The sequence below is a fragment of the Anser brachyrhynchus genome (assembly GCF_964034855.1).
Source record: "Anser brachyrhynchus genome assembly, chromosome: 3".
NCBI lineage: Eukaryota > Metazoa > Chordata > Aves > Anseriformes > Anatidae > Anser > Anser brachyrhynchus.
This window is the reverse complement of record NC_137696.1, coordinates 40934293-41218927: the sequence shown is the minus strand read 5'-3', so window position 1 is coordinate 41218927 and position 284635 is coordinate 40934293. Positions and strand designations below refer to the sequence as shown.

Here is a 284635-nt window from a genome sequence, read left to right as displayed (position 1 = left end):
AATCATCTAGGTTGGAAGAGACCTCCAAGATCACCCAGTCCAATCTCTGACCTAACACTAACAAGTCCGCCACTAAACCATATCGCCAAGCTCTACATCTAAACGTGTTTTAAAGACCTCCAGGGATGGTCACTCAACCACCTCCCTGGGCAGCCCATTCCAATGCCTAACAACCCTTTCAGTAAAGAAGTTCTTCCTAACATCCAACCTAAACCTCCCCTGGCACAACTTTAGCCCATTCCCTCTCATCCTGTCACCAGGCACGTGGGAGAATAGACCAACCCCCACCCATCCTAGTCATTTTGAAGCTTCACCAAGAAAGCAGTCAGATCCAGCTTAGCAAGAGATTGGATGCCGCACAAAATGCTGGAGAAGACACCCTCGCGGAGCAGGAGTGGCAGTAGTTCACTTCTGATTTGGTGTCTGAGTGGTGAACATGCAAACCTGAGATGGGGAAGGCTGGGGTTCGACTCCCTCCTCTGTTTAAGGGGGTTCTCTTTCTGCAGAGGCTGAGCAAACCACCAGCCTACGGACTGTCCTGTGGTCCTGGAGGCGCTTGTTCAGTTCTGTGGGCTGTCCCGTGGGGTAGTTGCTCTGAGGAACAGAGCTCTTCTGGCCATGAGCTGTTTCTCCCTTACCCTGTAGAGTGCTGTAGTCGCTAGGGTCACCTTTGTAAGTAAAACAGGGCAAGGCTATTCCAGCCTAGGAGACACATGGCATCTTACGGCTGTCAGCCACATGCCTGAACACTTTTCCCCCACAGAAGTCTCTTGTCTGCCTCTGAGCTACCTGCTGGAGCCAGCCTCTGGCACTTGCCATCTCCCAGCTGTGCATAAAAAGGAGAGCTGGTCTGGACCAGAGCTGTGCCAGGTATGCTCACCATGAAACAGTGTAGATGATGGCTAGTGGCATAGGCACCTGTGTTCAAGAAGCAGTTCCTGGCTGTGAATCACCAGTGGAGGAAAGTATCTGTGGGAAAGATTTTAGAAATTTAAGGCCATGTCTGAATTAGGAAAAATTGCAGTCCAAAAGAAATGGATCTGTAGTAAAAGAGCTAGTGATGAGGACTCAGCATCCACAATATGCAAGTTTCAGGGGGAATTACTTCAAGCTACCTCTAGTCTGATCCCTGTGCCTTGGAGACACAATAGCAACAGAAACACAGAAGGCACACTCATGGCATGTATCTTCTGAACGAAGCCTAGCTTCATCCAAAAGAAAAACAATGTTGGACTCAGAGGCTATTTCATGAAGCAAATCAAAGCTCAGTAGCTGGGGATGTTTGTGGGATTCACTTTGAAAGTACGGTTTGGATTCAAACTAAAACTAATGGGGAGATGGTGTAAGAACTAGAGGAATCTGTGATCTGAAACACAGTGCTGGTAGCTTCCCCGTTAGCCTCGTTGGCTGGGTTCAAGTTGAATGAGCCTAGTTCTCCTCATTTACGGTGGAGGACAAATGGGGTGGGAATCTAATGTTTAGAAAGTGAGCTAGTCAGGTAGAAACCCTTTCCAGTTCATGGAGAAAAAGGATGAATCATACCCTAGAAAAGCCTGTTTCTCTCTGTTGGCTCTAAAGGATATCTCGACAAATGTGTCAGAACTAAATCCCACTTTTGCTATGTCAGAGCTCTGAAGTCATTTTTATGGACACACGCTCCCCTAAATCAAGTACCAGAGCATTTATGTTCATTGTTTGATATAAACACTGCATGATCATCCACTTCATTCAATGGCTAGATGGATCTTCCTCCTCCTTGCCTAAGTATCCCATCATGGATTGTGATGAGAAGGTGAAAGCAGTGCAGCGAAAGAAGTGTTCTTCATATACATCAGTGAGTTTTGAGAAGTCAGGGTGCATGTGGTATGTGTAGTATAGCATCACTAAAACTTAATGTAAATAAAACTTTATGCTTCCTATGGGTGCATATGCAGATGTTGGTTTCACCAGCCCAAAGGAGCACCAGGCAGTAATGAATCTTGCCCTGAAATTATCTTGAGCCAGTACAATCAAGTTATAAAACTTAGTTCATTGAATTCAGATGTTTTCTCCTCCAGTAAATTACAGATATTCAGAATGCTTTTTATATCTCAGCAGTAAATACTTCACAGGGAGTATTTGTTGAAAAAAATACTTGAACAGGCGGAAGATGTATACTCTAAGCCCTGTTTGCGCATCTGATAAAACTTCAGAACTCTTGGCCTGCTTTATCTTCAAAGGGAGAAATCCAGCTCTTCTGAAGAACTGAACTGTAGGATGTATGAAATGAGGTGTGTCAGAGGTAGAAACTTATAAATAGGGATCGTCTGAGGAAAAAAATATGTCATTTATAAACCTAAAGGCTTGTTGATTTAGGATTTGTACTACTACAGATCTCCTCCCTGAGTTCAGGAGGCTGCCAAGAGTCATTATGGCCTGCTGCAGAACCCTGGAAGAGCTGGAGGGTGGCGTTCCCAAAGCACAGCCTGCCTTCCAGCGCAGCTGTGCCTCCTGACCACGTCACGTATGTCCCTGCTCTGATAACGCGGGGTAAGAACAGCACCGTTCTGCTTGATTGCCTCTCTGCCCTCTGGAGAAGCTTCTCACCTGCGGGAGCTCCTGCAGGCCAGGATCAGAGCACAGCAGAAGTAAGAGACAGGCTGTTGCTTGCAGCAAGAGGACGTGGAGCTTGGGTGTGGCGCACCACTAGGTGTACGGTCCTTGCAGTGGCACATATCTAATCTCTAGCAAGGATTAAGTTTGGAATGAGAATATGAAGACACACAGTAATATAAAGAGTTGCCTGAGGAAGCTCCTTAGATCTCCTTAAAACTTAGATGTTTTCTGTGTACTGTGCAATTTTTAAAAAGCCTCTTTCCAGTGCTGCCATGAATTCAGCTGGGCTGGAGTTGAGAAATATTGGGACCCATCAGCTGCTGTTGCCACTTTGCTTTACATCATATGTAACCTGTGCTGAATAAGAAACTTTTCATTTCCTCACGGTCCTTTCTGTTGCACTATCCTCATATAATTTCGAATGCTGCAAGAACACAGAGTTGATAATCTGATCCAGACATCTCCCTCTCGGTCACAAGTACTCTTTCACTATGTGGCAGGAATTGCCATCTTTTGACACAAGAGGCTGGATTACTGCCACTTTGCATCGCATGTTTATTCCAGCGGGTGAAATTGCAAGCATAAAAAAAGAGAGAATGAAAAATATACTCATTTTCCTTCCGTCACAGATGGTGGAGTGAAAGAGCAGGAACCAAACTACATGTGGTTAATAAAAACTACATTTCTAAAGGCCTGTTCTGTGACTTGTGCAAGCAAGCATAGAAAAGCAATTAGAACTGCAGAAGCATGCATTAACTTGGCTTGTGAAGTTTAATAAATAAGCCACTGCTATTGTTTGTACTCCTAACACTGATGGAAGTGTGAGAATCTCAGAAAACTATAAAATTGTCACCAAATCCTGGTAAGAGTAAATCAGTATCCAGTTTTATGCTTTCATACATGGAAGAGTCAGTGCTTGCAACGTGCAAAGAAAGCTCCATCGGCAAACCTTCACTCTATAAAATCTGTGGTCTGCTACTTATTAATGCTCTTCATTATGTATGCTTACTTGGCATCAAACAAATGCAGAGAAATACTCACTTAAGCAAATACCATTTGAGTGAGGAGGCGGTAAAGGTAGGGTTTGAGGAAGAGAGGTCAGATTGCCCCAGCAGATGTGAACAAGGAGGAAGGAATCTCTCGGAGGATTAACTTCATTCTAGTGCACACAGGGTTTTGCAGCAAATTATTTTTAATACTGTGTTTGCGTCATTACTGAGATAAATATAAAAAACTGTGACAAACAAAAGGCCGCAAACAAGAGGGAGAAACATAATATTTTGAGACTGGTTTTCCTTTCATTTTAGTTTTTCATGAACAGCATCGATATAAATCTGCCAGAAGATCAGAGCCTGACCACCAGTTTTCTCTTTTAACAGCTCTTCTTTTATCAGGTGACTTTCTTACCGTGTTGACTGGTTTTCAGATTCTGTTCCCTGAGAACACAGGTCTTCCAGCGGAGAGGGAAGATGCCTTTACACCCACACTGCCCCACCTATTCCAGTCTGTTAGCATTAAAACATTCTAGCCACTGAAAGTTACAAGAAGGTGAGGAAACACACTCAACTTAACTGTCTCGCTCATGGACGTTGAGACAAAATCACAGAATGAAAAGCAGGGGGAGCTTGAGGAGCACAAGAGAATCTTCCTCATCTGGTATCTGGTATGAGCGCTGAGTCCCCACGGCACTGAACTGCAGTTTCTCTGCTCACCAGAAGTTGGGTCGTCATCATTGCAGACAGTCTGTCCTGGGAAATTAGCTACAAACTCCAACAAGTTTCTCCTGATCACCAGAAACCAAGCATTTTCAAAGACTTCTCATTTGGCACGTCCCAGATGTGAAGGCCACCTCCTGTCAAATGTCATGTGAGTGCTCCAGAGCTTGGGGGTGCTAGAACAGCTCAAAGAAAATGTCACTTTTTTTTTTTTTTTTAACGTGGTTAGCTATTTTCTTTCAAAAACAGTTGAATTGTTGGCTGACATTTTCCAAAAAGTTTGAGCACACACCAAACTTGGAAAACAGCAGACTGTATGGTTAGAGCCGGCAAAGTTATAAACAACTAAAGATGGGGCATAACAATGGGAAATGCCAGGCATTGTTAACAATTTTGGGTATTTTTTTCCCCTAGTGGCCATGTAACATGTCCTGGTCATGCCTCAAGTGAGGCAGAGCAGCCCCTGCACTGCTGCGTTTTCGTGCCTGCAGCTCAGCAGCAGGAGTTGCCACCGCCTGGTGGTTGTTGCCATCCCAGCACGGCTCCTGGGTGGCTTGTGCCAGCAGCGCACCCCGCAGAAATATGGGTCAGGCTGGCGTGTTCTGTTAAAATTGGGAACTTGCCTGCAGTGTGCCACAGCTCCCAGCCGACACAACTGAATTTCTTCTCCATGGAAATGGGGAGTGCAGGGAGGGGACGGGACCTGCACAGAGCAGGGTGGCGTCCTGGGTGCTCTGGGTAGAGTACATTACCTAGCCAAGAGAGCAGCCAGGTCCTGCAGTGACATGTTTATGCCTCGGTTGCCTGTGCAGGGTCTGTTTCCAGCTATGTTGATTAGAGGGGTTTTGATTTCTGAGCTCTTACAATGGTCAACAATTTCAGAAACAGGAAGTTTGTTGAATATTTTAGGTTTGTGGCTTGCCGAACATCTAGCAATTGTTTTGTATAACTGGGAGGCATGGAAAGTTTTCTTTTCTCACCAAGAACCCATCTTCCTAGCTGTCTGTGCTGTTTCATTCTGACTGTTGGCTCTGCACTGAGACTGCAGTCCCTCTTCGTCTTCTCTGAGCCACTCCAATATCCAAACTAGCTCCTGGTGGCTCTCCATATCTAAGGAGAATCTACAGGTAGAATTTGATCTACAGCAGTGCTACAATGCTAGAAGTCCACAGGTAGCCTGGGACAAACCAGGGTAGCCCAAGGCCTTACTCACAGGAAGACTGTGGGCTGCTTGGAGTAATTCAGTGTGATGAACAAGACAGTTGTCTTGGATATTGCAATATGGACATCTGTGTTACACAGTATCTTAAATACTCAGAATTGTGACAGCACAGTGCTAGTAGTGTTCTGACAATCCATGCTTTATGGTAAGCCAGCTCTAAATTGTACCTGTGTGGTAAAGAAGGATGATGGTGTCCTGGGCTGCGTGAGGAGGAGAGCTGCCAACGGGCTGAGGGAGGGGACCCTTCCTCTCTAGTCTGCACTGGTGGGGCCACACCGGGGCTACTGTGTCCGCGTCTGGGCTGCCCAGTACAAGAGGGACACGGACGTGCTGGAGGGAGGCCAGTGAAAGGCCACAAACACGGTGAGGGGACTGGAGCATCCCTCCTTTGGGGGAAAACAGAGAGCCGGGTCTGTTCAGCCTGGAGAAGAGGAGGCTCGGGAGGGATCTCACAATGAACACACATCCCTGAAGGGAGGGTGCAAAGAGGTTGGTGGTGCCCAGGGACAGGACAAGAGACAACGGGCACAAACTGGAACATGGGAGGCTCTGCCTGAACATCAGGAATTTTTTTCACTGTGCAGGTGACGGAGCGCTGGCACAGGTTGCCCAGAGAGGCTGTGGAGTCTGCCTCCTCGGAGATCTTCAGCAGCCGCCTGGACGTGGTCCTGGGCAGCCACCTCCAGGGAATTGGACGAGATGAGCTCCAGAGGGCCCTTCCAACCTCAGCCATGCTGTGATTCTCTGAAATTCTGTGGCAGTTTCTTTTAAACTGAGGTAGGGAAGCTACCAAGTGAACCATTAGTTATTTGAACATTACTAACACATCTGTTTCAGTAACTGGATGGAATTCTTCATGCTTTTTGTGCATTTTCATTTTACCAGATTTTGTGATTATAATCACAGTATATATAATCACATTTTTATATAAAATTGCTGGTCTTTCAAGTTATTTTGTTTTCCATTTCCAGTTGTTTAGTCTGCCACAATTACAAGACTTGAATGAAGCTAAAGACCTCGTCTAATCTCTTGATTCTAATATTTAGGGCATTATGACAAACCACAATTAAAGTAGAAGTTGCAATTAAATTAAGATGATAATGCTTTATCACTGATGTAACTTGTTTAGTCTGGACAAGTGCTTAAGCCTCACCTAAATCAGGGCCGAAACAAACATTAGTGAAGCAGCTGAGAATACGGGCATGTGGATTGCAATCCCAAACCTAATCTGATCTTTAGCAGCCTATGGAGGGGAACAGGACAGCTCGTATCTTTCAGTGGTGATACTCCAGGCAGTCTGCAGACTCCCGAACCTATTCCTGCACTGGTCTGCCCTCAGCAAATATTCAAATGTTAGTTGTAAACTGTATTGCAAAATTAACCATGCTCTGGACTGTCTTCCAGCACAGAGATCAACTGGCATGAAATCGCCTGTATTGGTACAATTAAACTTTCCTAACCTCCAAAACAGGGTGGAGGCATGCCGGTTGTCTATGAGGAAGAGACCCTTGCCAACACTAACTGCCAAACGTGCTTTATAATCCCAGTTGAGAGTTATTGGTTTAGTCCATGCCAAGGATCGCTCCAGCAATTTAACAGTTGCCCTCCAATGCACCTAGGAGCAATTTACGGCATTATCCAACTTTGATGTGGCCAAATGTTGCCAGAATGTATTTATTTTTAAAGACAGACTATGTTCCACTGCACCATTCTGAAGCCCTTAACTAAGACGGATTTGATACTCATGAAATCAACATGTTATGGTTAGTTATATTTTTAAAGAGACAATCTAGTGAATGCAAATAATGAAGGACAAATGTCTCCTTGAACCATATATCAGAGCACAAAGAATAACTATGCATCTGTCATTCCAACCCCTAGTTCTGCAGAGCTGCTGAGCCCCCATCTGTTAAGCTGACTCTTGGCCCCTGGATGTCCTCCCTGCTACCTGGCAGGAAAGCCCCTTGCTGATTTTTGGCTTCCTATTGTCCTTTGCAAGCTTGGCTTTCACAAACTCTGTAAGAACAGCACCTCACTTACTTCTCTAAAGTAAGTGTAAGAAACTGTTTCAAATAAATTTGCTTTGACTTGATGAGACCTAGCAGGAGGCCCTGTAAGATGAGGACCTTCATTTTCTGACCACATGAAAGAGAAAAGAGTTCTGGTTTCACACTCTCAACTTTTTTCTCCCTCCTCTGAGTTACTTTGGGCACTTTTAAATCCATATGGTATTTACAAGTGATGGTGCCAGTTACAAGGGGGATTCTGTTTCCAGATCTGCCAATCATGTTTTTATAAAGAATGTTTTTAAAAGTGCTGAAATGAGCTATAATATGATCCTTGGTCTGAAAAAAAAATAAAATCCTATAGCAATATTTTAAAGTTGCTTGTTTTTTTAAGATTGAGAAGTGGCTTTATACATATGAAAGTACCTGGTGCTAAATGACTCTTCAGCTTATAAGAAAAAAGTGTAACAAAAAACAGTATCTGGAATTCAAACCCAGACAACTTCAAAAAAAAAAAAGTCATATTTTTAAAACTGGAGGCAACTGTCATAAAATACACTTTCAAAGAGATGCAGTTGATTCTCCACTGCTTAATGCTTTCCAGTTAAGAATGGCTGCATTTCCAGAAGGCATACTTCAGGTCAGTGTAATTATCAAGCTCAATACATGAGTACTTGGATAAAATAAAGTGGCCTCAGTTAGGAGCTCAGATAAAATGAATTAGGTTCTTTCTGGCCTTGAAATGCATGGGTCTATGAAAAACATGAGGAAGCCATTGCTGGATCCATTAAATCCACTTCTGTTCTAGTTATAAGCACTAGCTTATGCAGCTGTACTGCTCATACCAGAAGGACTGTTCACTTCTTTGATTATTGAAGAAGTTGGGACTAAACCTATAAATTAAGTGCTCTCCAGAACAGCGTGAGCCCCTAACAATACCCAGCCACCTCCACCTGTCATATGGAGCAGAAGACAGAGAAAGTCAGTGCAGGCACGAAGCCACCAATGCAACCACCATCACTTAGCAGCCCAGCCTCTCAAGTTCAGCTTTTCACATACTCCGTTGAATGGTTCAACTAGATTTGATCTCTGCAGCAACAGTAAATTTAGTATGGTATTAGATTATTTGAGAAAGGTTATGTGATCAAGTAATCAGGTGGACTGTTGCATGCAAACGGTATCTTATAGGTATGAACCTACATGTAAATAACAGTGTGTTTAATTTAAATAGGGCAGTGATGGCAGAAAAGATTGTGCGATGTACAAGTTGGGAAAGCACAATCTTGTTTTACTTGGTCCTCTGGAAGCTGTTTTCCTTGATTATACCTCTAATTCCTTATCCGTGTATTTTGTCATCCTCATAGTTTGTTTTAATTTTGGCTCATTTACAATATTGGCACTGATCTAGTAACAGGACACCACATCTTTCTGTACTGTGACTTCTAAACACTTGGCTGGAGAATCACTCTTTGCCATTTCTACTGACTTTCTGGCAATCTAATAAGCAGTAGGCAGACCCTTATGAAAGCATCGTGCAGAATGAGAACGAGTTGTGCCTGGCAGTTACGGTAAGAATGTGGGTAACACTCTGTCTGGGTAATAAAAGGTACCCAGACCAATGTGTTACCTTTATACTAAAATCTGAAAAAGGCAATGTAGATTGTTGTCATTACAGTTAAAAATCTACAGCCCACCATCTAAGTGCCTGCAAGAACTGGAGGGGAGACACAAGGAGGGTTGGTCATGGACTGCACAGACAGCAGTGTCTGCTACATCCACAAGGGCAAGATGTGAGGAAGAAAAAGCGTGTGACGTGAGGACAGAGCGCCAGTGTAACAAACGTGATTAAAAATGTTTGTGGATTAGATCAAAAATGACCTGGTATGAAGAACTCTCTGCAGGGATGCCAGGTGACATACATGTAGCCAAAAGGACAGTTTGCTGAACTGTAAGCTAACACCAAACACTATGGCCTTTTTCCACATACATGTCTGTAGTTTTCATACTTCACTTACCCTACCATCTCTTTTACATACTCTCAATCTCTGTTTGCTACGTGCCTCTCCCCTCCCCCCATGAATTCATTGTAAATTCATTGAAGTTACTCGTAAAGACTTCTGGGACATAGGAAAGACTTAGGACTCGGAAGTCCTGTGGACTTCTGCAAGGTTCATATGGCCTTTTCTTATATTTCAAGCAAATGTTATACTAGTCACTGGCTACCCTTTTGTATTGGATTTAATCAGTACCATTTGAGAGGAGACCCTGGGGGCATGCGTTTTCTCACATTGTTTCTTCACGCTTTGCTCTTGTCCTAAGCATATACTCAAGCAGACAATAGAAATTTAGCAAGAGAAGGAATGGTTCAATATTTTACCCAGCACTTGGGAGATCTGCATTGACTTCGCAGGTCTGCCTGAAACTCCACAGGTAGTTTTGAGCAAGTTACTCAGTCACTTTTTTCTTCCGTCCCTGGTTTGGGAAATGGCAACCATAGCACTCCATCGAGTCACAATTCCCTGGTCTGCAAGGAAGCTAGTGTGTTCAGGATTGTGAGCGTCTCAAACGCTACAGTACTATGAGCTACTTGCTTAAAATAGAAGACATGGGACTAAAATGAAGGAAGCGTGCATCACCAACCCTGCAAGACCTTGTCATTGGCAGCAGTGCTTCATGGCTCTGCCCATACATATGCCTTGGTGCACAAAGCAAGGAAACGAAGTTGGCTGTACTGGTGATGGAGCATTTCTGACTGCACAGTTTGTGAGGCTGACACATTCCTGGCATGATCTTAGACAGTATGAGCCACACTCATTTTATGACTTCACTATTGAAACATATTTTTTTATTTTCCCCATGGCAGTATTCTTTTAGGAATAGTTTGCCATTGTTCTTACTTATGTTTTAAGCATCTTTGTTTTTTCTTCTATTTCAGCATTTCCCTTTTGTGTGCTTGCAAGCTGGTATACAAGCAGTGGTAATGGAGGGGCCATAACACAATTTGCCTCCATTTTGCCAGGCTGCTCTGGCTGTTGTGCAGGAAGTAGAAATCTTTATGTTTTGCACTTCAAGCACTTGATTGCTTTCTGGTTGCTGCCTTTCCAGAGTTGCTGAGCGTGCCTACCCAAAGGACTGACTGTAGCTAAGAGATATGTCAAATTTATGCTGTTTTTGTTTTTGTTTGTTTGTTTGTTTGTTAATGTGCTCCTGGCATGTCTCATAAGGGTGCCCAGAAGAAACATCCCTCCTGCTGTCTTTTTGGGAAGCACAAACTGCCCCAGCCCTTGCTGGGACCCTTTCCACCTCACCCTGACATCAGCTCTGCTGCATCCTATACCCCCTGCACTCATACTGCAGAGCCTGGGTAAGCTTCACTGCCTGATTCCTTTCACTAAACCCCAAGGGTCTGGAGCAAAGTGGGGCGAGAGGAAAGGAACAGGAAGGAGACAGCTTGTGAACCCAACATTGGGCCTCTGGAGTAGTAGAGTAGTAGTGGAGTAGTAGATTTGCTTACATTGTCCCCTGTAAGATTTCCTCCTGTGTACAATGGCGTTGCCAACAGCTATTCCCAGAGTCTTAGCCTACTTGAACACCTGAGCAGAGCAGAGCCCTTCTTCCCAAGCCTTCTGCTAGGTCACAGTGGTGGGACCTATGGCTTTCCTCCATCATCTCCCTGTCAGCTGCACGCTCACAGGCCTGGCCCAAAACCATCACAGCTCAACAGCACACTGAGACTTGGCATGGGCCACTGGAAAAGAAGGAGACTTGACCTCTACTTAGGGTATTATGGCAACTTTTTCTGTAATTTTTACCTCCCCCATGTTTAGAGACCGAGACTTGCAGTTTAGGAGTACTTTGGATCTGGGCTGTCTTTCAGAAATGTGGCATTTGCCATTCTCTCCAAGATCCACATAGGTTAGCTCAAGTCAGAAGTACTGTTATCATTATCTAGAGTTAAAGTCAAAGCTGATGGCTTTTATTAAGAGAATTCACATAAGATCAACAGGATTCTGGCAGAATTAGAGGACAACTATAGCTGACATGCTGACCTACATAAAGAATGAGAACAAACTGAGAACCTTTTCACTTGGTGTCAGTGAAAAGAGAGAAGCAACTTTGCCTGCACCAAGCCATGTGCCAAGTCCAGTAACTTAGACGTTCTACATATTGGCAAGCATACAGGACTCATGCCCTTCAAAAAGTTAGCAAATGCCTCCTTACGGCTTCATGGAAACTCTAAAAATGTCTAATTGTAATAAGAACTGTGATGTGTATTCCAGTGGACTAAGATTAAATTTCTGGAACTAGAACCTACACTTAAACAAGTGCATATGCAGGAAAGATTTGGAAAAAAAATTAGTTTCTGACAAAAACATTCTGAATTTGTACATTAAATATCAAAGTAGCATGTGCTTTTACAAATACACAGGCATTTCAACATATATGAAATTATAAATATGTTTCTACATGATTTTAATATAACTTCTGCCAGTCCCACTGAATGTATCCAACTGTTTACTGTTACTGAGTGAGCGGCTGACTGACCTGCGGGCTTGCTGCACTGACTCAGCATGAGCCGTGTCTTTTCCTTGCTGTAAGACAGAGCTGGATACAGAAACTTCTACTTTTCTTGGACAGTCATAGACACAGAGTGGCTGTTCAGTCCCCAGCCAGATGTCTGACTACATACGTCAGCTGTAGTTTGGTTACTACACATAGCTACCAGATAGCTAGCTTCTGGTTGCACTGGGAAGTAAGTGAGAACTGATCTGCACACAGGATAAATAGGAACTGGAACCAATTCATTACTCTGGAATTAAAGCACTGTAACTGGAAGCCTTTGGGAGGGGAAGGGGGGAATATCTGATTTAAACATCCCGTGCTAACGTGAATGCAGAAAAAGACGAGCGTGTGCATCTGGAGCCAACAGTGGTGCGGTGACAGCAGCTGGCACAGCTAGGATCTCCAGAGCCACCCGAGGTGAAGGTGCCTTTGTTGCCGAGCTAATGAAGCAGCGTTGCAAGTAGCAGGTTGTTTTCCGTGTTGACCTGCTGCCTGCTGGGGAGGGATGGAGACAGCCATGCTGCTCTCACAAACAAAGATGTTTGGGAAAGCCCATGAGAATGGTGAAAAACATCCTACTGAGTTTCCAGCCGTGGGATGGGGGCTGTTCTCCCAGTCGATGGAGACCGAGTGTATTCAGCCTGCTGGGAGGGCCTAGGCCATGCTCATTACAGACAGGTATCTGGAGAATTAGCTGGCAAATTTCAAGAAGATTCTAAAGAGTATACAAGTCATCTAACACTTGAAATTTGGACACGTTTCAGTGTATTTCAGTGGGGATTGTCACCAGGATAAATCGCTGCCAAGTGCAAACTCGTAGATCTAAAATATGGAGGCTTTTTCTCACTTTAACAAGATGTGAGAATTTTCTGTCAGGGGAAATACATTACTTTTCCTTGCATCTTGTTTTCAGAAAGACTGGTATCTTTCTCTGAATTAATTTTTGAATTATTTTGCTATGATTGACTGTATTTTAACTAAAATATTTTGATTTTCCTAAAACCAGGGGCGAATTTATTGTGTTTCCCATACACGTGATGTCCTCAAAACTGCCAGACATTTCACCTTTCTTTTAATCAGTCTTAGGCTGATAACAGGTATGGAAAATAGAGAAAGGAAGAAAACAAGGAAGTGTCAGCAACATTAAGCAGAGGCATTATTGCTGGCACTGCTTATAGCAGCTTCTGGAATAACAGAAACAAGATGGGCCTTTTCCTTGTGCTTATTTTGTTTTATTTATGCAAATTATTTTTTTCTTCAACTATGTAATAACAAGAACATTTGAATAGGGAAGAAGAAACCTTACAGGCAACTTAAAAGAAACACACTAGCAACTGTGGATTGGTTTTCTTTCTTTCTTTTTCTCCTTTTTTGTTCTTTCTTTCTTTCTTTCTTTCTTTCTTTCTTTTTCTTTTCCTTCCTTCCTTCCTTCCTTCCTTCCTTCCTTCCTTCCTTCCTTCCTTCCTTCCTTTCCTTGTAGAAAGACTTTAGTGATATTGTCCATTCCCCCTTCCCCCTTTTTTTTCTCAGTTTAGCTCATATTTTGTCTCAAAGTAAGTGGAAAGAACTCTGGCATTTTGTTAGGAATTGAAAGTAAAATACGTGTGAATGATGACATGCAGATGTACATGTAAACTTGAACACCTGCTGCTGCAATTAGCCCTGCCTCAGCCATCCCACGAGGCCGTAGCTTGTACTTGGACTGGCCTGCCTCATCACACTGCTCTGCCTCAACCGGGGCTGAATGCCCGGCTTTTCTCGGCATGTTGTTGGCATATAACAAAGAGCTCGTGGATGAACTTAACGGAGGATCAGGCTCTATCGTAACAACTTGTTGAGGGTCTTTCCACAGAGAAGAGCATCCCTGTTGGCTTCTTCCCAGCCAGACTGTAAAAATGTATCAGAAGCAGAGAAAAAACATAGGTAGGAAAAAAAAAACACACTCCTGAAATGCTCCACGTGTTGTGACAAAGCCAGTGAACTGCAATAGATTCGCACAATAGTGTAAGGATAATGTCATCTAATCATCATCATCAGAAGATCTCCAGTAAAGCTCATCTGACAAAGGAGCATTAAATTAGGGCACATAACACAATGGTACAAGAAGCTTTGCCAGGAGATTTAGCTGGAAAAAAGCCTTTCCATTTTCAGGCACTCCCCACAATGAAAAGAGCAAAAAGAAATTAAATTCCAAAACTGAAAAAAAAAAACAAGGGAAAATAACATTTTATCTATGCTGGCAGTTGGCTAACATTGTTATGCCATGTAACTGTGTGGTTTCTCTGTTCTGGTAACCCCTGCCTGGGCACGGCCTCTGTAGAAATGCTTCTTGGTCTCATGAATCGCTCCCAGGAGATGCCAAACATGACTAAAAGACTGGAAGACAAGATACATGCACCAGGACAAGAACCAGAAGGACTGCAGGATGACTGAAAACCTGTCAAGGGAATATCTATGCAATGACTGTAAGGGAAAGGGACATGAAGGAAAGATGCAGGACGTGATCGCAGCAACCTTTTGCCTGTTCCTCCCTTGCTGCTGCTCCCTTGCAGCCCTGCACAGAGCTGAGGGGTGAAGCAGCTGTCTTGCTGGTCCCAGCTCCAAGACGAGGAGACTGGCATTGGGCTCCGTGACATATACCTACCACTCTCCATCGCACACATAAGCTATGCAATAGTTTGCTTGGCTCAGAGTTGACATTGTCTTGCTATTTATGAAATCAATAAAAGCTTTTTGTTTATTGGGCATATGTTCTTGGTTAAAAGGTTTATTGAAGCACACTCATCCCTCAGAAAACATGTGGATGTCTTCTGGGACGGACAGTCGAATTTTTAATGTCATAGGAGGTCGTATTCAATTACAAATACCATAGCGTATTAACAACACATGTACAGCAGCTTCAAAATTGATAATGTGCCATAACAATCTACTAAAGTTCACAAAAAGGGTTGGAGGCTTTTTGTGAATCGATGCATGACAAAGTACCGGGGCACATGAAATGCCCCCGCACCCTGCTTTTGAAGATAAAAGTACGTATGTCTCCATACACTTGCCCGACTGACGCAGGCGCTGAGCAGACACCTCTCCTTCTCTCCTTCTGTACTCTGCTGGGAAGAGTTCTCTGTGATTCTGCCACCCACCGAGTAGGCATTTGCCTTTAGAAACTTCTAAAACACAATATGCATTGGTAACACAAAGCAGAAATGTCTCAAATGCTTCAAGCGACATCCTGACGTTTCCATTTTTCTTTCCCTCTTCCAGAATTCGTGGTCATTCTTCAAACATTGATACTGTCGCTCAGAAGATGTTTTTTCTCAGATTGCCACTTAATGAAAAGTCTACCACCCTGAGAGCAGCTAAAATCAGATTTCTTATAATAACAGCACTATTAAGAGAGCATTTAATGTCGACAATGTGGGGTTGTGGAAAGTGGAGGGATGCAATACTTATGCAACTGAACTAGAGTTTGGAAAAAACTTGGCATCAGAGACTATGCCAATACTTTGTAAATCATTTAGCTTAAAGCAGTTCAGGGAGAGCAATATGGAAACTTTTTTTCAGGTTCAGTTCAGCACTTCAAAAAAAGAAGCAAATGAAGAGAAAAGATTAGCCCACGGAAGTCAATCATGCATTTCAAAAGAATGATTTCATTTAAAAACTGGACAAATACTAGTAGTAAAGGAGCTTAAAAACTACAAAGCATAAGCTAATATATCATTTTAAAAAGAGAGGAAAGAAAACTCCTATTTTGCCTAGTTTTTGTTTTGTTGAAAAAGAAAAAGCCACTAATCAATTACTTGTATAGCTCTATCTGAGTTTGGCTGTTGTTTGACATTTCCTTTTCCCTTTGTTTCTGTTTTAACACCTTTCTTTCAAACACTTCATCTTATCTCCTTCTTATTCTGCTTTTCCTTTTAGATTTATATACATATATATATATATACAGATTTTTCTACTTGATTTGAATCTAACAGTGAAAGATGTTCAGAAGATATATTGTACAGGTGTGTTTGTTTCTTTCCTTTTTAACCTTCTCAGCTATGTTCTTCAATAACAATTCTTGACCCAGATTTCTGTATAAAAAAGCAGCATAAGCGTAGTTACTGAAAATTAATTATACACTACCAAAAACAGGATTTAAAGACTCAGCAGTCTATTCTAGAATATGTTATTGTATTGAATAACTTCAGCTAGTGTGGGTTGTTGATTTTGCGTCATAGTCTTTAAAAGGTCACAAAAATACACTGAACATATTTCTGCTAAAAAAAAAAAAAAAGATAAACGTATTATCATGGGTCCATTCATTTCAAAATGTGGATCCAATGGCAAATGATCCTTTTAGCTTTCTTGGTGCAAAATTTAATAAGATCATCTCACTGTAGATGTAAGCACTTGCTGTGTTTTGTTTGCTAGCATAATTATGTTTCAAGCTTTGTCTTAACTTACTAAAAACCAAGTTTTACGCACATCCAGCCATGGTATCACTGAATTTCTATTTCTGTCAGTAACACAAACAATTTTTGCTTCATGGGGGAAATAAAAGCAGGTTTAGCAGGAAAGGAAAGCTCTAGCAGGAAAGTTCACAAGATTAGAGTTGGCTGAAAACCAGAATTGTCATTGTGCAAAAAAGTCATTTAAATTTAAAAAGTTATTTCAAATTTATTTATAATTTAATTGAAATTTAACACCGCAATTTCTTTGCTTAATGTAACAGGGGCTAGCAATAGTGACTTTACTTTGCAAAACTAAACTTGGATTTACTTTGGGTTTGTGAACACATTTTTTCCTTAACATAGCACTAGCAGTATGGACTGAATAGGATTTTCTTTTGTGATTTCCATGCTCCTGTATCATTTCAAAAGCATCAAATAAATTGCCATTTCTTGAGTGACTGGCATCTGCCACTGTTACAAATCAAATGCTGAAGGACTTCCTCCTCCACAGAGAACTTTCATTTTCCTAATTGCAGTGATTTCCATGCTGCGTGTGGTAGGATGCTGAAGTTAGCTTTGACGAAGACTTCCTACCTCTAGCAGGTTTTAAATATAGGATGTTTTCCTGCAGAAACCCATTGGCTGCCTCCCCGACAGACCCTCAGCGGGTGGCTTTGCCAGGAGGCTGTGTGGTGACAGAGCAGCTAGGCCTGGGGCTGGGGACAGCCCTAGGATGGCGCAGTGACCACAACCCGCCACGCCAGCCAAGGGACACCAGGAGCCCCTGGATTTGGGGCACCTGGCAGCTGAGCTGTCCCAGACTCCTCTTTGGGTGTTTTTACCCTGCTTGGATGAGGATTTTTTGAAGTTGACATTCATGCCCATGTCAGAAGAAAACAGCACTACCTCACCAAAAAAAAAAAAAAAAGAATTGTATGTTTGCCTGTTTTCACTCATTGCCATTGAAGATGGTCAAAGGAGCATAGGAAAGGAAGGAGCCATAGCCCCACTTGGTGCCAGCAGGGTGCAAGCACCTAACCCTTCGAGGTGCCATGGAAAATCCCAGACCATCATGAAATCAAGCGATGCTCAGCTGTCAGCGCACATTCCAGCAAAGGCTGTATGTCTCTCATTTGCAGGCTCCAGACTGTCTCTAACTGTTTGTGCCTCTCTTTTTAGCACAGGAACAGTGCTGCTTCAGGGAACAACGGCGCGTTCCTGGTGCATTACAAAGTAAGACCCTTGCTGCTCTGAAGGCGCCCGTGGCCGGCGACGTGGGGACAACAGATCCCACTAAAGATAGGTTCATAGTTTGGGTGTCAAAATGCCTCTCAAGGACTGGGCTTCCTGTTCAAGCTTTTGCTATATTCCCTGGTTTGCATTTTGCCACTCATTTTTCTCCATTCCTCTGCAGTGAGCTATTTTTCATGAATATGTAGCCAGCAGGAACCTACCCTGCTTCAACTTTACAAGAATCTTGACAATTGAAATGCTCCCCATCATGTGTTTCAAAGCAAATCTCAACAATTCTCCATCTATCCCCTAGCTGCGAATTGCCCAGACATCTGATCCAAATTATGGCTTCAGTTGTCAGGAACAGGGGTTTGCTCAGTGCAAATCAATTGCTTCCAAACAGTTCGCTTCATCTGTGCAATATTTTTAAATACAAGTTTGAAGACCAGATTGGTAAGAACTCTTGGTTATCACTTATTTTCCACTAAAGACTATGAATTCCTCCACTGTTTTCAAAACAAGTGGAAAATTTATTTCCCTGGAATTTCATTGTTTAATGGGAATGTATCAATTCTGATGCAAAATTTCAAAAAAAAAATATTGGAATTGCTTAACAGGAAAACAGGAGATTGCTGAGCAACTCTCAATTTCTTTTTAGCTGTCTCATTTCCCTTTTATCGTTACATTACAATTTTTTTCATGTCAGAAATGCTCTTAAAAGGTTGTTTCTATGTCTTTGACATACCTAAAGACAAACCTAGTCTAGAACCTAGAAAATTTATTCGAGGTTTTGTTTGTTTGTTTAGATTTTGACTTTTCATCATAAGTCAGAATGAAAACAAGCTTCAAAATGTAAGAATTCACCTTGGAATAGAAATTTCTTCCTCTAACAGTTCTGAATTTGATCACAAAACTGGCTGAATCATCTCATTGATAGGTCTCGCATCACACACTGGATTCCAAAGAACAGGCCACCATTCATCTCCATCTCCAGAGAGATGCACTGCCTTGGTCTCAGGCTCTCTGAACCTGGGCTAGGACACACCGCCGTACTGAAGAGCTTTCAGTGAGGGCCAACGTGGCTCAAGCACATTACTGATTTCAGCTCCCATGTGCCTTCAGGTACTGAAGCTAATGGCACAGGTCATGCAATGCCCTTCTTGCACATCTGCATTTCTCAGGGATCCACCTATGCATGGGAACTTACAGTTCATCACATTTCTTTCAGGATAACAGAGTGAAAAAGGACACAAAGCAGGTGCAACAAAGGGCACCTTTGCCTCTTACAGATCCTAAAAACTTATGCACAAATTATCCTGAGCTGCAATGTCTCCGCATGAAGTCCCATCCATGCCTGTAAGTCTGAGATTTTTTAGGCTAGGTAGAGCTTCTCCACTTCTCCTTCGCCCCAGCCCTTTTGGGGTGCCTGCTCAGCGCAACATATTTTCCTGACTCTTGTATACCCATTTTTTTACTCAGTCAGCTGGAAATGTCCTGTCTTTGCTTGTGGCCAGGGAGATTCTGCAGAAACTCCCTGTTCCACATCACTGCAGGCTGGGCTTTAAAGTCAGCTGAAGCGGATAGCTCCAGGCTGGGCACCTCATGATGGCCCTTCAGCACGCATCAAATCAATTTTGTCTGAGCAAGGCTTTTTCTGGTATTCCTTTCAGTATCTTTGGTCTGACTAAGTTGAAAACTTGGTTCAGGATAGATGGGTTCTAAAAATGGAGGCACCTACTGCAACATGGATTTCATACTTGGGTGTGACGTGGGGATGCTGCTCACATAGAGGTTCGGCTCAGGGACGGGCCAGGCACAGATTTTGTGACCCGTGCACACTGCTCTCCCTCCACCAGCCCAGCTACCTCCAGCATAACTACTTGTTTTCTCAGGTGTCCTTGCTGGGGGAAGCCAGGCAAATTCTTTGAGAAATTCACCATCTAGCCAGCTAGCTTTTGCATTACTGAGTAACCTTTCTAATCTTTTCCATGACAACTTCCATGGGTATAAGACCGATACAAGTGATTTAAAGGCCCAATTTTTACATAACTTCCTAATCTCATATCTTCACCCTGCTGACCTTGAGGACAGCCTGGAAATCATCACCTTTCCTCTGTAAGACTTTTTGCCTCCTCTCTCCTTAAGTCCAAACATCTGTTGTCCTTCCCATATCAATTAAAGTTTATTTTTTCTTTTATCTTTTCTGGAAAGCATGGTAGTGCTTAGGGTATTGGTCACATGAGTTCATTTTACTAGACTAGATGGGGCTGATAAAATTTGATGTCTACTTTGGATCGTTTACTATTACTATTGGAGAAGCAGACAGATTTTATTTTACTCTCAACCTGCTTTTGCTACATGTTGTCTGGCCTTTATGTTTCAAAGCTCTTATATTTTAAAACCCTATCACGATAAAGAATATCAGATAAGCTTCTCTTTTTGGAAGCATATCCAGCTTTAAAATATATATACTTCATGAGGGGAAAGAATAGGTTGGCTGTTTTAGAAATAAGCAAAACAAAATAATTATATTAAACATTATATGCCTGATTTATGACTTTTTTCTCATGGAAAGTGTTTTGCCCTTTTTAAAATTCAGAAATGTGAAGTATGCATCATACCAGCGCTGCACAGATTTATCTGTTTCTATTGGGAGGGCTTTTGTCTTTTTGCAAAAATCACTCATCTTAGACTCGTTCCTTGATGGCGTAGGTTACCTGCATGTTTTGGGGATGTTATTTGTCAAAGGAGGTTGTGGAATCATTCAAAAAGAGAAAAACTTTTCCTTAGGGGAAACCCTGACTTTACAAGATGCTGTGCACGGCTTTCGCTCAGTGCTTTCAGGGTCTCATACCTAAAAAAAATCTCAAAGAAGCAGCATTTACTGCCCAGGGTTAAGGATTTCATGGGTTATGGATCTTCTGGTCTGGCTCTTGGGAGTGTGGAGACAACGGGGTTAACGAACCTTCAAGACAAACATGAGAGGCTTGGCCTCCTCTCCTCTTGTCAGCCATGCACAGATGTCTCGATCAAGCGCTCGCCCACCACAGACACCCTGTGTGATGACAGGAGCAGAGCTGCCTGCACTGGCAGGAGCTGTGGGCCTGGGCTGCAAGAGCCCTGCTGGAGCCCTGGCTGTGCTGTGAAGCCCCCCTGACATGCCCCGCGGACACAGGCAAGCTCACTGTGAAGTAAACACAGCTCTGCAAGGGCTGTTCAGACCCCCAGGGTCTGACTGCATCCCGCGTCTCTTTTTTACTGGCATCACGGTGTCTCAATAGTTTGCCATGAGTTTCCACAGGAGAGTTCACGTCCTGCTCAAACACTGTCCTTTGCGGCAGGACACGACTCTAACAGTACCTTGTAAAGTCTTGTGAAAGCAATACTGTCAGAGGCACCTCGTTAGCTTTCCTGATGGCTGTAGCCTCAGGAAAAGATTTGATCCAGCTGCCATAAACACTAATGCAAACAGATCGGTGTGCGGCCAGGAGTGAGGCAGGGGTCTGGGAGATCCACCTGTGCCCAGAGGTGGAGCAACACCAAACGCCAGCCTCATGCCATCCCTCACGTTTCCACAGCATGAATCCTCCACCAGTGACAACTGCCTCCTGGTGCCAGATCAGATACTTACCTGCACAGGATCACACTTCTCTATATCACGGCTTATCTGCTGCGTGCCATCATCCAAAAAACAAGTAGAGGTCGTGGCTGGCACAAAGAATGGTATTTAGTGGTGCCACTTGCATTTCTGTCTTTCCAACCCACCTCAGTGTTTCTGAGTGCCTACTTTGAAGCATGTGGTCATGCTCAGCCTTAAATCAGAAGGCCAGCTACTCTGAGCATGGGTTTAAGAGCTAGACATTTACCTGTTGCTGCAATGAGAAGGTTAAAAATGAATTTGCTAAAGCAAGTTCTTTTACCAACATGTCAGCAGCACCATTTTAGCCAACAACTGCTGCCATGTCTTACCTAGATCTCCAAGGCAAATTTCCAGCACGTTATTTGGGAGTGAAGAAATTGCCACGTGAAAGAAGATCCGGAGTCCCCTGGCCTTCAACAGCAGCTGGTGCTGTGTGAATCAGAGAAACCCTGTAACAACTGGCACACCTAACCAGGGCTTGTCCTGACACATGAGATGTGAGACATCTGATTTTAATGGGAAGGCCAAAGGGCGCTGCTTTAGAAACTTCTCATGTGATTAATGTTAATGAAAATACTCTGCACGCGTGTGTCCCCTCAGTGTCTAACTTCTGTATGAGCTGTGACTTGTGGGTCTGAGTGACATCTGTCTTGGCAGGGGGTTACAACACCAAGCCTGGGAACAGGGATGTGTTGGGTTGCACCATGCCCAGAGGAGGGTATGCTCAGCTGGGTGTTTGGATTAATCTGAAAACAGGATGGAGTTGATATATTTTTCTGGATTTTATTTTGTTATAGTTGTCTGATCAGTTTATCCCGGGACATGTCTCCACCAAAAGCCTGACAACTGGTACAGTGGTACAGACTGAAGGTAATGACAGCCGCTGCACATGTTGGGCCAGTGACGATGCCAGGGCTAGTGGCTGTGGACAGTTTGGTTCTCAGCAGTTTGCCTGAGGGTTGGCAGTTGGCTCCTCTTCAGTTTCTGTAAAAAGCGTCACTCTTGTGAGCAATTCAAAGTGTGGGTCTCTGCACTTACGGCTCTTCAGAGAGACTCTTCTTTTTACAGTGCGTGTTTCAAGAGGCAATAGATTTATGTTTTGTGCCAGAGGTGCACTTGAGTAAAGACAATTGAACTGATGTTTTATTGAGTAGGGAAGAGATGTTTTTCTTAAATGTGGTGTAAAGCGTGCAGCTCTGGCTTGATTTGATTACTGTTCAGGAAGATGTTCCAGGCTGTAGGTTGTTTATTGGTGTTTTGAGTTCCTCTTTTGAACAACATAATAGTTTCTTTAATGAATGTTTATGTTTCTTCCATACAGATAATTTGTTCTCTTGGCAAATTGTTTAATGACTGATTTTTTATTATTAATTTTTTTTTTTTTTCGGGGAGAGTGACTTGAGACACTCTTAACTAGAGGTTACACAGGAAACATTTGGAACTGCATCCTTTCTGCTAAGTGATTTACTCTTGGCTCATGTTTGGTGACATTTCCACCCTGAGGAAAGGCAGTATAACTCACTGAGGTTTAGTGCCACTCTTTTTCTGGTCCATTGGGCAGGCTTTAATGCAGTGGTAGATTATTTATTTTCTATCTTTATTGTTTCTAATGGAGCTGTAGATAAGAGTTGGAACTAGTACTTGATAGCTTGTCTTTTCTTTCAAACCCTTTCCTCCCTTAGCTTTCTAAGACTCAACTTAAATAAAACATGTAGTTGTGGTACTGTTGGGATTGCTCCTAAAGAGATGGGTTTGCTTTGAGGGATGGCTTTTCCTCTGTTTAAGCATTGCTGGGAAGTAGGAAAGTGAATATTCATTTCCTGTAAGCAACACAGAGAGCAGACTGCCCTGGGTCTTTGCCACACAATGTGAAGTTCTGGGATCTGCAGAGCCAACAAAAAACTTTTGAGATGAAACCTTAAGCACTACCAAAAGTACAAAACAGCAAAAAACAATCTGATAGAATCATGGAATCAAAGAATCATACAATCATAGATTCACAGAATGGTTTGGGTTGGAAGGGACCTTAAAGACTACCTAGTTCCACCCCCCTGCCATGGGCAGGGACACCTCCCACCAGACCAGGCTGCCCAAAGCCCCATCCAGCCTGGCCTTGAGCACCTCCAGGGATGGGGCATCCACAGCTTCTCTGGGCAGCCTGTGCCAGGGCCTCACCACCCTCTGAGTAAAGAAATTCTTCCTTATAACTAATCAAAATCTACCCTCTTTTAGTTTAAAGCAATTTCCCCTTGTCCTATCACTGCACTCCCTGACAAAGAGTCCCTCCCCAGCTTTCCTGTAGGCCCCTTCAGGTACTGGAAGGCCGCTGTAAGGTCTCCCCAGTACCTCCTCTTCTGCAGGCTGAACAACCCCAACTCCCTCAGTCTGTCTTCATAGGAGAAGTGGATAGGAGCTGTGAGATGACAAAGTTCGGGGTAAGAGGTCTGTGCTCAGCTACTGACACCCCCAAATGTCTGTTCCAGCTCTATTCTGTCTCACTCTGGGCATAAATGTGGGAAGAAGAAGGCAAATGGCAGTGTCAAGGCTCCTGGGGGACAAAATGGACCTCCATTTTGCAGAACATATCCACTGGTGATCTCACCAGATCTTATCAAGATCTTCACAGCAGCTCAGCTTTGGACCTGCAAGGACTGGGAGGGATTTGGTTCTCTCCACCCTGTCCCCTGACCCTAGTAGCCGTGTTCCCAGGATGGCAACCAGCATTAGCAGTTTGTCACGAGTTTCACAAGATCTGTTAGTGTCTTTTTCAGGCCACCTGAGAGAGACTTGGGGAAAAGTTTTGCCACTCAGCTATCACCAGGCCTTTATCCTGAGGCCTATGAAGAAGAAGAAGAACCCCTGGGGGATGAAGCAATGAAGAGTTTTGTCCTTTCTCTGGATGTCATTGTTAGGTAAAGAGTTTGGCAAATAGACTGTGAGCTGCATGTGATTTGGCTGGGAACACTCATCATTCCTCCTTTGATCTCAGTTGGGTTTTCTCTCTGAAATATGCAACTTTTGCCTAAAACACATGTGGCTCTTCCACCACGTTGATGTCTGTTGATGGGGGATGTATTTTGATTGTGGATTGAGGGTCCTTGGTCTCTGTTCCAGGTGTTTTTGGAGTAAACCCTGCATTTATCTCCTGTGTTCAGTTATTGTATAACGCTTAGGAAATGAGACAGGTCATTTGTCTTGTCAATCCCCATAACTCGTTACTACAGCCTCTTTTAACTTGAGTCTTGTTTAGGAAAATTGTGAAATTGCCTTTCTGACCTTTTCATTTTGCTTATTTTAGGCTGCATGTGAGTAAGCAAAAGCTTCATTTTGTAGAGCGTGCAAACAGGATTGTTTCTCGTGAGTGTGCTGTCTCTGTCTCCCCTGCTCACAATGCTCTGCTAAGCAGCCTTTTCTGACATGAATCTCATCCTGGAAGGAGAGTATGTTGGTGATTGCTTGGCTTCTTCCCCGTTCCGCCTTCCCTAGCTTAGCATTTCTTGTCACCTACATTTTTATGTGCTTTTCCTTGTTATGTAGAGGATTTGGCCAGAAACTTTGTTTCTGGGGCTGAGGTTCATTTTATGAGAGCACTTTGAAAGAGTCTCCAATCCTCAAACATATGAAAGAAGCATGTAGAAAGTGGACAGTGGGTCAGATTGCTGACGGTGAATATAAACCAGTAGCACTACTTCTATTGATAAAATTAGAAAGGTGAGAGGTAAAAATGAGATGCAACTAGCAAGAGGCATCAAAGATAGCAGACGTATTAATAGAAAGATAAAGACCAAGCAAAGCATCAGTCTGATAAAGGAGGCAGAAAGCTGTTGTGAGACAACATTAAGAAAGTCACAATATTAAAGGTCTTTTAAAACTAACTACAAAATATTAAGTTTAAGCAGGTACCTAAATAAATCAATATCAGCTGCAAAGGAGAAAGTTTTCATTCTAAAACAGGCAAAGAATGAGTTAGAAATTATTCAGATATTTAGAAGTTTTAAAATGGGCTAGGACTGAGAGACTTCAAGTTGTGATCCTGAAGACCCAGCAGAAGTAACCTCTGAACAATGCAATCACTGCAAACACTCAAAGGGCAAACAAGGTGGCCTGAAGATAAGAAAAAGGAAAATGTGATGGCTAACTTTAAAAAGTGCAGAATGAAGACGGGAAATTATCAAATCACAGAATCAGAGAGTGGCCAAAGGAAATTGTCTCTGAAAAAACTCTTGATGGAAATAGTTGAACAAACTGCAGGTATCTGCAAGACAAAGAAGATGAGTATCAGCCAAGATGGATTTGCCAAGCATAAATAATGTTAAACCAGTTTTATTTCCTTCTGCAACAGGGATAATAGGCCTTTTTGGAAGGACAAAAGCAGGAGTTTCCATGATTCTAGCCAGACCTTCCTTGTCTCTGTTTCATTTGATTTTCTCATTATAAATTAGGGAAGCATGACTTGCATGAGATGTTTTCACTCTTTTCTAATGTAGATCCATGAGGAAGCTCAGAGTGCTCCATGGTAAACTGTAACTACTGAAAATATGCCTACTTCTCTTTGCTACATTTCAGAAACCACCTAACGGTAGCCCCTATCAAAGCCTAAATACAATAATTTCAAAATCACTGGTTTACACAAAACTTCCACAGGGCCAATAAAAAACTGGTTACACGTATGTGCCCACAGAGTAGCCACTGGTGGTCCACTGTTAAAATGTAAAATATACAGATGGGATTTCTTTGGAATCTATTCTAGGTTTGCTCTGTTACTAGCTAATGAATAAAAAGTGCATGGGTCTCTAGAGCCACAAATCACAGCTAGCAACAGAAAGGTATGAAGCGTTCTCCAGAAAACAGTGTGAGGGGATTAATAAAATAACTTAATAAGCTGAACTCTATCAACAGTGCTGTTTTGGTGGCCAGAGAGCAAATACTGTTCTTGTAAAAGCAAGACTTTTTGTCTTGATTGTAAGACATAAGAAAAGACCACCCTATTCTAGTCAGTGCTTGCTAACAGCTCAGCTGGAATACTGCCTGAGCTGCTCTAGTTTATGTCCCTGCAGACAGAGAAAGTCCAAGGAAGAGCAACACAAATTACTAGTGATCTAGAAAATACAGCTTATGAAGAAAGATTGAATGAACTGGGTTCTCTGGCCAAAGGAAAAGAAGACCGAAGAAGTAAGGAAGAACTTCTGTGTCCTTACATACATATAAGGTTGCTGTACGAAGGAAAGGAATAAGCTGTTTCCTATATTCACAATGAAAATTATGATAAATAATAAGATTAAGTTACTGCAAAGGTTATTTGAGATAAACATTAAAAAACACATTACAGTATTGAGGGTTACGAAGTGGAGTCTGCGGGCTCCCCAGCGCTGCAGGTCTTTGAAGAAAGATCTTGCATCTGGGAAGAAAGGTGCAAATGCACTTGATGCAGCTTTAGGGTCATGGACTGGTCTCAGACACCCACCCCTTTACAGCCTCTATTTCTAGGAGCCTGTGAAGTTGTCCAAATTAAATGCTAAGAAGATAACTGCTGGTAGTGGATTTCAGCCAGCCAATGTGGCCAGCTCTTTGCAGTTTAAAAGGCAGAATAATTTACAATAGGCAGTTTTTATAGTACTGCTTTATAGTACTACAAGCAGGTTTATACATTATTTTACTTGAAAATGACATAGATGGGACTATTTACGAATCCAGGTTGTAGCTGCTATTTGTTTTGCACCTGGGTTATATTTCAGTTGTATCTTGAACTTTTTATGACTTCATGCATCTTCATTGTTAGCAATCTACTTATAATTCATCATGTGTCTTGAAAGCCTTGACTGAAATCAGATGGACATAGTCTGTCTGAACAGCTTTGTAGTCAATGGACTTTGTTGCCCCACTGTTCACATCTGATCATACACGTACATGCTGAAGAGCCTGGGCCCCAGCACTGACTGCCAAGAGATTCCACTGGTCTTACAACCATTAAACCGGTTTGGGTTGGAAGAAACCTTAAAGACCACCTGGTTCCACCCCCCTGCCATAGGCAGGGACACCTCCCACCAGACCAGGCTGCCCAAAGCCCCATCCAGCCCGGCCTTGAACACCTCCAGGGATGGGACATCCACCGGCTCTCTGGGCAGCCTGTCTGGGCAGCCTGTGCCTCACCACCTTCGGAGTGAAGAATTTCTTCCTTACATTTAATCTAAACCTACCCTATTTTAGCTTGAAACCATTACCTCTGGTCCTATCACTATGCTCACTGACAAAGAGTCCCTTCCTAGCTTTTCTGTAGGCCCCTTTTGAATATCAAAAGGCCACTACAAGGTCTCCCCAGATGTCCCCTCTCTGTTGAGAAAACCTTGTTTTCTATTATTCAGCCAGTTATTAATACATAAAATGATCCTCCTTCTAACCCCCTTGCAATTTAATTCTTTTTCAAACACTTCCAAGAAACAGCATGGCTTTACTCTGCACAGTATGGGACCTTCACCAACACACCATGTTTGTCTGTGACTGCATCTATTCTGTGCCGTGTCCCTGAGTGGAAGTCGGGATTGCTGATCTGTTTCCTGGTTTAAAAATTAGTACCGCATCTGTCATCTTCCATTCCTGTGGCACCACAGCTGAGGTGCTACGTATGGATGGATTATGTATCACAGCAGTAGTCTGAAGACTTTATATCTGGGTTCCAGCTATATTCAGAACTCCTGTGTGAATACCTCCTGGCCCTGCCAGCTAGCCGTGATCTGTATTATCAGCTGTGCTGAAGTCTCATTCATTCACTCTAGCTTTAGGAAGCTCCTTGCCCTAAAGAAAGGACAACACAGTGCATGCGGAAAATTTACTGCTAACATCATTGCTGTGGCCTTTTGCCTGTCTTGCTTGCTCCTTTTACTGCTTGATATCGTATCAGCCAAGGGAGCTGGTCTGGGACGCCCCTAGCGAGGGTGGCCCTGCACTTGTCCCCACAGCAGGACGCGGAGCCGTGCCCGTGCCTGTGCCACGCTGTGTGACGCCGGCCCGGCCACCCACGAGCTGAGGCTGTTGGCTCCAGGAGGGCCCCAGACACCCAAGGCCCTGGCCCAGCTCCCTTTTGGGTCCGGCTGGGGCTGGGGGTGCTGCTGACAACAAAACTTTAAAGCCGGGACCGGGGCTCAGCCCCAGCTGGGGTTCCCGGCCTAGCGGGTGCCACGTCCTTTGGCCCGCCACTTGCGCCCATGACCGGCTCGCAGCGAAGCAGGGCGGGTTTGTGGGGAAGGGGCTCGGCACCCGGCGGGGAGCAGCCTCCTGCACACTTCTGCAGTTCCCGGAGAAAGGCTTTGGTCTCTGCAGCTGGTAATTTTATTGCAAAGATAGAAAACATCACACTTGCCGGCTTTGCCAAAAGCACTTGAAAACAACTTCAAAGAAGGACATGGATCCCCGCCCCACACTCAGAGGGCAAAACATCCCTTTATAGGGAGTTAGACCAGACCTATTGCATGGGGGGAGGGGGGGGGCACATCTTCTCAGACCCTTTGTTGCTCAGACAAACTCCTCAGTAACGCTTTCGATATTAAATGTGACTTCGTGCTGACAACGGCTGAGCTTGTGTTCAAGCCTCAGCATTGGTTTCTGTGGCTGAAGGCTTGAGCTTTATGCTGTTAGTCACAGCATAAGACACGGTCCTTCCAGTTAAATTTCACACAGATGTAGCAGCAAACAGCAAGGTACGAGACCTACCGTCCTGTCTTAAGCACTCCTCATGGTGCAATGAGCTTTGCTTACCAGAGAATTGGTTGTTCTCTCATTTTTTTTGTCATGAATTGAGCATCGAGCCCTTTGTTGCCAGCCTGACAGAGCTTGCTGCCCCTGGGAAAGCATTTCTTTCCATAGGGACACCACAGGGAACACCAGGTGCTGCAGCACAAATACCAATGCCTGGCAGCATCTCCACAGCAGGTCCAATGCAGCCACACTTGGGGGGTTCAATGGAAAATGGACCTCAGGGTCTTAATTTCTAAAATGTTCATATGGTGAAGCACACACTAACCGAGCTAGCATATACAGATCTTGTTCCAGGGCAGTCCTGTTCACAGCATTGCCAACTGCACATGTCCAAAAATCACAAATCAGGCTCTCCCTTTATATAAAGGGACTAGTTTTATAGTAACGGGATTAAGAAAGAAAATAAAAGTGACCTTTTGCTTTGCTTGAACCCTTTAATCAAAACCAAGTTACAATTTCCAACTTCTCTCTAGCTCCTGACAGCTAGAAACTGAATTATTGTTTTTAATCAAGCCTGGGGTTGCCCTGTGTTCCCTGGGCTGTGGGCGCCGGGGCTCTCGGAGCCCCCTGGTTCCGTGACAGCTGCAGAAAAGCTCCTGGGGTCCACAGGGCACACCTGCGGCAGCAGAAGAGCAGCTCTGCGTATGGATTCCATTCTCGATAGCTATGGGATGAGCTTGTCTTCTCTTTGCAGCCCTTTTGAGCTGACATTTCCAGTGGTAAGAACTGTAAGCCAGCCTCTGTATCAGTGTGTGGTGAACAAACACAACCAGCTGTGTATTTACATGGAGATGCTGAGCTCAGCACAGCTACCTCGGTGAGGCAAAGTGCCTGTAATTTTTACCATAAAGGCGGGAGATGAAGGCACAATAAAGGCTGTGATATATAAATACACGTGGCCAGCCTTCATGCTCGCTCATGAAGCCATGGGGCCTTGTCTCCACCTGGTTTCTACAAGGGCAGTTTTATTCCACGGCAGCAACTTGCAGCATGTGCCGCAGGGCCAGGAGGCACCTCCCTGGGAGAGAGGCCAACCACAGCTCTCCAAAGCACAAAGAGGCCAGGTAGGAGGATGCTAGACTCAGAAGGCCATTGAAGTTCTGGTCTGTGTTCCCAAAACTATTTTCACTTTTTAGCCAAAGACTCAAGTGCGATGCATAAGCAGACCTGCCCTCTGTGCCCCAAGCACAGCCGCTCATCCCTCAGCCACGCAGCCAGGCTCTTTCTTGCTGATTCTCTCTGATGTGGGTTTGAACATCCTCCAGCTGAGAAAGGCTTAAAACCCTTGTGTCTCATTTCCTGAGCACATGTTCAAACCACTAACTTAAAATTGAGCCATTAACCCCGATGGCAGCCTAACTCTGCTGCGCCAAGCATACAGCACCCAGCTTCGGCTCCCAAATTCCACCTCAGTAGCCCTGCGACTGCGAGCTGAGTGCGGCCGCCCTACGGCCCTGCAACTCGCCAAGGGCTTCAGAAAAAATCACGCAGGCAGGGAGTGGTGGGGCAGGGGCCCACCTCCAGCTGGTGGGCCAGCGACCTGACGGCTTTCCCTCAATGCCCGCCGCACAGGGAGGCTTCACGCTGAGTGTGGTAGCCCCCAGCTATTACCTCAGTCTGGTAGAAAATAGACGTGGAGCGTTTAAATGGAAATAAAATGTGTTCTCCAGACTTTAAAATATCCCCGTGAATTTCAATAGAGACTGTGCTTCTGCTGTCAGGTGCTCCATGATTAAAATACCACCAGAGAATACGTTTAGTGAAATAATACCTTTTAAAAGAATTCTATCGCATAGCAAGAGCCCGATTAGTTTCCTTTTTAATAAAGTATCTAGGACTTCTCCATATGGATTTAAGAGGCTAACCCAACTTGGAAGCGTCCAAAAAGAAAGCACTTTTTTATGTGAAGCTGTCTTGTCCAAGAATTTAATTTTAGCCCCGTGTTTTTGTAGAAGAAGATTTACCACTGCTGAGAAAACCTTGTGCATTGTCACTCCAAATATAGATCCGCATGCTGCAGGAATACCGAATAGTCTGTTCTGATCTTCAGGACACAATAATATTTTTACTTCAGCATGAAACAGTGCTCAATCTTCATCCCCTTTGTGGTTCCAGATAAGACAGTCTGGCCCGCTGCAGACAAAAAAAGCTTTTTCTGAACTGACATGGAACAATGTTTTCTTATTCCAGTACAAACTTAAAAACCATATTCCTTTTCAGGATGAGTGTTTTATCATGCTGAAAGAGGAAAAAATAACAGATAAACATTTATTTTGTCATAGACGAGGAGTTGCTTAGAGCTGTCCTTAATTTTCTAGGCATGAGATCACATCCAAACGAGATTTCAGGTCCCCAAAGCGATGCAGCAGCCCAGCCAAGTACCCCAAAATCCGAGGGGATTCATCACATCATCCCACAGGCCACCGTGGGACTGGGATCCTCGTGCTGGTGCCCAGCTCAGCTTCCCCCACTGCTGCCCCAGGTGATGCCCTTGGCACCCCAAGCTGCTGGGGGGCTGGCAAGAGCTTCAGCCCCTTACAGCAGGCTGGATGAACACAAAACTGCATCCCTGGGGGGTATCAGGGAGGGTGGTCCCCGCTGACCCTTCAGGTGTTGTGCCGGGAGCCCTCCCGCCAGGGACACCCGGCCTCCTGCCCACCACCGAGGCTGACGCCCTCTGCCAGCACGAGCCCAGCCCCTGCCATCTGCCCGCGAGGGATTCTGTGCTTTGTTCATTTTTTTTTCTTTTTTACCCCTTTTTTTTTTTGTTTCCCATAGAAATATTTCACAACTATGGATGGAGGAAAATGGCTCAGGCTGTCAGCTCTGTCTGCACACTCTCTCCCACTTCTTGGCAGAGGAATTTATTGGTGGTGCTCTGGCACCATCGTGCACTCCCAGGCTGAAAAGATTAGTTGTTTTAGTTGTTTCTAATTAATATAGAATTTTAAATAAGTTTTCCACATAAATTAGACTCTTACACTCTTCAGTAGTGCCAGATGGACAGAGTCATCTGTCAGAGATTAGCAGTCATTAAAGGACCACTTAGTATTAAAAAGAAACAACAATTCTGTAGAATTCCAAGAAAATTTTTGCTTTGTACATGGGCTGAACTAAACAATTGCATGTGAAACTACTCTTGTTTTCAAAGATCAGCATTTATGACTGCTTGTATAATGCTTTGCTGAGCTTGAAACAAGGGGTGGTTGCATGATTAACCCATTTTTACCGCTCGGGGACATTTCTGAGGGCCGCTCGTCTGGGATGACGCTGCAAATGCTGCAGAAAAATCTGGAGAGTGAGAGACAGCGCAGCTGGCATGCGCCCATGGGCAAGTGACAAGCAAATCAGGGATTGTTGCAGGAAAGGGTTAAGCCCTGCATAATGTGCCTTCCCCTTTGACTTCAGAACACGGCCCTGTATATGGTCAGCAATGGCACTGCTCAGCTGATGGGTGCAGCCCTTACCTGCAGGCTCCCCCCAGAGCCATCAGCACACACGCAACCCTCAATAGCACAGAAATAAAAAAATGTAAGCTCCCAGCTCTCCAAAGGCTCAGCCTGCCCTTTGGGTACCGGCAGCACAGGCTGGGAGCCTCACAGCAGGAGCTCGCTGGGGCACGAGGCACAGAGAGTCGTGCAGTTTCTGGGCTGGAGTTGTACCTGACAGCCACTGGAGATGGGGCTCGCTGGACCAGGGAGCCCTTCGCCTTCCCCTGCTTCTGTCACTTAAATCTGTCGATGCCAACAAGGACAGTGCTTAATAGATTATTTTCTGTTTCCACTGGAAGAGTCAGGTGTGGTCAGACAGGTGACAGGACTGCCACCAAAAGATTTCAGGGTGCTAGAAAGAGGAGGAAGTTATCTCAATTTATCTTAAGCGGCCATCTAGATAAACCAAAAGTTTTCAAACTGGTTGTGCCTAGCACAATTCACCGTCGGTATTTCCACCACTGACAGAGGCTAGCTCAGAGCAGGCTGAGGTTACCTGAGAATTTGGGAAGGGCAACTAAGGTCGTGCAGCACTGACCGGGGCAGATGTAGTGCCTTGCTTTATGAAGGGAGGACAGATGAGCAAGACAACCAGAGATCAGTTGGCTTAGCTTCAGCGCCCAGAAAAAACACTGAAAGAACAAACCTGATGACAAGAAGGATGCCAAGCTGATGAGTGATGGCAAACACAGATTAATGAGGAACAAAACGAAACCCATTTCAGGTTCCTCCTGCCAGAGGATAAAAGTGGAAGCTGTCATTCGACATGAGCAACAGACGTGCTCTGACTGCAGGAAAGCTCGGGTATTTCCTCACGTGGCGTGCTTGCAAGGGGAAGTGACTGAACCAACGGGACACTGCTGTAAGGTACATTCAGAGCTAGTCAGAAAGCTAGTCCAAATAGCCAGGAAATCTGTGGTCAGACTGGAAGGGTGCATCAAGCATGGATCTCCTTGAAGCCAGCCCATGTTGCTATACGCTGTCTTCATTAATGCTTTCGACGCTGAGAGTCGACACTGGAGTGCAATTATTAATTTTGCAGGTGATGACTAGGGCGGAAGGACTACCAGTACACAGGAGACAGCTGAGGCATTCGAAACGACCTTGCTAAACTGGCGAAACTATCGAAAAACAGAAGGTGGTTTGATAAGGACAGGAGAAAGTGCAAGCCCGTCAAGGGCTTCTGGATGAACAGACACTTGACAAGGCAACACCTGGCTGCACAGCTTTTCTGCTGAATGCAGGTGTTAGCGTGTGTCACAGCACCTCGACGCTGTGGGGAGGGCGAGCGTCACACGGGGTGGCACCACGCAGTGGTGAGACGTGCGAGACCATGAGGTGATGCTCCCCCCTTTCGCACCAGTCTGACCTCAGCAGAAATAAATACCGCGTCACTTGGGATGCTGCGCTTCAGGGAAGCGTTGATAGCCTGGAGGAAAGCAGCAAGTGCAACAAGTCATGGAGCAGGAAAGGAGGGAGAGAAGTAGGGCTGCTCCTGGAAGGAAGAGAAAACTGAGTAGATGTGCAATAAAGGGTTTTCTGTTAAAAAAGAGTCAGTGCAAAGGAGGTAAGTGTCTTGAACAAGCCTGCTGGGGCAGGAACACAATACATGGGATTAAGTTGCAGAATGGAGATCCCAACTCAATTCCCTCCCAGGAAGGGCAGAAAAGCCCCGACAGGACCATGCCAGGGACTGCAAATCACCGTGCCAGAGGCTTTCTGTGGACATGAGAGAAACATCTGCCAAGGGTAATTCAAGTGTGCGCACTCTGAACCAGAGGTGGCATGGAGGACGTCCTGCCTGTCACACTATGTGACACTGCCATCTCTCCAAATGCCTGCATGCAAAAAAAAAATAAATACCACGGTGGCTGCGGTGGAGGTCACTGATGTTTCTCTGTTGCTGCTATCTAAGGGAAGTCGAGTACCACTGCTCCTGTTTTTAATGAGGAAACTGAGGCATGTATCCCTGCTTGGGTGAACGCTTGGTGTTTGATCAAGCACAGAAGTGGGCAAGGCGGCCAGTGTGCTCTCCTCCAGACCGTGCACCCCCACCAACAGGGATCTGGGGGAGCAGACGCCCAGCTGGAACCTGCTTTTTGATAAAATCAAGATTAGGCTCGGTTTTGTGTCTATGTTATGTTGCTCAGGGAAATCACTAGGAAAAACATTGTGTTTCATTTATATAACAGTTTAGAAGAACTTTAATCCCTTCTGTGAACCGTATGTGCAAGAGAAACCCGAAGGTTTCATTACACTTCATTTATCTATTAAATCAATGCACATCCCCCCCATATCCGAGGGGGTCCTTTCTCCCCTGTAAATTTCTTTTTAGAGTCACACGCTGCAGGAGGTGATGTATTTGTCTGTTAGGCCAAAAGGAAAAGGGCAGTTAAAACAATAGACTTAATCCTTCTGATCTGATGGGAGAGCTGAAGAAGCTTCAACCTCTTTTGAAAAATCCCAGGAGGGCAGGGACTGAGAGCTGTTCCTAAACCATCCTTACAAAGCATTGCGAAATCCCTTGGTGAAAAATACCCCACAGCAGTGACTACATAACTACCCAGCTGTGCTGTACCAGCAGTAGTGCAGCCAGCAGATGAAGGGCTGCAGTTATTCTTCGTCTCACCTGGGCCCTGTGTCCCCTTTTTATCCCCCACATTCAAGAGGGATGCTAAAAAACTGGGCCACACCAAGATGGTTATGGGATTGGAGACCTTGTCATGTGAAGGAAGGCTGAAGGAAGCAGGGTCAGGCCAGTCTTTCACTATTTGGAACGTATTGGTGGAGATGACAATGGCACTTGCTTCACAGCAATGCACCGTAGTGGGATGGGTGAGGTTGCATCAGGCCAAATTTTGTCTCTGGACAGAAGAAAAAGTTCTCCACCATGACACCAACCAAAGGTTGGGATACGTTGCCCAAAGACACAGCAGAATTTCCCTTGATGGAAATCTGCCAGGCTTGGTGCGACAAGGCCTCGGATGGCCAAGCGTACAGCCCCGCTGCCAGGACACGGTGACCCAGCTGCTCTCTCTCGCCCTGACCAATCTGGGCTTTGCCCCAGATTTTGCTTTTCTCAGCATAGTGAGCTGCTGGAGACCTCCGCCAGGCTGGCTATTGCCCCACGTCACCTCTGCTCCTACAGAGATGCAGCCGTCTGGTAGCACCAGCAGGGCCCGAGACTCCCTCCTGCTGGAGGCAGGGCTGCGCCAGAGGTCAGGCTGCAGCCGTGTGTGTCTGGAAAGGGCCAGGGAGGGCACAAGGCACTGGGGCTGGGGGGGCGGCCGCTCGCCAGCAAAAAGAGCAACTCAGCCATGGAAAGGGAAGAACAAGGATTTCGAAATGTCTTCACTGACCCAACGCTGCTCCAGCTGAAGTCAGCTGGAAAAAACACCGACACGGTCTTTCTTTCTTCTCTTCCAGGCCTAGTTTTTAGTCCCTCACCTTCTGACTTCATTTTGGAGCACTGCTTGGTTATAAAATGAGCTGGATCTAGCCTGAGATTTCTCTCTCAGATAAGGGGAGTTCAGCAGCTAAAAGAACCTCTAGTAATGGAAAAGCTCAAAGCTTATCCGTCAAGAAAATGGAACCTAGCAATGTGATTAAAAAACAAAAACAGCAACAAAAAATAATCTTGTAAAATCTACTGGCAGATGGGATAAATGAAACTCCTGCCTGGGGTCAGATGGCATGGACATTTGTCTCCAGACGCAATCAGAGCACCTCTTCCTCATCCCCAGCTCTGTGCAGCTACGGGAGCCGTCAGCAGCGCCCCCCCGCGCCTCCGCCCCACAGGCAGCGCCTGCCATCTGGCTCCCTATGGCCCTACAAGGAACACAGGGCTTAGTCCATCTCGTGTCGACATCGATGGGAGCTTGGTTGGACTCAGAGGTATTTTCCCAAGCGCTGTAGAAGTCAGCACCCGTGCAGAACTAAATGCGCTCACAGGCCCTGCCTGCACCACCCGCTAGCAGCCAGGCCGTCACGAGGATTTCACGATATGCGACTGGCACAGTTTAGGACTTGGGCTCAGACCGCTGAAACCCATCAGATCTTTGCCACCGACTCTCGCGGTGACAAGATGGCAGCCTTAACAACCTACCCGTAATGCCTCTTGCACTGGAGCTCACAGGAAGCCTTTGTGTTTCCTCAGAAAACTCATAGGGTGAGGGTAGCTCTAACCTTTAGCAAACTCCCACCTAGCCCCTAACTGAAGAACAGTCTTGCTGAAATACCGGACAAACCAAAGCAGTTGTGCGTGACTCGCTAAACACACGAGGGGCCATGGCCGACACCCAGCCAAAGGTGCACCATCACTACACTGTGAACGATTGGTTATGAGCTTTGTCAATTAAAATAGTTGTATGTAATTGATGCTGTTGCCATATGTTTATTGTGGTTTGGGACAGAGGTAACTCAGTAGGTAAAGATCTCAAAGGGCATTTTATTCCCTCTTTTTTTTTTTTTTTTTTAATACAGTATTGTAAAAGGACAGCTTAAAGATGGGCTTTTAGACATAGCCAGAAAGTTCAGGACAAACTAGAAAATGAAACACTGATATTTTACAAATAATAAACTGCTATTGACTAGCAAGGACAAAAAATACTGCAAACTTCTGTCAGGACATACATTACACATTTCTCCACCAAAAGCCTCTACTCTTCCCCAGACACACGGAAGCCCAGGGAAGCCCGACACTGACACCTAGTGTTAACCAGGCCTCCCCTCCCCCAAGTAAAATTTAACGTAATTTAATATTTGTTAACTGTCTTCTAAGAAAGGTACTGGGCACCCAACCTTCCCTTTGTGGTCAGCATCAGTTAGATAACTGAAGTGCTCAAGCGTAGGCCAAGCGCTATTATTTTCTGAGCTTTCTCCCACACTCCTGCATTAAACAAATAGCAGAAGCAAGGATGTTATTCTGCTGGTCAAAAGGGACTGCTTCCTTCCAGCTGGGTCTCTGCAAGGTGATGGTGGGGCAATTTCTTGCATGCACCTGGAACTGCAAATTACTATAACATTCCTCAGAGGCAGGAATGGCAGCACGAGCATTTCCATACACTGAGCCACCAAAGGCACAGGGCACTGCCCCAGGCACAACCCTCCTGGAGGCACAGAGGCAGGCAGCCCACAGGCCAGAGGGGTGGTGGCAGCCAGGAGAGGCCATGGCAGCACCAACCACCCATGTTCTTCTGCCCAAGGGCTGTGCGGTGTTGGGAACACAGCCCTGGGCCCCATAGGCCTTTAACAGACCCCATAGGCCTTTAACAAGACACTGCCTGCAGAACAGGCTTTGGTTAAGACTCCTGCTGAAGGTCACACAGCTCTACTGCACGCAAAGGCAGGTTTTTGAAAGACTTGCTGACACCTTCGCTTTGCAGAGAAGGCCTGGGCCAGGCCAGTGGATCACCCACCCACTTCCCATGCTCCTGGGCAGCTCCCGCTGCAGGCCTGGGGGAACGGCCTCCACCCCAGCCTTGTGCAGGCCCTCCGCAGGAGGCGGGCATGGTTGGAGTCATGCCCACCCCCAGCAAAATTCCACTTACATATCTTTTTGATTTACATGTATACATACACACATTCTTTAAGGGAACACAAAAACACCCTTTCAAAAATACCCTTTAATTTTCCATAAAGTACCTTTGTGTCTGCTGCAATCCGTGTTATCCACTTTACTGGAATTATTTTTCCACACAACTCGGCGTTTTGGACAGTGGATTGGCTTGGAAATGCATGAGACACGCAGGTGGTGCATTGTGTTGCTCTGCCTCCACAGTAACTTTCCTGATGGACAAATGCTAAACACTACCAGCGCTAGGTGCTCATATGCAATAACCAAGATCATTTATTCCAGAACTGGGTGAAAGCAGTACTGTCAGCTCTCAGCCCCCAAACTGAGAACATTTTTCCCAGTGCAGAAAGCATCATTTCTCCCTGAATGTATCATGACACCAGCTGGCATTTCCCAGCCATCCATTTACAGCAGACATCTTACTGACAGGATTGTCTCCTTCAATTGTGATCATGAAGGGAAAATAAATAAATAAATAAAAAATGTAGCATTAAAAAAGACACAGGAACTCAACATCAATTCACCCCAGCTGAGCTTAGAGGCTTACCATCCAAACCTTTGTAACAATTTCTGGAGATAAATGGAAAGTAATTGAGTCAGCAGTTGAGCATCAGCCAACACATCCCAGGGCCTGTCCCCAGGGATGTGCCCCAGAGATCAGCAGAAAAAAAAAAAAAAATGCAATCTGAACTTTTTACCCAAGCAGAGACTTGATGCAAGAGCACTGTTTTGTCATTGCTTTACAATTTGCCACAGAGAAAATCTGAGAAGTTAAGGGTGGGAGAGTTCCTATTTTAATATTAACACTGTTATATTTCTCTTTTCATTTAGGTCTTTGCCATATGCAGAGCAGATACTGTACCAGTGAAGTCTGAAGTTGCACTGCTGGCTTTGCTCACAGATTTGTGGCCCTGGGTCATTTTTTTTTTTGCAGTGGGATTTAAATACGGGAAGTGAGATAGGGATTTTAATTTGTTTGAAAAGAGTAATTATGTAATTTTGCTTTCACAAGCTTTGAAAAGTGTATATGGAATTGTTTGTTGGGAATATATATTTACCACCAATGGCAATGGCTGAAATGGTTATTTTCATCTCTTAGATCTACCATACACAGCCACCATCAACTTAGAAACTTGGGTGTTGCGGGGTAATGTCCAACAGTCACCTTTGCACAAAGGCCCAGGCACCTTTACTTACCTGTAATTTGAAGGTATCGGTGTAGGATTCTCACCTTCGAGCTTCAATTTGTTGAATCCAATGCTTCTTCTCCTCTCTGAAGCAGCAGTGACAGACTGCCCACCAGGGCAGCAGGGTGGGCAGTATTGCAGCACGCCTGCTGCTGCACAGGACAGTAAACCAGCTGATATTAAAGACAAACTGCAACCATTTTCTTCCCACCAAAGCCTATTCTCATCTTTCTCTGCTCTCCTCAGAAAGATCAAAGTCTCTAAAAAAAAAGCAAGCAAGCTAGCTGATAATTGCATCTAAATTTAGCAATATCACCACCGTATCATTTTCATTCCTGGAGGTGGAACTAACAGGAGAGGGATCTCAAACCTTGCATCAGGGAGCACTCAGACTGAACAGGCACCCAGAAATCACAGGAAGAAGCAAATGCTAAATTCACAGCTTATGCTGGAATAAGATAACCCCAAATGACACCAGGCATCTGGAAGTTGTCTGCAGTATGCACAGACAAGTTGTTTCCAGAATTGGATAAAATCAAATTAGGGAAAAAAAAAAAAAAAAAGAGACACCAAAACCCCACAACCTTGAAAGAAAAAAGTTCTAAGGAGTTAGAATAGAGGTAATAGATTTTGCATTACATTTTGCAGTACAAAAAGTCTACAGCCAGCTCATCACTACTGACCAATTCCAAGCCACAGGGTTTTGCAACCATCTATTGATTAGACTACCTGGCTGCACTGCACGCCCAAACCCAAAACATCTCACATCTTTGAGCTGCACTGAACTGGATCCCAAAATTCAGTTATTCATCACAACAGAGATCCTCTCATAGGCTAGATTCAGTCTCAACTTCATAAAGTTTCTCACAGAGGTAGGAAGGCAAAAGGTCGCTAGACAAGCAACTTCAGCTATTTCACCATGAACACACTACTTTGGACAATTTTTTGAGAGAAGATCAGATGCTAGTTAGCACACTGAATTCAACCCCAGAAACTAACAACTGCAAATAATAATGTGATGTCATTGGAAAGCACAGCTTCCCTTCATGCAGGGGAGGATTTTTTTTTTTTTTTTTTTTAGAGAATAATGGGAGGGAACAAATCCATTAAATGGGGGGGGGGGGGGGGGGGAGAAACAGGGGAAGACAACCAATCTAGCACCAACCACTGAAACAAAGTGCTGAAGTACTGTGGGGCTGCATGTGCAAACATCAAAAAAATGAGTCCCTGATGCCTTTGCTGCCCATTGTGCCCATGCTGACACTTCCCTCACACTTCTGCTGAGCTAAAACCTAGGCCAGGGAAGCTGAAGAATTGTTTTAAAAACACCTTTTATACAGACAAAATTAAAAAAAACCACTCCAGGAAGCCCTTTTGTAAAAACATGAGAATAGGGAAAAAAAAAAAAACATATTTTGATCAACATCTTCACATATTGAACATTTTTCTAAAATGCCAGAATTTGAAAACAATCACTCTCCTGGATGGATTCATCACACCACCAGCAGGGTCAATTCCCACTAATCCAATGCACAGAAAAAGCCTCCACAGAAGTGAACAGAACTGCGAAGATTCACTGTTGTGTAAAGCAGATACTGTTCATTCCAAAAAGCTACATTCAAATGTGGATTTGAGTGAAAACAAAATGTGTAGTAAAGACAATAGTGGAAACTGGAGTCTTCAGTGAAGATCTTTTCAGGAGCTCGTTATTCTTGTTTCTCCTTCTGACATTTTAAACTGAGACACCCGGAAACTGAATGCTGAAGTCAACTCCCTCCAACCCCACCAGAGTCAAGATCCCCAAAATTGAGTTCTCTGAAACCAGATATATTCTGCTTTCAGAGTTTTTACCAAAAAAAAAAATCCTAAAGTTTGAGCAGGTATCACAACACTTCAACTTTCTCGAGTGGGCTTCTGAACTGTCATTGCTGGTATTATTAGTAGGCACAGAAATTCCCATTTTAATTAGAAACTTTATTTTGAAATACATAACACAGTTTACATGTGAAGTGCTTTCACTGTAAGATATTTCATAACATTGCACTGAGCGAAATGGCTGACCGTTTTCCTTGAAGCTCCTCCAGTTATGTTTTGTTCTTATTAACAGGCTCTTAGAGAACTAAGATGCACCTTAGATATTTGTATTCAGAAGCTATTACTACGTTTACCTTAGGGAGAAAGCATACATTTAACTCTTCCAATTAACTGTGTGCTTCAGTAACAAAGTTAAGCATTCAGCATTGAGAGTGAAAGAAATCTGAGTCCTAATTAAACTTGTATCCACCAAAGATTAAAAAAATAATAACTTTCATCACCAAATCATTGTTAATAAGGCACAGTCAGACGAGTATTAATAAAGACTGGCTACCAACTCAGTTTTACTTGCACAGCCTTCCGGCTGGTCTGTCAAAAACAATCTGAAAGTTGTTTTTCCTGTCTGCTGCTGGGAATTTTCTAGAACAAGACCGAGCAATAAGGCAAGTAAAAGAAAGAACATGCAAGGAAGTTTGGCATTCGTGATAGATTCTGAAGATCTGCCGAGTAGTTCATTCTGTAAGCCGTGTTTACCTCTTGTTATTAAAACGGTGGCCAACTGCGATAGGGAAGACAGAAGTGGTGTAAGCAGGGCCTCTTTGTAACAAAGGCTCTTGAAAGGATTGTTGTGTTTTTTGTTTAACAGAAGAAAACCAGAATGTTGGGTATGCTTTCAGGTGAAGATGGTGTATGCAGCAATTCCCACAGCTTTCAAAGATAATCTAAACTGAATTCTGAAATTCCCCTCTGCTACCCAGAAAAGCTGAATGTAACAGGAGGTTGCTTGACAGCAGGTCAAGTATCAGGGAATGAAATCTCCATTTAGATAATGAGCCAGTACTGCCATTCTATTTAGCATTTCTTATTACAAGGAAAGGACGTTTTGGGAATGATAATAGCTCAGACATCCACACCACTACTTTGGCAGGAAGAAAGTTCAAAACTCCTAAGATGAGATGATGTTTGAAGAACATGAAACAATTCAACCCCCAGTCAAAGAATTATAAACACAAAAAAGGGTGGGGAGGGGAGATTGGGGTACAGGGACAGGACCCAAGAGAGAAGCCTTACCTTCCCCTCTCAAATCTTTAAGGACTAATTGCTTGAGCATAGCACTGTATGGCCTCTGTGGACTATGGATGCCTCATAGATACTCAAGCTGTTCGTTTTTAGTTTTAAGTCACTTCAAATAAAAATACTGCATCCATTCCCCTTCAATAACCAAACAGTGTAAGAATCATTGAAAGTATTTCTGATACAAATGTGTATCACACACTAAAAGATAATATTTTATACATAATACTGTAAACCAAAATTAAAATATACAAAAGAATTTGAAAAACCTTTTGCACAGCTGAACTCATAGTGCAGGTTTAAGATAAAAAATCTGTAAATGAAGTAGTCATAACAAATGTTGAATATCAAATACATTCTAAAGTATTTTACGGAATGGCTTAATTATCAAGCCTAAGAACTGAGGATAAAGGATGTTAATGACAAGCAGCCACATACAGAACACAAAGCAATAAGTTTAAATCAGACTATTTTGGTTTGTGTAGCCCTTTATTAGCAACTAAAATAGAAGATATCTGTTGTACATCACGGGTAGTAACTGACTATACTGGAGTTTTATTATATTCTAATACAGGATCATTTATAAATGCATTGTTTTCCTTTTTTCTTTTATTAAAAAGCTTCCACCCCTTTTTCCATTTACAACTTGCAAAACTATTCTGAAAGCTGAGTACATGTGCACAGGTCTGCAAAGAGTGCAAATTTAGGATATGGTAAATGCTTTACATGTTGCATTTGTAAGGACTGTCTGCCACCATACCTTCATAGCCATTACCTTTTCTAAAAAAAAAAAAAAAACAACCCACAATGTTTTGATACCAGCCTTCCTTCCATTGTCCTAAACAAGAAAGCATTTTTAAATGAGTTGAAACTAAGGAAGGACTACACCTACTAGAAAAGAAGAAAGTTCTATTAGTTTGAGGTTTCAGTATACCCAAAGACCAGGGACTGTATCTTTGTAAGGGCTAGGCTGGGACCCCGTATACAGAGTGTGTGCAGGTGCCATCCCTGAGCATTCAGAGGTTCAGTGGACCATAAGTGCTCCAGCTGCATAACTCACTGAGCTGTCTTGCCAGTTTCGACACTGGCTTGACTGAGCATAATTCAAAAATGAAAAGCTCATATTCATTCCATTCTTCTGGAGCTCGTTGATAGCCTGAGGAGAGTTAAAAAAAAAAAAAGGATCAGTGAAATAATTCATGACATTTTCTAGATCTCAGTCCTCCCACTAGCCCCCTGGGAGTTCTTGCACACTCCCTTAAGAAAACAAACCTCTGAGTAACTTGTGGAGCTAAAGCATTTCTGTGCTGTTGCATCCACAGATGTTCCCATACCACACTAGGTATATCTATGCAGCTATATTAAGCAATACTAAACAATTGTTCAGAACAGAACTAAAAGCATGCTTTCCAGAGGATCTGTGGGGAATGCACACAGAAACAGATATAACCAGAACAAAATACCACTATTAACACTTCTTAGACAGCATTTTTCTCCATTAAGGAAAAAGAATGTATCAAGTATATTAAGTGTGAAAACAGAGACGAACAGTTTAGCTGAGATTAATTGCAAAACTAATCATTATTTGAGGTTTAGAATTGGATATTTATGTAGAGTTAAGCCATAGTACTGAGTTTTGCTACATGCATCCCCAATACTGATATTGCTCATATAAACTTTTATAGGCCTTACTTTAGAAGATTCCTCTTCCTGTTCTTCACAGATTTCCAGTGAATTACGTTTTCCCCCATAAAAAGGTTAACATGCCTCATGTTTTAGACTTAATTTACATTAAAAATAGTGGAGATTCACTCAAGCAATATGATAAATCTGCAGCACTCCATCAGTAAAGCAACCGTGACCCAATTTAAATAAATAAGTTAAGCCAGGTTTATGCCTGTACTGCATCACCAAAGCAGAATACGATAGCTAGAAAGTACCAGTTAATCTGAACTCTAATTGCCATAAATTTATGGGTTAACAATGCACTGCACTCATACTTAGAGGCAATTTCTGATCATATTTGCAGAAACTCAAAAATGCTGTCACACATCACAAGGCATTCACGATGGCTAGCTAATAGCAATACTGAAAAAATATATAAAGTATGTTTCTAAGTATTGATTTATAGAAGTACGTACTTCTTCATGGAGATGGATTTTGTTTTAAGTGCCACGAGAAAGTGAATGACTATTTCACTGAAATTCAAAACGAACACGGTACCTCATCTCCCTCAGGCAACTGAAAACCTTTGCCCTTGTAAGAACATTTGTCTATGTGCAAGACAAGGAAATTAGAAACCAAACTGAGAACACTTGGGAAAAATAATTTCATTCAATACTTGCCACTTCAGGGCTAAGGAATACTCCAGCAATATTACATTTAAAACAAATATGCAAACATTTTGCTAGAGGTTGTGCTTTGTAACAGATCAAAAATTACTTACATTTAATAATACACCAATAGGATGTCTTCCACATATTGTATTATGGTATTTCTTCAAGTAATTGCTAAAAGATACAGGATCTAGTTGCTCTATAATGTTCATACCCTGGAAGAGAATTGATAGCCATGATTACTTCACACATGCCTAAGCAGGTGTTTATGCATCACCTACTTACGACAACATAGAGTACTTGAGAAGTAAAAACCCTCTATGTTCTAACAAGGGTATCAAGGGAATCCCAGCATGTGAGAGTCTAGCTTGTGGTCTTCTTGTTGCCACCTCCTAACAAGCAAAAAGTGCAGAAGCTCTTCCAAAGCTGTCAGTGATCCAAAGATCTGTGAAGCTATCCTTGCAGACATCAATGAAACTCATGTTAAAAAAGCTGCTCCCACAGACTAGATGACCCCCACCTCCAAGGATGCCCTGCTTTTATAGGATTTTGCACTGCAATAACAAGTTTACTAAAAGAGCAAAGCAGAAAGCAGCTTTCCTCCATCTCTTCTCCCTGTTAACAGCATTCATGACAGAGCACTTGCCTCAGACTTACGGATATGCAAACACCCTAGACAAATCATCAATATACACGTGCAATTCAAGCACATACCAAGTGCAACGTACCCTAGGCACATCAAGCATTCAAGGCAGTTGATCTGTGCACAGGCTGGTCATCTGCTCGGAGCATAAAAAGCAGATGCAGAACATCTCTAAACACAACGGTGCACAACAGAACCCTACGAGCCAGGAGACGATGCCTCCACATTACATGAGGCCATCACATCTAGACATGCTTTTTTTTCCATCTTAGTGAGACCCATGATCCCACGGAGTTAGTTATATTGTCAAAGCCAACACTTGTATGCAAAATAAAGCTTTCCACGCATACAAACATTTGCATTCTCAAAAGGCAAAAAGAAACCTGCAACTGCAGATACAGACTATTCTTGCTCTATCCCCACCTAGCAAATCCAATACTATTAAAGTAGTTTAAAGCAGGTCTAACTTAATTATTGTCTGGGTTTCATCATGGCTTTGCTATTTTAGCTTTATTAGCCTCCATTCTCTGCTGTATTTCCTTCCTCTGAAGACGATTAATTCCCTTCACCAGGTAAATGAGCCCCAGACACTTACTAATTCAGTACGACACAGAGCTGTGTCTCTTGCATGTAGTTGAAGAAACAGAGGTTTTCCTCAGACTGGAAAAAACCATACACTTTGCATGGGAACAATAGGAAGTCTAATATTAGAAAGCAAGATCAGAGGGAATTTCTCCAAAGGCTTCTTCTCTTTCTCTGATTGTCCCAACCCCTTCCCCTGCTTTTAGGAAAGCGTAGGTGATAAAAGGAGAAATCGTGATACAGGAAGCAGTCAGTCTGAAGTCTCCACCTCAGGAGTGAAGCCTCTCAAATACTCTGCAAGGGTGTCAGCTGATCTGGCAGATACGCCAGTTATTCAGATGGGATCACAGCTTAGCACGGAGGAGCTACAGATTCCCGAGAGAGTCCGGGAGGATTAGGTAACACCAACCATAACCACCACCTTTGTGTAGTTTTAACTAAAAACAGACATTGGATGATTTCATAAAGAGATCAATTTTATGGAAAAAATAAACCAAGCTATGCTGACCAATTGCTGGCAAGAGTTCAGTTCTTCCAGGGTCGTGGAGCGGGTGTTTGGACCCCTGGCTGGTAATTACAGCTGTTACTCACTCCAGACCTACAGAACCTGAACGAGTGCCAAAAAATACAGGTAGCTATTCTCTGACTAGCAGTGATTACACAGACATCATTGCATTTCTAAGACGTTTAAGAAGCATGTTTTTGAACCATACATTTACTTGTAAACAGCACATGTCAATACACAGCTAGAGAAAGCGGAACCAAAATCTCATCTGTATTCTCAAGTGAGAGCAAACATGCATAAGGCACTTCGTCAGATACCAAACAGCTCGTAAGAACATATTTTATCCATTAGTAAACACTCCTGTGACTTTTTAAAAAAAGGAATGGCTGTTCAATTGAGGGGCTTATATTATAGCCGTAAGTCACCAGAACACACTGTGCATATGCATTTGAGCATTTGCCTCAAGTGAATGGACATGGATTTATCAGAATGCCTTGTAAGCTTATTTCAATGCACAAATCAGCACTGCAAAACATTTAGAGCTACACAGTTCATCCCAGCAAATATCATCCGAACTCCATACACCACAGATTTGAGAAAAGCCATAGGAAATTGGTATTATCCTGTCAGCGTTCAGCTGTAAGGAACTACCATATATTTCCAATTTTAAAATTGCGGCAGAGCAGCAAAGATTCCCAAGGTTGTTTCTCAGTCTAAAATGATTTTGAGAACAAAGGAAATAGTTCTGTCAGGTTGTGTTTTGTTTATTCCGGAAAGAAGTATGAAGCTAGTCAGAAGTTACCAGCATTCAACGTAACTGTTCTGAATCACGTCCAGCTGTATCAAAATGTATGACAAAAAATAAATCACATGATAAAGATGCAAACTATGACACAGTTCTGTAGCTTATCATATGGTTATTATGGCACCCCACAGCAACAGCATATCTCAGTTAACCAGACATTGTAAATGGAATCCGCAATATCCTAGCATACTGCATGTCATATAATTAAAAGCACTTACAGTCTACAAAAATGATCCCTGCAGGACCAAGTATCTACCAGTTGACAAAACAAACTCAAAAGACAGCCCCCGCAGGCTATAAACCAGTCAAAGGATTGTAGAAGTTTAAGTTTGCAACCAGTTACCTCAGCTGCTTCTTCACACTTAAAAACAAAAGCCAAAATACTAGTAGCACACTTATGGAACTGGGAACAGACTTGGGTTCGGCACTAGTCAGTCCAACTCTCCTTGCACGCATGAATCACTAGGACCAGGAGATAAACAAGCAAAAGGAAGATCACTGGCTGGACACAGTAAAGAACGGAAGGCTTGGCACCCAGGCAGAAAGTCATGGTCTTGCGTGATGCCCAAGCTAAAATTTCCTCCTGGGCTGGAGCACCGTGGAAGGTGCTAACGCACTGGAGTGACACCACAGAAACCTCCAGAGTGCAGCATTTCATTGGAGCCACCTCAAAAGCCAGCCAGGCTGCGCACTGCTTCTGCACAGCTCTTTGCCTTATCCTCCCCCGTGTCCCTTCCCCTTTCAGTATTCAGGGAAAGAAAAACCTCCCACTGCCTCGAGCGAGGTATAAGGTTTCCCAACTAGATATAAAATGAGCAATCTGGCAGAGCAGATTGAAGTGCTCAGTCTGCATTTTCTGGCTAGCCATAATCAACGAATAATTACTCCTCAGTGATCTATTAAGGAATACTCCCCAGCTCTTCTTTAAGAAGTTGGCAGGTATCAGGCTGTGATTTACAAAGAGTGTTGTGCATCAGCTGCCTCATTGCAGCTCTTCATTTGAGGATTCTTCCCCAAGGTCCCCCTATTAATCACGGGGACGTGTACCTCTGGCAGTGGTCACGCTGCAGGGTGCACTGAGGCACCTCCAGGGCAACAGCGTGGCCGCAGTAAGAGTTGCCATGGAGAAACTGACGTTTCCCCAGCAATATTTACTACTCCGTATATTTTATGCTTGAGTCTAAGGGCTCTAAATAAAATTACAGCAAATTAAATTTCTTACAGTGGTAACAGATCACCTAATCTTCAATGCCCAGAATGTTTCATGTTGCTTTAGTGCTGCTTATGCACAAGCTAGGAAAACCACACATATGCACTTAAGGCCTGATCTCACTAAGAGACTGTTGTGCCCTCATAACGGGATTTACATTACTTTCTCTTTGGAGAAGCCTGGTGGTTATAACAATACGAGCCTCTTTAGTATGCCATATCACATTAGAAAAATTTAACATTCATCTAAGGAAACAGGAGGTAGCTGAGCAAGGCACATAACATTGAACGAACTCCTCGAAAACGCTGGCAGAACATTACAGGGAGATCTTTGTGGCATTGTGCCTGACGTCCCAAAGATCACATAATACTGCTAGAAAGAAATTTCCAAAACCCACCACAAGCCTAGCCTGCTCTGCACGAAGTCTGGATGTGGAATCATACATTCACATATACATGATATTAGCCAACAGAAAAAAAAAGTTTATTGCCATGCAGCATGTTTAGTTTTCAAATTAAACTCAAGACTGAAAAAAAAAGTACTTTTAGAGTTAGTAAACCACGTACAGTAGGCATCCTTTTCAGCAGTGTTACAAAAAGTGTCATTTCCTGTTGGCTGAGTAACTACAAAAGGTAAGAATTAACACAAAGCAATGTATTCACCAAGAGTAATTAAATGCCAAAGTCCAGTCCTCCTACAAGCTTTCAGTGCAGAGATTAGCAAGGGGAAACCAATGTTTGCTAATGCACCTTAATCTGCTCTCCTACAAAACAAGCAGAGCTGCAAATTCTGGGACTCTGCAAAAACACTCGTCTTCATAACAAAGAGAAACCTCTCAACTGAGAATGGGAATTATTAAAAATGCCGTTAAGTAGAACAAAGGCAAATTATTCTGTTTCCATTCCAGCAATGAGTGGTGAAAACCAAGGATGTTAATATAGATACAGAAAGCAAAAAATTCCAGAGATTTCTCCAACAGATTTATTATTTTATTCCTTCAAGACAAGTGGGGGAAGGGGGGGGGAAGGGCATGAAGAGGAGGAGATAATAAACAAACATGCCCTAAATAACAACAGCTGTCTCTTCCAAGAGATATACAAAAGTTGCAGAAATTATCTGATATTTTTTAGTTGAATTTTAAAGCCATTTGTTTCCAGGAGAATTGCTTCTTTTCTGTAGCTTAAATATAGTTTTGAAAATTAACAATTGTTTTTTCATTTAAAAAAAATCCTTGGCTCCTGTGATTGATTGCAAAGAAAATGCAACAAAATTGGCATCATGCTCTTTTGTGTACTTAGCATTCCCTCCAGTCCTTTGCCAAACCTTGAACAAAGAGTCTAGTACTTTTCCCCACCACCTACTACAGAGTAGAAGGTGGGTAAGACTACACCCAAGGAAACAGGGACTTCCATTTTCCTAACTAGCACAACCCCCTACAGCCTTTCCTCTTCAAAATGAAGGATGCTGAAACCATTGACATAATGACGATGCTCTTTCAATATGCAGCTATCATAGCTATCAAGTCTGAACTACCACAATACTCAATTAATAATTTTAATTGCTTCCCATAAACATAAGAAGGTGCATGGACAGGAATTTAGTTACACTAGGGGATTTTAAGTAGGTGAACATGCATTTATTCTCAAGTGATGTTTACTAGATTATACCCACAATAGACTGTGCACACTCAGTAAAACAGAAGATATTAGCTAAAAACAACAGCTAAGTTCTTTTTCTGGTAAGCAAAGGAAAAGTACACATTTGATAAAAATCGCTAATCTGCAATACTTTGTTAGAGAAATTTCTAAAGTGTTCAAAGTAATGTAAAGTACAGGAGAAATTTGTTAGTTAGTTCCACCAAATCTGAAAACTTACCATTTTATCTAGGTGCTCAATGGATCTATAAATTTCTCCTTGGGATTCATCATAGTAACTGTAACGGAACCTCTGACCTTGAAACAAAAATCATGTATAAAATAAAAAAGGGAAAAATTGTAGCTAAAACACTCCCTAGTACTTACAAAGTAATTGAAACTATAACATCTGTAAGTAGTAATCCTCATTTATTTCATACTTCTTAGTTCCTTCCACTGAGGAAATTCTAGGGCAATCATCAAAGTAGCAGCCCAGAAGTGAAGTAAAAAAACTACATGGGAAGGGCAGCTGTACTTGAAAAGAAAAGCCTACTATGTAGAACTGACACTGCAGTACCACTTATTAATTACCCGTTAATGCCTTGGACTCCAATTCTATAAATTAACAAGTAAAGCAGTATTTTTTTTTACTATCCCTCTTTAGACAGAAGTCAACCCTGGAGTCAAGCTACTTGTGTTTGCACAACAATACCCACTGTAAATAAAGATTAAAGGAAAAAGTTCATGATAATTCAATTAACAGTTCTAGATGGTTCATTAGCCACAACAGAGCGCAGGTCATTCTTATATAGCTCCAGCTATTCCACAGTTCAAAGATGAGTAAAATATGAACTTAATTACATAAAGTGACCAAAGATGACCATGAGAAAAAGAGAAGAAGGTCTGTTGTGTAATATCAAACATATGTTTCTGAAGCAGTTCCTTTTCCAGTTATTGTCACACTTAAAAGGAAAACAAAGCATTAAAGCAGAAGGACAGAAGTCAAGGCTTCTGGAAGTTCTGCCACCAAGATGAACTGGGATAACTCTGGTGAACTGGCATAAATACTCCATTTGCTATCTTACCCAGCAATAAAACATACAAAACTTATTTCCAGCAAAGGGGGATGTTGCCATGTCCAGTGACTTTTTACCTAGTTAGTTTTGCAAATTCCATTGAGATGCTTAAGGGTAAAAAAAAAGGCAAGAAACTTCAGACATTTTATTGCAACAGTGAAGAGATGCTTATAAACCATACACCTTCACCACTTCTTTCCTCCACTATACTGAAAAGACGTTACATTATTTTTTATCTATTGTTCCAAATTTAAAAGATATCCTTTTTTTTAAGCTTTACAACGGTGCTTAAGTTTCAAAGATACATTTACAAGAAATTAAAATACTTTATACAAAAGACATTCTTTAAAAATAACTAAAAAATATTCATCGTACTACTATAATGAAGAGATGTGAAACTTACCCCAATGGCAAAAGTCAGAAGAAACCACAAAGAGGTTACTAGGATCAGCTAGGTATTTACTGAAGAGTTTTCCAAATTCCTGCTCTTTTGTCTCACTCAGTGCTCCGACCAACACAGGAATAATAGTAAACTCATCCTTATGGCTTACAAGCAAAAGAAAAAAAGGTTGTAATTTAACTGGCATCTTAAGGTTTTTTAGGGCTCGCTAACAAATGGCAGAATGATTTAAAAGGTCACTACTGAACTAAAAATAGAGTTAATTTGATAAGATCATACTACGAAGTTGTTTTAAAGCTTGAAATTATTTCAATTTCACAAAACAACTCCCTCCCCAGAACAGCATCTATTTTTGCTGCAAGGTGAAAACACCAGGTCAACAAAAAAAAGACACAGTGAAACCAATTAATAAAGAATGAAATTCTCTCTGTGTAAGTGCTGCACAGATGTTGCGTACTTTTCCAGAAGCTATGAAAATGCTCAAGATGGCAGCCAGATATGTATATTGATACTCCAGCAGAAATTTAAAATGCCATAGAAGAACAGTAGAATAAGACAGGAAAAAAAAGATTGACAAAAAACATTACTTTTAATAATCGTATATTTTTTTTCCCAAAGTACTCATCTGAAATAGCAGTTGTAGACAGACCCCTGATATCAATGTTCCAAACAAATTTAAACTTGCACAGGAAACACCCATTAGTATTTGAAATTTTCAGAAATGCCTTGCAAAAAGGAAAAAAAAAATCAGCTATTCAGAAAGAGTCCTGTAAGAATGTCTAATACTAACTCCATTAAGTCAATATAAACCTATAAACTCTTTAATAATGGGTGTTCCAATTTCATTATTCAAGAGTTTGTTCCACTCACAGTTTCTATTACTGCAACAAATCTGCATCTCTGAGCCTTTCCCCCCAAATTTTTTACTGGGGGATGAGGGACTGCAGTAAGAAAATCCCTATAAAGGGTATTATTTCTTCCTACCGTACCTTCAATGTTTCAACTGCATTTTAATGCACCTACTGCTCATTCTTGGACAAGTAGTAATTAGCCCGAGTACCTTTCCATGGCTTTAGCAGTATAAGGCAAATGCATTTCAATACTGTGTTCATCTTCATCTGTCTGTAGAGACATACGCTCAAACATTCCAGTCTTCCACAATTCTCCATAAACTGAAATGAATCAAAATAGTTATTTTTACCCCCAGACATAAAAAGCAAAATACAGTCCATCATTATCAAAACCAAGTCCATTAAATCAAATTACCTGCCTCCAAGAGTTGTCAACATAAACCACTTTTTTTTTTTAACGTAGTTTTAATCCGAAACTGATTAAGTCAGAGACACAAACATAGCTTACTCAATTCACAAGTGTGTTTAATCAGTGGTCTTGTTAGTATGCAGGAAGATTTTCAGTTATGATACAAAATCTAAACAACAAAATAAAACATTTGATGATACACATGCGTCGGTCTAATCATTTAATTCTTATTTTCCCAAACTACGTCATAATGTTTCAAAAAGAGTTGACCAGCTGAGTCATTACTGGACATATTGCTATTTAATCAAATTTACCATTAACTGAACTATGAGGTCTAGAGACAGCAAAAATTGACTAAGTAATTCGCACCTATAGGTTATCTTTTCTTCTCTTAAGTGCACTTGGTGAAATGCAAACAGAGTGATCTCTGCATTGGAGAACAGTCTACTTGATGAACAGTTTGATGTAGGGCTCTGCTTTGTTCTCCATTCCATGAAGTTCTACAAAAACTGAAACATTTGTTACCTCCGGTAATTTCTGCAGGCACTGTGCAGAAAGCCTGAACTAGCTTGATTCATCACAGCCATAATGAAATAGCAACACAAATTTGGCTAATTAGCTCTTCTGAAAAAGCTAGTGTATTATTTAAGTATGCCTTGAAATACATGAATATTAAAACATCAAGATCATCTTCATTGCAGTTTTAAGCTTAGTCTGGAAGATTGGTGTTTCATGGACTAACGGTTTTAGTTCTCTAAGTACTCCACTACTTTTTACAAAAAGTCATGCAATAGTGCATCCAAATACAGCCAGCTTGTTGTTCCATTATTAGAAATAAACTCAAGCCAACTCAAGTGCTATCTTCTTTGCAGACAATACTGTGCAGAATGGTTGAGCAGGTGTGTAGGGGGCTATTACTCAAATGTAACACTTTTTAATTTTGAGATCCCTTTTAAAGATCATTTGCCAACAGGCGCACACTCATAACAGGAAAGATAAGCAGAGACTGATAGTTCTTTACATGCAGGAGCAAAAGACACATTCAGATTTTAATATAGCAATGCCTGCAACCACCAGGATCTTCCAGAAGTTAGCTTTCATTGGAGTAAAAAGTTTTACATTTGTATGCCACATAAAAGCAATGACGTGCCCAACAATGCGAGGGTCCTCAGCACTGCACTGCCACAGTTAGTACTAAAGCCTCAGCAGTCTACAACACGTAAGCTTTATTAGGCACTTACTCTTTTGGTCAATTCGGAGATCATACAGAGGTGTTCTATAAATGTCCACACTGGAAAGTGCACATCGGGAAAGGGGCACGTGATGGGAAGGCCCAAGAATGAAAATTTTTCGGCTACAACGATTAACAAAAAAGCCCAGAATTTAGACAACAGCAATTGCACGGAGACGTGGTTTAGAGCAACAAATTTAAGAAAAACGCTGACATACAAAGTGATAGTTTCAGCAGTTACCTGGTGGTTAATGGTAGAGTTTTTCTCTACTGTGCATGAGACCACGGATCAATCAATGACCCAGCCTTGCTCAGTATCTGAGAAATGATTTGAGATCAGTTCAATAATGCTTCACGTAGCCTTAAGCCTCTTAAACAGGTTACATATCAGAGGGCACTAATCCACTAGCCATTGAGTAGACTCACTTTAAGGCTGAATTGTAGCCCCTTACAATAGATTTTTGGTTTCTTGCCACGGACCATCTCAACCTCCAGTTACACATCACTGTCAACAACTACAGGCATGTACCCCCAAAATGAGGATTAGAGATTTGTCATCTTTATAGAGCCTTGCACTTATTTATTTGATTGGCTTAAATTGGAATTTGGTAAAACTTGAAGTAAGGCTATTCCCAAAGGCTGTATTTACCCAGCTGTTGCCTTAACAACAGGGATTTGGACCCACACTTTCATAGCATTAGCTGATACTGGAAGCTTTCACCCATCATCATCATATCATTTCATGAAGTCATCAGTTCACGGCTCTTGATTAGATGTTAGAGTTCTCCTGCCACAAGACTTTAAAAAATTCTACAGGAAATGCAACTTCTTCCAAATCAAGATCCTAAGATGTTGTTTCTGTACTCAACTAAAGTGATGGGATACATTCAGAGATTTTTTTCCGCTTGCATGTGGAATGTTATAGTAATCGATATTAAAATACTAAAGCTGTTGACAGTGCTCATACAAACAAAAAATCCAAGTGTTCAAAACTTTGGCTGAAAGATTAATTATACTCTGCCAAATTCTAAACATTCAAAGCAATAAACCAGCAAATGATCCAGAAAGTTCAGTCAACTCACTGTGTCACTGAACCTGGGGAATGCAACTCAGTCTGAAAGTTTTAGAGAAACCAGCTCTCTGTCACACTGTAAGTTATCTTCACTTTGTTTACAATAGCTTAGAATGTATACAAAACACTGTCTTTGGGGAGTATTACATGTTATCTCATAAACAACTGATAAACACAGCCAGTTTTTATGATAACACTGCCAAATACATACTCCAAGTAAATACTGGAGACATTTTTAAAAAATGTTTCAGTCCAAATATGTAAGAATTTTATTTCTTTCTAGAATAAATGACTTGGTATTTTCAGAGGCAGGCACAGGCTACAGTGGGTTTTTGTTTTGTTTTAATTTGGGGGTTTTATTTTTAAACTGTGATGCTATTAGTAACAGAAGTCCATTTAAAATTATTACAAGTATCTTTCACTGACTTCAAATATTATATACACACAATGGTCACTTTTTCTCCACAGCAGAAGAGAATCCTGGTAGCATTCAGCCCATAATCCTGCACTGAAAAACCAATGCAGAATTTTGATCAAATATTTTTATACTTAAAAACAAACCTCCCACAAAAAAACAAACAAACAAACCACAAAATAGAAACAAAGACACCCTGCAACCAGTTAAATAAAAAAGGCTCAGGCTTTTATAAAAGCAATGGAGCATCAAAGTAGATTGTGTGTTATTATTTTCTAAAAGAAGACCTTTAACCCCTCCCTTCCAAAGTAGTTGCCAACAATTCTCAAGAATTTTTGAAAATATCACTTTACATTTTCTTCTTCAAAAATACTGCAAAATATTTTTCTTTTGTAAGATCTAATCAAACTGAGCATTTACAAGGTGAAAGAGGAGTAATAGATATATAAAAGACTAAAAATAGTAAAAAAAAAATAATTTAGTACTTCAAGGTATAAAAACAACAAAAAGATGCATTAAGAATCATCTTAAGCTTTCTAAAGAAAAACTGCAATACTTACGTAATATTAGGATCCACTTGTTTGTAAGCATGGGCTGCACAAGATCCACAATAGGTATATCCTGCATGGCTACAAATCCATATTTAATGTGTTAACATTTTGTACAACATATATAATATTTAAACTATTATTAAATGTTAACGTCTTTATTCCCAAACAAGAATGATTGAAAAAGCAATTCATGGAAGAGCTGGAAAGCACTGTTGCAGTCCTGTACATGGGATATATTCGTTAAATAACTGGCAGTGATTAGTATGTCAGCTTCCTGATCAAAGTACCTTTCCTTAATTGTAAAAGATACTAGTGGGCAGACGACACAATCGCATACTACCAGAAGCTCACAGCAATCCTAAGAGCGCAGCCATAAGACATGGTAACAGCAAGCTGTTGGAGAAAGCTCTCCTAACCACGCTCTGGTGACTGAATAAGGACAGTAGACGGGTCTGGCAAAAACACACTACGTGTTAAAACACGTAAACAGAGTATAGAAATGTTCTGTCAACAAAGAGCACCTCAGCAACAGAATAAATGGGCACATAGGAAGGAGTCGAATGCAGCACTGCAGTTTTTACTGCAGAGAACAGGACACATGCTCTTATCATTTCCTATCATTCTCACCTAGAGACTTTGCCTCATGTTACTACTCTGTTCCAGAAACACCTGTAATTATTCTGACTACTCATTTCAAAGACAACATCCAAAACTTAAGATCCATTTTAAGACACTTAAAAACAGGAAAAAAAATTCCGGCTGAGCTGCTAAAAGCATTAATTCCAGAGAACATCCACTGTCCAAGGTCCCAGGCCAGGTAGTAGCATGATTGCTCAGCAGCACCTTGCAACAGCTCAACTTGAGCTTTCCAGACTATGTTTTTAGAGAATGACACTGAAAACGATGTGTGCCACAGGTCCTGGGACATGCCGGATGTTTGAAGATGCACACTCCCCATTGGCATCACTGGAGGATTTTGTATTTGTATGTATGCGTGCATGTACATACACAGATGATACCTGGAGCAAGTCATCCTCAAAACTACTCCTGGATTTTACTTCAAAACAGTACTATTGTACACACTAGGTACAAAAACAGCAACTGAGATCTAGTGAATCAGCAAGGTAAATTATTTGACAATGCCAACAGAGCCTTCTGAAAGGCTCCCTCTGCTGCAAGCTTTTTAAGTCTTTCACAAAATGTTATTAGCTCCATCCCACTTCACAAGAAAGGCATGGGTGAATGAAGCACTGTGGCAAGACCATAGAAAGATATCCAGCAGTTCTGGAAAAAGAACCCAAGTTACCCAACCCACAGTTGAAAGACCTCTTTACAGATATTTCTGCAACAAAGACTAAGGCAGACCTGGGACAATTCCTTCCACCGACTCAATACTATTATGGAATACTTCTGCCATTATGTTAACACTGTGTTACGACAGGAAAAACAAGAAGTTAATTAAGGTACTTTTTCTAGCATTTCCTTCCTACTCATAATAAACTGGAATAACAAACATACTTTTCTTATACATCTCAACTACTGTCATTAAATTTAATTCTATCTAGATAATTTAGATGGCCCCTGTTTCTCCTGTGGACCAAAAATAAACAGAAAACACTGAAACGCAAAAGCAAACCATTTTGGATTGCTGAATAATGTTTCGCTACAGCTGATAAGCTTTGCAAAGTTGTCTTCTTTTTGTTGCCTTTTTTTTGTTTTTAACATGCATAGCAGTTCTGTACTACAAGTGCATTGAAAGAGTTGTCATCTTAGGCTGCCATTCCACCTGTCTTAGTGGGCCACTAGGGAAACAGTATGTCTTCCAAGCACCTGTAAGAGGAAATTAATCATATACCAAAACGTGCACAGATGTATGCCACTTCCACTGCAGATTCAAAATATTTAGAAACCACACAACATCCCTTTCAGTTACTGGCAAGTCTTCACCCATTCTCAAAAATCACTCTGAATATGCAACTGTTTAACAACTCAACTCATACATATACACCAAAAATAAACTTCAAACTTACGGTGCAATAATGGCTCTAGCAGGTCTCTTTGTGGACTGTACTTGAGAAAGCCAGCCTTCTAGTTGTGCATTCAGCTGGGGTCCTATGAAGAGACAAGGAAATACTGAAGCCTTAAAAAAAAACCCTCCAAAATTAACAAATACAGTCCAACAGATTTAAAGTCATCCTCAACTTCTAACCCCTTATTTCAACCTTAAAAACAAAAAAAGTGTAAAAACCAACACGCACATAACGTTTAAGTTCACACTAGAAAAGCTTTAACCTGCTAGGCTTTGAAGATCATTTATTACCTATCCATAACAAACCCTCATTGTTTCTTGCTGTCTGGAGAGATGCACATCATTAGAAAGGGTGCCTACTGAACTCAAAAGGAAGGCTAACATTCCCAAAATTCAGAAGTAAAAAGTCAAGACAACGTTTGCCAAGAGAGGCCAATATGGAAAGATGGCATACTTTACATACTGTAACCTGGAAAACTGTAAATACACAGAAGACAGCTAAAGTGAGAAAATACCATGCTAATACTAATTCCATAACCACTTCTGATCACTCATCATATACTACAAGTACATATATTCCTGGAAACATTAGCTTGGGTAATCAGTCAACCCAGTATTCAACATTTTGTTTCCTAAATCCTGTACCTCAACAAATAGCAAGTGTCACTTGTCAGCTAGTTGAATGGATAATAAAAAGGCCTTCTAGAAATACAACATCAAGAGGCACATTTTTAGTATCTTTCATTACAAAGAAAACTTTTTGACATAAACTACTTCTGAAGAAGCAAGTCTGGTAGGTACAGCACAACTTTCTTTAATATGAAGAATACAAAAATCTCCAAGTAAAAATCATTAACCTGCTATTGTTATAGGTTATTATGAGCAAAGGGGAAAAAAAAAAAAAGACTTCTTTCAGTTCACTCTGTGCTTTTGGCAGAACTCTATGTCAGCAGAGTTTGTGTGTAATTCATGACACAGTAAGCTGCTTTTCCTCCACCGTGTACCACATACATCTTCCCCATGCAGGTGTAAGGCCACCAACTGCCAGGAAAAAAAAAATCAATTTAAATTCCTGAAACTATTTCACAGCCGTATTCCAAACGGACCAGATCTCCAGTTGACAGCTGTCTAAACAGCTGCCTATGGCTCCACAGAACTTAGCAAAGATGGCAGCTTCTGCAGAAGCCAGCCAGTCACTCCTCAGTGATGAAGCTGAGAAGCTTCCTCTGGAAAGCTGAGGGATGAAGGGGAGAAAGAAATCAAAGCCACTTTTTTTTTTTCCTAGCAAATTTAAATTCAACCATTTCATGGGGAAGGGCAGGACCTTCCTTTGTGGTTGCAAAGAATATACTTGCATACAGGCAGAAGGTGAACACTTACATGTAGAAGGTGCAACGCTGTTCCCCTGTACCAACAATTGCTTCAAATGCCTCAGATGCTGCCTACAGCTTTAACATGGTGTAGTGGTTTTACCAGCTGGGCAGCCAAGCTCCACCATAACTGCCCTCTCACTCCTCCTCCTCAAAGGGAAACAGGGAGAAAATACAATGAAAAGGGCTCAAGGGTTGAGATAAGGACAGGGAGATCACTCAACAGTTATTATCATGGGCAGAACTGACTCAGCATAGGGAAATTAATGTAGTTTATTACCTATTACTAACAAGCTAGAGCAGTGATCAAATTCTACCTAAAAACACTCTCCCCTCATTCACCCTCTTCTGTATCCTCCCCCTGAGCAGTGGAGGTGAATGGGGGCTGCGGTCAGTCCCTGAAGCTTCATCTCCACCTCTCCTTCACGGTCCCTCCCTGCCCCTGCTCCCCGTGGGGTCCCTCCCACGGGATGCCGTCCTGCCCGAACTGAGCCTGCGGGGGCTGCCCACAGGCAGCAGCTCTTCAAGCACTGCTCCCACACGGCTCCGTACCACGGGGTCCATCCCCCAGGAGCAAACTGCTCCAGCACGGGTCCCCCACGGGCGGCAGCTCCCCCCAGACCCCCTGCTCCTGCGTGGGCTCCTCTCCACGGGCTGCAGCTCCGGCCCGGGGCCTGCTCCTGCGGGGGCTCTCCATGGGCCGCAGCCTCCTCCAGGCCACATCCACCTGCTCCACCGGGGGCTCCTCCACGGGCTGCAGCGTGGAGATCTGCTCCGTGTGGGACCCGTGGGCTGCAGGGGGACAGCCTGCTCCACCAGGGGCCTCTCCACAGGCCGCAGGGGAACTGCTGCTGCCTGCCTGGAGCACCTCCTGCCCTCCTGCTGCACTGACCTGGGGGTCTGCAGGGCTGGTTTTCATCCTCACTCTCCCTGCTGCTGTTGTGCAGCAGGTTTTTTCCCCCCCTTTCCTAAATCTGCTCTCACAGAGGTGCGAACAACATCATTTATTGGCTCGGCTCTGTCCAGCGGTGGGTCCCTTTTGGAGCTGGCCCCTATCTAACAGGGCACCTGCTGGACTCTTTTCACAGCAGCCACACCTACAGCCCTCTGCTACCAAAACTTGACCATATAAACCCAATACACATGGCAATAAAAAAGCAGCATTGATTAGCCACTGTCACTGCTGTAATACAGTAACTTTGTGAAACAATGAAAACGTAAAAAAAAAACAAAAACATCAATTTTGTTCTACTGCTCCTGTTGCTTGGGGAAATTACAAGCAGCAGAGACATGCAATAGAGATAAGGATAGTGACAACTTAGAAAATGGAAGCTGTTGGGGAAATGAAAAATAAATAGATCTATTTCCATCTTCTTTCCAAGCTACTAGGGGACTAACAATGCAGTACTCTATTACAGAGTCATCACTACTGTCATACATTTAACAGGGAAGACACTAATAACTTCACAAAAAAAAAAAAAGACTTTCTAATTCTCCCAAAATACATACAAGTACTTTCTGAAAAAAGCCCTTTAGGAGACAACTTTTCCAAACATCCGTTAACCAGAAACTTAAACTGCCCCATCTTCCCCATTCTCCCTGACATAGGTCCAGTGGCAGCCCAAGAGCAGAAATGCCAGAACCTTTGGGACAGCCCCAGACGGACCCGGCACTCTCCCTGAGCCAGGCAGTATGTGGCTTCCTCTGCTCCTTCTCGAGCAGCTATTTTTGATTAAGAAGGCAGTTAAGGCGATTTATCTTTAAGACAAATCAGGTAACTCTGAACAGTTTAAAGACCAAGTGCAGAATTTCTGGTAATTTTCTAAAATCCCTTATGAGTGTTCAAAGCAGGCCAAAGCTTGTGATGTTACAGCGTAGTAAGAAGACGTAGGAGAGTATGATGCCCGGGCTTGCTTAGTCTGTGAGTACAGACAGAATGACAAACTAACATTTTTTTTCTAGAGGCAATAAAATAGCTAACGAATCTGTATAACCCAAGGGATGAAACTTCTGTCAGGATTTACTTAAAGACCAGGTAACAAATCTGCTTTCAGATTTCTTCCCCTTCACTGCAACTTTACGGTGCCTTTTTAGATCCTTAATGCAAGTTTCCATATGAGCAGATATGCTTTTTTTGTCCGGTGTTGTTAGTTCATTTTTTAGTTAGTATAAATAAGTAATCAAATCTTTCTCCAAAGGACTAACACAGAGGCAGAACAGAGAGTACAAGATATCCATCTGACCTTTTAGCTAAACCCAACCCAACAACCCCCAGCACCCCAACAGACCTCACGTTAACAGGCAGGACCACAGCCTACCTGCGGCTTCCTGTTCTTACAAATATTTCAAGGGGGATATCCTAACACTGGCATTTTCTTGTTACCAAATTGCCCAGGGACAAAAAGCAACTGGTAGCATCAACTTGAAGCGCTTGGAGAGGTTTTACTTCTAATTTATCAAACATGACAGTGCTTAAGGCAGAAGCCAAAATATTTGAATTAAATATATACAATATAAACAAACCCACATTATCACAGTAGGTATGCTCTGCCATATGGAATTATATTAAAGGAGATGAATAGCTTCCTCATGAAGAGCACTAAGTTTTATTCATGTGCACATTTCAGTTGAACTAGAATAAAGCCTTTGCAAATAGTCCCCGAGACAAGTGAAGTAGTTAGCTCCTAAGCTGACAAGCAGGGAGAAGGAATAGTGCTGCCTACCTAACCTATCGCAGCGGTGGAACACAGGAGAGGTCCCTGCCTCTTTAGCAGTAGGTGGAAAGCCCAGCTTGAGGAAAGCAGCAGACTGAGCACCACTTTTTTTTTTTTTTAAAAAAAAAGGTTAGTAGGATAGAAAGCCTCAGTGGATACTACTCCCATGCAGAGTCAACTTTTAGGCATCGGCATTTATACTGTAGCTTTAGCATTAATACTATAATAGAAGACCTTCCATTGATGTATTTTGTTGCTTCATCTATCGTACAAGCTTCACTGAAACATAATATTATGACCTGATTTCAATCCTATGACATTGGGTATAAATACAGGCTTGTAAACTAAAGAATGCTGAGATTATCTGTGGATATTTCACATCCTGTTTTGTTTAGTAAACTGGCAGAAGTTATGCCAAATCAAGAATTATTGCAAGTACAGACCAAGTCTCCACCAGAGAAATTTATGGAGACAGTTACAGACAGATTTTGTTCAAATTTCCTGCCAAAAACACATTGTTTTTACAATCAACATTGTCCACTACAGTAAGCAAGAAGGAATCCTTCCATGTTAAATACATGCCAGTGTTATCCAATGAATCAAAGACACCTGGCAGTCACACGCTTCGGTTCATCACCTCAATTTACAGCTGTCACAGTACACGCTTTGTGGGTTAAGCCAAACTAGAACATCCTCCCCACAGCCAAGCTCACCTTGTTGGATGAGACTGAAGCACTCATATGTCACGTGTCAATGCAGTACACTGGAAGCTTGGTAATGGTGGCTGCTGCGGCCAGAGCAGTGCAAAACCTACCTGTCCAGCTTGACAGGCCAGACGCGGTGCTTGCTCTGAACCATCATTCTCAGTGAATGCTGCTTTTGTTGGACGAGCAAAAAGCTCAACCAAAATTCTGAGCAGCAACCTGGGAAACCTGCTCAAATCTCTCAGTTGCATGTACAAGCACTTGCAGCAAGGCAAGCAGTGGTGGAGCACAACGACAGTAATGCTTTTTTTTTTTTTTTAAATGTTCTGTGCTTTGTTTTCAGAAAATGGTGAATAACCAAAATGCAGACCCTGTCCCCAGCTTATACACTTCCAGCTGTTCCTCATCTAATTATCTGCTACTCTACAGGAACCAACAGTTTTTTCTGCACTTTACTCCTTACATCTTTGCATTACCTTTACCCATAGATGAGAAAGGCTACGGCTTAAGAGTACTTTTAATAGATATCACAGCAGATATACTTGTTAAGTCTTCGGTATTGTAAGGTGTTAGAAAAATGAAGGTAAGTAATAGCAAAACCTTGCAGGGCTAGCGCACATTACTTTCATCACTGAAACTACAGGAACTCCTGTCTCCTCAACTTTGAAGAGGAATAAATAACATTTAATCGACTTGGCAGGCAAACTCCAATCTAAAACATTACAGAAGGCTAACAAGTTTATCATCGTAGTTAAAACTGAAGAAAATACAATGGTGGTTTTAGGGAACACAGGCCCCACTTGAAAAAAACAACTTTTTTTTTTTTAAATAAACTGTTGCAGTTTCTAAACTGCAACAAAGGCCAAATCCTTGAATAAAGAGAGCGCAAGCTTTGTATGTACAAAGACTAGGATTTGTCAGGAATAGAAAATGATTTTCAACGATTCATGTTGATGAACTGCTGCTACCATATAGACTCTTCCAATACTGAATGCTGATGAAACAGTGCTATCAGCCTAAAAGCAAAGCAGAAGTTTACTTATGCAAACTACAGAACTGAAAAAGAAAACATTAAGATACAAATGAAGATTACACTCAGGCTACAGAAACTCCTATTATAAACATTGCAAGAAGAACATAAAACAGCAGGTAATGCTTGAACAAGGGAAAATAAAGCTGAAGCTGTAACAAAACATGGAAATCTGCTTTGGTGGCAGTTCCCACTAGCCTATCCCAGTTTTCCTGTATTCCACTAGCTCTTCAATTTCCTTTGCTGAAAGCTATTGGGAAATAAATAGTCAAACGCTACCTCCATCCGTTATGAGCACTGGCCAACACGCACCTCCATAGCTTCATGAAATACCTTCCTACCTTTCCAGTTAGGCCATTCGGAGATCCAAACAAATGCCCTTCTGCTTTGTAGCTCCATCAAAGTGATTTGGGCTCTAATGAGAAAACGCTTAGGCGCTAAATGTAATCTGAATTTATGAAAGTATTCGCTAGGTGATACTTGCAGGCCTAATTTAACACCACTGGGAGCACACCAAATGTAAAGCTCTTTTTCAATTTCAGTTGCACTGTAAAAATTGAATCCACATTCTTTACTTGGAGTGTCTTGGTTCCGAGTGTATTTAAGTGACTCATCCAGAAACAATAGCCCGGAAATTGTATTTTAATTTATTTTGGTATACTTTCGCAGTATACAACGTCGAATAATACAGTCTGCATATTAATGTTGTGTTCCTTGATCGATTTGTAAAAGATAAAGCAATGACGCACTTTCAACGTGATCTCTAAAAAAAAACAGAAGGCCAAATGAAGAAGAACATCATGCTTAGTATTTAACCTTGCAAAGCAAATAATTTATACATTTGCAAGACTGCAAGGTAAGAACGCTTGTGCTTGGCTGTATTTGAAATGCTCCAGTTAATATCACAACATTACAATTTTGTGATCAATGAATTAATCACCTTGCTCCTGCACAAAGCTCCTTTCACTAATTCTCACAACAGGTCGCTACTCCCTCTCATTTCAGTGACCCTCATGTGTATTTTGTATTTATTTTCCTGGATCCACTCATTCAAGACCATTCACGAACACCATGGCAATGAATTACTTCTACATTACGTTTATGAATTGATGAGTTATTGATGAGTTATTCCAATTTGTGGGAATATGCCAGGGCTCCTGGCACACCGGAGGAAAGGACTTCCAAAAAACTTGTACGAAATAGCGTCCATCTTCCTCGACGCCCTTCCTACATCTGTGTTCATAGTCCAACACACAAGGCTGCTCACATTCTTTACTTCCAGCCACTTGTACGACTGCAGAGACTCAGATCCAACACAGTACAAAGGAGCGTCTCTGCACTGAGCTGAGGTAGGATGCCGCAACTCTGAGGGTCAGCAAAAGACATCCCAGCAGCAGCGTTCACTCTGAAATTGTGGGCAGCATGCCTGGTGAGAAGATAGCGGCTCTACCGGAGCAGGAAGTATTGTATACCTATTGCATATTGTGTATTCTGCCTCCTTTGGGGCTCATATGCCAGGGCAGCAGTAACGACTACCATGAGGTTTAACCTCTCTTCAAACATCTGTGTGGAGACAGAACATTTGCTTGGCTCATCACACCAAATACTCTGGAAAACAGTAAATGCAACGGCCTTTCAAGCCAGCACAGCAATTACTAATTGATTACAAACTGATGTTTGCATCGATAAGCATATGGAAATTGAGTTCCTCTGAGGTCAAAGGACTTGGCCCAGGCTACCAGAAAGCACACCTCTGACCACTAAGGTTTAGTCATGGAGACCAGAGGAATAAACCATACCTAACGCAATGACAAACTCGCCTTACAGGGCCAATTTCAGCTCGTGTAGTATTGTTATTCACACACTCAGTTGGATTTTGCTCGTGTGATTTGGAATTGCTTGCTAAAATCCTTGGTGTTTGTCTGTATCAGCATGCCACTGACGGGGGAAAGGCTGAGACAGGACTTACCCAGCACTACTAAGGAGCACTATAGCACTTGATCAGCGCCTCCAGGAGGCAGGCAAGGCAAGCCAGCTGCCAGAGAACAGAGCACGTTAAGCGCCCTAACGTGCGATATCTCACTTGTAATGGCGTGCTGTGCACAGAGTAAGGAGAAAAGCTAGGTGGATACACACACGCTAATATTTATTCTTATTTCTTCAATGCGTGGACCGCTTCCACACAGAACTGGCTCAATGCTTACAGCACCTACTCGCTGGAAGGAGTAAATCGAGAGAGAGCATCCACACCCTGTCCTGCAAATAGCCTGTATTCAGGACAGCGTGCCATGCCTGTTATACTTTAGCTGCTCCTTTTGTATCTAGGAATGCATCTGTCCCAAATTTGAAGCCATGGAAAATTATACCATTTTTGTTTCATGTTGTCCTTAATCTTCTCCTTCCCCCTGCTGGTCAAAATCAATTTCTCAAGAGGTCTGGATGATAGGTGGTTGAATTAACCCAGCAGGATTCTCTTCCAAAAATAAATCAGTGTAATATTTTTCACCACAGAGCAATGATATTTTAAGAAATAATCTACGTGAGATCCGTGCAACAGGTTGATCATTTCCAGAGTATGCCTCTCTCGTTTCTGCAAGTGTTTTTAGCAGCTCCCATACACCAGGTTGCTACGCCAGAGAAGCAGTAGCCTGCCACATAACATTTTAAACCTTTTTTTTTTAAGCAAACACATGGCTCAAAGCCTGCAAGTGAGAAAATAGGTTATTTAGACCAGTAGCCTACTATCAGCAACAGTCATAACACTATTTCAGCTTGGAAGCTTACCTGTAGAGCTTCCCATTTTCACTGCTGCTGCTAAGGAGGAACAACACGTCTAATTGTCTGACCAAGCTGACCTCCGCAGGCCCACATCTGAAGCCCTTTACCATGCTACACAGACTGATGTGGAATGAACACGAACTTCCCCACACCAAGAGTTCTTTCTACAAGAGAAGGTCTGAAAAATTCAACCAAGACTACCAACATCCTCAACTGCAGAAACTTACAAAGCAAGTTTTCCTTTACGACAAGGCATTATGAAGAACACACGGGAAGCTAAGTGATACCATCACTACAAAGCCTCCTGCAACTTCATCAACAAATGGAGGTCAGTAATGTCTTCTACCTGGGCCGTCACTTTCCCTCGTGTAACAGAGTTGTTTACTTCCAGTAAGTCATGACATGCTAACACGTAAATGTGTCTGGGTGTGCATAATTACGCAGCCAGTCTCACTGGCTCTGAGAAGTTTATTAGCATCATATAATTAGGTGATGTATTCTCACTAGAGCACAGTGCATGTTTATGTTTTCCAGTGCAGAACAGGTCAGCAGTGCCTATCCCATAGCTGGAGAAAATAGAAAGGGGAACGAGAGCCTCTTTTCAGCCAAAGCAATTGCTGCCCCACAGAAACGATCAGTCTCTAAAGACAAGGAACAGTATTTCTTGTAAACCCTTCTACAGACATGGCGTACAGCCTCCAAGAAAAGTAGTGGCTCCCTCTTACTCGGTTGTGGCTTCTCCTCTGATACTACTCCCGCTCCTGGAGCACATCCCCTGGAGCCAGGTAACCCAGTTCAAGGATACCCTTTGGCCACAAAAGCTGTTTTTCATTTTGAATCTATCCATCTTCCTCTCCCTCAGCTTCCAGGGTCCCCTCCTCAGCTGACTGAAGTCCTTCTTCCCCAGAGTGGACTTCCAGTCAGATCTTACAGATACAGTTGGTTGGGTTTTTGTTTGTTTTGTTTTTATAAGCATGGCAATGGTGCTCTACTTTTGCAGTAAAAACAAACAAACAACAACAAAAAACCACCCCAGGACTCCAAGCATCACCCTGGACGTTTTGTTGAAGTTTCACCCTCGGGTACCAGGCACCTCTGGATGAGCTGCCATTTAACTGAGGTCATCCTCACACAGCCTCTTCAAAATGCTTTCAGATGTAACGATTTTGAACACGTGCTTCAGGAATCATGCTTCTCATTGCCCTTTTGGACAAGCAGAGAATGCTAATACAGTCATCTTAACTATGTAGTAGGATGAGGGTTTCCAGAGCATCTGCTCGTCCTGTGTAAGCAAGCTCAGCTCTATAGAAATAGAACAGTTTTATGGAAACGGGAAGCTTAAATGCTAACGGGTTTATATATAAATCCCATAAATCACTTCTGGGCCTAGATGGTAAGCACAAAGAGAGTAGGTAGGAAGACTTGACAAGATAGTCCCTGGAGAATCACAGGAATGCACCCAAGAACTATTACAGCTCCAACTCGAATCCCTGCCTCAGCTGCATCCTTGAAGCTACGTAGGTTGAAACCACATGGTAAAATTCAGACTTTCCTCAGACTGTAAAGTTGAAGAAACAAGCCCATGTTGGTCTAAAATACAGGATGCTACATTACGTCTATGGTGAACACATACCCTCTTGGTCCTCATTTGTTCCCTCTTCAGTTTTTATGGACCCTCCCTAAACGCCACCCAAAAATGAGTCCACCAGCAGCAAAGAACGGGCAGTCCCTACCTCGCTGAACAGGGAGGACTCCTGCTCTCACATACCCCGTGTAAATGGCACGTGATAGCTCTAGAGGAAGAGCCATCATAAAGCTGTTTTCTCATTTAAGGAAAACCCTACACAGGAAAATAACACCTCCCAAATCTCCAGCCTATGCAACATTAACCACCCACCCCAACCACACGCACCCCAGCAGTCACCATTTACCCTGTTACAAGTACAGTCACCATAACTAGTTACAACATGATTCAGTTTAATATTGTTTTTTTTTTTCCTGTTTTCCTGCAATGGAGGTGCCTGGGCAGCCACCCCACACCTCCTCGACGAGCAATAACCAGAAGACAGCCCAAAAGCAACCAGAGCAACATGTTTCTGGCTGTCCCATCACAGACAGGTCGTACTGGCCAAACAGGTCACACAGACTTCCCATGGGGCAGTCTCACAGAGCTATGCACTGAATTAGTATAGGGGAGGAAAAAAAAGAAAAAAGCACAGTACCTATGCTTCGTAAATGAATTATGAAGAAACTAGAGATCTTGTTTTATTTGCAGTATCTTGGTATGAAGTCCAGTACCAAACAAACTACAAAAATGTACGTTAGGTCATTTAGCCATTCCACTGTGCAAGGCAACTTTCTGCCATATTAATAAATGACAATACAAATAGCACAAAGGAGCTTGAAAGTTCTACCACAAAGCCTTAACATTTTGATGTCCTTGCACACGCTTAAATGTACCTTTGACATGGTTTTGTTCACTTGCTGTAAAGAATACTGCCTACCTTTCTAGACAACTGGAAAAACCGTAATCACAAGCCCCTGGATGCAGATTTGAGACCGGCTGTGTAATGAGCACAACAGCTCTGTTTCGAATATTAAGCTCAGAAGGAAAACAGTCCCCCTCCATTGTTGTCTCAAGCCTGCGTAGCCACCATTGGAAGCCCAGCTACTTATCTCGCTGTCTGCATCTTCCTGCAGTACCCTCCCCTGGGTATTCCTTTACTTCCCTTTCCATTTTTTGTTTGTTTTGCTTCATACCTCATTCATTAATTTGGGGAGGAAACGGAAAACTGCAACTGCTGCAGCCAAGCGCATGGCTTTTCACATCTAGGTGTCAGTTTAGGATCCTGAAAGCATACATCTTTTTAATCATAGCTCTCTCCATTCTCCGAGCTCGAAGCGTTCTTTATGACAGCCTCTTGCTCACCGAAGTGTTTTGTATCGCTCCCCACCCCACAGGCCAGGGAAACACTGCCCCTCGCACATCAGTTTCACGGCAGCTGTGGGAACACGAACGCGCATCCTACAGAGGAGGGCTCTGCCCCCGAAAGCAGCCAGGTTTATTCCCAAACACGCCCGCCACGAAGCCATTATCCCCGGTTTCCATTTTCTTCAGGGAGCGCGCGGGGCTCCCCCCTCTAAAGCACCACCTTCCGCTCTTTCGCTGCCAGCATCTCCTCCCTAACCCTTCGGAGCCCGTCGCGCACTGCCGCCTCACACCTCCTCGCTCCCTGGAAGAGAAAAAACAAAAAAGCACGCAACCAGCCACCCCCCTCCCTCCCTCCCTCCCTCCGGCCGCCCATCACCCCGGCTCCCCCCGGAGCCCCCCCCCGGCCCGGTGCCGCCGCGCGCTGACTCACGGCGGTACCTGAGGCTGTGTACCAGCTGCCGGCGTGGCTGGCCTCCCGGCAGAGCACCCGGTTGGACATCTTGCTGCCGGAGCCGCCTATGGTGCTCGGGGGAGGCGCAGGGGGACGGGCCCGGCCGCGGCGGCGGCGGCGGCAGCGGCGGCGGCGCTGCTCCCCGTCCTCCCCCGGCGCGGCCCGGGCCCGGCGGGCGGAGGAGGCGCCCGGGGGCGGCGGGAGGAGGAGGGGGGGGGGGGGTGGGGGGAGGAGGAGGGGGAGAAGGAGGAGAGGGGGGGGGGCGGCGCGGGCCGGAGGCGCTGGGCCCGCGGGGGCCCGGGGGGGGCGCGGGGACAAAGCCCGGGGCCGCCGCCGCCGCCGCCGCCAACTCCGCGCCTGGCGGGTGGGGGACGCGCAGCGAGGGAGGCCGCGGCCGCCGCTGGGTTTGGCCCCGCTCGGCTGCCGTGCGCTAGGGGCCGCGCGGGCGCCGCGCCCCCATTGGGCACCAAAGCAAAAGGCTCGCCGCCATTGGCCGCCGGCCCCCGGAGCGCCCGCCCAGCGCCGTGACGGGACCGGGATGGAGCGGCGGCACCGCGCGGGGGAGGGAGGGGGGGGGGGGGAGGAGGCGGGGCCCGGAAGGGAGAGCCGCTCTCGGATTGGCCGGCCGCGTTGCCGTGGTTGCCGCTTCTGCCCCGCTGATTGGCCGGGCCGTGTCTCCGTGCGGCAAGGGAAGATTACGGGCGGGGGTCAGATGAGGGGAGGCCGGGCGGGGGCTGAGGGGAAGCCCCGCCCCCTGCTGCCCCCCCCCCGCGCTGTGCACGCGCGGCGGCCGTTACCGTCAGCGTTACCGTTATAGTCACTGTTACCGCTACCGTTACAGTCACCGTTACCGTTACCGCAGTGCCCTGCCACTCCGTCCCCGCCACTGCCGTATATTACCCATTACCGCCAGTGAACCCGGCCCCGGGAGCGAGGCGGGGCCGGCCCCGGGCTGACCGGCGGTGGCGGGGCGGGCAGCGAGCTGCCGTCGTGCCCCGAGCGCCGCCCCGGCGGTGCCCGCAGCGCCTTTGTTCCGCGCTCGCCGGCGTGCCTGGGCTGCCGGCCGCCTGGCCGAGGTGGCCCCGGCATCGCGGTGTAGCAGAGCTGCTTCTCTCGGGGTTTCCCTGCTGGCTGCCTTCATGGCTTCACCGCCAGGGACGGGCCATCGTTTCCCCAAAGGCCGAAAAAATAACGTTTTTCTGGAAAACACTGTTCTGGAGCTCCCCGTTTCTGGGCTAACAGTTGCTTTCCTACCTGTTCTTATCCGTACATTTACATCTTTGCTGCTATGGCAAGCAGCGAGGGCTGCCGGAGTACATTTGTGTAGAACTCTCCGATTATTCTCAGCTTAATCCTTCCCCACCCTGTACATTTTTTATTAGCCCGGTGAATGGACTGCTGCCATGGAGACGTCAAGCTCAGCTCAAAATAGCTAATAAGGCAGAATTAGAAAGGGGAGCATGGCCGGTTCAAAAGGGGGGAAGGGAAAAGGCAATTTTAGGCACCGGCGGATGAGACGCGGCCAGGAGAGTGGGAAGCCACACGGGGAGAGATGAAGGGCTCAGCCACGAAGACGCTGAGACAGTGATGCTTCCTGAGGGGGGAAATGTGGGGGCCAGCTCAGGCAACGTATCCTCCTTCTCTGCCATCCCACGTGCCATTTCATTTCCTTGAAAAGCCTTCCAACCAAGGTTATAAATGCATGCAAAATACAGAGCTTCTGTTATTTTTTGAAAAAGCAGAACAAAGGAAATACGGGGACAAAGGCACCGTGTGCAGTACGTCCTGAAGATCAGAAAGGCTCGTGCTGCAGAGAAGTGCTTGATGTCATTTTCGTTAGGGGGGATCCACCCATGACACAGGCCTCCCAGTGCAACTGGGGGGCGATAACAACCGGTCTCCGATGGATAACGTTTGTGGGTTGTCGTGAGGTAATGGGGACTGAATATCCCAGCAAACGTTGAATGGTTTCAGCAGCCTTCACTGCTCTATCTGTCCTTTCATTATTCCGTTGTTATTTTAAAAATAGTACTTTGAGAAAGGTTCATGTGAATTATAACCGCTGCCTAGACTAGAAGCATTATCCTGCCTGACTGCTTTAACATAAAACTATTTTGGCAGTTAAAATTCTCATTTTTATAAATGGGAGTTATTTCTCAAATCTTTTACACAAACTTCAGTACCGAGAACATTTCCTGACCTGACTACTAAAACCTCAATAAAGTAAACTAAATAATATAGTTTTTACTCTATGGGGGAAAAATAAGAGTTGTGATTATATACCTACAAAAAAGGCCATGCCAGTGTATAATTCAAGTTTTCGATGCACTGTTGTCCCACAGTTCACCAAGAACAGTTTGAGGAGGCTGCTAGAAGGAATTCTATTTCAGAGGAATTAGAGGTTATTATTTTAATTATCTGGTATTTCTTTCTACCACTTACAGGAAGAGCTTCCATCTCCCTAAGCACTTCCTCTCCATTTAAAGATAAGAATTTCCAAGTGGTAATCTAGAGCACGTAATGAGTAAAAACATTGCTATCAGATTACAATTTCTGTATAGTAAGAGGCAAGCACCAATGCCACATAATCAAGCACCTTGTGTATTTCTAGACATTCAAATACACCCACATGCACTCTTGAGAGACACTGTTAATGTAATCACAGCAAGCAAATTATTTGCCTTTTCTTTACTGTAGGTCATAGATCATCTATCAGAGCTCTGCTGCCGTTTTCTGTGCCATTTTTACAGTCATATTACAATTTTGGTAAGTAAACACCCTTCTCACAGCCTTCTGAGTTTGTTTTGGGTTACAAGCATACTAGTTTCTGTAAGTGACTTTTTTCTGTTTTTACTGCATTTCTTTATGTAGTGTTTTTTGTTGTTGTTGATTTTCTTCTTCAGCTTGCCTTTTTAAATAATTCTTGGTTTTACTGTTGTCCTTCACCTTGGGATGGATTCCTTTTCTCCTTCTGCTTTCTTTTTAAGTTTCCTTCTCCCTTGCTTTTCTCATAAACTTTTACTTCCTTCAGTGTAGATGAGGTGTAGACTAGGATACAATCTTTACATAACATGAACATAATATCATTGTAGATGCAGAGGAATAAGTGCAGCTCAGTGTTAGCAGGTCAGAGAAAACAAAGGCTTTTTTCTAATACTTTGCTTGTGGCACATGCCACAAACGCTACAGTAGCCCGTTTTCTGGTGAATATTTGTCCTCTACTACCAACTGGCCCTGTACATTCAAAACCCAGTGAAACTGGAGGATATCCTCCTCAATTTGTACCTTTGCCTGCCAAAGCTTGTCATCCATAGTACTACAGGAGGCATTTCCAGTTTCCACTGGCAAGGCTGAAAGGAGGATTTTTTTTGTTCCATCATTCCCTATCACAGCTGGGCATAAGCAACATTCAGTGGTTAGTCTTCCGATTTGTGGTTTCTTCTTCATAAACATTTAATGATCACATCCTGATCATGAATTGTTTTTTTTGTTTAACAGCTCATAAAGAGGCAGAAACAGACAAGCATGCAGCTCTTCAGGTAAAAAGAAGGCAGCGCTTGGCTTCCAGCTGCTCAGGACACAGAGGTATGGAAAATGTTCTAGCCACAGGCTGAGAACGTGGCCTCAGCTTTCAGGGAATGCTGTTGGAGCACGAGTTAGGTTGACAGATACTCCTGCTTTGTCTGCAATTATTTTGAGTGCCGTTTGTAGAAGGAGAGGTAACAGAAGCACTTGCCTGTTAGATCACTTTCAATCATTTTTCTCTGATGTGCAGGGCAGAGCTGACACAGTGCACAGGCAGATCCCTCAGGTCAGCATACCCTTTGAGCACAGACAACCGCCTCACATGTATTTCTGTTGGCAGCTTTTTCCTCACCTGGAAGAAAAGCCTGAAGGCAGTTGCTGCAAGAACAACTTGCCATTTAGAGTGCCCTTAGCATGCAGGGTTTCCTGGAGTAGCGTCCTGTGCCCAGCTTGGGTGGCAGGCACAACAGGTCTTCAGCTGGCCCAGCTTTCCATGTCTGTCGCTGTCCTGTTCCTTGCTCTCACTGTCCCGTTGCACATGCTTCATTTTGCGTTCTTTCCTGTCATGCTTTTCACAACGTTTACTTCCTGTCTCCCTTCTCAGGAACCTGTTCACTGTCATTGTTACTCTATTTTTTTTTTCCTCTTTCCAAACTGTCATTTCCAGCTGTCATTCTCCACTCGAGGAACCTGCTGTTTCTAGCAGTCCTTCTTTCTAGTATTAAAAGCAGGCCCCCCAAACTTCATACTCCTTACAAGGGAAACATTACCATTTCCCATATAACGCAATAGCATCTCAGCTCATGTAAGAGGGCAATATCCATCTTACAGATGCCTCCATGTACACCAGAGAAAAAGGTAGGCCATACACTCTCCAGCAGGAACTTCACAACCATCCAACAGACTTTTATCATTTTAGGTTCCTCGCAGAAAACTGGTTTATCACACTCAATTGCAAAGCCAGCTCCAGGAAGAGAGACAAAAGCACATTGGGAAGAGGGGTATGGGACATTCCTGGTCAGCGTCACACTGGTACTGCTGTAAGCTTCCCTCTAGCTACTCACACACCATTTATATTTTAAGTCCTTACTTAAAACTTTATTTGAATAGTGAACACTAGCAGAAACTGTGTTGATTCTCTTTTCATCATAGTAAAATGCCTCTTGCTGTAACATCTGGCATTCTGTACTTCTGTGATCTAGGCTATGTAGTCACTCTTAAAATGAATTTTGACTACATGAAATTGAACAGGGAACACAAGCCAAGGCTTGGCTAGGAATAATTTGTTACATAATTAGCGCAATGACAAGAGTAAATCAGGACCTGTATTCTATCAAGTATGGTAGGCATAGAGATTGTTCTCATGTTTCTTTTCCAACCTGCTGTTTTCAGTTGCTTGCATCCTTCAGAATTTTTCCAATTTTTCATTTGTTTGAAAGCGGTCCTTTTATTTCTAGAAAGTCTGATGGGGAGAGAGCCTTGGATGTTCTTTTGATCAAACTGTATTCACAATAGCTACAGAACTTCAGAAAATTAAATAGATAGCTCTAAAAGCTGTACTGATCTTGGAGATAAGTTGGAGATGAAAAAATATTTGGCAAGTCAAACTGCATTTTTAGGTGACAACATGTTTCAGGATTCGAGAATGGAACCCTGCGATCAGTAAATCTTTTAACGTCATTACCTTGTGAGCCTGGCCTTTTCATTCTCTTGAGCTAGCCTAGATGGGAGAACAACAGCAGGTGACACACCAGAGAGCAGGTGACAAGAGCAGCGTACCCAACAGTGGTGGTGACAGCCGAGTAGCTGGCGCACTGCTGGCAGGAACCGCTCACCTGAAGACTTGCACTAATGTTTAGAGGTTTTAGGTCCATCCAAGAGCTCTACAGAAAGCCACAGTGTTTTCAAGCTTTTGTAGAACTGCTGGGAGGATATTAACATAAGCTGAGAAAGCTGGTTGTGTTCTGCATTCAGGCAAGGCTGTATGTTCTAAGCAAATTGCTCTGTCTGCGTAAGATTAATGACTGAGCTCCTTCTTTTTGTAAGGCCTTGCATAAATTCTCAACATAGAAATTTGGGATCAGCATAATTTTTTTTTTCAGATTTGACAAGTCTTACAGCCTTGAGATGTTGTTACCAACAGATCAAACTCTGGAATGCCACTTTAGCAATAAAAATAGCAGTATCAAGTCTTTATGGTGTCTCCTTGTCTTCGCTTAAATGGTAGTATTCATTCCAGTAAGTCAAAACACTGTTAAAATCCTTTCTTTCAGTGTCTTTAAGTGTCAGTGTTTGATGGAGACTGTGTTCACCATAACACGATAGAATTAGTAACCTCGTTCCACAGTTTTTATGTTTTCCAAAATAGGAACGGGTTTGGGTTTGCAGTTTTCCTTCCTTTTTTTTGTTCCCCCATTTTACTCCTCTTGGACTACACTAATTCTGCAACTAATGCTGCAAATACACTACATATCTTTAACTTGTCACAGGCCCGATATGAGTTCTAAGCCTCTCTTTTGTGAATTTACGCATAGATTACTAAACAAATTATGCAGTCTTTAATCTTACACAGGAAAACCTCTAACTGTTGCAGCGATAATTTAATGTACAAGGTTTTTATATGCTTGCTACATTAAATCAATTAAGAAACACCGAATGGAGCTGGAAATGGTAAGATGTCAATGTTGAAGTTTATTTGAATAAAAAAAAATCAGGATGTTGATTAAATAAGTAACTTACGGAAGCCAAATTTACCATTTTGATGACTGTCAGACAAATTATGGTCATTGTGGTCTATTAAAAACTGGTCTATACTTAATCTGGATTCCAGTACCAAATGCTAATGAACATCAACTATACTTGTTACCTATTTCTGAAAGAAAAAAAAAAAAAGGAATTCTGAGGGCTGTGGCTAGTCCCTGCACACACATGCAAATAACCTAGTGAGCCTGTTTGCCAGCTACAACACTCCTATTTTCATAGCTTTGAGGGTATTTTTCCCACATTTTTTACTCTCTTAAGGTCTCAGACCTCCACTTCTATCTCAGAAAATACGTTAAGAATGGGAAACAAACCAAGCTGCAGTAGTAAACCTAAGGAAAAAAAAAACAACAACCCAGAAGATTCAGTATTTTACTCGGTTAGATCAGGATTACGTCTGACAAAGAAAGAATGCACCAACTAGGATTAGCAGTACAGATAATTGAATTACATAATCGTAAGTCCCTTCAGCCTTTTTTTCTATATTTCAGTTAAATCCAGCACACCACACATGGGAGATCCATGACAAATGCTGAACAGCAAACCTCATTAATATAAGCATCTAAAATGATGGACACTGCAAGTGATCTGCAAGTTCTTTCTTCTCTATTTAATCAATCCATCTTCAAAATCACTTCTAACTATTTTTAATTAGTTTGCATTCTGTTTAGGTACCTTGCATGGGAAGGGCGCTATATAAAACCAAATTAAGTTATAGACACGATCACCAGCATGATTCCCATAACCAATTGTTGCTTTTTGTTTCACGCATTTGGGTGATGTATGCCCCGGGAATTACTCAGCCGTTCAGCCAGTAGTGCAGTTTCAGTACTTTATTTTCAAAGTCTTTTACTAGCTAGTTTAAAACAAGTGAACAAATGAAATGTAAAGTGTTTATTAAATAACTCAGAAGGTAAAGCAAATTGCGTGATTAAAAAAGACGTCACGTTTCTAAAGGGTTTTTACAGCAGAAAATAAATTGTAACCAATAAGCATTTCAGTCTAGCAGCCAAAATGTCCTCACTTTAGTGGAGTTAATTTCGGTCCTCAAATTGTGACTTGTTTTTTAAAAGATACGCTGCTAGAAATTCAATGGGATTTGGCGGTCTGTAAAGAAAAGTAAAGAAGTAATTATTTTTTGTTATATGAAACTAGGTAGCTGAATAACTAAATTACTTTCTCTGAAAAGCAACGTAACTCCTCTCAAACACTTGGAAGCACTGACTCAGGGATGGCCCAACTACCTAGACAAACCCACTAAGTTTCCAGTTTACATCTGGTCAGTAAGTTTTTAAGAAGTTTTTAAGTAAGATTTTAAGAAGGAACTGCTGGTTCCTTATTAAATACTAAAAGTCCTCAACCTGAAGCAAAAAGTTAAGTAGCTTAATTATGTGATCTGTGAAGAATCACCTCCTTTTGTTCATTTTGGATTTGCTACCTGGTAGCTTAATCTTATTACCATATAGAAGAGATTACAAAACAATAATAACTGATTGCAATCCATTGCAATCCAATTGCCTCCATGCTATTCATGATTTAACAGATTCCTAATATATTGTCGCTCAGGAATCCCTTTTCCAGGTTACAGCACTGTCTGTCCAGCCACTCTGTATACGGATGGCATTCCATACTTCTCACCACCTTGTCACTCCTTTCTCTTACTTTTTCACACTGTACTAGAATACAGGAGAATTGGAATTACACATAATATTCAAAATATAAGAAAGCTATATATTTAAATATCAACATGCTTGTTTGTACCCCTTCAAATTCTAAATCCTAGCATTCAGAATTCTTTGATTGAGCAATGCACTGAAATTATTAACAGTTTAAAGATATTTTTCACAAGGGTAATGGTCACTTTATAAAGTTCACACGCAATGATTTAGAAATTGATCAACTTAGAAATACAACAGAACAGCCTACTCTGTAAAAACTCTGCCAGCATCATTAGTAAATGTTGTCAGCCACTTTTTCAAATTTTTACAAATGATCCTTTCCATGACTATACTGCTGAGCTTTGTTCACCATGGAAGTTCATCATTTACTTCTACCCTAGGTCTTGTATAGCACAGCGAGTTCCTCATCCATATAAAGGCTTTTCCTCATCCATATAAAGACTTTTTCATTAATCCCACAACAATCTACTCTCTTTAAAAGCCTTTCGTGACAGACTGTGTCAGAAGACTTCTGGAAATTTAAGTAGACTCTGTCATTTGGACTCCTGCTTACAGGTGCCTTTGGCTCCTTCAGTGAACATCAAGAGACTCATAAAAGTCGTGTTGATACCTCCCAAATGGCATTCAGTCTGCAGCACAACTCCCACAGCTGGCAACTGAAGATGGACATCCTGCCTCCAGGGCACCGTGTACCTTCCTCTTTTGCCTATTTAGCAGCCTGCACGATTAGTTCACAACTAATTCACAGCTCCTTCTGAGGTTAAGATGCTGCTCACTGTTCTTCTGCCTATAGGTAACAGTGAGGTGATTGTGGTCATCGCACCAGGTTTTGATGGTATTTCAGCAAAACGTAGAAATGGTTCGTACGCAGTGTGACTCACCAATAGTTCAGACAAATTCATTTGGATAAGGTGAACAACTGTTTGTTACTTTTGAAGAATTCACCTCTCCATTGACTGATGAGAGATTTGGGGCACCTTGCAGAAGAGCCTTTACTGAAAAGATTAATCATCAGTTTGCTTCTTATTGTGTTACAGACACAGCAGCGTCAGCCTCATCCATTAAAAGTGTTTTAAATCTTACTAAGATGCACGTCAGGCTTGATTTGTCTTTGTTTCTTTCTTTTGAATGGCAAACAGAACTCTATCACCACACACCATTGAAATCTTGTTCAAAACTAGAACAACTTCTCTTGTTTTTGTAAGGTGAATTACGTGACAAGATTAATGAAAAATATTCTTTTCCCTCCAAAAACTTTACAGTAGCACACCTCACTGGAAGATAAGAAATTCATTGAATAACTCTTATGTTAAGTGAGAAGCACATCTTGCTGTGTTCGCTCACAGTATTTATGAACCTATTGTAAACAACCTCTTACAACCATGAAGCTAACAAGACCATGTCTGGTGTGTGAGATCAGAAAAAGTTACATGCTACCCACACCTGAGACCTACTTTCTTCCTGAGAACAGAAGGAACATTTCAGAATCTTACCTCTCTTTTGCAAGAACAGCAAGTCCCTGTAGCAAGATAGGTACAACTGTCTGATCCAAGTAGGCACGCGTGGGTAATGACTGGAGATCCACCTTCTGCTTTGATGTTTTTTCTGCGTTTATTTTCTCATTTTCTACTATCCTCTGAAGGAGTAAGAAGTAAATGAACGTTGGTAACAGTGGCAAGATCTACTTTGAAGCGCAAGCGCAAATAATACCCACTTCTCTGCAAGTTCACTTAAAATAATTTCTTTACATCTTTTAAGAAAACTTAAGTGTGCAGTTTTCTTTGGACAAACCTAAACCAGAGGAGCCTTCTGCTTCATTCTTACATTTTGAGAGAACAATGTTAGGAAGTCCTAAGTTTAATATAAGCAGTCCCAGTTGAATGATTCCTGCACACATGCACTTCCAACACAAATGCTAAAAGCATCAGAAATTTAGGGGAAGTCTGACAGAAGAGACCCTGCTCTACTGAAGTACAGATGGATACTTTAAGATACACAAAATGCTTCCAAGCCTTTTGGTCAAAAGCCGCTGAATCATCTTAAAACTACTAACTGTAGCTAAAAAAAAAAAAAAGGGATACCCTACCACTACCAGTGAACTAAATGTTTTCAACACAACAAACAGGGATCCACCAATATGTGACCAATGGATAGGGTTATGATTCAGTAATGGAAACTTAGGTATAAAGGCAAACAGTTTTCAGAGAGATCAGTAAAAAGGACATTTAAAAAGTTTCTGCATGACGTTAGCATACAATATGAGGTTATAATGGAGGAAGACAGGAGGCATTTCTCTAGTGAGCAGGAAATAAACATCACAGAGTAAATAAACATCTAACCCACGCTGTTACCAGGAGCAGCGAGACTGGATTGTTTCTACTCTCAGGATAAGTAATTAAAGCTAGCCTGAACTATTCTGATCCAATGTTCCTATTTACAAGAGTACCAAAGGAACTCCTTCGTTTGATAATTTCTTAGAAATGCCATCAACTCCTCCTATTCCCCTCCCTGTCATAAAAGTCTGTCTGGCTTTTTGTGGCATAACATGTTTATGGAACAGATAACCATCACAGGAGAGCTCCCAAAGAAATCTCATTAAAAGGTTCATGATTTGCCTCAGCAGCATTTACTACAAAGGAACCTGCCATCTCTTGGTGCAGTTTCCACCTCCCTTTCTTAGGAACATTATGCTGTAAGTTTAGCTTCAACGTTTTCACTCGTGATCAGGATTATGATTTCTGCTGTACTTTAGAGCAACAAAATCGCCGTTACCTCTACGTTTTCAGTGAGTCCGTACTCAGAATGGGGGTTTTCTGGAACCTGTAACACAGCACACGGTCAGCACGGCGCACACGCCGCTTGTACACACACAACAGGACGCACGCACCGAACAACACAATACCTGTGGCTGCCCCTCCATGATCTGCTCCGCCTCCATGACTGGAAACGTGGAAGCCGCTCGATACACGGGCACCTTGGGAGGCAACACAAGACCGGGCAGCGGGATGAGACGGGGACGAGAGCGCCGGCCGAGCGCTACGGCGCGGCAGCGGAGAGCGGCCGCCCGTGCTCCCCCACCAACGGCCCCGTCCCGCTCTCACCGCCGGGCCCAGCGCCCCCCCCCCGCCCACCGCGACTTGTTTTGGCCTCAGGGAAACGGTCGCTCCGGAGCCGCCGCCGCCGCCGCGCGCATGCGCAAGGCGCAGCCCTGCCCACCCCCAGCGGGCGCTGCGAGGGGCGTCGCCCTGGGCGGGGCCTTCTCCCCTCTCAGCCCCGCCATTGGTACTAACAAGGCGTGTAACGAACGAGGCGGGGGAGGGACCTTCCCCGCTGCCCTCAAAGGAGCACCAGAGGAAGAAGGGAAACGCCGCGTTCTTGTTCGCTTATGCTCTAGAGTAACTGATTCTTAATGGTGATGAATTACAGAATCGTCTAGGTTGGAAGAGACCTCCAAGATCACCCAGTCCAACCTCTGACCTAACACTAACAAGTCCTCCACTAAACCATATCACTAAGCTCAACATCTAAACGTCTTTTAAAGACCTCCAGGGATGGTGACCCAACCACTTCCCTGGGCAGCCCATTCCAATGCCTAACAACCCTTTCAGTAAAGAAGTTCTTCCTAACATCCAACCTAAACCTCCCCTGGCACAACTTTAGCCCATTCCCCCTTGTCCTGTCACCAGGCACGTGGGAGAACAGACCAACCCCCACCTCTTTACAGCCTCCTTTAAGGTACCTATAGAGAGCGATGAGGTCGCCCCTGAGCCTCCTCTTCTCCAGGCTGAACAAGCCCAGCTCCCTCAGCCGCTCCTCGTAAGACTTGTTCTCCAGACCCCTCACCAGCTTGGTCGCCCTTCTCTGGACTCGCTCGAGCACCTCCATGTCCTTCCTGTAGCGAGGGGCCCAAAACTGAACACAGTACTCGAGGTGCGGCCTCACCAGAGCCGAGTACAGGGGGACAATCACCTCCCTAGACCTGCTGGCCACGCTGCTTCTTATGCAGGCCAGGATGCTGTTGGCCTTCTTGGCCACCTGGGCACTGCTGGCTCATATTCAGCCGACTATCAACCAGTACTCCCAGGTCCTTCTCGGCCAGGCAGCTTTCCAGCCACTCATCTCCCAGCCTGTAGCGCTGCTTGGGGTTGTTGCGCCCCAGATGCAGGACCCGGCACTTGGCCTTGTTTGAAATGAAGTGCATTTATACCTCTGAGTTTAAAATGGCCAACGGTAACAGGGCTGACTGTTAGCAGAGCGATAAGCAGGATCAACAAACAGGGTGTAAGTGGTCTCAGGTTTGACACTGCAGGGCTTGGACAGGCTCCAGACCAGCACGCTGTCTGTGTGCTGCTTTGGGAACCTAGTGCTGGCAACCATACCTCGTGTCGAGGAGGCCGGGTGGAAACACAGAAGGCAACATCCTGAGGTTGTTTTTCCGAACCCTAAAACAAAACAGGAATGCTTAAAAAAATTCCTCATGCAGAGGAGTGAGAGAGTAAGGGGTGAAGAGGTTGGAAGTTCTCTCCTATGAATTTTTCAATACGTTTTTTGTAGTATGTCAATGCTCAAACTATATGTGGAGTGCCTGAATTTGTTGTAGCAATGGCTACCAAGAAAACCAATTCTTTTACCCCTAATCGCCCCCATTTATACATTCTCTGTTCTGTTAGGGTTTTGCTCTAATAAATGTTAGTGAGAACAGGTTTCTAACCTCCTACGCAATGGTAAGTTTTGATGTCAGGGTAGCTGTACATTCTCTTTGCTACAACTGTGGTGATTGCTCCAATTTGTACATCTCGTGCTGAGGTACCACAGTCTATCTCTCCTGTATTTTGTCCTCGCGTGGCAGGCTGAGGCCTCCTCCTTCAGGGTGAAGTCACGTCAGATGGAAGAGCTGACCTAAGAGTTGCCCGCTCCCGAAAACAGGTCTCGCTTCTTCCCCCACCCTTTCCTGGTGTTCATTAGGAGCTCTGCTAAGGTAGGTCAACTCAGTAAGCCAACAGAAAACCATCCATTGTTCTGATTTGAGTTGGCTTTTTATTGGTTGTTTGTTTAAGGCTTTTTTAAAACGGTATTAATTTTATGCTAGATTAGTAGTGTATTCACTGAAATTGTCCATGAACTTAAAGCCAACTTAAAATAGGAGGGTAGGGTGATCAAACTGACTCACAGATCACTCGAGTATTTAATATTTGTAGTAGCAAATTGGTTTTGTAGGTTCTCACTAAAAGCATTACCATTTGTTTGCAATTCCTGACATGTCTACTTCTTAAACTGTGTTTTGACTTAACAAATTATTCCCCTAACAGGTCCATTGTTTAGTAGTATATAATTCTATTACTATGACAAAGACAGATGCCTTACAAAAGTTACATTCTTCTTCTTTTTTTTTTTTTTTTTTTTTAATAACAGTACCTGAATAGATTGAGTAATCAGGGTTGTTTGAGACTTGTCCACAAACTCCTCCTGCCATTCCATCTGTCCTTTGATTTATTGGTAATATATTCCTCCGCTTTCTCTTCTGTTACTTTGCACAGAATTGGGTGACAGAGGCTGTAGGTGGATAGTCTGTCACATGGCTTACGGCACTTCATGTTTTTGAATGCTACAGAATAATAACGCTGCTTGAAGTTTCAGGAAGCTTATTGGTATTCCAAAATTTGTTAAAATTTTTAGGAAATTCAGTTTGTTAATGAGTAGTGCAATGAATAAATTCAATTTGATAATCAGTAAAGAAGTGTCCTTTACTGTTTGTTTTTTATTATTTCTTTTTTGTTTTTTTTTGAAGGAGAGGTGTACTAGGAGGATATAATAGTTACCGTTTGTGGTTATGGATAGATTGGAGAACACTTATAACAAAGTGTGTTTTTTTTTTGATAGAAGCACGTCTTTCGTGACAAATACAGAAAATAAAATACTTAGTGAACATTATTGTGTTTTTTTTTTTCACTGAGGTTTACTTCAAGTGTCATGAATATTTTGTTACATGTTGTTGCATGTGTTAATTCTATATTTTATACGTTAACACAACTAATACTGTTTTTAAAATATTAAATTTATTAAAATATTAAATATTTGTTTATTTTTAAATATTTTATAAATATTTTTATAAAAATATATATTTAAATAGAATTTTAAAATAAATAAAAACTATAAAAATATTAAAATATTAAAAAAATATTTTTTAAATAAAGCTACCCTCCTCATTTGAGAAAAACAATACACGTTACCAGGAATATTTGTATGTGGCATCAGCAGACACGAAAGAAACATAGTTTAATAATAATTTAGCAAAAGAAGATTAAGACATTTGGGACAGTAGTCATTTGAATTTGGTGTGTCCCCTTAGTTATACCCTTCCCCTGCCCCTCCAATTCTGTGTTATAGAGTGGGGCAGGTGATGCACTGAACTAATTCCTATCTTCATAAGCCTTGGGGACAGACTAGATTACTACGTACAGTTCTGGGCTGTGGAAGGACGGCCTTTGGTTACGTGAAGTCCGTGCCTCAGTGCTTTATCTGTGGGACCGCTGGGGCGGGACTGCGGCGCAGAGGGGTTTGTGGTGGCAGCGAGTATGGCCGTAGCAAGAACACGAACAAAAATCTTGCTGGGGCGGCCGTGCCCGGGCCGACCCGTCCCGGCCTACAGCTCCCGTCAGGCCGCGCTCCGCTTCCCGCGGCCCCGCGCCGTCCCCGCGCCGCGAGGCATGCCGGGAGCTGTAGGCGCCCCGCGGCGCCATCCCCGCCTCCTATTGTGGCCCGGCCCGCGGCGCGCCGGCAAGGGCGGGGAGGGCGGAGGGGAGGGGGGGGGGCGGTCGTCGGGGCGTCGCCGCCGCCGCCATGGCCGGTTGTTGTCAGTCGCTGGCAGCGGGGCATGGCGACGGCGGTGAATGAATTCCCCGGGCGGCCGAGGGAAGAAGAAGGGCTCAGCCGGCTGCGGCTCCGCGGCCTCCCCCTCCCCGCCGCCCGGGCCGGCTCCCCCCGTGCCGCCGGCGGGGGCGGCGGCGGCTGCAGCAGCGGCGTCCCCGTCCCCGTCCCCGTCCCCGTCCCCGTCCCGGTCCCGGTCGCCGCACAAGCGGAACCTGTACTACTTCTCCTACCCGCTCGTCGCCGCCTTCGCCCTGCTGCGCTTCGTCGCCTGCCAGCTGGGGCTGCTCCTCGCCTGGCTCTGCGAGCGCCTCTCCCGCGGCGCCCTCATGGCCGCCAAGGGCGGCGGGGCCGCGGCCGGCGGGGCCGAGCCCGGCGGGGCGGCCGAGAGGGTGCGGGCCTGCCACAAGCGGGCCTTCGAGTGCATCTCCGTGGCGCTGCGCATCGACGAGGACGAGAGAGGTAAGGCGGGCCCCCCGGGGCGGCCTGCGGGCAGCAGCAGCAGCCCCTTCTCCGGCAGCCGCTGCGCCTGTACTGTAACCTTCCACAAGCGTCCTCTTACAGCCACCGTCACTGGACCGTGGGTGTTCGCTCTTAAATTAAATAGGAGTGAAGATGATGTGCCCATCTTTTTTTTTTCTTTTGTCCAAAGCGTTTCAAACCCCCCTAATAACAGTAGCAAACATAAGTGCGTTTAATTTAGCCATTCAGCCTAAATACAGCAGCACAGCATCCGAGAGGTAGCCTTGTGGGGCGTGCTGCGCCGGGCTTTTAAATTCTCTGGAAACGTCAATAGGCCTTATTGTGCGCTTGCAGCTCCGCTTTAATGCAGTATCCCAGAGGAGGAGGTTAAAGTATTGCAGTGGGCTTTCAATGAAAGGGACGTGCTGAACGCACCATAAAAGCGAGGTGTGTGTCTTGCTTTGCCTCGACGGTTTGGGAGTGGCAGTGGTAATCTCTGGGGGGAAAAAGAAAAAAGAACATCATGTGCATCGTGGTTAGTTGCCAAGAGATGCACGGTGTCAGAGCACTGAGGCTTACAGGAGCAAAGCGAGAAAGAAGGTGAGGTAGCTTAGTGCCCCAGTGTTGTCCATGACTACTCTGTGCAAAGTAGCCAGGCATTCAATTGTCAGATACAAGGCACAGCAGCGCAGCAGGTAATTTGGTGGTTTTAGGGGTAAACCTTCAGATCTTGATCCTTGTCATAGATTTGCTTTATGGGTACTTTATATTTGTCACATATGAATTAGCTGTACGGGTCATATATTTGTAAGAAAAAAAACTTTGCTGCTAGCACAAACAGTTGCAAAGCTGTTTTAATTCTGTAAATGCAATATTCATCTCATTGAGAAGGAGCTCACTTTGTTTTAATGCATAGATTTGTTACTTGCGTATCTGTTTTTAATGGCTGTACCACCTGAATATGTGTATAGCTTTTAATTTATTTGTTAATTAAATGGATTTTCATAACTTCCAACAGAAAATAATATATTAGGTATAGTATATGAAATCATTGGGATTTCTGGACTGCTTAATACCCTGTCAGTTACGTGGAGTTGTTGCTGTTCTGGAGGCTGCGTATACTTCAGTAGTTACTGCATCAGTTCTGATAACTTACACTCCTGAATTATTGGTAAAATTGTTATTCTTGCTTTGGTATCTTCAAAATCAAGCTTAATACTCCATTTTTCCCTGGGCAACCACACCGAGGAGGCAGCTGTGGTGTGTTGACCCCAGTCAGCAGCTGAGCACCCGGAGAGCTGCTCAAGTGTTCCCCTCAGTGGGGTCAGAAGAGAGCAGGGAGAGCAAAAGTGAGAAAACTTGTGGGCTGGCGTGAAGGCAGTTCCACGAGTGAAAGAAAGGGGAGAAGGGAACAAGTGATGGAAAGGCAGTCACTTACCAAGTACCTGCATGCAGACCAATGCCTAGCCAGTTTCTGAGCAATGAAAGTCAGCCCCCCTACACGTATACCAGCCCTGTTCTTCCCCTACCTGAGCTTTTATTTCTGAGCATGACATTGTATCATACGGAATATCCCTGTGGCCAGTTTGGGTCGGTTATTCTGTTTCTGCGCTCCCAGGGGAGCAGAGTGAGAAAAAGAAATCCTTGAGGCTGTGCGAGTAGCGTTCTGCAACAGCCAAAACATTGGAGCATTGCCAGCGCTGGTTTAGTCACAAATCCAAAACAAAGCCCCGGACAGGCAGCTATGAAGAAAACTAACTCCTTCCTGGCACATCAGAGACTTCTGAGGAAGGGGACTTGTTTCATGTCTTCATCAGTGAGAGCTGGTTAATTGTTCTGTTTGGACCCAGAGCACGGCCTTTGCAAGCAGCTCGGCTTGCTGTCTTGCTTTCAAAACTCCGGCTAGAAGGTGGTAGCGGGATTTTAATGATGTCCTGGGCACATTTGCAGCTGCTCTTTGGAATAGCAGAGCAATTCAGGCAATAGCAAAGGTGGCTGGAATCGCCTCCAGTTTGATTTCTAATGGCTTTAAGCAGCGCTGAATTTACACTGCAGTTGAAACCGCTTCTGTAGGTGACTGGGGGAAACTTAAAAAAGGCTGCAGGGGAGATCAAAGTCACACAGCCTTTGCTATCTCATTTCAGTAGCGCTCTTTAACAGTCAGGATGTGTAACGCTGGTGGATAGAGGGCAAAAGTGAAGCGATTCCCAAGGTGTGTGATGTACGCAGCTATAGGGAGGTGCTGCTGCTCCTGTGGCTTCTGTTAGAAGAGCAAAGTAAGGAATTACCTGCCGAGGGTAACTTGCCAAATGTTACTAAAAGATTTTTGCAGAGGAGGAAGAGAAAAACCTTAAGAGGTTTCTGGAAATGTATCTAAATATTTTCCTGGCACTGCAGTTTCATAGAAAATAGGTTTGGGACTGAAGTTATGGAAAGGTTTGAATGCAGAAGCAACACAATCTTTGGTACTTGGTATTGAGGAATATTTTTGTTCTCTCTTCTGAAATGAGGGTAACCAAGATTTCATTCTATTTTTTTTTTTTTCCCTAGCACTGGTAGCCTGTTAATGCTAGTCAGGTTTAAGTTGCGGTACCTCATGTGCTACATTCCTTCATGGAAAAGCACGCTTAGTTATAACATTGCTAACTGAAAAGTGTATGTTTCAGCGTGCAGTGAAATATCTCTTGAATACAGAGTATTTATAGAAAGGGAGGGATGTGAAGTACATCTGAGTATCTTTGCAATAGGTCACTTGATCTTAGGGTGCCAGGTGGTGCAGGTTAGGTGTGGGCGTGCTCATTGCTCTATTTGCTGTAATTTCCGTGTAGGACACTATTGGTACACTGGCATACTCTCAGCGCTACGTGTATTTTATTTCCTGGAGAAGCTGACATTCACCTGCAGTACAGCAGTTTCATGATAGGATGAACAAAGAAACATTGCCGTGGCAAATGAGCTGCTGTACAAAATTAACCAGAGGAAGGGTATCTCATTTCACTTGGGGAGTATCTCAGCCTCATTGGTTACCTTCCTGAATTTCCATGCTTCTAGTGTTATTTTGTTACTGAATATCATTGGAAGATTAAAAGTCATGCCTTGATTTGATATTCCAGAAAGAAAAATAATGTTAATTTCACTGTTTCTGTTGTGAATGTGTGTAGGATAGCTTTTTTGCCTCATTTTGTTTTAATTTGTCTGGTTTTTTGTTTTTTTTTTTTTTTTAGGCGAGACGATCTCTTTTAAGGTAGATGGAGAAGGATTCCTAAATCAGGCAAAAGTGATTTGAGGCTGGTGTAATACCTGTTTGTAACAGAAAAGCTTATTTGAAACTTCATAGCTACAAAGTTGACAGTGTCCCTTTAAATGTTTCTTTAAATCATAGAATTTTGTTCAAATATATCTTCCCTCACGTTACTTGTTTTACACAGCATTATATGGAACAATTCCTAAGCTTCGGTTCGCTGCGCAAAATAATGGGTTCACTTCCTTTTTAAGCAGGACAAAAGGAACAAGCTGTTGAATGGTATAAGAAGGGAATTGAAGAACTGGAAAAAGGAATAGCTGTCTTAGTTATTGGTCAAGGTAAGCCAGTTTTGGGTTTTGTGGGAAAGATTTGCATTATTGATTAATTCTGGTTTATGGCTTCCTCAAAGAGAGGAACCAATATTGCTAAATACAGTAGGTGCTAGGAACAGTCTGCTGTATGAATTCATACGGGTGTATTTCTTGTTTCAGCTGTAGGTGAACACTGGTCCATTTCTCTGTGCTACCTTAACATTCTGGTCTATAATATATGGGACTCCTAGTCCAAATATTCTTGGCTTGTACAAAGTCATAAGAAGTTTATGAAAATAAGTCTTAAGTAAAATACCTGATTCCTGAATATTTTGGCATTCCCATTATGAGTTTGGATTTGGTTTTCCAAAGCTGACAGTTGTGGATTAGTTCATGTCTTCACTTATTGTCATTTGGAATGGCCTAATGTTGTATTTCTGGATAGCTTATGCCAAAACACCTGAATGCTTCCAACACAGAAAGAAAGTCTATGTATATGGAAACATTTTAAGCTGTAGTCTAGAAGCAGATATGCACCATGGAGAAGTAGCTGTAGTGAAGGACTCAGTAAGAATCTCTGTCCTCAAAATAAGTATATTAAATAAAAAAAAAAAAGAAAAGAAAAACAAAATGTAAGACTGCTTTGCCAGACTGCTGTTTTGTTTCTCAGGTATACTTAGAAATGTTTGTGAACAGTATATGCTGACATTTTTCTTATCCAACAGCACCAGTGGCATTTGATACAACCTAAATTGCAAAATTGGGAGGGCTTGACTTGAACAGACATCACTTTTAAAGTGGTGATATCACTGCCTCTAATTCTATGCCTTTTGAAATGTAAAGGGACACGGTCAACTGAATTTAAGTCTCTTAGTTTTGTCAAAATGAATTATTTTGAATTATACTTGCCTCTCAGTCACTTTTCAAGCTTTTTAAAAATCTTATTTATATGACTGCTGTTTAGAAAAATGTAGTGAAAAGGAGCATATATTAGGTCAGCATGAAGTATCAGAGAATAGGTTCCCACCTCTTTACAAGCGGTATTGTAAAAGAGACGGTGACAACTAACTTTAAAACTTTATTTAGTCAAACTAAATTTGATTAAATAAAAAGCTTCATTAGTTTTGCAGTGACGTTCCTTAGTGGAGGGGGTAGCTAAGGGGTGGGAGGGAGAAGAGGGATGGCTGGATGTCAGTATTGTAGCACTTTAAGAAGTTAATTTGCCAAATTGTGTTTTAACGTTGATTTTTCTTTGTAAGGTGATCAGTGTGAACGAGCTCGACGTCTGCAATCTAAAATGATGACAAATTTGGCAATGGCCAAGGATCGCTTGCAGCTTTTAGGTACCAGTTACAATTCATGACTTTGGAAAGTTTTTCATTACTTGCACAAGTTGATTTAATGCGTTCTTCTAAACTATGACTTGTGATTTTTAAAGTGAAGAAGTCATTCTCTGTGTAGGCTCTCTTAAGTTTGTTTTTTAGTTGAGTGTAAGTAATATTTTTCAATGCTGTTGAGTTTCGAAATTTCCTTAGAAAATAGGTGTAAAAGTCACTGAGAAGTCTTTTTACCATAGCATGCTTGACTTGTAAACTGGGGGAGTGTTGTAGATGTTGGAGTTAATTTAGGATTTCTGTGTCAGAACTGTAGTAGAACTTGTGATACATTGCTGATCATTAGTGATAAGTGCACCCTCTGTAAGTGTAATGTCTTATTCCTGTTAGTTCTGTTGTCACTTACATAAAAAAAATCCTGATTATTGGTATGTAACATAATAATAATTCTTCAGCATTACGTAGGCCATAAGGTTGTGAAACCCTAATTCTTGTAATCTTTTTCTGGTAGTGTTCTATTTAATGTCTAGCAGGTAAAATTACTTCTTTTCAGAAGCATAATGTTGCATAGTTTAGACTTTATTGAAATTAAGTGGTGTATATAAGCTCTTAATGGAGAGAGTAAAACAGGCAGTGTCGGCAGTGACATCTTACGGTGCATGATAAACAGAGAAAAGCCCTCCCTTCAACCCACAAATCCACAGCTTTGTGTGATGTATCCTCTACCTTGAGAATTTCGAAGGTGCATCCAGTTAAGTAAGTAGAGTGGAAATAAGGATATATATTGTTCTGTTAGGGAGAACTAACAGAAATACTGTTTAACTTGCACGTTTGTAGCTTTAATCTAGCACTGTGGTGTTCTCAGTTCTGCTAACGCCCTCTCCTAGCAGCATGTAGAGCTGTCAGGAAAACTAACTTTTTCTCTGCTTATACTTCGTGATTCTGTGCTTGTGAGTGGTGATTGTTGTGGTTGTCATAACATCCCTGCCAAAGTGGATTCTTCTGGTTCCTGTTGAGTTCCTGGTGTCCTTGGCTCTTTTTGTCAAGATACGGAAGGAATGTGGAATAAAGGAGGCTTGTCTGTAGAACCTTAGTATGTGCAGAAAATACACATTTTTTTCTTTTTTTCTTTTTTTTTTTTTTTTTGAAGAATAGAGTAGTTAAGTTGGAAGGTACCTCCAAAGATCATCATGTCCAACTGCCATTTTGCTTGTTAAGGTTAGGGCTGACTCCCAGAGGGTAACAAACTAAGCAACAAAAAAGTGAAAATGACTGCATGCCAGCAGTCTTCGATAAGGCAGGGCTTGTTGCTGACATCCTAAATGGCAAGAAACTGAGATTTGTTTAATTTGCTGTTCCCTGAACCTTGAAGTAATAATGTGTCAAATTTTGTGGGTAGTGCTTCACCCTGCCTTGAGTCATGGTAGTAGCACTTCTGAAGAAGAAGAGTTGCTCCCTTGCTGTGTTCTGATTGAGAGGATAAAATGGGTAAACTTTGCAGATGAACGTGAAGTCAGTTGAGGTCAAGCTGGTATCCTCATCTTTACTACCATAATGTCTGATCACATGCTATTTGTATTCTTCATTCAGTGTGCAGGTTGAAAGGGAAACAGTTAAAATAGGGTTTATTGCATAAGTTGGTGTCCAATATGATTTTTGATTTTTTATTTTTTTACTTTTACGTTATTTGAAGCTTAATACTTTGTTCGGCTTAGGTTCTTGTTCAGTTTGCACAAAGAATCTGCCTCAAGCAACGTACATGAGAGCAAACCTTGGATAGGAAGGAAAAAGTGAAGTCACCTGCCCTGTATGAAGGAAAAAGATGTTGTTTAGAGAGATTTTCCAATTAGCTTAAATCCCTACAGGCTTGATTGTTATAGAACTATTAGAGTTATACATGTTTTGATTTTACATGTCATTTCACATGGAATTTGTGGAAATTTAAGGTGATTTAGATTTGAATTGCATGTACAATTCTAAACATAGCTCTGAGCTTGCTACTTAGAGTAACAGATTACCTGGAAGCTTTCCAGTGGCACCTGGAGATGCCTGTGTAATGGAGCTAAACCTGAGGCTCTTGAGGCTCTTAAGGTTCGGTGAGGTGGTTTGCCCATGAACCCAATCAAGAAGATCAAGGAGTAAACTTTTTTCTCTTGTTATGGGGAATTTCCCTGTTTCTTAAGGGAATGGAATTCTTAATTCTGGTTTCTTAAGAGAATGGAATAGGTCTTTTTTTGCATTAGCTAGAAGGATCAGACAGGTTTAAAGTAGACAATCATGTCAAATATATCATCCTGTTTGATAGACAAAGATGTGATTGCAGGTTGCTTAAATGAAATTCCATTCAGTCAAGCTAAGTGACATTGATAATATATAGGAAGTGAAAATTACGTTGTATGGGTTATAAATGTCACTGAAAAGCGCTCAGTGTTTTGTCTTTCAAAGTGTGTTGGATCATCAGCGTAAGTTTAACTTACATGACACCGCTGATGGTAATGGTGGTCTTGGCTTTCCTAATTTAATCCCTGTTTCACCTTGCTTGTAAATTACTGTCTGGTGTTCTGTTCACTGAAAGCCGAAGGTACTCCAGGAAGGCTTCAGTGAACCTCAGGGTGACTCAGTCACGTTGGCAGTTCAGTGGCAGTGGTGAGTTCTGCTGCCTCTCAGGGGGCTTCCAAGTTCTACCACATGGAATTGGTGGGGGCCCTGGTTTTTGAGAGGGGTTTGGTGCACGGTGTTTTAAGAGACGTTAGCTGTGCAGTAATTAAGATGAGTAGAGAAATCCTGCTCTGATAGCCTTCACAGATCTGATTGCTCCTGGATGGCTGGTCACCCGTGTTAGAACTGTTATTTGTTTTCCACAGTCAATACACAAAACTCAGCGTTTTTTTGTTCCTAAAGACAGATAACCACAATGTCCAGCACAACACTACTCAGTTTTAAAGCTGTGTGCGTTTTGTACCATCCATGTTCTCCCATTTCAGAGAGATTTTCTTTGAGGGGACAGATTTTTGTCAGCACAAGTACATTTCAGTGTACTACGTGTAGCTTCAGGTGTTCTGCTTGAAAGATGTGTGGCATGTAACTCCAGTATCTTTCACCAATATCCTATTTGGTAATAATTCTGCCCAGGTATAGACATGAGCTTTAGTAGACACCTTGTGGGGCTCTTCCAGCTTTTTGGAGGTGCTGTTTTTGCTTTGGGCTTGTGTTAATGTGATAATGTTTTCTTTTACTAGAAACCAGTTACCTTGAACTCATTGCTAAACGTAATGTTGCATGAATAAGATGACAGCTGCAGTGGTGTTTATTTGCTACGATTATGCCAATGTTGTGTCATTAAGGAGAAATAATAAATGAGATTCTGTAAATGGTTATCCTTTTTTTCCCCCAATGTCTAGAGGCATAGGAAAAAAAAACATTGAAATGGAAGGTGATAGTATCCTATTAATTCCCTGGAATAATATTTAATAGCTCAATTTATTTATTCCAGAGGGCTCTGCAGCTACACTGCCTCTTAAGAGAAGTGATATAATTGCATTATGTCATTTTATGTGCAATAACAAAATTACATGCTAATATGTAATGTGATGGGAGGACACTGTGAATTGAAAGAGGACAACTTTTGGATTACTTTGTTGTTGTTGCAGTTTTGGAGCTCCTGACTATGTGCAACTATTTTGGATATAGCAATTGATAAGTGCAGTAAAACCCCAGTCTCAAATTGCATTTGAGATTGCATTGCAAATTGCATTGCAAATCTGAATTTGCATTGAAGCAAATGGGATCTCCTGAATTCCTGCCCAAGCCAATTGATTTCGTTATGTTTACTCACTAGAGCTTTTTTCATACAGTTGAGAAAATAAACCCTGGGTGCCTGTACTAATCTGAAGTTTGGGTTTTCATACTTGCCTGTGGTTGCTAACCTTTCACTCTAAACTACGTGTCGTTCATTTTGGATGTTATTATTTGGATATTATCTTTTAAACTACTGGATATGAAGGTACTTCTTGGGAAAGCTGCGGTGTGAGTGATCTGCAAACAGGCGAAAGAAGAAAAAAATGAAACAGTCTGGGAAGAGAACTGTAATAGATGAAGAAGCAGATTTAAGGAAGTGGTTTTGCTTGCTGGTTCTATGCTTGGCAAGCTCTGAATGGCAGTCCTCCCTCCAGTCAGGGCTTTTACGTTCTTGGGTGTGAACTTTTTCAGTAGAATTCAGCTTCTTCTGCAGTATGTTCTTTGATGTTGCCAGAGGACCTCCCTCCTCTACTTGGCCACCTGTTTTCCTGCACCTTGCTGACAAAGTGTGCCTTGCAACCTTACCAATGGTGTTTTGTTTTTACAAAAAGGGATGGGGTGGGTGCAAAATACAGGTGGGAGATCTTGTAATGGAGCTCAAAAGTAAGGCCTAGGGTGGGTTGTGGTTTGTTTTTTTTTTTTTTTTCCAACTCTAGTGGTAAAAGCAGGATTGGTGAGCTACACAGAACAAATAGACCCGAGACTTAACTCTTGTTGCAGTGTGGTTTGCAGCCTTGTACCTCTCTGATTTATGCTTTGGCTAGTTTATCGTGAGTTCAAGTTCATTTCTTTTTCCTTAATCTTTAGTCTTTTAAATCTTGTATTCAGATGTTTTTGAAGTTAATCCTCTTAGAGAGCACAGCTTGCATGACAATTTTATTGACTTTCTTTTTCAATTATATTTCTAAATAGAAATCTTTAAAGACATCTTTATCTTGTCTATATGGTGTTTTTCTTGAATAAATGAGGTTTCTGTAAAATGTAGATTGGCTATTACTACTTCAGTGAAACATTTAATATGCAGAAAAATGACAGCTGCAAGGAGTCTTCAAAAGTAAGACTGTGGGGAGGACTTTGAGAAACAGGTTATCAACACAAATCTTAGTAAATGAAATTGAATTAATCCTGATCACAGCTTGTGGCAAGTAACTACAGTCACTAAACTGGAAAGATTGTTTTAATGAACTCAGCCGTAAATGACTAGTTTTTAAGCAGTTTTTGGTCACGTACATGCTGACATAATTTTCTTGCAACTTTGCTAAACATGCGGAATAGATAGAAATGCTCCTTTTAGCTTTAACCCTATATTAAGTGTAACAAAGCAGAAGCTGACATTTGTGTGTTGGACATACATAAGTTTTCTTGGTTCATTTTTGGTTTTTGTTTGTTTATTTTGTCCTTTTTCCTCCCTTCCCCTCTGTCTGTTATGTAGAGAAGCTGCAGGCAGATTTGCAAATTTCCAAGCCGCAAATGGAAGTCTATAATGACAGTACTAACCTGGCATGCCGCAATGGACATCTCCAGTCAGGTGGGTTTGGTTTTACCAGCACCTAACTATTAAGGGGATGTTTTTCAGTTTCTGGTGTACTACAAGGAAAAATATGCTATGCTGTGTGTTGGCCCCTCAAACTTTAAAAAAAAATGTTTTAATATTTCTGTTTTTGTAAAGGCTTTGCATAAAATACATCCCATCCTTTCTATGGCTTTGACAACACTGTTTTATTTTGTAGTTTGAAGTTCTGTCTTAAAGTGACTGTACTTGTTTCCTATTCATTAAATCAAATATTAGAATCCAAAACTACTTACAAAGACCACGTTTTAGAAAATGATTTCTCATGTTATATACTTAAAGGAATTAAACCTGTTAGAAAGTGTCAAAAATCAATGTAGGATATATAGGCTATATAGTTTGCCTACATAAGCAGTTCTTCCTTTATGATATTGTGAGAGTGAACGTGCATTTGCGTCAAGTTTCTTTACATTTCAGGGACTTTTAAGCTGGCAAAGTGATACGCAGTTAAAAACAAAGGGGAAAAATTCTTGTGCTAGAAGGATGTTTTTATCCTTTCCCAGAAGACTATACCAGGAATGTTAAAATATCAGAAGTAAATCTCTGTCTATGTACAAGGAGTGAAGTTACTGTGAAGTTTCTGAATTGTCTTCAAGGAATATTTTAAGCCAGCAGTAAGCTATTGTCACATCCATGATCTCAACTGATAATTTGTACAGTAGACCATAACATAATGAGATTAAGTACAATAGCGAGCTAAGAAGCAACAGAATTCACAAAGCTCGTCTATTGAGTGAAGAGTAGTATTCAGGTTTTAAAGTAATTAAACTTGAAGCTTAGTGTAAACCACATGTTTGGTTTTTTTTTATTATTATTTTCAGCACCATTCCTAGTTCTCAAGTCTTCTTAGTGTTTGCTTTGATTCTTTCTGATGTATGAGGAGTTAAACTAGTGGAACTATGTATGCAGTAATATAAAGGTGCTTAACAAAACATGGTATTTTTGTCAAAACGGCATTTGTAGAAAAGATGTAGCAAAAATGGTTCTTTGTTGTAAGTTTCTACGTAGACCCTACATAGATTGAACTTGAGAACACTTCAGTTTAAATGATCCGATACAACTCCTTTACTTTTACCAGGTTGGCTAAAGATCAAATACATGCATACACACAAACGTTGATAACATGCTTCATCTCATTCAATATGAACAGCTTTTCTTAAAACTCATTCCTTCTGATTTTTTGTACCTTTTTCTCAACATCATCTCAGAACAGGGTGCTGCAGAAGAAGGTCAGCCTGAACTTTCTTTCCTCTTAAAACTGTTACTTCAGTTACTTCAATTTGTCGGGAAAAAGCATTAGTATCTGCTGGAAATGAAGAAACAGTTTGCCTATTGTTGGTTTTGGAAAAGCTACAGGCTGTGTCAGATGGGTGCTACAGAGTCCCTCTTGCAGGAGTGTAGGCTAACCGAGAGTCCTCCATTTACTCAACTGAGTGGGAACTGAGAGGAGGCAGAATGAGTGAGGAGCAGGCCATCAGGATTACTTAGGTACCAAACATCTTCTGATTAATTTCAGCAAGATGTCCACAGGCTTGTTCCATGTCCATTTGCCATTTACCTTGCAAAAGCTAAACTTTGGTTTCATAACATGTGGAAGTCCAGGTGTTTACCCAAAGTACTGAACTTTTCCTGCAGTTTTCAATTCCCTGCTAGGGCCGGAAAAGTCAGCCTAGTAATTGTCCTGTGAATTCTTTTTAAGAGGTTCTTGCTGCATGCTCTCTCTCTCTCTGAGTCTTGTTCATGTCGGTGCTGTGCTTACTTCTTAAAGTATTAGTTCTGCTTCAGTCTGTTAATTGTCATGCCATTGTGCTTCCTTAATACATCTTGTACTAAGGATGGTGTTTTTCACACTGACAGCTGCACTTATTTAAAAGAATGCAAAATACACGATAAATCCTTAGAAAAACTTAAAAAATAAACTAGCAGGTCACTTGGGATTGGATTACTGAGAAAGCAGAGGTACTAAGACACAAGAGTCAGGTGTAAGCTTCATTTTTCTGTCTCTGTGAAGTATTACCTGTGCTATTGCCTAATAAAGCTGGGCTTTTGAGAAGTCTAGGATTTCATGAAGTATGACGTACAGTCATTTGGTTTTAATGTCAAGAAGGGGCCTTTTTGCAGAAGGACTGAAACATAAGAAATGTTTTCCTTCGTTTGCTCTTAAAGCTGGGACTCCTTAAGGCATCTTTTTGCACTTTAATTCTGCCTGGTATTATATTTTTACGTTTACAGTGCACAATTCTTATATTTCCAGAGTGTTAATGATTTGAGATTCTTGCTTCTTTCAAGGTACTATTTCTATCAGCCTTCTCGATTAACATACTTGATTCTAGCAAATGTGACTAACTATCCCTGTCGTCTTCATTCACTGTTTTCTAACTTAACTGAACACTTAGAGAGTCTTCTTGAAAATGTATGTTAAGGGAGTTTTATAAAGCTACGTTATAGCCGTATCACCTGCCCTTCAGCTGCAGGAGACTATACAGTAGCTTGTCTTAAGAGCATTAACAAGTAGCCTCAACCCAAAACTTCATCTTGGAATAAGTATTTATTTTTTAATATCCATCATTCTTGTTCTCATAGCTGTTTCAAATCAGATGTAAAACGATTTAGCTGGATCTGTTTCTTCAGACATGCTTTTTTTTTCTTTGTGTTGTGGTTGTTTGTTTGTTTTTTAGTGTTGTTGGTTTTAAACGAGGTGCAAAACATTATACCAATCTTGCCAAAGGCAATACAAGATTGTTAGTGTTGGATTAATTCCAGTATACTGCTTTACACTTCACCCATAAATCTCAGCATGATATGCAGTCAGCAAAGGCGTGATATTTCTCTTCCTTATCATAAAGTTAGTTTGGCACAAATAGCAAGTGTTTATCTTAGTTTTCACTTGGTAAGATTTGCTAGTATGTCTCTAATGGTGTGCATACATTGACAACGTTTTTTGAGTTGTTGCAAAAATTCAGCTCTTAATACTTACTTTTTTTTAAGGAGTTTCCCAAAATAGGAAAACAAATAGCAATAAAATTGTTTTTAACACCATAACCTGGTAGTAGATGTTTGGCTGACACGGCTCTGTCAGTTTAGAAAGGAAGACAACTGTATCCCTGACTGGTGTAGTTACACCACCGTTCAAAATATGGAACAGGTTCGTGTTAGCTGCTGAAGTTCTATGAAGTGTTTTTTATTACTTGAATGTACCTACTTGAAAAATCTGAATGCAATCTTTGAAGAAATTATTATTTTGGGGGCTATTTCAAATGTCAATCCTGAATAATATTGTCTTGGAATTGCTGCATGTATTTTGCTATGCAATATTTGCAGAAAACATGTAGCTATACTTCTTATTTTTATATATATATATATATTTTTATATATATATAACTACGTACATTTCTAGACTTGTTTTTTTCAACTTGGAGTCCACAGACCACAAAGGAAATTTTCCTAGCCACTTTGTATGATATCAATATATCAATGATATCAATAGCCATATGCAGGGAATTCCTGAGGAATATTCCCTGATGATTTTTAAGGTATCACAGCTAAAGGCTGGAAACTGTTCTGCAGTGTCAGAATTGCTGCTGCTCATTTTTATGTAAACTTTTTTTCTGATGTGATGTTTAAAGACTTATAAGACAGCAGAAACTTCTTTATTAGGGCAGGTGTTAATAGGTTTTAGATGCATAAAAGAAAATACAAGTGGGTTGCTTTTAGAAATACAGAGCATGCTGTTATGTCTATCAAATAAATAAGCTACAGCTGCATGTTTCTCTGATTGTTTCTGTGTTTCCAGGTGTGTGGTATAACCAACCTTCTGTTAAAGTTGTTCAAATATATCCTTGCTTTGTCTTTAAAAACAGTTAAATGTAGTAAGTGAATTTTAACATTCCTTTCTGAAAGGGAGCTTGGAATTAGACATGTATGTCTGCAGCTTATCACAATTTAACCAAAAGAAAACCTCACCAAAAATTTTGCTCTTTGCTTGTTTGTGATTTGTGATGTGTATATATATTTGGATGGTGGATTAAAATTGCAGGGCTGTTTTCAGGATCAGATAGTTATTTCTGTATGATCTAGTGGCATTTGCTAGGAGTCTTAAAGTAAATTACTCTGTCTAATCAAGAATTGGAGAGTAAAAGTAAAATGTTCAAGCTCCGATTCCTCTCCCTTAAATATGTAAAGCAATAGTAGAATTGTTTAATGATATAAATACACTTGAAATACAATGCTCTCTTTTTGTGATCTCTAGGGCCTTCTTTACAATTGTATATAAAACAGTGAAACATTTGGTGAAAGGCTGCTAGAGATACTACAAAGGTTTTATGGCCTCTTGCAGCATGTTTTTAGCTTTAAGTGTAGCTGAAAAATAAAAAGAAAGGTGTTGGTGGGCGGTTGGATTTGTTACAGCAAGAGACATATTTTACATAATGAAGCTGTAGGGGCCATCAGTCTGACAAGTGACATACATATATTATTAAACACTTCACACTTCTTAAATCAGTAATGTTAGGTAGCCTTTCATTTTGAAAAGTTTGATCACGCTTTTTTATTTACCCCTTCACTGAGAATTTGTTTATAAAGCAGAGTATGCCTATGGAGTCGAAACTGAACGCCTACATTCAAGTCCAGTTCTTCAGCATTTCTTTCTGTGTTCCCCTGTAGGATTGACCACAGAATATATGTGAGCTTAGTGGGTTTGATTCCTGCAGGTACAACTGGAGTAAATAATCACTTGTTTTTAAACCTTTCACACTTCCCTTTTGGGGGGAAACAAATTATAATTTGCTTTGAAATTTTTCTTTTCCCTTTTTTGTTCTTCCTGTGTTTCCAGCTTCCTGAATTACTCTTTATCTGTGCAATTTGTGTGATACTAAAAATGGCAATGTGTGCATGTATTGTTCTTAATAGGTGGGGAAAGTTCTGGAAAAGGGGGATAATTGAGCAACATGTTAGGGTGAAGGAGTTGAGAGAAGTTACTTTAGCTTCTTGAAGCCTTCCCATGTTGACTTCACACCAGCTGTGCAAATGAAACCTTAAAAAAGTGCCTTATTTTGATTAAATTGGACAAGTCAAAAGTAGCTAGGGTTTTTAATAGATTAATAAGCTGCGTTTTGAACTTGAGTTACTAAGCATGCCCAATTTGAAGAGCTTTTGACTTGGAAATTACTGTGCAGGAACGGCTAAGTGAATTTATCAGCTCCAGATCTGTGAGATTTGGTCAGGTAGCTGCTTTCTGGGAGAAGTATCTTACAGGTGTAACGTTAATAGTTAACTGTATTCTTCAAGTTCCCTTGTGTTTTGCATATTGATGCATCTGCATTGTTGATGGTAACCCCTGCAGAGTTTCTTTAACTCTCCAAAGGGGTAGATTTGTGACTGAGGGAATGCTTTAGAAGATTGTTAGCCAAATAATCCATCACATGGACAACTGCAGACTGTAAGGATTTGCTCGTGGTAGTATATGACTTTATTTAAAGAGGCTGAAAACATGGTAATAATTCATTTGCCTTTCTACAGTAACTCTTTGAAGCATTCTTACTTGAATTTTTAAGCAACTGTCAAAGTGGTATGGCTTTCTACCTTAAAGTATTTTTCATTAAACTGCAATTTTGTAAACCAAAAATCCTTCGTAGATGTTAGTCACCTTAAAAATCAGAGTTCTTTGGCCAGTTGTTTAACAAGACCAATTGAGTTTCAGATTTTTAAAATTGCATGGAAGAAACTTTCACCTAAAGTCAGTCTTGAGCTTCCTTACTTCTGATGCCATATTTCTCTATCTAATCGTAAGGTTCCTTAATCCTTTTTAAAGGATATAAAATAAGTCAGAGTTTACGGTTTTCACTGCAGACAACAGTACTGTACTGTACAGAGTCCAGTACTGTGTTCCCAGCACACAAAAAAGCAATCAGATGCTGCACTCAAATCATGAACAATTAGCCTGACCAGCCTGCCTGCTTGCTTCTTACCTCTCAGTGCTCTACACTTGCCAGTTCTGAGCCAATGAACCTTATTTAATCATGTAACCCATATGGAGGCTGTAGAAATCAGGCCATTTCATTTGCTCTAGACCAAAAATGGCCTTCTGTAGCTTGATCGCCTGTGGCCAGTACGCTGAATTACACGGCACCAGATGAGAGACCTTCCTGCTCCGTCACAGAGGTTGGAGCAAGTATGAATGGAACGAGTGATGTTTCAGTTCAGTGGTATAATATCATAAAACTTTATGCGAAGTATAGGAAGGGAAGCTGTCCATTCAAGTTTACTTCTTGAGATTGCTGAAGTGAAGTAAAATTGTAAGCAAAAGCTTTTAGTAGTTGCTTCCAGGTATAGCTATTTTAATTTTCCCAATTTCAAGTTCCACAGTAAAGCTTGTGTGTGAAAGGTGCTAGACAGTGTTAGCTAGTGCCTAAAGTAACTAGCCTGCTAACATCACTTAAGGACAAATACTCTGAATCTCAAACAGCTTGAAATTTGCTCTTTTATTATAATGATTGTTTATAGCAATTCTGGGGAAGAAAAATCTTATGGCTGGTGTTCTAATGACTTCTGTCTTAAGAAATAGACGCTGTTCTTGCCTTGCTACACAACTTGGGTGTCCCCAGGTTTTGTAAGCTGGGTTTTGAGAGCTCCTAAAAACAAAACAAAAAAAAACTTTAGCAGGAAGCTACAGTTAATATATCCTTGAAAGTACTAAACCTCTTTAAAAACTTGTGTTATTCTGGTGTGATACTGTACTATCTGTCAACAGCACTATCGTCAAGTTAGGATTGATGATGAAGGTACAAATGCTAAAAATGCTCTAACAACATATGGTTTTCTTTATAGAAAGTGGAGCAGTTCCAAAAAAGAAGGATCCCTTAACACACACAAGTAATTCCCTTCCACGTTCAAAAACTGTTGCAAAAACTGGATCCACGGGCCTTTCAGGTCACCACAGAACACCTAGCTACAGTGGGATATCAACTGCTTCTGTGTCTAGACCAGCAGCAAACCCTACAACTTCAACTCACAAGGTATGGTGACAATAGATAGAGCAATATATATGGGGGAAGTAGATGTAAAATCAAGAAAAAAACCTGCATTTATTGCCTTTGTGGCAGCATTGTAGTGGTGTGATAGCAACAAGATCTTAAGGAAAAACAAATGACAAAAACCACCACATAAACTAAAACCCTGAATTTTTGGACAAGCCTCTTGGACTAGGCTGCACAGTGGATTTTAGAAATCAGGGGTATTGGGTGGCCAGATGGGCAAGTAGAGTTGAGTTGTAATGACAGTAGAAGTGTTAATACTTTGTTTTGAAAATTGAGTGCGAAGCTGAGGAAAACTGAGCTGGGATAAAAATAAATGTTACTCTCAGTACATAGAAGATGGAGGGGAAGGAGGAAGGAATCTCTTGGTCCAGAACTATAGACTTGTTCCCCACATGTTCCTTCTCCAAAACATGCATGCCTAGGTTGTACTGCAACCATATAGAAAAGTAAATTTTATTTAAATTATGGTTGAAATTCAAAAGTAAATTCTGTACTAGTAGGAGAAAAATGCTTTAGTTCTTTTGCCCTATTTGTTTCCTTTTCCTCCTTATTTTCCCACCCTGTCCTACCCCTACAGTAACGTAGAACAAAGAGTAGAATGTGTAGTCAAGAACATAAATGTGGTTACATGTTATTGTTTCTATAACATGATGGCTTTTAAGTGGTCTGCTGTCAAAGTATTGCAGCAGTAGAAATTCTTATTTGTAGATATTTAGCATCTGAAACAGTATGCTTAAAAAGTATTTAGTTGTTTTTTTTCATTTTTCTCCCCCCAAGGCTGTTCCTAAAAATAGCAGAGCAAATAAGCCTTCTACTCCTACCACTGCTGCTCGAAAAAAGAAAGATATGAAGATATTTAGAAATGTGGACAGTAATCTTGCCAATCTTATCCTGAATGAAATTGTTGATAGGTAAGTCTGAAGATCAGTAGTCTTTTCAGAGCAGAAAGCCAGTTTTTCATTCAACAAAATCTTGGTGCTCTTGAAATGAAAAATTGTCCTTCTTGTTTGTTTTTGTTGGTTTTTGTTTTGGTTTGTTACCTTGTAAAATGAATGAAAATTAACATATGAAATGCTTCTCTTTTTAAATGCATAGCAGTATAAGTTGTAGATTTCCTCAAAACAGTTCTTTATAAATTGTCAAATACATTAAATTAGTCAGCTGCAGCTGAAAAAGAGTATCTCATTGTTAGACTAATTAGTATTCCATTTCTTTGTTAGTGGGCCAGCTGTCAAATTTGATGATATCGCAGGGCAGGATCTGGCTAAACAAGCCTTGCAAGAAATTGTTATCCTTCCTTCTCTTAGACCTGAGGTAAGCAACTTGGTATTGTTATCACTCTGGCAGAATCAATGAAATTTATTGTTTTAACACACACAGTGGTGATTCTGTTACACTATCTTTGCTGGTTATGATTGTTATCTATAGTCAGTGTAGGAGAAAGTGACTGAGGCAGCGGCTTCAACACCCACTGCTCCAAACAAACAAACAACAACAAACAAAAAAACCACCCTGAAAACTGGTGAAGCTGACTGTTCCAGATAACTATAGCTGTTAAGTGGAAATAGCTGTGTGTGGAAATGTAGAGGACGAAGCCCAGAATTGGAAGAGGGAAACATAGGAGATTGCATAGGTAACTTACGTCATGGCATTATCTGATTTGGAAAATATTAATTTTTTATTGTGGTCAGTTCTCTGGATATTCTGAACAGCCTATTCATAGCAGGAAAGGACGCAAGCAAGTATAGCAGTGAACAAGTATATTGAGGAATACAACATCTGAGGGCAGATTTGCTTTTTACTTGGCTGAGTGGAAATTAGTTATTTAGGCTTTTGATTAATTTACTGTAGGTGGTACCCCAATTACTTTGACTACTGGGATTGAGGTCTGGCCTATATTGCATTGGAATTCTGAGCTTTTTTTGTGTGAAGTTAGTGATTTTCTATAGTTGCTGCACTTGCTAGAAACTCTTGCAGAGAGTGCATGCAGTGCTTTACTGCAGTGCTGATTATTCAAGTGAAATTGCCGTTTGTTCTTTGTTTGGTTCTGGGGACTCTTCTGTGACATTGGCTGGTGACTGGAGTTGCTCTCTGGTCTTCCTGTTTCCTGTAATACAGTTTCTGGATTTGAAGTGTGGTGGGGAAGAAACATAAAGCTGGCATTGCATCAGAGGAATACCAGACCTGTGGGAAAAAAGCTTTGGCATTAAATATGCATGCTCAGGTGTTCCCACACAGAAGGCAAATGTCATAATACAGTCTCTGTTATTACAGTGCTTTAGTATGTAAAGTTGGTTGTCCAGTAATGCCGGTACAATGAGCTGGGTGGGAAGGACTTTGAAATGTGAGCCTTGGAATCGTTATGACTCTTTCAATAATAGTTGACGTTTTCAGTAAGATCTTTTTCATAATACTGTAGTTAGCAGGGGATCTGATGTTGGTGTAGGTTGAGATATAACAAGGACAGAGAATCCTATGAATTCTTAAACTTTATTCCCTGGAGGAAAAAAGGCTTTTTTCTTCTTGTAAGTAAATATGGTAAATGTGGCAACTATAGGGGGGTTATTTAATCAACTAAATAGTACTTTAGTTATAACCTCAACATTCTCGTTGAAACAAACCGATTAACAGTATTTTTGTGGGAGAGCAAAAGTTGAGGTGAATGAAAACACTGGCTAGAGATGTGATGGCAACCATTTCAGCGATAAGATGCCAATAAAACAGTAGCAATTAGTTCAGACCATATTTAATGCTGGTCTATTAATAAAAACTTGAAAAGCTTGGTGTGTCTCAGTGATAAATAGCAGTTGTAGCTTAACTGTATAAGATAAAGGTGAGAGAGTTTTAAATTTGGTCTGGAATATCTGAAAAGGGTAGAACTCTGAAGGAACAATTCCTAATAAAAAGAGTGAGGCAGGGGGTGCATGTAGTGGCGTGCAGCATGGAAAGCAGAAATACGGAGTCATCCAGATGAAAGTGCTCAATAAACTGGTGGTGCAGGCGGTATCTATTAGTTATCCAGCGTGTTCCTACGCCCTGTTTTTAGGGATCAAGCACAACAAGCGATGCTGTTTATAATGAAATAATAGAGAAAATCCATGTTGGTTGGCCATGTTATAGAAACACTACATTGTTAGTGGAACCATTTCTGATGTTGGATAATGAGGAAAGGAGTGTCTGTTGCCAGTGGACTTCAGACATGGTGTATATATAAGTGCCTTTGTACTGTCCATTCTCGTTGTTTGTTGGAATTATTGGAAGCTAGAATGGAGGAGTGAGTGTGAGGCCAAAAATGGAACTCTGAAACCCTTGAAAGTGGTAAAACAGGCTACAGAAATAACCAGAAGAGATACATTGTGTGAGAAAGTGTGTAATTGCTTTCTGTGATGGTAGGTATGATAGGTGCAATTTTGTAGCGTAGGAAAGATTAATCCAGTGCAAAGTGGGAGCGAGGAGATTATCAGTGGAATTTGGAGGGAGTAGGTGGTGGTGAAGTAATATTTTAAATACCTTCAGGTTAAGGCGTTGAGTCTTCAAGTTCTTCATTAAAAAAATAAAAAAAAAGATGAAGTGGTTCTTCTATATGGAGTTAATAGGAACACGGCTTTTACCCTCCTACTACACAACTGCACATGCACACTGCCTCACATTTTTACATGGAATTTGTTGCTTTAACTTGACACGCTGGTCTTGAGGAATATATTACTGCCTTTTAAGCTCCTTTCACAGTGTGTCCGTGCACAGAATGATCGTGGTGTAACTTAACTGTTGTGTGAGAAATGATAGGTACCTGCATTAGGGCAAGTTAGTAATAAAATGTAGAAATTATCTAAAAATCCATACAGCTGTAGAACTGTTGCTATTGTTGCCAGTGTAAGCCATTCCTTAATCTTTAGTCACTTTCTTATAAAGGTATATCAGCATTTCTTAGTGTCATCCCCCACCCAAGATTGGATGCAACAATCATCACTGTTGTTAAAGCAGAATTGTGATTCTAGGATTTAAGCTAATTGGAGACTGTTAATGTTGGTAAGGCTTAGAAACAGATTTTAGGATTTCCTTTGATATTTAATAAAACTCAGATTTTTTTCACAGTTTTACAAAAAATGTATTAAAAATTATCGTCATGAGTTCTCCATGTAGTGATCTAGCCAAGTGTGTATATATTTACGGTAAGTTTCTAGCACTTCAGCTCTTCCAAGGTAATTTATGATGATGTATTTTTCAAGTTATTTACAGGACTTAGAGCTCCTGCACGTGGATTGTTGCTGTTTGGCCCACCAGGAAATGGGAAGACAATGTTGGTGAGAAAACTTTACTGCATGCATGAATTGGTGGGCTTAAAATGTAACCGTGTGGGGTGGCTTTCAGTTTTCCTGCACTTACGTTTTTCCAAGTAACCTTTATGCTGCATAATTTTGAACTACTCTTAAAGTAGCATCTTTTATGGAAGAAGTTAGATAAATTGTGTTTTAACTGGGAAGCTTGTTGGTGTTACATCTGTACATTGCACTGTGAATGCTGTTAGAACTTCTAGTGGAGCTCTTCGAACTGTGTGTGTGGAAGAAATGTAACATCTAAATTTCATTTTCAGAGAGAATGAAAGTAACATGGTTAATTGTTTGTATAAAGCAGCACTTAAAAATAGCCTGCTCTCCACTAAAACATAGTAGAAATTTGAGTATTTTTTGGAACTGGGGAGAGAGCACAGTAGCAAGAAAGGAGTTGTCTGCCTTCCACACCGCTGCGTGAAAAATGCAAGTGCTGGAGAACTGCCTGGCTCCTTCTTGTTTTACAGCCTGACGTGCAGGGTTGAGGGAGCTGGAGTGAAATGGCTGTGCAGCAGCCAGGGAACATTGTGTGTCCTGGTGCAGCTGAGCTGGGCGCATCCTCCCACATCACGTGGCGAGCTGCAGCTGCACGCTGCCTTTGCTGAAGCTGGATCAGCTCTGAAGCACATGAGCAGGAATGCTGAGCGGCTCACTTAGGCTCTTCTGTTAGGTTTACCTATTGGAACACAATTGCTAATAAGTTCAAAACAAACAATCAAAACCTACCACCCTCACCCCACCCCTGCCAAAAAATCCCTGTATAACCAGGGAATCATAACTTTTTAAGTATGGTGAAGCTGTCAGGGAAAAAGGTAATGCATTCTGGCTGAACTGATTCTTTTTCCTAGCTTTCCTCTGAAAGCAGTTTCTGTATAGATGGGATGATGAGAAAAAAAAATAAGGTGGCTTAATTCAACTGCTACCCTAAATTACCACCCTAAATGAGTTCAAACTGTTTTCAGTGCCTTCTCACGATACACTGAAAGAAGCTGGAGACTGATATTCTTCAGTAAGCAAGTTGTAGTTGGCTGTGGAGATGATGTGATTAGAGAAGTGTAAGGGAGTCTGGAAAATTCTATAGTGGTTCAGCTGCTTATCTATTCCTATTTGTAAGTGGCCTGTACAGAAGTTCTGTGAAGCACCTACAACATATTCCCTCTGAAGGAACAGGGGTTTTCAAATCACTATTAAGAATATCAGTGAGAGCTACAGAGGTATCTTCAATTTGATGTTTTAAAAAGTACTTTTTTTATGTCCTAGGCCAAAGCGGTTGCTGCAGAATCCAATGCCACTTTCTTCAATATAAGTGCAGCAAGCCTAACTTCAAAATATGTAAGTAACGTCTGTAAATTACATTAATCTGAAAACACGTGCTATAGTTGGGGCTTAAGAAGGCCAGGACTTCTGACAAGTCTTTGATGAACTGGCTGCCTATAGTGAATATACAGTCTTTAGAGAAATGACTTTTAGAGAAATGACGAGAAGGACCTGGGAGTACTGGTTGATAGTCGGCTGAATATGAGCCAGCAGTGTGCCCAGGTGGCCAAGAAGGCCAACAGCATCCTGGCCTGTATAAGAAGCAGCGTGGCCAGCAGGTCTAGGGAAGTGATTGTGCCCCTGTACTCGGCTCTGGTGAGGCCGCACCTCGAGTACTGTGTTCAGTTTTGGGCCCCTCGCTACAGGAAGGACATGGACGTGCTCGAGCGAGTCCAGAGAAGGGCGACCAAGCTGGTGAGGGGTCTGGAGAACAAGTCTTACGAGGAGCGGCTGAGGGAGCTGGGCTTGTTCAGCCTGGAGAAGAGGAGGCTCAGGGGCGACCTCATCGCTCTCTACAGTTACCTTAAAGGAGGCTGTAGAGAGGTGGGGGTTGGTCTGTTCTCCTACGTGCCTGGTGACAGGACGAGGGGGAATGGGCTAAAGTTGCGACAGGGGAGTTTTGGGTTGGATGTTGGGAAGAACTTCTTTACCGAAAGGGTTATTAAGCATTGGAACGGGCTGCCCAGGGAGGTGGTGGAGTCACCATCCCTGGAGGTCTTTAAGAGACGTTTAGATGTTGAGCTTAGGGATATGGTTTAGTGGAGTACTTAGTGTTAGGTCAGAGGTTGGACTCGATGATCTTGAGGTCTCTTCCAACCTAGAAATCTGTGATACTGCGATACTGTGATACTGTGACTTGTGAAGTAAAAATAGTGGTTTGTGCTTGTGATAACTCAGTGTCAAAGGCTTTTTTTTGCAGTTCAGGATAATACTGGCTGTGATATGGAGGAGTGGATGTTGTTTTTTTTCTTCTCTTTTAAGAAAATAAAGGTCCAAGGTCTCTCAGGATTTAGGTACGAAAACCGCTTGATGTCCCAATTGGAATCATAAGTGAAGTTGTAATATTTAAGACCAAAAAAAAAGTGTATATAACATAACACTCAGCTACTGGTAATCTAGCTGAGCATGTACCAATGGGTTAAGTGTATTTGTTTTGTTAGCATTTTTTTCTGGAAGTCCTCGTGTTAGGGGTCTTGTAATAAATGCTTTATAAACTCCTTCCAAAAAACAGTTTATTGTTGTTTCAGGTGGGTGAAGGCGAGAAACTGGTGCGTGCCCTATTTGCAGTGGCAAGAGAACTTCAGCCTTCTATAATTTTTATTGGTAAGACCTTAAATGCTGTTGACCTTTGTGTACTTTCTTAAACATTTTGATGACTTAAGTTTGAATTACCAGGTAAACTACTTGGGGTAATTCTGCAGTGTAAAGGAAATGTCTCGGTTATGATCTGCTGGCTAATCAGTTCCAATAGAACATGTTAGATTGCTACTATTTTAGTGCTGATAGGGAAAAAATAGCATCAAAAACACACAGCCTTTACTACCTTTACAGAACAAGATCATTTTAATGTTAAACGTCAAACATAAAAATAGGCTTTGCTTGTCCTGAGTTACAGTTTATTATCCAGTAGGATTTTTTTATCTGATCTGTGGTTTATATTGCATATTTCAATGACAACACATAGCGGCATGGTAAATCTAGTCAGAAAATCAGACAAGCTTTTAATGTCTGCTTATATATTAGAGATAGAAGATGTCTGTCTCCTACAGAAAAAAAGATTTGATCTTTCTTGCTGGAGCCCTATATTAGTAAAAGAACTTAAAGAGCTATGGAGATTTCAGTGTTGTATGCATAACTAAGATGTATTTCTTCTGTTGTTTTTTTAGATGAAGTTGATAGCCTTCTGTGTGAAAGACGAGAAGGTGAACATGATGCCAGTAGGCGTCTAAAAACAGAATTTTTAATAGAATTCGATGGCGTAAGTATCTAGTCCTAGCTATTGCTTGATTTAGCAGAATTGGCTGACATAGTAGATGCCAGTACAGGTTGCAGATAAAGCACACACCCTTGGTTGGCAAGCTTTTTTTTTTTTGCTGTTAATTTTTTGCCTGCGTACTACAATGTTCTGGGAAATTTAGTCTGAGCTGAGAGGTAGTAGACAGTAATCTGGAGCTGAAATAATGGGTTGAACAGAGAAAAGAGAAGAAAGGATAACAAATGGCAATAATAAAGGAGCTTTGAGAGCAAATGATTTTACAGAGCAAGAAGGACACTTGGGAGCGTTAGGCAGAGGTGAATCTTTGTCTGCAATGGCATGCTTCTTTTTGGCAAATAAAAGAGAATTAAATGAGTTTTAAGTAGTATCCTTTTCTTTCTTAAGTTTCGTAAATGTGCACTTTGTTAAGGGGTAAGGTGAGACTTAAGGGACGATGATTTCAGACAGACTAGTTCAGATCAATGGTATACACAATTTTTTAATAAATTTTTAAATAAATTTTTACTTTTTAATTAGTATGACCTTAAAATACTCTTTATGTAAAAGCCAAGTTAACTGCCTTTAAAAACAAACAGTAAAATCCCATCAGTGCACTGAATGCGTAACAAGTCTCTATATGATGTGAACTGAAAGCTGTCTTGCCTTTCTATGTTCCATAGGTGCAGTCTTCCGGAGAGGACAGAATACTTGTGATGGGAGCAACAAACAGGCCACAGGAGCTTGATGATGCTGTTCTCAGGTATCAAAATGTCTGTTCTCTTCTTTGAGTACGATCATATGATGCTTATTTATGAACAGCAGGTTTTGATGTTTAGTGTCCTGGTTGTTTTAAGTTTTGGACTAATTAGGCAAAATTGTTTGGCAAAAGAAAATTATTTACCTTCTCAAAGAGGTGCTTCCCTCTTCTCTTTTGGGATACATCTGCAAACGTATGGCAGTCTTGCTGTTGTCTAACGCAGCAGTGTCTGTTGAGACCAAGTCGGCATTTTCTAACTCTCTTGTGTCTTACATACTGCTTCTTTTATTTTTGGAACTTAATGCCAGGCTGAAGGAAGAAATTTGATGAATGAAATCTAGTATTTCTTACGTGCAAATATTGGACTTCTGATATCACTTGTGGTTGAAGATCTTGCTGTAGATTTGCCTTAGGACTTTTTTTTGCTGCAAATTCTCATATTTGCTTCTCTCTTCATTCTTGATTGAGGAAAATAGGCATTGCACCACTGTCTGAACAAATGAATTGTATTTTTAATAATTCAAAAGACCTCCTGTGAGGAGATGCTTCATTTTTTTGCCAGTAGTCAGTGATATATTTACCTTTAGATTGTTTTCTCTTTGGAAGGAGTTTCATGACTTCAAGAAGAGTAAGGTGACACCAGCAGCTCATGCATGTTATTTGTTTGTTTTAATTTGTAGTTCCACTCTCTAGAATTAGATTATGTAAGTGAAATTGACATATCTATCAAACCAAATGCTAGATCTGTATGCACCACAAAACTATAAAAGTGTATGTATTTATATATGTCTTTTTTCCTAGACGATTCACTAAACGGGTATATGTATCTTTACCAAATGAGGAAGTAAGTATTGGTTTCCATGTATTTTCTTCAATTTTAGATCAATTGTATTTGAAAGAAAAACAAAACAAACCCCAAAAAAGCATTTTGTAGATTATCCTTAACTTGCCCTAATGGATGATTATGCTTTTTTTTTTTTATTTAGCTTCTGACCCAGCTTGGCCATATACACTGTGTTTTAATTCTGGCAACTACGTTAATCAGTTGCGTTTTCCTACCCTTGCTATTAGCAAATCTGGTAGTATCCTACTTAGCTAGTGCGGTGTTGCCTTACATACAGACAGGCATTGACAAGTCTGAAATATGGCATGCAGGAGCAGGTTTGGTTGGCTAGAGAACAGTGTTCACTGCAAAAGATGAAAGTAGCTTTATTAATATTTTTTAGTCGAACAGCAATTTAGGGCTTTTGAGGATTAAAACATTATTATTATTTAGTGCCTTTTTAGAGCAAGCATGACCCTTGTTCTCATTATTAGCAAATCCCTATCTCTTCTGGAGAGAATCCCTATCTCCCTCTGGAGAGATTATCGTGTAGAGTCTAATCCACAAAAGCTCTATAGGCAAGTTTAAACCAGTGAAGCGCAAAAGCTAACCTGACAAACACGTAGTTTTGTTGTTGCAATTTTGTGTACCATGAAAATCAGTTTTACATATGATAAATCTATCTTTTTCGTTTTTTCTTCAGACAAGGTTGATTTTGCTAAGAAATCTTCTAAGCAAGCAAGGAAGTCCACTGACCCAAAAAGAGTTGGCACAACTAGCTAGGTAATAATTTTGTAACTATACTAAATGAATACTTACCTACTAAATTCGTTCAGACTGCTTTATTCATTCCAAATGTAACTGATGTTGATCATCCAAAAGTGATAAAACTTACTGTCAATGCATTAGATGTATTTTAGGAAGATTTCAGGCTGTAGGAAATTGTTTTCCTATACACTTATATACGTGTGTGCTTGTTTTTTCCCTGCACTACCTGGCTAGGCTTCTGTTGTTGAAACATGCTCATCTGCACTTCCCTTTCTGTGGAGATGAGAGGGAGATGCTTCTCTCCACTAATCCCCCAGGCAGTCCAGCTCTCCTCCATGATGGAAAAAGGCAATACCGGTTTTGCATTGCTTATGCATTTCAAAAGCAGCTTTTCTTTGGTTGTCTGTTGCTGGGTTTATTAAAGATATTACCAACATAACAAAGCAAGCACTGGATAATTTTAGGTTCTTTTCAATTTCATATATGGTTGAAAAAATGCAAGTTAAATGCCTTTCCTATGACAAAGCTAAGTGTTTTGTTTTGTTTTTCATCATTAAGGTTGACACAGCAGTGTTGTTCTCTGTCTTCAGAAGTAAATGTAATGGGTGTGAAGGAAGCTAGACTAAAAGTACCTAAAGTGCCTTGGGCAGGAGGGAGTAAAAACTGAGTGTGAGTAGCCAAATATTCAAGTGGATGTACTTCAGTCTCTGTTTCTGTTTGTGGTAATACACAGGAGGCGAGTACACTCTTGGGTGTGGCATTGTCAGCCTCTTAATAATGTTACAGAAACTTGGCGTATAATCCACCTGAATAAGTGCTCTGTAATTCAAGGATGCTAGCTCAGGCCATACTTAGGCTGCAGTGATAACTAGCTGGAGGAAGAAGGCAGTGATTTGTATTCTAACTGCAAACTTACGCACCAAATTACAAATGCAACTTAAGTACACTTCTTTTGGAAGTATTTAGACAGAAGACAAAAGTTGAGGGCCTTGTGTGTTCCATCTGTCATCTTTTTTTTCCCACTTCAGAAGAAACTGAAATTTAACCTCCTTTATGATTCTGTGAACTTCCTTCTCTCCTCTGCAATTCTTTGTAAACTGTAACATTCAGTTATCTCCAGAAGACTCTTCTATGAAGTTTATCATAGAATATCCCAGTTTGGAAGAGACTCACGAGGGTCATTAAGTCCAAATTCTGACCTCACACAGGACCCCCTAAGGGTTAACCCAAATGTGAGTGCTGTCCAAACACTTCTTGAACTCCATCAGGCTCAGTGCTGTGACCACGGCCCTGGGGAGCCTGTCCCAGTGCCTGACCCCCCTCTGGGTGCAGAACCTTTCCCTAACACCCAGCCTGACCCTCCCCTGTCCCAGCCCCATGCCGTTCCCTCGGGTCCTGTCGCTGTCCCCAGAGAGCAGAGCTCAGCGCCTGCCCCTCCGCTCCCCTCGTGAGGGAGCTGCAGGCCGCCATGAGGCCTCCCCTTGGCCTGCTCTGCTCTGGGCTGAGCAAACCAAGGGAACTCACTCATTCCTCAAATATCTTCCCCTCCAGACCCTTCACCATCTTTTTGGTGCCCTTTGGGCACATTCTAATTTCTTTATATCCTCATGTTGTGGAGCCCAAAACTGTGCACAGTACTCTAGGTGAGGCCGCACCAATGCAGAGTATAGTGGGACAATCACTTCTGTTGACTGGCTGGCTATACTGTGCTTATGCCCCAGGATACAGTTGGCCCTTTTGTCTTCAAGGGCACGCTGTTGATTTATATTAAATTTACCATCAACAAAAAACGCTGGGTCCCTTCCTGCAGGCCTGCACTCCACTTGTCCCCCAGCCTATACATACATCTAGGATTGCATCATCCCAGATGCAGAATCCAGGATTTGCTGGATTTTGTTAAAATTGTTATGCTCTAATTTAGGATGATGTCTCTATAAGGCCTTCTGACCCTCAAGGGAATCAAGGGCTCCTCCTAATTTAGTATTGTCTGCAGACTTATTTAGTGCATGCTCAATTCCCGTGCCCAGGAGTTATTGACTGAATAGTCCAAGTTACTGATTTTAAAAAATAAAAATTGTGAACTGGCCCTGAAATTGAGCCCCAGGGAACCCCACTAGTGACTGGCCATCAACCTGATGGTACCACGTTTACTATAACTCTTGGAGCCCCACCTGTTGGCCAAGTTTTTGCCCATTGCATCATGTAGTTGTATAGCTGTGTAACAGATGTTTTGTCCAGAAGGATACTGTGAGAGACTATCAAAAACTTGCTTGCTAAAACCCACCCAAACCCTATTCGCTGCTTTTCCTTCCACCCCTAGGTGGGTAACCGTCATAAAAGGATATTAAGTTAGGCTTGACTTTCCTTTAAGGAACCCATGTTGGTTTTGACCTCTTGGAATAGCCAGTCACTGCTATAAATTGTGTGGTTTTTTCATTTTATTTTTTTTCTTTAGGTAACCCTTACTTCTTTTCACCTATATTAGCAGTATTTCTGGCTTCTCAGTTCAGTGGAGGGCTTTAATCTTTGAAGTATTTAAGGCTTCAACGTGGGAATCAGTTGACGAGTTAGACTTAAGCTGTGAGAGAGACCTGTTTTCCTCGGTGTATACTGTAGGAGGCAGTTTTGGTTCTCTACTAAGATGCAGACTGCCAATTCTGCGAATTGCTTGCCAAGTACATTGAGAATATAGTCTATCTCTTGCTGAGTATTCAACACTGGAAAAAGATCTTCCACCAGAAATAATGCTGTTTGTACTGTAGCTTGCTAAGCAACAAGGTGCTGCCTTTAAGACTTGTAGTTACTCTGCTGAATTAATAGAATGTTTTCTTCTCTGACATCTACTAGTCAGCTCCTGCTGTTGCTTTCCATAAAAGGCATATTGTGAAATATCACTTTCAAACCCAAACACTGCTTTTACCCTTTGTATGGCTCCAGTGTCAACCAGAAGTTTTATTCAGAAAACTGGTCACCTGATCAAATCATAATAAATGTGTGGTATTGGATTCTCGTGGTATTGATTTACAGGACAGTTAATTTTTGGTTTTACACTCATCTGCAGCAAATCACGACAAACTGGTGGTAGGACATTCTTGTAACAGAAGTAGTAACATACTGGAGGTTAGTTTTCATCTGCACATCGAAGTTGGTTGCTCTTTTTGTTTTCCTTAACATATCATGCAGGACTTGAATATCTGTACCTAAATTTAATCTAGAAAAGACTTTTAAATATAGATCACCTAAGTTAAATGCGCTTGTGGTTTATTAATGTGGTTTATTAAACTTGCAAAACCAACATTTAAATAGTATTTTTTTTCTGATTAAGTAACATCTTAACCATGTGTAATTAAAATGTTTAAGCATTGAAAGCATTTTTTTTCCTTTCCCCCTACTTTTTTCTTTTACAAAGAATGACAGATGGATACTCTGGAAGTGATTTAACTGCATTAGCAAAGGATGCAGCGCTGGGTCCTATCCGAGGTAAGCTGCATGGCTTTATATTTAGGCTTTGCAAAAACTCAATGCCCTTGAAGACTTGGAAAATGTTTATTTAGAGTGGCTGGATTAACAATGTGTGCATTAAGGTACGCGGGCTTTACTTTGCTGGCAAATCACTTCACATGCAAGTCCATTTTGAGAAGAGACCGCATGATGTTTCTTCCACCTGTTCCTGGTTTCCAAATAAAACATTTTTTAAATGTTTTTGATGTCAACCTTGGCAATCCCACTTACATCTTTTTTTCTTATGCCCTCGGAGCAAAAGATGTGCTGTAATGTGTTGATACCATAACAATATTTCAAGTAGAAAACTGTAGAATGGTGAAGGATGCTAGAATGATTAGAACGCCCCCAACCCCTGTACTGTATATGGCAAGATGTAATCTTATGTGCCCTGCCTGATTTTATTTCTATATGCTTGGCTAATTGTAGCTTTCTGTTTCCTGAGAATTATGCATGTTTTGGGGTTGGAGAGGGTTGTAGATTCCAGGAATAAAATGGTGGAGGGCAGCTGTTATATTTGGATGGTGTTCCCTGTACTTTCTGAGGAAGGAGGTAGTTCTGCCCAACACCCTGTACTGTATCTGCAATGAATCAGTGTGGGAGCAGTCTGGGTAGGAGTTGATAAATGGGGAGGAAGAAGAAGAGAAATGTCACATACATTTCTGTACAGGAGGGTATGTTGAGACAGGGAGGTATAATTCTTAGCTGTGTTTTTTTTCAGGTTAAACTACTTTTATGACGCTTTAGCGCTCAGAAGTGATGAGTTTTCCTATGAAACTGAATAGTCTTTCTTTATTTTTACAGAATTAAAACCAGAACAGGTGAAGAACATGTCTGCCAGTGAGGTATGCTATTCCGGCAGTTCTGTTTTCCCTTTTGAATGGAACGTACGCTCAGCAGGAATTTGTCATGTAGTCAAATAGTGATTGAGAAGAAAACTGTGCTCAGATATCCGAGGCTCTTTGCATAGTTTTGGTTATCACACTTAGGAGTACGTCTTTCTGATAATAGACCTCTGCTATTCGTAGTTTCAGGTGACTGTCCTATCTTTCCCTCATACTGAATTGCAACTTCATGTTACCTATCAGATGATGTCAGAGGCCTGGCTTTCGTTTTCTTGGTGTTAATCCCCCAAAACCTTCCCAGAAGTATTAGGTCAAATTATTATTTTTTTCCATCTTTACATAATACAAATCATCTTAGGAAGAACCTCTGAATGGTTTTAAAACAGATCTGTTTTTATCTATAAACATAAAGAAAAAAGAAGAAATTAGTCCTCTATATAAAATTTTCTTCTCAAAATGTATGTGGAAACCACAGTTATGTAGGGAAAACTATGAAAAACTTTATTTCCTTGTTGCTTTCTATGTTTAGCCTTAGAGCATGGCTAAGGCTACAAAGAGATGAAAGGATTTGTTCCAGGAAGAGAACATCTATAGTCTCTTTTTTGTGAATGCAAGTTTCCCTTCCATAGTTTGGAAACTCCAGTCCCAACAAAACCTGGAGGATCTTCACCAGTTGTAATGTTAATACTCGTTTAATGATGAGACTGCTCTTCCATGCACTCTGCTCATCTCCCATCGTGTCTGGGCATAGCTTTATACGGGGGCAATGTCTGCTCACAGTCATGTTCTCAGCAAACTAAAAGGCATGCGTTGTATCAAAGAGGGTGAGATAAGCAGGTTTACTTGGCTGACCACGTACTGTGGTCTGAATACAGTTGTGGTAACAAGGGGAAACCTTCGGTGCTTTTCTCTCCTGGTCTGCAGAGCTTTGCCACGAACACTTCAAAAAGTCCCACATCCAACTACTCTTCTCTCAGTCCTGTGCCCTAATAGGCACTGACTTGCACCACCTAGTGGAATAGGAAGTAGTAACACAGCCTCATAGGCTATTAAGTTAACAGTCAGACATGACTACCAAATGTTACAATAAAACATTAAATGCTGATAATCTTAATTTACAAGAGACTCGTGCGTCAGATCAGATGAAGCATCCCTAGAACATTCTTTGTTAAAAGTGAATGCTGAATTACTTCTTGAATAAACTGAAGGGCATAAACCACTTGTGATCTGGAGGTCTTTCACTTTTCTTTTAGATGAGAAATATCAAATTATCAGATTTCACCGAGTCTTTGAAGAAGATAAAGCGCAGTTTGAGCCCTCAGACCCTGGAAGCATATATTCGCTGGAACAAGGACTTTGGAGATACCACAGTGTGAAACACTACTTGCTGTGAAACAAAGTGCTGCCTGAGGAGCAATTGGTACAGGCTACTGGAAAGCAAACAGTTTACAGGACTTTACAGATCTTTAAGTATCTGCATTAAAACTTGAGAGTAAGAAGAAATTATACAATGTGAAATGTGTTCATCAAAGCCTCCTTACCATTTAGTGAGGATTTACACACTGTAAGTAAGAGCACAATAGGACTTCGGATAAGATTCCTAGCAATCTGATCATAGTTTGAACAATAATATATGTATTTTGTTTCAGCTGGAGGGCTCTGATGATATTTATCATTGGATGACCTTTTCCTCATGTTCTGTGTGTTATCTTTGTTTTTAATTTTGCCATGACACATTAATGTCTGGCTTTCTTCCTGACAACTACTAATTTATGGTTGGATTTTTGTAAAGTTTGGCTGTTTTTGACTTTTTTTTACCCTTAATGTGCCAAATAAAACAATTTCCCTATGCAAAGAAGAAGAACAGCACTGGGAGATTAAGATTATTAAAATGTAAAATGCAGCTGGTCTGTTATTATTTGTCTTTTTGTTTAGTTGTAATGTGACTGCATTGTTCACAGAACAGTTTTAAAAAAGACCTTTGATAGCAGAACAGCAAAAAAGCCTATAAAACCAGTTCAAACTGTTTTAAAAAAAAAAAAGACTAAATAAAAATTAGACTAAGACATTCATTTACTGGCAGTATTTTCTCTTAACACATTTTGTAATGCTTCCATTGGTAGAATGTTAGCTTACGCTTATGGTGTACGACTTGAAGCCCAGCTGATGTCTGAGAGAGTAAGTGATGCTAATTGTCAAGTTTCAGAAACAACGTGTTTCTACTTTGTATTTTGGTCTGGTTATGATAATTGAAAGTAAAATTTCCATTGTGATAATTTTTTTAATCTACACATGTAAGCATTAAAACACAAGGCTACATGTTTAATACACGGCACACATTAATGTTTTTATAGCTTTCATATGTTTTGGATTATGTATTAAAGTATGAAACACTCGACTGATCTGCTTTTTTAAAAGAAACTGCATCTTTGTACAAATACTTGGTTTTTTATTATATAAATGACAAGCTTTTAGGAAAACACAAGTGATAGCCTTTAAATAGTGTAATAAAGGAAAACATCCTTGCCTTTACTTCTAAAGGCCTGACATCTTGTTTACAAATTCTGCATCAATTAAACACTGAGATGTTTGTAAGGCAGAATACTAGTTCCTTGTTAGAACAGTTTTAAAATTAAAAAAAAAAAAGACAACTCTCCAAACTTAGTGATGTTACAAAGTTGCATATTGTTTACAGTTGTTTTAACTAAATTGATTTATTTATTTTGTTTGCTCTTGATCTTAACAGGAAATTTTGTTCTTAGCTTTTCCTTATTTTTTTATTGGTAGGAGTAAGTCTTAAATATTTCTGGGACTACTCATCTGAAAAATTGACTATATATAATATATTTTATATATGTGAAAAAGACATAGCTGATGCAGTGCAAATATAGTAATACCAGCAGAGGACTCGGTGCTTACTGCGTGGTATTAGGTACAAAATAGCAGAAGCTGTATAAAACTTCTGAGACACATGCAATATGTTTGGGATTCTGTTTTTTGAACCAGAGATGCTTTTAACTTATTTGTTTTTAATGTAAGAGAAGATTGTGTTACACTAGTATGCCTTTTGAAATAGTCTAACCAAACCAATTCTAGCCTTCTAAGGGTGTGACTCTATAAAATGTATGTCTGGTGTAAATGGAATGTGATTTCTGTTCCCCTGATTCACCTTCCTGGAGAAGTAAGAAATGTTAAAAGATTTCAGTTTCTCAGATCTCATGTCTTGGTTGCTTTGCCTTAGTTCTGCCTTCAGTAGAGTATCTTTGTCTGAAATTCCTGGCTGATTTTATATGTATTTGTCATAGACTTCGTAGTGCTAAATACAAATACTATTTTATTACCACCTGCCAAAAAGCTAAGCAAGGCCCGTAGTCTTCCCATTGATATAGTTTGTAAATTTTCATTGAGATCCTTTGCAAATGAGAACGTTTAACACCAGAAGTGTTACCTTCAGTGTTCTTAAATATTCATTATCAAACTCAATTTTCCTTCATTTAATTTTGAGGAATATACTGGTATTGATTTCAAATATGTGTGTTGGCATGTGATAGGTACCTGAAGAGTAGGGGCGGAACTGCCCATCTGCTAAAACACTAGCAGCACGCAGCAGGAAGGGTCGTAAGTCTGAGCTGCTACCTCAGAACGAAAAAAGACCGGCCCTTTTGCTCATTTGTATGACCAGATCGGGTCAGGAGTGTCTGTGTGATGTCGTTACTGCTTTTTGGTACCTATCCTGCCCCGATTGTTTCCTGCATAATGGCTGAACCTGAAGCTCTATGAATGACTTCTGTAATGCAGTAATAAGAACTTAATCTTGTTCTGCACCATCAATTTGCCCCACAGCTTGTCCATGGCCAAGTGCCATTTGGTTCATGAATCGCATGTACACTATTTTCTGAATAGTGTCTTTTAATAATAATTCTGTTCCCCTCAAGGTGTTACATCACATTTTCTGGTTTCTTGTGCTACATATACTAATTCCCAGCACAGTAATTTTCATCTGCGTGTTAGATTAACCATGTATAAATGATCTAAAACCAAAAAGCAAAAAAATCCACAAATCTATGGTATTTTTATATAGAACTTCACAACCATATTTGCCATAAAATCAGATTATGTTCTAATACAGAATTTCAAATTAGCATAGGATTAGCAGGACAGCAGCTTGGATGTTTTTAACCTTTATAAAGGGTAGGATTGCATTAACTCTCTAAACTATCTTTATTTTTTTTATTTTCCTGAACCTGCCCATTGCTAATGAATGAGTGACTTGACCTACTTCTTTGAGATGATTAGGAAGCAGCTTGTCTGGCCCTCTGTATGTGTTTTACTTAAGTTTAACAGCTACTGACTGGAGGGAAAGGGGAAAAAAAAAGTAGAACAAGCCCCTTGTTTTTTGACAACCTTGCTTACACCTCTTTGCCTGTTATTAAGCAGGAAATGCCTGTCTTGTCCTTCTGCCTGTTGGTAACAGTGTCTGCTAAGGCAGCAGGTTACTGCTTCTGGTGGCAAAACAGTAGGGGGGGGAAATTAAGCACTGTATGTATGCTCTTCCTTAAAATGAGAGTATCTCGTGTTATGATGTCCCGTTTATTAATGTTGACTCTTGTGGAGAGTACATGAAACTTGTACTGGTTTTCTTCATGTGGCTAAGAAAATAATATGGAACATTAAATATAAGCTGAAACCTTAAACTAGGATATTTATGCACATAGTCTCTTCTGTTCTCTTTCTTAGATTTATGGAGTTCAGTACATTAGGAAGAGGTTTCAGGGCAGAATGCCCATCTCTGACTACTACTGAAAGTCAGTCACTAATATAGTTTTGTTGAATATGGCCCTGCAAATTGCTTTATGTAGATAACAGATGTGATAGCAACACTTGAAAACTGAGAAGAATGGAATCTCTGAATGGAGAAGGAAGTGCTTGTCACTGCACTAATTAGAGGCACTTGCTGATTTCACTGTTAGACTCTCTTGAATGTGATTAAAATGATGGTTTTTATGCATATGACTTCCTGTGACAATTAAACTTACCTTCTGGTGTAGAATAAGTTTTTGTTGTTGTTTTTGTTGTTGTTTTTTTTTTTTTTCCCAATCTAAACAAGCAGGTTTTAGCACCGGTTGGCACTGCTACAGAGTACGTTTTGTGAAATTTCAGTACAAGGCACCACTGGGAATACTGAAGCCAGATAAGTTGCCAAATTTAACTGAAATATCTGTTCTGCAACTGATATGGAAAGCACCATTCTACTTAGGACTTGCTTAATCATCTGTGGTGAAACTTCGTGCCCTAGATTCTTCTACTGCTTTCCTACCCAAGCCAGGGATAACGCGTAGTTGTGCCTAAGATAAGTTTAGCTTTTCTAATGCTTTAGTGATGCTTCTGCATGTGGCAGCTCCGGGAGATGGCAAGCACAGGCACTATTGTAGGTTACAGACCTTCACTCACTCATTCTGTAGCAGTCTTAGGCTCCTATATTTTTAGTATTGGGGTCCTCTACCAGCTATCAGAAATAGAATGAAATGTAGCAGGCAGGTAGTGCATGCAAGAAGTTACCTTGGTCATGGTGCTAATTAGAGGCAGTTGCTGATTTCACTGTTAGATTCTCCTGAGCTGCTGTTCGGTGTTGAAGGATGTTGCTTCATCTACTTGAATTTCTATGCTTGGAATAACGGTTGGTCATCCTAAGAGATGACCAGTAGATTTTTTTCCCCCCTTTAAAGACTGTAACTACTGTTCAACAGGACGTGGAAGTAAACCGTAGCTTCCTGCAAAGACAGGATCATCTAAAGTAAAAGGAAATGTTTATTATGTTCTTACTCCTTCTCTTGTAAATTAACCGTTTCGGTGAAAACTGTGTAATTTGTCAATAACTACCTCCTGAGTTCAGCAATAATTGGCAAGGTAGGCACTCTTCCGAGGGTTAAAAAAAGGGTTAAACCCTCTGGGTCAAATCAGAATGCTTCAGTTTCTTCTTTTGATTTTCAAATTCTTGACATGATATCTGGTGATCAGTTGTAAGATTTTTTGTCTTCATAAGAAGCACTTTTAAAAGTCCTGTTTCGGAGGAGTGGCTTTGAGAAAAGAAGATCAACATTGTTTGTAGATGGTTAATACAGGTATATTCTTTTAGGATGCTAAAGGTGTAGCCTCTCAGATCTGCAGGATGTTTATTATTTTCTGCCGTTAGAATTGGAAAATACTTTATCTAATACTTGAATACCTATCAAAGGCACTGGGAACACAGAAACTTCTTGCCACAATTCATTTTTTTTATTCATGTAAAAGGCTAGTTAGTGTTTTTCAGGAATCTTGATTAATCAGACAAAAACCAAGGTGGAGACAAAACAACTACCCCCATTAAATACCATTGATGGACTCCAGTTTGGGATGGGGTTAACTCTTGTATTTTGTTGTTTTGAAGGACTTTTGCTTCAGAGTGTTCCTTTAAGAATGTTTTTGGAAATGTTAAACACCATTTTATTAATAAGTGATGTAAAAAAGCATGATGAGCAGTCACATAGCCTTAGCTTCACAATAAAATGTTGCATTTATCCTGTTTTTACTGTTTTCTTGTCTGTTTATCAGATAAATGTCCAAAACTAAGAGCCTTTTCATTAAACCTGAAGCCTATTAAATTACTGCTGTTTTTTTAAAAAATAAGGTGTTGTGTACCAGATGATGGAGCACTAAATACATCAATACCTCACTTAGTTTCTAAAGAATGTAAGTCAATTCTTAAAACTAAATGCAAACAAGTGCTACCTCTTAAATCTGTTGAGACTGAACACATGCTTCTCTTAGTCTTGCTAAATCAGAGTGGAAAACAGAAGCTTTCACATCAAAAGTAGTAATTTTGTGTGTATGTTACAGATATTCAGATAGACTTTCCTTCTTTTAGAGAAGATGCTAAAGTAAACGTAGTGAAGAACCACGAGGCTTAAACCAATATCCCTGTGGCTGCTACATTTGGATCTATGTGGATTATAGACTCGGTAGCATAGCCTGATCTGAATGAAGTTCGCTAGACTCCTTAGAAGATAAATCTCTCATTACAGCCAAGCTCGTGTGAGACAGGAGTCCATGCCTATCATCGGATGCAGGTATATTTCAGATGGAAATCTCTTTATGTATTTTAACGCCTTAGGGTTGCCAGAAACTGTTTTTCGTTTTTCTCCACTCCTGCTATATTTCTGGAAATTTCCGAATAGTTGAATTTCCAAATAGTTTATGGACTAGTGAAATCCAACCTCTTTCCTACAAGGGGCGCACATTACTCAGGGACAGATAAGAGTTACACAACCTCCTCTAAGTCAGTTTTCTTTGTGTAATCATAACAGAGAAGATCTAATGTGGTGGTGAAGGCAGAAAGATAGAACTGAACTAAAATCCATCCACCACAGCCTGTGTAAGTGATTTATTGCAGGTGCTGTGGTGGGGCAAGAGGAAAAGAAGTTGGGAATTTCAGAAGGCTGCGAACAGAACGAGCAAAGTATGTTGTTTTCACTAAATACTTTTTTTTTTCAAAATATATATTGTAAGCACAATATGTTTTAATGTAACTTTTCTAATTTCATTTTAGTAGTTTGTAAAAGGCCTCGACCTTGTCTCATTGTAAGATAGCGTTGAGGGCTGTTGGGTGCAAATTAGTCGTGTCAGCTGTGCTGTAACTGTGATGTTTCTTCTGTGTATTGTCTAAGGGCACTTTTTGCTTATTCTGGAGACAAATACCCTAAAACGTTACTAAAACCCTCTGGTCACGTGTTTCTAATGAAGTAACCACCACCTTTGCCCTCAGGGAGCGCCCCGTACATCAACTGTGAGCGCCGCTTTTCTTGGTACGCGTGACCGGGGGCTGCCACCGGGGCTCACCCCGCCCCGTCAGCGGCCGTTAATGGCGGTTAGCGCCCGTCGGCCGCCTTGTGCGTCACGGCCGCTTCCGCGCAGGGCTCGGGGCTCGGCTCGTTGCCGGGACGACGGAGGGCCCCCCCCCCCCCCCCGCCTCTTCCGGCCTCGCATGGCGCCTCTCTTCCGGCGCGGGGAGGACTATGGTGAGCCCAGCCGGCCGGGAGGCGGGGGGCGGCGGGGCGCTGCCGGGCGGGGGGCTCGCCTCGGGGGCGCGGAGGGGCTCGGAGCGGCCCGGAGGGGTCCGGAGCTCCCGCCGCCCGCCCCGCCCGCCGCCGGGCCCGCGGTGACGTGGCTGCCGGGGTCCGCCCCGCCGGCCCGGGGGGTTTCGGGGGGCTGTGGGGGGCTCCGGGGGCCGCCCCCTGCCCTCCGTGTGCCGCCGGGCTCAGGGGCCGGGGGTCCCCGCGTGTTCGCAGCCTGCCGCCGGCGGCGGTGCTAGGCGAGGGGCAGGGCGCTGCTGGCACGGGGGTGCCTGCCTGGAAAGGTTTCCGGGGCGCTCCTCGTCCCGCGCGTCCCTGGGGGGGGAGCGGTCACACCGCAGCGATCTGCTGGGAAGGAGGGCAGGGAGCTGGCCTTGTGTCCCAGGGGAACCCGAGCTTGGGGTCTGTGGCACTGCTTGCCTAACTCACAGCGACAACGTGTATTTATCCGTACGCGTCAGGAGAAGCATGACATCAAATCTCTATCTGAGTACGAGAGGGCACTTCGCTGCGAGGGCGACAGAGCACTGGGACAGGCTGCCCAGAGAGGCTGTGGAGTCTCCTTCTCTGGAGATATCCAGAACCCGCCTGGATGCCTTCCTGCACAACGTGTGACCCTGCTTGCAGGGGGTTGGACCGGGTGATCTTCAGAGGTCCCTGTCAACCTCAGCCATTGTGTGAAATACGGCCGTCTTGACACGCGTGTGTGTAAGCTGATCGGGCCTGTTTAGGTGACCAGCCTGTTAGTACCTCCTTCTGTCTTGAAGTCCAGTCCGCGTTGAAGTGAAGCTTGATTCTCAGCCTTTCATCATTCTCTCACAACACGTAAAACGTAAAAACATTCAAAAAGTATTGTTGAATTTCATGTTTAGAGGCTATGTCTAGTTAATTATATCGAAGTATTACAGTAAGGTTTCTGTTACGAAAGTGGTTCATAAATGAAGGTTCCCCTTTTGCTACTTTAAACTATGGTTTAAGTAAAATATTTAATTAAGCTTCAATTTTTTTAAGGGGACAATACATCTGTTCCGCAAATCACAGAGATCGTTGGTTGGAAAGTTAACGCATGAATTTAGGCTGGTTGCAGCAGATAGAAGGGTAAGTTTTTTTTTTTGAAAATGAATAATAAAAAATGTAGCTGTGACAAGTTAAAATACATTATTAATTTAAGTGTAGTTCAAGAAATCTGTTTTAAAATTTTCTAGGCGTACTTAAAAAAAAAAAAAAAAAGTATTTTTTTCATTTAGTTTGGAATAGGGTTTGTGCACCCAATATTAAGATTGGTAGAGATGTAATCCGGTCTGCTATAAATATGTTTGTAGGCCAGAATGTATGGAATTGGCATTGTTATTAGTGCTGTGAATAGTGATGGTACTTTCTACTCTATTTTTAAATCCAGTTGCATTAGTTTTCATTGGATTTGTGGAAAGTTAACAGTTTTTTAACCAATATGGTGTGTGTTGTTATTTGGTTTGTGGTGCTTAATGCTTAATTTCAAATCAAAATGAAGTAATCAACAAATGCTATGGAACAGGTGTAATGTACTTGGCAGGTAAGAGTTTGTTTCTTTTGGTGCAGGCAGGCTTGGAATCTACTCTTGTGGGTTTCTGAGACTAATGAACTTCTTGCTGTGATAGATATTGTGATAATAGCTTGCATTTCGTATTTATCGAGTTAGAAATACAGATTCTCCCTGGAATTGTTCAAGGCCAGGCTGGATGGGGCTTTGGGCAACCTGGTCTGGTGGGAGGTGTCCCTGCCCATGGCAGGGAGGTGGAAGTAGGTGATCTTTAAGGTCCCCGCCAACCCAAACGGTTCTGTGATTTTGGAAAGCTATGAGAACTCCGTTTTGTTTTGAATGAGTGTCAAGAAGTCATGTGTTTCATTTGCTGTAACAAATTACTTGCCATTGGTGAATTGATGGATAAAATCTGACAAGACTTTTTACAGAGTTCATTCATTTTTTCTGTTATCATTTAAGTTCTGTTATTATTTTTGGAAAATTGACCTCAAGTTTCATATGTACCATTGGGACTTAACTTTTGCGAGAGCAAGGCATTGGAAGTAACGTGCCTTTCTGCCGGACAAACAACCTTAAAATTAACTTTATGGGGTTCCATGTGTGTTTTTTGTGGCATTATATTCCTTGTAGTGAATTTGCAAGTGAAAGATTTTCTTACTCTTAGCCTTAATACATCATGTACTTTCTGTGAAGTTGGATTTCTGTGGGTTGTCCCTCCTAATTAATTTCCCCCAGAATTATACTTACGTTTGATGTGTTCAGTAGAACTGAAAGCTGGAGATGCACAGATGTTTTCGGGACCTAAGTTCAAGCATAAGGAATGGAACCCACTTGAGTCTCTCAGCTGTTCCTTCAGGACTAAGGGCAGGAAATAGAAAGCTGTATAATTCTGTCTTCAAAACTCACATAGTGTGTGTGATAAGAAAATGCAAATATTTTATAGGTGTGATTTTTAAGACCAAAAAGCTATTACAAGCAGAACACAGAATGGTGTTTAAAAATGAGTTTTGGGACAATCTGTAAAATTAAAACAGAATACGAGATTGTTGCACATTGCTGGGAAGGAGGGATGGAGGGAGAAGACTGCTTGCATGTTGAAGTACTACAATATTGTTTTTTAAAACCAGATTCAATTTTTGTCTTGTCCATTTTGGAAGATGTAAAATATGTTTTTGTTCTCATCAACAGTCCTGGAAGATCTTGCTGTTTGGTGCTATAAATTTAATATGTATTGGCTTCCTGCTCATGTGGTGCAGCTCTACGAACAGCATAGGTAGGTGGCTCTCTTGCACTGAGGCTGTGAAAAACTACCACGTTTCTTCACTTATGAAGTTCCAATGTACTAAAAAAGCACATAGTGGAGTTAGGTCACTGCACAGCCAGGTTTGGACAGGGCCTCCTTTTGATGTCCCACAGTCAGTTGAGAAGCATTTCTTGCAGACAGGTGTAAGTGGTTGAAAGATCTTCCAAGTGTGTGAGGTTTTCCAGACCTGCTCATATTTTTTTTCTATGTGGTACCCTCTTTAAGATTGCAGGAAGTAGACTTCTAAACTAGTTCTCAAACCTGTTCCGTATGTAAGTAGTACTAGTGACATAGAGGGATCCTCACTTGCAGTTGAATGAAGGCATTTGTAGTGTGGCTAAAGCCTTCTTCAATTTCAGGAGCGTCTCTTTTTAATATTTTCTATTATGTCCTGCTTTTGTAGAGGGGCTCCAAGATGCTCCCTATCATCAGTACTGATAGGTTGGAAAAGCAAAACAAGTAGAAATGCTGTTGAACCTACTTTTTCCTGCAATAACACGCATAAGAGATTTGCTTTGGGGAGGGTGTGTTGCTAGAAGGTCTCCTGACTTTTCTGATTTTAAATTCTTAGTCGCAGCAATTTATTCTTGGTAGCCGAATACCTTATGTAGCTGGGCATTATTACATACTTTATTACAAGTAGGATTGCCATAATCAAACTGTTTATGAAGTGAAATATATTGTGTGTTCAGAACATTTATATTTACATTACACATACGAAAGACAGACTTGCAGGTGTAAAGATGCAGTAGAGGGACTTAACAGAAGAATGTAAGTGATTGAAAAATTGTATTAAGTTTTAATGCTTGCTTTTTACAGCTTTAACTGCTTACACATACTTGACAATCTTCGATCTTTTCAGGTGAGTTTTTTTCCCATTTAATCTTACAGTTCATTTGTGCCTGTCTTTGTGTATTTCTATACATACCAAATTTATTTACAAACACATTCTGTTTAGAATCATCACTATCTGGTTTAAATGTAGGTTATGTGAGTATAAAACTGTACATCACAATAAGCAGATGATGAGAAACACCATAGCTGTATGGACAGTGATTAGTAACTAATCCATTTGGTTGTGGATTTCTATATGCAGATACCTAACGACATGAATCAGAACCTAGCATCGATCTGTCATCTGGTGTTTCACTCAGAACATCTCCCTAGTGCCACAGTCATTGGTTCTGAAGTATCCCTTGACTTTAACTTCAGGAAACAAAATCTTTCTAGACAAATAGAACGCTATTTCTATTCCAGAATATGGCAAGAGATAGATCCCACGTTCTTCCAATAAGGTTGTTAAAATAAAATCTCTGTATAAGGAATGTCAGCTGCAGTCTGTTTAGACCGGTTTCTAAAGACTAATACTGTAATTTTCCTACTTGCTATTGAACGATACCTATAGCATTTTTTTTTCTGTTCCCCTAACAAAATGTTAAAGCTATTTTAAGTGTGAAAATTCTGGACACTTCTGATAATATTGGTAATAAGACATTAAATACATTCAGTTCTCATCTGATGCTGGCTGGTAGCAGTGATTGGGAAATAAACTGCAAAAAACGCAGTCATTTTTTTAATGATTAAGCCATGTTATTTTCATTGCTAACTTACAGAAAAATATGGATCAGTTATCCACAGAGACTATTTTTCACACTAAATACCATAGTTTATCTGACTGATAGCGAAATAGCGAAACATTTGTCATTGTACTTCATATTTGTATAGAATACTATTTTTTAATTTTAGGAGAAGATGGTATAGCCCTAGCACTATGATATATTAGGTTAATAGGGAATAGACTAGAAGATTATTCTAACAGTAAACTCTTTCAAGAGTTTTAGCTTGCTGTAAGGGTGAACAATGCTCAGTTATTCTGCTGCAAAAACAGATTTCATGTTCTTTCATTTTTGTCATCTTACTGGAAATTTATGACAGTCTTACTGAGTATATGACTGCTGTTTTGTATACGAGCAGTAGTAGTTCCTCTGCTTTTGCTTGTACTCCAAGCAGCTGTGGTTCAGATTGTGAGGGTGTGATTGTTCAGCAGCTATGGGGATGACTTCTTGATTCTGTCTGATTTAACATTGTCATTAAGAAAGGGCTGCATAAAGTCACAGACTGTGCTGATTCCACATGAGTATCAATAAAAAAAAATAAAGGGGTCAATAGTGGAAAAATAGGCGGAGGAAATAAGACTCATGCTTGAAGAATTCAGGCTAGTACCATGGGGATAAAAATAATTTGAATTTCAGACATCCAGCATGAGGGAGAAACTTGGAAAGAAAAAAGCAAGAGACCTGTAGCTGTCTGAGAATGGCCATTTAGATTAGCGCTGTGTGGAGAGGAGTGCAGCCAAAAAAGTAAATCTGTTCTGGCTACACATGTAGATACATTATACTGTGGAAAAAAAAGGCAGTACTTTGCATAGTGCGAGACTTACTCTTGAGTGCTAAATCTAATTCATGATATATCCTTAAAAGAAGGGTTTAATGGAAAGTTTTCTTCTCTTTTTGAGTAAGTGACACAAATATGACAGTCCTGTCATCTTGCATAACGCGTTCCTTCTCGTTTTAATGGCCTTTCTCAGGTTACATATTTCTAGGCAAGTTCATAAAGTACAAGTTAGTGTTTACCGGTTGTGTATTTTGTTAATTTCACAGGCTTTTGCTGTGTACTCTTCATTAAAATGTGTTACCAAACAGTATGAAAAGGATTTTCTCACACCACCTTTCCCTATTAGTCAGATACAGTCCTGGCCTCCTGTTCTCCAGTTTCCTTTCAGAGGAATTCATGGAGTGCACGCAAAAAAAAACAAACAAACAAACAAACAAACAAAAAAAAAACCACTAGTTGTGCTGTTGTGTTTCAGGACTTCAGTGGCCTGCATTGCATTTGGGGTTACGGTAAACTTGAGTTAGGCTAAGTGATATTCTGTGTGGAAGAAGGTTGGTGGCAGCCTTTGGAAGGCGTGTCGTTAAGTACAGCATTAGGCCGTCTCCTGATATCAAGAATTAGAATGACTTACCATTTTGCTAAATTATTTGCTGCCTATTTTATGGGGACAGCTGAGATGTCATTGCAATCCCAGTTTCGTTTCCAAACCCCATCATCTCTGGATTCATTGGAACCCGCGTTGTGATAGTGGTGGAAGGGTTGAGTTCATCATACGATGAACTTAAGAAGATTCGTTTATTCATTTCTGGTGGCTGAAGTGTATGTTTGTACTAATTTATAGTAGCAAACTATGATCTAAAATATGAACAATTTTATAATTTGTAAAGGTAACAGTTGTTTATCACAGTCTAATTCTCCCGTTTTTTTCAGTTTGATAACATGTCTAATAAGCTATTGGGTAATGATGAAGAAGCCCAGTCCAGTCTATTCATTTGGGTAAGTGCTAATAACAAGATTCAGCATTTGATAATACAGGATTTGATTCACCGTTGATCATCCTTGCCTGTATTCTGTAACAGCCATGACAAACAATACATGTGTAATGAGCATAAATATTAAAGAGACCCAAGATTGGTTGTGTAAAGAACAGTTGCAGAATAGTAAGAGATGAGGGCAGGAACAGCAAAAAGAATTAAGAATCCATAATTTTAAGCTGGAAGTTATGGTCTTTTCTCAGAACAAAGACTTGTTTCTGATAATTGGATTCTTGTTTTAAACGAAATTAAAAAGTTATGCCTACTCCATGACTTTTCAGTTTCTCCTCATCTATCTCCACTTGACAGAATTAGTTATAGTAGGTCTGTTCCCCTTGTTCTTGCACAGACCAGAATGCATGCGATGAATTGTTGAGCTTTCACTGTTTCTAAACTTAATTCTTAAATTTCAGGTTTGAGAGGTTTGAAGTTCTAGCTGTATTTGCTTCTACGGTTCTAGCACAACTTGGTGCTCTTTTTATACTAAAAGAAAGGTAGGGATATGTACCTTTTTTCTTTGATTTTTTTTTTCTTGTATGAGAAGAAAGTCCATGTTGAGCAAAAGCAAATGTGTTCTACAAATGCTATCTGTAGTGACATATTGTAGAAAAAAAATCAGATTTTTTTAAATCCTGCTGAACCTTACTGCTAATTTATATTGATTACACTACATGGAGACCTTAAATAAAATAATAGGATTTGGTAAATGTAATTAAACAACTTCCAAGGAAAAGACTCCATATTCTTAGGAATTGCTTTTTCTTAACACTGTTAGGGACTTGATGTAACTGTTGACTTTTTAAGTTAACTGCTAAAGAAAAGTTTTTTTTTTCCCTTCGGTTATATCATGAAGTAAAGCAATTTCATAATGTATTAAGGATCCAAATGTTTAATCAGCTTCAATAGTTCTCAACATTAGCTAAAGCATTAATTTAACCTACAAATTGTTCAAAATGTAGATGGTATTTTGCCTTAAAAACTACTTAATTCTTTAAATTTTTTTTTTGACATCTGGAATTTAAAACTGAGGCAGTTTACCTTCCCTTCTCCTCTTCATATTTTCTTTATAAAGGGATATGTTAACAACTTAGCAGCGTTACAATATAGGTAGACCTGTTGCACCACTGGAATTAATTTAATAATAATGAGCCTCCAGGCTTTCTAACATCAGTTTTAGGGAATTCCCAAAACTTAAGCTAGGTTTTTCTTTGTTACAGCAGCAGGTTATTTCTTATTTTACTAGCGCATAAATAAATAAATAAAACAGATTGTATCTCCACTACAGAATCCAACATCTGTTTTATTTGGCCTTGCTTAGTAAGAAGCTTCAAGTCAGGGATTTCAAACTTTCTTTGTTTTGCTTTCCAGCAGTGGTGGTGGCAGTAGCAGTATTTTCTGGCATGTTCATTTACAAGCATCCTTTTACTGTGTAGGCAATACTTAAGATAGCTAGCACCTATGTGGCATGTATGGAAATGGTTGGAAAATCTAGATTATTACTCCATCTTACCAACAGGTTAAACTAGTGTGCTTATTTGAGTAATTATTTTTTTCCAACACTGTATCCATCAGTTTTATTGATGAATGGCAGCTAATTAGCCATTTCAGAATACAAAAATTATGCTTCAGGTGTCAAGGTTTTATTGTCTGAATGTAACTTGAATTTTCAATTGTTTTTGTAGTGCAGAGCGGTTTCTGGAACAGCCTGAGATACACACGTAAGAAATTTTTGACATGTACAATGATAGGCTTTTCAGTGTCCCTTTGTATATCTAATTCTTAATCTAGCATATGTTAATTATGACGAGTACATTCATCACCAAACTGGTTTTGGTACCTTACTATTTGTTTTGAACTATGTGCAAGCTATATTGTAAACAGTTTCTTTTAAGTTACAGTTTAAATGTAATCTATATCTTTTCATAAATAATGATTTAGATACATGTTGCTGGTTTTGATAATTTAATTATTCCTATGTTTTAATGTGGTTTCTTGAGGACATTAGGCATTTGTTATTAGTTTTTGTCTCCCTATAATTTGACAACATTTTGAAGATAGTAAGTTAATGTGATTTTTTTATTTTTTTAACATTTGGAGGTTGAGTAGAGAAGAGAAAGTCGAGTTACTGCTCACATTGTAGGAAAAACTGTGTGAGCTCAGCAGTTGCCTTTTTACATAGAGTACAGTCTGGCTGACTGCCCTCTGGGCACGTTCATAGTTTGGAAAGAGTTGTGGCTTCTGCTGCCTCTTGCTAACTCACAAATTAGGAGGCCTAGTATGTTGGGGGAAGGATACCGGGATCGTTAGGGAACTGGACACTGGACGTATTGCAAAGGTGATGACAACTGCAAAGAACATGGGGAAAGGAGGAGAAGGTGTTGATGTATGGTGAAGTTGTAATTCTCCTAGGAAAGGGTGGAGACATAAGGCATAATTCTATAGGAAACAAGGCTGAGGAGACTGTATTTATATCTTCAAAGGACAAATGTGTGTGTATACCTGCATATATATGTATATACCTGTGTGTGTACACAGATATATGCAATTAGGTAAGAACAGTTACTCAACACTATGAAGATTGTGTTCAGCTTAATGTGGTAACACAAGTATGATGTACAGTGTTTGGTGATCTCATATATCCCCCTGAAATGCTAATATGCTGCCAGGTATTAGACCTTGTGCTAATTTATCTTACTCTCCATTTTCATGCTCAGTGAAAGATACCAAGCAAAGTATTTTGATATTGTTAGTATTAATTATAGTTTGATTTCACATATTGTAATGGTAATGTGAAATTAAGATGCATCTTTTTTTTTCTTTTCCTCCCTTAGAGGGCGACTGCTGGTTGGTACTTTCGTGGCTCTCTTTTTCAACTTATTTACAATGCTTTCCATTAGGAATAAGCCTTTTGCTTATGTCTCTGAAGGTATGTGATAAATTCATCTGTACTGAGAATTATGACAAGGTTTTAATGTTGCTATTATAATCAACCTAAAACTAGTCTGATAACTTTCTTAACTAGCAGGTATAAGTTGCTATAACCTCCATAAATACCCGTTAATGCAATTTTGAATTGTTTTTCAAATTTCATCACCGGTTTGCTTACATGACTCAGAGTAGTATTTAGGTAGTACTGATAAACTGAGTGATAAATGCTGCAGTACCCCTAATTTTCTGTCTTCTAAATTCAACCAGTGAAGGTCATCATTCAGATTTCAGATTTTAATTTAAGAGCATTTTATTGATTTATTAATGGATTAAAAATAAATGAATGTAGTAATTCATCTTAATAGCCCTTTTACCTGGAACTTTTCACTGTGAAGGAGACTTGTGATCATTCTCACTAGCTGTTGGGGGATTGCTGAGCATTGTGGAAATGTGTGAAGTTCTCTTTTTTTCCATGGTGTTCCATGTGTTTTGTCGTATGTAATGCTTCATTTCAGTGAATATAGTTTAGGTTACGTTGTTTGTAGATATAATTACTGTATGTGTATTATATTTTACCTAATATAAAGATAGTTGTTGATTATAAACTGGAATTACGTTTGTATTTAATCAGTTCTTAATAATTAATTGTTCAATAATCAGTTATATGAAACAGGCATTTTACTTACTGCCTGGAAAAGTCAGACTTTGCTTTATCTCATGCGACAGTGAATCTGTTGAGATAAATTTATTTGTTTGTGGAGTATTAAGTTATTCTCTTAAAATAAAACTTGATTTTGAAATTGATTGCTTTACTTTTAGTCATTTTATGAATTTTCTTTTGCAGCTGCCAGCACAAGTTGGCTTCAAGAGCATGTTGCAGATCTCAGTAGAAGGTAATTCTTTGTAATGTTTTTCAGAATTGTTAGCTTCTGGAAGGCAATGTTGTTTTTGGTTGTGTATAATAGCAGTTTTAAACACATTCTGAGACGTGAACTGTTGTATTTTAGAGTTTTTAAAATAGCTTTGTCTATTGTAGATCTAGTGTAGGGACTCCCGTTCAAACATCATCTCTCACATTACCCAGATGTGTCAGTTTAATAGAAATACATCTTTCTACATAACCTTCCTGTTGAATGCATTCAGTGCATTGCATGTAATTCTTGAATAAGGTGACAGAAGCTAGCTTTGTTTGGTACAGACTTGAACTGCATTCTCAACAACTGTTACCTGTCTGATCAATATATCTTAGAGTAATTTAATTTTAGTTACGTGGTGGGGTTGGCAAGCAACTGGGATGATTGCAGCTTAAATGTGATATGTGAAATAGGCTACTTGCTGAAACATAGCTATGGAAGTTCGTCACCTGTCTGTCAGGCAAGTGGAAAGTCTGTGTCTTACAGGCACTGAATCAGTGTTTCTCATTCATCACCTGTTAACTGTCAGGCTGTACTGTTATCTGAATGCAAGATAACACGATTTGCAAAATATTTTTGTCAGATAACAGAAGTGTTTACTTTTAGCCAACACGTCCTTTTGAGTATTGATGCTGTCAGTATGAAAATAAGAATGTCAAACCATATTGTATAATGTTAAGTATAAGCAGAATTAGAAGGGCTTTTAGGGTCCTCAGAGCCATCATTTGCTGTGACTGCAAGGTGTATTTAATGTCAAATTCTGAACTAAAGAGTGTAACTCCTACGGGTTTTGAAGTGCTGATGAACAACTAGCTGACCACTGCTTGCTTGCTTGTTTTTTTGTTTTTTACAGTATTTGTGGAATCATCCCAGGATTGAGCAGCATCTTTCTGCCACGAATGAACCCTTTTGTCTTGATTGATATCGCTGGAGCTTTAGCTCTTTGCATTACGTATATGCTCATTGAAATCAAGTATGTATAGTTGTTTGATGAAGTTCCTTTTATATCCTCTCTGTGGGAAACTGCATTTTTTTTATCTGAAAGGAATGATCTCATCAAAAGCTGTACTATGTATGTTTGGGATTGCGACTATTTGAATATATTTGGCATTTTTCAAAGATACGTAGTTCAGATGAAGGTTAGCGTATGTATTGTTCTCTATGTGTATATAATTTGAAAGAATTAAAAAAAAAAAAGAAAAATTCCTTATGCCTTTCAGTAACTTAAGTACCTGTTTTTTCATATTGTTTTTCTTTCTCTCTAGCAATTACTATGCTGTAGACACAGCCTCAGCTATAGCAATTGCTTTGATGACTTTTGGTACCATGTATCCCATGAGTGTCTACAGTGGGAAAGTACTACTCCAGGTAAGGCAGTGTTGCAAAACAGTATTTTTTGTTTGTTTGTTTCGTTTTTGTTAAATGCCCTTATCTGTTCTAAGGATATGTATGGGAGATATTCTAAGGAGAATATATGGTAAAGGGCCAAAGGAAGGGCAGTAGAAGTAGGTATCATGAACTTACAAGAATGTTATTATGTAATGCCATTGGTCTTTAGGTAGAGGGGATTTAAAGGATCTCTTACTGAAACAGCACCAATTAATCTTTATTGTAACTTTTTTCTTTTTTATTTGTTTAAAGACAACCCCACCTCATGTGTTTGGCCAGTTAGATAAACTTCTTAGAGAGGTAAGTTGGTGTATAATACATGACACAGCATGCACAGCCAATGTTAAATAAGCATTCAGAAATACAAAAAGATTTTGTGAGTGAGTAGTCCAAGAAAATCCATAAGGAATTTTTAATATTTTTTTTTCTGCATGTAGAAAATGTGGAGCTTATTATCTAAGATGAATAGTGTCACACAGGTGTCTGGAACACATCCATTAAAGCAGTGCAGGTTTTTGGTTGTGTTTTTTTGTTTTGAGTTTAAGAAGAGATTTACCAACATGATTTGGAGGAAAAAAAGAAGTAAAGAACACTTTCCATACAGCATGTGAAGTTGAGAAAATGTTGCAGTTAGACAGCGAGAGTTACCTAAACTTGAGTTACTTAAATCCACTTTTCTGATGGATTTGGATGTTTACAGATACCACAAGTACAGTAGATAAACATCAGCGGCACCATCAACAGACTTGTTCCATTCTGCAGTCTGGAGGCTTTTGTTTCATTACTGAAAATGTTGTTATTCAGCTACATGAACAAGTATATCGCTAAAACAATTTGAAACATTAGTTCTAACTATTTTAATATTTCTGTATATTTGTGGAAAATTAGGTTTCAACCTTGGATGGTGTCTTGGAAGTTCGAAATGAGCATTTCTGGACATTAGGTTTTGGCAATTTGGTAAGTTATGTCTTTATCGTCTTGTAAAAAAAAGTGTTGGTTACTACTTCTAGTTTTTTGTTTAAATGAAGTAAGATATTTCTTTTTTATTAAAAAAAAAAAAAGATCCAGTCAATACTTAGTCCTCCCCTGTGACTTATTGCAAAACCTATCTTCCCCCACCTTGTATTTTTTAAAGCTTTATTATTCCTGTGTATTGCAGCTCCGAATCAGAGCATGTATTTTGCAACTTTAGAATTTCGCTTGTATTTTGGCAATGAAGAAAACCCCACACATTAGTGAAGCATTTTTCAAAACATGCACTAGTTTAAATCCTCTCTGAGGGGAGAAGAAAACTGTAAACCTTCAGGTGCAAAAGGTCTGAAATAGAATCATATTTTCAGCATTTCTGGGGAACGGGGAAAAAAAAGCCAATTACAGCAGTATATTGATATTCTACTGAAAGAAATGGAGGCTTTTTTGTCATATGGAATGGTAACACAGAACTCGGTCATTCCTGAGTTGATGCAGGTATGTTGTGACAGCCAGAAAATTAAGACTGTTAGAATTTATTTTTCTACTTCTGAATTCTTTCAGTATGCTACTTTTTGGGGGTGGGGAAAGAAGAAAAGTGGAGGGACTCTTCTGTCATGCTACTGTCCAGATTGCCTTCAGTTTATTATTTTGTCGCTCGAAATACTGGATTACAGCATTTCTGGGTTGATCAGACCTTTGCATGTATGTTTACCTGTCAGCATCTAGACTGTAGTAGCAACTTCCAGAGACTTGGATATGCTGTCAGCTGCCCAGTCTGATGTAAAAATGCCCTGTATAGCACAAGCTGTGAACCACATTCTTTGTTCGATACAAAATGGAATAGGAAGCAAGGCGTTCAGTTTTTTGCCCTGTTCTATTCTGCAGCAGTAGTTTGAGGTGAAGGAGATGATGTTATTGAGAGGTAGGCAGGGGCAGCCTACCCTACCATTTCCTAGCATTTTCCTCAGGAGAAGCTCTTAGTCTGTTTTGTAAGGGGCAGTGCCTCTGTTCTTGCTAATGGTCCCGATTTGAGTGCATCTCCCATGCATGTTGTCTTCTGTCCGCTCCAGCAGCACAGTGATTACGCATTCTCCTGAATTTGGAATGTGGAGTTTGTCTGCGCTTTTTTCTTCTTTTGGACCTTGTTTTAACCAGTTGTTGCCTTTTGTTTTCCTGCCATTGCGTGTTGTATTTTATAGTTTGGTTTCAAGACTCGTAACTTTTCATGAATGATGATCTTGATGTGTTTGTAAGAGGTTAACACATTAGCAAAGATCAAAATCTGCCCTGATTTTGGAATTATTTAATATGCTTTCCAGTTTAGTCAGTAGTCTCCACTGAGAAAGGTCTTCGCATAGTTCTCTGCAGGATGACTTACCTCTTCTTGAATGCATGTGGAGAAGCTTCGCTGAAGTGACAGTTAACAGCCAACTTATTTTTATCGTTTTCTAGGCTGGATCAGTACATGTCCGAATTCGGAGAGATGCAAATGAACAAATGGTACTTGCCCATGTCACTAACCGATTATACGCGTTGGTCTCTACTTTGACTGTTCAGATTTTCAAAGATGACTGGATCAGACCTACCTTATCATCTGTGCCTATTGCAAACAATATGCTGAACCTTTCAGATCATCATATTATTTCAATGCCATCTTTGAAAGCTGCTGACAACTTGAACCCTATTACATCTACTCCAGCTAAGCCCAGCAGCCCACCACCAGAATTTTCTTTCAATACGCCAGGCAAAAATGTGAATCCAGTTATCCTTTTAAACACTCAGACGAGGCCCTATGGATTGGGTCTCAATCACGGATCCACACCCTACAGCAGTGTACTCAATCAAGGATTTGGAATACCAGGAATGGGAGCACAGCAAGGATTCAGAACTGGTTTTACAAATGTCCCAAGCAGATATGGAACAAATACTCGTGGTCAACCTCGACCATAATAAACACCATTATTTATTGTACTTAAGGGTATTGACTTAATTCTTTTATTACCCAATTTTTATAAACATTTGGAATGTCAGAACATTCTAAATGGCTGGGAACAAGTGCATTGTTCATATTCATGAAATGGTTAAATTGCCTTTTTTTTTTTTTTCCTTTGCATCAGCAATAGCCTGTGTAATGCCACAAATGTTTTCCAGACTTACAATACTTTACAGGTAGCTTTTATAGTGTGTCTACTTTTATTCAGCTTTTAATTCGCTTTCCTTTTTTTCCCCGATAAAGTATTAAGATATAGCACAGCTCTGTAAGAGAGTAAAATTGTGACCAGGTAATGTTTCTTCTAATGAGAACTGCTTACTGGATGTTGAATGGCTGAGAGAGTAAGAAATTGCAGAAGTGCAATACTCAGTTTTTAAGGATGCTTTGATTGCTGTATTAAGTCATCTTTTGGCAAAGTCACAATTACTTTTCCCAGGGCTGCAAAAATCCATCAGTATTCCATCAATATTCATATTGTGACCATTGTGAAGACAATCTGGTACTTCAGATTCTAATTAACTTTATGAGACAATGTTTTTACATTTTTTGTTGATGCCTTTATGGAAATTCCAATGGTTCAGCAACTATTTTCTAGTTGTAAGTATTCCATATTCATCTCTGATATTTCTTTTTTGATCTAATTGCAAAACTACTTAGCAATATAGTGGGAAATAAAGGATTTCAAACTTAAGATTTTACAAGCACCTCTTTTTTACAATTAACCCTACTTAAGATACAGAACAGATACCTGTTCTGTTTCTGAAGCCAGTATTTCATTTTTCAGTATGGAAAGTATTCTTCAATTTGATTGTGACTTTGTATTTTTCCTCTTTGTATTTTTCCTGTAGTTTCAGGAGAAAAAAAACATCTACTTATATGCCTGGTTTATATCCAGCGTACTGTCAGTGATCACAGACAGTTCTTACTGTCAGTGCTAGAGTGCTTAACCTTTGGGGCACCCTGTGAATAGGACTCCCTAACTTGTCTCTGCCTTTGCATTATTGTTCTGCCATGCATCTAGAAGGCCACGTTTCTTCACAGCCTTTCTCAAAGAGCTCTTAGCTCTGGTTGCTTTTTTTCCACTGCTTCGATGGTAACAGGAAAAGGCCTTTTAGAAATACTTAATGTTTTTTCTGTCCTCCCCTGTAATATGTATCTTTTAATTCCCTAGTCAGTACCTTCTCTGCACTTTCTTCTGCATCTCTTGGCTGTTCGGGAATGGGTTGCCCGTTCCTATTGTTTCACTTGCAACTCAGGGTGCTCTGTATTGGCTTCCACCGTGCTGATGTATATACGAAGTTAGTCTCTCCATTTGTCCAAGGTAGTTAGAGAGCTGCATTATCTCAGGGACTCCAAGTGTATTAATGTTACCTGAAGATAATGGGTTTAATAGAGATTTTTTTTCTCCTGTAAAGTGAGATGAGAAGAAGCAGCCTTTGTTTGAATTTTCAACATCTGTAGCCTCTTCACATTGGCTGAGAATTTTTTTTTCTTTCTTTCCTCATCCACTGCATGTGATTCTCGCTCCGACACATGGGGAAGGTTGTCAGTCTTGCAAGCAAATCAAGGTGACGTTCTGCGTGATGGTACCTTGCTGGGATTTTGTAGGCTGAGGGTAGTGTCCAGTCTGCCACTGGTATACAGTACATGGAAGTCACAAGTAGGGAATCTGGTTCTGTACTTCATTGGCAGCAACAATAATAGTTTCACTGCTGTGTCAGAGTATGTAAGACCTGGAAAACTTCCATTGAAAAACGACAGTGATCTGAGGTCAGCGTTCGCTCAGTGACCACCTTTGTTTCATTGCTCTGTCTTTATGTGTAGCCTCTTGGATGTGCCGTTGCTGTGTGGAAATTCACTGAAGTACAGAACATTTGAACAGTTTCTGTGTATCTCGTGGGTGCTGAACTAGGCTGCACTCTCTGCAACACCTGCAACACCTTAGAGCCAGCAGAATGTTTACAATTACTACTCTCATGTGGCCTCTTTGAGAATTGTTCCTTACTCCAGTTTCATAACCAAACACTTTCCCTTTTTGTGGTATTTCAAATATATTGTATTATATTGATTGCATGCCTACTTGTTTTTAATAGAAAATTAAAGCTTCATTTTATTAAAAAAATATAAAAAATGAAGCTGATCTGTGATTTAAAATGCGAAGGGAGAACAGAATTCCAGAATTCTGAGTGCAATATGATCACTTTTACAAAATTATTTTTGGAGTGATTGTTTACTATATATATATATATGTATCATATGTGCAGATGATAAAGGTTCTTTTAGAGATTAGAACAGCTTTTTAGCTGCTTTATTGTAATGAATATGTTCAGAATATTTGTTAAATCAGCACAGAGTAAAATGTCTCCTTTTATATGAGGAAAATAAAATCAGTGTCATCCTTGAATGACGAGGAAAAAAGTGGTAATTTGTGTGCAAAATGTTGTAGTTATCGTTTTATATATAGATACGGTTTAAATGATGCTCTCAGGTAATACTTCAATCTCAATGAGCAGCTGTGTGAAACTAAGTGTTTTGCTGGGTCTGCTACCAATGTAGATTGGGTCCTTCAAAAAGCATATTTTGCCTTTTATGATTGTATTTTGGTGCTGGGCGGTCACAATCAAAATGTTTATTTGAAACATGGTGAATAAGAATTGCTAATTTATATTGTCTTCGTTCCTGGTGATAGGAGTGCTGCCCCAGCTAGAGGAGAAAGAGGACTGGTACTTGCTGTTACTTCTGCCTACCAGAGGATTCAGCATTGTTACTCCCTTAACCTGTTCCAACTGTGTTTGCGTAGGATCGCTTCACTTGTAGGTAAATGCATCAAGCGTTAGAGAATGAGGGCTGCACACTTCTACTTAAGTTTCTTGTGACAAACTGCGTTGTCTTGATATAAAAGGAGCTAGAGTTTGTACTACAATGTACATAACTAATGTATGGTGTTTTTTTTTTCCAGCTTTACCTACTGAGTAATGGCTCTTGAGTTTTTTCTGTTCTGTTCCCTTCCGCCAGGTAATAACCACATGCACCTTTACGAGGACTGTGACAGGCCAGCGACAGCCTCTTAAGGGCTGGTGGATTGATTTTTTTTTTTCTATTACTTTTTTTTACTTGACCGAGATGTGACAAATCCTGCTGATTTGCGTAACTTTAAGGTTACCTGAAATCCCTCTAATGATTTTTGTCTCCTGCTGCCACCATCCAACAGGGAAGATGATTTTTAACATAAAGCCTGTCTGAATTCTGAACTGATTATCTATACTCTGCACGCCCAGATCCTGCATATGCACTTAGTGATACACACTGTTGAAACTGAAAGTGGAAGAGATACCAGTCCTGTTCTTGTCACTTGTCTTTCCTGGGTATTTTACCAAAAGTATGGACTCCTTCCTACCTGCTTTTTCTTTTTTGGCTTAGTAGCAGTGAGGACCTGTCTTGTATCATGTCTTTACTGATAATAACTTCAGGTTCTTGTGCATTTGGGGGCTTAGATTTGTAGTCACAAGGGTACTGGGCTGATGTACATTTTACATTCAGCAGTTGTAAATGCAGTTTAAATTTTTGAAATGAATGATCATTTAAATTGCTAAGATGATGACCCTTCCCTCTTCTAAAAATTATAGCTCTGTGTCTCTTTAAGGAAACCCTTTCTAGGGCTCAAATGTAGTTGAGAGGGCCCTCTTCCTGTCCAAAAAACCAAAAAGGTAAAAGAAAAATGCCACCTTTTTTTTTTTTTTTTGAGAACCACCAAATATTACAGCAACGTGTATCTCATTTCTTTGAACTGAGTTAACAACTCAGGAGTACCGCATGCTCAGGCAGTTAGAAGTTTCTGACAAAATTGGCATGCTGGACAATTGGTTTAAATTACATGGTTCAATTATGGTTTCAACTAGCTATTGAGTTTAAAAATTTAGGCTTTCCCCAGTTACGACAACCCTCTGATCCCATGTTTCATAATGAGGCCTATTTTAGGTTAACATTCAAATACTTGAAGAAGAGTGGCAGCGCACATTGCACGTGCCTAATGAATTTTGCAAAGTTTGAAGTGCCATAAGAGTTCGTGTCTAAAAACAAAATTAGCAGCACAAACTTGATGAATATTTCTGTATATAGCCATGTTGCTATCTTTTTCTTCATCTACAGGAAATGGTGACTTACACTGCTCAGAGTATTCAAACTACGGAGATGGTAATTTAGAATGTTATTCTCACAGGCCGAAGTAGAGGAGAATAAGATAGCAAAGAGTTCAAATAGTTTTGATGTAGTTACACAAATGTACAGTAATATTTATCTGAAAAGAAACACATCTGACCAATTTTTAGAATTTGTTTTCTACTTCAGAAGTTTTATGCACAATAGAAACATTTTTCACAAATGGTAAAATGGGAAAACAAATGCATTTTTGTTTCATCTTGAGCAACAAAAACAAATTCAGATTCATTTTCAGGCTGTCATGTAATATTACAATTATACAAAATAATACAAATTTGTATTGTATTGTTTTAATGTGATTTTTCCCTCTCTTAACAAAGTGTTATAAATTTCTCTTGCTGAAGACTGCAGAAGTTGGTTGCACTTTTTTTTTTTTTTAAGTAGCTACACATGTCTGGAGGCATTTCCTACTGGGATCTTAATATGCGACATAAAAACAGTGATAACAATGTGGGAAAATTCTGGGGTTTTGTTTATTCAGAGGTAAGACATGGAAAGATCAAATTCTTTCCAGGCTGAAACTAGTTCTTTTTTAATGCTATCTTTTATTTGTTTATATGGAACATTGAGCCAGGAACAACTGAATCAGTAATCAGTCTAGCAGAAGATATCACCATATTTTCCTTCGCTTTAGTGTTCTCTGATGTAATTAAATGGCAAAAGTGAAGGTGGGCAAACAGCATTTAAAATGGAGCACGATTTGTTGCCAGTGTCTCATTGCAGGTTTAGGTATTCTAGTACAAACACTTGCAGGATTTTGCTGAGATTGTCGATAACGGCTTTGTCGAGGTTTTCTTCAGTGTCCTCCATGGTATGCCATACTTGAGGAAAAGGAGATGGAATCAGATGGAGGACTGGAACCCCTGTGAGGAAAATAGTGATATTTGGAGAAAAAATACTGCACGAGTTCTGTTAATCAAATTGATACATCACCAGTTAATGATATTCAGGTAACTACTCAATACGCTTACCTTAGAGAGGAATGTGTGTCATGGCGGTTTCCTTTTACAGTCTCTTTTTTGAACCCTGTGACTGACTGCAGCCTATCTGTTTGATTGTGTGCTTCCTAAAATCGATACTACCCTCCTTTCCCTCAAGTACTTCTCCTTTTTTAAGGCACGTGTACCTAATAGTTTTACTGTTGTGACACCTGCCCTGTTGTTTGATACATCTTTTTTAAGATTCCATGCATTGTAGTTGCTAATACTGTGTTTAGTAGCTAGAGAAGGGCAAAGAAACCATTGCAGCTCCACAAACCCAAACTGATTAGCATGTTCTCATGCCAGTGTTAGGTTTGAGCACTTTGTTGAAGCAGTTTTTAGTCTTTTCCCTAAGTGGTAAAAACAGTATTACTGTGTTTTTCTTCTAGAAAGTAGAAGCACTATTATCCTCAGATAAAAGAACTTACACTTTAAAGGATCTGTAATACTGTATATACATATAAAAAGTCACTGATACATTGACACGTGATGCAATTTTTCTGTAAAAGGAATTAAATCAGTCTTCTGTTTCCTGATCCTTCTTTGGGGGCAGTGGTGGAGCATTGTTTGTCTCCAGCCTCTTTCCTGTTTTATTGCTTTTCCTCTCTAGTTTTTCAGCCAAATACCACAGAGGAATATTTTATTCACTAGGCATTGTTTATGTTATTAGAAAAGGTTTTGAGGTGTAGTCCCTTATCAGCTTCCCTCGTGTATTTTTTTTTGATATCCCTGTACATGCATGTGTGAGCTGTGTAGATTTCATTGGACCCAGGTCCTGCCTTGCTGTGAAAAATGAAAGGTTGATGGAGCTGAAGAGACAATGAGCAGGACAGTAAGTGAGGTGTGACTGATCTTGTGCCTGCTTCCAGAGCTGCATGCACATTTTGCATTACTCAGTAGTTAGAGAGCATAAGCAACGGTAAAATTAAGGACTGGATAGGAAGGGACCTCCCTCCTTTCCTAGGTAGATACACTCTGCACTGAACTCATGCCACACTCCTTTTTGCTTAACCCTTCTCTAGCAATATGACTCCTGTAGTCCTTGCTGCGTGTTGAGAAATTTCAACTAGAAGAATGTACTAGTTATATCCAGTATCCTTCTTTGGCCCACGTTAGTTTTGAAGTTGCTGTACTGAGTGCTTGAATAGGGGAGATCAAATCCATGTCCTGCACTTGGCGAAGTGCTTCAGTCATTGACCTGTAGCGGGGCAGCACCAGTATAACTGCTTTCCCTTTCTTTGCATCCCAAGAGAAAAGAATGAACGTAGAGTCAGAGGGCAGTAGTGTAGGTGTCTGCCAGGAGAGATGCTCAGGTAGGAAATTCCACTTTCAGGTACGTGCCTAATGCTAGGAGGGATTTCAGACATACTGTGGCCTTTGCTCTTCCTGCTGACTGCTATATGCGCTTTTCCCACCCCTCAAGCTTTCATGTTTTCAATTCTTTTTCAGGATTTCAAGTTGTGAAATCTGTTTGCTATAGGGAATGAGGATGTCTGATCTGAATATATGAGTTTTTGCAGAAGTCAGTGCCTTCAGATTTAAACACGTAATTGTGATCATTAATGTAAATTTGACAAAAGGTCTTTAGAGATTTTTGTAGTCTTTGAAGTAGTGAAGTGTCTCACTATTTCTAGAAACAGTAAGTAGCCATAACTGGCCAGTAACTGGCATAATGTAGCGTGCAGTGATATCCCCTTGGGTCAGAGTTACCCATTTTTGTAGGATGCTGCACTGGTGGCAGAAATTGCCGTTATTTGTGTGCCCTTGGAGCTGTGCTCGTGGAAAATGATGAAGGGCATGTTTTATCTCTGCTTTTGCTCTGCTATGTTTTTCGAAGCTGTGACTCTTGACCCTCATAATGTTGGATTTGGAAGCTTCAACCTGGGGCACGTAAGCTTGAAAAACAGGTTCAAGTGCACTTGCTTATTTACTAAATGGAGCATTTGTTACTGAAGTTATATTTTTAAAGTGGTGTTAGAGCTGCCAGTACCTCTTAATAAAAATGGAACGTGGTCATCTTCAACCAAGCCTCGATGTAAATTATTCTGGAAGTACTGCCTCTCAACAAGGTGATTCTTCAACAGATTCATGCCATGTAGCTTTTCCTCTGAAATTCACAATGAAAGTGGCTGTTAATGTTTCTGGACAATGTGAGGCATATTAGCACATGGGGATTATTCTTCCTCTCACATGGAAGCTTTTTCCATCAAAGAAGAAAAAGGAGTTGGGGACTGTCTTTTGCATTTGTTTAGTATTTAGAAGACCTCAAGACTGGTGGTGTTACCATCACTTTACAGAAGTGAGAACTGAAACAGAAGTGAAGCAGTTTCCAGGAGTCACAAAGCAGCAATAAGAAGTAGAACCTGTTTCATGGCTTCCAAGGGTCTGTGAGTCTTACTCAGATATTTATTAATTAAACCTGCATGAAGATTTCAATATTTAAGATGCACCAAATTTAACATTTACGTTATTAAATATTATAACTGTAAACCAAAAACATATTTTAAAAATCTAATTTACATGGCTTCATTCCTTACGAAAATACAGGCTAAGTTTTCAGATTTGTCAAGAGCCCATGCCCCTCTCCTTACCAATTGCTTGAAGCCTCTGAAACCATCGGATAGTGTTTGGAAAATAATTGGGAAAGACTGGGTTTGGTGCACCAATTAAATCCAGTAGTACAAGTAGGTCCTACAGAGGAAAGAAACTTTAATACAGAATTCTTTACATCGCTCCACCACCAGCAGCATTAATGAAACCTCGTGGTTCCTGTACTGGTCATGACTAGGTCTTTGGCTCTTGCCCAAGATCTGGCTTTTCTACCATGGTGCCTGAGAAGAACTCGTTAGCAGAAGCTGACTCAAAACTAATGCATCCTGCTGTCTTTCCAAGGAGGAAAAAGGGAAAAAAAGGAAGAGCGTTTCTCTGTTCCTCATTCTGAAACAGGCTGTGCTGCTTTCTTTGCAGTTTGTGTGTTTCATCCCTTTAAAAGAAAAGCTGTGGTGGGGGGGGAGAAAAAAAGAGGAAATTGCTTCTTCCCTGGAGAACAACAAAGTCTGTCAAGGGAAAGACATTTTATGAGTCACGAGATACAGTGACAGAAGAAAAGTGTCTCAGCAATGAGTTGGGAAACCAGAAGGCAGCAGGGAGGGGAGGAGACAAAATGTAGGAATCAAAAGGCAACACAGAAAGCTTATTGTAGCTTAGCGCTGAGCGGTCTGAAACCAAGGATGAACTCGGGGGGATTTTTCAAAGACTCTTAAGTTCTGTGCTCTTTCCTAATCACTTTGAATGATCTCTGTTGAAGGAGATGGGTATCCTAGCTTATATTCTGATAAATCTGTGCATTTTGATTTTTCTAAAGCTGCTCCTTATACTTGCATGGAGAAGGTCTAAGTGGATCCACCTGAAAAAGTCTTGCCATTTCTGTATTTTATCGTCTCCTAAATTTCCCACAAGTTTACTTCTATTAATTTTGGTGAGGTTCATGGTTTCTTAGGAGTTAGGCCAGTTATTTCCAAATTAAATATTAAAGAATTGGAACTTACTATTACACATTATGTAGGTGTAGGGCACTTACCATGCCCTGGAGCTGATTTGTAGTTGTTGAACCAGGCGGATGTGGAGTAGATACCATCTTCTGAGCCAAGTGTTGAGACCCATAGAGGGAATCCGAAGGGGACCACTGGACAAAAGCTTCTTCACCATCAAAAAAAATAAGCTGAAGTGAAAGGTCTGGTCTTGATGTTGAGCTGGTCTGTTGGAAGAAGTTAAAAGTAACATAACTGATTCTGGCTAGAGCATTAAGTAAAGGACAAATGCTGTAGTCATAAAAGCTGTATCGGTGCAGGTATATTCTCAGGGCACCCTATGCAAAGCCTCCTATGGCTGTTAATCGCAAACACATTATAGTGTGGTAGTGATCAATCATTATTATTTATCCAGCACAGTGACATGTCTCCAGCCTGGTGTGATATTTGGTTCTGGTTAAAAGTTTAATTTCTGACTTTAGTGGACATGAGCTGTGTATGATGAGACAGGTTTGCAAAACCAGGTAGCCAAAACCCCATTTCAGATAACGGGGGAGACATGTCAGCAACAACAGCTGCTGTGAGTGCTAATAATACATGACTGTGCCACAAAGGAATATTATTTCTGCTGCAGTTATGCATCAGTGGAGGTGAATTACGTAAAGTTCGTTTCACTGAAGGACAAAGAGCAGTTAGTCGTGAAAAGAATGATCATTTCTTTTCCTTCAGGGGGACTTGCAACCATCTAGGTAACTTTACCCTAAAACCAAAGCACAGACAGTGGAGTGGATACACCCTTCCTCTTCAGCAACCAAAAATAGCATAGTAATGGAAACTGTTGAGAATATATATGATTATTTAGGGTGTGAAATTTCTTCTCGATGTAGGAGCCTTTTTTCTCTCTATTTACTAACTGAAGCCTTGTTTGCTCTGGCAGAGTTTCTTACTAATCAACAGCATGGCTAAACCCAGTTCAGTTCCAGTACATGAACAGTTTCAGGAACTGTAGTCTTGGCAGTTGCCATGAATATTTTAATCCCTCTATGAATTAATTTTACTTCAAGTGAAGCTGCATGATGTGGTTAAAAAGGTGGGGTTGCTGGCAACGGTCATGTCCTGTATGGGCTACACCTCCCAGCTCGCTGGAGCTGATCCAATACAAACAATAGAGGAAAACCTCTGTAAAGTGTCACTCACGTAGGCAAGATGATTATTGATTATGCTTACAGTAATGTATGGATTTTTCTAATGGCAGTGCCTCCTTGCTGCCCTTAGTCCTTTGCACTGGACGGAGCACCTTTGATACCAGTTGTTTTGCGTTACATTTTGGAGCAAACTGCATTAATGCCATTTGAATTTTAGAAAGCAGTAGCTTTAATTATTATTACTGCTCAGCACGTTGCCAGGTCTGGATAATGTAAAGAGTTTTTTTTTGCCCTTTAATTTTAAATTTACTCTATGTAATTGGAGAAACATCAGGGTAAAGATCATGGTTTCAAGTCCAAGTATAAATAGATCTGGCTGAAAACATAACAAGGTCTGTTAAGCTGCTATGAGCAGAGCGAAAAGGTCATAGCTAATGTATTAAGCAGATGGATCCCAAAGTGTATTTTGTTACAGGAGTGTACAAACGATAGCCTGTGTGAAGTAATTAGGTTGCCTTTTTGTCAAGTGCTGTCATCTTACGTGATTAAACAATCATGAAACGATGTATTAGTTGCCAAAAAATCCAGTCCTTAAATCAGTGTACAGGTTGTTCCATAAATAACAAGCAGGCAAATTTATGCTAAATGAAGCTTCTTCTAAATGGAAGCTTGCGTGCGTGTTACAGGAGTGCTTCATTCTGTGACTAAAAACCTTGGCATATTCTTAATCTTTCAATTCTAATGTCAGAAGGTACCAAATCAGTTTCTGGAAACAAATGAAGACAGGTAACCGTAGTACTTGAGCTGAGTATTCCAATGCTTCGTAAAGCATTTGAGAAAATTTTTCCTGTGAAAGCTCTGTTGGTGTTTGGGAATTATTCTTCTGTAAATAGTAAGTACGGAACCACTAGATGGCACTCATGAGTGTGTGAAATAGCTTGTAGAGCTCGTAGGATCAACACATTCTTGTGCCCAGCAATGGCAGAGCTTTGAAGGACATTTTCCTACGGTAGGAGACTGATAACATGATATTGTCACTTGCATTGTTAAATGCAAGATTCCAAAAGAAATAAAGCATTGGTACTGGATTTGACAAGAACTTCTCAGTAGGAGTCTGTTGCTTTTCATGTACAAAGTAGGATTGTATCTAAGTCTATGAAACTCGCATTATTCACTTATAAATTGTTTTTATATAGTATATATTAGATAACTTTCAGATAGTCACACTTTCCATATCAAGTTTTAGTGTGCCAATTTACTCTACAGTAGTAGTAGCTACAGCTCTCTGGTTCCTCGTGAAGCCGATGGGAGTTTTACTATAGGCACGGTGGTCAGAGAATCAGACGCAGACTGAAGGAGAGAACATGGAAAAACCTTCAGGTCTATTGCTATTGCAAAAACAAATGAAAATGAAACAGTCAAACTACCTTGATTGCCTGAAGCTTGTTATCCAGGGCCCGTGCCAGCTCCAATATCATAGCACAAGGCACGGCTGAATCAGTTGCTCCTACAAACACCCTCCCGTGCCATTGCGGTGCAAAGAATTTTGAGTCGTAGTGGCAAGCGAGTACCAGATGGCGTTTTGCAGAGGGGTTGAGAGTACTGATAATATTTGAAAAGGTTTGATATCCATACGGCGTGTATCTCTGAAATGTATCTTCTTCAATTTCCCAACCAGCCTGTAACCTTTGAAGGCGATGCTTGATGTGCTGCAATTAGGAAAAAAAAAGTATACCAGATGAGTATCACTTGCTTAAAAAAGATGTTGCAGACAAATTATCAGTAGCTAATTAATCGTAGTGGCACTTAAGTTTATTTCTGGAAGCTCTGATAGGTGAATGTTATAGAAAAAAAAAATTAATGTCACCATGTGAAATAAGCACCATCTTTGCTACCTTAGCCTACCCTCTGACTGGCTCGCTTGCTTTTCATCTCTCTATTTCGTCTCTTGTATTTCGAGTCTGAGAGTCTTGAATGATTGCTCATCCATGTGACATGTTGAGATCTCCATCTCTGAAGACTCCAAGCCAGTCTCTTCCAGGTATAACCAGGATAGATTTAATGTTTGTCTACTCAGATCTAAACTCACTTCTGTCCTTAAGTGTCAAACATGGCTGCAGAGAACTTGTGGCTATTTTGACAATTACTATGTATAGATACGTAGCAGTATAAATAAAACGATGGTTTAATTTTTTTTAACTTCTATGAGAAATCTGCCATTCAAGTGCCCTAAGTTGTTTACAAGGCTATGAAAGGCAGTCTGGGTTCTTGTAAACTAAGGAATGAATGATGCATTTCATATGTTTAAAAATGAAATCCGTGACAAAAATGAAGACAGTAAATCTGTATGAGAGATTGCTCCTTTTAGGTAACTTCCTACCTTAAGAGAATACCTCTAACTACGCCAGCTATACTTAGTACAGACTTCTGGCTAACTCTTACTAGAGGGCCATCTCTGTTGAGCAACTTATTTTTATGGGTCCCCAGAGTGCTTCTTCAAGGCAGATTCCTCTCTCTCTAAATAAACATTCACAAAAGCCTCTAAGGGGAAAAAAGAAAATAGACTTTGAAGACTTGTCCTGTTCTTAGTGAAGTCAGTGGGAACGCTGCCATAAATTTTGTGCTGGAACAAACTTCCATTTTGTTTGTGGTCACCTTCCAAAAGCTTTTATGGCATTGTATGGTCTATCCACTATCTGTAGGCAGAGCAAAGGACTTCTGTTATGGATTAAGAGGAATATGTAAGCCTGGGTGAAGTTCCCAGTGTGCTCAATCTGTGACTGGAACTAGCCCTCTCCGTTAAAGTAATCTGATACTTTTTTGTCTTCATAAAGAGATGTCACCCATTGCATATTCTGTTGTGTTTTTTCCTTGGTGGAGGTCTAATTTAGTATATGCTGTTACCTTGTAAGAAGATGATCGTTTTTTTGAACATGATTTTTGGTTTTCTAGCCTAGGCTGTGCTGTTTTTTTTGTTTTGTTCTGTTTTTCTTACTTTTTCCCCTTTCATTTGGCTGCCTTCCAGGGTATCACTAAGGAAACCACAGAACTAAATCTATAGACACACAAAGCATTAAAAAGCTGCTTTTTTCCAGTCTACCAGTTGCAGAGTGGCAAATGAACTTACTGTAGTTAGGGCTGTCTTGGAGCTGTTGAGTCACTGCTTCAAGGATAAATGAAGGCTAGGGAGATGTTGCAAGCACTTCCAAGTAAACTCAGCTGTGCCAGTGTCTTAGTCTCCTGACTGACTGATGTAATTCAGAGTGGGCAGGGTACACAGGAGGGCTTGGTGGTGTTAAATCCTTGTGGCTCAAACACAATGTGCTGGAGATCTTACCAGCTTGGGGCCAGGTGCAGTGTATCTGTGTTAGCCCAATATTAACACGCAGCCATTCTTGGGCCAACGGGGCTAGTGCTCTGGATTGTCATGTTGACCATTGAGGCTGCCTGCCAGTGTGGGCTTCTCTGATCCCTTTTAGTCCTTTTTGTTTTTTTACATCCATCCAAGGCAACATTACAGGGGAGTGTAACAGCACAGCACTGCTCCAGAAGAAGAGAGGTGTGTGGGGAAGTCATTTAATTCATCCCCATGCAGGGTGTTTGAACCAGTGGCCAAAATCCTGCTCACGTAAGGGAAAGGAAACGCATTGTGCTGTATTTTGGTTACCAAACCTTGGGGCAAGCTTTTAAATTTAAAATAACATATTTAACATACAGTTAAAACCAGATTTTCTTTCACTTTGTGATGCAGGCCTAGGAAGTAATGATAGCTGAATTGCGAGCTGTATCTTGTAGGCACTGCGCAGTCTAGCCTAGAACAATGATAAGGTGCATCCTGTGTCCCTTACGTGGTCACTGAAGGCACTATCTGAAAATAAGAATAGGTGTTCGTAGAGGTTTTCAGAACCTGTTGTCTTACCTGCCGTACGGCATAGTTTCCTGGTGATCCTGAGTATCTTTCTATCAGGATGGGGCGCAAATCATTTTTCCACATTTCAGAAACATCGGTGTTTTCTGCAACTTTTTGAATAGCATCAGAATGTAAAATTCTTGGCTGGTGAGAATACTGTGGAAGGGAGAAGGAGGAAAGATTTCTATAACTGTTACGAGACTTTTTAAATCATTTTTCTTCTAAATTACATCAAATAATACTTTAGTGTATAGGGCTTTTTCATTTTCTGACAATAAAGTTATTTAAGAAAAAGCTTTTCTGACAAGAAAAAAAAGGACTTTTTTTTTTAAGTTCTGTGGCTTTTCTATCTTTGGTTTCCATGTAAAATATACTAGTATTAAAAACACAGGAGAAATTTTTACCTACTAGCCATACAAATTCAACCCCTAGCTGGGTTCTCTTTTCTGGTATCTTAATTCTGTGTATTCTACAGTCATGCCCTCAACCATGTTACCTTCAAATAAGGTTTCCTTTGTGACAGACGTGACAAGCTTTATTTTAGTAGCAATAATATTTAGCTTTATGGCCTGTCTACATTATGGGGGGCATTACTGCTAAGAAATGCATAAGCTACTTTAGTCCCAGAAAGAGTGAAGCTGTGTCTTTGTGGCCTCTGCCCACAGTGGTGGTACTGGTGTGACTACACAGCACAGTGCAGCTCCTTCAGAGCTAGCCTGGGCATGCATCAGCTTTGTTAGCCTCATGGTAACCCCTGAAGTGGCAGCTTGTCCCCTGTGACAACAGGTAGTAGTGCTACCTCCTCAATGCTGTATTCTTTTCTGTTGCTTAAGGGTGGACCTTTAGAGCTATCTGAGGTAACCCTAGAATACTTGAGACATCCTCGTGGGGCTGGCAGGTGCAGCAAGGATGTGGGAGAGCCTTGTGATGTCCTGGAGTGGTAGCTGAATGCCAGGTGGGAGACCCACGGACATCCCAAACGCCCCTTTGGTTGCCTGATTTGAACCTACCCAGTCTCTAGCATTTGTCTTCTCAGGAGATTCCTGAGCCACTCTTGTTCTTAGTGGTTCATATTTTAGGCTCTATCATAGGATACTCCTATCGTATCCATTCCTCATTTCCATCCTAGGGACTTCCTTCTAGTCCTCTCACCCAGCGGAAGGTCCTAGTCTCTTTGTTCGTTCTTTGTTCAGAACTGCCGTACGTGGTTATCAGACTTGCTGTCCTTCAGTGTACCCCGTCTACCTCATCCTTTTTGAAAAGAGGAAAGGGAGAGAAATGGGAGTGTGAGAGCACCATAGCTTATAGTGCAGGATAACAGTATTTTCTACTTCGTTCCTTTCCTGTCTTACAAATGCTTAACAGTTGAGTTGCTTTGGGGCTGCTGTTGCATTGAGTTGATATTTTCATAGATGCCAGCACTGAATATCTTAACAAAAGATGATGTAAAAAAGAAAATTCCCTCTCCTTTCCCACTTACTCATGTGCATCATTTCACAGTGGTCTGGAATGACTGCTGAAACTCATTTATTACCTGGTCAGCAAGTGTACTGACCTTGAAATCTTCTGCAGCTCTGTATAATAATCTTTTATCTTAATTACCCTGACAGATAAATAGTCTTTAAAAAATGTTTTTTTTGGGTCTCACTATTGGTAATTTTTCTACTTCATTTGTCTATGCTGGGCAAAGCAGGCACCAACACAGATATTTTCTAGACTTCACTGTAAACATTTAATACAACCCTTCTCTCTTTTCCTGGCTGTTATCTATGTGAGGCACTTTCCACCTCAGTTCACTGGTGTCCACCTCAGTTCACTGGTGAAATCAAGTGGGGGGGACACACAAGGATACTGAGTCCTACAATGCCAATTTCAATATAGTATTCAAGTTAAAAACTGAATTTTAAGGCTATAAGGACACTACATTTTAGGATTTGCAGTTAACATTTTTAACGTTAACAGATTTAGAAATGGGCTAAAAAGATAACATTTCATCAGATATACTTCTACAAGTTTTCCAATTGCAGAAGATGCATAAAATGTTTCCATTTTTGAAAGACTAACAGTTTGATATAGCAGAATTTACACCAATGTAGAAAAGGCACAGATGAGAAAGTGACAGAACTGTTCTGTTTAGGAGAGAGAAAATCTACAACTACAGACTTCAGAAGTGTGGGAGGACAAATTAATTATGGATGTTCTGAAAATTTGAATAAGTGAAGGGCTTGATGAGAATGCTGAATAATGTCCAGCCTGTAGCGCAGTAGAGCATGCCTGCTGGTTGTGGCCATGGAATAACTTTGCAAAGAAACATTATTATTTAAGTACAAATGTATGAAAACACTTCAGAAGAGAAGGAACAATTTGCATTCCTTGTAATGGAAATATGCGCAAATTTGGGAATCAAAAGGAATTGCAAAGGTGGTCACAAAATAAAAGCATAACAATGAGATCCATAAGTGGCTCATTCCTTAGGGTTGCTTGATCCATATTTCCTCCATGGCCATGGCAGTGAGGCAGAGCAATGTGTTTATGGCATGGTTACTATTAAACCTTTTGTACTAAGCGGAATAAAACTGCAAGATTACTACTACTTCTAGCAGCCCATGCTTTTCTTGCTGATTTTGATATGTTTCTGCTCAATGACAATGGAAGTTTGTTTCTCAGAGCTTGTAAGTTTAGACCCAGTTCCTCCTCCCCAGTGAGCTACAGCAGCAGGAGGGAATGGTCGGTATGCTCTTAAGACTTTCAACTTCTGGCTCATACTTGCCTTTAGGGAGAAGGAGAAGTTGTCAAGGGACAAGAATTTGATGAGAAAGAGGAAGTGGTTCTTGGTTAGTGTCTGCAAGGGCAGAGGAGTTCAGCTGCTATGGTTCTGCGGTTAGATGGCATTACATCATTAGCAAGCAGACTGCCTGGTTGGAAAGGAATGACGTAAAGAGTGCATTTGTGTGGGTTAAGGGGGCTGAAGAAAGAAGCAGCAGTATATATATATATATTCTTGTCTATATTATAAGCATATAGATTCTATATATGAGGCAGATGTTATATATAGAGATAACATGACTAGAACAGAATGACAAAGTTTCTCTTGATTTCTTTTCTTTTTCTTCAAAAAAAAAAACCACCCACCAACCCTTCATTGAATGGCATCATGGAGAAAACGGATCGACGACTAAGCGGAGGTGAGTGGAAATGTATGAAGGAAGTTTCCTTTCACCCGTTTGTCCTGGCCTCCGATTTAGGGGTGAGGGTAACACTGCGTTGGGGTGGTAGAGCTGTGCCAGTTGTGGGTGACCGCTGGGTTCAGCTCTTCTACAGCCACCTGAGGATGGGCCCTAAAGGAGGGTTTTGTATTTTGGAATTGGCCAACGTTTCAATTAAATGAAATCCGCCATTCTATGGTCTGCTGTGTCCCTCGTGATTTGGTTCATTAAGATCTATGCCAGCGTTTCATAATCGGGCACTAAGAGTTGTCACATGGAGAACGAAGTAGAGGTTTTACTGCTGTTGATTGTTCCTTTAGCGTTATATTGAGACTGGTTTTCTCACTGTTTCAGGCACCGCTGTAGATGCATGAGAGCCCGCCGTGGCCCCACGCGATGCTACCCTCCTGTCTCCTCGCAAACCAGTTAGCGGGAGCCATCAGCACGCTCCCTGCTCCTTTCTCCTCCCCAACAGGGCATGGCTGGAGGACGGGCCCCCCGCTTCCCGGCGGCCGAGCCGCCCTGACCGTGTGGGGCCGGCTCCCCCGGTGCTGCCCCTCAGCCTCCCGCCCAGCCGCCCCCTGCCCCCGGCGGCGGCCATGAGCGGGGGCGGCCGGACGCCATCTCCCCTCACACCTGCGCCCGCCCTGCCCGCCCCGGCGGCGGGACCCCTGCGGGGGGTCCGTGGCCGAGGGGAGGGGAGGCGGAGGTTGAACCCACCTTGAGCAGCGTCCAGCCCGCGCCGCTCTCCCGCCCCTGCGCCGGGGGAAGCCAGGAGGCGGCGGCGGCCGCCAGGCAGAGCGCCCCGGCCAGCCCCGCCATCCCGCTCCTGCCGTCCGGGCCGGAGGAGAAGGGGCAGTGCTGCGGCGGGCGGGGAGGGGACGGAGGAAAGGGGAGGAGGAGGAGGAGGAAGGAGGGTGCCCACGGCGGGAGGAGCCGTCCCCGGGGGTGCCCGGCTGGGTTGGTGGGGAGGGGGCTGCTGCGAACGGGGCTCTGGGGAGCGCTGGGCCGGGGGCTCTGTGGGGCGGCGTTAGGAGCCCCGCGCCGTCCTGCGGTGGCGGTGGGCCGCTGGGGACAGGTCTGCCGCTGCGAGGTGTTACCGGCTGTACCTGCTTGTAGCTGTCCTCATGGTGCTTTCTGGGCCTACAGTGACAGCTCCTGCTACCAGAATTTGCGCCGAGTGATGTCTAGCAAGAGGCCGGTTAAAATGGTTGAAGCCAACTGAAAGGCTTCTGAGCATGTAAGCCCTGTAGGTCGGACAGTATCACCAGCCTCGCTCTGTGCTCTCATGCAAAACGTCTGACGTTTTCATCACAGATATTCCAGTTAAAATCCACAACTTTCACACTTTTATTAATGTTCATACTTAATGCTCAAACGAATTGAATGAAAAGAAAGTCGAAATGAAGGAGGGAGCAGGACTACTCATCCTGCTGCTCTTCAGCATCATACTGAGGAGCCCCATCCTGAAAACTACAGCTTTGCAAGCATCCGAAGTGCCTGTGAGGCTGCTTTTAGTGAACTAGAGCCGTTTGTTGATTTGCAGCTCCCTGAGCCCAATTCCACAGGTTTCCTAGAAAAGCCGGTGGATCCACAGCCCAGCATACCGATGGACTCGCTGGTGATGATAGTTCTGCTGCTGATTCAATGTCCTTGTAAGCTGATACTAAGAATTTGGCTGTAACCAAATTTATATCAGTGGCATTCAATTTTCACACAAGTCCAAATGCAATGAGTAGGAGGAATGTGCGATCACTGAGATGACCACAAAAGACCAGTGTGGGCTACAAACATTATCAACAGACCCTTAAGCAAAAGCCCCATCACGTCAGCAGAGACCAGTCATGGTAAGTTGCTCTCCATCCACCTACCAAGACAACAGTGACCCTAACAGGACTGTATAACAGAACAACAGCCTGTTCCCTTCAGTCCTAGCTCTTGTGGTTGACTACACAACCCTGATGCTGGACAAAATTTCTGGCTGATGTGCCGGAGTTCTCATACAATTTAGCAGGAAAAAAAAATACAATGTGTGCAGCAGAAATTTGCCAAGAATATAAGCTTGATTCAGGACTAGCTAATACTGTCTTCCCCCAGGGGACCATGGTCCCACTGAGGGCTACAATTCCTTCGCAGAGTACAAGTACGGCAAGTGTAAAGTCGGCGTAAGAGGGCATTGATCACACCTCCGTAGGAAACGCAGATAAAACGGTAAGTACTGGACCAGATATGTAAAGGTATTGAAAAGGATGTTTTTAAGCTTTTTTTCCCGTTCCCCCAACCCATTAGTTCAAACAGTGTCATGCTTGCTGTTGGCTCTTTGGTAGGAACAGGTTGTTTGCTTTTGTTAAAGTATTAGTGGAATTGGTCAAGGTCATTAACCCGGGAATTTAAGCACAAAAGCTGAGAAGAAATGGGGACAGTGCTCCCTGATTCCACTTCCCAGTGAACTGAAATCTGGCCGTTAGCCTTTCTAAAAGTAAACCAACTCAGTTCTTTGTCAAGCACAGGTTGGCTCATGTGAGTGAGTTCTGGTGCCTGCCCAGGGAAACAGGAACATTAGAAACCTGGCAGGGGAATCAGTAAAGTTGAATCTGAATGCAGCGTGTGATGGAGACCTTTTGGGGGATTTTTAGACAAAAACTGCTTCTGGCTTCACAAAAGACAATATACAGAAAATTAGAAATGGAAGCTGATGCCTTGACTTTCAGTTTTGAATTTATTTTTTTAATCTCGCTATAAATATGCAAATATATCTGGATTAAAATCAGTCTGGACCTAATATGAATGTGTTGTACATGTTTTATTTCCACTGTAGATGAATGCTTTGTATCGAGATTGAAATGTCAAAGCTGATTAACATCTGTAATTGCCACAGAGAGCATAACAACACTGAAACACAGTTTTCTTCCCTTAATTGAACTTGCCATACTAAGATTCACTTCAGCAAAGCAGTTATGTCTGTTCTTAAATCGGTCCCTACCCAGCCAAACAACACAACATGTTTAACTTCAGGATAGATTTTGGTCCGTATTACTTTCAAAATTTGGAAGGGAGACCTCCCTCCCTTCCCATTCATAACTTCCCCTAGGAGTTCTCTGTCTAATGATATGCAGAAGAACAAGGAGGCAAAAAATAGTAATAAATTGAAGTGAAGCATAAATCAGAGCGTACACAGCTGAAAAGGGAAATATGTAACTATTTAAAAAATAATACACCAAGTTAAAAAATGGAACCAAAGGTGATGAACATTTTGTTTTCCAGTGATTTATAAAGGAAAAATGCATTGTTTAGTCCTATTCTGTGCTACCAAATTGAAGAGACGTCAGCAAATTGCTCAGCGGTTAGCTGTTCTATGTATCTAGTCAGTTTACTAGCTTGTAAAGCAAGTAGATGTAACAAGGTATCATTTAGAGGAAAAACAAGTAGGTTATTTGAAGAAAGCCATATGTTATCTGTGAAAATGCAACCTGTGTGTTGCTTCTCCCCTGCGGCCCAGCAGATGCAGCAGTGAGAGAAGTGCACAGGGAACAGCACCGCCAAGGGCTGCGGGCTCCACACACTCCCATCTCCGAGCCGGTGGAGCTCCTGCACCTTCTGCCTCTTCAGAGACATTTTGGATGCTTGGCTCTTGCAGCTAATGGGCCCAGGACAGGGAGAGGAGTGAGCGTGCTTTGTTGTGTGTTCAGTCCCGCTAACAGGAGGTGGTTTTATGCCCGAGCTGTCGCTGGTTTCCCCACAGTGGCACGGCAGCGGGTAGGTTATGCAGGCTGGGATTTCCAGAGTCTGCAGCCTGGCTGCTGCGTGTTCAGAAACAAGTGGGTGGCTCCTAGAAGCCGGAGCAGAAAGGCAGCAGGGCCGGTGGATGGCCGATGGAAGCACGCAAGCCTGGAGGTGCACCCCGTGCTCGTGTGCATCCCGTGGACCTGAACCACCACTTTTCATCCAAGTCAGCCCACCCGCTGCTGATTTCTGTGGGTTTTGGAACAGGGCCTCTTTGAGGCTGTGAAAGCCCCGGGTTTGGTGCTTCAGACTTAAGAGAGCCTGTTTCCGTGGGTGTATTTGCAGGCAATGTTTTAGTAAACTGAGTGTGCGGGTGAGCCCTAAACACTTATTTAGGGAAATTACTTTATGTTTGTCTCATTATTGGTAGAGGAGGATGATACGATTTGAGTGAGGCTACCCACCTGGTAGGCCTAAGGATTCGTGAGACCATTCTTTAAACTTGCGGTGGGTACGTGAGCTCCCAAAGGTCAATTATATATAATTAATAATATAAATATATATTTTTCAGTGGATTTATGCCAGGGTAAATTTGATTCCATGTGTTTTTAAGCCTGTACTAAACTTTCCACTGCTTTTTTGGAGGTAGATTTTAGGACAAAGTTCAGCTAAGGGCTCAAACCGAGACGATGAGGTAATTACACAGAGACATCCACATTGCAGGATTTTATCCAAACCAAACCTGAACTCCTAATTCTTGTTCAGTTCTCCTACAACGGGGGTGAGGAAAGGAGACCATGAACTGAAAAAAAAAAAAAAAAAAAGGATGGAGAAAAAAAAAGCCTTTTAACTGTTTGTTCAAATAGATATTAGTTCCTCTTTCTGCAAGCATTTCTTGCAGAACGTGCAGATTGTGAATGGGCACATTCGCTAAGCAAGAGCAGTGTCAAAAGCAGTGAAAAATAATCATGGCAGTATACGCTTATGGTATTTCTCAGACAAATGCACTAGTCAGCTCTCCTAGGACATTGCCTTCTTTGTAACCCAGTCAGATGATATGCAAACGTTCCAAACACCAGGCTGGTGAATAGAAACGAATATATTAAGTTTCCATTTACAGACCCAGAACATCCAAATGCTATAGGCAGTCATTTCGAACTGGGAAAAACTGGATGGGCTTTTAGAGTTATAAAACAGTCGTTCCACATGCCCCTTTTCTATGTGACAGGTAGTGGTCTGTCTAGAATGAAAAGCAGGGTTTTTAACAGCAAATAACAGTAGAAGCTCTGCGTATTTCCTGCTATCGTGTGGCTGTAAGAGGTAGCAATTTGTGAAGTGCAGTTGGCTTCAGTAGGGAAAGCTCTGAGCAGTGAAAACAAGCTCACCATCTGAGAGAGGGATGGGGGCTCTGAAACGGATGCAGAACATTGATGAAACCCACAGGAAGTCACTAATTATGAGAGTCACAACAATTATAAAACAGGGCGCTTATGCTGTCCATTGGCAGTCGGGGCTAATGCTGTCGTAAGGCTGTGCTACGCGGTCGCAGACTCAGTTGGGCATATACACAGATGTCTGTGCTTCTCTATAGTTAGATGCTGAAATGCAGAGCTGCTTTTGGGTGTGTGTTTTTACTCAGAGCCCTGCACGAACAGACCATTTTGGGGTGCTTCAGGAGCATCCATTAGTATAAAGTACCAGCGTGTCAGTGCTTATAGCTGTTTGCTTTGTTTTGGCTGATGTTTTTCTGTGTTCTAGAATAAATTGATTTTAACTAATCCGTCTTCTATTCTAATTTATGAAAAAGCAGCTCTGCTGGCTTAGAGCAGCAAATTAAATGGCACCAACCCTATTGGATGATATAAAGCTGAGCTCCTCTACAAAGAAGTATAATCGTTGCCCAGTGTCTGTGGTAATACCTAATATCCATCTGGTATTGCCTGCAGTTGGCTATTTTTAGGGCTGTTACTTCGATTGTGAGAAGCCTGCTGCACTTTAAAAGCTCTAGAGTACGACTCCTTGCTGTGCTAAACATCAGAAATCATGTTTATGGAGGCAAGCTCTGTGTTTATAGTGTTGGTGTGTGGGAGTCCCACTTCAGGAGGAAAAAGGAAACGAAGATTGCTCAGTTATCTTGTGCAGAGCTTTGGCAAGAACATCCTCTATTCATGGAATAGCCTTCATTAAAAAGTCCCAGGGTGTTTTTTAGCATTCAAAACCAGTTAAAAGCAGAATCAACTATTAACTGCTGCAGTTTGGGTTTAAAGTAGTTCCAGATTTTGACAAGAAGCTTCAGGCTAATTATTTATCAAATAAGCTGTCTCCAGCGAGAACGCAGCCGTTGTTGTAGACCCTACCAGCTGCTCTGTAGAATGGGTTGATGCAAACTAGGGTGAAGTAAGCGGAAAGCCTCCACCGAAGCCTCAGTGGGTTTTAGGTCAGGCCCCAGGAGCGCGAGATGAAGGAAACGAAGGGCGCGCGTTACGCAGAGCCCCGCGAATGACAAAGCACTGATCTGCTGCCCCATCTCTGAGCCGGGAACCAGAATCCCGTGAATTTCTGTCGACGGTTCCCTTCGCCCACGTGGTCCGGTAAGTCATTTCAGCCCCAGCCACTGCTCCTGACGGGGCGCGTGGCGCTCCGAGCAGGCTGGGCGCCCGTCCACGGGGGAGGATGGCGGGTGGTCTTCAACGGGGGGCTTCGGGCGGGGGGGGGGGGGGGCTCCTCACCGCTTTCCGCGGTGTTCCTGCGGAGCGGGCAGAGCTCTGCCCAAGGTGCACGAGCTGCCCGGTGCCGGGAGGCAGGAGCCGGGCGCTCGGAGCCTTGGGGCCGGGGGCGAGGCCGCGGCGGCGGCCGGCGGGGCGCTGCGGCGGGGCAGGCCGAGCGTTTCCTGGGCAGGGCCGAAGGGCCGCCACCCACGCCCCGCCGAGGTGAGCCCGGAGCGGCCGGGAGGGGGCCGAGGGGCGGCCGAGGGGCCCCGCGGGGCGGGCGGGGGAGCTGGCGGCGGCGGGAGGGGCCTGCGGAGGCGGCGATGCGGAGCGCACCCCCCCCCACCCCCCCCGCCGCCGCCCCGCTAGCGGTTACGGGGCAGCGACCGCCACGGTCGAGAAAAGTAACGGAAACTCTTGCGGGGCCCCGCGCGCATGCGCCGCGCTCCTGCCCGGCGAGGGGCGCGCCGGGCCTCGTAGTTCGCCTCCCCGCCGAGCCCCGCGTCGGAGAGGGGCGGCGGGACTACGGCTCCCGGCAGCCCCCGCGCCGCTAGCCGCGTCCCCCGGGCGGCTCCTGGCGTGTGCGGGGAGAGCCGCGGGGCCGCGCGGCGGGTGAGATGCGCGCGAGGCAGCGGCGGCGCCGGGGGCAGCCGGCGGCGGGCGGGGCCGCGCAGGTGAGGGCGGGGGCGCGGGGGGCGCGCGGCGCGGCCGTCAGGGCCGGGGGGCGGCGGCGGGGCCGGGAAGCGGGCCGGGAAGGGCGGCGGCGGAAAGGTCCTGCCGCGGGGGGGGGGGGGCGCCGCCACCCTGCCTCCTGCGGGAGCGAGGGAGGGAAACGGCCGAGGAAAAGGGGGGGAGCGGGCATCTGCCGGCGGGGCTGAGCAGGGAGCCTGAGCGCTGCCCTTATTCTTCCTGTTTGCGCGTGGCCTTGGTCTGCCCCGCGCTGAGTGCCGCCTTCGCGGCACAAGGTGCCTGTGCAGGTGGCTGTGCCGGCGGGCCAGAGGCTCTCGCGTATTTGTAGGCGTTGCTCTGTAGGTACCGGCGCTGAGGGTCCAGCAGGTAGCGATTTGTCCCCTCCTCTGGAGCACCTGCCAGGAGTTTCTGTCAGAATCCAGACCTTGTTTCCTTCCTTGCAGTCCTGTAACCCCGCTTCTTTACCTTCCTCACAGGATGCAACGGCAGAGAGCTTTTGAGCTACAGTGCTGGTAAACCTGAGGTGTGCCTAGTCTATTAACTGGGCTCGTTAACTGATTGCCAGCCATATTTCCAGTAAAGATAGCTTATGCTGCATGTGACAAACTGGCATTCCTTTTCTAAAATATCTTTCCTTTTAATCCTAGTAATACTTTCTCTGTCTTTTTCTGTACGTAAGGGAATGAAAGATATCCAAGCTTATTGATGTCGGTGTCCCATGTGGTTCCACGCTCCCTTAACCGACATAGCGACACGTAGTATCGGTGGGCTCAGACTGCTTCCTTATACAGGTAGCTCTTTCGGTGGAAGGCGTTGCATGGGGCATCTGAAAATGTCTATTTTCTAGCATTTCCAATACATTTGGCCAGAATAAAATTAATAAGCATGATTCACAGTTCTGGTGCTATCCAAAATGGTAATCAACCTATTTTGACTCAGCTCTGTAGAAATAAATGAGAACAGACAGTGGTTTAAAATAAATAACATGACTTAGCCGTAAAGGGTAAACATAATGGGATGCTTTGATATATTTAAATTGTTGATCCTACAACTAAAAATCAGTGCATCGCCAAAGTTACGAAGTGCAAGTCTGACTTCCTTCATTCCATACTACCAGAGATGACTCGGGTCTGGATAGAGCTGCTCGGTACTGTTTGGAAACTCTCCGTAGTTGGAGTGGACAGTGCTTGAGCATTTGTTTTTTCCTTCCAAATGCTTGAAATACTGAATCAGATAGTGCACCAGCTTGTAACAAGTAGTTTGAATCTCTGCTTGTGAAACTCAAAAAAAAAAAATCCAGAATCCAGTAATGAAATGATTTATTTTAAAAGGTGGTGGGAGGCTTTCTTTTTTATCAGATGTGTAGGCACTAAATTATTTTTTTCCAGAGGAACTGATGCTGTATTGTATGCTATCTATTTTCCTCCAGTTAAGAGTTTGTGCAGGATGTTTTTAAGTTGCTTTGAGTAAAATGTATCCTGAGTACATTCTATATAGAAGGCTTTTGAGTCTTGGCATTATGTTTTTTGGAAGTTTCAGTGTATTTAATAAAATTCCTTCTCTACCCGCCAGCTTTTCAGCCTACGCCTGCAGAGCAGACCTATGGTCTATTCCCTTCTTTTTTAGTTTTTTTTTCCTGTTATCAACTGAAGAGCTTTGCTTTGCTTTGCTAAATTACTGATAATTTGAAGTTATATTCATGTATTGGCCAGCATTAGGTCTGATTTGCATATCATACAGTAGGAAAACACTTGAATTCAAGTTATACTTATAAAATGTTACCAATTTACCCCATATTTGAGTGCAAGGAATTGGTGATCCTGCTGCTTCAGAGGAACATTTATGGCCTTGCTGTGCAACTCCTTGCATTTCACATGAAATAACTGTATCTCTTTCCCTACAGGCAGAGTACAACGTTTCAAAATGCTGGAGGTTATCTGGGTGAACCTAGAGATTACATTTAATGCGATCGTGTATTCAGAAATTCTGCTCCTGCGTTTCATGAGCTGAACTATTTCACAAAGATGAAATCAGATACCTTCGTGGATCTCCAAGTTAACAACGTCCTGTGAATTCAGAGATTTTCTGAAGGAGGAGTAGATTCATCATATACATGGACTTCGTTTGTTGCCCAAGGATACAGTTTTCCCTTTTTTCCTTCTGAAAAGCTGTCTACATGAAGATGAGTTTGCATCCAAGATACAGTCTGGGGAATTAGGTGAAAAAGGACACTGTTAATGAGTTTACCAACATTTATTTCCATTGGTGTTTCCAGATTTTTTTGGCTGTTGTTTTTAATACGGAAATGAAGGACAAGTATAAAACAGCAGAGCTGATGTATTTCTCTGAGGCCTTTATGTAAGCCTCTGTTGTCTGGACCTGGTGCTAAAGGAAAAGCAATCTGCTTTTGATCAGCTGATTGTGACTGTGGAACAGAACCTTTAATTTAAAGTAACTTCCAGCTGAAATTATTTTACTCTCTGGCTTGCACAGAATGAAAGGGAAAATTAACATGTTTTACCGGTCAGGGGCATTTTACTGAACTAAGAAAGGGAAAGTTAGGTTTTCCTAACTTCTAATTTAAAACCAAGAACTGACAACATTTTTCTTAGAATTTGACTACTAGGCAGATCTCGACAGTTTAAAGCAAGTCAGATGTCAGCAAACGACTCTTCTCCCCCATCCTTACAGAAGTTTTCCCCACCCACGTGTCATGTTGCTGCACAACAAACCCCAACGTTGTCTTCAAGTCCCCAGTCGGGGCTCTCCAGTCGGCTCTCCAATGGCAGTTTCAGCACGCAGAGCCTCACAAACTCCAGGGGCTCTGTGCACGGGGTCTCGTTCCTTCTGCAGATCGGTCTCACTCGAGAGACTGTCACCATTGAAGCTCAGGACCTGTCCCTCTCTGCTGTTAAAGACCTCGTGTGCTCTATAGTTTACCAGAAGGTATGGTATAACAGCACCGCGTCCTGCTGTTGGCAGTGGTTTTTTTTCTTTCTAACAAACTGTTAGGAATATCAAGATGTAATTGGAATGTGCCGAGAAGTTTGGTACAGGGACAGAGATCCATGGCAGATGTTTGCAGTTACACACAAATTTAGCTGACTCCCGAGACAGAAGCTTTTACTTTAAAAGGAATAAACCCTCCTGTTACCTTCTCGCTTGTGAAATCTAATAAAAGAAGGTGTAGTAGTAAACTTCTTGCAAGGATTAGTTTTCACAATATGGCAAGTGTTTTTTCCTTTCCATGATTGTCTCCGGTGTCTTGGGTTTTTCCTTGCTTCAGTTTGTGCTTACTACTGCTGCCAGCAGATGGTCCTGGTACAGTGTAGCCAGCTGTAACCTAAGGACCAATTGTGGCTACAGAAGTACACTGCAAGCCTGCGGACTTGCGTGATGCTAGCTTTTACTTCTGTTTCTACTTAATAATTAAAAAAAAAACACTAGACAGCTAATGTTGTATGATTTTTTTTCCATATATGGAGCACATGCTCTCCTCTTTTATGAGAGGACTATTATCAGCGTCATTTCTTTGTTCTAAGACAGTTGACCAAAACATAAAAACATCTTAGGGTACTTTTAAGATGTATCTTGATTAGGCTGTTGCAGTGTTCTGACTCTCTGGGGAGGAAATGCCATCTATCTTGTTTTTATATCCAAGTTTTATCCGTATATTTACGTTAGGTAGGCTAGGTACTACTAACCAGCCTGAAAAGTAGTTAACAGTGTTTAATGTAAATAAGAAATAATTACTCTTTTCCCTCAAGGGAGTCGAAGGTAGATAATTTCGTAGGGAATTGCTTTCTTCATGTCTTTCATTGTAGTGGTTGGTATTTTTGGTTAATTAGTTTAATTAGATGGTTCTTTTTCACTTAATAGCTTGAGAGAAAGTAAATGCAAATGTTATATAAACTCTCCTTTGCATATGCTTGCATATCTTTTTCCCCATCTCACAACTTATTGCGTCTTCCATATGTTTACAAATTAGTTGGCAAGCAAGCTGATTTCATAATAGCTTTATGGGCTACCACAATATACTTCAGCGTGTTAGTTCCTTTCTAAACAGACAAATTATTTGGGTCAACCTTTTTTTTTTTTTCATACCATGTGTGTTAGGTGTACTTTTTTGCAGCCATTTTAGGGGCCGCTTTTTCTTTCTGTATCAACTCCTTCTCTTTGCATCTGCATATTTCCTGTCTTCTATCTTGAAGAAAGATGAAAACAAATATATTCACACTTATTTCTGTTTTCCCTTTCTGTTCTCTAAGCAGACTCAGCTAAAAGTTTTGCTCAAGTTCTTGTTATAGCTTAAGAAACTTCCTACATGCTGAGCCTAACCTACTGCAAAAGGATTTCAGGATCACAGTTTACCTCTTTCCATCTGGCTTTGATTCAGTGCACGTTCTCCTGCAGCTGATGCTACCAGAAAATGACTGTTCAATGAGCGCATGCTTGCAGGCAGCAAACTGATCAGGAAATGTGTGTGGGGTAACAACCTTATGTGTAGCGGGTTCATCTTTCATGAGGAGCTCTGCAGCCAGTGCACAAGTGGCAATATCCTCCCTCTATCTGATAGTAATGTGCCCTGCCTGGATTTTGTTCTTTGATCTGGTGACTGTTGCAAGCATATAAAATAAATTAATATTAATATATAAACCTCATATTTATGTAAGAAGTTGTAAACCATGTTCTTCTATGTACTGCCATGCATATGGCTGCCTGTTTTTTCCAGTTGCAAGCTTGAAGCTATTGGGCATGCCTTTAGAATTTGGCAGTGTTAAAGCTTCCCTTTTCTGTGGCATTCTGTGGCTGGCTCAGACTGTCTTCTCTGGACCAGTTCCTGGTTGTCAGCTTTAGGAAACCATAGAGTTTGTTCTTGTTAGTGGTATCTATATATTGTTGCACTTCTTTAATGAAAAAGGAGGTATATTTTTTATGCTTGGAATTGTTCGTGGCTTGTCTTCTATGCTATCTTAACTCTACTAGAATTAAGTGGAATTTTTCTTACTTATTTCTAATAGTGCTTTCAAATCATATTTCCGACTTGTGTGTCTCTTTATACCTTGAACAAAAATGTTTGAGGGAGATGTGACCGTCCTTGGTTGCTTGGGAGCTTGAATTACGTGCCTAGCATTATTTGAGGCTACGACTACAATATCAAAAATGTTGATTAGGACTTGCAGCTGATCTCTGAGGGGGCTGGATTTTGACCTTTGTAAAAGTAATTACAGCATCCTCAGAAGTCTTCAGAAAAATGACTTATGCCTTTTCTTTCTTTCTTTTTTTTTTTTTTTTTCCAGGGGAAATTAATCAACTGGGGAAAAAAATCTTGCAAAAGCCTGTGTTGGGGAGCAGTTGAGTTAGGAAACAAGTACTGTGTCTACCTAATGCCTTTTCATAGCATTTATTGTTAGGAAATCAGTACTGCGTTTACTTAATGCCTTTTCCTAGCATTTATTGTCAGTCTTTCTGTAGTACTGATGATCAGTGGTGCTTCCTGTTTCAGATGCTGCTGTTCAGTGCAGCTTGTTCAGGTTTTGCAGAAGGGTATTTAAAAGTAGCATCAGCAGAACTGAAACTAAAGAAACAGCAGACAAATATGCAGGGAGAGGGAGATGGGTAATGCAGACGTTTGATGTGTCTCACAACTTTGTTAAAAATGTTCTAAACATCAGGAGAGGAGCAAAAAGACTCTTTCAAGTTTAAAGTTAAATTTGGGGAGGGCTGTGTGAATGGTATTGTGTATTAGAATGCCTAAAAGAAGTCTTCAGGGAAAAAAGTCAACTGTAAACTTGGTAGGGATGCTTGTGAAGATTCTTCATTCTAGTCTTGATCTCTCTTCTCTGTTCATTCCTTACCTAGATTGCTGCACGTTGAAGCACCAGGCATATAGTTCTCAGGGAGAGTCTGCAAAGGAAGCAAAGCAAGAACAGATGGGAAGAGAGGGAGTGTGTTTAGAAGCAGACAAGCGCATCTTTAGCATATGTTGTAGATGGACAGTGTATGTCGTGCACAGTGATCAGATATTAGAGAGACAAGTTCTTAATCTTGTCTTTACATATTGTTTCTTTGTTCTAGACAAGTAGAACATGGGCCTTACTAGTTTAAGACTAGAAAAACCTCTATATGTGGTGATGCCCTGCTGTCTGCAAACAGAATTACGTAGGACAGCATATGGTGCTAAAAGTGATTTATTCTAGCTCATTTATTTTGTCCTGCTTGAAGTAATAGCTACAAATGAAAGACATTTGATTGTTCTGTGTTATTACTTGTACAGCATCAGTATCTGCAGGATATCTTGTGACCTTTTTCTTAAACTTGTGCATCTTTACTTTCATGACTCTGAAACTTCCCTTTTTCACTTTTCTTTCCATGTTGTTATTTCGTCATCTTCCTCTCTATATGCAGAGTCTTTAAGGTGTCATTGTTTACCTTAAATCTCTCCTCTCAACAATATTTATGCTTTCTTACTGATGTTAATTCCCCAATTGTTTCCTGCATTCTGTTGCTTTGACTTGCCTGAATTCAGTCCTTAATCTGTTAATAGCTACTTAGGCAGGTGCCTAACGTGTACTCATATTTATTTCTTCCGCCTCTGAATTGTGTAAGGTGTTGAGAATGCAGTCGCTGTAAGTATAGTTGTGCTCAAAAGGAGTTAAATTTTGCGTATTACACCTGCTTGTGACTCTTTCTACTGTTTCTGTGGTTTCAGACTTTAATTGCTTTTATAAATGTCGTAGTTCTGGTACACAGTGTTTCCTGGTCAATAATTTGAATGATCTGTATTGAATATGATTCTGTCAGTATGCTTGTACTTTTTGATAGCTCTGCCTATCATTCAAATTAGTGGTTGGGATTTAATTTTTGATTACTGGAATATGACTGAAGTCCTTGGGTTCTTCAGAAAACGAGCCAGTTTTCTGTGAAGATGAAGTATACTTGGAGGAGGCAAGCAAAAACTGGAGAGATGTGTCCAACCGTTTTGCTTTGATAATGAAATAAGCCTGACAGGAAAAACACAAGTAATGCTGTAGACTCTTCTAACTGAGTGACGGCTAATTGTATACTTGTATTATTGATATGCCTAAGAACTTCGGTTTTAGTGGGGCCAAACGACAGTAATTTGGATAGGCTGTTCTTTAATGGCTGCTGAAGAGGGGAAAAAAAGAGTGTTCATTTTAGAATAGTAAAAATTATGTTGTGAAAAGACCAAAACATGTGGTATGAGTATGAGCTGTTTTCTGAAGGTTTGGACACTGTCGTAGTAATGGGGAACTATCTAACCTGTTTGTGGCAGAGGCGTTGACTTGGAGCTAAATGTGATTTCTAAACTGCTAACAGATGTTATATTAATAAAATACTGAGAAGTGAAAGAATCCTATTACAAGGATCATATTACAATTGATCTGTATTACTACAGGAGTTGCAGAGATTCATTTTTTAGTAATTTGGTGTAATAGGTATCAGTACTTTAACCTTTTTTTCCCCCCAGGTTATTAGTTCATGGTGCTTATTTTTGAATGGGTCTAAAATTAATCCAAATCTTGCTTCATAGTCAGGCTGCGCTTGAATGTTTTTTTTCCCTGTTGGTCTGCCTTCTTGACTTGCCATCTGCTTTCTCTGTACGAGCTAAACAAGTCAGCAGTGTAATAGAGTTGGGGCATGAGAAGCCAACAGGCCTTGAGGAAAATGGGAGCTGGGGGAGTACAGGGGCACGGAGATGGTATGTGCAAGGCAGGTGAGCATCTGCGGCGTGGTAATAGGTTTGTGTGCTGGAAAACCTAGCCAAGCAGTAGTCCAAGTATGTCTGTACTGAGGCATCTGGCGAGGGAAAGATCTCCTACAACATGGCTGGAGCTCAGTTCTCTGTGCGATAATGTGATTTGGCACATGACTTGAAAGAGTGGGAGTGGATAGCTGCGTAGGGATGCAGGAGAAGAGATGGGAGTGATTTCAGTGAAGGAAGAGACTTTCCAAGGTAATGGGTGTTTTTGCACCATTAGACTTCGGGATTAACTTTCAGCGGTTTGAAGCATTTGTTTTGAGTTATGACGGGTCATGAGATATTGGACCTTGAAACAATATCCGCCTACGCTTTTCCCTAGTGTGAATTTTTGGCGACTGGTCCAGAACTTTGTAAAGTAAGTCCTGGAACTTGAACTAGAAGGATCTTTCGGTTACTGCCAAGCTAGAAAGAAACCCCAGTTGTGTTTTGCTCCAGCAATGCTGGCCGCTGGATGTTGCGTTCTGGGGAAAAAGAACGGTGTACCGGTGCGCATCAGGGAGAAGCAGGCATGCGGTAATACTTTGTTTGAGCGCTCTAGATACGCCAGTTTTTTTCCTTGCTCTAACTGTAGTAATGCAGTAGTAGTGTTACTTGTGCTAGTACCACCCCAGTACAAGGATTACGTGTGTTCTTTATGTGAGTTAATAATGGTGTACCAGAGATGAATTTGGCACAATCCATTGCATACGTAGACTTCCCGCAAGTGATTTCCTGTAGTTAGATGCTCTTTTGGAACTGTTAACACTGGGAACAGTCTCCTTTTTGCTTTTAGGAAACAAAGTGGTATGGGGATTAGCAGTTTATATGTTCTGAGTGACTGCGCAGATAGTTTGGGCTTTTAGGCAGGAAAGTAATAGCTATATAATCCGGTAAGATAAAACAAGCTTTAAAAAATTCCACTTTGAATTTTGTTTTCAAGTTTACGTTACGAGCTCTTAACACTTCAAAGGAGCTGGATAGTGTATCTCCTTAACAGCTTCATGTAGCCTAGCATAAGGACAGCTATAAAAGCTCTACTTCACTGCAGTACAAGAGAGAAAGATCTGGTAGTGTACAATGTGAGCACAGTTTAAGCTTTGCCTAAGAATCCTGTTACAAGATACCACCTGAAGCAAGCAAACAGCCACCACAACCAAAACCCTGTGTCAATCACCAAGGTTATTGCTGGCCAGCACTCCACATGTATCCTTCTGGCGAGGAGGGTTGCGTTCCCGGCCGTGGCATGGGGCGGAGGGGCCAGCAGGCAAGAAATTAAGGAATATTTTTCTCAGAAGAAGGAGACTTAAACCAGTGAAGTATCACAGGGGCTATTTAAAATCTGTGATTTGTAGGTGGTGTTGTGAACCGAGTACAAAGAGGCAATAGTTCATACTATATCTCTGAGTCATCAGTTAGTTGTCCGTCCTGGCAGCTGCAGTTAACTACCAGCATCCGTAAGGAGTGGTTATCTGCAGGCAGATAGCATATTCTTGTTGACTTTCTCTCCCTTTTGTTGGGATTAAGTTATTCAGCAACATAATGCAATAGATATGCTATAATTAGACGTTATCTTGAGGATTAAATGAATTGTAGCATTGATGTGATAGCTTTCTCTTGTTGATACTAGCATTAAGTCTGATACCCGGCTAAACAGCATGTATAGGATCAAGGAATAAAACCTCACAGCACATATTCAAAAACTGTAAATACATCTTGCTTTCTTGGTAATTGAGGCACAGAGGCCTTTTTACTCATTTACCGGAGATCCAGATTAACATTTTTTTTTTTTCCTGTTAAAGGGGCTGGAGGAAAATCTGTAGTAATTTAGTGTAAGGGGCTGTTGGAGCCCATGCAGCAGTTGGAGGGTGAGCAAGTCCTTTACTTTCTTGTAAGAAATGGAAAACAGCCCCTCAAGGGCTCTGCATCCCACAGAACACTGTTGTGAATATTTGATATAAATGTGCAGGGTGTGCACACCAAAACAGAGAAGGCCAAATTAATGTTTTGGATAAAATTGCTACCGGAAAGAGGAAATTATTTTCTCTCTGAGTGGGAAGGGAGTGTGAAAACAATGGCCATGACGGATACCTTCATTACGTCTTTGATTTGGTAGAAATGAGTCTTTCGACTACTTTAGCTAAGGACAATTGACATACCACAGGCTTCATGCAGTTTAGACCCTCTTACTTACGACGCCAGTCCTAAATTACCAAGCTGTAGTCTGTTTATTACCTAATCAATTGAAAATTTGTTGTGTGCTATTCTATATTTTTTCTGCACATTCTTCCTGTCTTCTGTCAAGCCCTTTTGTGTGTTTATTCACACCTCGAGTTTGAGTTCTGGTCCAAACAAAAGAAGCTGGTTGATGGCTGCTCGTTGCTCTCATGGTTCTATTCCTGCTCTTTTTCTCTGTGAACTGTTAACTTTTAAACTTTTCAGTTTAATATGTATTAATCACATTCGACAACGTTATAAAGACTGGAGAAAATACAGAATAAGAGTCATTTTAGTGGAATGTCATGGAAATATGGCATGTTATGTAGCATATCTATTCCCTGTATGAATTGGGAATATTACCTTCTGCCCTTGGAATGAACTGAGTTCTCCTTTTCTTGCATCTGCAAATCTAAACTGTTGCGGAACACCAGCACGGAGCCTCTTTGGCTTGTCCCTCAATGGAAGAGTGGCAGGTGCTGCTGGAGCGTCTGGAGCTGACTGCCTGGCTGATCACAGTGTCTGTGAAATAAGGGTTGCAGGTGGTGATAAGCTGACTTAGAGAGATCTGTGTCGGCTTTCAGGTGCCAGACTGATTACGTATGTCTGAGAGATAAAAAGCCCAAGTATTTTTCCATTTCGGGCTTGCAAAAGTGTCACTGTTGGTTAGCAAAGAGGGAGGGAGGCAGGGAAAAAGTTGTTATCAGTGGGTTTTGTTTTGTTTTATTTTATTTTTATCGTTCAATGCTACATTTCAGTTCAGAAAATGCCTCAGTTCCCCAAAAATGTCAAGCAGATAATATTTTTTTCCCCCGTGGAACACTTAAAACACTCAAGTTCTGTAGCTGTTATTAAAAAAAATCATTTTGTGGGTAGGATTAACAAAGCATGTGTTAATTTAGATTTTGCTTTCTATTGCAGTTCCCAGAGTGTGGTTTCTTTGGCATGTATGACAAAATTCTCCTCTTCCGGCATGACCTGAACTCAGATAATATTTTGCAACGGATTACATCAGCAGAAGAGATACATGAGGGAGATCTGGTTGAGGTTGTTCTCTCTGGTAGGTATTGTTAACAGTGGAACAGCACTTATTTCAGTTGCTTAAAAGAAAACAGGGTTTTACGGAATATTAGTATCATGCGTGCCTTGAGCTCTTTTGGCTAAGCAGTCTCACACAGGGTCAGCGTTTTGGGGTAGAGATTTCCAAGAAAATCGACACAGTACTGATGCTTCAGTACTGAGTTTTGTTATTGTTTTCATGTTTTAATCTTCTTCAGATTTATTAATTATTGAAATGCAGGTACGATTCAGGATTTGCTTTTCCAACCATGTTCTTGGTCTTCTTTTGCTTAGATTTGTCATCATTCCGTAGCTTTTGCATTGACCGTTCATATCACTAAAATGTTTCATACAAATGTAGTTGCTGAATCATACCTTTAAGGCCAGTCTTAATGGTTATTGTATTGTTTGAAAACAATTTCTTTTAAATGATGAAGTCTCTAGCACTGGCGGTATTAACCTGTAGTTCTCTTCAGTAACATCAATGAAGCAAACCCTGACAGGCTTGGGTTGTATGTGTATCGGAAATACCTTGTGGAAGTCAACCAGAAGTCAGATGCAGACTGGTAACTAGTTAAGCTACAAATGGCAGCTGGACTAGTATTGAGCGGTGCTTTCAGGCTTTGAAGATGAAGTGCCAGACTGAGGCTGTGCTCTAGAAAGAGATGTCTTGGCTGTCATGGGGTTAGATTTGTTACTTGGGTTGATAAAGTATGACTTCCAGAGTTAGAAGGCTGAGCTCCTTGGCTGCATTTCAGGACCTAGGCATGTTTAGCCTGTTTAGTAATTGATCATCTTGGTTTGAGCTTTTCATTGCTTCTGGTTAGTGGCACATTGGGAAAACTTGTGTGTGTTTCTTCTTGACAGTCTGACAGTTTCCTTGTAAACAGAGACAGATCACCAGAAATTGAGGCGTTTTGAGGACATAAATCTCTTTCAGTAGGGTTTTTAAAACTGAGACATGGGAATCTGAATATGAAGCATTAGTGTATATTTTAGTCAAAGAATAAAAGACATTGGGGTAAGGTAATGTTAGCATAAATTCCGTTTTTTTTTTTTATGTTACAAAGAAACAGGACAAAAACAGTACAACAGGACAAAATATATTTGTGCTTGTTTAAGAAAAAGAACAGGACTAGTGAAGTTTCCAGTGTTCCACAGAAACTATCCGCAGTTCTGTTTTGACAGACATCAAGTTCATTCTAATAAACTTTTATTGAAAAAATCTTTTACAAGATGAAAGAACCTGTGGAACTATCCTTTGTTTTAAAATGTTGTAGGTTACAAAACAACTTGAAAATTAAGTTGTTTCATCAATTGTTTACCTTTAACAAAGCTTGTTGTATTTTTCCTTCTTGACTTACTGAGGTTTTCAACATGAAAGGAAAAAAAACAAACAACCCGATGATTGCATATTTTATTGTGACTCATACTGTTGATTGGTTGTGGCCATTAGCCTGCAAAGTCCACAGGATTTTTTTCCTCAATAAAAAAGCTTACTGAAAACTATGTAATCTTCTGAATGCATTTTTAAATGGTATACAGTATAATGCTGATGTCTAAATGGCTTATTAGTGTTCTTTGAATCTGCCATTTAAAAAACAATCTATTCTTTTCATAAATCCTTGTTGATCTTATGGCAAGAACCATAACTTACTGCAATTTTTTAAAAGCTTTGGCTACAGTTGAAGATTTCCAGATTCGTCCTCATGCACTTTATGTGCATTCCTACAAGGCTCCTACTTTTTGCGACTACTGCGGAGAGATGCTTTGGGGTTTGGTACGACAAGGGCTGAAATGTGAAGGTAAGTCTGATTTTTGCTGTATTTTTGTTATGTATATTTGTAACATGTAGAGGAAGAAATTGCATCTTGTTCAATATGGAAACACGTAGCATTGGAAATCTTCCTGCATCAGGAAACCTGAGTTCTGATCTTGGCTTTAACACATGTTGTGTGACACTGGGCAAACAAATGGTTTAACAACTGTTCTTGTCTCACTTTGAAATAATAGCTAGCTGACAAACGCGTGTTCCTTGCACAAGGAGCATGTACTTTGGAGAGACTCCCGAAGGGGAATCCCATTGCTTATGGCCTTCGTCCAGCTGGCTGCAGAGTGTTCTGCAGCCTGCTGACAGGTACCAACCCTGCCTGCTCGCTGGCTGCTCCTTGGCTCGTCTGCTCCATAGCGAGGGAGTGGTGAAAGCCTCCTGCTGGGAGAAGAAGTGAGGAGGGAGATCAGCTGCCTCAGAGTCTCGTACCTTGTTTCTAGAGCTGTGCTTACCGGAAAACAGTATTCAAGCATGCTGTGCAAAAACTGCTGTTCCTGTGAATTGCATCAGGAACACTAAAATAAGAGAATTTAACAGAACAGTATGTTTCTGTTTTCACCATTCTTTTGGGTCCACTTTTAAAGATCCCTTTTATCAAAAACAGTTTTTTACTATTTTTGTTACTTTTTAAAATTTTTGTCTGCAAAAACATCTCTTTCAGGTTGCGGGTTAAACTACCATAAGCGATGTGCCTTCAAGATTCCAAATAACTGTAGTGGAGTGAGGAAGAGGCGTCTGTCTAATGTGTCTTTACCAGGAGCAGGGCTTTCAGTTCCAAGGCCAGCACAAGCTGAATACACAGCCTCTGCCTCTGAAGAAGTACGTAATGTGAAAGGGGAAACCATTTCTGGCTTTAAACCTTTTAACATCTGGGGAACTAGTTGATGTTTTAAGTGATTGAAAATGAGCAGGAGAGAGTTGAGCTTGACCGTTATGATTGGTTTTAGTTAATTTTTAAATCTCTGGTGAGTTAGACTGTGACATTTACAGATAATGCTATTACTGTGAGAAATGAAACTGGAAGGAAGTGATAACTTATGTATAATTTTGTCATTAGTCTGTCACTTGTGGTTATGTGAACTATGAGAACCTTGATTTTGGGAGTGATAAAATACCTTGCCTTCATTGTAATACAAGTTCATTCTGTAATTATTGTATCATTGTAGAATAGTTATTTGGCTAGCTCAGTACAAACTGTAAGCTTTTATGTTGGGAGAGTAGAGAATGTTCCTGATACGCTGTTAAACTTTTCACAGAGATAATCTGAAAAACCAGCCCTTATCTAGGAGGGTGCAGGAGATGAAGGGCTTGTGGTAAAACCATCATCTGTAACAATTCTGTGTTATAATGGGTGCTATGATTGCTGAGACATTACTGGATATACTCATAAGACAGGGAGGACAAGGGGGAATGGTTTTAAATGAAAAGAGGGGAGATTTAGATTAGAGGTTAGGATGAAATTCTTCACTCAGAGGGTGATGAGGCACTTGAACGGGTTGCCCAGGGAAGCTGTGGATGTCCCATCGCTGGAGGTGTTCAAGACCAGGTTGGATGAGGCCCTGGGCAACCTGATCTAGCGGGTGGCATCTGTGCCCATGGCAGGGGGTTGGAACTGGGTGATCTTTAAGGTCCCTTCCAACCCGAGCTGTTCTGTGATTCTATGACAGGACAGATGGTTATTGGATCAACTTCTTTCATTGCAGCTTTTACCAAGGGGTAAAAGGAGTGCTTTTGACACTTAGTCTTTCCCACTTTACCTAAGTTTCTATTACTTTACAGTATAACTATTATGTTCTTGTCATAGTTTAAAATATAATTTATTTAGGTTGTCTAGTTCAAGAACATATTTTTTTTAGCTCTGAGCTAAGAAGTCTAATTTTGAGTCTTGAAATATATTAATTCTGCTGTTTATGACTATTGGTAAGATTTTCTTCAGTGAACATAAAATAGTATTTCTCCTCTCATGGAATTTCCTAGTGTTTATGACTTCTGCATACCTATTTAGTACCTCTTCAATAACTTTCTTTGCTATCTGGCTTCTAATATTGGCTTAGATTATCGCTAATATATTATGGTAATTACTGTTAATCTTCCAGCAATCTTACTTCATGTGTAGGACCACATTTTCCTCTACATTTTTTGTAGATCTAGATAACTATACGTTTATCCTGCTTGAAAGTTCAGTAAGATATTGAGTATTTGTTTGTTTGACTTTCCAAAATATTTTTTAATTTTTTTAAATATTTTTACCGAACTTAATAAGCTATCCAGGCACGAAGTACTTTGCTTTTGAAAACTGGTAATGTGAGGTAATTGTAGTTTTCTAGTTTGCCTATCTCCAGAGTTTTCCATTTAATTCCAGATTTGGGGGTCTGTATATGCTATCTGTGAACGTGGCCAGGTTGCTCTAATAAAAAAAAAAAAAAGTCATAAGAATGACTTTTGGCCTTGTTTGTTGGCATTTTAGGTCCTGTGGAAATATAGATTCATGCATACTTTCCTGAACTCTGCAAGGCTTTTCCGTCTGGTGGTTTTTTTTTTTAATTTTATTTTATCAAAATGTCCTCTTAAAGCTTCTTGGCCAGGTTTTGCTTTCTTATCTGGTCACTTTCTGTGCCAACTCCTTGTCCCACCTGCACCTCACTTTCCCCCCTGCTTCCCCTCTGAAGTGAAACTCTGTTGATGCAAGTCCTGCATACCTTCTTTATTCTAGCGCTGCTGCCCAGAACCTAGTAAAAGGATTCCCTCTTGGAGTGGCCGTCCCATCTGGATGGAGAAGATGGTGCTTTGCAGAGTGAAGGTTCCTCACACCTTTGCTGTTCACTCTTATACTCGTCCCACCATATGCCAGTATTGCAAACGGCTCCTCAAGGGCCTTTTTCGCCAAGGAATGCAGTGCAAAGGTAAATGTTTAATTTTCTGCCACAGCAATGAATTTCAGTAAAGGTCTTTTATTTATAACTTATTTAAACATACATTTTGATTGCTAGAAGCTTGTATACTGCAAAATAAAGCAGCATACATATTTGAAAATTGCATGTTTTTAAGAGTGTTACAGCACTCGTCCTTTTCATTTGAGTAGACTGCACATTCTATTTTCATTTTTATGAAAAATGAGATCTAATCACATGTAGACACTAATTTTAGGATAATTCTGAACTATTAATGAAAACAGGAAATCCTTTTCTTTGTTAAATCTCTTTCTTCTAGGCTCATCAATAAAGAGTTCAGAAGTTTTCACTGTATTGTTCTCATACAGGATAATGATTATTATATTTTCGAAAATTTCATAAAGATAGGTACCTTTCCTGAATTAGCTTAGGTTCCATCAGTTGTATATTTTTTGTTTAGCATATGTAAAGATGCATGGCTTCAACTCTTAGACTCTTCCATGAAGTTCCCAGGATGTAATTAAGACATTGCGATTTTCTTTTGACTCTTCATTACTGGATTGTACAGATCTGTTAGCTTTGCAGGAAAGAAAACTAGTGAAGAATCCTAAATATTAATATGAGAAGGACTTTTAATTTCTCATGCGAATTTGTCAAATGTGAGTACCAGAGGCTAACATATTGAAAGAGGTCACTTAGAGCGAAAACTGTAAGCTTATAGCTGTGTTAACTTTCTGTTGATTAAATATACTGCTGTTTTATATATGAAAGAGTAGTTTTATTTCCGTTTTCGTTTTTATTAATTTGCAGGTCTTTTAGTCTACTTGAAGTATGCATCCCTAACTGTTTGATTTTTTTAATTGCTCTATCTCTTAGACACATGTAATAATGAAGCCTATAAAAGATGGTTTGCAGTTTTAACTTTTAAATGCTAGTGACCATACACAGCTGTTGTGATTGTATATACAGCTATGAACAACTGGGGTTACCACTTTTCAGTAAAGTGAATGACACTGGATAGAAAACTGTTAATATATAGAAAACAAGCCTAGAAAAATACTAAACTTACACACAGAACAGAAATAAGTATATTAATAGGCATTAATTTATGCAGTCGTATCCTATACATATTTTTAATATATTGGTAAATGATGTTGATCAAAATATTTTCATACTGCTTTGTCATACAAATTCTTAATGTTTCCCACTGACTTCCTTGCTAAGATTCTGAAAGCCTGGGGTCTTGCAGCAGTCTCCTGTTCTGGAGTGTCTCTAAGAGCCCTGCGTTTCTTAAATTCATCGAGGCTTGTACTTAGATTGTGAGATGATCTTTGGGATGCTAATGCTATATTTATATTAAATTAAATGTGCCCAGGAACATTCCTGGACACTGAGGTCAACTAGGACAAAATGATCTTTACTCACGCCCAAGTTATCTTAGCCTCCCAACCCTGAGTGGCTGTGTGTGGACGGCTTGTTGGGAACAATGTCATGGGATGCTCTAATTTATGAACTAGGTCTGGGAACTGTTTGGGATTGTGCTAGTGCCGTAGGCTAAAAGCATTTTAGGGATTGTGGCTGTTTACTAGAGTTGTGCTGCAGTACTCAAGAATTTTTCTGGACATTAAAAGTAAGTCAATCCTAATAAGTTAGTTTTTCTAGTTTCCTGGGAGGATCTGAAATTTTTCCGTTTCTTCCAGCCTGCTTCAGACTGGCGAAGTAACCGTATTCGATAATACGGACTGAAGACATTGCTACAGAAAGGATGATTTATTAGTCTTCTAGAATGCTTCCTCTTAGGCACTCAGAAGCTAAACCAGGTTGCAGCTGGCCGCAGGGTTTGGCTACTCAGCTACTAAAACAGGAAGGATAATGTCTTTTTTATTTGGGCTTACTGGGAAAGCATGATGAACTTTCTCTGGATAGAAGAAATGGGCTAAATTATTGCTTTGAAAACAGCTGTGGGGACACTAGGGAGCTTTAAAATTCATGATATGGATACACAGTTGAAAATTACAGTGATGCTGCTAGTAAAGGAAATTCCTGTAATGCTACTAACGTGTGCTGGACTGTTGAGTAGGCAGCATCTGATACCTCAAATGCAGAAATGGCACACATCCAAGTTATGTTCCATCTCCACATCAGGCCAGATCTGGACGTACAGTATTCTGTCAGCCCTGTGTCCAAGGAGATTTGGGCAGGCAGAAATGGAGCTTTATTGATGTCTGGCCAAATCTGTAGCCTGAATGATAGGAGAACTGAACTTTGGGATTTACTGCAAAGCGTACTTGCTCCACAGTATAGGAGTGTGATCCTAGGGGCTATGGTGGCTGCAAGTCTTAAGCAGCAGGTGGGGAAACATGATAGAGATGAGACATTTAAAACAAGTAGCAATGGAAAAATAGGGTGTGGAACAGATGAGAGGATGGGAAAAATTACATCATAATGGAAAAAAATAACTAGAGGGAAAGCTATAGAAGTAAAATCTTTTGTACTGGGAAGGGAAGTGCTGACATAATAAACAGTGGTTGGACAAATCATGAGACATCAGGACAAGATCATAAATTCTGGAAGTGATCTCATCAGTACTGTCTTCTGTTATGTGCATCTGGACTGAAGCTTGTGAAGGAAGTCGTGATTGTATGTTAGTGTCTGCTTGAAGAGGAGTAAAATCCTGGTATCTTGGGCTTATTTATCTTCTATTTTAGATTGCAGATTCAATTGTCACAAACGTTGTGCATCTAAAGTGCCTAAAGACTGTCTTGGAGAGGTGACTTTCAATGGAGGTAAGATGAGAAGCATGCTTTCAAACACTGACAGGTCTTTGGGGGCTTAACAAGATGCATCAGCTTTTGACGCCCTCGTTTTTGAATATTTTGCGTGCTTTTATTTTACCTTCCCAATTTTTTCACCTGAGATTGTTGACAATTAAAAGATTCACTGTAAAACTTATTTTGGTGGCTTTAATTTCACTTGATCAGTCTTGGCAAGTACAGTATGCTTTGCTTGACTGTGATTGTTCATAGAAAATGAAAAATTGAGAAACTTTCTTAATGTCCAGAAATTAACACTTTTTATTCATTTTCTCATTGTTCACTGGAAACTGTTCATTGCAAACTGTGCCAGTGCTCAGTCACCTGCACAGTAAAAAAAAAAAAAAAAAAAGTGTTCCGTGATGTTCATATAGAGCCTCCTGTGTTCCATTTTTTGTGTGCCCATTGCCTTTTGTCTTGTCCCTGGGCACCACTGAAAGGAGCCTGGCTCTGACCTTTGCACTCTCCCTTCAGGGATTCCTGTGCATTGACGAGATCCCCGAGCCTCCCTTTCTCCACAGTGAACAGGCCCAGCTCTTTCAGCCTCTCCTCATAGGAGAGATATTAACATACTGTAGAGAGCCCAGCAAAGTGGGGAAGAAATTTTGTTGATTTCCTTTTCTTCTTCAAAAGCTACGTAGACATGGTCATGGTGACCCTTCTTGAGCAGAAAGGTTGGACCAGATGAGCTCCAGAGGTCTCTCACAATCTCAACCATTCTGGGATTGTGCTGCCCAAAATCTTGGGACTTGCAATTTTTATTTTTTGGGGGAATAAAAGTGGTAACATCCAGCAGATCACACCAAACTGCAGAGCCTGATTCAGAGGCCTGGGCAGCAGCCCTGTTTGCCATTGGGTCCGCTGTAATTGCACAGCATACCCTGTCGTTAGTGTTTGCCTTTTCCAGCTTCAGGGCTCTTGCCTGGGTCTTGAGACTGGTGGCCATAAACTGTTACGTTGAGCTTGTTGCAGCAGCCTGTTTTCACCACCCTTGTGGTGCTAAGGTGTTAGGGTGTGTAATTTGGGAACTACGGTTTCAGACAATTTTTTCTCTTGTGGACTAAAGTCTGGGTTATTTTTTATTTTTTTCTTCTACTGTTAAATGGGGCTCTCAGACAAAAAACAAACAAAAAATAACAACAGAAAAACACAGACACAAACAAAAACAACAGAGGGCTGCGGATGAAAGTATTTATATCTTTTGGTTCTACGTTTTCAACTGTGCAAGTTGTAGAGCTTTAGGTAATTTTAAACTGCCAGCAGAGAGTCGGATGTGAACAAGACCTGTTCTGCTTTTCTCTTCTACAGTACCACAGCACCCTCTTCTCTTTCTTTTGTTGTTATGGGCTACAAGGGCAGCAAGAGTAGAGTTTCTGTTGATGAAGAATTTGATCTGCATAGGCATTAGTTGCATGGATCGTCTTTAGCCATGAAGAGGTCACTTTGTACCAATCACTTGTGGAACAGAATTACTTAGTGAGATGTGGATGTAGACATTAAGGTTTTTGCTAAGATTCTTTCAATATGGCTGTTGTTTTGGTTGGCTTTCTCTTGCCCTGATATTAAGCAAAAGCAAATTGACAACGTTCATTATCATTTACATACAGAACATACAACGTTCTGTATCATTTAGCAAAAACTTGAGGATTTTGTATATTCATATTGTACTATTATGTTTACTTGCATAAATAGGAACTGGAGAAGATGATTTTTTTTAATTGTACATTTGAAATAATATCTGAATCCTGTATTGCTTCTAGAACCTGCTAGCCCAGGCCAGGATTTGGACATGCCAATGGAGGTTGATAGCAGTGAAATGAACAGTGATGGTAGTCGGGGTCTTGATGATACTGAGGAGCCCTCTCCTCCAGAGGACAAAATCTTCTTTATGGATCCATCTGACCTCGATGGAGACAAAGATGAGGAAGCTGTCAAAACCATCAGGTAAGTCATAAAGTGGATTTCAGTGCTCTGGATGCACTTTCCTCAATATTCAAAGTAAAACTTTGAATAAAACATTTCCGAGTAGTCCAGCTGTACTGCTTAATGTTTGTTTTCTTTTTTTTTTACTTGAAACTGCTTTGTAAAGTTATCCTGTCCCAAGTAAATCTGAAAAATAAATAATGTAGTCTTTTCTAACTGGGAAAGTACCATACTATGACTGATATTCAAGAAATAAGCCAGCTTATTAAAGCATGGTAAAATGTATGCCTTAGGCTAACTCATGTCTTAAGGCTAAGACATGACTAAGATCTTCATGACTTCAGCCTAGGGGGGTCTAGAGACATCTTCCCCAGATAGGGTTGCTCAAAGCCCTGTCCAGCCTGCCTGTGAACACTACCAGTGATAGTTCCTTTGATCAAGTTTGGCCTCTTTACTTTCTGTGTTCTCATAAAATCATAGAACAGCTCAGGTTGGAAGGGACCTTGAAAGATCATCAGGTCCAACCTTTTTTTTTGGGGGGGGGAGGAAGAGAACCTAGATGAGATTATCTAGCACCCTATCCAATCGCATTTTGAAAACCTCCAGTGATGTGGATTCTACCATGTCACTGGGAAACTTCTTATTCTGAATAGTGTCATCCTGATTTTCTTAAGTCATTCTTAAAAACTGAAGAGTGGTTGTAGTAGGCCAAACAAAGGTCATTTTAGCCCAGTGTCTCATAAGAAATACATAAGGAAGAGCATAAGAACAGGAAGCACACGTAATGATACCTTTCCAGTTTTCAGTGATTTATAGCTCAAGGACTTCCTGAGTTGAAAGTAGCATCTTTTTTTGTGTTCCACCTCTAGGTAGGATTTTTCCGTGTAATTCTAACTGCATCTGAAGCAATTCAAGTTTTCAGCATGTTCAGCATCTTGTGGCATCCACTTGTACTGTATAACTGTGTGCCATCTTAAAGCATTCTTATGTTTTGGTTTGGAATTTGTCTTATGATTTTATGTGATTGCAAAGCTTTCTGCTAGCACCACATGTAGGAGCTGTGGTGCTAAGCAGGCAATGTGGTGGTACGTTCCACTCTGAATGCTATCAAAACCTGTTGTTTAACTAATGACTCAAAATGTTAGGCTGTCATATACTTGTCTGCAGGAAAGTTAATGAACATTGATAAAATTTTCTAGTATGATTTGAATTAACGCACTTCTGTTTGTTTTCATAAAGTGAAACTGTACTTTATTAGTGTAATATTATGAAATAATATAGTTGATGTAGGCAAGAGAAAGTAATAACAATGCCAGTGTTAATCATTTTTATGTTGGGCTAAGAATGAAGTGGTCAGTTAATTGTTTTGAGAGGATGATTTCTGTGGTCATCCCTATTCCACTGTGCTTCTTTTTGTCTTTCTGTAATGTCACTTAAGTACTGCAATACTTGCATTTGGACAGCCAGTGGGAGCTCAGATTTCATATCAATTTCATCTATCAATGAAGTAAGTTGGGAAGAGAAGGTGCCTGTTTTATACATTTAGCCAATAGTTCAAGTACCGTTATAATTGCAGTACTGTTGTATTTTAATTTAAATATTAACTGTTCTTCTTTTTAGTCCCTCAACAAGCAATAATATTCCTCTCATGAGGGTTGTACAGTCCATCAAGCATACAAAGAGGAAGAGCAGTACAATGGTGAAGGAAGGATGGATGGTCCACTATACTAGTAGAGACAATCTGGTCAGTGACTTTGATTCTTCCTATATTAACTTCAATTATTTCTCTAAACCAGTGTATTTTATTTATCTAGATATACTGATTTGCGGTATCATCTGACATAATTTAGCAATTATGGTCATTATAAAGAATTCTGGTGCACCTGTAGTTTATTCACAATCCTTCATGTGGTGATTCAGAAGTACTTTACGTTTTAGAAAGAGAAGCATCTCTGAACTGTCTCAAATGAATAGCATCTTTAAGATTTCAGCTTTCCCAAAACTGGAATAATTTGTTTACTTACACCTTCTTTCTGTTTGGAAGTTTTTTCAATTATATGAAAAGGTGAAAATTGTTATAAAATGACGAGTGCTGAAACAGTTAACCGTATTCTAATGATCAAGGTATTGAGTAAATGTAATATGTAGATATGGAAGCCCTTCATTCCTCTAGCATTAGTTCTATTTAAAAGTAAGCATTATTGAACACCATTTCCTCCCGCAGCCTGCTATTTCTCTTCATGTTAGATCTGTGGCTTGGCTGCATACCCTTGGGTATGCAAGCACCTTCCACAAGGACTGTGTTGGTTTGCAGCGCTACCAGTAATGATCTCTTACTTAAACCTTCTTCGGCAAGTTCCTTGTTCTTGTGTATTAAGGAGGAAGATAAGGAAGAGTAGCTGGTTGTCTAATGGGAGAGAGTGAATCTATTCATCTCAGTAGTTGAAAGAAAAATACGAAGTCAAGAAGTTCCCAGAGCTCATGACACCCAGTTTGTCACATTGAAACTGTTCATGAAAAGGAGCATCAACACCCTTGTATTCTTTGTCTCTGTGCAGGAGTCTGACAGAAGGGGACTTCAGGAATTTAGAGAGGCAAGGTTTATTTCAGTTATGTTGAAATCAAGCTTAAAGGTGTGATACTAGTCAGCTCAGGTTACTGCAGTATTTTTACTTGTTTTGGTTGTCAACTAAACAGACCACCATAAGTGGTCTGTCAAAAGCTGCCTTACAAACCAAGTCTTTAAAGTACAGTTTTCTAATAACCAGGTGTATTTATCACAAATCAAAGTAAATATCTACCATATTTCAGCCCAGCCTCCTTAATAAGCACAATTGTCAGCTGGCTATGAAATTAGGGTCAGGTGGTAGACAGAAGATGATTAGCTCTAACAGTATTCAGGGTAGACGTGATATTCAGATCTGATTTCATCTTTCAGTACAGTCAGTACATTTTTTCCGTGGATTCAGTGATCAGATTGTACACCTTACCTTAGTTTGATATTTTTCATCTGTCCATTTGGCTGCAACCTAGGTGATATCTACCAAAAAGGCGGTGCAAATGAAATAGAGTATTCTGTTCCAAAGCAAGGTACCTTCAGCCAAGCAAGATTTGAGAGAGCTTCCTAATGGGAGGAAGCTTTTGTATTAAGCATTACAACATCAGCTATTTTCATTGGTCACTCTGCTCTCAGCAATGTTAGACTATTTCTTATTTCTGAAATGACTTTAGCTTTCCATCGGTTCCAAAGATGTTCATTTTACCAACCTGTTCCATAAGCGTTCTTCTCCCCACGTCTTCCCTGACTAATGTTTCAAAAAAAAAACCCATATATGTCAAAAGAATGGGTTCGCCCTTATACTTTCACCTGGCTTCTATTCAGTGCTGGCTTGGAATTCCATTGGGTTCTGTTCATCTCCAAGTTTTGGCTGAACTCCTACGAGTGCTGTTAGCTTCACCATGATTTAAGCTCTGCATTTGGTATTAATGAGGGTATAAAGTTTCTAAGTGTTGTAATTGTAGGCCAGAGCTAGGGGTCTTTGATTTTTCTTGCAGAAAAAAATGTTTTTAACTATATGAGCATGGTGCAAGCAAAGTAAGTTAGATCCATATGGCCACATTAGCTTTCACATGCTTTTCTGTTTTGAGGAATGTTCCTATGCTTAAGGTTATTGGACAGTTATGTGCATCAAATTAAGCATATTGCTTTTTTTTGTGGAGAAGGTACTTCTCGTTGATGGAGACTTCTAAAAAATGGCTATTTTAGTCTGTCTTGATTTTTGTTTTATTTTTTCCCCCAAGATATTTTGTCCACCTGAGTCTTGTAATCTGTCTTTCTTGCCACTGTGCACTTTTGACCTTCTAGAATTTTGTGTTGACAAAACAATTAAGGACTTAGTAGGCTTGCTCAGTCCTTAAACCCATGAGATGATGTTGTGAGGGCATGGAAGGAGAAAGCATGGCTCCCATAATTGTTACTAAATGAAAATAATGGAGGTTTTGTGAGTACATACACCTGGAGTGAAACCTGTGTAGGTAGGTGTTTCCTGTAGGAGATAACAACTGTTGTCACCACTGTCACAGTAAGGTAAGTTATATTTTTCTGGTTTGTGGAAATATTTCTGTGAGCCTCTTCTTGAGTTTTAAAAAATAATCATAAAAAACTGCATTTCCAAAGTATTTTTCATGTATCTAGCCTAAGATGCAACTGTAGATTAACTTTACTTGATTATCGTAGTTGTTTAAAGCATTTCTAGTTTAAATAATTGGATAAATGAAGTCCTGTCAGTGATTTATTCCTTTTTGTACTGTGCATTTTGTAGAGAAAAAGACATTACTGGAGACTGGACAGCAAATGCCTCACCCTGTTTCAAAATGAATCTGGAACAAAATATTACAAGGTACTTAATGATGAGTAATAACTGTGTTGCACTTGATTTACTCCAGGTGCTTTATGGACTTGAAATATGTCCTAGTGAATAGTATAATAAGTATTATCTCAATTTTCCTCATCTTTTTTTTTAATCAAAACTGTGACAGGTCAAATTTTGGCCAAAGCTTGTAAGTGGGAAGGACCAAGACTAACTCTCTGAAGCTGCTTGCAGCTCCTGTTTTAATCCTCTTGAGTATGTCTCTTCTTACGTTTTACATGTTCTGTTCTCCTGAATTGCCTTGCATATTGAGCTTTCTTCACAATTACTAGGCAATGTGTTTGGCTATGAGTCTACTTAAAGGCTAGGATTTTTGCATTCTGTAAGAAGTGTGTGAAAGTTTGCATGCTTAACTATTTTATTTCCTGGTTCCCAAAATGAAATTCCCAACTGTACAATTGAAAGTTACAAGTAAGATTTAGAGGAAAATCTACTGTGCAGCCTGGCATAAATGAAGCTGAGCAATGAGTATGTTATATTGCTAATATGTTAATGTGTTCAGTGGTGGAATATTCAGAAAATGTCTTGAAATGTGTAAACAGGATTTTTCCCTTTCTTGTCTTACACCTTTAGGTGGGGGTCCAAATCTTGCAGCTTCTTCCCTTATAACATCTCTAAGATCAAGCCTTTTCTCTGTACGCCCAGCTAAACTTGCCCAGATCCTTTTCATCCCTATCTTGACCAATGCAGTCTCTTCTTCTCAGACCTCCCTGATACTTGTATTGCCCTGTGCGTTCAAAACACAGCTGGTAAAATATGTTCCTTGCTTATTGCTCCGTCCTGTCTCTGCTTTTAGTCCTTTGACTTGCCCCTTTGCCCCCCTTTTTTACTGCTTGAATATCAGATTATTTGTCTTTGCTGTTAGAAAATTCAGTTGTTACCTCTATGTTTATTTGCTCTTCATCTGAATCAGCTGCTGTCTTTTAACCCCATAATGCCAGCCTGGTGTTCACCCGCTTGTTCACTACTCTTGCAAGTGACGTGCACCTCTACGCCTTTCCAAACATGTGGAATGTCCTTCTCCAACTAGTGTCAACTTACAACCGTTTTTTCCTGCAGATCTGTTCTCTGTACTGCTTCGTACCATGATCTTAAGCTGGCGAGGTAGAGGAGCTGAAAGAAGTTAAGATCTATATGAAACAGAATCTTTACCCAAAATGATTCAGATACATGAAGCAGTGCTTTTTGGCTAGCTTACATAACCACATCCTCTTCCTAATGTTGTCTTGTTTCACTTTTTTCCCTGTCATGTTCTTCTCTAGATAAGCTGTATAAACTATAGGGGGTGGGAAATAGTCACTCTGTAGTTGAGCATCGCTCGTATGCCAGGGGTGGAGTGTGTCATGCTGAATATAAATGCAGGTTATGAAGAGAATGGTGACTGTATGGAAGGAACTGTGGTGGGGCTGACAGTCTCTCTAGGCATGTATACAGGAATTCAGAAAGCTCTGGGTGGGTAGTGGTTGTCCACAGTTTGACATTAGTTACAAAGCTTGTGGTTTTTTTTTTTTTGGTTTTGGCATTTTCATGCATGCGCTTTGATTTGTCTGCAAACACTTTAAGTTCTGAACATCAGTGTATTTAAGTATTATATGCATTTTCATTTTTTTTTTTAATCTTTAATATTTTTCTTCAGGAGATTCCACTTTCAGAAATTCTCCAGGTGACTCAGCCTCGAGATTTTTCAAACGTGGTGCAGGGCAGCAACCCATACTGTTTTGAGATCATCACTGACACGATGGTGTACTTTGTTGGCGAGAACAATGGCAGCAGTCATCACAGTCCTGTTCTTGCTGCCACCGGAGTTGGACTTGACGTAGCTCAGGGCTGGGAGAAAGCCATTCGTCAGGCTTTGATGCCAGTCACTCCTCAAGCTAGCGTTTGCACTGCTGCAGGACAAGGAAAAGATCACAGTAAGCAGGCAGACAAGGCACTATTACTCATATTCTGAAGCTGTAAATTACAGATTCCTTTTCAGAAAAGTTCTTATGAAGAATGGAATATTTTTGGCTATTCTCTGCTGAATTGGGTCCATAATCTTCCACCAGTTTCTAAGAAGTGACACTCAGGTTTGCGGAGGGTATATGGGCAAATCTCTTATCTGTTGTAGCAGCGAGTAGTAGTTAAGAATCGGATTTCTCCTATGAATGCACATTACAAAACCTTTATCACAGGAGCATTGAGAGTTCACACGTAGTTGCTGGTTGTAAAAAGGGACTATAGTTTAGATATTTCTAATATAAACTTCCATACGTATATTTATTTCAGATTATATATATGTATAAATTGGATGCTATTTGATATTGTCACCTATATTTAAAAAATAAAATTGCAAAATGTCTGTAGCTAAGGAGAAGGAAAGGAGTTAGTGCTGAACTGTAAATACCGCGAGTGATGGAAAGAACTTATGCTGAGCTGTGGGTACTAGTTTAAAAAAAAAATCTTCATATTGTGCCCCTGCTACCCTTTTTCTCTGGCGCAGGATCACATTCATTATCAAGGCTCCATGAAGCACACACTGTGCTCTTTCTCTTCAGACATCTCCTTGTTCCATGCAACAACATTCATGCGTGTTCTGTACAGGCATTTATGCTTTCATTCCTTAGTTTCCTTTCAACTTCCACCTACTCCTTAATCTCCTTTTGGTGATATATTTTTTTTTTCTGGAGATCCTGAGATTAGTTTTGCTGTCTCTGGTATCTCATTCTGCATCAGCAACAGTTAAGAGCATGTGAAAGGTAATCTTAGGTAAAGGCACTTTTTAAAACGCAACCATGGTCTGCAGTGGTAAACTATGAAATGGTAGTCCTGGTATTTCTATTTAATTATTGTGAAGAAACATTTGTAAGAAGGTATCTCAAACAGTCCGTGGACTTACGTGAAATGCCACTTCTGATAAGAAAATATTACTTTCAAACACATGTATACCTGTTCTTTAAAACCTAAAGCTTACTGTTGATGAGAGACTTGCAAACACAGTTGCAATTTGTAGTGTCAAAATATCCATGAGGCATGAGATAGTCAATTTATACCATGTTCTAGCCAGCAAGTAATTAGAAATGAGGATACTCTTCCAGTCTGACCCATTAGAAAGAATCCTTTCTGACCCTTTACCTGGTGTTTGGGATAGTATGTTGCTTTATAGAATGTTTCTGAGCTGAAATGGGAGCAGGGAGATTAAAGGCAGAGGAACAGTTCAGTCAGCTATTACGTGGTATAAATTTCATGCTGAATTCTGGCATTACTGTTTTCTTCAGAAATGTCAGCATTTCAGTCCTTACTCATGTGCGTTTTGGACACTTTGAAAAACTAGCTTGGAGTAAATTAATCTTTACTGAAAGTGAGGAAGCAGGTATTTTGTGTTCTGTAACCATTTGTGCAGAAGGGTTCAGCATGTTCTCTTAAACAGTTTCAAGAACCGTATCTTCATTTTTTTATAGCTGACTTGTTTCAACCTTGCTGCAATTTGACCTTAGTAACTTTTTAATATGCCTTCATGTTTTTTTGTTTCTTTGTTTTCCCTTGTGCTCTGTGTTGTTATTACAATACAGACTTGACCATCTTCAAAATAGAGGGCAGTAATCACTAGACATATGCACAGCTGTAATTCCAATCAGTATTTCAGATGCAGTGTTCAGAGTGCCTTTGAGAACTACTATTTGTTGCTGTCTTAAGTCTGTAAATTCCTTCTTTGAGATAAGGTACAGGTGACAAAAATCAGATACATTTTTTTTTTGTTCTCTGAAATAGTGTTTCTAAAGCACAAAGCTCTTCTTAGGGTGATAAAGATTCTTTTCAAAGTACTACTAAATCTGTAGTATATTCTGTATTCACCTCATATGTGAAGTTGTGCTTTTTTTCTTTTTTTTTTTTTTGGGAAATTAACATTCTAAGTAGTAGGTATCCATTTTCTGAGATGCTTGACCTCTATCTTGAAGTCAAAGGAAAAAGGTTCTTTCTGCCTTCATGCATCTCTTCTTGTCTGTGCATCCTAATGTTATTCCTGGAATGAAAATTTTGTCAACATCAGTTGCAGGCTGAAAAGAAATTGTACATCTTTTTCTGATGCTTTTACTTGCAAGTTATACTTCCAAGATATTCCCAGGATTGAAAGGCTTCTGTAGTTTATCCATGAAATACTTTGCTTACATTGTGGGTTTTACTGTTTTTTTTCCTAAATTATCAAGTCTTCTGTTACTTGTTTTGCTTGATTTATTTCCTTTTCTTATACATTAATTCTTAAAGCTATAGAAAATCTGTAACCACATTTATTTGACTACAAAGGATCTACTTGGTCCTCTTACTTATATTTTTCTGTATTACTACCAAAATTCTTAGTAGTTTATTGAATTCTGATATGATTGCCACATCACTATTGCTTTTGATTCTTCAGCTCTGTATTTTGTACACACTCATACTGTTTCTATAATCATTGATATGACAGGAACGAACAGTTAATCCCAGCTAAATTCCCGGGGTTGTTCATCCAATCAATGTGTGAAATTTGAGCTTCCAAGTATGATGTTTTTGCAAAACATCAGTAAAAATCCTTTCACTATGACTGGGTTAGAAGGCAATAAAGGTCTTTTTTTTTTTTTCCCTTCTTACTATCAAAAGCCTAACTTTTCTTATTTTGTTATATCTTTTTTATTACAGAAGAGTTATCCCTAAGCATCTCTGTTTCAAATTGCCAGGTCCAGGAGAATGTGGTGAGTCATATGCTTTGTAATAATAATGGTGTTCATTTACATGGGTATTTTAAAGTAATTGATAATAGTATCTGAAGGAGGAAGCAACACCCCAGGGTATTACAGCTACAGAAGTCTGTATTATATACCTAATGCGAAGTAATCTACTTACCTAGCACAGCTGGTTGGTTGTAATATATGTCCCTGTATATAGTGTGGTTAAATGGAACCACTCCAGGAAAGTTTCTTCTTTTTTTTCCACTCTATTCGGGGTAATGATGGTACCCTTTATGTAATTTGATGTAAAACTTAAGAACAGCTTAGCCAGTACTAAGTAATATGCTCGTGAACGCTTTGATTATGCCTGATACTTGTGATTTCTTCTTCTCATGCCTTAGGATATCAGCTCTGTGTACCAAATATTTGCTGATGAAGTGCTGGGTTCCGGTCAGTTTGGTATAGTATATGGAGGTAAATTATATTACATTTCATTATGCATTTACTTAAGGTAGAGTGACTGCTTGATAAAAATTTTCATATTTGCTTAGCTGTATCTAGAATGCCTAGGTGAAGTTTATATTGTTAAAAGTTTTGTTTGTGTTACTGTGGTTTAGTCTTTGAGGTTTTATTTATAGTATTTGTTAGTTTTTTTTTGTATTTAGAGTTTTGTATTGCATCAAAATCAGTTTAGGATTTTTGTGTTTTGACCACATTTAAAAAGCAATCTCAAGTCTGAATTCAGCCTGTGTTGGCTGTATTATACTGTGTAAGAAGTCATGTATTTAAAGAGGCTGTTGAGCTATTGAGGCTGTTGAGGCTATTATTTTTATAGATATCTGAGAAAAGTAGAAGACAGCAATTAGAAAAACATGCTTTAGTTTGTGCTTTTCACAGTACTTTATGCAGACAGTTTTATACAAATTTTTGTCAGCAGGAAAAAACGGAGGAATTCTTTGTCAAGAGTTTTCAGCTTTAGACTTTTTATGTAGTTTTATCACTTTTTTGTTTAAAACTTCCCATTGCAACATATAATGTGTTTACAGTGTATAAGCATGACAAGAAGAAATATAAGAAATACGTTGTGTGAACTCTATTTCTTATTTTTTTTATATAAATACCATATATTGCATCTCTAATGTTGAGAAAACCACAAACTATAAATCTGTAAAGGAATAAAAAAGGACAACTAATGATTTAAAAGTGGGAAACTTTCTGTTTCTATCATGTTGTCTTTCTAGTCAGGAAATATTGTGGCTATGATTTTTCTGTGAGACAATATTGTAGTTAAATACTTTTTTCTATTACTTTAGTACTGTTTGATGGAAATGCAATTTGAGGGTCTAGTTTACATCATTCTTGAGAGGCCATGTTCCCCCTGTGCCCCACCTTGGATTTCCTAGAACATATTGTGAATTGATTTATGCTTCTTTTCTTATGAATAGAATGTACATAAATGCAAAGGGTAGTTTAATGCTTTCCTTTTACCTCTATATATACTTCCTAAACTGCATTTTAGATAAACCTCAGCTTGGTGTTTTTCATGATTCAATGAAATGACATACATAAATACTTATATAAAAAGCTTTTATCATTTTCAATCTTTTTCACTTAATGATGTCTCAAAACATACAGGACGTGCACACACTCAGTTTCTTAAGATACAATCACAAGCTGAAAGAGCAAGAAAAGGGAATATGATCTTTTTTTTTTTCTGGCTCTCCACAGCGCTTAACTGTTGCTGCTGTTTGGGGAAACTGCATCTGGTAACTTAGCATTGTCTTCTCCCCACCTTTATAAAATTACTGAAATAATAATAACAAAATCTGTCGTTGGAAGAAATACAAAAGTAACATTAAGTTGCTTCCATTGTTGTTTTCCCCCTCACCCCATCCTCTTCTGGACAAACATTGCACTTTTACAAACTGTAAGTCAAAAAATTGTAGGATGCTAACATACAACTGGTGTTTCTTCTTGTGAGAATAGTTTCCCTCTGCTTTTTCTATTTAAGTTCATTTTGAAAGGTCTGAAAAATGGAGACTTACGGGGGGAAAAATTTTTGGCAGTTTCTAACTGATGTTAAACTCTCCCCTAAAAGGTAGTTTGACATCAGAAAAGGAATTTTCAGGCTGCCTTTCTGTTAATCTTTCTTCATGTTCTTTTAGCTTCTGTAGCTAAGTGTGTTGTTAGTTTAGTGTTCTTGTTTTATGTTCTCTTGCAACCTTGTGTTTGTCTTCTGATGGTATTTCTGCTATTTCTGTTTGGTAACCTTGTTAACCCTTCTGGTCCTTGAGTGATGTCTCCATTACTGCCTCACTTCCTCCAGTGGAGATGAGCCTGATTTTAAGCCTTTACTCATGATGACCTTTAAGGTAGGAACGTGAGCTGCTCCATGCAGCAGCCTTCAGGAGCAGCTCCTCTGCCCTGCCTAAGCCCTGGCCACCAGTACTGACTGCAGAGCAGCAGGTGAGGCCTGTCAGGGTCAGTGGTGAGGCATCACCAGGCTCTCCAAAGTCCTGCCCCTGGCTGTGATGGTAGAATCAGTCCCCTGTACTGCCTTGTGCTGTAGCCGTGTGCATCATCGCTTCTAAAATGGCCTCCAGACCTTTCACTGCGCAGATAACTGCTTTCTTTTTCCTTGGTACAGGTTCACTTTATCTGTATTAGTGTAGTATTAAATTATCAAGGTCTTTCACTGCGTGTTCCCATTAACCTCTCTGATTCGAATGTGAGAGAAAACGGTTTTAGTAGTTATGGGGAAGCTGAGTGAGCATTTACAGCTACCCAGATAGCCCTTGAAACATCATGTATATTGCAGGATGTTTCTTATTTAGCTGATGCAGGCTGCAGCAGGGATACTATCGGCATTATCAGCGCTTTAGTTAAACTGTAAACTTCCAGAGCTTTTTGGTGACAACAGACCGCCTCCTGGGTGTTAACCTTTTCTTCTTCATGGCACATAATTACCCCTAGTTCCTGCAGAATATTAGGTATAATTTTTTGCATGTGGAGCCCATAAAGGTATTTGCTGAAACCACCAGAGAAGACTTTTTTTTTTTTTTACACAGAAGAGAGAAAAAATTCTCAAGTAGGTAGCACTTCATAATATATGAGTCCCTTGCACAAGGAAAACCTCCAACTAATACATCTAACGTCAATGTGTGTATCTGAGAGCAGCATTGTAACCAGTTTAAATTTATCTACAGCCCTCCTATTGAGGTTGATCGCTCCTGGTTACTCACATACCAGCTGCAGTTTTAAATACAAATATAGTGATATTGTACATTTGTACAAAATAGACCTGTTTCTCCAGAAAGGAATTTTTGCTGTAATGTTTTATAGCTGTGAATTGTTTCTGCCTTTTGATGTCTGACATTGACTTTCTATTCAGGAAAACATAGGAAGACTGGAAGAGATGTAGCTATCAAGGTCATTGACAAGATGAGGTTTCCAACTAAGCAGGAAAGTCAGCTTCGTAATGAAGTAGCCATTCTCCAGGTACCAAGATATTTTTGTATCGTTCTGGAGTTCGGGTCAAATCAGCTATTCCTAAGATTTTGTAATGCATGTAGGTGCTCTAAATTGATATCTAAATCTGTATATGTGATTTCTTAGTCTTTTTGTAAGAGACAATCTTATTATTGGGGGAACTCGTGACCGTTTGGTAGTGTTGATAACTTGGCGTTGGTATCTACTGCATATGGGGAATCCACTGACGCCATGTAGTTTGTCTCCATGTTGTTTCCTTCAGGCAACAGGAAAATGTTTGTCTTTTTGCTAACGGCCACTCAGTCTAAGTGCTGTTTTCGCATGTCCTGCAGTCAAACTACAGAGAGTATCAACTTTAAAAATTAATCATTATAGATAATTTGTGTTAAAATAAATTAGTCTTAGTAGTGATAGGTGGCATGTTTCATGGGATGATGTGTATGTTTCAAGCTAATTTCTTGCCTCTGATATTTTGTTTTTCATTTCTAACTCTCCACTTAGCTACTTCTTGATCTGTGGTACGTTATTTCTGTGTAATTCAGAATATTTCATGCTGTTTTATTTTAGTTCTGTACCTCTACTACTTTATTTTAGAATTTGCATCACCCTGGGATCGTGAACCTGGAATGTATGTTTGAAACCCCGGAACGGGTCTTTGTTGTGATGGAAAAGCTGCATGGTGATATGCTAGAGATGATTCTTTCCAGTGAGAAGAGTCGACTTCCAGAACGAATAACTAAGTTCATGGTCACTCAGGTTGGCATTCAGTCTTTTTTCCTTGAGAGGAAAGGCTAGATTTGTCTTTTAAATTATGTGAGAATGGAGTTTGGAGAAGGGGTTTTTGTGTAGTTATGTAAGAGATAGTACAGGGGGGCTGTATATCTAACAGCAGTTGAATAAATGTGGAAAGAACTTTGAATGCTATTTTTTTGTCCTTCTTTCTTAAGGCTTAACATTGTGGGTATCCAAAGATGCACATCAAAACTCAAAATATTCAAAAAGATAGATAGGGATGGGAAAAACAAATTTTAAAAGAAAATCAAAATGTTTCAGCGGGTTAAACCACAACACAAAACCATCAGTTCCACGTTTTTTTCTACATCAGTTTCAGCCTATTGAGTGGAAAAAATAGTGCTTGCACAGTCTTCAAGAATTAACCCGTATATACTGCGTTGATACAAATTACTGTATTGCTCTATTTTGAAAATATTCTTTCCTTTTCGAAGATACTTGTTGCTTTGAGGAATTTACACTTCAAGAATATTGTGCACTGTGATTTAAAACCAGAAAATGTACTACTAGCATCAGCAGAGCCATTCCCTCAAGTAAGTGAAGATTAAAAAAAAATACTTGTTTCCTGACTTTTTTTAGCGGGGGAGGGAGAATGTGATGGGGGTAGAAGTACACTTCAGAGATCAGCCAGAGATTTCTCAGTTTAAAATATACTTCTTTTGCAGGTAAAGCTGTGTGATTTTGGCTTTGCACGTATCATCGGTGAAAAATCTTTCAGGCGCTCTGTGGTGGGGACACCTGCGTATCTTGCCCCTGAAGTGCTCAGGAGTAAAGGTTACAACCGCTCTCTGGACATGTGGTCGGTTGGAGTAATTGTCTATGTGAGCCTTAGTGGTACATTCCCATTTAATGAAGATGAGGATATAAATGATCAGATTCAAAATGCAGCATTTATGTACCCACCAAATCCTTGGAAAGAAATTTCTAGTGAAGGTAAAGAAATTAACTTTATTATATATTTATGTGTAGACAATGCATTCAAATACTTAAACCACAAGATTTACTGAGACAGGAGTGCAAAAATTATTAATAGTTTGGTTTTTGCTGGCTATGCCTGAATGGCTAAATGTAAGCTGGCATACATTTCTGAAAGATAAAATGTCAAATACCATGTTTTAGATCATATTCAGAGAAGGAGCCAACAGATTTAGCAAGAAAAAATGATGTAATAACTTAATAGCATGCATGGGGAGTTGGATCAATAACCCAAAACCACCCAGAAATCCCAATGGAAAGTTTAATCTTGCATGAGTCTTCAGTGAATACGTAAAACATACTTTATCTAAACTAATATATAATTATGGAAATTGTTCCAAGTTGAATCTGGAGTTTTAGTATTGTACATTAGTAAGCAAAGCAAAACCTGGATATAAATGTCAGATCTGGACAATCTAGAAGTTTACAAAGTTGGTCTTCAGACCTCTCTAATACCAGTTTTGTTGTTATTAATGTATATATGATTAATACAGGTAGATGTGAAAAAGACACATCATTATACAAATAGTGGAAGTACCTACATAATTTTGGAACATAGGATTATGCTCAAGCTTTGTTTAGACACTTCTGAAAAGCTTTCAATGTTTCCATCAAAGGGGGAAAAATGCCAGCAACAAAAACCAGCTTACCCCATTCCTTATTTTGTGGTCTCGTTTAACATAAGCAAAGGTAAAAATAAAATTCAGGAGCTTGATTTGTTTTAAGAGTTCAGTAGGACACACACACACTTCACTTTCACTGTAACGTGTGAGTGATGATAGATGTGATTAGTAGTTAAACAACGTAATTGTTCTGTTCCTCTTTGACAGCCATTGATTTAATAAACAATTTGCTTCAAGTGAAGATGAGGAAACGTTTCAGTGTTGACAAATCCCTTAGTCACCCGTGGTTACAGGTAAAATGATTTGCCTTTATCACTATGCTTATAGTGGGTGAATAACGATTTTTGGATTAAATCCTTCAAGTGCTTATCAAAACTATTTCTACTAATGCTTCTTAACAAACAACTATGGAGGCTTGAGTATTTTTGTTTTTAGCTTAATATTTTCTGTGCTCCAGGATTGTGCCCATTTCTTAATGGCTTTGTTTTCGGGGAAAACTGTTCACCCTTCCTTGCCCTCCCTCCCCTCTCCTTGTTACTCCCTGCCTGATGCTAACAGACACTTTCACTTTTCTGCTGCTTCTGAACGCAGACAGTGAGGAACGCACGGAGCCCCACTGAAAACAGGATAGAGAAAAACATTGTTCCATGCTGAAGGAAATTCACAAGCTAGTGTGTGCTATAGTTTGCAGTCATTTTAGAAGAGAATTGAAATAGAATGTATTAAATAACTTAGAATACATTAAACAATTTAAAAAGATATTAAGGGGAAAATCTAATTAATGTTGAGTACAAACGGTACTGGAAATAGTGTCACTTCATATATGTGTATGTATACCATTAGTTTTATTTTAAAATTCACGTATCTGTCTTGCTACGAAGAGTTTTCAAAATTTCTAGTCTTACGGCCTTGGACACTAGACTATTTCATTTTGAACTCTGTTTTGACATGCTCTCTTTATTTAAACAGATCCTATTGGCTGTATCTTGTGGTTATTTATATTAAATTCTGCAGTTAGTCTCTGTACTTTTATCTTTGGGAAAATAGGGCTTCCGTTTCTTAAACTGCTTCCTTGAATCTTTTACTCCTTAGGATTATCAGACTTGGCTTGACCTCAGAGAATTTGAAACACGCATCGGAGAGCGTTACATTACCCATGAGAGTGACGATGCACGCTGGAAAGAACATGCGTATGAACACAACCTTGAGTACCCCCAGCATTTTATTATGGCTCCTAATCCAGATGACATGGAAGAAGACCCTTGATTTATTCATTTTGCTAAATTCCAGCACAGATGGACACTCCAGACAGAAACTGAAGATAAGTTTTGGAACAACTGTCGCTCTTTCTGAATGTTGTACACATAGCTCAGTGTACAAAGCCTCAGAGGATCCCGCATTGACGTGGGGATAGACTGTCGCCCAACAAGCTTTTCTCCATCTCTGACTTAAACTCTGAGTAGTTATTGGACAGTGGGATAAGCCCCGTTGGGTAACATTACACCAAGTTGTATGGCTACAAAGCCATTACCAAAGTGGAATGTGTACAGATTGAATGGTTTGCGTGTCTTTCCTTTTTTTTTTTGTAGCCTACACAGTAAGAATTTTGTAATGGTTTCCTAATCCCTATTTAGTAGGCCATAGAGGACTGTTTTCTGTTACTTAGATACATCTCCCACTTCTTAGACTGTGCATTGTGAAAAGAGGTTGTAAAAGGAAATCGGTGCAGAATACCTTGGCTAATAGCAGAACATGGTGGTTTAGGGTTGAATATGGCTTCAGAGATGAAGGAGTAATTTGCTGCTGTTAAGACAGTTATGTATGTCTGTCTTTGCCCTAACTGAACTTTTTCCAGATACCAAAAAAAAAAAAAAAGAAAACCCTGTAACTTCTTACATTCCTCTTGAAATGCTGACTGACAATCTAAAGAGACGACAATCAAAGCTGTGCTAGTCCTTTATTTTGTCTGTTAAAACAGAGCAATAAGCCACAACAGCGTGTTGCTGCGCAAGGCTGGCACGTCATAGATGCACACCAAAGGCATTTTGCCTTAAAACCACACAAGCAGTGCAGAGAGAGCACAAGACTTGATGTAGCATATCCTTTCACTCTGGAAAAAGTTTCTAGCAGAAGGATGTGGAAAAATAGGGAAAAATACATGCAGCTTTCTTCTATTGTTTTTCAATAACTAAATTTAAAATTTTTCTAGTATTTTTCTAATTTTTTTAAGGTTCCCTGGATTTGCATCAGGAGTAGTTTGTAGCCTGCTAGCTTATATCTTAATTCTGTTCAAAACCTAGGTGTGACAAAATTACCTGTTGCTTCTGCCAGGGCAGCTGGACTGTAAGGGAAAGGGCTCTGCCTTCCAACCTTTACCTGCAGCCCCTCCTGTCCTCTTCACCGTGCTCAGCACTGTTGTTCTGAGCTGAATGAAGAATCCAAAACCAACTTCTAATTCAGTTTTTTTTGCAGATGCCTCACTTGATGGATTCCCAACCACTTACTGGACTTTGTGGCACAATTGAGAGGAAGCAGCAATATTCTTTGGAAATGATTCCTTAGGAGGAGAGTATGACAGTTAAAATTCATCGTATTTCAAGGAGGTTTTGAAGCCTTGGATGATAAGCAGATAGAAGAGGTTTTTCATTTTTTTCCCCATCCTATTTAAAAGTGGGAAAAAATGAAATCTTTTGTGTGGGAACAACTGATCTGTGCTGCTGGAAGGTGCTGGATGGCTGTACATATCCCTGATGCGCCAAGCTGCTTAACTGGAGCTTGGTTTAAAATACTTTCTAAAATACTGATACAGGCTTGAACTGCACAGGCAGTAGGAGACCTTGGGGTAGCTCCTTCCTCTCCTAACATTTTTTTTTTTGTGCACGTAGATGAGTATTTTTTCCACCCTACTGTTGTTCAGGCAAGGAAGTAGGTGAGCAGATGTCTTCTAAGCTGTTAGATACCCATAACATTTTAGAGTTCTTTTGGGGCTGGCAGCTGCTTGCAGTGTCAGTGAACTGGCAGTAAAGTCAGCGGCAGCTGCGGAAGTACGTTCCTGTGGGCAGGTTTGCATCTTGAACCTACCGTTCCTTTTCTGGTTGCCCTTAATCTAACTGCTACCGCGTTTTGTATGTGTCTGAGTTGATTAAAGCTGAAGCCTGGTTTCCCTGTTAGGATATACCGAACTTTGCACATAACTTCTGGTGCAGCCTGCATAGCAGTTTCCTACAGCCGCCCGTGGGCAGAGTGTTCCCACCCTTCCTGCTGTCCCACCCTCTCTCCTAGCACATGTTTTTCTCAGGTTTGTGCAGGGGACTTGCCTGATGGCAGTCTGGTCCGTGCCACTCCTGCACTGGGGAGTCGTGCTTCCCCTGTCACGCTGTCAGAGCAATATAAAGGTATTCAAAAGGGGCAGAATTTGTCCCTTAACCTTGCCGTTGCGTTAAGGTGAAGCTTTGGGACTGATTCTTCTCAGAGAGGCACTATTTTCTTTATCTGTGGAGACAGAACAATCATCTATGAAGTTGGTAGTCTAGTATTGGCCCAGTTGGCACGGGAAGCAGTGTTTTTTTCTTAACTGTTACCACCCAAGTGACCAAATTTCAGTGAAGCCATTGCGATCTTCCATCCCAACTGTAATAGCATAGATACAGTTTGGTTTTAAGCTTCAGATTTTGAACTTGAGCTGTCACTTCAGGTTTTCTTTCCTTACTTTTTTTTTTAAGGGAGGAGAAAAGCCAGCTCAGTTGCTTGAAAAGCACAATGCAGAAGAAGGGGGTACAATTAAAAAAAAATAAAAGGCCTGGCTGATGTCTCTCCCCATGAAGTCTGCTCTGTGCTCCAAGAAGTTATATGCGCTATTTATTCTTACGTTGTATTTAAAAAAAAAAAAAAAAGCTGTTGGCCTTTGGAGTGGATTGCCTGACAATATATGCAGATATGCAGACTTATGGGGCCAGACAATAGAAGCCACAAGCTATAGTAGTACAAGAACCACAAAAAATCAGATACCCATTAGAAGTAAACTTTCTTCACTGATGAATAAAAATAGCTGACTTTTTTATTCCCTTTTTTCTACCTTTACTGCAAACTTTGACAGCAGTAGGTTATAGTGTCTAATATCCTTATCCCTAGATGAATTAAGTTGCGTTCATTCAATAGTGCTATGATGATGCTAGAAAAAAGCTCATGTAAAATTTTATAGCCTCAAAAGGACACTGTCAAGTACTTTTATATTTTTATACATCCCGTTGTTTGTAAATATCCTCTGATAAGCTTGAAAATAAAATTTATTTCCCTATCATATTTGTTCTCTTTATTTACATGAACTCCCTCTCCTATCAACTGTTCTTCAAGTCAGTATTTCTTCATACTTGTTTGGGGATCTGTCTGGCATGAGGTGTATACCCTGCTATGGGAATTCTGTTAGGTGCTTTCTAACAAAACTGTTTATGCGTGCTTCTTATTACTGTTCTATTCATTAAGAAAAGCATCTTCGGTTGCATCAAGGCATGCTGTTTTGAGCAAGTACCTCACCTGAGTACAGTTAGTCTCAGATCACATTTGTCACTGACAAATTTTAACTTGAGTCCATCAGTGAATACTTCACTTAGGTCTACGGTGAGATCCATGAAATGTTCATTCTCCCCTCTGTGCACACCGATTTCCCCATGTGGAGTTTTTCATTTCTACGTGCACTGCTTTAAGTAGGTCAGTGTCTAGGTACGGTTTGGCATCAGCTGTATCCTGAAAGCATGCCCTACCAAAATGCCCCTAGGCCCTGAAGCGTAGTGATTTCCCTATCACATTTGTGAAAGATCAGTGTAGGAAAACTGCCTGGAGAAAGTGTGACATTTCACATGCTTTCAGTTCAAAGATAACTCGAAATGCTTAGTTCTGTGCCGATTATATTATTGCAAAAGCTTTAATATGTGAAACCAAAAAATGCACAGGATTTGATTTCTTTTACTCTTTTTATTTAATAGGTTGCTACTGGAAGCTGCCACTATTAGACATTTTGGTATTGCAATTGAAATTACTTCAGTAAGAGCTCACCAAATCCAGCAACAGGTGGGAGGGGGGACTTGGATTGCAGATTACGTTCCTTGTGAGGGTGTGTAAGTCTGTAATGAGGCAGCAAGGCAAAAAAATGAAAACGGTCTCCCATTTTCTTAGGGTTCATCAGCATATCATAGCTGTGGAGTAACTGCTCCCGAGTTGCTGAGTCACGTGAATTCTGCAAGAGCACCTAAAACAAAAAGGTAGGTTGTAGCCCTTCCTGCTTTCCTACAAACTCCCTCGTACCTGCAATCTCTCATTGAATCCTTTCTTTTATGCTAGTATAGCAGTACCCGAGTGTTCAGTAAAACTCGTGAGCTTGCTGGCAGAACTCACGCATTGATGTATGTAGCCAAGTTTTGCATTAAATACTCCTAAACATAGTATGATAAATTCATGTTGAGGGATCCAGAGTAACTTAGGGCTAGGAGAAGCAACTCTTTCTTGGACTTACAAGTAGTTTTAAACAGAAATCTGATTTTAAAAGAAGCTCTCTTTGTGCTTAAGAGCATTGCTTGTGGATTAGGAGTGTGTTATATGCCTGTAAACACTATTTGTACCTGCATTCGGAGGTCAACACCCATGTTCTTTAAAAACTCCCGTTGTTTTATGGGGCCCAACGTGGCTATTTTTCCCTGTGCCATCTTTCGAAGATAGCTGAAATCAACATCTGCTGTCAGGTCTGCTGTACCTGGAGCTTTCAGCACATCGTGGAGTTTGTGATTCCGGAAACCCTGAAAAATTGGAATATTACACTCAGCTGTACTCCTATCTACCGAAGCCGGGTCTAGTAGAGCTGTAAATGCAGCACGGGCTCAAGTTACCCTTCCCATATGATAGAAACCCCAGCGGGTACTGATGAAATGAGAATTCCCGTTACTCACTTTCATGGTTGCAGCATAACACTTTTTTTTTGTGATTATGTCCACCCAAGACCTTTCTTGTACAGGAACTTAACCATCCAAGTGAGACAGAGAAGATAACTGAGTGTTTTAGCACAGTACTTCAGGGAAAATGCTTTACCCGGAAAGTGTCAGTTTTGGTTCCGTCGTGACCATAATCAGCAATCAGTGCGGCCCCGCCATCCTTTTCGATGCGACAGGCAAGCCTCTGAATGAGGACACCGGCCTCGGGACATACTTCCACGTGGTCTCTCGTTTCTTCAGGCTAGTGCAGAGTTCAAACATCAAAACACCTGCATTAGCAAACAAGTACAGGGCAAGAACTTTTCACACTTGACTTCTTGGAACTGTTGTCATTATTTGGGCATGGAGGTCCAGGGGTATACTCCAGGCTACCTATTGCCCGAGCTAGTTTTTGCTAATGGCCACTTCCCGTTAGTGCTTTCAGAGTTCTCTCTTTCCTTCGTCTCTTGTACAGCCCAGAGTCAACTGGAATGAGTTTTTATAATAAGTGAGAATACCTGCACTGGGTGAAACTTCATTACTGTCGTAATGAAAGAATTAAAATAGCACTTCTTCCATGCACACACTTCAAAAAAGCCTTTCTGTGTAAAATCTTGTAGGTGGTTTAAATCTCTATTACTTCATTTTGTAAATTTAAGAATCCAGTGAACTTTAGAAGAAAAAGGAAGTCTTAGACACTTGCCATTACAGATCAGTATAGCACGTGTACTCAGTGACTGTGTACGCAGCAGGTTCAGAACCTGGCTTAGGCAGGGCCGGTACTGAGATGGTGAGGTGACAACTGCAGCACGGAACTCTTTGCTGATTGCTGCCTCTCTAAAGTGTCTGCTTAAGCCCTGACTGTGGTAAATTTGATGTACAAGTTTATTTTCATGCTATATATTCACAGCACACAAGGTTGAATTGCTGTTGGAAGTTTTGTAAAATACAAACTAACTGTTTACTCGTTAACAGATGGAAAGGCCTCCTCGTTCTGTCCAAGTAACTGACAGGTAGTATGTGACTTGAAAGACTAATGATCAAATTATGAATACTGACAGGTATAATCTTACCTGAATAAAGTTTTCTGTTGCAGGGGTACTGGATGGTGACAGGACAAAGCGCAGCTGGTCAGGAGCCTCTGGATCTATATCAACCAACACCTCACGCCAGCCTTTCTCTGTTCTCTGTTTAATAAGCCCAGAGTACTCGTTTTACACTCTTAGTAGGTACACAATCTTATTTGATTAGACTAACATGCCAAGCATTTTCTCAAGTTTTAAGCACATAATGTGCTATTAACAATTACTCATTACTATTTAATTCCAGAAACTGCCTTAGAAATGCTTGCGGTAGAAATGGATCTGAATATTTATTAAGTACAGATTTAATTAAACCGAATAAATGATGCTGTTGAGAAGAATGCTGCCTCTTCTACTGACAGTGCACTGGTTAACTTATCAAAATAATTCTATCAGTAACTTTTCATAAAGTAATTATGAAATTGAAGTTGAAAGGTTCTTTGAACCATATCTAGACTTCATTTTGCTATTCACATTGCTGTTCAAATGAAAGCCATCCAGTGCATTGTCTTTGTTAGCAGGGATACATAGAATAATGTTGAAATTGGAGCCTTATTAATGTAGTGTAGGGAAATAGAAAAAAAAAGTTTACTTATGTAGGTAAAAACAAGTCTTTAGGTTTCTAAAAGGTTTTTGTATTCAAGAACAATTAACATAAGGCTTGGTTCAGTTCTGATTTGTCCAAGCTTAGAAATATTTTATCACCACAGTCCATGCACGTGTTCCCTTTGGCACCATAATTCTGTTCTTCTGCAAAGGCCTTTAAGTTGATGGTCACATTTACGGTATTCCTCTTGCTGTACCTGAAACTTATGTATTGGCAGGGCATCCAGAAACTCATGTGCTAAGTAAAAGCTGTAACCTGTGGGAAGGTTAAAATAAATGCATTACCTTACCAATGCTTCCATAGCAGTTTCCAGTTGAAAATTAAAATGTTTTTTCATAATGTTAAGTGCGTTAAGCTAGTTAATGTCATTGGGAAATTACTATTATTCCCAGCTTGGAGACATTAAAGGGAACACGTGAGGTGCTAGCTACAGCTTCCAGTGCATGATTTTCTTAAATCTGTATCTCAACATTAGCTCCTTGGTCATTATTTAGACAAAACCACTGCATGGTTTCCCATGCAAAGAAGAAAAAAAAAAAAATTACATGAAATTGGGTAACTATCCCAAAATGAAGTTATGATTCTCAGTTACGAGAATCATAGTCAAGATCCCGTCTCAGACTCATACATGACATAGGAGCTAATATGTAAAACTAGTTTTCTACACATTACGAACACTAATCAAACACTGCAAATGGAGGGAGGACACTATTGCTGTAACAAAATGTTCAAGCTCCTTACCCTGTGGTACATCTTGAATGCCTCTGTACCAGTAAATTGGAATTCCAGTCTTGCTGATGCCTTTCATGTAAGCAGCTTCGTCCTCGGAGTTTGACTGCACATTCCCTCCTGTCAGCATCTGTGCTTGGGTCTCACTGAGTTTGGGACTCACTTCTACCAGGTGAACAGACACATCACATTTACTAAGTAAAGAGGCAAGCTGGTTGAAGACCTACAAAGGCAGATGAGTTCTATTAGGAACAGTCACAGGCTGCACGTATGTCTTAAAGGGTTACAAATTAACCCTTAATCACATTATATTGAAGATAGAAGAATGTTAGCTCTCATCAGTAAAATAGTCTCAGCAGAAAGGACTGTGTTTTGCTCTTCCAGAAGGAAAATGGAAATTTGTTAATTTTAATGAAAGTGGCTATGTTTCTAAGAAAAGTTGGAGAACTACAACATGCATTATATAGCGATAAGGACATGAAATGCTAGTTAGTAGCTTGAAAGTGAGTAGCTCTTCTAATAGCTGCAGGGGAGCTAACAGGGAGAAAAATGGTTCAGTTTGTTTATGCTGTTTAAACAAAACCTGCTCACTATTGCTTATTTCACTATGGTTATTGGGGATTTTTCATTAGCATACATAAATAAAACAAAGCTTCTGAAGTACTAAATCCCATTAGCAGTTTGTTTTTTGGATCAGTAGTATTTTAATTACCAGGGAACCCTGCACAAGTGATAGAGCAGGAAGGGTTAACTCAGAAGCAGTAAGCCCCTGAAAGCCTCAGAGAAGCTGAGTGCAACTTCACTCCTGCGCTCACGTCCTCCCTGCTCCGCGCTGTTGCTTGCGCTAAGGCCTCCCAATTAGGCACAGCAGCACCCTCCTAAATGGTGTTCCAGTTTGGAAGAGATCTTTCCATAAAGAATCTGTGCTGGAATATTCCTGCCCTTTCTATCAAGGGGTGATTGCAGCGTTACACATGTGCCTGTGCAGCGTGCACACACCAGCCCCTCTTCTACTGCCAGCGAGAAACGCGGTCTCTTCACTGAGCAGCAGCGACGTGCGTGTATTTTAATGGGATTCCCCGCTGCAAATCCGACAGCTGGCTCACTAGGGAACGTTAAACCCCCATAGCAAAACCTCATTTCTTCAGCTTTCAGCGCAGCTACGGAGCAAAGCCAGAAGAGAGAGCAGGGAGATTGGTTTCCACCTACCCGCAGTATGTCGTCAGTGAGAGCGCCCGTCCCCGGGCCCAGCTCCACCAGCCGGAACGCTGCGGGCCTGCCGGCGGCCATCCACTCGCTGAGGCACCATATCCCTACCAACTGACACGGACACGGCGCGCTGCGGGAGGCGGCTCCGCGCCCTGCCCGCCGGTGACGCGGGCGCTGTTTTCCCTCGGAAACGCCAGGCCGCGAAAGCCGCTGCGGCGCCCAACTCGGCCCCCTCGCCTTTCGCTGTAAAGGGGGCGGCCGCTCGCGGCGAGCCCGGCGGCAGCCCTGCACCAGGCGGAGAGGCGCAAGGGCCGTTCGCCTCTGGCCGCAGCCGCAGCCCGCCTGTGCCCGACCCGTCCCCGCCGAGGCCACGCAGGCACCGGGCTCCCCCCCGCGCACGGCCGGGCGCCGGCGGCCGCTCACCTCGCCCAGCACCTGGCTGACCTCGGGCGCCGTCACGAAGTCCCTGCCCACGCCGCCGCGCCGCGCGTAGTAGCCCTGCGGGGGAAGGCGGTGAGCGCCGCGGGGCCGGGGCCGGGGCCGCCCGCCGGCTCGCTCGCGGAGCCCCGGCCCCGCCGCACCTGGCCGGGGTTGGTGAGCGCCTCCCGCATGTACTCGGCCACCGTCAGCGGCCCGGTGGCCCGCAGCTTGAGCAGCAGGTGCCGCAGCACGCCGCCGCCCGAGCACGGCCGCGCCGCCGGGGCCGTGCCCGAGCCCGGGGGGGGGAGGAGCGCTGCCGCGCTGCCGCGGCTCCGGGGCAGCCGCCGGCGGCCGCCGAGCCCCAGAGCCGCAGCCAGGAGCGGGCGGCTCCGTGACAGCGGCACCATGGCGGGGCGCGGCCGCCCCCGGCTCCGCTCGGCTCGGTTCCGCCCCGCGTCGCGCCGGAAGCAGGCGCCGCGCGTGCGCCAGGCGGGGGGCGTCCGGCGGGGCGGCCATGGCGGCGCTGAGGGGCCGGCGGTGGCCGGGCACGGGGCAGGCGGGCGGCGGGGCCGAGTGGAGCGAGGAGGAGGAGGACGGGGACGGAGGCGGCGGCGGCGGGGATGGCTTCACGCTGGACGAGGTGCTGCGGCTCGGCGGCACCAAGGTGAGGGGGGCGGCGGGGAGCGGGAGCACGTGGCGGCCGTCGGGGAGCGGCCCCCGGTAACTGACGGGCGGCCCCTCGGTAACGGGCGGCCCCTCGTGTCCCCGCAGCAAGACTTCCTCATGCTGTGCGCCCTGGACGAGGGGGAGGAGGAGATGGTGGACGGCGGCAGGAAGGGCGCCATCGACGACCTGGAGGAAGGGGAGCTGGAGGCCTTCGTCAGCTCCCTGGGGCTCGGCAGGTACGCGGAGAGCTGCCTGCAGGAGGAGGACGGGGAGGAGGAGGAGGATGGCGGCGGGGAGAAGGGGAAGCCCCCCAAGAAGGAGAAAGGCAAGAAGGAGAGCGCCCCTTCTTCGTTAGGAGGGAAAAAGGAAAAAAAAGGCAAAGAACAAGTGAGCGGTAAGAAGGAGAGCAAGAAGAAGCAAGCAGCTGGGGGTCCAGACCAGCAGCTCTCGGTACAGAAAGAGAGGCCGGAGGAGGATTTTGAGTTTCGTGCCAGGCAAGTGATACTGATCAAGCCAGGGGGCAAGTGGTATGACCTAGAATACACCAGCGAGTTCTCCTCTGAGCCACAGGACCAGACGCTTCTGTCCAAGTATAAGGCCTTGGCCCAAAAGCTGTACCAGCATGAGACAGACCTGTACAAGAAAAAGACAGACTATCAGAAGGGGGCCTCTTCGGCGTGGATGAAAACGGTGGTGTCGTCGGGTACCTTAGCTGACAGGATGGCAGCCATGACCCTGCTCATTCAGGACAGTGCTGTCCACAGCCTGCAGTTTGTTGAGAACTTGGTAAACCTCGTAAAGAAAAAGGGCGGCAGGCAGCAGAGCCTCATGGCTTTGGATACTTTCAGGGAGCTTCTCCTTTCAGATCTCTTACCAGACACTCGAAAACTGTGGTCTTTCTCGCAGCGTCCATTTAACAACATAGAGAAGATGTCAAGTGGCAATAGGGATTCGAGAGACAGGAGACTGATACTGTGGTACTTCGAGCATCAGCTGAAACTGCAGGTGGTGGAATTTGTGCAAACCTTAGAAACCCTGAGTCACGATTCTGTGACAGCAACCAAAGCGCGAGCGCTGGCAGCTGCCCATGAGCTGCTCTGCAACAAGCCCGAGCAGGAGAAATTTCTGCTCGTTCAGCTGGTAAATAAACTGGGAGACCCGCAGAACAAAATAGCCACCAAGGCCTCGTATCTCTTAGAGACGTTGCTTTACAAGCATCCAAATATGAAAGGAGTGGTGTGCAATGAGATGGAGAGGCTTTTGTACCGGTCAAACATCAGCGCGAAAACTCAGTACTATGCCATGTGCTTTCTGAATCAGATAGTCCTCAGTCACGAAGAAACGCCGCTGGCTAACAAGCTGATAGCTTTGTATTTCTGCTTCTTTCGGAATTGCATTAAGAAAAAAGATGTTGAATCCAAAATGCTCAGCGCTCTTCTTTGCGGGGTGAACAGAGCTTACCCTTACGCTGAGACTGGCGATGAGAAAGTGAAGGAGCAAATGAACACCTTGTTTAAAGTTCTGCATCTCGTCAACTTCAGTACCAGCATCCAGGCCCTGATGCTGCTGTTTCAGGTCATGGACTCTCAGCAGACTGTGTCGGACAGGTACTACGCAGCGCTATACAAGTGAGTGGCACGTTTGGATTTTCGGTCTAAATTTGATTTTATGATGGAGTCGCTGTTGATTCAAATTGATTTTAACTTGTAGAAATGTGTACTTTGCTTTTAAGGTCTTGCAAGTTTTGTGTCTCGCTGGCTAGACGTTTCTGATGTTGTCTATGAGCTAGAAGAAAATAAATGGGATTTCTTTTACTTAATATGGGGATAAAACATGGCAGTGGTAGTTCCTGAGAACATGCCTTAAGGATTTTATGCTTTGTGCTGTTTTCTGGTAGTATGCTTTAATTCCAGATATATTTTGAAACTAAATGATAATTGCTTCTTCTAAAATCACTTGTACAGGTAGTGTGTTTTAGCCATGTTTTTTCATGAAAATCCTTTTTTTGTGAAAAAAGGCAATGTCAGCAAAATCCTTAGGTGATTTAATTTGTTAAGTTGGGAAACCTTGTGCTGTAAAACATCTCTTTTTTCTGTCCTGGCTGATTTTTTAGACTCTTCATAGGATCCATGCAGGCTTCTGTTTAATTGCTGCTGATTTTAGAAAGGAAACTGAGATTCTCCCAGGACATGCAACGCATTTAGGGGCCTTCCTGCGCCAGGTAGCCTGGGAAAAAGTAGAATAGGAAATGCACTTGCTAACACAGATATCTGGACTCATTGTGAAGCTTGCTAATTGCTAACCATTTCCTTTCTACTTTTTGAACATCTGAATAGGGAGATTACTTTCTCACTTTGTACATCTTCAATTTTTAAACTTTTATGTTGAGCTCAGTTTCTCTAGTATTTTTTTTTCATTTACTGATAGCTTTATTTGTAATATCGATATACTGAAGATTAAAAATATTACACAGACATTGACGTTTCGGGCTTGGTCATAATGGTTTGGAGTATTGGCGAGCAAGCTGGAAGTGGTCTTCTAGATACTGGTCTGAAAAATGTACCTAATTGTTGTTGACAGCAATTGCTATTCTGTGTGCATCGTGACAATTAACAATATTTTCTCCTGTGTTTTCTACAGGAAGCTTCTTGATCCTGGTTTAGCAACCTGCTCAAAGCCATCCATGTTTCTTAACCTTGTCTATAAGTCTCTGAAGGCAGATGTAGTATTACGGCGGGTGAAGGCCTTTGTGAAGAGGTTACTTCAAGTCGCTAGCGGGCAAACGCCACCCTTCATTTGTGGAACCCTCTACCTTCTGTCTGAGCTTCTGAAAGTAAAACCAGGGCTAAGGGTCCAGTTACAGGATCACGCGGTACAGCATGATTTCTTTATTTCATTGGGTTTTTACTAAGAGCTAGTTTCATGAACGCCTTTACCTAACCTGTTTCCCTTTACAAGTAATTCCTCCTTTACGGGAAGGACTGCCTTTCTAAACAGAATTTTTATGAAAGTTTACTAACATTTGGTTACGTTATGGGAGAAAGTACTTGAACGATCATAATTACATTAAGAATCTGTATAGATGTAAGCATTCTAGCAAGTCTTATGTCCTTCTTTTATGGAGAGAGGATTATTTTGCTAAATGCTGTATAAGCAAGCAGGTAAACATTCCTGCCCCAAAAGCTTTTTCAAAACATGTCTTTCTTTGTGACTGTAGAGTTCAGTTGTAAGGATCAAGGCCAAAAGTCTGTATTGCTGAAATACTGGCCATCATTTATCTATGTTTTTGTGAGCAGCTGCTTTAGAAATACATGCATCTTCCTAACAAATCAGAATAAAATTGGAAAAGAGAAGGTGTTCGCAAACTTTTTTTTTTGTTTAGGAGTCTGATGAAGAAGAGTGCTTTAAGGATCAAGAAGAGGCTGAAGAGAATGAGGAAAAATTTGTGGATGCAGACAAAGAAGAAGAGAGGAGTACAGCAGAAAATTCTGCTAAACCAGACAATTCGAGTTCATCAGCCTCGTGGGTGCATCACGTGAATATGAGAGGTAAATCAGCAAGAAACTATAATGCATGCAACTCCTAACTTCAGTAACAGTAACATGTTGATCAAGAGTTTTTTTGTAAAATTGATTTAAACATTGTTTTAATTTTTCAAATTTAAGTTTGATTCAAAGCAATCAGAACCATTTTTCTGTTTTTTCAAAGAGACTGTATTAATCTCCTAGCTATTTTCTCTTTATGTAGTTCAGTGTGCTTGTGCCTAAGTAGTAAACAGGTTGGGGATTTCTTACTTCCAAACTGAAACACCTCCAGAGCGACGTAGGCAGTGTTACAATGTGTAACTGCACGTTCACTTGAAGCTTGCTAAAACAAGTTGTCTAGCTCTGAGCCTGCTTCTAGCTTTTTTCTTTCCTGATGACCTTTTCATAGCAACGTAGAACCATCTAGGTTGGAAAGGCCCTTCGAGACATCAAGTCCAACCATCAATCTGACCTACCGAGTCCCATCACCAAGGCATGTTCCTTAGTGCCACGTCTCTTAAATACTTGCAGGGGTGAGGACTCCACCACCTTCCTGGGCAGCCCTTCCAATGCTGACCATCCTCACTGTGAAGAAATTCTTCCTAATATCCAATTTAAATCTCCTCTGGTACAACTTAAGGCCATTTCCTCACATCCCATCACTTGTCACCTGAGAAAAGAGACCAACACCCTTCTTGCTGCAGGCTCCTTTCAGGCAGTTGCAGAGAGCGACGAGGTCTCCCCTCAGCCGCCTCGTCTCCAGACTGAACAGCCCCAGCTCCCTCAGCTGCTCCTCATAACACTTGTTTTTTGGTTCCTTTATCGGCTTTGTTGCTCTTCTCTCCACATGCTCAAGCAACTCAGTATTCTTATAGTGAGGGGCCCAAGACTGACCACAGTGTTCAAGACGCAGTGTTACCGGTGCTGTGTACAAGGGGACAGTCACCTCCTTTTTGGAGCAGAGCAGGGCTTTTCAGGGGATTCCTTGGAAGCCAGTCCTTTGAACTCTCCTGTGTGCCTGATCATACTCTGGGCTGCTGAATATAATCCTTTCTTGCTACCGTACAAACCTGTGGCCTGTCCAGCTAAGAATGATGGGCAGCATTGCTGTTGTGGTGAAATGAAAATAATACTCTCATAAAGTTGCTTGAGGAAATTTAAGTCTTTTTTTCATCTCCTCTACCCCCCAGGCAGGAAGAACGGGGTTTCATACGATCCTTTGCACCGAAGTCCTCTCTACTGTGGTGCTGAAAGTACAAGCCTTTGGGAACTGAGGAAGGTAAAGCATTCTTGTGTTGCTACTTAATGTATTTCTTAGTATGGCTCTTGTTTCAAGAGAAGAAAATTACCTTGGTTATTTTTGCAGTAGCTACCTGGGTGATGTGACAGAAAGGTTAAAGGACACATTGTTCAGCTCTGAGCTTGTATATGCTACATTCAGTGCTGATATGCCAGAGGAGGGAATAGTAACTTCTAGGTGGGGACTTGAACTGTAATAATTTCTTTTTTTGACTTTTGCATCTTAGTTTTTATTAACAAAACTTTCTAGCATTGCATTAAATAAAATTATAGTTGATCCTCATCGTATTTAGTTAATGTAAGTAAAAGGTTAGAACTTGATGTTTCTCAGTTGTTCAGGGGCAGAGCACATCAGCACTGCGCTACTTCATGAAAGTCTGTGTTATTTGGTGAGTTGCAGAGTGGTCTTAAAACATAGTGTCAGGAGTCTGATATGACAACATGAATGATGATTGCATTTATTTTTGGACTAGAAATAAACACATGATTTGTGTTTTTCAGCTTTCCGAACACTTCCATCCATCTGTGGCTCTGTTTGCAAAAACAATTCTAGAAGTAAGTCTTTTCATCAGTCTGTAGCTTTGAACTTTGATTTTTTTGTTAGCTGTCTTTTACCGTTAAAAAAAAACACATCATAAAGCCTCCTTGCACTCTGCAGGTAATTAGAAGTTCTGCAGCGCTGGGAGTAGCATACACTCGAATACAAATACTTGAATACAAAGCTTTTCAGGGAATCAAAGCCTTTTGTCTAAAGCAGGCTGCTCACAGAAGTAATCAGCTTGGTCAAAACATGGTATCACGTGATTCTTAAAGCTGTTTTAGAGTTTTGGTCTATCTGTTTAAAGTTTGTTTTTTTTTTTTTAAATGTGGGGAGCTCTGCTCTTGAATAAAATCCTTTTTTTTAATTCTGCTGAATTGTGCACAATGCCTACTTAGAATTTTTATTTTCATTTGAATATATGATATTTAAATTACATCGAGTACTGACTTCCTGGCTGCAAGCTGTAAATCTTTTTGTCAATAAAAATGTTTTGTCTGTTAGTACAGTACATTGCAAGGTAGTTCATCACTGAAACAAAGCGAGAGATGCTTTTTGTAGAAAATAGTGCAATTCCAAAAAAAAATAAACATGCAAAGGCTGTAACCTGTCAGGCTTATGTGATGAAATATCCCCCAAGTCCTCGTCTTTCAAATTGTGATTTAATGGGCTTGGTCCACTTGAGTCCTCTAACTATGTTTTGTTGCTGTCTTTTGAAAATGAAGACTGTAATGATTTTTTCTTCTTTCAGGGAAATCACATTCAGTACTCCGGTGACCCTTTGCAGGATTTCACATTAATGAGATTCTTGGATCGCTTTGTGTACAGAAATCCCAAACTCCATAAAGGCAAAGGTAAGAATTTCTCTGTACATATCAGCATTTAATCTTGATTATTGATGATGAAACTGTTCTGTCAGACGGTCAAGTGACAATTTGTGCTTGTCAAGAATTTGGAGTGCTCGTGGTGCAACAGAGGAATGGCATCAGTCTTCAGGGCTGCATGAGAGATGGCTGCACCTTAGCTGCCGGTCACAGACTGCTGCCTCTCATATCCACAGATGCAGAAACTGTGAAACTGTCAGGAAGAAACAAAGTAATAGGGGTGTGTAAAGACTAATTATATGTTGGTTGAGGTTGGAAGGGATCTGTGGAGGCCAACCGGTCCTTCTTTATATCTTCCCTTCAGATATTTGTGTGCATTGATGAGATTGCCTTGGGGCCTTTTCAAGGCCGAACAGTCCCAGCTCTCTCGGCGTTTCTTCACGGGAGAGATGCTCCAGTCCCTTCACCATCTATGTGGGTGTTCGCTGGCCTCTCTCAGTACATCCACGTCTCTCTTGTCCTGAGCAGCCCAGACTGGATGCAGCACTCCAGGTGTGGCTTTGCCAGGACTGAGTAGAGGGAAAGGATCCTATCCCTTGACATGTTTGTTGGCATATCAGTCACTCCTCCCAGCTTTGTATCATTTGTAATGAAGTGTTATTTTTTTTGTGTTTTTTTTTTGTTCTGCTACAGAGAACACCAGCAGTGTGGTAATGCAGCGGAAGAAGAAGCAGTTTATGACAGATAGGCAAAGTCTTGCAGGTAAGCCAGCCACTTACCATTTCAGATTATGAATAAGAAATCGTAATTTTATAGTTAAGAAATTCTTGACTGATTGTTGTGGGCATCCATCCTCTGTGCTGTCCATACCACTTCTGTTAACAATAAAAGAAGAACAGATAGCAAGTTCTGTCCATCAAGAGTGGTATCTGATGTTCAGGATCAGGTCTAAACTTCATGTAAGGGTGCATGAAGTCTCCACAGCTGAATCTTTGGATCCATTAAATCATTTTGAGACAAAGGGGATAGAGGAAGTCAGTTACTTCAGTCCTTATCCTCGAGTAGGAACGCAATTTTTCTTCTGCTGTACTTCTACTTGGCTTTACACATCAAAGCTTGCTAATGCCTTTCTTTTCCCTGTATTTTTTCCTTTAGCTGTCAATTACTTTCTATCAATGTAATTCATTTTTTTAGGCATCGTTAAGGTCATACTCTCTGCTTAGCCATTAAAAAACATGTAACAGCAAAGGACAAAGCTACTGCAAACAGCGTGCCTTGTCTGTAGTGCTATTCTTGCTATCACCTGCATATGCTTTCTGTATCTTCCCTCATGCTAGGCTACCCTTCTCTGCATAACCTTGTATGAGAAAAGATAACACACTCACTGCTTAGAGAGTAGATTTGCAGTCTTATATTAAAAATTTAGAATATTGTGCTTGTAGCTAGCAACAACATTGGGGAAAAATGCTAAAAACTTTAGAGTTTGTTCCAGGTTATGGCATTTCTAGTTAGAAGAGCAATCTGTTAGGGTACTAACTTCAGAGATAGACATATTTATAAAATACTAAGGTTTCTGCTCACAAACATGCCATTTTTATGTCTGGCATCCTAGTTTTACAAACACTGCTTTTTAATTTTTTTAAAAATACATAAGATAATGTAAAAATCTTTTAAATCTGAGCTTATCTAGTGGTAGTTAATGCAGTAGTAGTATGTAGTTAATGTTTTTTTTTTTGTTCCCAAATTATTGTGTAACCATATTTTGCTTAGTAAAAGTGACTTAAAATATAAGAAAATGGATTTATAAAATGATGAAAATCACAGTAACCTCTTTCCTTAAATGATATGGATTCCTTCATGCATTGCCACAGCTGCAGCTATTGCTAGGATTAGTGTAAGGTATCTCTGGCAGTGTTATTTTGGTTAGCGTCTTCCTGCCTCCCGAAAGAGGCTGGGTTTTGTCTAGACCCACGTTTTACAGTAATTAAGAACCACTAGTTAAAAATCAGGGTAAAAATTCAGTGAAAGTTGCTGCTTGAGGACAGAGGGAGGTACCATCTTCTGTGCTGGAATCTGTAACATTTTCAGGGATGCGCTTCCTGTCACTTCAGGTCTGTTGTGTTGTGCAGAGGTTTTACTACTACGGAGTAGCTGATGTATCCATAACGATGCATGGTTTTAGGGCTATCAAAGCTTAAAGTAAGAAGCTTTACCTACAGTGCATTTGAGGATACAGTTTGTTTATTGCATTCTTTAGTTTATTTGAGTTGAAGGAATTAACTGACCATTTAGCACAGGTTTGAAGTGGTTTTGTGATGAGGTCGCTTTATTTAGCAGATGACACTGGATATCAGTGTGCTTCTGTCTGTGCAATGCAGTTTCACCTTTCAAATGAATAACAATCATTTCAACTTGAAGTAAAATCAGTTCTTTTTGGCCTTTGCAGTCAACAGTAAGGAATTCCTTGCCAGAGATGAAAGCAAAATCCCAGTGGATGAAGTGTTCTTTCACAGGTAATGAAATATTTGTGAACATTCATTGTGAGTGCAGTGTCTTCAAAAAAAACTGCTTTTCATAAGTATTCTCTAGTGTTCCAAGTGTTTGAAAATTCTGGTTAATTTGAATGACTTGTGATGGTAGCACTTCCCTTAGAACATAATTTAAAAATTTGGCAAAAGGAAAGAATATCACTTATGAATGAAAGCAACCAGTGCTTGTAGTCTACACATCAAATAAGTTGACATTATAATAAATAGACCTTAAACACTGGGTGATGGTGAATGTCTTGCGGGTTGTAATTCTTATGCATCAGAAGTAGATTTTTAAAAAATGGAACATACATTGTTTGTATTACTAATATCAAAACTTATTAAAATGGAACAGTGCGAAAAAAGTCAGAGGAGCTACTCTTCTGCATGTTTTTATGATTCTTTCTATATGGTTGGTTTTCCTTTCAGATTATTGTGTAAAAATGCAGCTGTAATACTTCAATTTAAGTGTTACACATTTGGCAAAAAATAGTTCATATTAAATCAAAATATTGGTTACCTGTAAGTATCTCCTTGGGAGATCAGTCTTTGAATTTACTTTGTCTTTTATAAAGTCCTTTGACTGTGTGTGTGATTAAAATTGCCTTCTGTGTTTGGTGGGATTTTGTATTCTTTAATAGCAAACAAAGGAGTGAAAGTGGTTTAAAGTAGTTGAAGGTTTAGGTAAAACTAAACACAAAGGGCTGTGGGGGAAAATTTAACAGAACTTAATGGGTGAATCGCTTTTTTATTTTTTAAATTAGATTCAAGTTGAACTTATCCATATAAAGCAGATTTTCCTATCTTCCTTTTGCCCTTTTATAAATTCATTGTGTTCAAAATGATTTCTATCACCTCTGACTGTAAAATTCCTTTGTTTTAAACTTTACAGTAGTGGCTTACAGTTTAAAAAAAAAAAAGAAAATACAAATCTCTGTTTTGGGATGTGTTTGAAAAAGTTAACTTAGACTTTTCAGCTGGGGAAATACACACAAAACAATCTTCTGGGTTATTTCTTTTTAAAACTTGTCATAAAGATCATTACTTGTGCCTTTGTGTTTGAGAGCAATATATTATTTCAGATTTTATACGAAGTTTGACAATAAGAGAGAGAAACAAAAGCGTCAAGATGATGAAGAAAGTGTGGAAGATGTAGATGACGATGAGTTTGAAAGAGCATTGGGTAAGGTTACGTTTTTCCTTGAAGTAACTGTTCCAGTATTTTGTGCTTATATGAATTATTAATGTATCCTTCAATAGTTTATGTTGTATAAAAGAACCAAATACAGTGATATGAAAGTAGAAGAAAACTTATCTTTTCAATTCCCATTCTATGCTACTACAGTCAGCAGGTCATACTGTCCCCTCACATAAGGTAAGCCAGATAGATGGCCGTCTTGTGAAAGGTTTCTCTCTCACTACTCTAGTAGTGCTCAGCTTCTTCAGCTCAGGTTGGAAGTTTTCAGAGTTTGAATATAAACTCGTAAATAGCAGTTTGTGCCTTTTTGTTCTTTTCCTCATGTAGCCTAAGCATTAAATAACATTTATAATTTTGTATAATGTTTTTATAGAATTCAGGGCTCCCGTAGTGGGGGTATTCCTTAGTGACACGATTAATATGGTCTTAGTTATGACAAGAAGCTGTCACCAGTTGTGTTTATCTTTTAATTCTTAGTATTTCTGATACATCAACTGTCTCTGAGAATTTTTGACATTAAATTGAGATGCTTAAATTAAAGATAGTCTTAATGTTAGATCTTACTCTTTGAAGAACAGTTCTATTTTTTCAGATTTCGTTTTTACCACTTTTTTTAATAGAGCAATTTATTCCTAAGTGAATCTGATGATAGGAGCTTTTGCTCCCTGAAATCAGGGCCCTTTGTTATTGAAGCAGGTGTTATTAACTATTCAGGAAAATGACACCTGAAATAATGTATTTTTCATTGACTTCATATATTTTTTTTTTGATTTCTTTTAGTAAAAAGTTTTGTTTTCTTTGAATTTCCCCCCCCCCAGATGCATTTGAAGCTGATGATAGTGCCGTTGATGTTAGCCAGGATGACCTTGATTTTGCTGGGTAAGACCTTGAGACAGTTCTTTCATCTCTTGTTTTAATACCCATATAGAGTTTTACTCTGAGGAATTGGATAGAGCTTTTTCAGAAAGACTGGGCGTATCACTTTGGAAAAAAAAAAAGAGAAAGGCAATAGCAGTTGAACTCCAGGTAATCCTGCTTTTCTGCATCCCTCAGAATGGGGCATCGTGATCCTGTGGTGCTTACAGTACGTTGGCTTGAAGCGTGAGACCTGTAGTATTTATCTGTACAACGTGGTGACCTAGTAAAGAAAGTGCAGTCTTGGTTTTCGTCATCTCAGGTTTCTGTTTGAGAATTACCAAGTACAAAAGTAAGCAGAATGAGGCATAATGGTACTGCTGTAAGGATTGGTTGTAACTGGACCTAACTCAGCGGTAAACTTCGTGGGATCCAGAATCACACAGCTCAGTTTTCAGGAAGTCAGGAGTTACATTACTGATTAAGTAGCCTCTTCTTAAAGCATCTGCAATGCAACTTTAAAATCAGCACAGAAACTTTTTTTTAAGAGTTGAAAGAAGAATTAAAGCTTAAACTCCTACTAAAGGTTGAACATTTTTGTGATCCAGACTAGTATGTGTATTAAAAAAAAAAAAAAAAAAAAAGACACAAAACAACCAAGCACCTAGCGTCTGAAGAGCAATGTTTACTTTCTGGGAAAAAAAAGAAAACAGGTGTTATCCTCATTTAGGGATACCAGCATGTGATGTGTTTTTTTTACAGAGAAGGCTTTTTGAAAAGGAGCAGAAACACATAGGGAGAAAATACTGAAGCTGACATTTGTGTTTGTTTTGGAATAGGATTTTCTCCAGACCTTAAAATGGCTTAGTTTTTAACAGTTCCATATGCTGATGTTGAAAACATACCTGAGCGCATAACACGTTCACTAGCTCTCATCCTACATTTAATACTGTGATGCAGTGCAGTTGCAGTGATGTTTAAGTTTTCTAACAGAGTGTTTGCAGGTAGATAAATGTTACGTGGATGCAAACAGTATTTTGCCAGATGATTTGCTAAGACTGTTATGTATTTTTTTAGTAACATAAAAAAGAAAACCATGGGCGGTAAGAAAAGCAAAAGAACTGAGGATTCCGGTGCTGATTGGGATGATTCTGATGATGAAGATGAATTCAGTGACCTGGATGATGAGGAGGTCTCCTTAGGAAGCATGGAGGAAGAAGACTTTGAGGAGGATATGGACGAAGAGGGAGGTGTATTTATGGATGTGTCTGATGATGATAACGACCTAGGTAAAGTAACATTTAATATCAGAAACAAGAAGAAAAAGTTTTTAAAAGTATATTACCTGATATGTAATTACATAGCTAAATTTAGTTACCTAGGTGGGAGGTTTGGCTTTTAAGTAAAGAAGTGACCAGTCCTTCTCTGGACAATGAAGTCTTAAGAGAAATGACATTTCTTGCCACAGTCTCCTAGGTGAAAGTGGGCATTAGGCATCTGGGTTTAAAAATTTGTTTTCTTCATTCTGAAAAATTTGGCAGAACAAATGTAGCTTTATAAATAAATAGCTATATGCAATATGCAAAAGTATTAAAATATCGCAAAGACAAAAAATAAAATCTCTTATGTCTGTAATAGTTGGTGCACCAACTGATTGGTGCACCTTTATGGTTTTATTCTCAACTGAAAAACAGCTTACTCAGAATGCGGTTTATGTGGCTGGAAAAGCACAGATTAATGGAGTATTTCAGCTGATGACTGAAGGTCACAGGAAGATGATTGAAGATAGAGCCAGTAAACTATTCATACAGGTGTTCACACCTTAATCTTTCATGAGATTATTTCATTAAGCTTACCAAGTAGACATGCAAAATTTACATAATCCGTTAGCCTTTATATTGTTATCTTAGTATCATATTTCATTAATATTTGTGCTGTGGAAAAGTTATGAGGAATGACACACCACTGAACAATTTTTAATTAAGTGATAATTGTGTCCACTCTGCCTTAAACTTATTTTTGAAATAAAGACTCGTACTATTTAGACAAATAGGTCTAAATAGATATTTTATTGGCTGGTGTGCTTTAAATATCATGCATAAAGTATGAGAATACAGATTTTTTTTTCCCGACAGACCTTAACAATGACAGTCAATCGAAGTCTGTCAGTAAAAAGACCAAGAGAAAGAAAGAGATGAATTCTGTGGGATCGCTTGAAGGTAAGGAAGCACTGCCATTATTTCCATTTGAGAAGGCTTAATGCAAATATATGGACTGAAAGCTTTTGCATCAGAGGAGTTTAATACAGTAGATTATCTACACTTTTGGATCTGGTTTCAGATTTGAATAAACTGTAGATGAAAACAAATTTTTTCCTTTGTCCTCCAACCAGGGTGGCCTAATTCAGAATGACAATTTGCTCTTGAAAGGACTGGGGATCGAAGGAGTTATATTTGAAGGAAGGATGGAATTGTTCTGGCAGCAATCTCTAGCTTGTGGGGGTGCATTTGTTACTAACACACATTGCATAGATTTGTGCTATTTAGTTCTGTTTGGAAACTTTTTTTTTCTCCTTTTTAGGGGTGGTGAGTAAAGGTTTCTAACACAGGTCTTTCAGGTGGTCTTATTAAACAATAGTAATAATTAAAAAAAATTACAACATTTTGTTTTAGTATCATAGTGAATTTGAAATTCTGTCTCATAAGAATCATACTTTTTGTTTGAAGGATCCAGCCGAGGAAAGAAGAGGAAACTCACAGATGCCAATATGCTGGCATCCGCAGAGGAGGCAAGTTTGATGAGTGCTTAAAAATGTGATCAGGTGTTTTACATAATTTCTTTATACTAAAATATATATTTTATATCTTTTTAAAGTTTGGCTATCTGCTGGATGAAAATGCTGGGTCTAAGTTTGACAATATTGGATTGAACGCCATGGCTAACAGAGATAATGCAAGTAAGTACATGCTGTGAAGAGCAGATAGCTGTAAAGAAGCTGTTACTTCTTTTCAGATTCTGTACTTAAAAAGATACACTTTAACTGGGATACATACAATGTCAGCACACAATAGGGACAGCAGCTCAGGATCAGTAAGACATGACTTAGTACTGAGCATCTCTCTTGACTGAAGAAAACTAATATTAACTGTGACTGCTGGAGTGAGTAAAGCTTCAGAAAGGAGAAGCAGGCTATCGTGCTACTTTTACACTGTAAATAAGAAGTGGCAGTATGCTGTTACTCAGGCTTTTATGTGAATTTTGCTCTGATAAAGAGTATTCTGGATCCTTGTCAAAGGAAGACATGGCACAGATATCTTTATCTATTGGAAATATTTCCTAGCTAGATTGGTGAAGAAAAAGTAACTTCCTGGAAATAACTTTAATACAAATTAAATGTGTAGTTCTTTGTGTACTTATCTTTACAATTCTTTCTGGTGTCACCTGAAAAAGTTTTAACAGCAGCATTCAAGCATTGCATTCTTCCACAGGAACATTAATAAAATACAAATCAATGGCAAGGGTGGTCTTAAACTTGGAGATTTTGAGATGGTACATATTGTGAAGTGGGAAAAAAATTCTCAAGTGTCAAATCCAGAAATTTGCACTTTATTAACATTTATAGATGTAGTAGTCAAGTTTTAAGTTCTTTGTGATCTATCCATATTCCACATAATGTACAGAAGTATCCGTCAGCTTCTCACTTCTCATCTTCCCTCTTACAGATGTCAAACAGATCGAGTGGGAAGTAGAGCGTGACAGGTGGCTCCACAACAGAGATGTGAAAAGCATCATCAAAAGGAAGAAACAGTTCAGGCACAAAGGACTGAAAAAGAAGTACAAAGGCAAGAAATCAAAAAGATGAGCTAAACATGCTAATGTGGAAATTTTTACAATAGCTGTTGTAAAATAATTATATTTTCTTAATCCACCTGTCTTTCTTACTTTTAGTTTTTGTTGCTTAACCATGCCATTTGGTCATTCTCCTTTATGCCGTGAATTCCAGACCACTCATTAGATTTGTAATAAACTGAAAAATAAGAAAATATTTGTTAGCTGTAAATTAGACCTGTGTAAAGGTGAGCCACTTTATGGCTAGTTTGGTTGGATGTATAGTCTTCCACTTCTGAGGACTCTATCCAACCATCTGACACTCCAGCCACACCTATACGTTACAATAAACACTTCTGCAATCTCTCCTGGGGTAGTTTTAAGCAGTAAGAAAATCTGTTTTATACATGAGATGTAACAGAAGCTTGAGCCATCTTTTCGAAGCTAACAACTACAAACCTACCTTCCAGAATTGATGGAAACCTCTTCTGCATTGTGTATCTGAAATCTGACAAGAAAGATAAATCGGTTACTTTACACAGCATATTTCAAGACAAATAATTAAATGCACTATTTTTCTAATTACTTTTTTTTTTCTGCGTTTGTCCTAGCCCTTTGTTATAGCTGCCCTTAAATAATGTGATCTGATTTTTTTTTTTTATTGTATCACAACTGTATTCAGGTTTCTCCTGTGTGTTTTCTAAGCTTCCTTGTAATAGTGTCAGCCAAATACAGGCTAGACTTGAAGATGAAGGATGCTCACAGCAGACACCCAAAGGAATATCAGGATCCTTAGTTTCCCTACATGGCCTTAGGTGTTCACTGAATCCTCCTGCAGGCAGCTACACCAACGCAATGGAAAACGATGAAATGACAGCTTTATGCCATGTGAACGATTTACAGCAGATCAGAGACAGGTCATGTAAATGTATTTGCATTAGCACAAAGTGCTGAAAGCCCCGTTCTGTGTGCAGTCAGCTATTGGATGAGCTCAGCACACCCTGCAGAACTACACCATAAAGTAGAAGGACATGTCAGAACTGGGATGGACTAATAAAAAGGGGGAGAAATGAGAAGCCGTGGAAGCTGAGACCAGCAGGAACTTGTCTAAGCCCACCTGGCAGCTGGCAGGGGCAGGCGGGTGCCCCCCAGCCCCAGCGGTGGCTGCCTTTCCCTGCAGGGCCGCAGGCCGGCCCGGCTGGCACCGTGGCCTGAGCGGCCCCAGGGCAGAAGGCGGCCGCTGCAGGGCGGATCACCTCAGCCGGGGGCTGGCTTATTTCTGCGTTACCCGAGCGCCCCGTCAGAAGCCTCGGAGGCTTCAGGGGCCGGAGCTGCCGTCTGGAAGGGGCCCCGGCTGCCTTACGAGTTGCCGGCTGGGTCAGTGCTTCACCAGGACGATGTCGGACCCCGGCGCCGCCTGAGCCAGGGGCGAGCCCGGGGATCCCCCGGGGCTGCACGGCCGACACGGGAGCGACCGGCGCCCGCCTCCCCTGACGGCCGCCTCTCCTCCTTCAGCCCGTACCTGAGGCAGGGCTCTAGCTACGAACACGCGCAGTGTTCAACCTTACTCCCGCACGGGTTAACCTCTACTATTTTCTTTAAAAACTAAAAAAAACCCGCAGTTGGAACAAGCCCGGCGGTGCCGCGCCGCGCTCCCAAGCCCCTCGCCCAGCCCCGAGCTGCCCCCCCGGCCCGCCGCACCTCGGCTGATGTCCATGGCGCGGTAGAGCAGGAGGACGCCGCCCAGCGCGGCCGCCTCCAGCACCACCAGCCCCGCCAGCAGCCGCCGCCGCCTCATGGCCGCCCGGCCGCCATCAACGGCCGCCCCCGCCCTCCGCCGCCGCGCGCCTCCCCTGGGGGCGGTCACGGAATGGCGGCCGCGCCGACCGACCTTGGCGGCCGTGGGCACCTCACACAGCGGGGAGGCGATGCGGCTGTGCGGCTCGCCGGGCTTCGGCAGGGCTGCAGAACGGTGCCGAGCCGTGCCGGGCCGTGCCTATGCGTGGCAAACCATGCTGGGCTGTTCTGAGCCATGCCGAGCCGACCTGTGCTTTGCCAAGACATGCCGTGCCCAGCTGTGCCAGTGTGTGCCAAACCATGCCAGGCCATGCCGAGCCGTGCCAAACCATGCCAAGCTGATCCAAACCATGCCAAACTGTGCTGAGCTGTGCTGAGCCGTACCGAGCCAAACCATGCTGAGCCGTGCCATGCGGAGCCATGCTAAGCTGTGCTGAGCCATGCCGAGCCACGGTGAGCTGTCTCATGCCTAGCCATGCCAAACTGTGCTGAGACGTGCCGAACTGATCTGAGCCATGCCGAGTTGCGTTGTGTCGAGCCGTGCCGGTCTGAGCTGTGTCAAAGGCCTTGCTGAAGTCTAAGTAGTCTACATCAACAGGCTTTCCCTCATCCACCAGTCGGATCACCCAGTCATAGGAGGAGATGAGGTTGGTCAGGAAGGACTTGCCTTTCATGAACCCAGTGGTCCCACATACATTGTGAGATTGCATTCAAGATGACCTGTTCCATCAGTTTCCTGGCACTGAGGTCAGGCTGGCAGGTCTGTAGATCCCCAGTTCCTCCTTAAAACCCTTCTTACAGATGGGTGTCACATTAGCAAGTCTCCAGTCATCCAGGACCTCTCTGGATGGCCATGACCACTGATAGATGATGGAGAGCGGCCCAGCAATCACATCTACCAAAATGGCAGCATCACTTCCCTCTCGGTATTGTTCTTTTTGTTCTGTGGTTTTGATTTCATTGTTTTCTGTTTCTTGCTTCATGGTATGGGGATGAGTTTATTGCCAAAGTCTCTTGGGACTTTCGTTACTAAGGACTTTCCTTTCCTCTGAGGCGCTTTTTTCCTATTAATGTTATTTAAGATTAGTTTTAATACCTTGCTGCTATTACAGGGCAATTCTTTTCCAATTCTGTTCTCCCTGGTGGCCAGGCTTGCTAGTATTACTTGCTCGTAGTGGGATTTAGTGCTAAAGTAATTCCTTCTCTCTAGATGATAAATGGGCAAGATCAACCCAGTTTCTGTTTCCAGAAAGGTGGGAAGGGGAAGAGAAAGAAATGTATCAAATTCTAAGGGTTTTTCAGGAGGGGAGGCAGAGGCAGAAATAATGCCAAGTATTTCTACTCCACCCCTTAAAAATGCCTATTTAAAGGCACTTAACTGCATTAGACCAGCAGTTTCAATCCTCAGCAAAAGGTGGTAAGCATGGCTGAGGAAAGGAAAGCCTTTGTTGATGAAATAAATAAAGCACTGGCCAAGTCCGAAGGCCTTGCCCTGAAGGATCTGCTGTTCTCCTACCGGGGGACTCCTTATCCCGTGACAGTGTGCAGTGCAGAGACCTTCCAAGCCCTGGAGAACCTGGAAGCCAGACGGGACGATATGGTGCTGGTGTCTTACCCCAAATGCGGTGAATACGTTATAAATTGCTCACTGTAGTCTGTGATACTGTAATTAGCTGACACGATAAGGAGGAAAATAACCAACAGAGGATGGTTTTACATTGTGTGGGGATATCGGGCATTTCTAGTACAACCAGAGGCAGCAGGTTTTTGTGCTCATTGTCTCCGTTATGTAGTCTGGTCCACTGTTTTTTTAATATGGTTTATGTTTCTGAAAAGATAAAATGTTTTAGCATTCAAAACTACTTTTGGCTGAAGAAGTGGGAATAAAGTACATAGTTATTATGTATCAGTGGGGCAAGATACCTCTGCCAGTGTGATAAACTGCATTCTGAAAAATATGTTAGTAATGTAATGCAGTGTAATGTACAAAAGCAGTAAAGTTACGCATTAGACTCCTTATAAGAAGTAGAAAGCAGCAGGGCACGGCATCTTGCAAAATTCAAGCAGCTCCTTAGCATTATCATCATATTCAGTATCACTATTGGCTTTTGTTTTGTGATTGCAAATGATAGACTGTGACATGATAGACTGTGACATGGTGGAATTTGAAATCTTGTAGTCAGAGGTCTGCAGAAAGGATGAAAGGTGCAATACGAGCTTTGGAGGGAAAAAACACACAAACAACAACCAACCAACCAGCTGATTTTGATCAGTGTTATAAATGTCTTGTGTGAGATGGTTGCTTATACGAAAGGGATGGGTTTTGTCAATCTAGGAAATCCTTTCCAAGTGTTTCTGCCTTGAGACCCAAGCAGCAGAAGCTTAGGGTTGTCAGAGAAAATGTGGGTCCGGGAAAGGATTTCAGTGCAATAACACGGTAGCTGATGCACTCAAGTTGGTCTCTAATCAGCGGGCCCTTAACCAAGGTCTCATCCAGCAAGGTGAAGAGCACATACTCTTCCTGTGGTTTTGGCTTGGTAAGTTCTGATCTGGAAAGAAACTGTTATGTATTTAGGGGCTTAAGAAGTAAGCTTGTAGTGTTTAGGGTAAATATACAGCAGCTGTGAGACAAAACACTGAGCCAAGAGAAAGAGAGGGCAAATACAAAAGAAGGGAGCTGACATAAAATGTGAAATATGTATCTTTGTTGTTAAGAAACCTTTATTTCTGCTGGTTTTGAGTCCAGGGTTTTTGCTGGACTGGTAAGGACAGGCCATTGACAGAGCTTGGCACCACAGCTTTGTCTCTCAGAGCTTTAACAGTGTCCTCGTTCCTTTTAATTATTAAGGAGCATGAAGGTTAAATTACAGTGAAGTCTCACTGTATGAAATGTTTCCCCCAACTCAGGTGTGTGCAGTGGAGAGGAAAGCGCTGACTGACGCAGAGAGACATTGATGAGGTGGGGCTGCAGGCTGATAGAGCGCCTGGCTGCTGTACTTCCCAGGGACAGGTCGTGCATTGAGAAACCAAGACGGGATTTAGAGACTAAGAATTTTAGGTTTATCAGCTGTAGCTTTTTTTTTTATTTTAAATAAACTTTCTGTTTGTGCACATGCAGTTAATACTGGGCAGATGGAGACATGGATTTAGAGACTTTTAGTGCTTCTGGCATTGGTCTTTATGAAAATGGGAGATTGATATAAATTATATACATCACAAAATGTTTTATATATAAATCTTATGGTATTTGGTGGCATATAAATATATTCAGATGTATTATAAGACATGGCATGGCGTGTACACATTGCATAGACATTATTGTATGAATAGGACACAGTCCTGAGCTACTTTATATAACATAGGGTGAAAGATCTCCTTTCTGAGGATAACTTTCAGCTGAAAGCATGGGGTTAACGCTGTTTGCATCCTGTGTTCCCTCTTAGTGCCTCTGGCAGCTGCGTTCACAGGGGACTTGCAGCATGCCGGAGGCTGAGGCAGCTCCATCCCCGTGGCCCCAGCGGGAAGCCTTCCAAGTCCCTCTGCAAGGACGTGGGGAGGGTGCCGCAGGCGCGGTGAACACGCCGTTCCCTCGCTCTGTCCCACCACCAGTCAGTGGGGCATCCACAGGGCGAGGTCCCTGGGAAGCTGAGGAAAGCAGGCAGCACGAAGCAGCCGCAGGAGAGCATGGAGCTGGCCGCGGAGGTGTGCTGCCCCAGCACAGCTGGTGCCCGGACAGCCACGTGTGGGGAGGCTTCACCACGAGATCCTTCCCATAGGGTCTGGTGGGTGGCAGCTCCTCTGGCATTCTTCTGGAGTGCACTTTATGGAGACAGCAACAGGCACAACTGGGGACGAGCACTGGTGGTGGCATTGCATTGATGACTGTTTCATCCTTGACCCTGTGCAAGGAGGGAGGGGCAGACAGTTCTCCACTGCAGAATGAGCGAAACTCCTTGCTCATTCCTTCCTTCTCCTATCAAGACCCTTCCCAAGTGTTTCTCTGTAAAAGTCAGGAAAGCTCCCTTTATTGTCTGTCACAGATTGTTTTATGACTATATTAAAAAGATACTGAGTGCATCATTAAGTCAGTTCTACCCCCAGTGCTTTCCACATATCAATCGTAAGTGAGCCAGGAAGGTCACAGCTAAGAAGCCATTGAGGATCTCATTAACTGACAACATCATTTTGTTTATAATCATTTGAGAGCTTTAGTATTATCTGTAATTTGATGACTGTCTATTATGCTGAATCAAGCCATGTAATGAGAAGGCTTTGAGATCTTATATAAACCTCTTTATTTTGTTCTCTGGGTTTCTTGGTCCAGGTGTGAACTGGCTTATCCAGATTTTAAATGACTTGATATTCACCACCGTCCAGAGTAAACCTGTAAGCACAGAACTACCATTTATTGAATGTGGAGATCCAGATAAATATCAGGTTAGTGAAAAGAACCTACTGAACCACTTAAAGTCTGTTGTTTTCTTTCTATCCTGCACCCCCGCATGCAAGTTATTAAAATGAAGTCATGCAGCAAGTAAAGATATTTCTCCCGAGAGGGGAAAAAGGATAATCTTGGATGACTAATGCCTTTTGATTAGGTTCTGCTTCACACTGGAAACTCTAACAGATCATTGCTGCACTCATGTAATAAGCCTGTTCTCACTTATTGTTCTGTTTATTTCTAAAGAGGATGAAGCAGATTCCATCCCCAAGGATTCTGGCAACGCATCTGAATTATGATTGCCTCCCCAAGTCTATTTTCAAGAACAAAGCCAAGGTGGGCTTTTTTTTTTTTTTTTTCCTTCCTCTCTCTCTGCAAGAACAAGCTTAATTTTTCTGACAGTACCAACACGCAAGAATAATTCTCAGGCTGCATCCTTTTCTTGCACCCATGCAGGTGGCATTGAGGAAAAGTGACTTGGAGACAATGGGAATCTCATGAGTCCTGGGCTGGCTTAGCACCTGTATACAGTAATGCAGTAACCCTAGGGGTGCATAAACAAGAACAGATCTAGAGGCTGTTAGAATGCTCAAAAATGGCAGGGGTGCCATGCTTTCCTTTTTTATGCTACTCTTTTCTGTGTACAACAATGGTTGTGGATAGGAATGAAAGTGGCAGCAGTATCTCTGGGACATTGACTGTCTCCATGCAGAGAGCCACACAGTTAAAACTTCAGTATTTCTGTTTCTCAGTCACCGACCAATGGCAGGTACATAGCATTTAGGAGATGTACCACAGGGGAAGGGAGGAGTTGGTTAAGGAATAAGGGTTTTATTCTTGTTCCATTAATATTTTCTCCCGGTTAATGTATAACAAGTTTTCAGAAGTGTTTACACTTCTCTGAGGATTGCTGTCTTTTAGGATTTCAAGTACATTATTGCCATGCTTTGAAAAATGGGATATAAGTGTAGCAGCTGTGGTTTCCTGAAGGAGAATCAAACAGTTTTTTGTAGCAAGGGGCTAGCAAATGTTTCCTTGCTATTTCCGAGGTCTTAGGTAGTTATGGGATAGTATTCTCTGACAACATTACATTTTTTCCAGTTGTTCCTTTCTACAATTGCTCCGTAACATAAGCAAATCTTAAAAGTGATAAGTGGTCTTTATTACGACCACATTATACATTTGTTCTCAATGCCTTACCTAATAGTGAAAATATTTTGTAGCCCCCAGTAAGTTATTGATTGCAGAATGTTTGGTTATACTTTCATTTTGGTTGCCACGGGAAATATGTCACCTAAAACTGTTGACCTCTTTCTCCTACTCCAGATACTAGTGTTGTTTCGAAACCCTAAAGATACAGCTGTTTCATTTTTCCATTTCCACAACAATGTGCCAAGCGTCCCCAGTTACAGCTCCTGGGATGAGTTCTTCTCCGAGTTCATGAATGGAAAAGGTATTCACAGATTTACAGATTCACAGATTTTTTCTAGGTTGGAAGAGACCTCAAGATCATCGAGTCCAACCTCCGACCTAACACTAAGTACTCCACTAAACCATATCCCTAAGCTCTACATCTAAACGTCTTTTAAAGACCTCCAGGGATGGTGACTCCACCACCTCCCTGGGCAGCCCGTTCCAATGCTTAATAACCCTTTCGGTAAAGAAGTACTTCCTAACATCCAACCTAAAACTCCCCTGTCGCAACTTTAGCCCATTCCCCCTCGTCCTGTCACCAGGCACGTGGGAGAATAGACCAACCCCCACCTCTCTACAGCCTCCTTTCAGGTAACTGTAGAGAGCGATGAGGTCGCCCCTGAGCCTCCTCTTCTCCAGGCTGAACAAGCCCAGCTCCCTCAGCCGCTCCTCGTAAGACTTGTTCTCCAGACATATATATTGCTATATTGCTATAGTTACTGAATGTAGCTGAAGAAGTAACAGAAGAAAATATTTAAAAACAACTAAATGGGGCCAGTGGGAAAACAGCTGTCTCACAATTAGCTTACTGGTGGCCATACCCCATGATAAAGGAGGCAGCTGAATACCAGAATGGGGAGAAAGTCCAAAATATGCTTTGCTTGTGGGTATTTTGCTCTTCCATGCAAGTGTGTGGGAATCGCCTGGCAGCTTGGTAATGGTATTGGGCTGAAATTATGTCAGTAAGTGATGGAGGAAATGCTACAGATCTGAAATGGTAATGAAATGACAGTTTGTTGTCTTTACTGTTTCCAGGCATGAGCCAAACACCTCATAAGCTACCCAACTTTTAGATTTAGACTGATGTCTAACTTTGGCTTTTGAGAGTTATCTTTAATGACAATATAGAAATGGAGGGGAAGCACAGAGGAAATTCATATATCTGTGCAGAAGCCACTTACATTTACATTACGCTTACAAAAGTCCCGTGGAAGTCTCCATCATTCTGTTGTACAGCATGGTACCACTGAAAAGACAGGCTGTTCTGTATGTTTGCGTAGATGTAACTGATGGGTAACAGAAGGTGGTTCTTCAGTTAGAGAGAAATAAGTACACAGTAATAAAAGAAGGTCACACTGATGCTTTTTTCGCTTCTTCACAGTTGGCTGGGGATCTTATTTTGACCATGCAGTCACCTGGAACAAACACATTGAGGATGAGAATACCATGGTCATAACATATGAAGACTTGAAAGAGGTAAAGCAGACCCTGTGCACCAACAGGCAAAACATATCTGAGGCTGTTCCCTGAAAATTGCTGAAATTAAAAGCAAAAAGCACAGGTTCCTGAAAGAGAAACATCAAGTATCTATTTAGGAACAAGTTGAGTCTGGATATATGAAAGCAGAGCTCCAATGTAATGTAGAAGACATACTGTGAAGGAAGATATTGTTTGTAGATGATAGCTATACACACCCGAAGTGGGTAGCTCCTTTGTCAGAGGAAGCAAACTATATAACCCCCTTTCACTACATTGTTTTCAGAATCTGACTTCTGGTGTAAAGCAGATAGCTGAATTTTTTGGATTCTCCCCATCGGCAGAGCAGATCCAGTCCATTGCGGACAGGGCCACTTTCCAGGCAATGAAGGACAAGGCTCAGGAAACTCATGGTGCTGTTGGCTCAGTTCTTTTCCGCAAAGGTAAATTTGTTTACAGCAAACGAACAGCATATTTTGCAAGGTTGGTGAATGGTAGCACTACATTTTGGGCAGATAGGAATTTGGATCAGTAGATGCTTAATCTTTGTGCATAATTTTCAGGGCTAGAAGTTAAGGAACACTGACTGTGCTTCAGGATGCTATCACTTGATTTCATCACAAGGGCCAAAATCATTCAGTAAAGCCCTGTATAATGTGATTAGCAGAAGTGTCCTACAGGTAGCACAACCTCCAGTCATGGTATGCAGTAAACACCAACTAAAACAAAGAAGAGTCTTGTTTTGGCTTCTGTCAGTACTGGGGGTATGCTGGACAAAGTGCCTCCACAGATTTTTCTTGGATTTTCTAAATAACCCTTGGGATTGCCTAGGAACCTCGCTCAGCACGTTGAATCCAGACACTGCACAGGTTGAGCTGTGTCTTTTAGCCATGAATCAGGCTAGAGCTGCAGACCCAGAAAAACTCAGGCCATGGACTCTCCAAAACTAGATGAGAAGTAGACTGCAGCTTAGGGCAGTGTCTGGTTACAGTGCACAAAGCTCTTGCTGTTAAAAGCGACATCTTTGAACATTCAGAGTTCTTTTCACAACTGCTGGTTGTGTTGGTAGTACTCTGCAGCTGCACAAAGCACAAAGCAGACCAGTAGCTTCCTGTGTCCCCTTTATGTTCACGTTCTGTTGAGGACATCAAAAGTAAAGCAGAGGAATATATTATTGGGTCAGAGTTTTTTTTTTTTTAATTTAATTTTTGTTGTTTTTGTTGTTGTTCTTAAAAGAAAAAGTGGATTATCCTGAAAGAAGATGACACAGGATTTTTTTGTTTTGTTTTGTTTTAAATCATACTCCTTGGTCCTTACAGTCAAGGGTATTATTTTACTTTTCTTTATGTTCCAGGTGTTGTTGGAGACTGGAAAAATCTTTTCACTGAAGCTCAGAACAAGGAAATGGATGCCAAATTCAAAGTGTGCTTAGAAGGAACCAAGCTGGGAGCAAAGTTAAAATATGATGTGTACTGCAAGTCCTGAGCTTCCTCTATAGAATAATCTTGTGTCCAGACAGTTTTTCATTCACTTTTATGAAATCAAAGAGAAATCAGAACAATACTTGATTTGAAACTTTTGAATATCTGTGCAATTGCAAGCCTGTTTGTGCTGTCTTAACTTGCACAAGCAATCCTCACTCATACAGTTAGTATATTGACTATACCAGATTCTCCTCACTCATACAGTTAGTATATTGACTATACCAGATTCTCTTAAATGTCCTGTGGTTCTTTGGCTTCACTTGTTTTTTAAAACTGATTTTTGCCATGATTTCATGTTACCTAGTAGAATCCTGCATGAAATATATATGTAGTATTTGAACATGCTGAAATCACTGGAAATGTATTCAGTATGTTGCAAGTGATTTCCCAAGAGATTTTTTAAAATAATAGTGAAATGTCTTCTTGATTTTTAGATTTGGAAATTCATAACATTTCAATTTAAAGTGAAATTTCAAAAAGTTTTTTTGGGTTTTGCCACTTTCTGTGTATAGATAAATATGAGAAAAAAAAACAAACTGAAGGAACTCAGGGAGAAACTTTCTCCCCCATTCACCACAAATATTTTTGTTTCTTTTGGTAGTGTGAGATCTCATCCTGAGCAACTGAAGGAATTGGGAACTTGCACATGGAGGTTGGAGTCCACCTTCTGGTGGTGGCTTGCTTTGCTGCTCACCCAAGGGAGAAATTGGAAACACATTGAGAATATCTGATTTTGTACATGTGATTGTCAGGAGGACTCTGGAGCACTCCAGAGCACTCACCCTGCTTTGGATGTTGAGGAGGTGAATAAAAAAGTTCCTGCCTGGTAGGAATGTGAGTAAGTGACTTCTTCACAGTATCAAGGCAGGAAGGTCAGTAACCGTTTGGTTCACTTGGTTGGAAGAAGGGTGTTTTTAGATATGAGAAAAGGAAGTGTGCTACTTGCATAACTTTGGAAATGTTTTGTGTAATTGTGTAGGTTTGCCTGGGTTACTTTATGCCTGTAGATGTGAATTTGCTTTTGAAATCAACAGCTGTGATAACAACCATTTAAAATCAGTAAACCAAAACTGGGGTACCAGTGAGGATTGCAGAGCAAAATATAAAACACCAAACCAGAATGAAGTGGGTTAATACCAAACAAGCGAAAGTTTAAAGTTGATGAAGCTTCCCAGACAAATCCAAGGTTCCGTGTAAGTCCTTTGTAGATGCTGGGGAAAAAAAAAAAAAAAAAAAAGCAGCTGTATTTCTCATGTATTTGCCTGAGGTGTAATAGGCCCTGCTGGAGTAGTAGGTTAGTGTCATTGCTAAGCAGTTAACAGAAAGAAGTTCAAAGGGTTTTGGTTGAGGATAATGTTGAAAAAGAAGCACCAATCCCTAGTAAAGTAGGTTGCCTGAACTACTAGATCAGTAACAGCCAGCCTATCTGCTTAAACTGCCATCTTTCTCTATTTAAGCTTTTAATGACGTATCCCAGAGGAGCTCAAGAGGAAATCCCATCTCAAGATACTAAATAGACTACTCTTAAATTATTACACTTTTGGACCAGCAAGGTTATTTAAGCTAAGGTCGCTTAGCCATCTGAGGGAATGTTTTATAGATGGCATTCTTATGTTCTTTCAGTCTGATTTGCAGACTCTTCTCAGTATGTATTCACATATTCATTAATTACCATTTCTTAAAAGAGCATTAAAGAACATCGAGTATAAGACTAGTGAGTGTGAGGGGCAGCTAATTTGTTTGCAGCTTTCTGTGTGTTTTAGGTTCTGTTCTGTTAAAAGTGATGTGGTAGGAAGACACAGAAGAAAGCTAAATGTCATTGCAGAAGGGGAAAATTTGTACCTCCCTCAAACACATTCAGGATGGAAAAGCACAGAAACATTTTCGGATGGTGGTATTGAAGGTCAAATTCAGTGGCCCAGAGTGTTTATGGCTTTTAACAGCAGCTAAACAAAAAAATCAAACCCAACAGCAAAATTAAACTCCATTTTGTGGAAAATCACTAGGCACACATATATTCTTTCAGCCATACATATAGACAGCAATTTTGGTTTTATATTTTCCATTTATATTTTTTATTTTATAAATGTTTTCCCTTTTATACTTTTTATTATGGTACTCAGCAGTAAAACTTTAAGTGGTATTTTTGACAAACAGCATTTAAAAATGTCGGATCATCTGCCTTTTAAAGAAGAGATTTTTTTTCACTCCCTAACTGCAGTTTTTGATTTTTTTTCTGTATTGGTGACCTTTTTCACAATTACTATTTTTTAGCAGTTGTAAGTATTTATGATATCTATATTATGGTAACTGCTAAACGCTAATCTATTAGTACTTTTGTCACCTCCATTTCCCATATGAACTGCTCGATAACAATCATAAAGCAGGAAAGTATATTAAAATGATATCGAAAAAGAGAAATTGGAGGTCTTCTTGGAAAAGAGGAGCATAAACGTATCTTTTGCATGCAAGAGACGGCTCCCTTGTGTGTGTCAATAACCCAGCCAAAAAGAAAAAGAATTTTGGTACTGAATTATAATAAAGGTAAAATGGGATCAAAGCAGACAGAACTGAGCTCAATTTTCTCATTTACAAAATGCACGCATTTTATATTGCAGCATTATGCAGTACATTAATTGGAAAGATAATTAATGTTGAATTACAGTAGAAGTGCTCTAAAAGTACAAGGCACATATGACATCCACAGGAACATCAAATAATTCTTTTCTGAGGGTAGGCTGGTTATTAGACTGGATGCCAAATGGATTTATAATGAAGGGGGATGTGAGACAGTCATACCAATCTTGTTATAATAGCAAATGCCTGGACTTGTATTCTAATGTTGTTTCTTTAGGAAAAGCCCTAACACTGATCTGAATTTTGTCTGAAAGATCACCTTTGGTGGGGATTAGCACCTTCTGTTCTGCTCTTAACACACTGCAGAGCTTGGCAACATACACTGATGGTGTTGAAATGAGACTGATCAGTGGTTGTTCTGAATGTTGATATCGTCAGGAGTGATGCAAAGGAGAGAAATAGAAAACAACATTATGAATGCAAGCATACTGTATCAGTGCTATGTCTAGCACATTGCTAAGGCACTCTGGTAAAATGTTATTTACCTTGTTTTTGGTAAAAGGATGCAGTTGTCACGACTTGCTGTCACACTTTGGATGATATGACATAATTGCTGATAAAATAGTGTATAGATGTTTAGTATTGGCACAGTTTAAGTTGTAACCTGTTACTTCAGTCAGCCATAACCTGTTTGTTTTGACCATGTTAGAAAGGTTCTTGATGTGGTCCTTGGACTGGAGACCAGCTGTTGGGAGAGCAACACCTGGCCTGGGTGTCCTAGGCTGGAATGATGGCAAAGGTATCACCCACTGGTATTGCCATATGGTGAGGGGGCAGCTGTCTGGCTGTGGCACAGCTGCCCATGAACGCATCAAGGTGTGCCCCAGTTACCCCTTCTCTTTCATGTGGCTCTTCTGCTCCTTGCCACAGCGACTGAAAACCAGATCTTGTGGGTCCAAGTTAAATGGCGGAGTGGGTAATGAAGTGATGGTATGGATCCTTTGCTCTCCCTCCTTTCCTTACAAAGCTGTTCAGATGCTAGAAGAACAGCACGGTAGGGAGGTCAGGGCAAGGGCCCACCATCCTGTGTGTTTGGTCTTCGCATGCCAGGTGCTTGGCACCACCACCCAGCTTCGCAGCCGAGTGAGAGGCAGCTGGTGTTGGGAGTAGCCTCAGTACTAACTTCCCTGCTCCCAGCTTCACAGAAATGTAACCATTAGAAATGTGTAGGTGTTGTGCTTCAGTCTTACAAATACTCAGTTTGCATCTGAATGGAATGTTTTACATAAGAACGTTTGGCTTCTGCAAAACCTTTAGAAGCCTGAGGAAGATAGAAAATTATTCTTTGACTTTGCCCAAAATATGAGGCAGTCAGTAACTGAAAGGAGGCTGTGAAACTAATATCTTGGGAGGGTTGTGTACCTGTGAATAGTATAAGCTTACTGACATATGCATGTTGGTCTCCTGTGAGTTCCCTGCTGTTTTGCATTTACAAGCCAATGAAGCTGTTTTCATTACTACAAACAGTCATTAGCGTTCCCCCAGCAGGTAAATAAGTCATAGTTTCATTATTGTGTATTTCTGTTATATCCATAGGCAAAATATTTATATCCGGAGGAAAAAATTAAATATGAGATAATCTTAGACATTGACCATGTGCCCCCAAAAGTAAAATAAAAAGCCTACCAAATGACAACAAAAGAGAAACTACCAAAACCAGCCAACCCCCAAAATGGGACACCTACAACCGTCCTTCTTCATGTCTTTTGTCAAGGCACGGAGAGTGTCTGGAACAGTTTCTGCAGATTTCCAGACCGCTCTTTGCTTTTGTTCTTTGTGTGAGTATTTCTGCTGTGTACAATTTTTTTTTTTCAACGCAGTCCATCCTCTTTTTTCGTGATGGCATGGAATTATTTTTGTTTTCAGACTGTTAATTGTTCAGAGAACTGTTTCCTTCTCTTCTTTATATGTATATATGTATATTTGTTTTTCCTTTTCTGGTGAGCCACTGGGTTTGTCTTCCCTTGTAACTTGCAAGCTCCTGCAGCTTTGGTATCAGACGCAGGGGCAGCCAGTTATGCATCGCTGTGGAAACTTTACCGAAATGTTACCGTACCGACAGCATCCAAATAGCCACCTCACACGGTGAGGCTGTAAGGAGGTGCCCTGGCCCAGGCAGCTGGGGTGTCGCTTGGTGAAGTCTGCCTCCGCTAAGGTAGCATTGAACAGTGGCCTAGAACTTTCTTATGAAGGGGTTTAAGAGGAGGGGAAGTTAACTGGAGTAGAAAAGGAGTAGTGGTGGAGATTGGGTTTCCCTGCACCTAACCTGCCCTGAAGTGGGGTGGGGGGCTAAGCACCCAGCAGTGCCACCTCTGACCTGAACCCTGAAGCCCTCACCGCCCCAAGGGAAGGTTGTGGAGGGAAAAAAACATTCACTTCTCCTCAGGAAAAGTGGAAAAGTGGGGCCTTTTGTGGGGAAGGAGTGGAGGACAGCAGCCAGAGCCCAGGTGTGCACAGGGCAAGGGTGGAGCCGAGGGCTGGCAACAGGAAGGGTGATGCCAGCAGTGTGTGTGGCCTGTGGAGAAATTGTTCAAGTTTTCTCTTCTGGGCTGACACTACATGGTCTACTCTTAAAGGTGAGATAAATTGTTCTTCTCTGTCTAAAAATATGTTCAGCTCTGAGCCCATAGTGGGGCAAATATATGAGGGAATTGGTTCCCCTCTTGGTGAGTGAGGCCTGTTGCGCAGGCTCTGGTGTGAACGGTCACGGGATGGTGGTGGGGGGGGTGGACCTGGCCCCTCACCTGCAGCTCTGCAGGCTGTACGTGTGCCATGGGTGTCTTCCCCACACCACCAGAGGTCACCACGTAGGGCAAAAAGCCTTTCGAAAGCCACCTGTAAAGTGATGCCACTGAGAAATGCGTCCACGTTACATAACGTCAGCAGAGAAACGAATGTGTACATGCGTTGTGCTTTGTTCAGTCTTCCTGTTGTCATTCCACGGAGAGTAATGCTCAGGGTGGAGGGGTAAACAAGGCAATAAACAATCTTCTGCAGTTATCAAATGTGAGTTTCTCTGTGGCATTTAATTGCTTTTGCAAGCCATTTTATGCCTCTCTGGCCCCTGTGCCCTGGCTATTGCCATTTTAAATAAGCAATCTGAAGGACAGGAGACAGAGTGTGCATTTTCTACGTGAGTGATTTCAAAGTTTCAGTGCAATGTGGGATGGGTCCTCTAGGGCTCTTTCTCGTTGCGTTTTTCACTGACAATGTTTTAAATAGTTTACAGAATAGGGCCATACAAGTGCTTTGTCCACAAATGAATTGTGTGCTGAAAGCCCAAGGGCAAAGGAAGAGATGAAAAATGCATTAATATGGAAAGACAACTATGTAATGCAGTAGAATAGGTATCATTATTAACTATTGTAAATACAAAGCTATTTGCCAGCATGACAGACTTTCCAGAATAGCAATAATGGAAGCAATGGTAGTTTGTTTCAGAAGGAAAACTGTTCAAAGTTCAAAGTTGTCAAAACCATTGAGAATAAAAGGAAGAAAAGAGACGGTGTTAACTAGGGTACAGTGATGCTGCTGCAGCCTTTTTGTAGTACAAAAGTGAAGATAAATGCTGATCTACCAAAGAAAAAAGGATATCGAAAGAATCGATATGGCAAATTGCATTCATTGAGTAAGGAACAGTTCAGCTGGAAAAAAAAAGAGAGAAATCAAATCAAACGTGGCATCTGATTGCAAAAGAATGAACATAAATACAGAATGAATTGAAACAAAACAAAACAGAAAAGTTAGGCTGAAATCCCTTTGGGCCAATTGAGCTCCTCTTGTCTACCTGCCCACGGATTAAATTTGCATGAAATTTACATTCATTTACATAAATGTACATGAGGTTCTGTTTTATGATACAGCGGCTTCCAGCACATCTCCCTCAGTGTGTGGGGGGGACAAGGACACAAGTGCTAATGAATTCTGCTGTCTGTACACAGCCGTACCCTGCTCTTTGCCTCTGTAGCCCACATGTGGCAGCACATCTCTTTGCTGGTGGGTCCTCTGTATGTCACACGGCCACCCTGCTGTCTCCTGAGACAGTGCCAGGCTTTGCTTCCTGGGCACGGGAGCTAATGAGATGCTACAGCAGGTGAGCTTAAAAGAATTTTTTCCTCTCTGAAAATAAGGTAATAATTTTTTACACCTGGTGATTACAGCCATGTAGAAGTGTCACTTTTTGTATCTCTGGAGCCTAAAGGGATGCCAGAGCTCAAGAAGTGCTTTCAGGCTATGTGTTCCCACTTCCCATCTGTGCCTACCTCTAGGAAGCAGGAAGGTGGTTTTGCAGATATGCTAAATTCTGCAGTCTTTTCCAAAAGTTAGCTGAAGGTGATGTTCTCCCTCTGCCACTCCCCTTCAGTGTGTTGGATACTGTGAACCTTGTTCTTGGGTGCTTTACCTCTCGGTTGCTGCTCAGGGGACTCCAGCTTGCCAAACTGGGCTGTTTGGCTTGCAGATCGACTGTTCTGGATTTTCAGTTGCTCACCTTGAGGAATCTACGGAGGCGTGTGTGGTTTATTTACATCCTTGGTCAGGACAGACAGCTCTATAACCTTGCAAAGGCAAGAAGTTCTCATGCGTTTGCTGTGGGGTGCTATAGGTATGGCCCCCACAATGAAGCTGTCTTGACTGACTCGTGGAATGGCGAGAGCATATTGGCTTGCACCAAAAAGTTAGCGTGTTATTCTGCGGGCTCTGGAGGGAGTACACCATCTCTGTCTTCTTGTTGCCACTTTCCCATGAAGTCACAGGCTTTCCATGTTGTGTCTGTTTTCACTGAAATGCCCACATTGACTAAATTTCTCCGTGTTCGTGGAAGAATAAGCCTTTGGCTCTTCACGCTGCCTAGCAAGGGGTAAGCTGCATGGCAGGCTGGTGTCCTGGCAGTGCCTGCATCTCTGGGGGCATTTGGGAGGTGTTGGGCAGCAGAGAGCCACTGCTGACACTCTGCAGCATGACCTGGAGGACAGCTGGAGCCTGCAGCGTGGGTACACGGGGCTCGAGCACCCCAGCCTCCAGCCACGCCGCCAAGCACCACGTCAGTGTATCCCAGGGGGGAATGTGGTGGCATGCACATGATGCCGTGGGGCTGCTCCTGGGTGATCCACTGGGCACACAACAGAAGCAAAGCTGAGGACTAGTCTGCTTTATGGGGTAGTCCGGAAGATGGTGGCTGTTATTTGCATATTTAAATATTGATACGTGCAGCCACTAATCTCTTTAATGGGAAATCTGAGTCTAATTTGATTGCATCCTGGGGTGGCTCTATATGAATCACTTCCTTTTAGAAACGGTTGTTTAGAATCAAATGAAATATTGTATTGCTGAGTTTCGCAGACTTTTGCTAACTTATATGAACATAATAGTTAGTTGGCATTTAATTATGCATGTGCCTAATCCAAAGCAATACAGGGTTTTTGTATGGATAATTGGTAAGTTGTCATGTAGGTGGTTTCTCTAAATGGCTTCATAGCATTTAGAGAACAAAAAAAATTGCACATAAATAATAGGCTATTAGAAATAAATTGGTACACATTTATTCATGGCATCAGAAATGGACAATTCAGCTCACAATGGAGTTCTTCAGAAAACTACAGCTATGGTATTTGCATAAAATAACATCTGAAATGTACAGTTGACTTTGTTTCCCATTTACAATGCCTTATGTAATTACTACAGCAGTCTTCTTGTGAAGAAATCCATTATAATTTGAATTGTATTCATTCTGATGCTGTGAATAATTGTTGACGTATTCAGTAAAATGGGTTTGTTTTCTTGGCCCCTTAAATGTGAGTGAGCCATCCTAAGGGGACACATGTTCAACATCCTTGGAGCCATCTTTTTCTGTTTCATCCTATAAAGTTGTTTGCATGAGAACGGCATAAAATTAATCCTCTAATTAGCAGCTAATTTGGGAATGAGGAGAAAGTTTAGACCTGCATTTTCCTTTGGAGACTCTCAGATGGGAAACAGCTGCTGTGGGGGCATCAGCATCCCTCTGCAGGGGATGAGTTGGACCTTTAAGTGCTCCCCCTCGCGCACTGGAGCGTGCTCCCTGTCCCTTCCCATCGAGGGGAGCAGGTAGGGAATTCGTGTTGCTCTCCGGTTTTGTGCTGTGGGAATCGGATCATTGAGGGGCTGGCAGTGCTTTATCGTCAGGTATTAATTTCGTTCTATCCATCTGATTACAAAGTTCAGTCCTAAATAATACATGAAAAGACCTATCAAATGCCCTTCAGCAAAACATGACGTGAGCATGCCCTGTAAGCATCAGCTTGCTGTTTGTATTGTGACAAGCCATTTCTCTGTGCAGAGAGAAAGCAAAAAGCCTGATAGGTTTTCACACTGTTACAGGACAGAGACGCTGAATCAGGGGAAATCCCGAGGGCCGATAAAGTACCTTTAGTTGTTCATAATTTTGTCACTTCTCACCTGAGTGCAATAGTCCTGGGAATGAAACCATTGGCATTTGGGTATTGTCAATGGTTACAGGGTACGAGGGAAGTACTGGACTTCTCATTTGTTCTTTACATTTGCTTTCCCTAAAATACAGACTCAGGTTCCCAGAGGATTTAGATGGAGTCCTGAAGCCAGACATTTTGTCATCCCCACCCCTGCTCCCCACCCCACAAAACAAAAATGAAGCAGGGGCTTCACCTTTCTGCTTGTTTAGCTGGAGCGATGATGCCGGTGTCCCTCTCTTTCCTTTTAGGGGCAACCTTGGGGGAGATCTTACTTCTAGGTGTAATTCCTTCTTCAGACAGAGGGGTCAAAGCCGCATCTCCCAAGACAGAATGAAAGTGCCAAGTTGCAGGCTCCTGTGATATAAGGGGACCTCAGTGACCTCTTGTACTTAGCTTAAAACAATTGAAATAAATTGGGTAAGACAGCAGGAACATGACATTGACTGGGCCAATTTACACGCTGCTGGGAGTTGGGAGGTGAGGGGCAGGAACTTTAGGAGAGGAGAGGGAAATTACTGTGTCTCTTGGATTGTGCATAGTACATTAGTCGCTGAACTTTGCGTTGTGCTGTGCCTGGTGTGGAGAGCAGTCCTATGAGTGTGCATCAGGCAGGCGGGCAAGCTCAGAGGTCTTCAGGGAGGCTGAGGAATGTCCACGTGCTAATTTTGGCAGGTTTAGACACAGGAGGATGAAAATATATGGGCATGAAAACCATATGATCTTCTGGCTAAATGGAAATTTATATTCTCAGAGTAAATCTTATCTGGACGAGCTCATCTCTCACTCTCTCCTAGAGAGGCTGGACTTGAGAGCAGTACCCTGTCGCTGTCACCTTGATGTCCCTCAGGACCAGCAACAGGACAGCTGGGAAATAAACGGTAAAGAAGAGAGGCTGGATCAGCTTGGAAAAGAAAGGTTTCTGGCAAATGAACAGTGGGAAAATCTAGCTGAGGGTTGCTAAAAAAAAATTCTGTACAACCCAATGTTCTGCTTGCACCTTTTTGTCCAGCTGTCCTCCTGGAGCTTTCAGCTTTCATAGACGTTTATCTATGCTGTATCCTGCCCACATCTGAAACAAAAACTTCTGGCACCTGTGTAGCATTACTACTGCTTTGTCCCACGGGCTCTGTCAGCTTGGATACACCTAAAGCAGCACAGAAAATATAGGAAAAGAGGTCATTTGTTTGCTAGCACCTAGAAGGAGAGCGTGTGGGTAATCTCTAGTTCGCAGCATAATTTCTAGCGTGTGCTATCTCTGCAAGGTGTTTTGGACAGAAGAGCTTCAAGACATGTCAGCATTACGTGGAAATCCTGGCATCCATCGTCTCTGGCAACACCAATGCCCGAGTTCTCAATTTTTAGACTCTTTTTGTTCCTACTGTTATTTCTGGGGAAAGTATTCAATGCTACAAGCCCTCCTTGCCTCTGATTACTAGGGAACACCTGCTGAAGATGCAATCTACACCTGTTAAAGATTTGTTCGTCACCTTAAACAGGCTGCTTAGGAAGGGATAACTAGGGGAAGCAGCAAGATGGAGGAGAAGAAGAAAGAGATAGTAGGTAAGAGAACAAAATTGGGTGGGTAGTTGGTGTCTGTGAGTTAAAAATATACTTTTAAAAAAAAGTCAGGAGTATCAGCACTTTATAACTAATTCATTCACGCTACAGAAGACTTTCACCCTAGCCAGATGTTGTGCCAAGACTGTATGTATTCAGGGCACATCTATGTACTAGTGTAGTTACTGCTATTTTTACACAGAAGTACATTAAGGAACAATTTGTGCAGGATTATTACTCTTGTAAACTTCTTTTTATCAGTCCAACTAATCCCCAAACAAAAGCTGGAACTGCTGTAGTTACTGTTTATTGACCAGCTGAATAACAGTCTATCTCCAGCATTGAGGTTACTGATTTTTTGGCTTTAGTACTAATGAAATTTGACAATGTTTTAGCTGTAGGGGGATTTTAAGATTTATAATGGTGTTGAAAGATTGCTACTAAGAATTAGCTAATTATATTACACAACTTTCTGTTACGGATTCATTTGAAATTCTGCATGCATAAAAGGAAGCACTCTGAACTCTAGTTTGCCCCCAGTGTTCGTTTTGAATCAAAAGTAACTGATCTTTATTTTCTCCTGATAAATGCTGCTATTGATTTCTCTAGTACCTAAAGTCCTGCTTTAAGAAAAAGCACTTAAACGCTTGTTTAAATCAATCTCTATTCAGAAAAGCATGTGAGAGCAGGCTTAGTTTAAGGTCCTCTGTGGACCACGTGGAGTTTCCTGCATTATAAGAGTGCTTATGTTTTCATGAGAGTGTTTAGTCCATTAGGCATGGTGTCAATTATCCTTCATCCACCACTCTCCTTGGTCTCAGATTATGATGAAAGTACTCCCTCCAGATGGGTTTGTGGTTCAAAGGTGGGTTAACCCCCAAGGCCTCTGGGAGACTGATGTTTGGACTGCCCTCCTAGAAGATAAGAGTGCCTCTTCCCCTTCTCACCTTCTTTACTCTGGCTCCCTTGTTCCAGACAGAGGGCTGCAGCTGTTCTGGTGATCCTGGTTGGAAGTGGTCACTGCTGTTCCTGGCCCAGTGGTGGCATTGCAGAGCAGGAAGAAGGCCAAAAGTTTGTTGCCCAGGAATGGCCTCTTGTGTCTCACAACACCATGTAAAAATGCTGTATGTTCTGCACACAAGGCATTACTGATTTGAGGTCACACCATTAGATTTCAAAACCATATTCTGTCTGTGATTTAACATTACCTGAACTGTAATGCACCGGATCCCTATTTAGAAAAGGAGTTTGGATGCTGAATTTCCAAAGATGTGGCTATATTTATATCTGGGAATTGGTCTGTCCTGTTTTAGCGAGCGTGACCAGCTGAAAAATGTAGATCCTGAAAAATGTAGAGTTTTAACGACACTGTCTCTAGTGAAGTGTGTTTGTCATTAGGTTTCAGATTTGGGTCCCAGGTCCTCAAGAGCAACTGACAGTGCATGGTATTGCTAGACTGATCGCTTCTCTTATCTGATAAACATGGAGACATTTAGTAAAATAACGTCTATCTTTACATAAGCATTTTTCATATGGGGCATTGCAGAACATTAATGGGAGTAACTGGAGGGTGGAGGTAAATCCAAGGTTTACAGACTGATGTGCATCCACAGCAGAAGAGTGTTTGGTACAGGGGGTGTCAGCTCTCTCCTAAGACCTTCAGGTGAAACTACAGTGTAACTAAGAAGAGGCAAAGGAGATTGTTAATTCATTCCTCCTTCCGTTACTGGATTATAAAACATTGCCCACCAGCCTTTTATGTGAAATGCCAAGATCCACCTTCTGCAAGGCTTTCTGCACTTACATATGTGCCACAGTGGGAAGCAAAAACTCACGTCCTGCATTCTCATATCTGCATTAGCTGCTCATAGAATAAGTTTGACTTGTACTGAATTTTATCTTTTTATTTACTGAAGGCCCTACACAGCATATAGTATATTTCAGGCTGAAATTTGGGACCAAACTCTCATCTGACTGCAGATCTAATCAAGAAACTGTCTTTTTACATCCCTGGAGCTCTAACACTGTGTGAGACTTAATGTTCATGGGGACAGAAGCTTCTATTTCTGTTCTTTATCTTCAGAAGATATCTGTTCTTTTGCTATTTCAGAAACATAGGAATTGCCTCTGCAGGACTACACCTGGGATTGGGTTACCCTAAGATTTGGGCAATTTATAGAACCTGCAGGAGAGAGTTTGTTCTGATTAGAAGTTTGTCTAACTCCTAACAGCATAATAGCTAAAGATTGGTTTTATGTCACTAAAACAATCCAGATATTATGTTTGTATAGTTCAAATTGTCCTTAAGGCAAGTATAGGTGGGCTTCACTTCGGATTGCTTATGTGAGTGCTTCGTAGGTCTGTGAAAGTATTTGCTGTTCCTGTGACTTAAGAGATCAACTATTGCTCAGGGCTCAAATGTGGTTTTGTGTATACAGCCTTTGTGTGTGCTGCTAAAGGTCAAGGATTACAAAAAGCTGTTTTTAACACATGTATAGAAGGATATATATTTTTTTCAGACAAGATAAAGATCCCAAGAACAGTTAATTTGCTGGTGCAGTGTAAAAGCCTTGGTGACCTTTTGAAATTGAGTGTAACTGAATTCCAGTCTTCATTGAAACTTCCAAATACCTCAGCACTTTGTGAGGTGCTCTTGCCTTCTGGCACTACGTGATATATTAAAAAATACAAAGTATTTTGGTTATGCATTTAAAAACATCTGTGACAAAATGTGGAATATAGGAATATATGTTTCTATGGATTTTTTTTTGTGGTATACTGTGAGCTCTCTGGGAGTGGTTATGCCAGGCTGCAAGCTTCCTTTTGGTTGCAGGGTCAGCCCTTGCCTTTTTCCCCTCTGCGTACCTCCAGTGTGGGCTCTAATTTGATGGCATGGCTGTACAAGGCTGCCAGTATAAAGGCTGTCAAAATCTGAGTTGTTTCCCTGTACGTGTTGTGCTGAGCAAGATGAAGTGGGTGGTGTGTATCCTGTATCAGTGAATTACAGGATCGAGTTATCACAGTTGTCTGCCGCTCAAAAAATGAGTGACACCTCTATATGTGGTACAGTGAAAAGGTGTAGGAAGCTGAATTGGAATGTTTTCCTTCTTAAATCCTCAAAGCTGCTCAAAGATTAGGGATTAATATCGAAGTCCACCACTTCTAGGTAGTCTGTAAGAACCCATGAACATAAAAGACGGGTTTTTGTTTTCAGGGTACCCTACCACGAGGAGCCACAGAACCCTCCTGTGGGCCCTTGTCACGTTGTTGTTGGCCTCATGACTTTGTCAAGCTGTGTCCTTGGTTCAAGTAGCTTGTAATGCTTCTTATGTGTGCTTTCTTGAATGTTTCTTGTGGACGTGTTCACACTCTGCCAGCATTCTGTGGCCACCATACAGTGTGTGGTGCTGCTGGAGGTCTTAAAATTTGTGCCTGCCCCTCTCACTGATGCTGCTGCCTTGCGGGCACTCCTTGCAGCTCTGCCATCTGCTCCGAATAAGAGCAAATGGACTAGATTTTCAATACTAATATTGTAAGACGCCCACAACAGAAAATGCGCTACAGATCTCCTCTCCTTTCTCCCACATCTATTTTTTTTTTCATAGCTACGTGGTTTTATTTGGAGACTTTAAGTAACGCTGGTATTGGAAATGCTTTTGGTTTAGATCATGAGAGGTATCAGTGGTGCTTATTCAGCCAGCTGTCCTGCACTAGGACTTTAGCAGGCCACTGGGGTGGAGCGTGGCAGATTCAGGGCCAGTGCCATAACCTCCCACTACGTTATTTTTGAGACAAAACAATAAAAGGCAGTCTTAGGCCTCTGCAGAGATCCCAGGTAATGTCTTTTGCAAATGAAAATGATATGCCTGTATTTTCAGCTATCTTAACTTTCCAAATTTGTGTACTTGTAATTGCAGTAGAATATTCTAGCTGGATTCTTGCTAGAAAGCAGGAGTTTCACAATCTATGTATATCTATATATCCTAAGGAGATATGAAGATAACAGATATTTTATATATACCCCCTTTTAAATTCCCTGTTGTGTGTGGGATCTATGATTTCATGTCATACAAAAAGTGACATTATCTGAACTTGTATCCAATGACTTTTCGTTTCCTTTCCAAGTTATGGCAAGGCCAGTGTCTTACTTTATCTTATAAAAAGTTTAAGAAGTCAACTTTTTGGGTAAATTGGTTCCCCCCTCTTGTGAGTAATAAACGAGAAAGATGGACTAGAGGCTATACTTCCACTGCACTGATGTCTGTGGTTAAAATGGAAGTTGATGGATGGTAATGAAAATATCTGCTTTGAGTAGTTTTTATAGCAACCCTTCATCAAATTGAAGTCACTGCTCTTTTCTCAGAAAGAAACTTTAGCATTGTATCATGGCCACAGCCTTGCACTTGATGCTGAGTTCAATAAAAAAAATAAAGGTAAATTGATGAAGTAGGATCCACCAGCTAAAGTTAGGTGGGTCTCCTTGGGAATATTGCATCAAGAAGTGCTGAGGGCTACTACAGATTTCAGATGTGGAATCTGTCTTTAGTAAGACATTTATTTTGCTTTTGTTTAAATTAGTAGCAAAATATGAAGTAGACTCTGAAAACTGTCTTTTAACAGTCTTTTTTCTCCCGTGTGTTAAAATCTATCTAAATGCTAGGATCTAAGTTTCATTTTACTTGAGTCTTTATTCTTTTGGTTAATATAAGTCACATGTACTTTGTCCATAGCTGCCATGTGATTCTGAGTCACCTTTCTTTATTATTTCTTCGCTTTGATGTTTTGAGATGCCTGCAAGCTGTTATGGCTAATTTGCCCATGGAGAAGGTTTATGAAGAAACTGAGCAGAGGCAGGTCCTAGGGAAAGTTACGCACGCTCTCAGCCAACATTAGAAAAGTTCATTCCCTTTTGGAGGTGTATATTGTGTGTAATTATGCTTCATGTATAACTTTCAGTAGATCTCACAGGCGGCAGAGACATTGCATCCCTTTTAAACCTTTGGTATAGTAACCTTAATATGGGCCGCTACTCTTCTGAATTCCCCAGCAGATGTTCAGGTTGATGAATGCCTCAAAAGGCTTTTTTTTTTTTTTTAATTATAATTACTGACATGCCAGCATTTGTTCCATGATTGAGAAAATTGGTGGATGCTTAACAGATCAATGTGAGCAGGTTTCATCCTTGCAAATTAGCATGGGTAAACCGTAATTGCCATTTGTTTTTTTTTTCCCCTTGGACAACCAAGCGATCCAACTAATAGCAGAGGATACCCTCTAGGATACAGGTGGTGCTGCCTTTGGAAGGCTTTTTGACTTGCGTGTGGGTAGCCTTTCTTCACAGATACACCTGCGCAGGAGAGCTACCAGGCTTGCCTTCTCTTCCTTGCAAACAGCAAGTTTAATGTCTGTTTATCTCAGGAAGGCCTGCTTTCCCTGCACTAGTGCTAGCTATAGACCTGGGTTAAGTGCAAAGAGTTCCAGTACAGGAGGCAGATGGTCTGGGTTACGAGATGAGCCAAGAGAAGTGGATTTGAACAACGTATATAGTAATTCTGACTTTGTTATATGACCTTAAGCAAATTGTTTCTTCTTTTGCACTTTAATTTTCTCTGAGCTGCAGGCGGACTGTTTCTTGTTCAGAGGCACTTAGCCCAACAGGTCCAGCTTTATTCAAGCTTTTATCCTCTAGGCAAAGCCTCTACATAGGTTTCTGGAAGCTCATCTAACTCATTGGGTAAGCTAATCTGTGGCTCCTGAGCTGCTTCTGTCAAGCCAGGGCAGCTCTGTCTTGTTAAACACTGTATGCCTGCAGGGTTTCAGGTTTGATCCAAAACCCTATGGGTCTCTTTTCACTAATTCCACTGGGCTTTGGATCAGGAATTTAATGCTTTGTGGGATGTTTTCAGCGTGGGAAGCATGCATTCATTCCTGGCGTTTCAGCGCACTTTCAAGCTTCTGACTGATTGCTATTTACAGGCTTTGCATTCTAATGATTTATAAATTTCTAAAATGCAAGTAGAATTATTTAGGTTTCCTGGGGATGCAATTCTAGACACACCTGGTCTAATTAGAGGTTTAATTTCTCTCCCGAGTTAAAGACTAAATCCTTTTAACTCTCTGGGGAGACAGAACAAAAATGGTTGTGAAGTATTGAGCAGAGCCAACAACAGAAAGAAAAAGGTATTGTAGGATGGCCATTAAAATCTGCAAAACACTGCCACGGATACAGAGTAAGATGGCTCAGAGGTTCTATATCAATCTGTCTCCATAGCAGGTTTGTTAAAGCAGGAGAAATAATTTTGAGGCATGCAGTCTTGCAGACTTAGCTGTAGATTAATAACTTCTGCATGTGACTTGTTTTGTTTTCCTGTTGCTGGAGGGTTGTTCCAGTTCCATCTTGCTCTGAGTGATCCAACTGCAACTCTTGACCATAGTTACTGTGTTAGTGGTCCCATGGGTTTAGGAACCTCCCTTACAGCTCAAGGCTCTTTGTATGGAGACACAGTAGGGTCAAGGCCAGGTGTACGTCAGATTTTGTGCTTGAGGTTGCACTTGGGATAAATTCAGGTCCTTCAATCTTAAATTATGACCCCAAAACACTTGTATAACTAGTGCTTAAACCCTTGAGGCTCCTAACCTGCACAGGGGCATTCCTGCTTGACTGAAGTTTCCCAAGTGTTAGCACTGTCCCTCTGCACATGCCAGGAATTATCCTTGCCTTGACAAGTGAAGCAACTTGGCTTTTAAATAATGTCTGAACCCTTTTCAGGCTCAGAAATCAAGTTGTTCTGCCACTGGCTTGCGGGCTGCTTGATTCTGTTAAGTGCTCATGGAGTGGGCCTGTGGTAGCAGTTACCCTACAAAATGAAATTTTATGTCATTGAGTTCTTTTTACTCAGAGATTAGAGGAGGGTAATATTGCTACCGAATGTGGTATATTGAAGTTCTGTCCTGAGAGTGTTTGATTGTGGTCTAGTGGTAAGATAGGTAGCTGGGAGGAGGCAGGCTTGGTTCTCCTTATCTTCTAGTTGCAGTTTATTCAGTGTTGAAACCAAAATATGGACTTGGTTTGTCTGAAAAATCAGCTTAAAAGAAAGAGTCCACTCAGCTACAAGAACTAAAAAGGTAGTAAATTGTGAGTAAAGTGCAGTTGAAAACCAATTCTACTTTCTGTGTTCAGAAACAGTAAGCCATAAACAATATAGTCAATCTTTGTTGTATATTTTAGATTAAGCCCTTAGCCAATAGCACTTGCTAGTGTTCTGAAGCTGTCTCTTACGGTACCAAAATGCACAAGAAAGCTGAACTCAAATGCTACCAATAAAACAGTATTCAGTGGAACAGAAAACCAAAAGGAAGGGGTATGAAGTTTGGTTCTAAATTAACTTCTTTCTTCAGATCAGTGAAATAGACAGTACACTCTCACCAGCTCATAGTCTGTTTGGTTAAAATTATTCTCAAGAAGTTTTTTATATTTACAGTGGAGGGAGAGAGTAACCTAAGTATCCCCAGCTGTTGCGGTGCTATCTTCAGAGTACTTGACTTCGTGAGTCTTCTCAGGTGATAATTATAGGTTTTTCAGTACTTCTTTGTTGAAAAGGCAGACAGATGATCATTTTCCTTCTGCAGATTTTTATTTTTATTTTACTTTTGCTCTGTATTTATTTCTGAAGAACACTTATGCTCTCGCTAAAGTGCTCAAATTATGGGGAGGAAGGATAGCAAATTAGAAGCTTGCATGGAAGGAGCTGTATGCACACATAACTGACCCTCTAAATGGATTTTCCGCCGAGCGCTTACAAAAAGCTCATTAGTTATTCTTGACATATTGGTGTGATGAGCTTCCTCAAAAGGATGAAAAATTAGACCTCATCGCCTGGGAGACATGGGAGAGTGCTAAATGCTGACAGTAATTGCCTTGTCAAATAGTCAAGAATAACAAGACATCAGGTAAACAACTTTTCATTGTTTCATCTATATTATTCTAATATTACTCTCACTTGCTGCCTTTGTTTTTGAGGCTTTTCATTTTGATGGCTCACGCTTGATGCTACCGGTTCTGTTGGTGATTTGGTCTTTTTAGTTCTTACTTCCCATATATTTTAAGCCATGTCTAATGGTCAGGAGTAAAACCTTACTACCTAACTCTCTCTCACTTGAATTTTTGAATTACATTACATCTTCAGCAGTGCTTTGTGGTGGCTTCCACTCAATCTGGTCTTCCCTCAGTTCTATTCAACATTTTAGTTAAGGCAGTATATTACTTTGGTGGACTTGCAGAGCTGGCCATATTCTGCTGCCATTAAAGGCAATTATGAAATTCCAGAAATTTGTTTCTCTCTTGGTGAGATCTTCCAAAACCTTGGTACACCTAAAGCACAAAATAGAATCTGGCATCTTTTGGCAGTGTTTAGTGGTATGTAGCAAGTGGAAAAGAATCACCAGGATAACAACCCCTACGAAGAATTTTCTGCAGGGATTAATATTTTCTAGCCCTCATGCATCTCTGAAACTGACTTTTACTTCTGATGGTAAATTGGTTTTGAGAGAAGTGTAATTTTTTTTCTTTCCTCCTTTAAAGAAACTGTTGTATGCCAGCAACCTAGGGTTTGGCAGAGGGGCCGTATGCAGGTCAGTGACTCCTTTTATTTTCTCCCTGTGAAGCTACTTGTGCTTGCTGTCTGCCCAGGCATGGCAGAGGTTTATATTAGCAGTAAATTTTTGGAGAGGCCCATCTGGGGTCTCCCAAACTCCCACTATCTGAGTCAGACGCAGTCAGACTTGCAGGGTAAATATTGTCATTATATGCCTCAAGATATCCTGCGACTTGGGTACACAGCCAGTACTGCACAAATATTGCCACTCAGGCTTCCCAGTGCTGGCACTGCTGGATATTTCCAAGCTCTCTGCGATGAGTGGATTCTGGTGTGCTTTTATACTTAAAAGCTTTTCCCTGGCTATTTTTTCTCCACTTTTTTTTTTTTTTTTGTGGGGGGGGGGATTAATGCTCATTGTCATCTCTGCCCCCATGTCTCAGGTATCTGTATTATTCTGGTCACGGAAAAATGCTCTTTAGCCAAAGTTATTAATGATTAGAAATGATTATTTGCTGAGTTTTCAAATCTGAGTATGGAAGGAGTGTTTGAAACTCTTCAGTTTTCTGATAGTTTCACTTTTGACTTCCAGGTAATGTTGCCTGTTATCCCTCTCTTTACAGAACACCATTAACTTAAGTAGAATAATCCAAGTCTGTTTACATCAGCAGACTGGGAGCCAGCACTTGGCTTGTATCTATTTGCTCTGAACATATATATATGGCAGACGCAGAAGAGGTATCCCTCCAGCGCTGCCTGGTACAAATTGATTTGACTCTTGTCAGCCGGGGCAGGGTTGCGGGTGTGAGGTTGGCAGGTGAATCCGAACGGGGCCAGGAGGCTTGAAGAGGACCAGGTGGGTGCCCTCGTGTGTTATATCTCAAGGTGATCACTAGATGGCAACGTTACATAGCTGAAAGGCACCGTACCATCTCGTTTCAAACGTAATTGTTTTCCTTGTTGCTATCATCAGCGGATGAAATGGTCTCTTTCACTCAGGTTATTCAGCCAGGGTGGAAGATTTCCATCAGCCTGCTGCAGCTTACACAGCCGATCGCAGAAATTGGGTAACTGTTTAGGGACCTCCTGTTGGGCTTTCTCGGTTAGTTTAAGGACGGGCCGTTCTGCACCAACAAAAATCAGTGACAAGTTCTGCTGTACTTACTGCTCCTCAGGCAATGGTCTGCGTTTTGAATAAAGATCCTTTTAGATTTCTAGTTAAGTAAGACTATTCCTGCTTTGTTTTGTAGTTAAAATATGCGTTTGAAGTTGTAATGACACCTGGCAGCCCGAAGCTTGGTTCGAGACAGTTTCCTTATGCACTGCCGCAGTTTTGTCCGCTCTGGTGGTAGAACAAAGTGTGATTTTTTTTTATGTGACCTTTTTAGTGCAGAGTGCTTTCTAGGTTCTGTACAAGTAAACAGAGTGAACCTGAGCGTTGCACGCTTCAGACTCAAACTCTTATGTGATAATGCAATGTACTTATTCTAAGTGTCAGAGTAAACAAGCCTTGTGCCAAAAGCAGAGTGATGTGGATTCCCTGGAAGGTGTGGGTTGGAGGGATTAGAGACCGAGTGTGCACCGAGATCTTTGTCGTGGAGTTCTGGGAGCTTTGGTTCAGAGGTTCCTGAGCATCACAGGTTGTGCCAAAAGGGAACTTACTGGGGACAAAAGTCCCTCCCTGAGTTTCTCCCTCCCTGATGTTGCTCAGGGTAGTGGGTATCTTCAGCTCCTGCCTTGGCTGTTTCCAGAGATGAGGACGCAGAATCTCTTTGACGTGTAAAAATATAGTAGTAGAGGGATAGATTTCTTAATTTTAACAGATCAAAACAAGATTAATCATTTGTGGGTTAAAGAAAGATATTCCTTTAAATACAGTATGAAGGTTGAAGGCTCACCAGTAGCAAATGAACATTGTAAAATGGTGATTTCAGTAAATTTCATGAGGACAGTGACTCCAAAGACATGGAGCCGTTTGTTCCAGATACACCATATCGCACAAGAATTTCTTTTGCAAGCTGGAAATTATGGACAGGGAGAAGACCATGTATATACATCAGGATATAAGTAACCACGAGAACCTGGTGTCAAAAGTAAGCGTAGGATATTTCTGATAAGGTATTTCTACTAGAGACAGGAGAGGGTTAATGCTCTGTGGATGGTCATCTCTGATGCTGTATACACTTCTGGCCACCCTGTCTTTAAATAAGATTAACTTGGGCTAAACCAGGTGTTAATACAGCCCCAGGACGTACAAGAAGAGACTAAGACAACTTTTCTTGTTTAACCAGAAAAATGAAACAGAGCGTTTAGGGAGACAGTGGGCAGGGGGAGAAGGGAAGAGAGAAGCTAAAGGGTCGTTTTAGTAAAAGAGCAAATTGGATATGAATTAGGCATACATTCTGGCTAGAAAATGTTATTCCCTGCTGGAGCAGGGAGGTCTAAATGAACTTCTGAGACACAGTGCAGGCCAGAGAAACCTTACTGATGTTCTTCTTCAGTAGGTTATATGGCCTGGTCGAGTGTTGAGGACTGATCTTGTCACCCCTTTTCATTTCTCAAACATATGAAACTGAAATATTTGGCGTTCTAGCGAATTATCATGCAACTGCGGACTGTACTGTGGCTCTATATGAGTCTACTTTGGAAGGGATTGCATGCTGGATAGCTCAAAGGGATGCTGCGCTTGAGACACTTGTGGTTTGCAGGGTTGCTGTGTGAATGTTTAATAATAGTACTATCTGCTGACTCTAGATATGGGGATTTCAGAAACTGAACGCTACCTATATCTTGATTCTCTTACTGGACTTAATCTCTCATCACATCTCTGCCAAGCTGAAAAGTTCTGCCAGCAGTAGAATTATTATTATTATTATTTTAGAAATTAATGTTAAAAGGAGAAGATTTAAAATCTCCTTTCATTTTCATGCTGCTCCTGTGGTCTGGTTTCTGCAGACAGAAACTGGTCTGAAAGTTGCAGGATGAAATAAAGAGTGCCAAGACTATTGTATCTCCTACACAGATCTTCAGGTATGTGCGGCAGCCCTCCACGTGTTTCCCCTTTTCACTTCTACACCTGAGAAGACAAGGTATGGTCTTGTCCACGGTCTGTGTAACACAAGATGATAATGTCAAATGGCTGCACCTTTCCAGTGCTCTGATCCTCGGCTCCACAGAGAAGGAGGGGAGACATTCTGCAATTTGCATCTTTGTAGTGTAACTAATGTAGGCAGTGGAAATTCCAGGCACGTCGACGCACGACTTCGCTTTCTTTTGTCTTTTCATGGAAATCCGTGCAGAACGCACGATTTTGCAGAGACATCCACAAGGAGGAGCCCCGCACTTGCTAAAGCTCCAGCTCTGTCCTGTTTCACTGCTGCATCCACCGAGGGCAGCCTTGTCTTGAAGCGTAATTAGTTCTGAGGAAGAATTTTATCAGCTTAGTCTTTGGGGAGCAGTAGCATGTAAACACTTATTAAAATGTTATTTTGGGGTCATAATTCTGTCATGAGTTCAACTTGACAGATGCAGATAGAAGAAGAGGTTATCTCTCCACAGGGACTGTTTGTGTTTCCTTCTCAAGATTTGCATCAAATGATGCATTTCCCTTCGGTCTGTGAGATCGTAGGAGGAGAGAGGACATTTTCATATATTAAGAAAGTGCATTGCCTTTTAGAGTGAGAAGGGTGTAGACAGCATAGATTCTTATAAGCAAGATTTTCCTTCTGGTAGCTTCAGAAAGAAACGTAATAGTCATTAATTGACACAGACATCAGGTCTCTTTTTCTTCTTTTGTTTATTTTTATTTATTTTTCCTCCCCTCCTTGAAAACTGCCACTCGGGGCTTTTAATTTAAGCTATTAGAAGGGACAAAGGAAATAAGTTTTCAGCTTTATGATCTTCCAAAGGATCTCTATGGATTGTAATTAGATTGCTTCATCCCTGGAGGTCTTCAAAAACGGTGTAGATATGGAACTTAGTGACATGGTTTAGCGTTGGACTTGGCAGTGCTACATTAAAGGTTGGACCAGATGGTCTTAGAGGTCTTTTCCAACCTGAATGATTCTGTGATCTCTGTGTTGCGGTTTCCTTTTGTTAGAAAGAGGACCACACTTGTCCTTGCTTTCTGCTCCAAGGATGAGTTTTCAGCGGAAAGGTCCCTCGTGCACTGCCTCATGTAAGAAGGGCATGGTTACCTATGGGTTACGTGGGAGAATACCGTAGGATGCATTGGCCATCCTTCAGTTTTGTGGCTGGGGAATGACTCCACTTGTACTACAGACACAAATCTACTGTGGTGAAGGCAGATCGGTGGTGGCTTTGGGGCTCTCTGCCGCTGATTCTGGATGCAGTGAAGGGGATGCTGCGTGACACCGTTCTGTTACCCGTTGCTGAGCATGTACTTCCTTGGGCAGTGTTGGAAAAGTGGCAGGGTTAGAGCCGTGTAGCTTCCTGCCTTCCCCTGTCCTCTCACTGAACTTTTATTCTGGGGCAGCCCTAGTAGCCACGTTTTGATTTTGCTTATATAGGTTTTAAAACAGTGTGCCTGCACTGGCAGCAGTGATGCTTCTCCTAATTTGGAGGGATGGCTGAGCTGACTCCAGGAGATCCTGATGTTCAGAGGACCTGCTGATATCAGTGTTGTCATTCCTGGACACGGGTGCCTGCCTCTGAGGGAAGGCTATGCAACTGTTCATCGCTGCTAAGTGAACACACACAGTTTCTAGTGCTTTCATTTATACCTACTTAAAACTGTGTTCTGTTCCTTAGTGCTCATTAGCAGTGATAACATCATCTGATTGTCCCAGCATGATGTGGTCTTTTGTGATTGATTAAATGCAGAGGTAAATTTGAGACATTAAATTGGCTGCAGAAGTGGTTTCTTGCAAGTGGACCATGGAAAGTAGGAATAATTGCTATTCTACAGTAAACCACAGGGGTCTTTGTCCTCTCTCTCGATAGAGGTTTAGATGTGTTGTGGCATTTTGTTTTCTCCATGGCTCTGTAATGAAGAAGGATTAGTTTGTGATTATGGAAAGGAGCAGCGTGTGGGTAGGTGTCAAGAGATTTGTGTTGTGCCTTGGCTGCCTCTGTCAGACTCCCTGCTTGTGTCGAGGTAAGCATCTTTGCCTCAGTGCTCAATATATAAAATGAAGCTAACGTGACTTTGCAGTTGCCTGGGGACACCAAAGGCTCAGTACAATGTTAAAAGATGATAATGACCACCAGCAAGGAACCTCTGGAGAGGGGTTATACCGAACAGTTTGTTCAGCTCAGTAGGAGAGGAAAAAAACAAAACAAACCAACACCGGAGTCCCTCTATATCCTTAAAGTCAGGCAGGAGTTGTGGAGCTCATGCCTCAGGGATTATGGAGGGTTTTGAGTGCTGAAGAAATGCAGGGCCAGGTTTTTGAAGGCTGTTTCCCTTTGCACATCTAGGTTGCCCAGGAGCTAGATGCAGAGAACAGGCTCTTTACCTGTGGTGTCTTGACCCAAAAATCAGTCTTCCAGTTCCCCTCAAGAGTTTATAGAAAAAAAGTCTGCCTGGGACTTACTTGAGAGAGCACCTACTGGGTGTTTCCGTTGAATTTAGGGGAATCATGGTAACTAAGCAGAATGGAAAAGGAATGGCTTGGAGACTATGGAAAGCTCTTCTAAGGATAAATAAAGAACTTCAGCTGTTGTATTTTTCATTAATGTCATTGTTTTGTGATTGGTGGAAGAAGGCCAGCTTGTGAGGGCTAGGTCTTTGTCCCCCTTCTCCCTGCCAGGTCCCCTGTGATTATCTGAGCCATTATGCATGTGCAGCATTTGGGCTATACTCTAATGCGTAGAAGCCTGTGGTGGAAGTGAGATTGAAGTCCCTCTTCCCTTCCCTCTCTCCGATGTCTGACTTCTGACAATACTGCTATTTCCTTCAAGGCCTGATTCTGCTTTGCACAGGCATCCGAAATGTCTGTCTGCTGTGCTGTGCAAGGTAAACAGGTGTGGGTCCTGCGGTCCTGAAGCCTTTTCCAGATTGTAGTGCTTGTGCTCTTTGCAAGTACAATTCACTTCAGTTCCTTCTGGAAAAACTCAGTAGGATAAGATAGCGTCTTGTAGTGTTTAGTTGTATTTCCTTAGTGACATCCCTGCCATGTAGTCCAGTTGAATAACAAAACCAGGTTTGTGGTTTTGTCTTGAACAGCAATAAAATGAACTCAAGCTGTCTGTGTACTGCTGTGTCAGTTGGTAGTCTCCCTGCTTGCTCCAGAATCAGATTTTTTCTCTTTTCTGGCTATTGGTGGTGCTGATGCATGGAAGAAATGCAACAGCTTGCATTTTGTAAGCAACGTTGATAGTATGGAGCAGAGACTAATAGAAATATGGCTATTCAAATACACAATAAATTAGGCAATGCTGACATGGACGTGATAAGATACAAATAGGTAGCGTTGTGTTGTTGTGCTTACTAGGGCAGTTTCTCCAGAAGCATAATCAAGTAGCTGATTCTCATGCTATTTCACTCTTCTTCCCTCTCTCCCTCCTGTGTACTTTTGTCTTCTCTCCAACTTAATTCTTGTGTGTGCTTCCTCCCGCTACGTCAGCCTTAAATTCTAAAGAGCAGCATTTTGAGGAGGGATTACTTCTTTTGAAAGAAGGAATAACAGTAGAAATTGGACATGGCTTCTTTTTCCAAACGCAGTCCCAAAGGAGCCATGCTGACTTACACCTGCTAAGCACCCACAGCTGGAAGTCCACCTGAGCTGCTTCTGCAGACAATTCTCCCTTGGAAGATGCTTGACATGAAGCATGTTAGTGGAATGGGAGATTATGGACAGCAAAGTACTCTTGGGAGAGATTTGTTTGAAACCTGTTTATTTTCAAGGTGCTTTTGAAGCACGTGCTTCTTTCCAGCTGGGGCAGGGAGATGGGACGGAGGGATGAAGCTCAAGCTGTCCTTCAGCCAGCACACCTCTGCCAGCCGGCAGCTGCCATCTGCTCGGGAGGCAGCAAGGGCATAAAACACTCTCTGCTTCTGGGTGGAGTTGTATGGGGAAGGCTCATCTTGTATCCATGTGCTTCTTGAGCCCGGTATGCCATCACAGGAGAACAAGGAAGCACAGCTGAGAGCGTAAGGCCAGATTTGTTAGGAATCCTCTCTAATCCTTGAGGCTGTGAGAGAAAAAAGGCAGCATGCTTCTGTTTCATTACAGGTTTCTGAGTCCATAAGACTCTATCATTTATTACTTGGTATGACTGTTAGGGTTTTAGTATGGTGGAGGACAGCCATCTGTGACTATGGCTTTGCCTAATTGTAGGTGACACTCACTCTCACCCCTTGCTTGCTTTAAAAAAAAAAAAAAAAATGTTACAATTTAGAGCCTGAGATTTTTTTTTCCCCTCTTTTAAGAGCAGTCATGTCTTCCCTCTAAGGAAACACCTGGAAAATCAACATTTTATGGTGTGCCAAATAAGTTCCTTTGAAGCGGCAAGGTGAGGCAGGTTGTTAAGTCAGAGGCTTGCAGAGGATTTCTTCAGCTCAGTGAAATACCTGCATGGCCAGCAACAACCCCTTCCCTCTGCAGGTAGCTCTGAAGGCAAGATGAACATTTTGTTTTGTATTGATCACTTCTCCCCACCCACAAGACTTATTCTGGACTGATTTACAAGCCTGAATACCAGCAATAAAATAAAGCCTTGAAAGGGATAATAGTGGAAAAAAGATTCATAACTGTATGTGGAGACTGTGGGCCGAATTTAGCTGTGGTGTTACTGTTCTGGAATTTTATCTGCAAACGCGGGGAGTGATCTTGTGTGTATCTCTGCATATCCTTGTATATCTTGTTTCTGTCTGGTCTTAAGAGATAATAAGTAAGAGATATCTGCCCTCTAAATGTGTTTACGTCAGCTCAGGTGTCAACTCTTTAAGGAAGGTTTGGGATTGGGAAATGATGTAAAACCCCAGATCTTGTGCTGATGGACTCCCCAAGAGATTTTACCACATCTTTGATATTCATGGCTCTAACACAGGAACTATGAACAGAAAATAAATAAAAAAGATAACTGGAGAAGTTTCATGTTGTGCTAACTTCCCAGAACATTGTCTTGAATAATTACAGTTGATATTTAACTGGAATACAAACTACTCTCATGAGCTTTTGTATTCCAAAGTGGGAGCTGAGAGAGAGGCTGGAGCAAGAGGCCACAACATCTCCAGAGCTGCTGTCACCTCATTTGTTCTTTGATTTATGATTTAAATGAATAAACAAAATCAAACCTTCTTGACAAGAAATATGATTTGTATTAAAGAGGTCATTAAGCAAGGCAGCTGCCTATTACTGAAGTCCAGTTAATGATTTCGTATGAGGATTTGCCACACTGTTCTTCCAGTGCTATTACCATTTTGCATATTTTAAAAGGCAAGATGCCATCCTGATTATGTCTGTTCTGCTTCATCTTTTACTTGTTAAGAGTGACCTAGTGTGCTGAGTAAGAAAATGTGTTGCTCAGTAAGCATGCTGTCTTCCAGTGCCCTTTTGATACTTTAGGCTGGAATTGGAGGTGTTAAATTCTTGGCTTTGATGGGGCCCATAAGCTCCTATATTGCCTGATTTGGGAGACTTGCATTCAGTCGTTTGAAATCCCACAGCAGTGAAACTTAATATCCTGGTTGCCAGGCTAAATGTGCAAACTTTTTTTTAATATAAAAATGATTCTGATCTGTTAAGCTGGCCCTTGAGTTACAAAGTAACGGTAGACTATTTTTTTTTGAGCTGTAATTTCTTTAAATGCAGAGCCTAAGCCTAAAATCAGCAGCCTCCCTGGGAGGTGTTTGGGGGAGTGCATGGATTAGACAGATTTAACTGGGGTGTTTTATGTGTCAGCGTGTTGTTGGGCAAGTCCTTTTCTTAGGGCCTCTCCCTCCAAATGGAGCCTGGTACTGATGGAATGCTTGCTTACACAGTGTCCAAGCGTGGTGGTTGTTTTGGAATTAGTCCCTGCTCCATCAGAAGTACTGGGGAAGGTCCCTGGGGTTTATCGCTGTTCAGGATAGTAACTGGGTGTTCTCAGTCTGGGGTTTCCCTGGTACGTTACCTCTGCAGCAACTGAGGCTTCAGAAGGAGCAAACACCACCAACATTCACAGGGACGTCCTTGAATGGCTGTTGTCATTGCTTTTGGTCTCTGAGCTGTTTTTATAGGATCCTCAGCCCTCAGTTTTGAACCTGATCTCCCAGCATGATACAGGGCAGCTCACAGGGGTTAAACTGCAAAGGAACGTGTCTAATCTAAGTTAACCAGAGACGGGGAGAAAGTTCTGTCCTCATTTTACAGCATCTCATGGGATTCTTCTTATCTTTATTGTAGGTAGAAGGAAAAGCCCTGTAGGATTTGAAGTGTGACATGTGTCAGCTCTCTTCTAATGAAGAGTCCAAGAAGATGGTTGCTTTCTGCTCTTGAAACCATGGCAGAAATAAGCCTGAGGAACAACAATAACTTGTTTTATCACTGTCCTATACTGTTTCACAGCCACCCACAGAGAAACTGGTAAGCAGTGTCTCTTGATCCTGTAAGATGAATGGGCTCATGGCAAGACCTTAGTTAACAGATTTCAAATTCAGTGTCAGTATTTGCCTCTGGGTTTGAGCTATTTACAATGGGTTTTGGCTTGAAGTACAAACTGATGGTTGTAGGGAAATGTGGCGTTTTTGCTGTTGAAAGGAAGTATACATGGAGACTGCACGAAATAGGTGTGCTCTTCTAGCCACCTAAGCAAGCGGACTGAACAGTCCAGTTGCTGTGTATTCAAATGTAGGACATCTAGCACAGTCGCATTGGCAGAATGTTTTCTGGAGAAGCTGTGCTTTATGGTATTTGAATATGGTATTTTAACTTCCACAGAAGATTAGAGGCAAGCTGTAAGACTTGCACCCCTCAGTATCTTTCTTCAAATTGAAGAAGCTAATCTATTTTAATCTCACTACCTCCCTCACAGCCCTACTAATTCAAGTAGTTTGCATGCATCCTCAAAAGGTGAGAAGGTATATTTGGTAGAATGAATTCTTATTTTTTGTTTTTCTTTGCATTTTCAGGTGTTTTTATTTTTGGTAGTCATTGGATCATTAGCTGCTTATCTTGCTTTGTTGTATGAGAAAGTATGTACTGCATCTGAAATCTGTGCAAAGTGCTATGGTATATCACCAATAGCCTGAAAATTTTCATTTTTAAAGGCTGAATCTTGCTGCTAACCCCATGTTTATGAATACCTCATGTTTGCCAGCATTCTTCTCTCTGGTTCCTGAAAGTTGCTGTAGAGCTGATAAAGCTGTCAGAAACATGCTTTGGGTTCATTTTCTGTTAAAAAGAAAGTTGCACAAGAAAAAGGCACAAAAGAAATAGATCAGCTCTGTACCTTCAAAGAGGCTGGTACTCTGATCAGGCTGAAAATTGTATGAGATGTGGCCTTATTGTGCTAGGGATAAAACCTGGCCTCTTGGTTCTGCTCTTGTAATATTTCACATACATCTTCAAGGCGTAAAGGAGTCCTCCTCACAGTGAACGTAACGGTTCATCCTGCAAAATGCTGTTTCTCCTGGTGTCTGGTACTTTGTCATCCAGGAAGAGATTCAAGCAACTTTAGTGATGACTGGTGTGATGGGAAGGACAGTGGTTTTCAGTTCCTGTGTGGTTAGTGGCTGTGCTCTGGTTTGTGATGGACTTTGTATCAGGTAGGACTTGAATATGCAATGAATATAAATAAGGATGTTGGCATTTCAAATCTTCTTAAGAATACTTTTCTTTTGTAATGCAACATTTCTGGAAAGGAGTAATCTGCAGGAGCAAAGAGATAAAGGGGAAGTAGTAGGCTGTGTGAAGGAGGATTCTACTCAGAAATCTGTGGCATCTGTGAAGGCAAAAGTTTAGAAGAAGCTAAGTCAGCTGCTTTGTAATGTTCTCCCTTCCTTGTATTTACCATCTCAGTTCTAAAGCACACGACTGTGATGTCTTAATTCCTGCTGTAAGCACTAGGTAAGTTTGCTCGAGTGCCCAAGTCTTGTGTGAATGACCAAGCAGCACATTCTGTCTCCACAGGGCGTATTTTTAGTGCGGTGTTTGGGGAAACAAGGTGCAATTAGAACTAACCCATTAACTATAATAGCTCTTTATATACCATGCTGACTGCAGACCCCTGTGGGGGTCAAGGCATTGCCAATTAGCCTACATCTGTCCAGCAGCAAGGTTGTCTTTGATCTCTTAAGTCTAATCTAATTTTATTTGTAAGTAAAGCTGGAAAGCATGGTCTGAAAGAGATAAATGAAAATGTTACGAAATGGCCCTTACATGGCCCTGAATTTGGTAGTGTAATTGTTGGAGGATATATTTTTGTTTATATTGCGTTTTCTGCAATAAAGTGACTTTAGCTTTGTCAGCCAAGGTGGCATAACTCAAGAGCTGTTGGGTGCTAACAACTCTCTCAAGTAATAAAAGATATGTGTTATGAAAGGGTGCATGTGTTATGACTTGGGGACAGGCATTTTGTATGGTAATGTCAGTCTTTTATTCATGGCCAGACTAGTAAGGATGTTGATGGAATAAAACAAAGGGTAGGTCCTTCAGACTGAGCCAGAAAAACTGCTGTGCTGCCTGATGAAGACAGTAGGCAAACTCAGCACGCCTTAATCCTGGTCGCTTAGCAGGCAGGTATTTATGTCTGCAAGTTGATTTATCTTTTGGAGAAAGTTCTTGCATTATCAACATCACAGAGTACCTAAATAATATTATTTAAAGATTACCTGGTGGGGAGAGTTTTCATTTTCTTCAGTTTTTCCCTGAGCATAAGGCAATCTGCTGTTAACATAGCATGTCTGGTAGGGAAGCTATCCTCCGTGGATATATGGAGGGTGAACTGTTCGGCTGGACTCAAAGAGCAGTAAAATGAAGCAAACGCTCTGAAACTCATCATCGTTAGGGACCTGCATAAAGGTAAATTCATTTTTCCTGTGGTTCTCATGCAAAAGACCGTTGAGGAAGGACTATTGCTTAGTGAGTTCCACACCAAGAATTGGTTCAGAAGATTGTTGTTATTATTTATTATGTTTACAGAATAAGGGAATACCTGCACAGTAAGTCTTATAATCTTACAATATTACTGGATTGATTTGTGTTGATGAAAACTGTCTCTCTCTGATCAAATGGAATTAAAAACCACACCAAAAAAATGGCTGATATAATAATGTTTTAAGAGATGACAAGCAGATGATGTTCATTTCCCCATATTTGTCTATTGTGAGGCAGCTTTTTTTTTTCTGCCTAACAAAATAGACTCTAGGTAATGGTTTTCCCTGTATGTGGATCCCTGAATTTTTCTGACTAATATATTATTGTCCTTCTATGGACTGGAACTGTGAGTACACTGAGACTATAAGAAGCACTAGGGTAGTAGGATGAATATAGTCCTGGATTAGTTTCACCCACTTTCTTCTTTTTTCCCCTGCCCTCCTTACTCATTTTATGCACTTTGGCTGGTATTATAGTCATGTCTTCTACTCCAAAGCCTTCACTTCAGTTAACAGCCTCTCCACTGTTACCATAGATTCCTGTTACCTTTGTTTCTATTTACAGTGTGAATACACGTCCATCATTACATTGTCGACCATGACATGCTCAGTAACACAATAAATTGTCTGGGGAACTAGTCAGCTTCTAAGAAGAAATGTGCTGTGGCTGCTAATGGCTCCAAGGAAAAGGAATTTCATGAGGAGTGAAAACTCTGGTGAAGGACACAGCAGCCAGCACAGCGCATTAGGAAAACAGGAAGCCTGCAAGGGACAAGAAAAATGACAGAAATGGGAGACTTTTCTTCCCCTCTTGCTGATTGAGTGAAGGTAACAAGGTGTAATGTAGAAACAAGGTGTTGAGGTACTCATCGATTCATGGAGCTGGTTGATGGAGCAGTTGATCAGAAAGCACACGAGAGGTGTGGCTATGCTTGGCTTGATGCCCAGCGGTGTGTGGGTCCTGAATCCTACAGACACTAATCAGGACTATAGCGTACTTTGGCTCAACATCTTTGTTAGAGCAAGGGAGGATAAAAAAACCTCATTACAGCTGTTCTCAACATGGAGTAAGATAACCACATAAAAACAAGGGAACATGTTACCACCATGCTGTCATGAAGACTTGAGGATGTTCCACCTATTAGAAGAGACTGCAAAGAAGTCATTTTGGTTTCTTTTGCTCCCCAGAGGCTAAGAGATTACTAAAAGCAAGAAGAACCTGTCCAGAAGCTGAAGTTACGTTAGATCAAAAATTACTCAAGCTCTGGCAGGTTATGTATTAGAAGTCAATGAAGTTTTTTGTCCAAATTTTGGTTTTGTTCTGTCAACTATCACAAGAGATTGAATTTTCAATAATTAGCGAGTTTCTTCAAATATATCTGAAGCATGAAGCCTGCCAAAAAATGTGAGGTACGAGAGGAATACTTAAAAATAAGACCATTGCAAGGAAATTTAATGAATTCCTTGTGCTGTTGTTCTCTGTGAAATAACCTGGGGAGATTTCCCATGCCAGAACCCTTCTCGTTGGGTACTTTTGAGAGCGTGTGACCCCTAGCTGCAAGCTGCCTCTGTCGCTGAGAACCGGGAGGTGATAAATGTTTTGACCAAATTCAAGAGGATTTCAGAGTGGCTTGGGAATTCTAGGCCTGTAAGTCTGATAAACTTATATAGCAAACAGTAGAAGCTATAATTTAAAAAAAAAAAAAAAAGGAATTAGTCTGTCTGGATAAGTGTTGTGTACTTAGGATGAGTTAAGGTGCACATCTGCATTTGCGCAAAAATGCAAATGTTTTACTGTTCTTTGTAGGAGTCAACAGGCTTTTAGATAAAGGTGATCTGTGCAGTACAGTTGTCTTTGTCAGAAAAATTTCAAAAAATCACCTTCCTTGTTAGAGGATTTTAAGGAAGCTAAGCAGCTGTGACACCAGAGGGACCATTCTGGTATGGATAGATAATTGGCTGGAGGTTGGAAAACAAGATCAACGGTCAGTTCTTGCAGCGGAAGGAGATCAGAGGAACGTGTGCTGGGACTGTGCTATTAGCTCTGCTCGTAAGTGACTCGGAGCAGCTGCTGCTGCTGGTACCGAGTTAGCACGGTAAAGGCAGCAAGTATGAAGGCTAGCTGGAAAGCTGAAGAAAGACCTCATAAGTCTCAGTATCTGGGTAATAAAATGTCAGATGAAAATCTATGTTGGCAATGATAAAGTGGTCTGTGCGGAGAGCAAAGAATCCACCCATTTTTAACTGTTTAATTCTTAATTGGTTGCTTTTTTTCTTCATTTCTTATTTTTTATTAAAAAAATAAATAAATGCTGAGCTCATCCTGGAAAGTGGGATCTCTGGAGTGAGAACTTGAGGCTTTAGTGGATAATTCTGTGAAAAGGTCAATTCACTCACTGTTGGTAGAGAAACAAATCAAATATTGGGGCTTATAAGGAAAGGAATATGGAACAAAACATGTCATTATGTATAAATATGTTTTTGTGCATCTTGAATAACATGTGAAACTCTTGTCTCCTTATTTCAAAATTAACGTAGTAGAGCTGGGAAGGTTTTGAAGGATGGCAAGAATGATAAAAGGCATGAAAATCTTTCGTAGGAGGCTATGACAAAGTGAATTATGACTCTGGTTTGGAAAGAGACAGCTGAGGTGTGTCTGATATACGTGGCATACAGAGAGCTGAATGTTCACTTTGAATATTCACTGTGTCTTCCAATTCAAGAACTGGTGGGGGCATCAAATGAAACTAATGGGAGTCCGGCTTAACAAAAAGAAAGCTGGTTCCTCAAGTGAAGGGCAGAGGACATGTGGAACTTTCTGTAAAAGGACAGTGGGGTTTATAGTAGCTTGAGATCCAAGGACAACCCCTCTTGAGGAAAGAGAAACTTGTTTGAAGGGTTACTACAGAAACCCCCGCACCTCAGGAGGTCCCTGAGCTGAAGCAATTGGAGTTGGGAGAACTTGGGGGGATGCTGTGCTTGCTTGGTACTTGATTTTCTCTAATTATGAGTTTATGGCTTCTGCTGAAGACAGGTTATGGTACAGGGAGTTGGACTCCTGCTACCATCCAGTACAGCCCCTCTTTTGTGATGGAGCAGGGCAGAGCCTCAGGTTCAATCAGGAATGTGATCGGACCCTAGCCTTCTGCCCGGGGAGCTGCAGCAGCTCTGGTGGCTGTTGTACAAAGCGCAGAAGACCAAGGGGCTCTGTAGTGCCCAGCCCCTTGGCTGGCCTTTCACCCCAGGGCAGGATGGACGCCAGCTGTGAGTGAGTAGTTCAGCAACTGCTTCTGACGGACATTCGGGACTACGCATAGCATGGCTACCGGAACAGCAGCTTACGTGGGCTTGGCTGGTGGGTTTTTGATCCTGTTGCTCTATACTGAGTATGTTGGGACTTGGGGGATTCCTTGCAACATGCCCCCTGGTCTCCACGTAGTACAATGGTATTCAGTTTGCTGCATAACATTCAGTTTGCTGCATAATGCTTTTGCAAGGTTTCTTTCAGTGTTACTGAACACAGTGTGTGTTTTTTCTCCCCTGCTATTTATTTTTATGTACATCTTCTCGAGCCTCGTCCAATCTCCCTGTAGTGAAGGTGAGTCTTTCCTCTGACCTCTCCAGCTTTGGAGCCAGGCCAAGAGTGTGCGCTCCTTGCTGGGCTCTGCTTTGCTTTCTGGTAACTGCAGGGAGGCAGTCCTGGAGAGCCAATTTAGCACAGCCTGCACCTGAAAGTTTTGATAGCTGAATGTGGTGGAGGTGCAGGAAGCTGCACAGAGGGGGAAATGTGTTTTTATATTTTTTCCTGTAAATTGTTGGACTTGGTGTATATTTCTATCTCTGACTTCTGGGCAGGGATCCTGGAAAAGAACACAGTAAAGTGTATGCTTATCTAATTTTTTTCCTCTTACAAAGAAAAACAAGTACAGAGCTTGTACCTATTAGGAATGAAGTAGCAGCATGTTTTTTTTTTTTTTTCAACCACGTTCTTTTAGATAAGAGGGAGCCGCAGTGGTACGTGTGGGGTGTTCAGCCTGGAGCTGGATCTGTGCTGGAGCACCACAGACTGGGATAATCCAGCGTTTGACCAGGGACACTGCTGCGCCATGCGACCTGCCAGCAGCTGCGCTGGGGACCCGCAGGGCTCCGGTTTGCCATACTCCTTCACTGGCAGCAGGGAGAGGTACGCTTCTGTTTCTGTGTGACAGGAGACTGAGGTAATATTCTGTCCGCTTTTTAAAATTTTGGACAAAATGGCACCCGGCAGGAGAGCATCGAGACAGTGTCCTGTGCTGTAGCATCACTGATCATCCTGGGAAACATCTGGTAACTGCATTTCGTGGCAGGTTGAGGTCAGGCTGCTGCTGCCTAGCTCTGAGCTATTTCCTTTAATGTAGCTCAAGTCTGCGGCCAGTCTGTCTCGCTGCCTTCACACCAGTTTGTGCTGGCCCCTGCTTGCCCAACACCAGCTGCAGTGCGGCTGAGCGGGGCTGGGCAGATGCCCCGTGGTGGTGGCTCGCTGCCCCGTCCTTGTGGCAAGCAGGGATCTGCAAGCCTCGTGGCTCTTTCTGCTGAGCTACTCAAAGCTTAGGATACTGGGTTAGGGCTACGGTGAGAGTCTGGGGAGTGATCTCTGAGTTGCCTGCTTTCAGGAAAACACAGTTTTCTGTCTTTTAGCCGGGCACTTTTAAAAATGATGGTGATTATTTAAATGTACTTGTCTGACCTGCTCTCACTGTCCCTTGAGTACTGGTGCTCCGACACCAAGAAGAACTGCTAACTATTTGTCTGCTCCATCATGGCTCTTGTCTGCACTTTCTACAAGAGGCCACTGAAGCACAGCTGATGTGAGAGGGTGCTCTGAGCCGTGTTTATGCCCCTATCTTTTGTTATCAGTCCGACAGCCAGTTCCTCATCCTGGAAAGCTGCAGCTGGATCTGTGCAATGCAGTCACCGGGGGCTTGCCTGTGCAGCATTCATTCAGAAGCGGATGCTGGCAGGCCTCGGTAACAAACCCACATCTGTATTCCTGGTCTTGAGCGGAGCCGCAGGTGTGACTGGCTGCAGGGAAACTGAGAGGAAGCCACCCAGTCTTCATGGCCAACAAAAACACCAAAAACCTAGGAAAGCATTCTGTGTCACCAGCACAGAGTCAGAGGGCACAAATTAGGGAATCCCAAAAATGGCAAATAAAACAATTACAGCAGGAAGAAGGAAAGTAATAAGGCTGGGCAGGAAAGCCAGACGTGTGGATGAAGTTACTTGCAAGATGGATTTTAGAGGCTGGGAGTAGGCATGAGTTTTTGGAAGTCTTGTCTTTGGACTTCATCTCTTCTTCAGATTTCTCTTGTGGCTGTATGTTTTCCGTGGTTTCAGCTGAGGAATGGATTTTTTGACCTGCTACTTCATGTGCCTTCCTGTCTGGACTGCTCTACCTGGAATCTGCAGACGATTTTGCTGCCTGCGTGGGAGGCTCTGGCTGCTGAGCGGGCTGCCTGCAATTCTTTTCCTTCTTTCAGGGTGCACCAACATATTAAATATCATAAAAAAAAAAAAAAGTGTCTGCATCTCAAGCCCTTGATACTGGCCAGCTTGCTTCTTACTTGCGTGTCCTGCTTCTGGGTATGGCCCTGACTGGTGTTTTGCCAGCTCGTGTCCTTATGAGTGAATATTCCTTTCCTACGCTGATCTGAAACAGCATGTTTCTGTACAACAGAGCCCATTTGTTGAACCACCTAATAGGAACTAAATGTTACCAGATTCCTGTGCTAATGAGCAGCTTCTAGGTCTCAGTACTGGCAATAAAGAGAAGGAAACCCTTATGGACCTTTCCTGCTCAGCGGAAGGAGCACTGCATTGGGCTCGGTGGCCACTCCTGCTCTGTGGTCTCATGGGGCCTCCGGGGGGCTTGAGGCCAGGCTCGCTGACCTGCTGGGGAGTGGGCAGGCTGCTTGATGGCAACTCGGGTAGTGTTATATGGACGGGAAGCTGATGGACGGGAAGCCTGTGCAGTGGAGGGCACCGAGATATACACTCACTGTTCACATTAATGCTCTATTGCTCTGCTTTGGTCGCAAATCACTGCGAGAGCAGGGAGGATATCTCACCGCTAATATTGACCCATCCCTCTACAGTGGTCTTGAGACTGTGTGCCTGGGGGGAGATAACATTTTTAGGCAGCTTTAGTGCCTGATTTCAGTGCAGACACTGCCTGTGCCAGACTTGCTAAAGCCCTAGGTATCCTGGAGGAGCTGGGGGTGAAGGCAGGCTGCGTGCCAGGCAGGGGCTTGCAGGCACCTCTTCCTTTTGTGCTGTCCTGGGGTGCTGCAGAGGCAAAACCAGCGTGTGCTTGCTCTCTCTTTCCCTGCAGGGCTGCAAGGCATGGACTGGGAAAAGACAAAACACATCCAGGATACTTCTTTAACTTTGTATATTCTGCCAGCGTATGAGCCAGCACAATTCATACTTAGTGGACTTGAGCATAGGAGCAGTTATTTACGGTCAGCTTACCGTTGTGCTTACGGTAAATAACCACCAGCCTGCAGTGCGATTCCCTCCTGTGGTGCCTCTGGAGCCGCTCTGAGCTGCACCGTCCTTTGTTAAGGATGCAACACGGCACTAAAACAAGTAAACATAAATTGTTTTTTCGGTCAGCTTTTCGATGGCTTTGTGCAGAAAATGGGAGCGTGTGTGCTCTCCACAGGTGTCTGTGGAGACGGTTAGAGGAAGTGTGTGAAAGAAACAGACTGATAAAAGATCAGGAACAATATCAGCTGATAACAAAAATCTCTCTTCTGCGATATAACATAGGAAATGCATCTGAGAAATATTTTGGAAAGTGTTTTAAAGTATTCATTATGTTTCCAAAGATAGACTGAGGAGAAATAGAATTATTTTTGATGAAACAAATTGATCTCTCATCGCTAGACATTTTCTTCCTCTGGAAACTGATGAATTTAACATCACGTTAGCTTTTGCAAATGTCACATGAAATAGATGAGGAGAGCAACTTGGGAGAAAAGCTGTAATCAATCACAAGGTGCCACAGTTCTCCCTTCTCTGTTGATCATCTTCCCAGAAAGCAATTTGAGGAGGGAAAGATTACAAGTATAAAGAAAATAAAAACAAATACCCCTCCCCTTTGTGAAGGCGGATTAAGTGAGTCAACAGCCATCTTCCTCTTGCAGAAGAAAACCCAGAGGCTGCAGGGTGGTCCAAGTTTTACTAAAAACACCTTTTAACTTATTTGAATACAAACAGAAATGATAGTGCTGCATAAATGTCCGGTTCTGTGAGCTGTTGGTTGAGCTTCTAAAGCAAAAAAGAAGTAATTGGGAAAGGAGCAAAACGAGAGGGTGCCGTGAAAAGAACCCAAAATTTAAGATAATGCTGTGAGGTCAGACTAGATGATCATAATAGCCTTAAAACCAACGGAAATCTTTTATACTACTGAATTGTGCTCTCACTTTTTCCAGGAATGGCTCCATTGACTCTAGGGATTTGTACCGTAGTTATGTGCAGCTCTTCAGTTTATTCTCCGGTCATTTCTATTAAACCGTTGCTGCCTTTTCATATCATTCACACAGGTGGTCCCCTTCTCTCCACACTTCACAGCTGCCTGCCGAAGGCTAGGGCTTTCAAGGTGCTCGCAGCAGACACTGGAAGCACAGATGTGCCACCTCCCTGCCCTTTCGCAGGCTCTGTGCTTTGTGCTCTGCTCTGAAGGCATGCTGGAGGAGAAATAATGCTTCTGTGCTGCAGATGGCCTTATTTTAGACGTAGCCTATGGTGAGCTTTTCAGCTTGACATTTCAAGAATGAGACAAGCTTCTGCTTAAAGATTTGGGCAAGTATTTCCCGTAGACTTGCACTCTGTAGTAGTTGATGTGACTATAGCAGTTTGTTTTCACTTGCCCAGCTGTGAAGTGGGTCAGTATCTAAAGGAGTAGCACTGTTTCAAAATTTCAGTGACCTGAATTTTGCAGTCAGAAGTCACGTGCCAAATGCCATGAGAATGAAGGGAAAGGCGTTTAAGATCTTGCCTTCAAGAGTAAAGAAGAAAGATTTCTTATCCTCTTGGTGGTTAAAATTTCACACTTTAGGTTGCGTGTTTCAGAGACCCTCCAGGAAAAAAAAAACACAACAACATATCATTCATATGTGACCTTTGAGTATCAGCAGTGGCGTGGGTGGGTGGGGGTTAAAGAAAGAAAGAAATCGCATGAGGCTAGTTGTGCTTGCTGCTCTGTATCCTTAGCAGGTAACTGTGCTCCCACATCTGACCCAGGAGGCAGGCCAGCAGGGTGCCTGCGAGAGCACTACCTCTGGGTTGGCCCCGGGGTGCCCATTTTCCTCATCCAGTGCTGCCACAGCTGTGCATGGAGCTGGCCTCAGAGCCTCGCGCTTTGATAGCTCTTGTTTCCATGGGAAGGATGCCATTTACCATCTCTTCTTCAGCTGCAGACCCCTGGGCCTACAGAAGCCTCCTGTGGGATGGAGGGATGGGAAAGGCACTGTGTCGAAGAGAGCAGCCTTCTGCATCTGTATGCAAACTGAGCTGTTGACTTGGCCGTCAGTGTGGTTCATTAGATGATCTTTTCCCCTTGTTTCTGCATCGAGCATTAGAGCTGATGTAATATGTCTTTGCTTTAAACATACCAGAGTGCTGGGTCAATAAAGAAGTCAGAAAACATCTGTAAGAAAGGAAAATTCCAGTGAGTGTTATTTTCTTAGCTCTGGCTGCTGACAGTGTTGTTGGGGGCTTGCTCTGTGTTTGGCTGTCGCTTGCAATGTGCTCAAATGTGTAAGGATCTTCATGTTCTGTAATGATCCAAGACCTTCTGTATCACTCTCCACTGATCTGAAAAATAAGCAATTTCAGAGGAGTTGTCATCAAAGCTGGAAAAAGCTTCTGAACAGTGGAGTTTCTTTTTTAAAAAAATCCTACATAACCCCTGTGTCTGAAGCACTGGGAGAGCGTGAGTTCAGTAGGCAACTTCAAACGATATCTCACCATGGCATTGAGCTCTTCTACTGTGACCTTTCTTTTGAAAAAAGTTTTTCTTTTATTTTCTGGTTCAGATCACAACGTGGGCCTATGGAAGTGCCAAGGATAACGGTCAGCAAAGCTTCTAGATCTTAGATTCATAGAAAGAATAGGAGTGCAGGAGTTTGGCTGAAGCTGGAGGACGAGAAATAAAATGAAGATGTGGATAAGCCATTTTCACCAGAAACTATGAAACAATCTTAGTTTTCATAACAAATCTTTAACCGCTCTTGCCTCCGTAAGCCTGGCAAGAAGGACGGCCAGAAAGCACATACCAGAGATTACACTTTTTTTTTTTCTCCTGTATGTTCTTCAGTAAATTACAAGAACCAAACAATATTAGGAAGAGTTTAAAACTTTGTATACGCTTGACATCAAGATACCACTTCATCTATAGGCTTTGGATGTTGATAAGGACTGGTCCAGGAAGCTGTCCTGGATCAGCATAGTCCTGGAAACCAGCTGTTTGATAAGATGGATCTATAAGGTGTAAAGGCAGACATATTATGGCTGTAAATTAAAGACATGAAGGATGTTCTCTGGGCATACGGAGAAGTGGCTACCGTTCACGTGTAGGTACGTTGTGTGTGTGTGATAGCTCCAGTGCCAGATGGGTGGCAGCATCTGCAGGACATCAGCCTTTGTGTTAGTCACTATTAGTGCTTTTTGTGAGTCTGTTGCACTGGACTTGCTGCAGTGCTGACGCTTCTGGCTGGGAGCATGCACTCAGTAGGCGTCTCTGCATGGGGCAAGGCAGCTGCAGCTCCATCTTCCCAGATACAGCCAGGTATACATGCAAGGGTGAGTACCTATTCCTGTGTGTAGAGATATACATATGTACACACATGGCTGACCCCACCGATCAGCACAGCCAGGAAAACACAGCGCTCATGCAAGAGTAAATGGCATCAGGGGTCCGGTTTTGTTCCCCTCTGGCTAATCAGGATGGAAATCCCTTAGGGGAAAGTGTATATATATACGTATGTGTGTGTATATAGACTATGGCTCCTTCCAGCAGCTGGTTTTAGACTCGCTGTGCCCAGGAGGTAGCCCCTGGCTCCCAGGTCTCCCAGCTGCTGGCAGCTGGCACGCCAGCCCCACTCCAGGTGCTGGTACACAGACCCCCGAGCACAAATAGGCGCAGACACACAGCAAGGATGCTCAGCACACTCTATCTATCAGCCAGCCATGGGATGCTTTAGTCTTCCATTGCCTCATGCATGGTGGCACACGTGGTTGGACGGGTCTTTCAGATGAGCCCAGGCCTCATGGTCCCTCCAGAGATTTCTCAGTTCCTCCAGCAGCCAGCACTCAGACCCTGTGCTCTTTCCAGACTTGTGGCTATTTTGTTTTCTGGCTCCCAGGCCTCTTACCCTTCTCAGCAGCTAGTTCAACTTGATACTTCTAGCAATTACATCCTGACGTATGTACAGCCCGATGCGTGCACGCTCTGTCCAGTCTTTCCAGTCCCTGGTAACACGGGCACGGGTGTCTATGACTTGTGGGCTCTGCTCCAGTTGCAGGCTCTTAGACAACTCATGCACTCCTGTCTCTCCAGTTGCTGGTACTGTAGGTGCACTTGGAATTGGTTTGAAATCAATAAATACATTTTAAAACTCAGAAGACTGGACTGATAGAGTAGATGCTGAGAAAAAGAGAATTATTTCTGGAAGGAGTCAGTCACTGAAACAATTAAAAAGCTGTATTATAAGCTGTTCTCTGATCTTACATGATGGCTGGCATAGCTTCCTCCTAGCTTGTATTCCTGTTTGTAGTAACTTGTGCAACTACAGCTGAGATTTTCTTTTATCACTTTAGAGAATTTATATTCCCATACAGAATAATTTATTTGTATAAATATTCTACCTGACTGATGTTTCAGTGACATTCATGTACTTCCACTAACCTACTGGTTTAGTCTCTGCATGTTTCTTGACCTTTTTCCTCCTCGTTATCTGTTTTTTCTCTTCTGTATGTTCTAGTATTTATCTGCCTCTTTGAGGAGTCCCAGGCATGAATAGCACTCTTTCTTCAGATGCTTATTTCCATGATCCCTTTTGTTCATATCTGTGCCTCTCCTCTTCCTTTGATGAAGTTCTATGATATCCAAATGTCTCAGCATCTCCAAACCTGTTACCCATATTCCCCTCTAAATAACAGCTTATTGCTTCAAAAAGGGCACTTTGATATGACTTTTCCTGCTGTTATCCTACTCTAATTACTTTCTCTACAGACTTTTCTTTCGCCTGGAAAGTCTCCCTCTCTTGTTCTCAGCGTCACTGTGATCTGCTTGCCTGCTGGACTATCCTCTGACTGCACTAGCAAGGTAGTGATACCTACTCAGAAGTGTGTGACAAACATATGTATACACATATACATGTACTCAGAAGTGTGACATACATGCATATGTATCCACATATACACGTACACACGTAGCATTACATACACAGAATTGCTTCCTATGAACTGTTCATCTTCTCTGAGCATCTGCTACACAGCTTTTTCCACTGAAGCCTTGTTAGCTCTAGTCCCTCATGTTCCTTTTCCAGTTTCCCTGATTCTGATTTACTCTTTGAGTTTCCAGTCTTTCTGCTTTTCCTTTTCACACCTTCATTCTGAGTTCCTCTGTCTTGACGCGCATCTCCTTATCTCTTGCTGTCCAATCCAGGTTCTGGAGATCCTGTTAGCTTTCCAGTTCCTGCCTAATGCTGTATGTATGTTTTTTTTTATAATTGATGATACTGTCTTACTATACCCATGATGTCACCTGAGAAGACTTGGATGATTGTGTTTGTCTGCTCTCCCTTTTTATGCACATACTGCCAATAAAATGACTTTATCTCTCTCTGCTCTTTAACACACTGACTCCGCTGTTATCAAATAATCTCAGCAGTGTAGCAACAAGAGCCTCTCTCTTATTTGGGGCTTCAGCGACTGGAAATTGCCTTTCTATAGCTCTAGCTCATTTGATTGTGCTTCATCTTGATTATCTTTTCCTTCTTACCTCCTTTCTCATGTTAGCCTATGATCTATCTTAGTTTATGATCTTCTCTAACCAGTTTTTAATCTTGTAAATCCATTTGAGATTAAAACTGTTAGATTGTACTTACAACCCTCTTTAAATATATTACTATATAACATCTGAAACATCTTTATTCCTGTAAAACAGCAAAGTGTAGCATACACACATGCTCTCTATCCAAGCATCCTATATGTGCAGTCACCTCCAGAGGGAAATACTATGACTGTCAAACAGCCTGCAAGTACCCTGCACAAAATAACAGTATACATGAGTGCAATGTATAATAATAATACCCCCTTGACAATGGAGAGGGATTTTTGTTGGAAAGTATATAACTATGTGCAGTGGAGCTGCTAAATTCCTTCAAAGTGCCAAGATGTACAATAGTGACCCTGTCTGTTCCTATTATCTGCTTTGTAGATATAATATTTTCTGTTATGAGTACTGGGGGGATAAGACCTTTGAACTCTAAGATGAGAAAAATTGATCTGATGAAAAGTTAAACGTAGGTTTATAAGACAGTTCTTCAGTTAAATTAGATGCAGAACATAAAGCTAGACTTTAATGATGCTTCTTCATGTGCTAATCAGTCCCACACTGGTTGTCTGATGATGCTGATGAGAGCTGAAAAACAGAGGAATTGAAGAGTAATTTAGAAGAACAAAAGCATTAAAGGAGGAAACCACGTATCACTGAAGTTTTAGATGAAGTTTTAGACCCTGGTCCTTCAAAGTGTTACTCATATAACTACAGTGAGTTCCTTCAGCAACACTGACGTTACTCATGATGCTAAAAATTAAGCATGCGTGAAAACCTTTGTGTGTTCAGGGCTGATTAAAATAGGGTGTGAAGATCTAGTTTTAGGACAGAACAAAGAAAGAGTAAAGGGCAGTCAGACATCCTGGAATATTTTGTATATAGATAGATAGATTCTACACCTCTGTCCTTATCACAAAACTTGTGGTTTAGGATCTCATTAACCAATATTGAAAGTCTTTCTACAAACAGGTGCTGCTGGGTTCCACCCTGATGAGTTTTACATTTTGAATAAACACAATAGACAGAAGGTGGATGATGGAGCACGGTAAATTAACTGAGCTTTAAACCGCAGGACCCTGCAGAGCGTTTGCCTCCCAGCTGAAGACATGCTTCTGGTTCTGTAATGCTCAACAGGGACTTAACCTCTGCTGTCACGAAAGGTCCTTGGAGACCATGGCAAGATAAACTTGAAAGAGTAGGAAAGATGCAGAGGCAAGGAGGTTCAACAGATCAGTACCAAAGCCAGAACACAGGTTCCAATGCTCAGGTCCTAATAATTAAATCACGTTGGTTCTCTGTAAGTATAAAAACACCACACAGAGGAAAGCAGTAATTTCTGGCTTTCGAAAACTATGGGGCTCTCTCATACCTTAGTAAATGCTTCTCTGGGATGATGCTACTCATTTTTGTTCTGGATGTTTCTGTTTTGCAGAAGGAAAGACTTCTAATTCAGAAAGGTCCAGTATGTGCTTTTCACTTCTTTAAAGCAGTTGCTAGTATGTTCTTGTTTATTTAAAAGTGAAGTGAATATTTCTTCTTACAAACAAGCTATTGACAGTCCAGGGGAAATTTTATACCATCCAAATTCATGTATTTGGAGAACAAAATACTTGAAAGTCTGTGCAAGTGTAGCGAACAGCTAAGACAGACAGCAGCACAGGGTTGCAAAAAATTCACCAAAAGGGATCTGAACTGTAAGCACTTGATAAACAATGAATGAAGTGAGACACAGTAAATACAAACAGCACCTGGAGGACTGCATACTTAAAGAATCACAAGGAGGAAAACAGACAAGATGATGAATTTTAATAGCATTCTCAGATTACTGGATGTTTTCCCCCCACATTTTGAATCTTGTGCTTTCGTGTTGCAAATTATATCTGAGCTGAGAATACTCAGATTTTGTAGGATTACACTCCTCCAGGTATGCATTTAGGATTCCACCGATAAGGCTCTTTTTTAAAGCAATAATGACCTGAAATCCCAAGCTATTTAATAGGCTCATTTCTTACTGAACCAAACAGAAATTGCAAGTTTTCAGCACCTGTTTGTGCAGCAAATCCTAAGATTATACTTGGCTTTCTTTGGTCCTAGCATGGAAAAATCCCCGGAGAAATTGACTGTATGAAAATGGATGGCTGAGACAGGCTGTTAAGAAAGAAATGCAAAAGGCCAAACACAAATCTGGCACACATTTAAGGGCTCAAATGAAAAGGAGAAATGAGAACTGGTGGAGAAGGAATTTAAATTATTCCAAATATGATAAAAGTGTGAATCTGAAAAAGTGGAAAAGATGAGGGAATGGTCAGACTCAGAGGCTTGGAGAAGAGTTTAAGAAGCAAAGAGGTTATGAGAACAGAGAAGCTTGTGGGGACAGAGGCTGTAGCTCAGCTCAGATAGTGTGAATCCTTATCCTTAGATATCCTTAGAATTTACTGAGTCAGGAAAACAAATAACCTGTGCTACCAAAGAAGAGGTGGGGGAAAGGACTTTTAGTGCTAAAAATTGTTTGTCAATCAACTGAGTTTGTTGAGTGTGGAGGCAACATAACTGGCATCATCAGTTGCAGGAGTAACCTAAGCTAAACTTCTTTTTTTGTGTGTGCTGGCCACTGCCTTGAATTGCACCAGAGAGACCCTTCTGGATTTGACCCGTGCTTTAGGCATGATTTATGAAGGTACGTGTTTAGAAGTGTTTTAATAATGACTGTTTATCTGGTCACCAACAGTCAGGAAAGTCTCTCAGGTAAAAAGCCATGAGGAGCTGTGCCAGAAAGGCCTGCTCTCTCTGCAGGGTGTTGATTTTTGTAGTTTAGGCAAGGGAACAGACAGACATTCATTGGTACGCTTGGATTTACAAGCCCTAACATTGCTGAATATGAAGGGAAGTCTGCAGAAATCTCTGGTAGATAGGCTTATACTTCTCTAGACAAACTGTCTAATGGAGATGTTTTCATGCTGTGCATCTAAAGGCTGCTTTAATATTAGCAAGGCAGGAAATAATCTTCTTGCCCACAGTATAACACTTGCATCTGCTGCAGCACAGGCATGGTTGATATAAGAAAATACCTTCTTTAAAAGAAAGAAGATTGAGCTTACAAGTAATTATCTTATTTACATTTAAAATATAATGCTGGCTGAACTGCTTTCCGTTTCTCGTCAGGAAAAAAAAAAAAGCTAAAAACCAAAACCCTAGTAGTTTTCATTCTCAGACCGATTCCCTTTCACCTTCTCTGATGGACTGAGGTAAAATGTTTAGGTTTTGGGCTATTGGAAACAAAAGCAGCTTTGTTTTCTGACAATAAGTTGAACTTCTGCATGGATCAGTTTACTGGAAATATTTTTTTTACCCTCCTTATTACAGAAGTCTCAATGCTGCAAAGCATCCCAATATTTTCTGGCCATCTCTGATCAAAGTTTCTGCCTGTGCAAACAGAGAATGTAGTACCTCAGCCTGCATTTCCCTCACAGGAGGGAAAAGCTTGGGTAATGATGGTGTTTTCCTGCTTTCATAGAGTCCTAAAAGTCTTTAGCCGAGCTCTCATCAGGTGTAAACTTTTGTGGATTCAGCCTGTTGTGTGTCTAACCAAAAGAAACACATTGATGGAAAATCATGCACTGCTGCTTTAAAAAAAAATCCTGGCACGTTATTGAATCAAAAGCAGCATTTTGACATTTCTAGACTTTTTTTTTTTTTGTTTCTAACTTGAAGTTTCCTTTTTTTCATGTGTCTGAACTTTCCCCATGGCTCCTCATTACGTTTTCTGGTAGCAGTGCCTACTTGTTAAAGTCTGAGCTTTATCCCTGTTGCAGAGTTATGGAAAGCACTCACCTTCTGGCTAGAAAACACTGCGAGTCTTGTATATTTAATCAAACAGGGAGCAGGCTGAGGCTGTAATAACTTGCCACCTACGCTGTTCTGTTAACATCTGAGGATTTTCCATTTTGTGAATGTACAGTTGTCTTCAGAGCTGACCAAGAGTACTATAAACATATGATGCACAACAGTCACACAGAATAGCTCATCTTGATGTTAGAACAAAATGGTGAAGTACATCTGCTCGTAGGTTAAAGATGTACCCATTTAAAATTTCCAGGCTCACGGTTAGCAAGGTGCTCTCTCCATATACTCCAAAATGGTTTAATTTAGAACTGACTTGCTATTCGGTTTTCATGCTGCCATCACTTTATCAGAATGTCTCTGTCCCAAGTGCCTAATCTCTCAAGGTTTTCAGATGGCTTTGGGCATTGAAAATTGTGAGCCTGTCTCAGTGGTACTCAGAATTTTGCCAAATTAAACTCTGGATGGACATATAAAATGGACATTGATGCACCTGCATTCCCCTTGAAGAATGCCAAATTTCAGGAATTTGGGATACTTACATTCAGCATATTAAGTCCACTACCAAGAGTCACATGTGGAAGCGTCGTCTGCTCTTAAAAGCAGACTGAAAAATCATCAAATTATTTACAGGCATAACAGATAAGCCTTGTAATTGCTGCAAATGTGTTCATCAGCACTACCCTTGATATGCATAAGACAGTCAGTGGTTAAAATTATTTGGAAAATGTGGGAAAACATCTGGGAGACATCTGCTAGATTCAGATCCATTTGTGGTGGCATGGGTTTGCAAGAGTTTTAGGGAAATACGTGTTGAATTTTTCAAGAGTGTAGTTGGGGGTGGGAGGAACAGGAGGGTTACCCCTCCCCTTAGTGCACCAAGGAATGTCCAATACTGTCATGCTGTCTATGAGAAATCTAAAAAGTGGGGCTGACTGTGAGGAAAACACTTCATTTAGTGGGAGCATTGCTCACGATAATCTTCCTGGCTACTCTGTTCACAGGAATAATAATCCCATATAGCTGGTAGTGTTCCTACAGGCCATCCTGGAAAAAAAAACAAACAAAGAAACAAACAACAACAACAAAACCACTCATACATTTGAGTGATATACTTTCTACAGGCACCTGGGTAAGATAGATTCAGTAAAGCAAACAAAGGGCAAAAGTGACTAAATGTGGAGCTGAAAAGGTCCCCCTCGACTAAATGCTTTGTAAACTTATAGGGCAAGTATGTTGTTTCACAATAAACATTTTTTCGCAACAGAAACACAAGAGTCAGTGCAAAAGAACTGATAGACTGGGGAAGCCACTGTTTACCTAGAAAGCTCAGGCTGGCCAAAGCAGTGGAAGTGAACTCTGTGGGCTGTAGCCTATGTACTTGTGTTCTGGAGCTGCTTTTATCTGAAAATGTCATTTTTGATAAATAGTGCCCATTGTATATTGGGAACAATCATGATAGTTGGGGAAATCGAAGACAGTGAGCATTGGAGAGGAAAAAAAGAATATTGAAAAGAAACTTTAATTATGTTGGATTCAGTTTTTGGGATGGAAAATAGCGGCATTATCCATCAGATAGTCGACCATCCATCATTCCCGTTCATCCACCCTCGCCACTGGAACATTTGAAATGCATGGTCAAAGTGCCAAAGAGGCACAGTTACAAATATCCCTTGGAACGTTTAGGAAATGAAGAAAGTGGGTTATATATCTTTAACTTACTTCTAAGAGCAGCTAAAACAAATGGCTTCTTATTAGATCCAGTTAGTATTTTACTGCTACTTTTAAGTTGCCCAAACTTTGTGTCTTGAGGTATAGCTAGACTTTCGCTTTAGGTAGAGGAATGCTATGTAATGGAAGATTTAGACCTTTAGAGGCTTTAGATGTTATTCATTGGCCCTGGGTCTGAAAACATGCCCAACACTGCTCTGTGATTTAGCGTTAATTACAAATTTTTAAATAGCCACGTTTTAGCTTGAGGTTGGTGGGAGTTAAGACAGTTTCCAATCTGAGAATGCATTCCTAGTCTTTTGTATTTAATTATTTTTGTCCAAAACCAAGATGATTTGTCATCATGAATATATGGGAATTAGATACTTCTTTGCAGAGGATAACCTTAGCCAATGGTAGACCCCCTCCTTCCCCTGCAAAGAATTTAATAGCCATTAGGATACAAATTTCATTCGCTGTGCACTGATGAGCACAAGAAACATCTGTAGACACTACTGAGTATTAAAAACAGAGAATACTGATTATCCTAGGAATATTCAGATTTGAATTACTAATCTGCCCATTGAGGATGTGGGTGGAAGAAAAAGCCATTTCTTACAAAATGCAGAATATCCTGGATCTGTGTCTAAAAGGTTTTATCAAAGTATTAGAAATGTGGAAGCTTGGTAAAAATAACCGAATGGTCAGCCCAGTTTAAA

General features: G+C 41.4%; 10 protein-coding genes and 1 long non-coding RNA gene across 28 annotated transcripts; 6 read left to right on the top strand and 5 right to left on the bottom strand.

Annotated features, from left to right (window-relative positions):
* Positions 1-42990: 42990 nt before the first annotated feature.
* Positions 42991-70468, bottom strand: MEMO1 (mediator of cell motility 1). The gene is made up of 9 exons (XM_080584354.1): positions 70236-70468; positions 58271-58352; positions 56250-56318; positions 54213-54325; positions 52772-52883; positions 51715-51857; positions 50477-50553; positions 44967-45071; positions 42991-43676 (listed from the first exon to the last, which is right to left on the bottom strand). Exons 1-9 carry the CDS (start codon positions 70294-70296, stop codon positions 43545-43547), a joined length of 894 nt encoding a protein of 297 aa, XP_080440480.1. The 5' UTR covers positions 70297-70468; the 3' UTR covers positions 42991-43544.
* Positions 70469-70827: 359 nt separating this feature from the next.
* LOC308191689 lies at positions 70828-79699 on the top strand. The gene is made up of 3 exons (XR_013948208.1): positions 70828-73014; positions 73747-73833; positions 78768-79699. It is a non-coding gene; the product is annotated as an uncharacterized lncRNA (long non-coding RNA).
* Positions 77352-85441, bottom strand: DPY30 (dpy-30 histone methyltransferase complex regulatory subunit). Of its 4 annotated transcripts, XM_080584360.1 has the most exons (6): positions 85313-85441; positions 82592-82654; positions 81115-81186; positions 80985-81032; positions 79706-79848; positions 77352-77640 (listed from the first exon to the last, which is right to left on the bottom strand). In XM_080584360.1, the coding sequence occupies exons 3-6, from the start codon at positions 81148-81150 to the stop codon at positions 77568-77570; spliced, it is 300 nt and encodes a 99-aa protein (XP_080440486.1). In that variant the 5' UTR covers positions 81151-81186; positions 82592-82654; positions 85313-85441; the 3' UTR covers positions 77352-77567. The 4 variants fall into 4 exon arrangements, with proteins under 4 accessions (XP_080440486.1, XP_080440485.1, XP_080440483.1 ...); XM_080584359.1 differs by lacking the exon at positions 82592-82654 and having other exon boundaries at positions 85313-85331; XM_080584357.1 differs by lacking the exons at positions 82592-82654; positions 85313-85441 and adding an exon at positions 81344-81408.
* SPAST (spastin) lies at positions 84984-122202 on the top strand. 5 transcript variants are annotated; one of them, XM_080584340.1, is made up of 17 exons: positions 84986-85541; positions 89040-89123; positions 90356-90439; positions 95661-95756; positions 102624-102811; positions 103610-103743; positions 104053-104146; positions 107062-107136; positions 108424-108495; positions 109728-109803; positions 110367-110458; positions 111136-111215; positions 112014-112056; positions 112739-112818; positions 116213-116283; positions 117109-117149; positions 118403-122202. In XM_080584340.1, exons 1-17 carry the CDS (start codon positions 85103-85105, stop codon positions 118523-118525), a joined length of 1872 nt encoding a protein of 623 aa, XP_080440466.1. In that variant the 5' UTR covers positions 84986-85102; the 3' UTR covers positions 118526-122202. The 5 variants fall into 5 exon arrangements, with proteins under 5 accessions (XP_080440468.1, XP_080440467.1, XP_080440466.1 ...); XM_080584339.1 differs by having other exon boundaries at positions 89037-89123; XM_080584342.1 differs by lacking the exon at positions 95661-95756 and having other exon boundaries at positions 84984-85541.
* Positions 122203-125035: 2833 nt separating this feature from the next.
* SLC30A6 (solute carrier family 30 member 6) lies at positions 125036-139682 on the top strand. 3 transcript variants are annotated; one of them, XM_080584346.1, is made up of 14 exons: positions 125036-125203; positions 126269-126355; positions 127968-128052; positions 128902-128944; positions 131407-131472; positions 131924-132004; positions 133193-133228; positions 134342-134436; positions 135283-135331; positions 136206-136325; positions 136618-136720; positions 136994-137041; positions 137630-137698; positions 139166-139682. In XM_080584346.1, exons 1-14 carry the CDS (start codon positions 125201-125203, stop codon positions 139661-139663), a joined length of 1383 nt encoding a protein of 460 aa, XP_080440472.1. In that variant the 5' UTR covers positions 125036-125200; the 3' UTR covers positions 139664-139682. The 3 variants fall into 3 exon arrangements, with proteins under 3 accessions (XP_080440472.1, XP_080440473.1, XP_080440474.1); XM_080584347.1 differs by lacking the exon at positions 125036-125203 and adding an exon at positions 125383-125910; XM_080584348.1 differs by lacking the exon at positions 125036-125203 and adding an exon at positions 125383-125965.
* A 2151-nt stretch (positions 139683-141833) lies between these two features.
* QPCT (glutaminyl-peptide cyclotransferase) lies at positions 141834-157581 on the bottom strand. Of its 3 annotated transcripts, XM_080584352.1 has the most exons (8): positions 157416-157543; positions 154642-154740; positions 153499-153645; positions 151007-151288; positions 148485-148661; positions 147496-147595; positions 146895-147011; positions 141834-144787 (listed from the first exon to the last, which is right to left on the bottom strand). In XM_080584352.1, the coding sequence occupies exons 3-8, from the start codon at positions 153571-153573 to the stop codon at positions 144639-144641; spliced, it is 900 nt and encodes a 299-aa protein (XP_080440478.1). In that variant the 5' UTR covers positions 153574-153645; positions 154642-154740; positions 157416-157543; the 3' UTR covers positions 141834-144638. The 3 variants fall into 3 exon arrangements, with proteins under 3 accessions (XP_080440478.1, XP_080440477.1, XP_080440479.1); XM_080584351.1 differs by lacking the exon at positions 154642-154740 and having other exon boundaries at positions 157416-157581; XM_080584353.1 differs by lacking the exons at positions 154642-154740; positions 157416-157543 and adding an exon at positions 154500-154625.
* A 4784-nt stretch (positions 157582-162365) lies between these two features.
* PRKD3 (protein kinase D3) lies at positions 162366-203603 on the top strand. Of its 4 annotated transcripts, XM_080584337.1 has the most exons (20): positions 163629-163800; positions 164496-164607; positions 165720-166762; positions 174717-174855; positions 176528-176659; positions 177347-177504; positions 179399-179588; positions 182285-182362; positions 184150-184333; positions 185933-186056; positions 188635-188712; positions 190379-190655; positions 193399-193451; positions 193829-193901; positions 196819-196925; positions 197511-197672; positions 198143-198241; positions 198374-198641; positions 199514-199599; positions 200399-203603. In XM_080584337.1, exons 3-20 carry the CDS (start codon positions 166472-166474, stop codon positions 200570-200572), a joined length of 2673 nt encoding a protein of 890 aa, XP_080440463.1. In that variant the 5' UTR covers positions 163629-163800; positions 164496-164607; positions 165720-166471; the 3' UTR covers positions 200573-203603. The 4 variants fall into 4 exon arrangements, with proteins under 4 accessions (XP_080440462.1, XP_080440463.1, XP_080440461.1 ...); XM_080584336.1 differs by lacking the exons at positions 163629-163800; positions 164496-164607 and adding an exon at positions 162366-163009; XM_080584335.1 differs by lacking the exon at positions 164496-164607.
* Positions 203604-204257: 654 nt separating this feature from the next.
* NDUFAF7 (NADH:ubiquinone oxidoreductase complex assembly factor 7) lies at positions 204258-209762 on the bottom strand. 2 transcript variants are annotated; one of them, XM_080584349.1, is made up of 9 exons: positions 209475-209762; positions 209317-209391; positions 208894-209004; positions 207697-207907; positions 207152-207210; positions 206340-206453; positions 205385-205528; positions 204922-205095; positions 204258-204551 (listed from the first exon to the last, which is right to left on the bottom strand). In XM_080584349.1, the coding sequence occupies exons 1-9, from the start codon at positions 209718-209720 to the stop codon at positions 204339-204341; spliced, it is 1347 nt and encodes a 448-aa protein (XP_080440475.1). In that variant the 5' UTR covers positions 209721-209762; the 3' UTR covers positions 204258-204338. The 2 variants fall into 2 exon arrangements, with proteins under 2 accessions (XP_080440475.1, XP_080440476.1); XM_080584350.1 differs by lacking the exon at positions 208894-209004 and having other exon boundaries at positions 209475-209735.
* A 33-nt stretch (positions 209763-209795) lies between these two features.
* Positions 209796-225152, top strand: CEBPZ (CCAAT enhancer binding protein zeta). The gene is made up of 16 exons (XM_080584334.1): positions 209796-209977; positions 210085-211607; positions 212620-212851; positions 213362-213527; positions 214694-214782; positions 215304-215357; positions 216092-216194; positions 216858-216926; positions 218611-218677; positions 219775-219875; positions 220709-220769; positions 221823-222034; positions 222881-222964; positions 223472-223533; positions 223620-223701; positions 224468-225152. Exons 1-16 carry the CDS (start codon positions 209828-209830, stop codon positions 224605-224607), a joined length of 3195 nt encoding a protein of 1064 aa, XP_080440460.1. The 5' UTR covers positions 209796-209827; the 3' UTR covers positions 224608-225152.
* Positions 224325-226434, bottom strand: CEBPZOS (CEBPZ opposite strand). Of its 2 annotated transcripts, none has more exons than XM_080584362.1 (4): positions 226275-226434; positions 225037-225081; positions 224675-224772; positions 224325-224568 (listed from the first exon to the last, which is right to left on the bottom strand). In XM_080584362.1, exons 1-3 carry the CDS (start codon positions 226369-226371, stop codon positions 224690-224692), a joined length of 225 nt encoding a protein of 74 aa, XP_080440488.1. In that variant the 5' UTR covers positions 226372-226434; the 3' UTR covers positions 224325-224568; positions 224675-224689. The 2 variants fall into 2 exon arrangements, with proteins under 2 accessions (XP_080440488.1, XP_080440487.1); XM_080584361.1 differs by having other exon boundaries at positions 224688-224772.
* An 887-nt stretch (positions 226435-227321) lies between these two features.
* Positions 227322-235150, top strand: SULT6B1 (sulfotransferase family 6B member 1). Of its 2 annotated transcripts, none has more exons than XM_080584355.1 (7): positions 227322-227995; positions 230695-230807; positions 231058-231147; positions 232138-232264; positions 233387-233481; positions 233768-233924; positions 234836-235150. In XM_080584355.1, exons 1-7 carry the CDS (start codon positions 227794-227796, stop codon positions 234964-234966), a joined length of 915 nt encoding a protein of 304 aa, XP_080440481.1. In that variant the 5' UTR covers positions 227322-227793; the 3' UTR covers positions 234967-235150. The 2 variants fall into 2 exon arrangements, with proteins under 2 accessions (XP_080440481.1, XP_080440482.1); XM_080584356.1 differs by lacking the exon at positions 227322-227995 and adding an exon at positions 228898-228907.
* The last annotated feature ends 49485 nt before the right edge of the window (positions 235151-284635 follow it).

Bases quoted from the DNA above. Each gene is read 5' to 3' on its own strand.
- DPY30 (XM_080584360.1), bottom strand. From the start codon at position 81,150: ATGGAGGCGGAGCAGATCATGGAGGGGCAGCCACAG. The intron at 81,033-81,114 runs GTATTGTGTTGT...GCTGTGTTACAG, and splicing joins TCATGGAGGGGCAGCCACAG to GTTCCAGAAAACCCCCATTC. The intron at 79,849-80,984 runs GTAACGGCGATT...TTACTCCTTCAG, and splicing joins GACTCACTGAAAACGTAGAG to AGGATAGTAGAAAATGAGAA.
- MEMO1 (XM_080584354.1), bottom strand. From the start codon at position 70,296: ATGTCCAACCGGGTGCTCTGCCGGGAGGCCAGCCACGCCGGCAGCTGG. The intron at 51,858-52,771 runs GTACTCGGGCTA...TTTGCTTGTAAG, and splicing joins ACTGCTAAAGCCATGGAAAG to CCATAAGGATGAGTTTACTA. The intron at 50,554-51,714 runs GTAAGTTTCACA...TTTTGTTTCAAG, and splicing joins TTCTGACTTTTGCCATTGGG to GTCAGAGGTTCCGTTACAGT.
- CEBPZ (XM_080584334.1), top strand. From the start codon at position 209,828: ATGGCGGCGCTGAGGGGCCGGCGGTGGCCGGGCACGGGGCAGGCGGGC. The intron at 220,770-221,822 runs GTAAGACCTTGA...GTATTTTTTTAG, and splicing joins GATGACCTTGATTTTGCTGG to TAACATAAAAAAGAAAACCA. The intron at 222,965-223,471 runs GTAAGGAAGCAC...TTTTGTTTGAAG, and splicing joins TTCTGTGGGATCGCTTGAAG to GATCCAGCCGAGGAAAGAAG.
- PRKD3 (XM_080584336.1), top strand. From the start codon at position 166,472: ATGTCAGCAAACGACTCTTCTCCCCCATCCTTACAGAAGTTTTCCCCA. The intron at 166,763-174,716 runs GTATGGTATAAC...TTTCTATTGCAG, and splicing joins GCTCTATAGTTTACCAGAAG to TTCCCAGAGTGTGGTTTCTT. The intron at 198,642-199,513 runs GTAAAGAAATTA...CCTCTTTGACAG, and splicing joins GAAAGAAATTTCTAGTGAAG to CCATTGATTTAATAAACAAT.
- QPCT (XM_080584351.1), bottom strand. From the start codon at position 157,517: ATGGCGGGGCTGGCCGGGGCGCTCTGCCTGGCGGCCGCCGCCGCCTCC. The intron at 153,646-157,415 runs GTGGGTTCAACC...TCCCTTCCACAG, and splicing joins CGGGCTGGACGCTGCTCAAG to TATTCTCACCAGCCAAGAAT. The intron at 144,788-146,894 runs GTACTGGCAGCT...TTTTCCTCACAG, and splicing joins CGTTCCATTTTTATTAAGAG to GGGTTCCAGTCCTCCATCTG.
- SLC30A6 (XM_080584346.1), top strand. The intron at 132,005-133,192 runs GTAGGGATATGT...TTGTTTTTGTAG, and splicing joins CTTTTTATACTAAAAGAAAG to TGCAGAGCGGTTTCTGGAAC. The intron at 137,699-139,165 runs GTAAGTTATGTC...ATCGTTTTCTAG, and splicing joins CATTAGGTTTTGGCAATTTG to GCTGGATCAGTACATGTCCG.
- SPAST (XM_080584339.1), top strand. From the start codon at position 85,103: ATGAATTCCCCGGGCGGCCGAGGGAAGAAGAAGGGCTCAGCCGGCTGC. The intron at 108,496-109,727 runs GTAAGTAACGTC...TTGTTGTTTCAG, and splicing joins CAAGCCTAACTTCAAAATAT to GTGGGTGAAGGCGAGAAACT. The intron at 110,459-111,135 runs GTAAGTATCTAG...TATGTTCCATAG, and splicing joins TTTTAATAGAATTCGATGGC to GTGCAGTCTTCCGGAGAGGA.
- NDUFAF7 (XM_080584349.1), bottom strand. From the start codon at position 209,720: ATGGTGCCGCTGTCACGGAGCCGCCCGCTCCTGGCTGCGGCTCTGGGG. The intron at 207,211-207,696 runs GTAAGGAGCTTG...ACCTTCCCACAG, and splicing joins CATTCAAGATGTACCACAGG to GTTACAGCTTTTACTTAGCA. The intron at 205,096-205,384 runs GTAAAGCATTTT...CCAATTTTTCAG, and splicing joins CCAAAACTGACACTTTCCGG to GGTTTCCGGAATCACAAACT.
- CEBPZOS (XM_080584362.1), bottom strand. From the start codon at position 226,371: ATGAGGCGGCGGCGGCTGCTGGCGGGGCTGGTGGTGCTGGAGGCGGCC. The intron at 225,082-226,274 runs GTGCGGCGGGCC...CTTTCTTGTCAG, and splicing joins CGCCATGGACATCAGCCGAG to ATTTCAGATACACAATGCAG. The intron at 224,773-225,036 runs GTAGGTTTGTAG...CTTATTTTTCAG, and splicing joins GTTTCCATCAATTCTGGAAG to TTTATTACAAATCTAATGAG.
- SULT6B1 (XM_080584355.1), top strand. From the start codon at position 227,794: ATGGCTGAGGAAAGGAAAGCCTTTGTTGATGAAATAAATAAAGCACTG. The intron at 232,265-233,386 runs GTATTCACAGAT...GCTTCTTCACAG, and splicing joins CGAGTTCATGAATGGAAAAG to TTGGCTGGGGATCTTATTTT. The intron at 233,925-234,835 runs GTAAATTTGTTT...TTTATGTTCCAG, and splicing joins CTCAGTTCTTTTCCGCAAAG to GTGTTGTTGGAGACTGGAAA.